The following is a 244223-nucleotide window of genomic DNA, read 5'->3' on the forward strand; positions in this document are numbered from 1 at the left end:
AAAGCACAGTGAGATATCACTGCACACCTGTTAGGATGGCCATTATCAAAAAGTCAAATCATAAGTGTTGGTGAGAATGTGCAGAAAAGGTAACCCTTATGTACTGTTGGTGGGAATGTAAATTGGTAGCTTCATTATGGAAAACAATACAGAAGTTCTTCAAAAAATTAAAAATAGAACTGCAGTCTCATATGAATGCAGTCTCACTTCTGAGAGATGAAATTAGTATCTTAAAGAGATACATATCTATAGCCCCATGTTCACTACAGTTTTTCACAATAGCCAAGATATAGAAAGAATCTAAGTATCCAACTTAAGTGCATATAAACTTTTCCTTTATATATACCTTGTATATAAAAATGTATTTTATATATATTTGCATTGTATGTAATGAAATTATTATTTAGCCTTAACAAAAAAAGGAAATCTTGCCTTTTGCAACATTAATGAATAAACTTGGAGGAGACTAGGCTACATGAACTAAGTTGTACATAGAAAGACAAATACTTCATGATCTGACTTTATGTGGAATCTAAAAAAAGTTGAGATCGCAGTAAAAAAAAAAAAGAGTGTCCTGATGGGTTGGAGGCAGCAGAAAAAGAGGATATGTTTGTCAAAGAGTATAAGTTTTCAGCCCTGGCTGGCATAGCTCAGTGGATTGAGCACGGACTGGGAACCAAAATGTCCCAGGTTCGATTCCCAGCCAGGGTACATTCCTGGGTTGCAGGTCATGACCCCCAGCAACCGCACATTGATGTTTCTCTCTCTCTCTCTCTCTCTTCCCTCCCTAAAAATAAATAAATAAAATCTTAAAAAAAAAAAAAGAGTATAAGTTTTCAACTGTAAGATGAATAAGTTCTGTAGACCTAATATGTAGCATGGTGACTTGGGTTAATATTAATGTATTATACACTTGAAATTTACTGAGAGAGCTCAAGTGTTTTCACCACCCAAAAAAGGGGTGTAATTATGCTGTGAGGTAATTGTGGTGATATACGTATAATTGTGGTGATATTGAACAATGTGCCCAAAGCGAATTTGGAGGAAAGTCTTGGATTACAATTAGTCTGAAGCTAAAAGTGATTTAGGAGAAGCAGAAGAAAAGATTTTTTTTTCAATAAGGTAATTTTGAGGTTGCTTTTTAAGATGATCAATTGAATCTGTTAAAGAAGAAAAGAAAAGGAATGTGAATCAATCTGTTGAAGAAAAAAAGGAATAATATTCATTGTATCTTTTTTCTTTTAAATTATTTTATTGTTGTTCAGTTACAGTTGTCTGCGTTTTCCGCCAATGCTCCCCCACACCCCAGTCAAAAACCCCTCCCACTTTTTCTTTTACCTTTCCCCTTGGTTTTGTCCATGTGTCCTTTATAGTAGGTCCTGAACACCCATCCCCCTACTATTCCCTCCCCCTCCCCTCTAGTTACTATCAGATTGTTCTTATTTTCAGTGTCTCTGGTTATATTTGCTCGCTTTTTTTCTTTTGTTGATTATGTTCCAGTTAAAGGTGAGATTATATGGTATTTGTCCCTCATTGCCTGGTATATTTCACTTGGCGTAATGCTCTCCAGTTCTATCTATGCTGTCGCAAAGGGTAGGAGCTCCTTCTTTCTCTCTGCTGTGTAGTATTCCATTGTGTAAATGTACCAGTGTTTTGATCCACTCATTTACTGATGGGCACTTAGGCTGCTTCCATAACTTGGCTATTGTAAATTGTGCTGCTATGAACATTGAGGTGCATAGGTTCTTTTGAATTGGTGTTTCAGGGTTCTTAGGATATAATCCCAGCAGTGAAACTGTTGGGTAAAAAGGCAGTTCCATTTTTAATTTTCCGAGGAAATTCCATACTGTTTTCCACAGTGGCTGCACCAGTCTGCATTCCCACCAACAGTGCACTAGGGTTCCCTTTTCTCCACAGCCTCAGCCAGCACTTGTTTGTTGATTTCTTTATGATGGCCATTCTCAACAGTGTGAAGTGGTATCTCATTGTGGTTTTAATTTACATCTCTCTGATGGCTACTGATGCTGAACATCTTTTCTTATACCTCTGGGCCCTCTGTATGTCCTTCTTGGAGAAGTGTCTGTTCAAGTCCTTTGACAATTTTTTAATTGGGTTTTTTGTCTTCCTAGAGTGGAGTCATGTGAGTTCTTTATATATTTTGGAGATCAAACCCTTGTCTAAGGTATCATTGGTAAATATGTTTTCCCATATGTTTGGTTCTCTTTTCATTTAATTGCTGCTTTTTTTAGCCATGCAGAAGCTTTTTAATTTGATGAGGTCCAATGTATATATTCTTTCTTTTATGTCCATTGCTTTAGGGGACATAACAGTGAAGATGTTGCTGCATGGACCATCTGAGATTTTCCTGCCGGTGTTTTTCTCTAGGACTTTTATGGTGTCATGACTTATATTTAAATCTTTTATCCACCTTCATCTGTACCTTAAAGTGTGTTTGTTTGAAAACAGTTTCCTCTTCTGGCCTCAAAGTTTTTGACTAGATATCTGCTGATAAGCTCATGGAGAAGTCCTTATACCTATGTGATGAGTCACTTCACTATTATTTTCTTTGTTTTTGATATTCAAAAGTTTGATTATAATCATCTCAGTGTGGATTTCTTTGAGATCATTTTAACTTGGAGTGGTTGAGCTTCTTGGATATTTATATACATCTCTTTTAATAAATTTGAGAAGTTTTTAGCCATCATTTTTTCAAATATTCTCTCTGCCCCTTTCTTTCTTTATTCTCTTTCTGGGACTGCCATAAATTGTATGTTGGTCTCCTTGATGTGTCCCACAGGCCCTTTAGGCTATGTTCACTGTTCTTTAATCTTTTTTCTTTCTGTTCCTGAGACTTAATTTTCATTGACTTTTCTATAAGTTCATTGATGCTTTCTCTACCTGCTTAAATCTTTGAATCACTAGTGTATGTTTTTTAAGTTATTGTACTATTCAGCTCATGAATTTCCTTACAGTTTCTTTTAAGATTTTCTACCTCTTTACTATTATTTCTATTTTATTCCTGTATCATTTTCATGTTCAATATAACTGTTCAAAAACCTTTGTCTAGTAGATCTATCATCAGGTCTTTTTCTAGAGACAGATTCTGTTGGGTTCCCCCTTCCTTAGAAAAGGTGTATTATAGTTTATTCATATTCCTAGTGTTTGCATGTGTGTGTTTATATAATTGAAAACTGGATATTTTAATCTAAAAATGTGTTAGCTCTGCAAACCAGATTGTCTCCCTGCCCTAGAGTTTGCTGGGACTTTTTGTTTGTTTGTTTGTTTGTTTGTTTATAATTTGGATTATTGTTTTTTCATGGGGTGACCAACTCTGTGTCAAGGTTCAGCCTAAGGTATAACCTTAAATTCATCCCATATCTTTTGTGGTATGTGCCTTTCCTATAGCATGCGTGGTCATTTATTTTCTTTAAAAAATTCTTTAATATGCTTATTGATTTTATTTTTAATTATGTTATTGATTATGCTATTACAGTTGTCCCAATTTGTCCCCTTTTGCTCCCTGTCCACCCAGAATCCTGCACTCCCTCAAGCAATCCCCATACCTTTGTTCATATGCAAGGGTCATGTGTGTAAGTTCTTTGGCTTCTCCATTTCCTATGCGGTAATTTATGTCTCCATAACTATTCTGTAAATACCTATTTGTACTTTTTAATTCCCTCATCTCTTCTCCAATTCCTCTATATCTGCTCCCATCTGGCAACCATCAAAACACACCCCATATCCATGATTATGTCTCTGTTCTTTTTGTTTGTTTAGCTTGTTTTTAGATACAATTGTTGATAGATCTGTATTTATTGACATTTTATTGTTCATACTTTTCATCTTTTCCTTTTTCTTAAATAAGTCTCTTTAACATTTCATATAATAATGTTTTGGTAATGATGAACTTCTTTAGTTCTTTCTTGTTTGGGAAGTTCTTTATTTGCCCTTTGATTCTAAATGGTATCTTTCCTGGGTAGAGCAATCTTAGTGAGGACTTCAACACCATAAAAAAGATCCAGTGAGAAACAAAGAATACACTAATTGAAATGAAGAATAATTTACAGGGAAACAACAATAGAATAGATGACATCAAGAATCAAATCAATGGTTTGGAACATAAGGAAGCAAAAAAAAAAAACATCCAATCAGAACAACAAGAGGAAAAAAGTATCCCCCCAAAAAAGGAAACAAAAAGAAACAAAATAAAAATGAGGATAATGTTAGCATTTTCTGGGACTACTTCAAGCATTTGAACATTTGCATCATAATGGTGTCAGATGGAGAGGAGAAAGAGCAAGAAATTGGAAATCTACTTGAAAAAATAATATAACTTCCCTAATTTTGGAGAAAATAGACAGGAAGTCTAAGAAGCACAGAGAGTCCCAAGCAAGACGGAAGCAAAGAGGCTCACTCCAAGACACATCATAGTTAAAATGCCAAAGGTTAGAGATAAAGAGAGAATCTTAAAAGCAGCAAGAGAAAAGCAGTTAGTTTCCTACAGCTGAGTTTCCATAAGACTGTCAGCTGATTTCTCAAAAGAAACTTTGCAGGCTAGAAGGGATTGGCAAGAAATATTTGAAGTCATAAAATGCAGGAATCTATAGTCAATATTGTTTATTGATTTTAGAGAGAGAAGAAGGAAAATATATAGAGAGAAAGACATCAATGTGAGAGAGAAACATTGATTTGTTGCCTCCCATGTGTCCCCCAACTGGATCAAACCCACATTTGGTGTACGTGACAATGATCCAACCAACTGAGACAAGCTGGCCAGGGCATGCTCATAAATGCATTTGCTTTTAAATGTCCTAGTATTTAATATCTGGTTCTCAAAAGGGGAAAAATTATAAAAATGGAAAAGGGCGAAAGGTGCTTGCCCTTTGAATCTCTTCAGTCAGAGCAGAAGGGGCTAATCATAAAGTGGAAAGGTACAAAAGTCATGGTCATCTACTTCATTGCACTTCAGAAGTCAAAAGAAGCCATCAATAATCAGAGCACAGTTTCTTTTTGTGTGCCCTGGCTCCTGAAACCTGTGTGTAGACTGGTCCAGGAACAAAGCCTAGCTGGCTGCCAACTGGCTGAGGATAGGGGATTGGTAGCTGCTACTGTGCTAAAAGCTGACATTGACCAAAATTAACCATATTTTACAATCCAAGCCTTTAATAGACCGCAGAGTTCCAAAGTATTTATATCAGGAAGATTTTCCCAAGGCAATGGTTATCTAGATAGGAAGATAGACTCCTGGTGCATCTTACTCCACCATCTTCTAACGTCCAGAATCTGACCATTGAAAGCATTTTATTTTGCCCACATGGTATTGAATAATTTAACTTTAAATACTTCTAGAGGAGAAATTTATTTCTTTCTCAATTCTATTCTATTCCATGTCATCTCTTGACTCTACAGCAATGACAAATGAAAGCACTTTGGTTAACACTAGATAGAAAATTGATATTGGTGACTAAAACCAGGACCCATGTTTCAGAATGATAATGCAGACCTACTGACCCAATTCTTCTTTTCTAATACCCCTTGTTATTTATCCATAGTGCCTGCCATCAAAATGCTGCAGGGCATCTATTGTGAGAGCTGCTAGTCTGCTGAAGCTACCTTATTTAAAGATGATGTTCATCTTTGGCTAAGCCGGAAGTAATATCCAAGTATTATCTGTCATATAGTTAAAAAATTATCTTTTGAGTGAGTTTTCTGAGATGATTGCTACACATTCTCAGTTCCATTCTTTTACATTTAATAAGTCTTTGGTGGTATGATTTAAATTATGATTATGTACATCAGTGCCCATTATTTTGACACTGGAAATTTGATCTTGAATGAGTTAATAGAGCAATAACCTTATATTCTGTCCACAATATAACTGCAAGATACATAAATCAAGTTTTATGACTACCATTTTATGGATAAGAATATTTCTTTAAACTTAAACACATTTAACAATTTTTCATTGTGGTCTCAAGCTTTCTTTATTTGTTTGAATACTTATAGTTTTATGGTAGGCTTATAGTATACAATTGAGAAAGACTGGTTAAAATAAATTAAATCCTAGTATAAAAATTGTATATGAAAGAATGATATATCTGTAAATCCAAATTAATTTATTTTATCACTGATAAATTATGAACCCTGTGCAATGAGGAAACAGGATAAGAAAAATTTGATAAAAATTGCTGCCTGAGAAATTAAAATGTATATTTGTTGAGATTATACTTGCTTACTGAACAATAATAATGTTTACTTGTTGATAATATATTGTGTATTACAAGGTACTATAAAGCTTTCTGACATATAACACAATAGATATGATATAAGCGCTACTGTTGTCCACATTTTATAGATGAGAAAATTATGACATAAGACTCAGAAGTCAAATAACTTGTTGGAGGCCATGACCTATAAGTGGCAAAGCAAGGCTCTAATAATCCAGAGTAGCTGGTTTCCTTGTGCTACATCTCCAGTGTTCCCCAATGCTCTTACATCATGTTTATCTCAATATTGATATGATAAGCTTTTGCCTGAATGCAGTTCCAATAACTATAAAGAAGACAATAGAGGATTTTATTATTATTTTCTATTTCTCACTTGTGCAATCTGCCATTTTCCTAGGTAATGCTTTCCTGAAATTGAGAGGCATTGTGGCTAACTGTAGCAGTCTGCATTAGAGAGATAAAGGATGATTTAGATAAGTAGCTAACAATTTGCATTTATCTTCAGGAAATTATAGCAATGATTTTCACACAGTTTCTATCACCTCATTGCTCAGAGACCCCTTGCTCAGATACAGCCTTTGTTAGAGAAAAAAAAAAAGAAATCACAGAGTATGAGTCACAGTAAAAGCAAACAAAAAACTGAGAATCTCAAGCTTTTTTTGCCATTACTTCATTTCTCATCAAGTGATTTGATCTTTTCTTGCTATAGCTAAATAACTCACAAAAGCTGATGAGGATTTACATAACCAATATAATTATTTCCAATGTTATACACAGGTGACAAAAATGTTCTCCAGCTGAATTGATCAAATAAGAAATGTTTTTATGTTGCCAAAGGATGAAGCTATTTTCTTCAGCTAAACTACACATTCATTTTTGTCAACTGAAAAGAGAATGAAAAAAATCTCTTCATCTTTATCAGTTTTATGTAATTAAGTTTTAGACTCTGTTCTGATTGACACATTAATATGAATAGTAGGATAAATTCTGAAATATAGTAAGAACTTGAGAACAGAATTTGAAGACATGTAATACTGAAAGAAAGAGTAGGGAATTAATAATATTAGGCAGATGATATGCATATAAAGAAGTAAAAAATTAAATTCTCAGCGGGATAGTAAGACAATTCAAAAGATCTTGAGATCCTACTGTCAGTACTTGAAATTGACTGCCGGTATGTAAAAACTTGGCTATGCAGGTATTTGTAAAGAAAAGTTATTGATCTTTTCACCTTAATGTAAATGCATTAAAATGTAATAGTAATAATGGAACATAAATTGTTGAATTAATCATCTATGTTAAAGAAAAACTTTATGTCTTAGATAAGGCAATTAAAATGCAAGGGATTGCTGAAGTAAGTTTCTCAAAGTTTTAGCTTGACTTGTCTACAAAATTGGTAGTGATCCAATTCAACCTTTTATTTTTGTGAAAAAAGATCACAAGAGAAGCATTTTAATGGAACATGAAATTGACTTCTGGACCTCCAAGTAAGAACTTTTAGAGTCACCCTTGTCACCCGTTGTCACAAATTCATCATAACCTCTTGTCACAATCCTCAACACAAATATAGGAGATTCAACTTCTGCAAATTACCTATGGTCAGAGTAATAGTTACACTTTTGGAAGGTATATGGGACACATTAAATTCTCAAGCATGCTACATTTTATTAGTCTAATCTAGCAAGTTTCCAAGTGTGGTCCTTGAGACAGCAGCCTTAGTATTATCCAAGAGTTAGTTAGAAATGTAAACTATTGAGCTCCAATCTAGACCTTGTGAATCAGATAGTCTGGGATGGGACCCAAGATTTTTTGCTATAGACAGTCTTCCAGTTAGCTCTGATGCACATCAATTTTTGAAAACCACTAGTCAAGGGGAAAAAACACTACTGAAGATAAAGATAAATCTCAGTCATCATTGTACCATTGAGTAATTTACTTAAATTCCCTATGATTCATTTTCCTCATATCTAAAATACATCACTTATTTCTAGGGTTCATATGATGTTAGGATAAGATGATGTATAGTGAAATACTTAAAAAAGCTGTCAAGCTCTAAACCAGTGGTTTACAACGTTAGATGATTTGCCCTTCAGAGCCCATTTGGTAATAGCTAGATAAGTTTTTGATGGTTACAACTGATGGAGGAGGTTACTGCTGACATCTGGTGGGTAAGGAGGTTACTGGTGGGTAGTGGATAAGGATGTTACTAAACATCCTACAAGGAACAGGACAGCCCTCCTCTTCCACCCTCATCCCCTCCCACACAAAATATCATCTGGTCCAAATGTCAATAGTTCTAAGCTTCAGAAACCTTGTACAAATTAAGATAATACAGTAAAATGATAATTTTATTATATAATTTTCCAAGCACTTCTGATTCTGTCTCTTTAATTTTCTCCAACTTGTAAGTAATGAAATGAATACCAGCAACACTAACATATTTTTAAAAATATATAATGCAAATAAAAATACAGGTAAGGGGGTTTTTTTCTTTAATTTTTGGAACTGGTTGATAGACGACAAAAATGTTTCATCACATGTTTGAAATGTAAATTTGCATCATGTGGAAAAAACTTAAAGTAATTTGAGGAACTTGCTTCAGTTCAGCTCACTGAACAATTCTGTCCCTACACCTTGTTTATAATAAATCTCTGGCCCTAGCAACTACAGTGGCAACTGAAGTAGGAGGCAATCTCATTTTTCCTGAATCTCCATAACATTAACTACCTTGCCACAAATTCAATTATTATCCAAATCATTATATACCAGCAATATTCAAGGGAGATTAAAGTGGTAAAGGGAAGAAATATTTTATCAAGTTCTTTGTATGTTAGATGAAAAGAGTAACTTATTTTTCTATCTCCATCCTATTCAACCCACACTTGGATGACAAACCCCATATGGTGACTAGAATGGAAATGGATCATCTAAGGATGTCACACCACCATCCTGCTAACAATTCTCACTAAAGACTGAAAAAGCAATAAAAGTATATTTTACATGATAAGTGAAGATGGGTGATAATTGATATTCAGAAGTATATAAAATGAATTATATGCTTAAGTCACTTTCTATATTTGTGATAGTGATTTCACTTGCAATGATAATGCATCATCTTTATAGCAGCAGATAAGATTATATTCTTAAGATCTATCTGCTGCATTAGATTCCATGCCTCTCAATGGGGATAACTTAGAGACTAGCAAGTAATATTCAAGTTTTAGATACTTAAGCTATTGGAAAATTGTAGACGTTTGCCTAATTTCAAAAATATTAAGTGTTAAAAGATAATAGATGTGAGGATTTACAGTAAAAATGGAGGCATAGATAAATATGCTTCACCTCTTTGCACAACTACCAAAAGAATCACAACTAGACCTCAAAACAAATAACACCCAGAACCATCAGAAAATTTACCTACATGGAAGTTCAACAACCAAGGATTTAAAGAAGCCACAGTCATCTAGACAGATAGGAGGGGTGGAGGCTCCCTGTGCTGTGGAGAGGCAGGGGCAGCACCAGAATGGGTGGTCCCACATTCACATGTGGTATATAAAAATCAAAAGGAATACCCTGGGAGCAAATGACCCCAGCCCCAAGCTAGACCACACAGCCCAGAGTTCCAGCACTAGGAAGAGAGATCCCCACAATTTATGGCTACAGAAACGAGGTTGGGTTGGGGTGGCAGGAGAAACTGCCATATCAGGAGACTATACTTAAGGGATCCACAAAGATTTAGAATGTACATAGACCCACCCCCTCTGGGATTCAGCAACAGGGAACCAGCTAGAAGGGCACCTGTTACATACAAGGAGTAAATGAAGTGACTGGAAACAGGGCAAGTGCTGGGCAAACCTCCAGAAGCCAGACAGCAGCACTGTCTCCTCTCTGAGCCCTCCTTTCACAGAAAGCCACAAAGCATTGAAGCAGGTTGCTCCACCCTGGTGGTTACCTAGAACTCTGCCTCACACAATTTACAGGTGCCTTTTCTGTACTAGGCCATGCTACTAAAAGAGAGTCAAAGCTGCTATACCTAATATACAGAAACAAACACAGGGAGGTTGCCAAATTGAGGAGACAAAGAAATCTGGGCCAAATGAAAGAGCAGAACAAAACCCCAGAAAAAGAACTAAGTAAAACAGAGATAACCAACCTATCCATCTTTACTAAAAAGAGGGTATGTGATTCTGATTCCGAGCACAGCAGGTTATCACTCATAATGGTCACTAGACAACTTCACAGGGAATCCTGGACTGGCAACAAATCTGTGGGTTTAAACTTTAGTCTTCAAGGTTGTTCTGCTTTCATTTCTCTATAACAAAGTGCTCCATGAAAATACAAGCATGCCTTCTTTCTGCAACCTCACCATAGCCATGGCTTAGCTTTGACATTTAAAGGACTCTGATGTCACTAGCAGTCTGCAGAAAAATAAATAGACAGGTCCAATAATGTTGCACAAAGGAAATATTCAACTAAAATGAATTTCAGAATCGTATGCTTGAAACCCATATAATCTTATTAACCAATGTCACCCCAATTAATTGAATTAAAAAGTAAAAATATAAAAACAAAATAATATGGATTTTTGAAAGATGCAGATCTTTCCACCAGTCTTTTCAGCATTCTCTCTCTGGGAAACCAGAATCTCAAACACAGTATTCAGTAGCAATGATAAGGAGGTCAACTGAGGCACCAAGCCCAAGCAGACTCAGCAGAAAACTAGCTGAAGCAGCACTAACCTAGAAATGAGGCTGAAAAAAAGAAGTAGAAAGAAAGGGTCGGTGGCCAAAAAAAAAAAAAAAAGAAAAGAAAAAAGAAAGAGTTCTATAATAAAGTCATACCTTGAAGATATTGTAGGTTTGGTTCCAGACCACTGCAATAAAGTGAGACATAATCTTTTCACTGGCAGAGGGTCTAACCTTCAATTTTGAAATCGGAACCATCTTGTTATTGAATAATTTCTTCAACTTTTATATGGAAAGTAAATTCTTAAAAGTAAATTCTGCCTTATTTTACCAATTAGTTAATACCAATGTCTCAGAAATCATTGTGGCTGCTTTTTACTGAAGCTGAAAGAAAGAAAGGAAGACAGGAAGAAAAGAAGAAAGAAAGAAAAAGAAAGAAAGAAAGAAAGAAAGAAAGAAAGAAAGAAAGAAAGAAAGAAAGAAAGAAAGAAGGAAGGAAGGAAGGAAGGAAGGAAGGAAGGAAGGAAGGAAGGAAGGAAGGAAGGGAGTCACTGAATTATTTTATTTCCATGCCAAGGTCCTTCTCTAAATGCTTGATCTTTGACTTTCCAGTAGTTGCCACCAGTAAAAAGCCCTTGCTTCTTTAAACTTTCCTTTACAGCTCTTTCTTTCTCTAAGTTCCCAGCTAAGCGTTCTTTACAGCTAAGTATTCTTTACAGCATTGTATTCCTCCAATTGCCATTAAGTGTAGGAAGTCCTAGCTCTAAGACTACCTTCCTGTGCTTCTCCTTCTATGCCTCCTTTGATTCTCTCTTTTGTTTCAAAGTGAGTGTCTAAGACAATGCTTACTATATATAAATTGTTAGGCCCAGTATTTCCCCTGGAGCTCCAGATACACGTTTTCAGTGTACATTTGAATATTTCCCACATGCATAACAGGATGATATACCTCAACATCATCACATCAAATAATGAGTATGTTATTTTTTCCCAAACTTTTGAGCTAATATCTCCCCCTCCTTTTTATTTTAATCTTATTTTTTTAATTTTGCTTAATAACCCCTTTAAAATCATCTTTGATCTTCCTCTCTTAAAATCCCATCATTGCTTTGTCATTCTTACTAACCTTCAAAACTGCATTTCATGACTACTAGTATTAAAGGTAAAGGCCGTCCAAGTGAAGAGAAATTTTTTTAAATGGCAAAAAAAGATGGAGATTTGATGGCAGAACAGTATGTAATCTGGTAAACTGGAACTGGTGTATAAACCTACCTAAAGATAAAGCCCAAGTGAAATAAATTGTGCTGAGGAGCGCATTAGAATGGCTTTAAATGGCCTTCAGAGACATTTAGATCCTATTCTGTAGTAAACATGGAACTCTGCCACACCTGAATATTAATTTGCTTATAACTCACCTTACAATATCTACCACATTTTTGCCTATATTTGTTACTGTTCAGATTTTATGTATACTATTTTTTAATATTCTAAAAGACTATTTGTATTTCTTCTATATTTATGTATCACCTATAGCCCCAGTATGGGCTTACAAATTATTGGTGGTCATGAAATATTTACTTATTTGCATGAATCTACATAGCAATAGTAGAAATGATCAAGAGAAATGAAAATGTTGATTTGGAAGGTAGTAGCTAACTAATAGTTGACTGAAGTTGAGTTGGTTAGATTGCACCTACAGAGGAAAAATTAAGTCAGCCATTGTATAATCTTTTGGTGATGTCCACTAAAATATTGTGATTTATAAGAAGATATAGATAGATAGATAGATAGATAGATAGATAGATAGTCATCCCTTAGTATCCGAGGAGAATTGGGACCCTAGCAGATATCCAAATCCATAACTTCTAAATCCCTTGGAATTTCCTAAGTGGTGAGAGAGATAAAGGTGTCTTTGTTATGTTAAGGGTGTGACCTTTGGAGTGCTGCTCTAGCAACTAAAAAGGGGGGCTAGTTGCCAGGGGAACCAAGCCTGTGACAGGAGGGTTAGAACTTTCAGTCAAACCCCTCCACCTGCAGGGAGTGATAGGTGCTATAGATTGAACGGATGGCCAAATGGCCAATAAATTAATCACTCATTCATATGCAATGAAGCCTCCACCGAAATTCAAAAGGACAGAATTTGGAGAGCTTCCAGGTTGGGGAACCAGAACATTTCCACGTGCCACTTTGCCAGGCCTCAGGTGGATAGAATCTCCTTGGTTCTGGACCTTGGCCCATATATGTCTTCATCTGGTATTTGATTTGTATCCTTTAATATCCTGTGTAATAAAATGGTAATATAGTGAGTAAACAAGTTCTCTGAGCTCTAACATATTAGCCAAACTCAGGAAGGGGACCGTTGGAACATCTGATCTATAGTCCACCAGCCAGGAGCGTGGGAGACAACTGAGTTTGGGATTAACATCTGAAGTCGAGGGCAGTCTTGTGGGACTGAGCCCTTAACCTATAGTATCTGATGTTCTCTCCAGGTAAATAGTGTCAGAAATGAGGTGGGTTGTAGGACACCTACCTGGTGTCCAGTAAATGTTTGCTTGGTGGTGATGTGTGTGGAAAAGTGGCAGATGAGTACCTGCATCCTCACATATCAAAACTGCGTTCAGACTCCTTTACCCATCTACTTCAAGATCCAGTTAGGACAAATTGAGATTCAAACATTTCTTCCCTTCAATCATGCACAATTTCTGGATCTGGGCCAATTAAGAAAATGTCCTCAGTTCTCCAATCTGTGCTTATTGATACTTTCTTGTATGTTTTATCAGTATATTTATAATATTAAGGGACATAAAACCTCCTTCCATGTTTTCAAAGAGCTCTTCTGTCAAGTTTATACAAGAGCTAGGGAGAAGATCTCTAAGCCATTCAAATTAACATTTTAGACAATATTTTTAAGGAGTTGCACTGAAGGCACAAGTAGGCGGCTTAGTCCTGGGCCAGATCCATAGATCTCTTAAAGATAATGCTATTTGATGTCATGATCAAACTGAATCCATTACTTATTTTCCCATTCTGGGGACTGCCCTTCATTTTCTGTTATAATAAATGGCAATGTTTCTATTAGTGAAGAGTGTGACATACCAATGCAGGCTGCAATCCAAGCCAGGCCCTGAGATCCAAACCAGAAGCACGTAGTGCATGGAAAGAAAGATGCATGGTTCTCTTGGGACAGCATTAGCATCATGACCTCATAAGAGTTAATGGACAAGAAGAATGACTTCAATAGGCTGTGTAGAAAAATCTGTTGTTTCCTCTCAACACTTGCAAACCCCGGTGAAATTTTAATGATTAATGGTGATTGGATCCAATAATGATTAGGCAAAACATCTGCCATAGGCATCTCCTGGGCACTGACATGACCTTCTGTGTATTAATGGAAGACATCACTGATCCAAATACTCTGGTCTGCAGTACGTAACACCATCCCGTGCAGAGGACACTGTCCTGCATAAAGAAACAAACTGAGGAGGCTGTCTCTTCTAATCTAATGTAAATGTGACTTAAAGCTAAAGGTGACTGTTAGGTTACCTTTTTCTATGCCAATTTCAGGTTTATAAATAGGCACATATAGGTATTTAATTGGGTAAGCCACTTAACCTACGTACAAATTATTTTGGCAAAAACATGTATATATCAAGTTGTTCATTTGCAGGCTCTCTTAAAGATTAGTCAAACTTCTGAATGCAGATAAGAGCATATGTACAATATTAAATATTTTGAGAAATCCAAAAGGACTTGGAACAAGTTTGTTCCGATATGGAACAAGTTTGGACACCGATATGGTACAGTCAATGATTTAACTGTGCCTATATTTTTATTTTATTTAATAATCATTTTACTTCATATTTTATGCTAATAAAATATTTAAATATTTTATCATACTTTATATTTTATATTTAACTCTTTATATTTTAAAATATTAATATTAAATATTTTATAAATATTAAATATTAAATATTAAAGAGATTTTCAAAATGCTTAATAACATTACACTAATATTTCCTCTTTCAGTGACTTACATAAAGAAAAACTTTAATATACAGGGTCTGGCAGAAGTAACACCTGCTTGAGTGTAGTTGGTAGAGTAATAATATGGGTGTAATAATTTATCATTTTAATCTGAACATTTCACCTAAAGTGTCATATGGTGTGCTTGAGTGTGATATTGTTATGTTACAGAATTATATACTTATGATGTAATAAAAAGGGGGTGTTATTTGTGCCACACCTTATATTTCAGTATATATCTAATTAGTAGAAACATAAATTGAATTATGATGGGAACCCCAAAAAACCCAAGAATTATCTTTTGGATGGCAGGTCCCTTGTAAGATAGGCTTCCCCACCAGGTGAGTGTTCTAGGAACCCATCTGTATCGGCGTACCACCTGGTGTTGTTGTGAGAGGCTGTGTTCGGCTTCAGTGAATTTCTTTTGAAGATTCAGTGCACTGCCCATTTCACAATGAGTGATTTACCAGTGCATCTGCCCATACTACACTGAGAGTTCAGAAGTTTTTGACCAAAAATGGCATGACCCCTGTGCCCCACCCTTCCTATTCACCCAATCTCAACCTCAGAATGACATTTTTTTTTCTCCGGAAGAAAAAGTCCTCAAAGGGAAACCTTTTGCTGATGTGGAAGAGGTGAAACAAAAAATTGCAGAAGCACTAAAAGGTACCAAAATCAGAGAGTCCAAAAACTGTTTTGAGCAGTAGAAAAAAGTTTCAGTAGGTGTATTGCATCAAATGAAGAGTCCTTTGAAGGGGGCTAAAGTTTAAACATGTAAGATTAAACACACAACATTTTATAAATAAATTCGGGGGGATGGTTGAGTCTCCTTTAGTATACATTAATAGCATATCAAAACACAGAACAAAAGCTATTCTTAACATATTTCTTTTTAGAGGTAAATATTATGGGCATTATAAAACATGTATTTGTTATCTGGAGATGATGAAAAAAATAGAAGGCATAGGATTTGTATATCTGTTGCAGAGACAGGGTTCAAATAAACAAAATAAAGAACAATACAATGCTTATATAAATAAAATAAAGAACAAAATGATTTTAGCAAACACTATATTGTCCTGAACTAACTCCAAAATACATAAAAGTAAAGATCAATGAGAGAGGAGCCAGGAATTTGAGGGGGTGGTGGCACAGTTCAGCCATAATATCATATTGACCCAAATCAATGCCTTCAGGTCAGGTAAGCAAATATTTTGAGATTTGGTAGGAAAAAGCCAGAGAATGAGGCTTCAAATGGGTGGGGTGGGGGCAGGCGGGAAGATAATCAGAGAGACAATGGTAAAAAGGAAGTCACTCATTATTGCAAGAATTATCCAGATTTAGATAGTAACATGACAGGATAACATGGTTTTAACTCTTTCTCCTATAATTACCAAAGTACTCTCACTGACACAGCAGGAAGTCCAGAGCCCTCAACAACTCTGAGGGTAGTATTGTCCTTATTGCTATGACTTATTCTGATTATAGACTCTGAGCTCAAATTGAATCCTCTAGATTAGCTTGGAGTACATGAGTTCTAAAACTCAAACTTAAATAACAGCTCTCTTAAAATTATTGTAAGAAACTGGGGACAAAGCAGGGCTAGAGCCAGGTAAGAGGAATGCAGCTAAGAGGAAGGAAAAGAGCGTCCTTCATGTCTACCTGGAAAGCCATGTGGCTTCAGCAAATGACTCTGTAAGACACAAGGCCACTCTGGAACCTCAAGGACTCTGGAAGTTGTGTGGCACCCGACTCTGTATCAGATCAGCCCATGGTAGATGGCTACTGTGATAATGAACAACAGCTGCAGAGAGGCCTAAAAGGAATCCATGCCAAACAACATTCAGCTGCAGAAGCAATTTATCTGCTCATATTCAAGGTAACAGCAGTGATCTTCACAGGAGGAGCTGCAGACAGGGCCTATAAGGGGAAGAAAATAGGGGTGGCTATTGGAACTTGTTCTTGAGGAGACCTGAGATACATACATTGACTTCATGAAATAATTAGGAAGATGTTGCCACAAGAGCCACTGATGGCAAGACACAAAAAATCATGGACTATGTTTAAAAAAAAATGACATGTTCTGATCAGTGTGGCTCAGCCTGGTTGTGGCTCAGGCTGGTTGGGCATTATTCCACAAAGCGAAGCTTCACGGGTATGATTCCCAATCAGCGCACACACCTGGGTTGTGGGTTTGGTCTCCAGTCTGGGTGAGTGTAAGGGGCAACTGATGGATGTTTCTCTCCCTGTCATTCTCCGACCCTTCCCCATCTCTAAAAAATAAATAAAATATTTTTTAAAATGAGGGCATGAATGAGAGAAAAATGGGGAAAGTAGTATAAAGTAATATGTCTCTAGCTATACAAGATGGAGCTATTCAACAGTTATGTTTTGGAAAATGAAGGACTACAAGTTTTCTGATCAGCAGGTTCTCAGTGATTTCTCTGAGTTGAGAAATTATGTATTTATTTACCGACCCGTGATATATTAATCCCCAACTACTAATTCATTTCCATAAACATGGATAGAGACCTTGCTATGTGCAGGTTACTTAGACAGGGATTGGAAAACAAAGATAAATAAGACATCATTCCTTAATTTTTTAAATCTTATGGTTTAGCCAGGTGTGCAGTCTGCTACACTAGGCCTTATCAAACATGATTAATGGGTAGATCTTGCTAAAAAACAAGTAAATGCCACTAACAAAATTTAGCATATAAAGGAAAATGAACAGTAATGGCTACTTCAGTTGCATTCATGTACACAAGGATTCTGATTTATATCAGAAAAAAATTATCCACCTTTACCTGGAAATAGGCTGCTCTAGATTCCTGTGTTGAATTGTATTATTATAAAACACATTTGCAAATCTGAAAACAGAATGTGTATTTTGTTTGTGTAATCTATTTTCATGATAATCAGTTACTATTCTTCAAAAGGAAGTATCATTCTAAAGACAGACTTTAGACTAACTAAAACAAATCTAGTCTGAAAATACTATCATAAACATGGAAAAATACAGATTTACTGGGCCATTTTTCTTTTGTTGATACCTAATGATTTCAAATGAATACATTAGTATGGAAAATCTGTAGCATATAGCAGTAGTTTTGTCTGTCTAATACTTCCTTCCTGTTCTGTTGGGGCAGAGCTCTCCAATGCTCTCTCTTTGACTCTCTTCATATCGAAGGCAAGAGTTAAGATAACCCATCCCTCACATCTCATTCATTTTTCAGGGTTAGATACATGGCTCAATCTACAGCAATCGGAGTAAACTGGTGGAAAAGTGTTCTCTTTTTGTTTATATAAGGCTGTACTGTATAAAAACCAGAGGCAGCACTGTGACCACGATCTTAGATTTGTAGGGACAGCTGGTCTAAGAGAATACAGTCAAAACAGAGAGAAGTGAAGAAAAAGACAAAGAAAGAAAATAATAGAATAAGCACGATCCAACGCAAAACCAAGAGGCCTAATGACTTACTTTGGTGTTTCTGCATCTAGGCATGAATGCAAACAACTTTCACCCCATCTCCTTTTGAAGTTTGTGTCACATACCCTTTTCACTCACAGCTAGTTGAACTAGTTTTCTGTCACCTGACTCAGAATGATGCCTAATACATTATTAAGTATATATTCCAAAGCTATTATAAATTTATAGAGACTGCATGTTCAACAATCTTTGTTTATAAAAGCTCCATTGACTTCCCTAAGTCTGTGGTAGAATATAGCTGCTCAGATTTTCCATTCATTCTATCCCTTAACTGTCAGTTACACAAGAAAACCTAACACCAGTGATGTTACTGAAATACGAGACGAAAAATAAATCGAACTTAGAATATTTTATTTGTTTGAGGCTATGTATTAAATGGATTTGTGAGGAAATAGGATGTTTTGATTTTTAAAAGTTAAATACATCATTTTTGGCAAAATACTGACACTTTTTTTTTTGTAATTCTGACTACAAAATTTAATTTTTAAATTTTACCTAAACCACTATGGGTACAATTTTAAAATATGGAGTTGGATTTCCATTGACCAAGTAATTATTGCTGCCACGCCCTCTTTCAACCATGTTTTCTGACAAGGTCCAAATGTGGAAAGAGGGAATTCAAGGAAACCATCTTCCTGGAAGAGAGCGTGGCATACAAAGGGGGGCGGTAATTTTCCTGGGGATTGATCTTAATAATTTCCTTGCTAATATTGATCATGGTCTTACTTTGTACCCTGATTCCCATAAGAACAGGCCATGAGGAGGAAAAGTATCAAAGTGAGTCAACAATTAACTTTGAGGGAAATTCTGAAGGGACAACTAGTTTTTCGTAGAATATTGAATCATGCCCAAATTGTTTTAAACAAGGTGTTTATAAACCTGAGTAAGAAATTATCCCCTATTGTTTCCATAAAAGAATTCATGAATCAGTTACAACAGGCTGAATTATTGGCAGACTTCCCCACGCCTGTTCCTTACCCATAGATACAAAGTCTTTCAAGAAAACAAGAAAAAACTATATAGACCCCTACCCACAGCCCAGGGATACCCCTGGGTAGCATATTAGATTATTGGCAAATTATGGTATCCCCCAAGAAGAGCTAATAGTCTCCAAAGGGTTCCATATCCCCCATTGCCTTATACAGAAGCATATAATGAGGATGGCATTAGAATGGTCAATAAGGATGGAGTCCAAGTGCCTTATAATAGCCTAAATTTCATGGAAAGACTAGCGCAAAGCAGACCTCCCTGGTGTTTATTAACTAAGGGACAAAAAAGGTTTACTGTAGCTGGATTTCCTGTTTATCTCTCCTTACATGTTTGTTTTGGTGATCAAAAGGTGGTGGGATTGTTAAACACCTGTATTTCAGGTTTATTAATTTGCATAATTTCAATGAAGTTGTACAAAATAATTTCATGACCAGAGAACAAACTCCCCTCTAATAAAATAGCCCCTGAATGTCTAAAAGTTGTTGGAGTAACAGCCCCTCCTTTACCTTGAATAGGAATATATATCAAGTAGGATTAGACAGGCAAAGAAATAACAAAAGATAGTTAGCTATTACAAACTAAGCACATAAAAGCAGTTACCAGGGAGTCAGATGACAAATTCTGAGAACTTTAATAAACAATAACACATTCAAACTTTGTACATACAGCTATTTCTAATTGTCTGATTTATGGCTCTTCTGGTCAAGATAATCTTTGTTTAATATAATTGAATCTATGGAAACTTTTGTATTTTTCCTGGTTACCTTTGTATTAATTTTTTCCTGCTTCACCTAACCGCAAATGTTAATCACTACCAAAAATGAAAGTATAAAAACCTGCTTGTACTTGTAATAAACGGAACAGAGCATCACCATCCTCTGAGGTGTGTCGTCGCCTGTCTCCCATCGCCGACGCCTTACCCACCTTTCAGGAACCCCTGGACCCAGCTGTGGCCGGACCACGGCAATTGCCATTTTATTTTATATAGAAATGTCTATTTCAAAGTGATTTAAAATGTAACTGAAATTCCTCAGAAAGATAGGAAGCATATATTATACTTGTGACTTTTACCAGAGTGAGAAGGAGCTTGTCCAAGGATGCAAGCAAAGCTATCCAAAAATGAAAGTGTGGGTCCATATTTTCAAGTTAAGTGTTCACAATATTCTTTAAGTATGGAAAATAAAGGGGCACTTGTGTTTATCTATATACGTGCTAATAAGCTAGTATAATGGAAATAATTGCATTGACAATTATAAAATCTTTGAATGATAATGTATATACATTAAGGTTCAGACCATTTGTCATCTATACCACCCATACTGTGTAACATTTCAAACCAGAGCTGAAGATCAGCTACAGAAGTCATTTCAAACTGTCAGTGTTTATTGAACAATAGTATATTTTGTAATAAAAGAGGCTTAACTCATTCATATGCATATACATAGACATTCCAAACAATTTTGATGTAGTGGAGAAGCCATAATCTCAGCTGAGCTACTTAATGCTATATAAGCAAGATATAATTCTAATATCTATTGTAAAAGGATTGTAATGAACATATTAAAAATGTCAAGGAAGACTTTATTCAAGACTTGTAGAAGAGGTCAAGACATTGCAATAGAGGAGAGAGGTTGAACTCAGCAGAAAAGCAAAAAAAAAAAAAAAAATGGCTGAAAGGGTTTTAAATGCTCCAGTAAGTTAAATGGAAAAGTACTGAAAAACTTTAGGGGAGAACATCTGTTAATGTGATTATAATATCTGTATTTGCCAATGGTCCCTTATGAAAGTTACAGTTCCTACCCTCTCAGAGACTGGAAGCCAGGTTATCTATCTTTATTGATGTTTACATTTCAAAGGGACGTCTGCCAGGTCCTTGAGAAAGGCTTTCCTGGATTTGTATAGAGGAGGTATCACATATTTGTCAGGAGAATTAAATTAAAAATATTGCAAAACTTCTTAACAAATAGAAATGTCAATATAAATCTAATAAAGTTAATATCCTATAACAATCAACATTATTGCATTATAGCAATGGAATGAGATGCAACACAATCAGTTCTGTTTTTCCACATTTTTAACCCTCTTGGCTATCTTCAGAGTTTGGAAATTTCATTTTATTTCCACTGTCAATATATGGAAGAAGAAAAATTGCATACTTTGGTATAAGATGGGTTTGGATTTTATTGTTTCACTTACTAGTAACTTTATACAAATGGATTAACTTTCATGAGCTTCATTTTTCATGTAAGATATGTGGGGCAATAAAAAACTTATTTAATATATTTAGAACAAAGCACACAGTGAATATGAAACAAGCATCTAGTAGGCAAACAGTATATTTTCTCATATTCCTGTGGTGTTATAAATGCTGTTCTTCCTGAAATTCCCTCTCCTACCCTGTTTGCCTAGGTACGTCCTCCTTACCTTATAAATTGCAGCATTATCTCCTCATCCAAGCCATTGCTATCCTCTTACCTCCCACCCAGGACTGATTTATATGCCTCTGTACATACCTAAGTCCTGAAGATGCACTGAAAATAGGGCCATTACTTTGGCAAAGGAACACATCTTAAAATAATGATTGCTTAAGTGTTTTCAGTCCAAAATGATTTTTATAGCTAAGGTTTTTTTCCCAAATATTTAGAAACAAGTAATTCACATGACAAGTAAAAATGATGGGAAGTTTTCCAATACATGTTATGAGCCTGGCATAACCCTGAAACTTAAATAAGAAAAATAATAGCAGAAAATGAAAGAAACAAAACATTACATGACCATACTCTCCATATGACAATGTAAAAATCTTGACTAAAATAATGGCCCATAATTGAAATAAAGAATTAATGTATGGGCTCATGAGGGTTTATTTCATGAATAAAATATATTGGGAAATATTTGATATAAGTCATCACATAAACATTTCAAAGCAGAATAAAAGACATCAACTTTATAAAAGATGCTGAGAAAGCATTTGATAACACGCAAGCTTTTTATTATTAAAAGCCCTGGTTAAATTAGGTATAATGGACACTTCCTAAATATGATAAGTTTATCTAGCTCTAAATGACTACCAAAATCAAGATTAAGTATAATATTTTATAAAAGCCAAAACCGAAAAGAGGAAATTCAGAGTCAACCACCATTGTTGCCATTATAGAGTAATACTGATTTTCTGATGTTAAGTAACAAAATACCATGAATTTGGTGGTGTAAAAGTAATGTCCCTTTATGAGTTCCTCTATAGGTCAGAAGTCTGGGTGGGCTTGGATAATTCTTCTGATCAATTTCGGGCAAAGCTAAAATTGAGGTGTCAGTATGAGCGGTTTCTTATCTGGGGAATCTAGGGAAGAATCAGCTCCTAAGCATTCAGATTACTGGTTACATTCTGTTCCTTGAGGTTGGAGGACTGAGGTCTCCATTCCTTGTTGGATATTGACTAGGGGATGGTTTCCTATTCTAGACACCTCTCCGGTCCTTGTATACAGCCCTTTTAAAAGAAAGGATGAAGGCTGGGAATATTTTTAATATAAATAACTCTGACATAATAAACCAAAAAGTACCCGATAGAAAAATATTTACAAACTAAAAACTTAAAAAATATATAAAACAAGAATAACATTATGGGACTTGATAACAAAAATAAAGAAAAAAGAAAACAACGCAACTTGTCTTCACGTCAATAAAAACCAACAGAAAAGAGAAACTTGGTTGTATGTTTCGTAGGCCCTGAACCTGTGCCAAACATTTGCCCCAGAAGTTCTCTCTCATGGTACTTATCCTAAGAAAATGATTAAATATGCAAAAGTACATCCTTAGTAATGTTCAGGTATTATTTTCTTTTACACTAGCAAAACTTTGGTAGTATGAAACGTCCAACACTTCAAGGACAGTTAAATAAATTTAACAGACCCATATAGGTGAATACTATTAAAACCTGTGACATGGAAGCACACTTTAACCAATGGAGAATAGGTTAAAAAGCAAGCAATAAAAAATTTAGACAGTATTTTCACACTTGGGGAAACATATCTGCAAAATTGCATGGGAAAATTATGGAACATATACACATGTAATAACGGTAATTATATCTGTGCTAGAAGATAGTTGGATATGTTTACTTTCTCTATTTTTGTTTATTTTCTAAATCAACAGCAGGGACTGGCTGTTGCCCTGGACATCTCTCCACTAAACTAGGAGCATTTTACGGAAAGGGTTTGAGTCATTCAAAAACCTTCTCTGCTTGGTTCTGAGAGGTGTAAAAGTAAATGCATATTAATGTACTCTTTGTTAAATAAGAAAAATTAATTCTAACTCATCCCTAGATTTTTATCATCAAATCTCTGACCATTGTATGGGAAAACAGCTCATCTCTTCGAGTGAAAAGGGAGACTTTCAGACTACACCGAAATAAAAATTTACAGGACACTTCTCTGCCCCATAAGTAGGTGGAAATAAAATAATAGAAATGTAACATTTTACACTGCAGGGGGGTTTTAATGGTTGTTCAAGTATATTTGTCTCCATTTTCACCCCACCATGCCATCTCGCCCCACCCCATCCCATCCTCCCACCCTCAAACCTACCCACTTTGGCTCTGTCCATGTGTCCTTTCTGCATGTTCCTTGACGGCTGACTGCAAAGTTTTAAAAGCAGTGTTTAACTTTAATACTATAAAACTCAAACTACATTAGAACACATAATGATTTGATACTCCTGGCTGGTGTAGCTCAGTGGATTGAGTGTGGGCTGCGAATCAAAGTGCCACAGGTCCGATTCCCAGTCTGGGTACATGCCTGGGTTGCAGGCCATGACCCCCAGCAACTGCACATTGATGTTTCTCTCTCTCTCCCTTTCTCCCTCCCTTCCCTCTCTAAAAAATAAATAAATAAAATCTTTTAAAAAAAGAACACATGCTGATTTGATACAGTGGAAAGACTTTGGGGTTTACCATATTTGGAAAGGAACTGGAACGGGACCATTTTTTCCCCTTCAATTTTCAAGCAACACTAAATAAGTGTTTTTGGAATGAACCATATTTACCTTTTTATTCATTTAGGTTATTTTGTTTGGAAACATTTATCTAGTAAGAGCTGTTAATGCATCCTGAGAACCCTGGAGCTATGAGTAAAGAGATTGCTGCTTTGTGCTAAATGTACATTTTATCCTTTCACTTCTTCTAAATACCTCTATTGCTAATGACTTTCTTCCTCCTGAAATTCATATTTCCTAGGTAATCTGCAAACGTAGGCTCATCATGGAGGGACAATCGCTATTAAAATTAGCTGTCTTCCCCAATCAGCAAATAAAGGGAATTTCATTCAAGGGAAAAGTTAGTTCTATTAAAGGAAATTGAACTGGAAGATTTTATTGCCTGATGGGATACGGTCTTAAAGGTGATCTAAAGGACAGTTTATTCATCAAACTCTCTTGCTGTTTCTTTAATAGATGGTCATTAAATTGTCAGTTTCAATAGATTTTGTGGTTTAAAAAAGCAGAGAAAGGCTAAATGAAAATATTACCTAAACATAACACTTAAAATTAATGTGGATATATAATAAGGTTCTAATGTGTAGCAAAACTTGGCCAAATTAATTGAAATTTGGTTTCTTTATTTCTACTGTGCTTTACTCCAGTATACATACTGGATATCGATGTAATTTATGAAAGGGCTTTTATACATGATCCAGGAATTGATAGGTAGTGTGTGTTTGCTACAGAAACACCGTTTGCTGACACCCATTGAGAAGGGCTTCACCTGGCAGGGCCTAGTTGATATGGGATGATATTTATTCAAGTCTGTTTGCTTAAGCCTATCACCAGGTTTTGGTCAGAAAGAATGGTGAGCTTTTCTTCTGTTCTTGTTTCCCAAATATACCTGAGGTTATTTTAACCATTTTTATTTTACCATCTCTGAATTTAAAATTAAGTGAGGAGAAGGTTTTGACTTAGTAATTTCAGTTCAGGGTCTCAGGTGGTCAGAGCCTCTGCCAACAGTTCAGGACACAAGGTAGGGTCCCCCCTGGACCGGACACCTTTCTACCGCAGAGCCACTCACACACACCCATAGTCACTCAGACTGGGACAAGTTAGACAAGCTAACTTGCATGTCTCTGGGATGTGGGAGGAAGCTGCAGTACCTGGAAAAAATCCATCCAGAAATAAGGAAACATGCAAACTCCACACAGACAGCAGCCTTATCAGGAAATGATTTTTTTCCTCATCAATATTATGAGACAACGTTGAGGGAAATACTGTTATTCAAGGCCAATTGACTGCACTCACTTTTTCACTTAAAGAAAGTGCTTTATGGCTTCTTGTTGGCATAGCCGAAATACAAGCATCACTACTGGTGTGCTTCGGGGCCATTATTCAGTAATGTAAGGATGATTTGAATACCAGTCTGCAATGCCGCATACACACATGGGGACATTGGACCCAGGGATGATTCACATTCGGGTGAGATGAGCAGGGCAGAATGAGACCTCATCATGCTACTCAGAACAGAGTGTAATTTCAACCTTATCAATTGTTTCTGTCTGAGATTTTCCATTTAATATTTTAGAGCACGGCTGACCACAGCTAACTGAAACCACGGAAAGTAAAACTGCAAGCCCTGGCTGGTGTAGCTCAGTGGATTGAGCTTGGGCTGCGAACCAAAGTGTCGCCGGTTCGATTCCCAGTCAGGGTACATGCCTGGGTTGCAGGCCATGACCCCCAGCAAACGCACATTGATGTTTCTCTCTCTCTCTCTCTCTCCCTCTCTCTCTCTCTCTCTCTTTCTCTCTCTCTCCCTTCCCTCTCTAAAAATAAATAAATAAAATCTTTAAAAAAAACTTATAGAGAAAAAAGAAAGTAAAACTGCAGATAAGTGGAAACTACTGTATCAGAAATTTCCATCAATGCTAACTCTTGGCAAAAGGTCTAAACATGTCAATCTTTCTCCATTAGCAGTGTCAATTGTCCAAGCTAAAACTGTCTCTTGATTGAGCTATTGGAATGGCTTTCTAACTGGAGTCACTAACCCTTGCCCTTATCTAAACATTCTTCACACAGAGACTAAAGTAATCACTTTAAAACAATTTCAGCAACAAATTGATTATAGTAATTTTCCAGGAGGGAAAAAACTGTTATTGGCTACCCAATTCAATATGATAAAATTTAAAAAATATTTACTATCCCTCAAAACCTCATACAATTTGACTTTGCTGATTTTTTCGTGTCATTCTGAGACTAATTATGTTCTGTATCTCAACTGACCTATCTCCCCCCCGCAATTCCTTAAACATAGCTAGCCTATTCCTAGATTAGCATATGTTCTCTCTGCCTGGCACTTTTTTTGCCACATCACATTTTAGTTTTGAAATTGCCTACTATGAAAGACATTTTCTGAGCTAGTTCACCCCATTTTACTCATGCATAGCTGTCTGTATATTTAATTCACAATAATTGTAATTACCGTTTATTTCTGTTGCATAGGTTATTGCTTAGCCACTTTATTTTTTAATTCCATAGGGAGAAGGATCATGTCTGTTTTACTCAGTATTTTATCTTTAGCAGCTAAAAAGGTGTTCAGTAAAAGTTTGTTGAATGAAGAAATAAACTTACAACAAACTATACTTTCTAGATCCAGCACTTTGATAAGCTAAGGGAGTCAGAAATAGTTTGTTGAGATACTCTTCATTCAAATTCTACCTCTCCTTTTCTAATTTAATGTCTATGCTATTCAATTATAGACAACTTGAGTTTTACTTTTTTATCACTACTTACATTAAGTTGATGTAGGGGAATTCACTGTAGATGCAATATGGCTCCAGCAACAAAGGCATCTAGGAAACGTTGGGCGCTCTGTTTAATTCTCTGTGACTGCTTAAATCCCCGTGGCCTCAGGCTTGACTCACTATCCAGTAAACCAGAATGCTACACAAAGATAAATATCATGTCCCCAGGAAGAGGTTAAAGAATGTATGGAGTATGATAACTGATGTGATATGTCAACTGAAGAATGCACTGTTATTTCTGTTGGTCCACTTAACTATTCACCATATAGTTTTATTAACCCCCTACAAAAATGGTCCCTGTCCTGGGAGGGCTGTGGATTCTACTTGGTGGCCACCACTAGGAACAGCTGCTTTGTCCATGTATGTAAGTTTCTCCTATTAAAACTCTTAAGAACTTGAATAAAGATATGTGTCAGTTCTTCAGAATCTATCCTGAGTTTAGACTTTTGGGACACAAAAGTCAAGCCACACAACTGCCACACAGTTTTGCCTATTCCCCAAACCCTTGAGGTTCCCATTGTGTCTTAAGGTTTCTTCTTGCCATCTTTCAGGAAAGCAACCTTTGTTACTTACCTGGAAATGTTGCCATGAACCACATGACCAACAAGGCACCTGGCCGCTTCTCCAGTGGGCTTTCACTAGCTTTGAAAGTCAATCTCAGTTCTTCAAGGCTTTCTGGTAACAATCAGAATCCAGGCATGCCTCTTTCAGGCATGACACTCCAGTCAAAATCTTGGTTAACAAAACTACCATTGGAAACTGGTTAAACTCTGGATGGGCCAGGTAGGGAGAAAAATACAAAGCATGAAGGAAAATCCTTGACCTCCTGGAATCAACCAAGATTGCATTTCCATGCCTTATACCTTTCGTGTTTACTTTCCACTTGATGTGAAGTTCTTTTTTTTTAAAGATTTTATTTATTTATTTTTAGAGAGGCGGGGGAGGAATAAAGAGAGGGAGAGAAACGTTAATGTGTGGTTGCCTCTTGCACATTCCCCATTGGGGACCTGGCCTGCAACCCAGTCATGTGCCCTGACTGGGAATCAAACCAGCGACCCTTTGGTTCACAGGCCCGTGCTCAATCCACTGAGCTACACCAGCGAGGGCTGATGTGAGGTTCTAACTCTCTTTTGGAAACCTCAGTTTCTTTCTAAAACCAAAGTAAAGCAAAGTCCAAGGCAAAGACAGGGTTCCAAAAGAGAAGGGGGCAGGCTAGAATCAGTTTTAGAACCTTGTCTCATACCTACCAGTCACACTAACCAGTCACCTAGATGACTTTTCTCATGTCCCAAATGGCCCAAAGCCCCAATGGTAGAGGCACTCTCTCACCTACCAGTCTGTCCACTGGCCTTTTGGAAGAGGCATGCTCCCTGGCCCCCAGCCAGGCTGTACCTGACACCAAATGACCCTTCCTAGGTCCCAAATGGCAGAGGCATTTTCTCTAACTGGTCTCACAGATGACCTCTACTGCATCTCAATGGCCAAACAGGAGAGATAGAGGACTCCTAATTTACACAAAACAACAGAGTTCAAACCAAGTCCCATAGATCATAAGATAAGCAAAGAATGAAGCAAGCAAAATGTACCTGTGCCTGAGCTGTTTTCCTTTCTTTCAGATTTAGAACTTTCACAACCTCCTATAGCTTTTACAACTTTCTACACATCCTCTGCAACTTCCACAGAGCTTCTGTATACCTTCAGTCATTCAGAAATAACTATAACTCACTTTCAACCCTTGTTTGTTTGTTTGTTTGTTTGTTTCCTTACTTTCTCACAATGGGAAGGACCATACTCTAACTCAGTATCTGGCAGCTAAGAATCCCTAGATGTGTAAGCACATAAATAGAGTAAGGAACAGTGACTGTCACTTTGCACTGGGGGTCACTGTTCTTTTCCAGAAGAAAAATTTCAAGTCTGCTTCTGGAGTGCAGGTCCAGCTTTCCCACTCAGCATCAACCACAGCAGCAGGATTTGAGCCCTCAGGCAGGGCCTATTTTATCTGTGTGTGGTGGATCTAGTGCTTGATTCCCATTAGCATTAGGGAAGAGTGTGTTGTCAGCAGGACATCATTTCTGGGTGAGAGTTTTCATATCTACTTCGCATATTGAACTTCAGGCCCTCCTTTCTCCAATGGCCCTCTTCCTTGCAATAGGCACATTGATTGGTGCCTAGGGGGGCTCTCTTTGTCTACCATTGCCTTGGGCAACATCCTCCTATGGCCCGTCTCTTCTTCTCCCCAGAGATATGATCACATCTCTCTATATCAGATACACCTATATACTTCTAAAATATTACAAAGGAAGGCCATATACAGTAAAGTGTCAAATTTTATTATATGGACACACAGGTATAAAACATCAGAAGAAAATGCTGTAAGGGTAAATGAAATAAAAAACACAGTTTGAGAGCAAATAATTCAATAAAGATTAAAAGCTCCATATCTGTTCTTTACAAGATTATCACCATCTTGGCAGTGTTATATCATAGCTTAGTTTATGAAATAAGGGAAAATCACATTAAGCAATCACTTATTTTCCAACATCTATTTTACTTATAACTTATTGTAGAAAGAAGTATGTCTTTGTTTTATGTAGCTAGCTCAGCATGGAATCAAGTTTTCTGGGTCATATGTCTTAGACAACATGAAAACCAATTGAGATAGTCTGTGGACATTATTACTATTATTACTAATGCTACTCTCCTACCTCAAATTGCAAACTCAACTCCCTCTGCTAAATCATTCCCATTTAGCAGTTAACTGCTAAATATCTTAAAGAGATAGTCATGTAAACTAATAAGCAGACAATTTATTTGATTGCTTCTATCATGAGGAGGGAAAACCATAATTACTTTTGTGAGGCTGACAAGGGCGGTAAGAGAAACTTTGGTCTACACAGGTAATCTGCCCAGTCTATTGGTTGGCCCTAGGACGATAACACACAGGATCTCACAGCACCTCACAGCTAAACACTAGATGCTACCTATTTTCTAGCTCTTAAATTTGCTCTGAGGAGAGTTGCATTGATTCTAGGAAGTATGGTGCAGCTAAAGTTATTTAAGCACTGTGGGCAAATTTTATGTTAAAATATGGCATGTCTAAGATTTAAAACTTTATTTCTAAAACTTGAATATTAGTGGTCGTACCTGTTAAAATCACTGAGAGCAATAAGAAAAAAAAATATTTGTATTTAACAGAAGTTATAAGGCCCTTCAGTATCACATGCCCAGGTAAGTAGTTATTCTTCATCAGTGAGAAATTTAAATGGTTTTGCTTATTTTGTCTTATTCTGATCAGCCAATACAAACCAGGGGCTCAGGCTTACACAGCATTGTGTGTTCCCTTAAAGAAATAATCCACTCCATTTACAAAGCTGGAGCAGTGACAGTTGTTTCGATTTCAATCTATAGGCCAGTTTCACACAAGGAAAGATCTAAATCTTCTTTTTATTTGTAACCTTATAAAACTGATGCACCTCTTTCAAGGTAATGAAGCTCCAATTACAAAAAGATTTGGCCATGGGGCTCCAGGGAACTGGTAGTAAGATATTCAGCCTTTTATCTCCATGCAGTTGGTGTGAGAGTGTCTTGAGCTGATAATGGATAAAAGCAGCAAGTGTATGCCAATAGATTTAGGGTTTCTGCCAGCCAAGTTCACGATGCCGTCAGGATTTTCATGTTTCACTTGTGAACTGGCTTCTAATTTATCAGTTGAAGAGCAGAAGCATGCTATTAAATGCTTGTTTACTTTTAACATTGATGACCTTTAAATTAAAGTCTATGTTTATCCTCACTATCAACCTTCAGAATAGTCAAAATTATGAATTCCCAGTGACTTCACAGACCAGTGCCACATTCAAGGACATGTAAATAATCGCTGACTAAATTAGCACTCAGCCTAAAAGTGACTGGCTTTTCTTAGCCACCTGATCAGGTCAGTACTAATGTGTGAGAAGCTTTCTGGCAAAAAACCCAATGCTAAATTTCATTTTCCAAGTTGGAAGATTGTGAAGAAAAGGAAAAGTGTTCAATGAAAAGGGAGCTTACATTACCTGATGCCTTTCATACAGCAAGCATTTAGTAAAATTTCTTAAGAAGATTTCCTTCCATTCTCACAACCTCTAATAAAGGCATTATTATTATTGTCATTTTACAAATGGTTGAATGTCAGAGTGGAGGGCATGTGCCTATGGGCTTACTATAAAATTTTAGGTCATAGAGTTTTCTTTGTTTTGTAATTCTCAAAACTGGTGTGATTAGATATTTGATAAATTAATTGAAAGGTATGTTATACTTATAGGAGAAATATTCTAAATATGTCTAAATATGTCTAAAACAAAAAGAAGAAAAGTGTATGCTTTCTCACTGAAAGGAAAAAATTATTCGAAGTTGCTTGGGGAATGAAAGGCTGGCATTTGGAGGATGATAAGATCCATGTGCGCCCCATCCAGCTTGTTTTGCCAAAGACAGAAGACCTCAGACCTAGATGGGAAGTTATGTTTCTGTGACTCACAGTCCTCCCAAAAGGAGTCCAAATAAGTCCTGTGAGCAAGATGGCATTGTACTACGTTTAAAAAGCTAAATTGGCATGGCATGAAGCTTTAAATACTGTCACAGGAATATGATGGCAATGACTTATTAAAATACTTTTACTATGAAATTAATTTTCTTTATAAAACTTTTAACTAAATAGAAGGAGGTCATTATACCCAAGCTTTAAATTACTTGAGTGTGTTCTATTTACTCACCCCTATCAGCCACGTGCAATCATTTACCTCATCTCCTCACTAACTTCTAGATGGCTAGTCCTCTGACACTGTGTACTTCTTAAGCAGAAGTTACATATTATGTAATATTGTGGCCCAATATTTCCTGGATGCTGCTATCTCATATTTTCTTTCTGCCATGCCTGGGTACCTAACCCACTTTTCCTCAAATGTTAGTAACCAGAGGTGCCTCAACCATTATCGTGCCTCCCTTTCCCTCTGCTGTGCTGCAGCACCCTGGAGCCTAGATGTACCACTTCTGTTTGTCTACCCAGAACTCATCCATTCAGAACAAACGCTTACTGAACACCTTCATATGAACAAAGCCCTAGGTAAGAAGCTGAGGATACACCATTGGTTCATAAAAGACCATTGTACCCAGAGATTTTACTATCTTCTGAAGAAGACAGGCATGAAAATATGTAGTCACAGTGCACTACGGGAAGTTCTATGGTACAGTCATGTGAGGGATACCCGAGGAGCTGAGGACATGGTGGGGTCAGTGGGATGAATAGAGGAGGTGATGCTAAAAATAAGCAAAGAATTCTAATGATGTGTTTGGTACTTGATCAAAATTCTCATTTCTTATCTCTATTACCCTTAAAGTAGAGTCTCTCACCTATTCACAGACTTCTATTTTTCTTAACCGTTATTATTTTGAGGGCTCTTTTCTGGATGTTACCTTACTATACATGTCCTGGTTTTTTCAGTCTTCCTCCTAATGCTCTTCATTAATGGCCAGTATATCACTTTTCAAGTCTGTTTTAAGTGTGTTTATTAGTTTGCCAATATATAGACCTAAACTGCTTTTTGCACAGACCTGCCTTAATTTTAATTCCCCAGTGCTAAAATGGCAGGTATATTTAAAACTCATGTCCTGACAAAATGCACTTGTGCTCCACTACCTCTACCGCTCTGTTTTTAACACAGCTGGCATTCTATTAATAAACGTAAGGCACTATTTTAGTTACTTTCCTGAGTACAGACACTCATACATTTTGTATTCACATTGGGTGTGAAGCATTCTCCACTCTCTCATCATGCAAAATTTCAGGAGAAGAAAGTGACTAATTTTCCCCCTTTAATGCCTTGTTTTAATCCTTGTTTTAATACATGACTGCATTTTTTAATACTCTAAACCTATTTGCCACTCTGCTATAAAAAAATGTTTAAACGAATTATCAGGATATTACCTGAATCTAGAATCATTACCCAAATCACATTAAATTGAAATTTTACCAAATGTCAGCTAATGTGTACATTTTTACACATTATACAGCTAATGTGTATATTTTTAAATATTTGCATCACTGTCTTATCTTGAATGACATTATTATATAATCTAAGCAATAAATTAATGGTGAGCTATTCTTAAATCTTTTAGGTTAAGAATAAGTGAAAGTTCTTTCTTTGTACTATACTTATTTACAAGGAGGTATCTGATGTAGGTCCTATACAGTGAAGAATTTTAAACACACACGCACATACACACTAGCCTCCATGGTTTTATGTCTTTGTTCAGCTGCTTCACACACACACACACACACACACACACACTCACACATATAATTATATCTGAGGACTTGAATAACTATAAATATGAATTACTAGACACTTAGAATTTTAGAGACTAGGTAACAGTTCTTGCCCAACATCTTAATATATAAAATATCCTTTTTTGGTTTAATGCAGTAAACTGGATGACATTACTGCCCCAGTATTGTTGCCTAAGAAACACCTACAAAAATTCAGTGGAATGCAACAAAATACACTTATTTTTCAGAAATGTTCTGTACAATTTTATTTGAGTTTTTTAGGGTGACTTTGGTTAATAAAATTATATAGGTTTCAGGTATAAAATTCTATAATACATTTGTACATTGTATTATCTGTTCACCACCCAGAGTCAAGTCTCCTTCCATCATTTGATCCCCTTTACCATCTTCTACCTCCTCCACTCCACCCCCATTTTCCCTTCGGTAATCACTATACTGTTGTCTGTGTTTATGAGTGGCTTTTTTTCTTTTTTTCTTAATTCCTTCACTTTTTTCATCAAGTCTCCCAAACCCACACTCCTCTGACAGCTGTCATTCTGTATCTATGAGACTGTTTCTGTTTTGTTAATATATTTTGTTCATTAGATTACGTATCAATGAAATCATATGGTACTTGTCTTTCTCAGACTGGCTTATTTCACTTAGGATAAGACACTCTAGGTCCATCATTGCTGTCACAAAAGGTAAGGTGTCCTTCTTTATTTTGCACTCCAGTAGCATTTCTTCGTGTAAATGTACCATAGTTTTGTTTTTTTTTTAATCTACTCATCTACTGATGGGCACTTGGGCTGCTTCCATTCTTGGCTATCACTAATCATCAGAGAGATGCAAATTAAAACCACAAGGAGCTATCACTTCACACCTGTCAGAATGGCTATCATCAATAAATCAACAAATAAGTGTTGGCAAGGATGTGAAGAAAAGGGAACCGAAATGCCCTGTTGGTGGGAATGCAGACTGGTGCAGTCACTGTGAGAAGCAGTATGGAGTTACCTCAAAAAATTAAAAAATGGAACTGCCTTATGACTCAGCAATTAGACTTCTGGGAATATATCCAAAGAAACCTGAAACACTAGTCCAAAAGAATATATGCACCCCTATGTTCATTGCAGACTTATTTACAACAGCCAAGACTCGGGAGCAGCCCAAGTGTCCATTAGTAGATGAGTAGATAAAAAAGCTACGGTACATTTTCACAACGGAATACTAGGCAGCTGTACAAACTAAGGAAATCTTACCTTTTGTGTCAGCATTGATGGACCTGGAGAGCATTATGCTAAATAAAATAAGCCACTCAGAGAACAACAAGTACTATATGATTTCACTGATATGTGGAATCTAAAGAACAAAATAACAAAAAAAATAGAACAGACTCGTAGATACAGAGAACAGACTGATGAGCTGGATGATAAAGGAAAAGGGATTAAGCAAACAAAAGAACCCCTCATAGACACAAACAGTATGGTAATAACCAGAGGGAAAGGAGGGGTGGGAGGCAGAATAGGGTAAAGGGGGATAAATGGTAATGAAAGGAGATTCGACTTGGAGTGGTGAACACACAATACAATATGCAGATGATGTACTATAGAATTGTATACCTGAAACCTGTATAATTTTATTAACCAATGTCATCCCAATAAATTCAATGAATACAACTAAATAAATAAAATTTTAACTTTTATGCATTCAAATGATCTATTTTTATTTTTTTTTCTGTAAATAGGCACAGTAATGGCCCCCAATCATATGCTGCCTTTGCATAAAATTCCAGCATATGCATATTTCCATGATACCCACACAAGAATAAGAATTTAAGGGCACAAACTTGGAAACCATATTGTGCTGTGAAAATGTTTTGAAATTAGGAAAGTTGACATAAGGATAAGATACAAGAATAGCTACTGGCATTTGATCACTGAAAATTATGGGGAAAAGGAAGTAATGATGAAATAGTTCTGACAGCAGCGCCAAGGGAAGGGGATGCGAGACCACCAGCCATATGAATCTCCAGATGTTTGGATCAAAGAGATTTATCAGACTACTATATCTTTTTCAGACTAATTTCTTTGCCTGATTTATATTCAACCAATCACAATGCTGAGCTGAAAGTAACTTAACAAAGAATGCTTCCCCCGTCACACAGCGTAAGTGGACTAGCCAAATAAACGTTTGATGATTTGTATCTGGTTTGAGAATCCTTAAAGTGATGACACTGGCATTGACTTTAAAGCTTTCTCTGCTGAGTTTTAATATTTGAATTCACTATCATCATGCCTTTTAAGTTTTTAAATTTCATCATTTCCTGATACCTTAACATTCCCACAATGAGTGCAAGCACTGGCCCAGTTGCCCAGGCATACCAGTGTGATAAGGCTGGTCCCTGTCAAAAGTGCCTCTTCTTGCCCTCCCCTGACTGACCTAGTGACATTCAAATGCACCGGTGAAATCCCTCAATGCCTTCTATCCTGACCTCTACCCCGACTCCCAGTGAAATCCCTTGCCCACAGTTCCTGCATGTGAATAATTTCTGTGCCACCTCATCCTCCTCCCCACACACACCATTTTGTGGTTGCAGACAAAAATAGCATGAGAATTGAATCTGGAATTCTAACCCAACAGTATTTTTGTCCTGGTGTGTAGGAAGTGTTGGAAATAATAAGGCTATACTTAAGATAACATTCCTTAGTTTTCTATGGGAGAAGAATCATATTCAGTGTAAGAAAACAATCTCTATTCAGAATTCAAAGTCCTATGCAAAAGAGATACAGTTTTGTGATCACAGAACACCATGTTATTGTAGGAATTGTGCTTTTTTCTTTCAAATTTGAAGGAATAGCACATTTTGAGACTTTTATTATATTAACAAACATCAGTACAAAAGCAGGTAAAATTTGTCTCGTGTGCATTTTTTAATTAAAACAAAGTATTTTGACCCCAGTATACAAACAAGCTAAAGCTACACAAGGAGAAAAAAAGAAACTGGTCAGCTTTTATCCACTGTAACCACACTCCATTGACATCTCTACATCCACATGGTTATGTGCATGTGAATTTTAGAGAAAAGCTCACAGGCTGCACCATTTTTTAGTGCCAATTCACCAAGCAGCTATAATCATTGCTATTTTAATGACTCTGTTAATTTCAAAGGAAACCAAATAAGACAGCTTTCTGCAAAAGCCTTGAAACTGACTAGGCCCTCAGGGTATTCACATTTCTAAAGAAAAGAAGTTCAGTTTACCCTATGATTTCTAAGACTATTGAAAGAGAAGGATTACAAATAGCAATGTATCTCCCTAAATTTCATGCCTGCCAACTCGTTACACATATTGTAAAACATTTTTAAAAAGGCATAAACTAAGAGGATGTTATCAACTGGTACCTTGATTAAACTAAGGCTGAAAAACGTCTGTCTGTGTTGTTCTGGAGAAATGCTTTGGAGGTTACCTGTTGGAGCTGGTCTTGTTGCAACAGCTCTCACATTTGTGGAGGTTCTGTCATGGACAGTCAGCCCTGCACATCTGCAGTTTCCAAATCCTCATATTCAAACAACCACAGATCAAAATATTCAAAAAAATAATGTTATGTCATTGCTGGTGTGTATTATGCAGCTAGGTCTACCATGGTTGTGTCTGCAGAGTATAAGTAAATAACTATTTACAAAGCACTTGTATTGCATTAGGTATAACTAATCTAGAGATAATGTAAAATACACAGGAGAATTGCATAGGTGATATGTAAATATTATGTCATTTTATATAAAGGACTTGAGCATCCATGTATTTTGGTATCTGTGGGGGTTGGGGGTCCTGGAACCAATGCCAGGTGGATACAAAGGGACAACTGTATTCTTCTAGCTGATCACCTCCAGAAATTCTTCAAAGATCAATCCAATTCTATGATTGCTTCTCTGCTGATAAACACCAGATTATATTCTTGAGTTGCATGCATGTATCTGGATGTGGGCTGATGGTCCCCACCTAGATCATACAGTCTTAAAGAAGTTGTCTTTCTAGCAGCCCATGTTGGACACAATGTAGTATTTTATGCACTGAAGATGCTAAATTTTTAGTTCAAGACTGAGTCATTATGCTTAATGTATTTACCATTAAGTTCTTGTGTTTGTCACACAAGACTTTTGACTCAGCCAGTATTGTAACCATACATAATTTGTTCAGGAGCTGAGTATTCTTACAATGGTTGCCAAATATAATGAAATCTAACAAAGCATATTTTAAAACCCATATTTTCTATTCATTTACTAACTTTTAGTAATGAATAGAAAGTGAGAGAAAGTCCATGCTTTTTATACTTCACATTTCCAGAGAAGATCTTTGAGAAAAAATTCTTTCAGGTTGGGGGACAAATGAGAAAAAGAAGGTCACATTTGTAAAAGTGCTATTCCTTGTTCTATCCTTCAATATCAGTATACTTTGGGATTAAATGGGTCATGGGTTTTTTTTACTATGATTGCCAAGTACAAAAATCTACACGTGTTCTGCTGAAGGAATAATTCTAATTGGGACTGTTGAAAATCTGGAATAGTGACCAAAGACATGGGATATTTTATGCCTCAGTCATTTCGGCTTATAAGCTCTTACTGTATAAGTTTCAAAATTTCAACCTGTCCAAGGAGAATTCATGAAAAATAACATTTTTTGCTCTTCTGAGGGGGAATTCTACTTTCAAGCAATTATTTATCTAACAGCATAATTACTGGGAATATACTTAACGAGCTGTGTAGAAGATTTCAATGTTTATATTTATTACAATATCCCGTTTTCTTGGAAAATTTGAGAACTTCCATCAATAGTTGCTAACCTGTAGCAGCCAGTGGCTCTTGAAAGGCATGAAGCAGCCCTTGTTGCTGGTCATCTCTGAAAATGATGCCACGACCTGAATCCAGGTATTAAGTGGCACTTCCTCCAGCATATAGTGGCTTGAATACATTTCTTCCAAGCCAAGAGCTGAAAGCAACCTATGTGCCCATCAGTAAATGAATGGATACTACTCAGCAGAAAGAAAGAAGGAACTCCTATTCTTTGTAACAGCATGGATGGATTTGGAGAGCATTATGCTAAGTGAAATAAGCCAGGTGGTGAGGGATAAATACCATATGATCTCACCTTTAAGTGAAACCTAATCAACAAAACAAATGAGCAAGCAAAATATAACCAGAGGCATTGAAATTAAGAACAATTTGACAATAACCAGAGGGGAGGTTGGAGGGGATAATAGAGGGAAACAGGGAAAGGTTTTCATGAACAACTATAAAGAACACACGGACAAAACCAAGGTGGGGGGTGGAAGCAGGGTAGGGAGGTGGGGATGGCTGGGGTGGGGGGAGTAGGGAGGGTAAATGTAGACAACTGTACTTGAACAACAATAAAATAATTTTTAAAAAAGACACATCTATTGGATGACAAAAACAAAAACAAAACAAATTATCTAAAATGTTTCTCAAAAGGATCACTTTACCTTTCCAATATTCCTGAGCATATGTCTTAGTGTAAATCCAAGATAATTGCAAATTTTAATGTTTCAGGTGAGGGAAAGATGACACAGTATGACAAACTGGAAAAAGTGAAGACTGGGCACCTTCCTCCTTCATTTCTCTTCTTCCCTATGAAACAACCTTGGGGAGAAATCTTTTTTTAACCTCTGAGATTGAAGTAGATAATTCCTATAGACCTGTCCAGATTTAGCTATTCTAATATTATATAACAGAAGAAGCCTGGAACTATCTCTATTATTTCTCAACAATTATTATGATAACAATATATTGTCAATAAATGTACATAGTGTTCTCCCTTTCATCTGCATAAAGCATTATCTGTTTATCCAGATGAGTACATAAGCTGGGCCTTGATAGACCAACACTGTATTAAGTAGGGTTCCTCTGGTTGAAAGTAATAAAAGATTTCTTGAATTCATTCCAAAACAAAGCAGAATTTTTATAAGTATGATCTGAATGACATCTGGACTATTAGGTAGTCCCAGTCATGTTACAAAAAAATACAATCTGGAAATCAAATTTAATCATAGATAAAAAAATAATTTAAATCTTTACTATACTGTCTCAAGCAAAATCAAAGAGAGAAGGTTTATAATTCATGGACATATTTTTTTTTGTAAAAACTTTTCAAAATTATATTTTATTGATTATGCTATTACAGTCATTCCATTTTTTTTTCTTTAGAGAATCTTTTTTTTTATTTTAATCATTGTTCAAGTACAGTTTTCTCCCCCCTACTCCCATTCCAGCCCACCCACCCAACCCTCCCCCCTTCCCCCCATTACTCCTCACCCCTAGTTTTAGCATGGACATATTTTATAAAATCCTCCACTTTCCTGTCTCAGCAGCTCTCACACAGAGTGAGCTTGCGGCCTCTTTTTTCAGCTTTTACAGAGTCCGCTCCTAATCACATGGTATCCCAAACCCCACCCTATGTAGATCTTCCCTTTGCTTTCCTCTTTTTTTTTTTTAAGATTTTATTTATTTATTTATTTTTAGAGAGGGAAGGGAGGGAGATAGAGAGAGAGAAACATCAATGTGCAGTTGCTGGGGGTCATGGCCTGCAACCCATGCATGTACCCTGACTGGGAATTGAACCTGCAACATTTTGGTTCACAGCTCGAGCTCAATCCACTGAGCTACGCCAGCCGGGGTCTGCTTTCCTCCTTTTATTCTTCAAAATTTTCATAATCCAGTCTGTTTTTTAATCCCCTTCCCAATGCAAATTGAGTCTCTCCTTTCTAATATTCCAGACCTATCTGTCAATCACTCAGAATCAGTAGTGGTACAAAACCAAAGAAGTTAGCTGGAAACTGTGGAATCACCTCCAGAAACTGAAGGGGAAAGATGGAAAAGGGAGAGGGATTATCTCAATGGGGATATTTACAAAAATATTCACAAATTCACATATTTTCTTCTATTTTCTACCCCTTATGTACATGGGGGAAGAGGCCACTGTTGCAATGATGTATCCTTTATTATAGGGTAAGATCCTTTAAAAAACACATTTCTAGGGATAAAATATTTTGCTCATTATTCATAATATACATTTTCACAGTGTTGTCACAAGTGCTAGTTTTCCTATCAACTCTTATTTTTACCTAGAATCTTGCTTTCAGATTAATAAGGTATTTTTAACTATATTTTACTGATTATGCTATTACAATTATCCCATTTTTTCTCCCCTTTATCCCCCTCCATCCTGCAGCCCCCCTCCCTCCAGAATTTTCTTCCCTTTAGTTCATGTCCATGGGTCATACATATGAGTTCTTTGATGTCTCCATTTCCTATACTATTCTTAATTTCCCCCTGTCTATTTTGTATCTGCCATTTATGCTTTTTATTCCCTGTACCTTTTCTCCTATTCTCCCTGTCCCCTCTCCCCACTGATAACTCTCCATATGATTTCCATTTCTGTGATTCTGTTCCTGTTCTAGTTGTTTGCTTAGTTTATTTTTGTATTTGTTTTTGTTTTTTAGGTTCAGTTGTCAATAGTTGTTTGTTGTCATTTTATTGTTCATAGTTTTGATCTTCTTCTTGTTCTTAGGTAAGTCCCTTTAACATTTTATATAATAAGAGCTTGGTGATGATGAATTCCTTTTTTACCTTGTCTGGGAAGCCCTGAATCTGCCCTTCCATTATAAATGATAGCTTTGCTGGATAGAGTCATCTTAGATATAGGTCCTTGCCTTTCATGACTTTGAATACTTCTTTCCAGCCCCTTCTTGCCTGCAAGGCTTCTTTTGAGAAATCAGCTAATAGTCTTATGGGAACACATTGTAGGTAACTGTCTCCTCTTCTGTTGCTCCTCTTAAGATTCTCTCCTTATCTTTAATCTTGGGTAATGAAATTATGATGTGGCTTGGTGTGTGCTCCCTTGGGTACAATGTCTTTTGGACTCTTTGAGCTTCAGATTAATAAAGTATGTTTTAAATCAATATACTCATTGTACAGATGATGGAACTGACAGACTTAGCCAAGACCACACATCCCATTCAGTGAAAAACACAGAAATTTTATCTCCTCTTTAATGTTCATTTAGTTTCACCCATGGGCCTATTCAGTGTCAATAAACCTTTTCTGAGCATCAGAGAAAGTCAACTTATGGTTGGCTAGGTTAGAGTATCTAATTTTCAGAAAAAAAACTAAAAAGAACCAGCAGCTTTGCAATTTAATGTGCTAGCTATATTACATTGTTAAGCTAGGTGCAAAGTTATATGACCCAGGAAATTCATAAAATTGTGGGTTTTCTTTATATTTTAATACCAAGAGTAATTGTGAATTCTCAGCTTTAACTGCACATAAGTGGTTGAAAAATAACCTTTCATCAAATACCAACATTCCAGGTGTTCAGAAAGAATTCATTTAGAGTGTAAAACTGGATTTGAACTTTCCTTTAGCCAAATCTGTTCACCTAGATTTTGCATTCAAGCCTTTTTACATCTATAAAGAAGAGAGAATAAAAAAAAGACCAAGGATCATGCTACCTAACTTGATCAAGATAAGGTGGGCAGGAAGATGGGCAGAATGAAGCCTAAAGAGTTAACTACACTGACTAGAGACCAGCAAGACCTTGGGTCAGAAACAAGCAAGCAGCAAAAGCTTTATTGGTGATCAGGGTATCTATAGAGCCTGGACTCCCTAAGGGTAGCAACAAGAGAGTTGAATTACTGAGAGATTCAAATCCAGCAAGTCTCCTGTCAAGGTGAAAATCATACAGTTAATTGCACATTAGAAGGTAGAGTCGTGAGATGGGGTTTAGGGCTAGTGGCTAAGAAGCAGAAATTGCAGGAACATCTATAGATTAGTTGAACATGGCCAACCAAATTTGTGGAATTTTGTATTTGTGACAGATGGTTGTATGTGTTAACTTCATTGAGCTAAGAAGTGCTCAGATAGCTGGTAAACTTTATTTCTGGGTGTGTCAATGAGGGTGCTTTTAGGAAAGATTAGCGTTTGAATCACTAGACTGAGTTAGGAAGATGCCCTCACACCCTCACAAAGGCTGGTGGGCATCATCCAATCCCTTGAGGGCCCCAAATGGAAGAAATGGGTAGAGAAGGAACAAATTCTGTCTCTCTTTTTAAGCTGGGGCATCCAATGTTCTCCTTGCCTTAGACATTGGAGCTCCTAATTCTTAGCCCTTTGATCCTGGGCTGAATTATGCTGTCTTTGTTCTGCAGCTAGCAGACAGCATATTGTGGCATTTCTCAGCCTCTGCAATTTCATGAGCCAATTCTCATTATATATGTATAATTTTTTCCTATTGGTTCTGCTTGTTTTGAGAACCCTAGCTAATATTGTCCTAGAGTAAAGAAGTCCTAAAGGTATTTTGTCTGGACAAGGGCCTTTTGAAGTAGTAGAGTGACCTCTAGGATTCAGTCTTTTAAATTGCTAGATGTGCAGATGTCCAAACCTGCTCCTGGCAGCCATGACTAACAGTAATTATGGATTAACTTGCAGAGGTCTGAGACTAGCTGGACTGAGGACTGGGCTTAGTCTTGGGTAGGTTTGATATGTGACACCAGAGTGCTTTACAATGCACCACTTAAAATTACTACAGTTTTCACTTCTCGACTTATGAATACAGGGTTTTTAAGGACATGCATTTTAAAAATGTATGACAATTTTTTTAAAAGATGTTTATAATTTGGGAAATACATTCTTTGGTCCTGAAACCTCAAGAACAATATGCCGCTTCTCGTTCACTCAAGTCATGAGGTTTCAAATTACCCTGAAAAAGATCTCTCATTCTGTGTATTCTAAATGCCTCTTTAGAATTTGACTTTCTCTTTAAAATAGAAATGGTAAGAATACTCTGAAACAGACTTGCTGTGGCACAGCCAACACATGAACCCTCCGTGATTTTGCTGATTTGAGTTCAGAAAGAGCTCTGGTTTCTTCCACATTTCCAACTGACACTGGATGTTCACTTTCATACTCTTTCTTCGTGTTCAGGCTGGAAGTGTAAGAAATCCACACTGACTTAAAGGACTCCTGATGAGCAGTAAACACAAAATAAGGTTTCTTAACATTTCAGAGTTCCTATCAATGAAAAAAGCTTTTTTAATGAAAAAATGAAATATTCTCAAGTGGGACTACTTCTTTTTTAAAATCTATTTTAAATATTACATATGTCTTTAAAAATACCAAATATATAAAAGATTTATTTTAGTGAATAAGTAAATAATAATTATAATACTTTTTGCAAAATGAGGATGATATTAACTTCAAGGGTATTCATGAAAGAAAAGAATGGTCTAAGTGTTGCATAAAATGCAATGCAATTATTATTATTATTATTATTATTATTATTACTGATGTGAAGCACTATCTGGGTTGGTATTTAAACAAGAGGCTACCAACTCCTAGATGGAGTCAAGGGGATTACAATAACTTCTCAAATCTTGAATTTGGAAAAATGTAAATTCAGGGGCCTAACCCAGACTTACTAAATCAAAACTTCTTAGAGAGGAATCTGAATTTATTTTGATGTTCCTCAGGTAGTCTAATAGATGGCCAAATTTGGATTTCAGTGAATAAACACATGTTCAAACTGCTGATATGAATACCAGTTCTAACAACTAATTTTTACATTTGACAGGTTAAGAAACGGGCTCAGAGGTAAAGCACCTGGGACTGATGGCAAAGCTGGGATGGAAATCCAGGACTTCCTGAATCCAGAACTAGCCCAGAAACCTCAACCAGGGCAATATGCTATCCATTAAAGCATAGATACACTTCTTAAATTATTTTCCTATGGAGCTTAGTAGTTCTATAGCAACTAAAACCACGTGAGCACGCTCTTCTTTGACTGTATTTTCAGCAACGGCAGGAATGGGCTCCAAACTGCAAATCTGTATGAAATTATGAATCACCCTTAATTCCTCTATCTGGCCCATTTTTATAGCTTTAGAGCTAATTATAAAACTAAAACGGATGAAAATGTTCACAAAACCTTGCTATCTTTTTTCCTCTTCCTTTTTAAATACAAACAATAGCAAGGGCCCCTTTCCTTTTAGAAAGCTACTCACCACCAAAAGAATCTAACACTTCCAAGCAACAATTTCTTTTTTTTTTTTTTGTCTTTACACACTGGCATCCATTTTAACTGACTTTCTACTTTCTAGACATGAACATTGATTTGTTGATGATACAAACTTAGAATTGTATTTGAGGAAACAGTTATAGTTACCAAGGGGATGGATTAGCCTTGCATTAGTAAGGATGCTGACCTGGCCTCTATAATAAGAGATCCCAAACTGAAATGGCTGATATAATATGAAAGTTTATTTTTATCTTCCACAGTAATTCAAGGCTGTCAGAGACAGTAAAAGAGATCAAGCATGCAGCTTTCTTTTATCTTTTAGTCTTCGCCTTCTTTGACACACGGTACACAGATCGTGGTTTAATGATACTGCTTACCCACACTTGTAGTAGAACCAATGTAAAAAATAAAAGGGAAGGGGCGAGAAGTCCACCTCTTTCTTTTAGGGCCATGACTCAAAGTTGCACATCTCTTTTGCTCATATCCTCTTAGACAAAACCTAGTTACACGGCCACACATAGGTGCACGGAAGACTACATTCTGGTGTGGATAAGCAGTCGTGTGCTCAGGGGGGATGCATATTGCTATATAAGAAGAAAATGGGCATGGAGGGCAGGCAACTGGCAGCCTTCGCCACCACTTTGAATATACCCAATGTTCTGGAGGGAAACATTTGTAAGTGTTCAGAAGAGATGCAGTTTTGCTTCTTTCACCTTGATTCTATGCCCTGTGCTATCTCACCTAACCCTTGTTTAGAACTTAATAAAGAAAGCTTATTTAAGTCAAAGCTTATAATAGAAATCTTACAGCATTTGTAAACATCTTTCTTTTTTTGACTGTCCCATCTCTGTAGACATTGACCAGGTCCTGATAGCTGACAGCCTTAAAATAATTTTTTTAACAAAAAAAAATACCCTGCATTGATGTAGCACAGCTTCAGTGTCTTAAGTCAAATTAAGCAAATGCCTTCTACTACTGAAAGCAGGATGCAAAAATTGAAAGTTCATTCAACATTTGGTAAATGCCAGGAAACATAAGTTCTAGTCTTGATTCTACATGAGACTATATGGATGGCTTGGGGTAAGAAACTCTGTGGCCTTTAGTGTTATGGGCAAAATAATGGTCTTCCGAAGATATCTAGGTCCTAATCCCCAGAACCTAAAGACATGCCAGGTTATATGGCAAAGTAGAATCAAGTCAACAGATGGAATAGAGGCTGCTAATCAGTTGATTTTGAAATAATGAGTTATACTGTGTAATCCTGGTGGGTTCAATATAATCACAAGGATATTGTTTTAAATCATTAAGTATGTGGTAATTTGCTATAGCAGTAATATAAAACAAATACCCTTAGTTGAATTATACTGAGATTCAAGAGTTTTATTACATGATTCAAATTATCTCTGTACTGGCATACTAAATTCACCATCTCATTTAATTCCTTCGACTTTATGAAGTATGTACTAAAAAACAAAACCAGGATTGAGAAAGTTAAGTAAGTTCCTCAAAGTCACACATATTAATGAAGAAAGGCCTCAAATATTGTTAAAAATATATGATGTCTTACTTAAGACATATTTTTGTCCTCAAGGATCTAAAAGTGGTTTTGATTCATTAATGCCATGATAGTTGGAGTATCCTAGAATAGGAGTTGAAAAACTTTTTTAGATTTGGTCACATAGTAAATATTTTAGGCTTTGTAGACCAAATGTTCTGTGTTTATACTCAACCTTGCTGTAGTAGCATGAAAGCAGCAGACACTAGGTAAACAAAGGAGCATGGCTATGTGCCAATAAAGCTTTATTTACAACAATAGACAGTGGGTCAGAATTAGTTCATGGGTATTGTTTACCAACTACTGTTCTAAAGTAAAAGAGCTTAAATATAGGAAATTCTTCTATTAAAGAATTCACTATTCTCTGTGTGTAGGTAAAGACTGTTAATAGAAGATGTAATTCATAATGAATGGGTCTTTATACAGGTACATTTGATTGGTTATTTACTTCCTGACATGCTATACCAATCCCCAACGGTAACTACCCTGTTTACAGAGCTAACTCCTCTCTTTTTAGCTTGTCATCAGATCTCATCTTCTCTATAAGACATATCCTGATTAATTCATTTAAAATTACAACTTTTCTGCCCTCACTGCATGATGGACTCCCCTTTACCCTGCTGTACATTTCCCCTTAAGGTATTTATTACCCTTTCATATATAGCATATTTATTCACTTTGTTTATAGTTTAGTGTCTGCCTTTCCATAATAAAAATGATCTTCAACTGTTTTGTTTGCAATATATCACAAGTACCTGATGTAGTACCCAGTACATACACACTCTCAATAAATATTCGTTGACTAAATATTGTCCGTGGTAACTTATTTGCTTTGTTAGGTCAGATTTGTAAAGCACTAATTTCCTTATATTTAAAGTGCATATGTGACCAGAAGACATCATTTAATATTAAATTTCATTTTCCATTGACATATTGCACTTTCACCGTCTTGTTGAACACAACCATGATTTCATACTAAATCTTCCCCATTCACATGGATATGAGGTTTTTTACTGCCATCTCTAAATTCACCTCCTCATACAATGCCAAGCATTTGTTGCTTTTCTCCCCAAAGAGCCTCACATCAGTGATCATAAAACACTTTGAAAATATTTCAAAAACAAGTGGCTATTTAAATGCAAGCTCCAGTATGATAATGAAGGAAAGGAGAGACATTGCAAGACACAAGTGAAAGATAAAGCAGGCCTGTATTTATTCTAGAGCTGTATTGGGATTCCTATAATGATTAATGATGCAATAATATAATGAGAACTCAGTGGCCATGAGTCAGTGGCATTTGCAAATAAAGAATGAGATAGGAAAGTAATCAGCAGCAACTTCGAACTTAGTTAACGTTCCAAGTTATGCACCATTTTTTATATCATGTTAGTTCATTTCCTTTCATATTACTACCCTAAATCATTTTGCTGTAAGGAAGAAAGAACAGCTGAGTTGAGTATGAAGATTAACGGGCAGTATATCTAGCTCAACTTGCTAGGATGAGCACCTAAAGTTTAGAAAGCAGATCAGAACTTCTTGGTTCGCAAATTGGACTGGAAAATGCCCAGCCAGAGATTTTCTGGTCAGGATACCTCCTAACTCTGGTTGTACTGGAAATAATGCAATATTAGTCCTTATTAAACCTAATACAAGCTGTGAAGGGATCACAAATATATAACTAGAAATCATAGCAGACTGAAGAAAAAACAAGACTCTACAACACTTTAATCAAGTTGAAAGCCTGATTCTTTTCATTATTAATTCAAAGTATACTTCTTTGGACTTCTGCTTCTCTCTTCCTTGACATCAGCTTCTTTTCCAAAACTCAGACCTTGCTTTCTAACTGACTGCTTGACTTCTCCATTTGAATATCTTGCCCAAGGGCTAGTTACACCATAAACCTATCAGGTCCACAATAGAATTTGTCATCTTTCCTTTGAAATGCTTATTAACAGCACAAGTCACACAGATTTGATTCTTCCTTCTGCACTTCCAATATGTAATCACTTACCAAAAATCACAAAGATTCTACATTCTGAGTGTCCTTCATGTTTTGTTCATTCTCAACCATATTACCTTAATGCAGGCCTTTGTAACCTTTTTATTTTGTCATTATAATTGCTCTCTCACTGGTCTACTCCCTTCTCTCTCCACAAGGCGTTATCTTGCACCCAGATTAATCTTTCTAAATTATAACTCCTACAATAACCTGTTCAAATAAATACTTTCCAACTCTTCAATATTTACCACATTCAGGATGACATTCTTGTCTTTGCATTCAAGTCCTCCTAGATATTTTTGAGCTATGTTTCTAACAGGTTTCTCCAAGGTGCTGTCAAACACGTAGACCAAGCTGTGGCCAAAGTCTCCCAGCTTTCCAAAATGTCAGTGATATGCTCACAACACATTCTCTGTCTGAAATACCCTCCCTTACCTCTCCTGCTTGTGAAAACTCTACCCAGTAATCTCACATATTCTTTTGGTAACACATCCCTTTAAAAAATTGTGTGTCCTACTTTTGTTGAATATGCATAATCTTTTGTTAGTATTTTCCCATTTCCAATTAGGGAAAAATACTGTGCTTTATCCATATTTGTATCCTTTTTGGCATCTTGCATGGGCTATCATACATAGTGAGAGTAAGCATTCACTATATGCATATGGAAATAAATTGAAACCAGAAATATAAACAAGGATATAATTAGACATTTCTAAAAGTCAACTAATTGTTTCCAATCTTTTAAAATTTCATTTTCTATAACTGTTTTAATCTCATCCTGAAAATTCTGAGTGATATATATACAGGGTCAGGCAGAAGTAAGGCTTGCTTGAGTGTGGTTGGTAAGGTAATAATATGGGTGTGATAATTTATTGTTTTAATTTGAACATTTTACCTATAATGTCATATGGTGTGCTTGAGTGTGATATTGTTATGCTACAGAATTACATGTTTATGGTTTTGTAATAAAAGATTTTGCAATAAAAGAGGGATGTTATTTATGCTGGCTTCTGTATATATTTCACCAGGGAGGCTCAGTTAATCAAATATTTAAAACACATTTGTGATGTAAAACAATCTAAATTTTTCTGAGTACAAAAAACAAGTTTTAATGAGTACATTAAAAAATGAAATACAGCCTGAAGTCTCAAAATAGCTGTTAAATTTGAAGTAGTGATGAACATGAATGTTTTGGTGAGTTATGTATGACTACTAAAATAGTTGTATAAAAATATGTTGGTTATATAGTTGACAAATGACAGGTACTACTAACACTTCTATGATTTATTGCCCAAATTCAGAGATAATTGTAGGTTTGTTATCAACATTGATAGCCAAAATGTATTAAAGAAATACTATACTAAGTTTTAGTTACAAGTTAATGAAAACTTTGATATAAACCTGACATTCAAGTTCATGGTCCCCTTCCTCTACTTGGAAGACCTTACAATCTTAAACCCTGTCGACCCAAAGCATGGTCTTCTCAATCTTCTAACACTGCGATTATATATTTTGAATATTTTAAAGAATCTTAGCATGTTTTTATAATGCCATTTGAGACAGCCCAAGTGTCTCAGAGCAAAGGATGCTACTCAAATACCTAAAATAAACAAATAATAACTCCATTTCAGAGGAGTTAAATTATAATTCCATAATACTTCTTTTATATCTGCAAAGACCCTATCTACAAATAAGGTCACATTCTGAGGTTCTCACTAGACTTAAGTTTTAGGGGAGACTATTCAACCTACTATGAGTCATAAAGTAATTCCCTCCTCAAGGGCTACTTTGTCCACAAGCAGAAGCTCAGGAAGATAGTGTCTGATATAAAAATAAGAGTAATAACAGCTGGAATTATTGGGTGAGCCTTAAATCTGAAGAGCAGTATCTTTATAAAAGAAGGAATGAAATAAAAGACAGAGAGAACAAGGTCATGTAAATAAAGACAGTGGCAGGGATTGGAGTGATGCCAATAGATACATGCCAAGGAGCACCAAGGATCACTGGAAGCCACCAGAAGCTAGGATTCTTCCCTGGAACCTTCAGGGGACCGTGGCACTGCTAAAAGCATGATTTTGGACTTCCAGCCTCCGCATATGTAAGAATGTAAATTCCTCTTGTTTTAAGCCACTTAGTTTGTGGTAATTTGTTATAGTAACCCTAGGAAACAAATACATTATTTAATGTTTCATAGAAATTCCATATGCAAAGGTTCTGGACAATCATCTTTAATTCTTTTATAACATTTTTATAGAAAAGCTGAAAAGTCCAAAATTAATAACACACATGTTTTACATCAAATCTATATAATTTTTTTAAAAAGTATATAGCACAGTGGATAGAAGCTTAGGCTGTGCAGTCAACTAGATTTGAATTCCAGTTTCACTTCTTATTATCTGAGTCATCAGATAAGAGAGTTAACATATTTAAGCCTCAGCCCTTCATGAACCAAACTACCAAATAATGATAGCTGTCTCATAAGGTTCTTGTGAAAATTAAAAGAGATAATTTATATAAAGTGCCTCTCCATTACCGGTACATAATAGGCACTCTATGATGTGAGTTGCCACTTATGCTATTTTGGTTCTTATAATATAATTATTACTGTGCATTATTATTGTCTTCTGGGGAAGGAATTAACTTCTCTTGTTCAAAGTCCCTGCCATCCCTGCTGTCCTATAAAATTAGAACTTGTATCAGTACTTTGCTTCCCTTTGTTGGGAAGAAAACTACTTGCCATAGGCTGGGAATGGATTTATTTTGCTGATGAGACGGTAAAGCCTTCTGTTATTCAGCCTAGTCTCAGCCATATTACATTAACAATCCACCCCCTGCCCTCACCTTGAACCTCAGAGGTGTAAACCATCAGAGGTTTATTTTTCAATCATCCCACAGGACTGCTTCAGAGCAGCCGGTAGATCTCTTCTACACTTCCCACACTCAGAGACCCAGGCTGACCCAGTGGTTACCACCTCTGTGACAGAGGATAAGGAGTATTCCTTTAAGAAAGGTCACATGATACTTCTTGTTACATGCCATTTGCTAAAGAAATCACAAGGCTATATTTAAACTCATGGGGCAGAAAAGTGCAATTTCACCATGTGCCTAAAAGCAAAATGAAATGTATTTGGTGAACATGCCTGATGACTACCATGGTGGGAAGTACATTGTCCCCTGGGTTTTACTGGGCAAATGTAAAGGCTTAGAGTTTGCTCCATAGAGTAAGTTTATAGTGAACCATCTCTACCTCCGCAAGGGAAGTCTTGCAAGTTTGTCTCCCAGCTCTGCCTTTGCCTGAGTGAGTAGCTCAATTTAGGAGAGAGAGGACTCAACCCTGAGGTCTATTATCTATCTCAGCTTTATAAATAATGAGGTATATGTTTTAAATTCAAAGTCTATTTCTCCATTAAAAAAATCTGATGGCAAAGAGAATGATGATTAATAAATGAGATCCCCCAGGAGCCCTAACATTTAAGGGCACACATCATTCTGTAGTATTTTTTGCCAAAAAATCTATAACTTAAATTTAATCATGAGAAAACATCAGACCCAAATTGAGGACATTTTTAAAGAAAATATGGCCAGTCAAGAATATAGAGGTCTTGAAAGATAAAGAAAAACTGAGGAATTCTCTGGGATTATAAAAAATAAAAGATGAAGGAGATATGAAAACAATTGAATGTGAGATCCTACATTGGGTCCACATTCAAAAAAAGTTTACTGGGATAATTGACACAGTTTGTAATAGTATTGCATTAATGCTAATTTTATAATTTTTTGATCTTTGCATTTATATAAAATTATATCCTTTTGAAAAGTTGGGTAAAGAGTATACGAGAATCCCTTGCTCTAATTTCTTTTTTCAATGAAATTGTTTCAAATATCAAAAATACAAAATAATTTAAAAAGAGAGCACAACGCTTTCAAGAAATAAAAACTTGGGCAAAAGCACTCTCAATTTCCTTGATCAAAACTGTGTCTTTCCACAATCATTGCATTCATTTATTCGAAGTAATAGCCATTCCCACATTACCAAACCTAAAATCCCTGAATGCGGTTGGGCCTGTTGGATTATCCCTACCTCTTTTCTTAGAAATTGCCCGGGAACTGACCATATTGCTGTGATGTGTATATTACTAGTGTTTTGCTTAAAGCAACAACAACAACCAAAAATCCAAAGGAGATAAATGTTTTGTTTTATTACATTCCAATATAATTATGCATTTTTAAATTGCACTTTTGTCTTTGTGAACCCAAAGGAAAAATGTTTTAATTATGATACTACTTAATCACTGCATTTGCAACTATTTGCTCCAAACCTAGTCATAGGTTGTATATTGAAAAGGACCACTTTGGGTGGAACAGTCAATAATTAGAAAACCAAAGTTACAGTGAGGTTACTCAGACATTTGTATCATCAAAGAGGACAAAAGTTTGAGGTAGTTTTCTAAATCAGGGAATGCCTCACTTGTGGCTGCTTTGTTCCACCTCTATAGCCCAGCTGCTAAGCATTATTCCTTCCTTGTTGTCACTGTCCAAAGGAGACATTTCCACTTAGTCGAATGCAGGAGATTCCTCTACTAGTGTTCCCCACTATCCCCAATAATCACTAATCTTAGAGTCATCAATGTTTCTTGCCTGAAAGTTTGCTTTTTACTTGGCTTTTTGCCTACAGGAGCATGCTCACAGAGATTCCCCCCACAATAATCCACAAACACACACCTGCAAACCACACACACTCTGTACTACTTATCTAAAATATACATGTAATTAAATAAATGCAAAAATGTCCACAATGCATAAATGAATAGGTCCAAAACTTATGACTGATTTCAAAGCTCTGTGTAACCTGGGTCCTGTACCAGCCTCCTTTCTTGTTACTTCTCACGATACATCAACTTTTACCTGCCATTGTAGAAATAGTCTCTGCTGGCATGCCTCTGCCTGGTGGTGATTGCGCTGCCAGAAATCTCATCCACTCCAGTGGCACCAATTAGCACCATTATGGTGGAGACTTGCACATCCCCACTAGGAGACCAGTTTTCCCTTTCGAGCCCCAGACCACATTTCCAAATGTTTAACTGGCCTTTTTCAGTTACTATCTCAGTTCTTCAAATTTAAACAAACCCAAGGGCTTCTTTCACCTTCCCTGCCATCCATGCCCACTCCTTTTTCTTTGTTCTTTAAACCAGTGGATGGAACTACATTGGAGTAATTTCCCCAAGTCAGAAACTCAGTTTCATCATTAATTTTCTTTTCTCTTGCACACCTAGAATATAGTCAATGCTACAGATTGTTGAAGACCAGATAATCTCTTAAATCTATCCCCTTTACATCCCCATTCCAATATTCAATATGGCCACCATTTTATCTTTATTTATTATTATTTATTTTCTCCAGACTTATCTGTCCCCTCAGGGTGAAACAGAAGCCTTTTCTATGTCCTTTTCCTAATATAGACATTAACACCCTCACTAGACCATGCCTCTGTATTCTTTATGATTGCATATTCATGCTTGGTACACCCCAGTCTATATGTACATTCATTATTATTTTGTCATTAATTTTTTAAATGTAAAGTACAGGTAAAAAATTAAAAGTGATTATTGTTTTAGCCATCATAAAATGTATAAAAGTGAGTTGTATGATACAGAAAAAAGACTACATTATAAGAAATCTAAAACCAATTGTTTAGTAGTTGATTTATGTGGTTTTAGAGTATAATAGAGGGAAAAATAGAATCTTGATTTGCATGTGTATGTAGTTCCTTGTTGCCAAAAAGTCATTTAGCTCTTCACCTCCGCAAAGCCCAAAGTGGACTGGCTGATTTGTTAAGACTTTCTCCTGTTCTGAGTATTTGGCACATCAAAAGACATACATCAAAGAATCCTGAGTATAAAAGATATTTTTCACCTAGATAAAACCTAAAAGGCTCCATGGGATATTTATTTATTATTGGACCCTTATTCTAAGATCAAACGTGTCCCAGCTCAGCCAGATACCAATCTAAACGAGGTATCAATTGAGAAGCAAGCAGATGAAACCAGTCAAATGCAAGGATTTAAAAACTTACAGTCTTGAAACCTGAGGTTGTTGAAGAATTTACCATTCACATCATCATAAAAACTGAAGCAGCCTCCTAATTTAAGCTCCCTGCTGTTAGTCTTACAGAGGAATGCGAGTAAAGCTGTGTGATCGGTAAAATAAAACTTACAAAAAATTGAAGTCATTACAGTGAATAATCAACAGATCCATTGAAAAATGTATTAAATATTAGAATATCACTACTGTTTCTTTGTCTTAAGCTTTTATCCCTAGAGCTTTATGTTTGTAATGGCCTAACATGCTATCACCCCTTTTAAAAGATAAATGCTTCCTTCCATGAATACAGGGAAAATGTGCATTTCCCATTTCTTCAATTTATTTTCATTTTGTTACCTGTTAGTTGTCCACAGATCTCTTGCTTCAGCCTCATATTATGTGAAAGCTGGCAGGCTCTTCCTTTCTTCTTTATGCCCCCCAAACAATTAAGCCTTAATGAATTGACTGGCTCAACAGATTCAGGAAATTTTCGTACTTTAAATATTATTCTACCTGAAATCCTTCTGTTCTAAAGAGAAACATTCCTCTTGCCAGGAGCTCGCAATTTTTAAAAGCACCTGGAAAAATATTTTTAAAAAAATCAGTTGACTCCTTCATAAGCCAATTAAATCAGAGAAAGACTTACAGGTCAAAGATCAAGCAGGATGTGCATTGGAATGTTTATTAAAATTTAGATTTCCAGAAGAATTTGATTCATTGTGCCTAGGCAGGGCATTGAAACCTACTTTTTAGGAACTACCCTCTAGGTTATAATCAGTAGAGTTCACAATTAAATGACAGTGCTGGATGCAGTTTCTTCATAACGTGTCTTTGTGTAGCTAAACCTGGGTTCAACACCCTACTTGAAAGGTTAAGGACTTTAGAAGAGGTCTTCACAACAGTTGTGTACTAATTAGACTAGGGGAAATAATCCATTCTGGAAAAGAATATATTTTACAAGGTGGGGGCCCCCCCTAAAAAAGGAATTTCTTTATAAAAAATGTGTTGTTTTTAGTTTTACATGTTTAAACTTCAGTCACCTTCTAAGTACTCCCCGCTGGATGCAATACACCTATCAAGATATTTTTTCCACTGATCAAAAGTGTTTTTGAACTTGTTGATTTGAATGCCTCTTAGTGCTTCTGCAATTTTTTGTTTCTTCTCTTCCACATCAGCAAAACGTTTCCCTTTGAAGATCTTTTTCATCCAGGGAAACAAAAAAAAAAATTTGCTCAGGGCAAGATCAGGTGAATGGGCGGGGTGGGGAAGGGGGTGGAGCACGAGGGTGATGCCGTTTTTGGTCAAAAATTGCTAAACACTCAGTGCCTTGTGGGCAGATCTGCTCATAAATCATCCAAAATGAAATGGGCAAACGTGTTGAAACAGTCTTCAGAAAAGTTTCACTGAGGCTGAACACAGCCTCTCATAATAATATCAGTTAGTACACTAATACAGATGGGCTCCTAGAACACTCACCTAGTGGGGGAAGCCTGCACTACAAGTGGCCTGCCTTCCAGAAGATAATCCTGTTTTTTTAGGGGGGTTCCCCTCTTGTAAGCTGAAAATATTGCCTTTAAACAAACCTCTCTAATCACCACTATGCTAAGAATTGATAACTCGGTTTTGCTATACTAAATCTAATAATAATTATTTAATGCTTTGTTAGCGACTTGTTTTACAGTTGTTCTATTTTACTAAACTCCTTGAGGTTATAAATGGCTAGAAGCATGGAATATGGAATTATACCTGAATTTTAGTCCCTCCTCTATGATACTCATATACCATATAATGACTATCTGATCAACACCATATGACACATGTGAAGGTGGTCCTGTAAGATTATAGTGAGCTGAATATTTCCTATGGCCTAGTGACACCATAGCCTTTGTCAGGTCATAGTGCAAGGCATTACTGTTTTTTACCAGTTTTAGCCTATCAATAGAAATGCATGAGAGCGCTCACCTGAGCCCCATTGAGCTTCCCACAGACATCAACCCTTTCTAAACCAGTGTTACAACTGGACTGACCCTTAGGGTTCTTATTAAGATTGCATGATTCCCTTCAGCAAAATCCATTCACAAACTTTGAAGCAAAAAGAGTCTGTTACATTCAGGCTCTGGAGAGTACAAGGCATACCAGGAGCTATCTGTAAGGTTGCAGCATGGGTGGGGCGCGAGGCCTGAGTTTCTGCCTGAATTGGGGGCTAGGTTGCAAAGGTTTACTCCTTATTCGTGAATTTAAAACCTCGAAGTGAGTATTTAGAGACAGGAATAAAATAAACACATAAAACAAGTAACCCAAATGGTCATTTACTGAAATCAAGATCTCCAAAACAAAGGAACCTCAGTGGAAGGAAGTGGCATGGCTTTTTATCTAGTTGTGTGGCTGGGACAGTGTTTATTTGAAATCGTCTTCCTTGAAGTAGCATCCACTGTTTGAAGTGGGTACCTGGGCAAGGCCATGGAAGCTTAAGTCAGGCACTTGGATTACAAAAAGAAAAGCCGGCTGCTGGCATTCCACTACAAGTTCACGATGACACTGGTGTAGACCAATGTATTGTGCTGCCAGATACAATATTACAACACACAAGTTGCAATAGTAGGCTATGCCATTTTGCTTGTGTAAGTTCACTTTATGATGTTTATGCAACCACGAAATATCCTAATGACCATTGATCAGAACATATCCCCTTTGATAAGCAATGCATGACTGCTTTCTAATTCACTCGAGGATGTGCCCACATTGTCTGCCCCTCTGTAAAGTGGGGATAGAAATGCACTCAGCTAATAGGGTTAATCTGAGGTCTTTCAAATGAAATGCTTAGTATAGAACATTGTAAGCACTCTACATATGATTTTCCCCCAAAAGCTACCAAATAATTCTTTATAATACTCCATGTACTACTTTGCACCAGGCACAAGGTGGGGCATTTTATAGCCATTTAATAAATATTTATTAATTGCACAATAGCAAAAGGACCTAACATTTTTAAAATGTCTACTGGACAAAGAGCACTGTGCTAATTATTTGCATCCATTGCCTTATTTATATCTCACAACAAACTCATAGGACAATAGGCAGACAAGGGACTTGAACAAGGTCAGAGTTTTAATAAAAAGCAAAGCTGAGGTTTGCACCTATGGTTGACTTCAATATCAGTGTTCTTTCCATTATATTACATGGCACCACCTTTGAGAGGAGAGAGTGCCATGGTGCCACGGATTTAGAGAGCACACCTGCCTTTTTGTTATGCCTTCCCATGGGGTGTGGAAACCACAAGATCAAGAGAGCGTGCCCATCAGAGCCTATACCGACATTTTAATCCACAGTCCAATTACCTAGAACCCCAGCCTTCTCTACTCAAACATTCCTGGGCCAATTTAATGTGGAGTATGGCACACTCTAAGACCTAAAGAATGGCAAGGGGCCCTGTGGTGGAGGTGGGAGGTCCATAGCCCCAGTGCTCTCTGGAAGAGCTGACTGCAACACAGAGGTTGGAGGGAAGGTGGGGGGCTTCACCCTGACTTTTCCTGAGCCACAGCCTTCGGAGTGCCCAAGGAAGTTAAATTCACACCTGCCTTCCAGGGTGGAACAAAGGCACATTTGTCAATGCAGGGAGATGGAACATATTTTATTTACCAGTTTATTAGCTTAATTTACAACTTTTAACTATTTAGATATATGGCATGTGTATTAGTATTCTTAACCAGAACCCCACGTATATTGTGGTGGGATTAGCTGTAAATAAATCTACACGGATTATTTGGCTTAGGGGATAAATCATATTCTTTAACTCAAATATGGCTCAGAAGGAAGATTATAAGCATTTTATATATTATATATATATATATGCTATATATAATTGCTATATATATATCATAATTGCTATACATATAGCAAGTATATACCTGCTATTTATATGTATACCTATAAAGCAATTATGATTATCTTACTGACTTCAAAAAATGATTCAAAGTGATTTATATTGAATGCCAGAAGAAATGAATCAAAAAAGAAAATTTTTGAACTACATAAAAGAGGGAAAGAAATACGAAAATGGAGGATGATGGATCTGATAAATAGCAATAAAGAACACATACAATAAAATGGACTTTGCTCTATTGATATTAAGAATCTTAAATGTGCTTATCTTTATATTACACAGTTCTTATAGTACAGAGAAGTGTATTAAAAGAAAATCTTACCAGACCATGACTACTACACAAAGTGAAGCCTCTTACGTGGTTCATTAGCATAACTGGATAGCAATTCTTTCCACCTGAAATTTTTCAAGAGCAAAAGGAAGGGCCAGCAAAAGCAAGCGCTCCCTGGTAAACTCTGTGCCTAAGAAGGCTTTTCTGTTCTTTAAAATCATCTTCCATTCAATACCTACATGTGAAAGTACACACTGCTAGAATCTCAACCAGGAAATGGAGGGCATTCTGTCTCTAGAGGCAATTAAAAAATAATTACATACATACATGTTTCTGAAATGTCTTGAATAGCTCACATGAAAATTTTGAACATATTTTTAAGTAACTTTTATCTATATGGGTAAAAACGTAAATGTATGTTTTTGAGAATTCTGATGACACATAATTTCTCTGTTGAAGATTGGTGCATTTGGGTTTAAGAAGAAAAAATACATTTATACATTTATTTATTTATCTATTAAGTAGTCATTAAATGAGTGTCAACTATATGGCAGGCAGACAGCCAGGTGCTGAATAGATAATAGTATATATATATAAAATTTGGTCCACCATTCATGGAGCTTATAGTACAACATGGGTTGAGCAAACTTTTTCTATATACATTAACTAGTAAATATTTTTGGCTTTCTGGGTCAAGAGGTAAATTTGAGGCTACTATACAGGCACTTGGACATCTAGAAGAAAAACAGATCTCCATAAATTTTGTACTGATTGGCATGAGCAATAAAAGAACAAGGTGGGGTGATGGATTTGGCCCACAGCTATAGTTGGATGACTCCTGACATAGCGTGTAAATAATCGCCCTTCACCAGGATTTCTAGGCTTAGTGTGGATTAACAGAAACTCACACTTGATTTAATTTTATCTACATGGTTTATCCATTCACTCATTCATTCACTCACTCATCAAAATTTTATAATCTCCTACATTATTCCAGGCTCACATAATGCTCACTTTTTCATGCAACATGCTACTCCATTTAATTTTCATAAAACTACTCAGTCATAACAATTATTATATGGGAAAACATTTTATTCACACACACACATATAAGCTGAAGTAATTCAAGCACCATAATATTGAGGGAATATAAGCCCCAATGAGGAGAAGAGAAAATTTATAGCCCTTCCAAGAAGGAGAATTTCTGAGAGACATTCTGATTTTCCTCAAAGACATATTTCTAACTACAGCCCTGTGTGGCCTTCCTTAGTCCTTTTTTATAGAAAGCAAGGATGGAAGGGAAGGGCCACAACTTTTATTCATCTACCCATTCTCTATCTGTCCATCTATCCCTTCAGCCATGTTTATTGAGACCCTATTTCATCCATACTTACCACTGAGGATAACATGTGTATCTAGTAACCATGCGAAATAGGCTACCTAGTGCTTTAACAATGGGTATCTCTTTCTCCTAAAGGGTAAAGTAAGTTGTCCCCCCGCCCCTCTAGAAAAGAGCCTGAGGAAGCGAAGTCATTGCTTTTGTACTGGATCTGCTTATTTACCCTGGTGAGCCAGTCTCCTCCTCTCACCTGTCCACCCACAACCCCCCTCCCCTGTAAACAAAATATCTGAAAAACAATCACTGCACAGTGGCATCGACACCAATTTTTATCTTTGGTTTGACTGTGTTGTTACACAGAATGCTTTCAAAATAGTCATCGCATTCAACTTAAGTCAAGCAATTTCCTGAAAAAACATCTGTGACAGATCCGGTTCCACGTGGCTCCTGTGGGGTCTTCCTCTGGGCTCTCCTATGTTAGTGCGCCAAAAAGTACTCTTGTACAGCTTGAAGAGAACAACATGAGAATTCTGTCTGTTCTAAAATGCATATGTTAATCAGTGTCATCGTTAATCGTTAATAAAAATGAGACTTGATTAATTTTATTAATAATTGTCTAGGTGCCACACCCCATCCTAATATGGGAGTGCCTATTAAGTATGACTTTCAGCTTACAGGTTAATTTTCTAATGAGAAATGACAATAAAAAATGTTGAGGTGCTAAAATTTATTTAATTATATTTGGGAAAGAATAAAGCTATTTTGAGGCATTTTCATCCTTAAATTACGATCACCATGAGACATTATTTTCACTAAGTTTTACTAGACATACCCAGGAGCTGAATCACAAGCTAGACTATATTGGTAATGCTGGAGGTAAAGCTCTTCTTCATTCTGCCATGCTCCACTTATCTTCTGCTGTCCCAGGAGGGACATATGATAGGAGAACCATTTGACTGGTTATCTATGAAATTCAGCTTCCTGTCTTCAATGAGGCTTTTATCTTTCTTATTCTAGAAGATGCATATGACTTTCATTTTTGGCAATGTCCACTAGTGGAAAATCATAACTTTTTTCTTATTCCTACACCCCAGGTATCATCTATCTAAATCGTGTTTAGCCTTAACAATTATGATATTACTTAAAATCTTTCTTACAATAAAAGCATGTAGTTGACCCCTGACTACTATGTTCTACATTAATAGTCAGATTATATTAATATACATTTACATTTATTAAGCCATCAGTAAAATCAGTTAAGTTTAAAAATTATGCGGCAAATGGAATATCATATGCATGTAAGGTATTATTTTTAATCTGAGAAGTAAATTCCAGTCCCTCAGTGTTAGAAACTAGTTTTCATGTATTGCTTTGCTATTTCAAGTCTATTCCCATCTCCATCAGACACTTTATGCTTTGCTGCTACTGACAGTCTGTCTGTTGGGTTTGTCACTCTCTAGGACCAATATGTTTGTGGTAACTACTAAGACATTTATACCCGCCATTTCAACTGTAGGGTATATTAGGATTACAAGGGGATCCTTAAAAAATTTTGAGCTTTGACTCCACTTTAGATCAGTTCAATCAAAATCTCTGAAATATGCTTGGAGCTTGCATATCTCTGTTTAAAAAAAATCTTTCAAGGTTCTCTTAATATAGATTCAGAACTGAAGAAGGTTGATTTAGACATTAAAGTGGGAAGTAAAGGCTATGCCTGGAATCTTTATGAGAAAATTATCTGGGTAAGGGCTTTTTTTCTTTTCTATACTCTTGGATTCCTAGGCAAAGCAAATCGTCCTTATTGCTCATTATTCTAAATGGGGATATGAAACTTGTTCAAAAGCACTTGGAATAAAGATTGAAAGTTGAAATATATGTCAAGTCAGAATCCTCAAAATATTATTTATTAGTTTCAGTGAATTTAGGGCACATTTCAGCGGGCCTGCCAACTTTCAAATTCTCTACAATTATTATCCAAAATGTATTTGGAGCCAGCTTAATTTATTCTTCTGTCTTCTCTTTGATGTAACTAAAGATGGAAGTAGAATGCAACGTGGCTGTGTTATTTCAGACAATAAAACAAATCATCCACCACAGAGAAGTAATCAAGCCATTTACATTTGTCATAATTCTTGAACACCTGTCTTTTTTATTTTTAGGCCTTACTATATTTCCCTAATAAGTCTAGCTAAAAAAACATCAACACAGCAAAATATATATTTCTTCAGAAACAGCATTTAAATGATTCATCTAATCAACATATAAGCTCCCAACTTATGATAATGTACAAGTTTCTAGGGAAGGCTCTCATTGAAAAAGCATCAATATTATTCTTTTTTATACAAAAAGAAATTCCTTCTTGATCAATACTCACTGGCTAGTTTTCTTTTGATAATGAGATGCTTATCAATTTGCTGCGATGCAATAAAACATATTAAAGGTGGTAATAAATTCTGCAACCAAGGAAGCACTGAGGAATCTCAACGACAATATTTTAAGTCATGGGAGAACATATAATGTGAATTTCATATATTTATAAATAGCATTCTGTTTCTACCTAAAATATACTAATGGGCAGTGTAAAATTGAATAATGCAAAGAAGGTAGTTTAAAAAAAAATGAAGATATGGGATCCCAAAGTCAAACTATTAAAGATCATTTAATACCATATAAGTGATTGCAGAGGCTAATTTCTATACTCTATACCAGAGGCTGGCAAACTATCTGTAAAGGTCAAAAAGTAAATATTTTGTGACATATGGTCCCAGTTACAATGACTCAATCTGCCACTGTGGCGTAAGGGCAATCATAAACAAGGAATGCATAAACCAATGGGCATGGCTATGTTCCAATAAAAGCTTATTTGCTAGCATTGGTCATTGACAGGAAAGTAGTAGTTGGCTGGCATGGCTCAAATAATCTTTTTGAAAATGATATTCTGGCTCTTGGAACCATGTAGCTGATCTGGAGGCTGATTCTATATAATTTGCAAGATTTCTGATGTATCTATTGGCTTCTGATTCACTGATCTGAAATTTCTAAGGTTTTCTGCTAGCATACTTAAGAAAAATTATAGGGATGGAAAAATGCTAAAAAGAAACATGAAAGAAAGAGCCCTCATTTAATGTAAGTCCAGGTTTTCAAGGTCTGTTCTCACCTCTTGAAAAGGGGTTTTAGAGCAAAGCTCTGTAAAGAGTAGGAAGCGTATTTGGGCAAAATTACCTATACATTATAAATAAGGGTTTGAAGCCATGAAACAAAAGTAGCTGAGTTTTGCCAGCATTTTTTTTTAATTCACTAGCGTAATTCTATAGTGTTTGATAACTGGTGTGCCCCTTTTACTTTAAAATTCATTGCATCTTCATGTATGACACCTTTGTGTTTCAGTATAACATAATCAAATTTTTCATTACTCAAGACCTACAAATTATAGAGAAAAATGAACTCAATCTAAACTGCATCATATTAACCATTTTTAAAAAGGCTTCAGATTTAGCCCTAGCTGGTGTAGCTCAGTGGATTGAGCATGGGCTGCTCACCATATTGTCGCAGGTTTGATTCTCAGTCAGGGTGCATGCCTGGGTTGCAGGCCATGACCCCCAGCAACCTCACATTGATGTTTCTCTCTCTCTCTCTCTCTCCCTCCCTTCCCTCTCTAAAAATAAATACATAAAATCTTTAAAAAAAAAAAAGGCTTCAGATTGAAACACTGCTTGACAGAAAAAAATGACTAAGTCCACTAGGGGAAGTCCCAAGGGCCCAATTCACTAAACTCTGTTCAGTAAGCTAGTCATGAGCAGTATCAGGAAGAGAGGAGAACTTGACATCAAACTTGCAAAATGATAAACTTTGCTTTTTACACCTATTCCTTTTACATCCCTAATGGGTTTCTTCAAGGCTGCATTTTCAAGGTCTCAGTTTCAGGTCTCTGAAACACTTTTCTAAGAAAGAAATACTTTAGGAACAGAGTTTTTAGGGGTGATTAACCTTTGTGAGGTATGTCCCCTTTTGCGGACCTAGGAGAGGCTGAGTGAAATTAAATTATAGATTTATTAACCGCTTTCTTCAGTTCCTTCTTTGAGACTTATTTATCAACTAAGATTTAATAAAGCAGTCTTTTATATAAGCAATAAGAATAGTGGTAGAGTTCCTATTCCTCAAGAGTGGGCATCGGGAAAAAGGAATAAAACAGGATATGCAGATCTGCTCCTAACTTTCTTTATCTTGAATGGAATCTTCAAACTCATCCTTTACTTTCCCCAGACAAAACAAAGCAAAACATACAAACAAACAAAAACATAATGTTTAGCCTTAATATTGGGGGCAATTGGGAAAGTTGAGAAATGTAGAATTAAATGTATTAACCTAAGAGTGGTCAGAGTTGGGAATTGAAACATGCTGGCTATTATAATTTCACTAAGATTATAATTAATAGTTATTATTATTAACAGTGATTTAGATGCACAAATGGCATACAGGAAAAGGACTGCTTCTCTCAGAAGAAAAATAAAAATGAAGGAAAATATATTAAATAAATAATGTGGCTTTAAAATCAGTACCGTTATATCTTTGGTATTTTTAACTTGTCAGAAGCAAATGAACAAATTAATAAAGGGATAAAAAGCGTGTAATCTGGCGCTCTCCTGTGTTGAAGTTTCAAGCTACGGACCTAATAGGAGAGAAAAACTATTTTTTTACATACTCATGAAAAACTAATGAAATTTGTGTCCATTAGGAACAAAAGAAAGGAGAATACTAGGACCTCATGGTGCAACAGTAGCTAGTCTTACTCCAGGTCAGAAAGAAAAGTGTAAGTATGAGAAAGAAAGACACACATTTACACCAACAAATATATATGTGCACATCCATTCACACATATATTAGAGTTATATAGATTAAAAGAAGTAAATCTTTTCTTGTTAATGGAAATATGAAACCCAAAACAAAAGCTAAAGCATTGTAATTAGTGATTGGGTAGCTATTCAGAAAATAAAAATATTTGAAATTAAAAACTAGTTGGAATCAGAACAGATGCAATGGTTTGATGATATTCTACCCTTATCCTTTGGGCTATGTTTATCCCAAAATTTCTTATTGCTGGAACATGATGACAAATGGGTAATGTATGGGATGTTACTTGATCCAAGGGAAGTGTGGCTAAATAACATAGTGTTAGTGCCAAACGCTTAAAGGAAGCATATAAAACAATTATTTTAAAATGCAGGACAATTTCCATAGCCATAGAACAGCTGAACAAAAATTTCCAGGTATAAAATAAAATAAAGAAAAACAAAAACCATTTGTTTTGCAAACGTGTTTGTGGTCCTGTTTTTAGAACCAAATGAATAAAGAGATGAAGGGTGAAAGAAAAACTCAATACATATATTTGATTCCTTGGACACAAAGAGAGTTTAGATGTTCGATGAATTTTAATGTAGAAATATTAAAAATAAAGACCATCACTTACAAGCAGGGAGTCTATCTAGATTCTACACTACACTTTCCATTTTGTGACATGCTAGGAAGGCATGGAGTGAAATGATGTGACTTCCATGGATGTTGTGTTAAAAAGCATCCAACAAAGAACCATAAAGAAAGTAATAGAGAGTCTAAACCACTAGTGGTTTGCAGACTGAATTAATGAGGACCCCATGTCACTTTAAAAACTCCTTTTTCTTTTTTGCTTTTATTGTGTCCACAATTCTAACAGTTATCATCTTGGTCCAGGTTGCCTGTTCATGACTCTTGATTTTCTTTTTCTTTTCCTTGCTTAATGGTTAGCATAGAAACATGTTGCTCTGATATGTACCCTAAGCATGGTCAACCCAGTCATCAAGGCAGTAGTTCCAAGTCTCCTTTATTAAATGATTTAGAAATGTTGCTTATTAATACAAAAGTTACTTACTAGTGTGTAATAAAAATATCATGCCAGATTTTGTTATGCCAGAATGAGTGGATAGCCTATGAATAATACTTTATGGAAAAATAAATCAGACATCACGGTTATTTACTTACCAATTTAATATCATTTCTCTTGGAACCAATATTAAAACTTTGGAAAAGCTTTCAGATCCTTGGAGCAATAATACATGTGCTGCTAGTAAACATTAAAGAGCAACCCTTGAGATAGAAGAGAACTATAGCTTCACTTCTTACCTATGTCTTGGTGTTCACAGGAACGTGGTTACCTGTCATCTGGCGTCTAAAGGTTTTATTGATTCCATACTGAAGCTTCCACTACTTTCCTTGAATTTATCGTCTATGTTCCACTCATGAGTTTAAAAGCCTGCATTCCTTCCATTCATTGTAGTTCTTACCTGACTGCATTTGGAAAACTGCAGCTGTAATCTTTTGCTCTAAGCTATTATAGCATCAATTAATAGGTTATTTAGTAGGTGATAACCTAATTTCATTCCTGTAATGGACTCTGTGGTATTTTAAATTTCATGATTCATTGTTCATTCATTAAATGCAAATTTTATTACTTCATTGTATATCAAGGGATGAAAGACCTTCCTTAAATAGGTTAATTAGCCACTCATGAAACTGATTGAAAGTATTTATTTCCTGCTCTTTGAAACAATTATAAATTATTAGCCAGTCTAAATACAGCAGGTCCTCAAATAACATTTTTTCATTCAACATCATTTTCTTATAATGTTCACGGGAATGCCTTAGGAACTTAAATCTCATTTATATCAAGTATCCTAAGGTTTGTTATACGTTGTTTTGTTTAAATTACAGAACCTATCATGGCATTAAGTGAAGACTTTGTACAACGATCATGAGTCCACCATTCCTCAGAAAATGCTCTTTATCTGCCACTAATAGTGTGCCACTCATGTCATATAGATCAGAAATTTAGAATTAATTTTTAAAAATCTAAGTAACTTTCCTGACATTTCTTCAAGCTAGGGTACATTGGGTTTCATAATTTTACTGACTTCCCATTTCATTCTTATAAATTAATCATTGTGATGTAAATGTTGGTCCATATATGGCTACCTTTTTGCGAATAAAGCCTAAATTCCTTAGACTAGCAACTTCCCCATTCTCTAGCTCCTCCTTCTGGTTAAACATCACTCGCCACCATGCTCTACTTCTAGTTGTCTTTTCAGGTTCTTCCAAAGCCATCTATCTTTGCCACTGCTTGTACCTGCCACTGTGATGCAGCCTCTTTTTTCTCTTTTCACTCCACCCCCACAAACAAATATAATCATTTCCTAAAACTGTTCTTGCTAATGCTATCACTCACCAACCAATTGCTAAATTAGTGAAAACTATTATAAAATTTCTTAGATTATTGGATACATGTTTTTTCCAAAACTCTGTTCATATGTCTATCATAAACCTTCCCTTGGTTTTCTTCTTTTCATTTTCTTCTTCAAACCTCAGGAGCTTAACCCACTCAGTTACTCTGTTCCAAAAGCTCTTTGCTTGCACCTGTCTCTGCTTCTATCCTTCTTCACCTTAGAATAATTCATTATTCTTGGAATCCTTGAAAAGCCACTGCTTTAAAGAAACCTCCCAAACTAGAAGAAATTCTCCTGTTTTATATTCTAATTATCTAATCCTGCAATTTTAATTTATAGCACTCATCACAGTTACAATGAAATAACCTGTATCATTTGTTTTGCCTTTTGCATTTGTTAGCCTGGGACTCATCTTCAAAGTGATGACACCAGGGTCTAGCGTAGGGCCTGGCATATGGTAAAGCCTCAGTCAATACATCTTAAAAGGATTTTGAACAAATGTTTTTTCTCTTTCTCTCCATACCTGTCAAATGTTGTTATTTCTCATGCTTCTATCCTTTACCCACTGGACTCCCCATTTTGCAGACTGGGTGGTCCCACCCACTCTCTCAGTTTTCACCAGAAATCTTATATTGCTGGTGGCAGGACTCATATTGCTGGTCCAGAAAACATTCCTGCTGGACGAGTCTAAATAGATTTCTCACAGGTGTTGCAGAACCAAACTATAATGGAGTTACTCAAGTCAGGAACAGAATGGAAATGGTCAACAGTGGCACATAAGGAAAATGTAATGTAACCTTACAGCAACTGACAGCTATTCTCAGAAATCGCCAGAGGACACCAGGGCACCAGCCAATCCTCACACACCATGTCTGTTCACATCCTCTCAGTACTTCGTTGTTCCCTTGACTCAGCTCTCTGATCCAAATAAGGAACACCAATAAGCAGCTAATGAACTAATAAAACAAAATGGCATCCACATGTACTCCATAAAAATTCCTGTGTCTTTGAGCAACTCGGAAATGACTGCTCCTACAGCCTGGATTTCCTGGCTTGTGTGCCAAGAGCCTTGCGGTAAACTCTTCTTTTTCTTTTGCTTTAGTAAATGCACAGAGTTTGGTTTTTGTCAGTACTCAAACTCCATATATCTAAAGCTTAGTGAACACAACACCTTCCTCCCTAGACTCCACCCAGAACAGCCTGTTCTATCTCAGCTGCCAACTAATAAACATATCCTATCCTTTTAACCCCCACTCAATTCCATATTTCCACTAGTTAACAAATAAATTTTGATTCTATCTCCTCTTTCCAACATCCATCGAGACACCAAGTGTAGTGCACTCAGCTTTTTTTCAAAAATTGGACCTTTCAACACATTCTAACTATAATTTCCACTAACTTCTCTTCACTGCAGTAGTTAAACACACTTCAAAATGAGTTTCTCTGTGCCCCAGGCTCGATGACCTTAAATTTTGCTTTTTCTGCTATGCAACTGACCTATCCAAAGCTGAAATCTGATGATGCCACTGAACTACTTAGAAAATGTTAATCCTTCATTATCATCTATAAGTTAAATTCAATGGGGTCAACATGCTCTCTAAGGTCTATAATTGTCTTAAATTGGCCTTTACCAACTTCCGAAGTTCATGTCTTGCTGTGGCAACATTAAACCATTTGCAGTCCCATCATATAGGATGTTGCTTATTCCTCAGTTTTGATGTATATTGTGCTGCAACATGTAATGTAGTCTCTCCTTCCACCTGGCTAACTCATATTCATCCATTAGGGCTCAGCCCAGGCAGGCATCACTTTATGTAAGAAGCAAGTCTGATTTCCTCACCATCGACCACACAGCCCAGGTCTGTTGCCTTCTCTCTACTTACATAATGTGCATTGTCTCTTCCATTCGATGTATCCTATTGCACTTGAAATACAGTACTCGGAAAGCAAAAACTATGTCCTTATTTGTACATCTGGCAACTTTGCTCATTGTTGGCATAAAGCAAGCATTTGATGAGTTTTTCATAAGTGAATGAATAAATGTATGTAGGTTAGGATGGAAAAATAGAATCAAAGATTGAAATCTAACTGCTCATGCCATATGAAAATGTCTATGACTAGAGACCTATTCTCAAATCTGTCACTCATGCTTTACATGGAGAGACAACTTTTCTACTGCATTTTAGTGCCGGTTTATATGAACTTATTAATTTTATCATGTATTCATCTAGTTTTCTTATATCTTCACTTTGGTTGACTTCATTATTCATCAATGGTAATGCTTTTACTAAATATGACAAATAACAAAAATTGAAGCATAGAGTCTTAACTTTGTCAGGAGTAAGTGATTAAGGTAATTAAGCATTTTTATTTAGCATTATTAATTTGAGTCTTTAATTTTCAAGTTAAATCTCTAGCTTTGGAGAGTATGTCTTATGTTGTTTCTCTCTTATAGCTACTCAGCAAGTAAAAAACTATTGTCAAGTGTTTACCTCTGATACAGTATAGACAGCTTTAAATAGGATGTTGTATTCTAAGAATGATAAATTAGATGATTTTATTGGCTTCATGGAAACAGTTTTCATAATAAGATGCTAGGGTACTACTAGGGTTAAGTAAAGAGGGTTTTTTTTTAATGGAAAGAGACTGGAATATGACCCTTTAGCTACATAGAAATATGTTTATCAATGATATTTGATTGGAATATAACATGAATCATAATGCAACCATAAAAATAAAATACCTAAAACTGATTATGATTAAAATAGTGTTGATTGATTTATTTTCATCGTGTAATAGTAGCTGATCCATAATGTAATAGTAGCTGATCCATTTGAAGTGTCTCGGTGAAATTCAGTGTAAACCAGTATTTCAAACACTGCCATATTGAGCAACTAGTGTTTCAAAGGTGTTGGACTATCAACTTCGTTAGTAAATTCGAAGGAACAAATAAGACTAACATCAATTATCAAAGTATGTCCCCAAAAAGAACACTGTTTTTCAGGAGAACAGCACCCAATAAAACAAAAAAGATGAAATATTCTCAGGACAGTTTTAACAGTTTTCTATTCTGAATAATAAATGCAATTACTAAATTAAGTCTTGCAACAGCGATCTGAAAGCTCCAATTCTCTTCTTTCACCCTTGGTTTTCTTTCTTTCTTTCTTTCTTTCTTTCTTTCTTTCTTTCTTTCTTTCTTTCTTTCTTTCTTTCTTTTTCTTTTTTCTTGGTACAGTAGGAAGAATTTACTCTTGATTTCATCATCCCTAAAATGGAGATAATAATACCTACCTGATAGGACTTTGTGAAGAGTAGAGACGATGAGGGCTGATGTCCTGCAAATGATGTTTTATAATAATGTGATTATTGGTATCCCCAGACCACAGCCCCTCTGTGAGGGTGAACTGTGCTTGCTGTACTTGTGTTGCACTCTACAGAGCACCATCTAGAAATTATTGGAGGGAATTTAATATTTCCAGCATATGTTCTTGTTTTGACCTTGCCCATCTGAGAAAGCGCTTACATGTGGCCAATGTTATCTGGAATTGCCATTAGCAATAGATAAGCACATAAATAGAAATCATCAAATCAAGGTGACAATTATCAGAAGACAGGGTCAGCAGGAGGGTGGCCGACCCTCCTGGTTTGCCCTGAACGAAGCAGTTTCTGGGACACAGAATGTTCAATGCTGAGGCCAGGAAAACTTGGGCAAACAAAGGCGAATTGTTCACCTTATAACATTGGGCATGACTTTGTTTTGTTTGCTGTTGTATATCCGGGGCCTTGAACTGTCCTGGAATTAAGTTGCTCAAATTATATTCACTCTATGAATGAGTCCATTCTAACACAAAAATAACCCTATTTTTGCACTTTTACGACTTACATTTTTTCTTCTCCAGTATTTTTCTCTTTCTATTCTATGTTTACAGCTTTAAAATATTAATAGCTCTCCATACAAACAACTGCACTATCCAAGGAAAAGTAGATATACTAACTAAAATACATTCACCTACCCTTCTTTCAAAGCTCAACAATGAGAAAACAGGAGGATGCTTGTGCTACACTATAAAGCATATTTTTAAAATCTTTGAATTATCTTAGGAATACCTAATGGTGTCACACTAATTTTCAAGGATACAGTCTATTTCTGACACTAAGATGTATAGTTTTACTTTGTAACATCAGTGCTTGCTCTGATTACTAAAACAGCCCTCAAATGACTATTACAAATCACTCTCAGGATTTATTACAAATTAAGTTTTACATGAGTTTAATGGTAAGGACAATAAATTAAAACATGTTAGCTAATAAACATGATTTTTATCTAATTAGTATAGCTTTCTGATGAATAACCTATATATTTTGTTATTTGTCATTGATAAAAAGTATGGTAACAAGTTTGTGTTCATAAACTTTGATAAATTATATTATATAATATAAATTATATATAATCTATGTATGTATTCTGTAGCTTTCAAAGCATTTTTCAGTATTGTGAAATTATTTATTTTCATTTTTCTTGAAGGTAGAAGTTATACTAATCATAATAAAAATATTAGATATCTTACATGGTAAAAAGTAAAATAATGTAAAAAGCAAAATAATGTAAAAAAAGTAAAAATAAAAAGAGGCACTACTCTTATAATGTCTACAAAATAATTTATTTACCTTTACGAGTTGCCCTCAATGTTGTTAGAGTTGAACTCCAGATTGCATAACTAAATTTTGTGTAGCAGTGACAGATTCTGATTTTAAATTTCTTCTGCAAAATCTGAAGACATGCTGAGAAATGAAAGCCAAGAATAAAATGCACGTAGCTGGATATGGACTAAAAAAACAAATGCAATTGAGCATGTAAAAGCTGGCATTAATGTTTTCAAGAGTCACTTGTTTGGACGATCCTTGAAAAAAACTTCAGATGAGAATACATAGGTACTTGATATTTTTGTGGTCAAAATTAACTGAAGTTTATTCTTTAACAGTCCATTCATGTTGAGAAATATCTTTATAAACACAAGTTAGTCTGCTTGAGGGCTGCTGGAAAGAGAAACTTTATTATACCTCTCTTTCATTTGTAAAACTTAATTTTTTAAAATAGAACTTTATTTTTTAAAATTATTTTCCACAGGACTTGGAAATCTATTTCAGTGTTTGACTTTTGAGGCATTTTACAATTTTTGTTAAGGTTAATTTCATTCCTAATGACTCTATTAGTAAAAAATAAAACCAAACACGATTTCCCTAGTATTACAAATTACTTGATTTAAAATGTATAGTAGCTACCATAAAAATATGTACCATAAAATATAACTATTTGTACGTGTTTTAAGCTGAATTTATTTCTCCAAGAGAACAAGTCACTTTACAAAACTAGCAAGGGTGCTTAAAGAGCAATTATTGAGCTCTGCTTTATTTTTAACTTTTAATGAGGAATTAAGGGCTGCGAAGTAAGGAGATTTATCAATTGTCATTCAGAAGTCTTACTGACATACAAACATCATAAAGGCTAGGGATTCCCCTAGTGGGTTTCCATCATGGTATGTTGGGGCCTACACAGGTGGATATTCTGCCAAGTGGTCATTCTGCCACAAATCAGAATGAATTCTACTGCCCCCATGAAGACAGCCCCTCTGACTTCAAAAAAAACACTAAATCTTCCCTTTCTTTGGGGTAATAAGCCATATACTCACTACTTCTGTCAACCAAATAAAAACAGGATTGATGCCATTTGAACAGGTTCAATTCCAGCAGTTCAGCATCAAATCTATAATACAGTGTGGAATTGATAACTTGGAAAATGAAATTAAATTATTGGACCAACTATTGAAAGATGAGCTTTCATGGTCTGGAGTTTTATAGGTCTTTGTTTTCTATATCATGCACAGGATATATATGAGTATTCTTGCTTACTGCACATGACAAACTTACAGAACAAAAGATCTTTCTATATCATGTGCTCTTATTAAAATATTTGCTTCATTTATTGTCTGTCTTACAGAAATTGCACTCCCTCTTGTTTTTCTTTTTCTTTTTATCTGGGCAGAAGAAAAACAAACACTAGTTTTTCTTCCTGCTGCTGAACACTTTTATAAAAGGTAATGCTATAAATTTTTATATAATGTGGGTATATTTCTCAAACAATGTTAGGAAAGATTGAAATCTCAGAAATGTTGTGTTGGTAGCACTTGAAGAAAAAAAATGACATGAACCGGTATGTGTAGTAAAATGGTTCATTCATTATCCAAATTTGGGTTTTAATTGACAGAGTGCATTCAGTAATTCTAGGAGATTTCTTTATTTTTTCCCTCATAGAGCCAGCTGTTACCTTATTTCGCATCCCGATAGAGCATAAGCAGACGGCAATGTCACAGCTGGTTTCTATCTGATACAGAAGTCTTAGAAATTCATATTTTTTTCTTATGGAAAAAGAGAAAGAGTAAATGGTACCTTGATTTTTAAGGCAATTTTTAGACTAATTTTTATCTAAAGTATTTTTTGTACAAAAATACATTCTAATAAAATATAATGATGTATACATAGTTGGGGGAGATGCTTTTATAAGAGATTTGACTCTGTGCTACTATATTTTATAAGAAACAAACTAATGGCTTTCTAGAAGGGTATGACTCCACTTGCGCACTCACAGGTCTATGATATTTAATGACATAATTATTTTTATGTCCTTATAAAAACAAGTAAACTGAAGCACCAACCAAACAACTGAACATATGTAAAAACTGCATTACTTCAGAGCATTACCCTGTACTCATAAGCACTTATCAGACTCCTCCACTCATCTAATTATCTTGAATATTATTCCAAAACAATAAAAGGTTCAGACTTTTTTCCCCACTGTGATCAATATTTACCTTGGAAATCTTGTATACACTGGATATTTCACTTGATATTTATTCACATTCTAGTAATTCCTGTTCCAAAAATGCCTTCTTTCTTTTTGTTCTCCTGTGTAAATAAGCATTCCACTACCAAGTTATTTTCTAGCAGACCTATATGCAGAATTTCATGGGATGCAGGTCTCAAAGGATATCCTGATTTTTAACTCTGATTATAAGGCCCAACAGTAGTTACGGACTAGCAAAATTTTCTTTCTCATAAAAACATTAATCAATATTTCAAGGTCAAATGACCTACTTCAACCTGAGGAAAAGAAGATATTTGATTCCACGATATTCAGAATATGAGTGGAAATGATTAAGCTATCTTAGGGTGCATATGTGTGAGCTATGCCAAATACTGCTCATATGTTAACAATGTACATAAATGGACACGTTCAAAAGAATTTAGAAGATTGAGGTCATAGCCAGGTATAAAAGGATAGGAAAAAATTGGAAAATCTTCTTTTTAAGGAATCCTTGATGTATCCCCAAAGCAAACCATATACCATTAGTAGGAAATATATATAATAAATATAATATGATATGATATGATATGATATAATAATATAATATGTGTATATATGTATATATATGCATATATTCACACAATTAAGTTATCATTAGGCTACCTTAATTTGGTTACTTGTAAATAGCACATTTTTGGTGCATAAGCATTAAAGAATATTATCACTGGGTTGCTTTTGGATAGAATAAAAAGAACCATTGACATAGAATTATGTTTTACTATAAGGATGCACCAGATGTATAAAAGTCAAAACACAGTGTGTGATTGTCTCTATACTTCAGTACAGCTACTGTACTGAGGGGGCCAAAAGCCAAGTACATTATGCAGAGCAAATACAGACACTGCAAATCATAAACATCTAGCATTTTAGTGTCCTTTACATCATGCCTTTATAGCACCCTACCCTTCAACCCGCAAATCTGATATGATAACCTTTTGTCAATAGCATTTCTAAATTTACTATGAAAGTCATTTGGCTTAACCAGTCTTTTATCCATGTGTGTGTGTGCATGCACACCTATGTGTGTGTACACATATATTCTAAAATGTATTCATTAAGGCAACTATAATCTCCCATGGAATTGAATCGTATACTTTATTTTCTTACTTAAATGTTTAGTTCAAGTTCACCTTTCCTTCTATGCAGTAGAATTTCTCTAACTGTTCAGCCTCCCCTCATAGTCAAGGGGAATTGTATGCCAGATCTAAGTCAGGATGAAAGAAAGTTTAGAGTCAGCAGAGACAGAGATCTATTAAGCACAAACCAAGTAGAGAAGGAAGGATTTTTCTCCTTTGATTTATACAACTCTTTTCGTACTAGCATATGCCTGCTATTCCTCAGTGGGCTGTTTGTTTGTTTGCTTGTTGCTTGCTTTCTGATGTACAGCTTGGGAATATTCGAAGACATCTGATACTGAAAAGCTTGACAAATCACAGCCAATATGTATTTTCCATTTTTTTTTCTGATCTTCTCCACACGCAGTAAAAACAAATGTGAATCATTTTCCTGCCATGGAAAGTAGGGAATGTAGGGAAGAAGGGAAGAAAAAGCCGCTAGAGAATTGGTGATCAAAAGACAGAGGCGAGATCCTTGTGTGATCTCATTCATTTGCTATCGAATCCTTCTATTTCTGTGACCTACTGTGTTAGTCATGATTGGTTTTTCAGTTGGAGATTACAAAACCCTGGTGTGAGGTCCATCCTGCTGAGTTAAGTGTGAGTGTCAAACAGCTCACCAAACAACTCATCCATTAGGAGCTGAAGTTTGCTCTGCCTCAGCCAACCCTTGTTTCACCAATGGGTTTCACTTTCCTTTCCAAAAAGACACAAGTCATCGTACACATATTATATTAAAATATTAGGAGAATGCCATGGTGCCAATAACCCACGAGTTATTTTTTTCATTTGGAATGTGATGTATGTTTTCAAGTACCTTTAGTGCATTACCACTATAGTAGCATTGCTACCTCTTGGTATGCATCCATCTGTTCACAAAAATTATTTACTTACACTTCTTTAAACTCAGAAATCTGCATTCGGAAAAAGAGAGTCAGCTTTTCCAAAAGGATGAAGGAAAACATGAATTTAGAAGGTTTCTATAATAACAGTAACCTGATATTTTGATACTCTATGGCCACAATTTGTAGTCTTTCACATAACAGTGAAATTAAAGCCTTCTCCCAATAATGAACTGGTATTTTGAATCATATGTTATATAAATCATGAGTGATCAATGGCAGGAACCAGGTCTTCTCAACTGTGTACGTACACTAAAATCAGAGTTTAACACATTGTAGGTCCTTAATAGTTATTGTTGAATAGAATTAAATTTGCTGAGACTCAGCATCAAAAATGATTTTTCAACTTGGGTGGTTTAGAATATCTTGGCATTCAAGGATCATACTTCGTCTAACCAGCAGAATTATATGAGACAGTGAATAAATTATACTGAGAGTTTCTTTTAAGTCAAATTAAATTTACTTCACAAAATCACTGTTTTTAATCTGACCATTCTACAAAGGGTGACCCTAATGAGAGGGGAAAATACACCACAGCATCTTTGAATATATAGATCCAAACCTCAAGACAACTAATGAAACAAGACCCCATAGAGATTGATGCTGTGATTGAAAAATACTGTAATATTTTCTGTCTGAGAAAGTAGAAAATCAAATTACCTTTAAGTTTCTCACATTTGAGCCACACTACAAATGAATTGTGTCCAGGTACAGAAAAACCAACAATATTTTATTTATCATCTTATTTTTAGCTTTTGAACTACAAATTCAGGTTCTAGAGTTGTTTAAAAGATCATGGGTTTTATAGATTTATGTAAATTAATCTGTTGTTTGCTTACTTTTTTTTCCTTTGCCATTGAATGGTCCTCATCATAAATACAGAACAGGTCATTACATGAAAAATATAAGATCTTGCATTATTTTCCTTGCTCTCTCTTAAAAATCTATTTCTAATATTGCATTCCCCATTGGACTAGTTTATAAGGACAAGAGGGGGAAAATAAAAGAAACGAGGAAAAAAAAAGAAAGACAAAATAGACTGGATCTCACCACTAGAATTCACCATAAAAATCTCAAAGTGTAACAGAATTCTTATAAAATTTCCTAGACCAGTTTCTTAGGGAATTGAGATCTCCTATGAAAAATATGGCAATTGGGGAAGGCAGGGACGAGATGTGGGGAAATAGTAAATAAGTGCAGCAAAAACAGGTTCTGAGGAATACACATCATTTTGTCTGCTTTAGATCACAATAGAATTTTTAATAAATAAATTTCTTTTCTTTTTTGATTTTTTTTGTAAAGACACTTTTTTGAAACAGTAGATTTAGCCCAGTCACTTGTGTCATTTTTAATAAACTGTCTTTTTTTATTGTTTTCTGTAACTCTGTAAATGTTTTAGATTTGAGTCTCTTGTACATTGTCTTTAGAGTTCATTCGGATCAATAACGGTTCATGCACTGAACTGTGTATTGAATTTATCGTGTTAACTGTTGTTGTGTGGTTGAAGGGAGATTTGTAAGAGTTATAGTGATTTAGGTGCTCATGCTCGATAGCAGGCATGGGCAGGTGGCTTTCCATGGGTGTGTCTCCTGTAATCTCATCATCCACATTAATGATTTCAACAGTCCTTGTTGGGGCGTGATGGTTTTGCCTATGGTGCTGCTTCCTCATCTTGTAGAAAATGACCAGCATCACTGCAGCCATGAGTGTGATGGCCACAAAACAGCCAATGATGATTTTGGTAGTCTTCATGACCTCATCAATTCCTGGGATCCCACTGTTCATGTCAGTCACTGGGATGGTGAATGTTTTTTCTGTTGACCTTGTGCTCTGTGGCGTGAGAGAGGTGGTCACATTGGTGGTTTCCCAGTCAATCACTGGAGTGGGACCCACGTTGTTATCTGTGGTCCGTGCCTCATCCTGAGAAGGTTCCATAGTCTCTACTGTGACGGTTGAAAAGTAAGTAAAAGGAGTGGTGGTTGCTGCAGTAACATTCAGGGTGGCGGAAGCGGTGGTATTTCCAACAGAATTACTCACCATACACGTGTACATGCCTGTATCTTGCATGGTCACATTTGTGAAATTTAACGTGCCATCGCTGAGCACCGCTATCCTCACTTTGTATGCCCCATGTGTCATGACTGTTCCATTGGGAGTAATCCAAGATACAGAGGTCAGGGATGTGGAGGCCCGACATTTCAGCTCAGCGGCCATGCCCTCAGTGACATTGAGGTCTGCTGGGGGCTCCACAATCACAGGAGCATAGCATGTGAAATAATTCTGGTCAAGCTCCCCAATGTACCTCCCTTTCAGATTGGGAGGAGTGTTACATCGGGCACAACAAGCTGTGTTGGAGGGGGCCATGTCTTTTATCCACCAGCTGAGCCACAGTATGTCACAGTTACAGTTCCACGGGTTGTGATGTAAGTGTATCCGCTCTAGATGATGCAAGGGTGTGAAGAGATCATGAGGCAGTAATGTGAGATTGTTGTGTGCCAGGTTGATCTCCACTAGCGACTGGAGGTTATCAAAGGCATTCCTTTCAATCACTTGAATCTGGGACTGTATCATCCACAGTTTTTGAAGGTGCATCAACCCCTGGAAAGAGCCAGGCCTGATGGCAGACAAATGATTCCCAGAAAGATCCAGCTCATCTAGTTTTATGAGTGGTGTGAGGTTAGGGATTTCCCGGAGGTTGCACATGGCAAGGTTCAAATACCTCAAGTTGGACAGACCTTCAAAGGCACCTTCTGAGATGTATGAAAGCCTTTTCAGTTCCCCTAAGTCTAGCCGGCGCAAAGAAGGGATTCTGTTAAAAGCATAAGAAGGGATGCTTTCAATGGGGTTGTTTCGCAACCAGAGCTCCTTCAGTTTAGACAAATATACAAAAGCTCCATTCGGGATGGTAGTAAGACGATTGTCAAAGAGTTCCAGAGTGTTGAGGTTCGCAAGACCATTGAAGGCCCCGATTTCAATTGTCCTAATATGATTCCTACTCAACTGGAGGATTTCCAGGTGCCTCAAGTGCTTGAAGCTGTTCACTTTGATGATCTGGATTTGGTTCTCATGAAGGTTCAGCAACCGAGTGTTGGTGGAAATGCCATCAGGAACTTCGCGTAGGTTTTTCCGAACACAAATCACCTTGCTGAACTGGTTGCTGCAGGAGCAGACGGAAGGGCAGGTTTGAGCCCGCACCAGACCAGCCACCACAAGAAGTTGAAGAGCCAGGAGCACCACAAGCAGGGGGTCAAATAGGGCCCTGTTAAACCTAGGACCTATCATTATCTGCTGTGGATGTAAGGTCATCTTGTTCAACATTCATAATTTATCTGGTGTTGGTCCTTCTGGAGTTCAAATAGTCTGCAATACAATAAGAGCAAAAAAAGAGTATTAGGTCTCTTCCAAAATGTCTTGCTGGGACAGTGTAAGTGACACAGTGCATCTCAGCTAAAGCCATCATTTCCCAGACTAGGAAAACAACAAATCTAATGTCCCTTATAGGGTGATAAGTCTAATATTTTTAGAAAAACATTTCTGCACTTCAAATTAGCAGTGATCCACAGCCCATATTCCATCAGATGTGCAATCACAGAGAAATGGAAGAATGAGGTGGGGGGTCGTAATGGAGTGATAACCAACCAGTGTGTCCTAGACGCATGAGGACATATGAGGTGTACTTCACCATGAGATTCATCATCCTGAACCAATTTGAAAAGTTCAGAACATAGAATTTGGGGTGTCTACCCAACAAACAAAAGGTCTCCTTGCAAAATCAGTAATAGCTGATGTTTTATCTGGACTTACTCTATGTGCCAGGCATCAGGGGCTATTGACTTCACAAACAATCCTATGTAGCAATGGCTACATAATTTATGGGTCTCTGTGCAAAATGACAACATGAGATGCCTTGTTAATAATTATTAAGAATTTCAAATCAGTAACAACAGAGCATTAAGCCAAGTATGGACCCTTCTGAGAATGGGGCCCTACACAATCTCAATCCTTTCTAATCCTGCATTTCTCTGACTTAGGAACTATTATATTCCTGCAATGAAGAAATTTATCATAGGAGCACTATGCATGAATTCACATGGCTCATGACTACAGAGCCTGGGCTCAGATGTTCATCTGATTGGTCTAGGAGCATATGATCTCAAATACTCCCTCAAAAGGTTACTGTGAGAATGAAGGCCATATACAGGGCTCAGCATAGATAATGCCCCTTTTTATTATAAGATATTTTATTACAAAATTATAAGTATATAATTCTATAACATAACAATATTATACTCAAGCACACTATATAACATTTTAAGTTAAATGTTCAAATTAATACAATATATTATTGTACTCATATTATTACCCTACCAACCACACTCAAGCAGGTGTTACTTCTGCTGGACCCTGTATATATGATATATATCTTTTATAATTAAAATTTTAAAAATATCTTTCCTTCGGCATGACAGCTATTAACACTGGCAACTTAAATTATACTACCTATGAAAATACACTGAAATAATGACATGCACACATGTACATAAATTTCTAGAGATTGTCATATACCAAATCTCATAATATAGTAGACTGCTACCTATAGGCAGACATACCACAAATTAAACCACTTGTCATAAAGCATGATGTTATTTTATAGAAAGGATTTTAGTATAATAGGACTATAACATGCCTTGTGTGCCTACTTTTACTGATTTTAAGTAGATTTTAAGACAGATAAAATAGCTCACTTTCTGCATCTCTTCCAGTGCAAGGAGGCACTCCAAAGGAACTTGTGTTGCCCAGTACATGCCCCACTCTACTGGCTTACCATGGATTGGGCTCCTTTGTAATGACTTCTCTCAAATCTCTCATCTCAATAAACAGTGACTCTTCTATGAATCTCTTGGAAAGAACAAAAAGGAGGGGTGGAGGAGCTGACCACATTCCAATTCAAAAGTACTTACTATGTGTTGCCTTGGGGAGGTTAACTTATCATCTCTGTGGTTCAATCTCCCCCCTTGCAAGATGGAAATGATAATATTAAATTCCCCTTAGTGTTGTGGTGAGAACGAAATTAGTTCATGTACAGGAAGGGCTTAGAGTAATGCTCCCCACATTGTAAGAACTCAATAAATGTTAGACATTATTGTTATTATTATTTCTGTTTTTGCTGTTGTCCTTGGCCAGACATTTTACTAAGTACTGTGCACACCAAATAAAAGAACATAAACCTTACCCCCAAATGAATTATAATTCAAAAGATGAAATATAGGCAAGCAGATGAACTGCAATATTGAACATATGATGTGGGTTTTTGAGACCAGGCCACACTGACACAAGGGCACTGAGGTCAGAGCAACTCAATCCATGCTGATAAATTAGGAATTTTCAAAGAGAAAGGTTATTTGATTTCTGTTTTGTGGAAGGAGTTGGTCAAGAAAGAAGAGAAGGGCATCAGGCAGAGAGACCAGTCTAAGTCAAGACAAGGACACAGTACCTCCAGGGAACAGTGGAAAGTTCCCTGTGGCAGTGGAGCAGAAAAGCCCGGGGAAGAGAATAGAGAATGGGAAGGGATCTGGGGTGATTTCAGGTCTAGACTGTCAGGAGTTATTATGTCAGACTTAGGAATCACTGACTTATACCGCAGGTGACACGTTCTGCTTTTAGAATGGAATGCTATCATCAGCTTTGATTTTAAGAATGGTGATGTTGGACTAATACAGGAGAGGAAAAGCTCCAGAAGAAACTGGTAGCAAGGAGAACAATGAAAATGATCTTCCTGTTGTTCCAAGTGAGCCTTAGAGAGAAGTCAATGCCAGAAATAGGGCCGGCTTCTAGGCCATCACTTCCATGCCCACCACCTGAGGGCTTGAGGTGAGAAAGGCTAACTCTTTTTTAGGACATGCTTCTGCTGGTGGTGAGGTTCTCAAGGTAAATTAGCATTTTTAAATAATTGCATTTTCATAGAGTACACAAGATGGAGAAGAGGCTTTCTTTTCTCAAAATAGAAGATACCTTACTCATAAAAGGCAGCTGTCGTTAGCAATCATTAAACATACATTCACATTCACAAAGCTACTGAAAGGGACAAGAGTCTCAAGAAAGTGAAGTGTAAAGTCATAGAATGCTCTGGATTCAGAGGCTTGTTTATGTCTCCTTTATTATGGAAGCAAAGAAAGTTGGTGGGTAGGTTCTGAGTTAGTATTTCTTTTCTCACCAGGCAGATAGACTTGCTTCCATGCTCAGGGCCCTTGTGGCTCTAGGTTGACTTTTCACACCTTCCAGTACTATGAGTATTCATTCCTGGATCTGTTTCCTGCCTTTGCCTGTGAACTCTGTGAGTGCACAGGCCATGTCTGATGGTGTCTTCTTTGCCTGTTGCCAACACAGCACTTGAATAGCTATAGACACTAAATAAACTAGCTGTTGAAAATGTGCAAAAGTTAATATCTAATGACAACTCTTTGCACACGTGCAAGTGATACGTACCAATGTATCATTCATGCTCCCAAACCATCCAATCTGAATCCCATACCTCATCCATGTCCTTTACTGGGTTCTCATAGGTCCCTTACACTCAGGGACCTCTGAGCCCTCTGCCCTGATTTTTCTAGGGCTAGATACCAGGTAACTAGAGATAGCTCCCATGTCCCCCCCCCCTGAATAATTTCAGGGGCAGCACCCACTGAAATTATTCATATTAGCCAATCCTATCCTAAGCCTGTTTACCTTGCCTTCCCTCAAACCACACAATAAAGGCACTTGCTCACATCCTTCCTTTGCTCTTAACCAACCTTGGCGCTTCCCCATGAGGCCCCTGTGTGCCAAGGCATGCCCTCTTCTCTTGGGCACTGTGAGTAAAAAACAAATAAACAGCACCACCAACAAAAACGTCTCTATAATGGCAGTCGTCTCCTGATCTGTAGGTCTCACCATACCTGAATAATAATAAAAATCTACATTTCAGAACAACTAATTGCTAAGTATGAGGGACCCACTCATCATATTAATCCTTTGATGGCCTTTTAATAATGTAATTGGTAGATTTCACTCCTTGAGTTTGATCCTTCACTGTAAACTTAAACATGACCTTAAACACTTTTTCAGGTTTAGGTTTTAAAAAAACGAAGAATGTTATTTAAATTTCCAGTAATCATGACCATCAAACATTTTTCGTTTGTGTGACTTGGTGTCCTTTCTCCTCAACACACACTTCTTAATGTAATTGGGAATTTAAAAACAAAAACAAAACCAAGAACAACAGCACATAAAATCCCTGATACATTAACTGATTGACGTTTTTAGGAGTGGGGTCCCGAGGCCCTTCTTGTCCATTTCTGTGCCCACCTCCTACCCCATGACTCTCCTCAGAATCCTAGGGTGTCTGGCAACACGGATTGAATAACTGATTGGTGGGAAACAACACAGAAGTGAAAAAGATAAGTCCTTACTCTGCCATTTGCTACCTTTTTCCTCATTAAAATATGAAAATGTAAAAACAATGATGTCCAGTGACCAAGAGAGAAGTCTCTGGTGTGAGACTCGCTGATTTCATACACCTGTTTGTACCTCCATGACAGTATAAGTGAAAAAATCCACCTGTCTGTACTTCACTATCCTCGTCTGGGAAAGGGAAACTACAGTGTTATCCACTCAAAAGACTCTCATTAGAGTTGTCACATAGTATGTGTAATGTTACTGGCTCATAATAAGCAATATTCAGGGTCTAGGACAAATAACACCCCCTTTCTATTACAAAATCTTTTACTACAAAATCATAAGCATGCAATTCTGTAACATAACAATATCACACTCAAGCACACCATATGAAATTTTAGGCGAAATGTTCAAATTAAAACTATAAATTATTACACCCATATTATTACCTTACCAACCACACTCAAGCAAGCCTTACTTCTGCCAGACCCTGTATAATATATATTTAATGCATATGAAAAATAAAATGGTGGGACACTCAGTTTCTTTTTCTTGTATAAGACAGGAGTTATAATGTTATCTATCATTCAAAGTTGTAGGATTAACTGGCACGATCGGGAACATGCTATCAATAAAACACATGCAAACATGATACATTGCTATTAATTATATAGTATATTGTCCGTCCTTTTCAAATCCCAGGCTGTTTTATTTGCTACTTCTTGCTCACTTCAGGATCTTTTTGCTATTGCAATTAATGAGAGTTCCCATAAATCAGTCATAAGTAACAATTTATGAATTATAACTGGTTCAAGTCTGATTTATAACCTACAACAAATAATGCTTGGTACGTGCACTGAATCAAATAAACTACCATCAACAAAAGGTTTTCTACTTTAAAATATAAATTATGTTAGTTTATATCAAAAGCCATGTTTCAACATCTCTTTCATAAGATGTTTTTATCACATCAAAAGGAAATCAATTTAAAGGTATGCATTCTCCATTACAATGTCATCTGACAGCATTTATTTACAAATAGATCTGTACAGGTTTTGAATTAAACTATAATACTTTTAGCCTAGTCCAAGAGTACCTGTTGACTTCTTTCCCTACCCATGCATGCTCCACTGCACGGAGGCATACAGAAGAAACTGAGTAAGGGAGAGTAGCTAATGGGGATGCTTTATTTAGCACAGAATCATTGCTAAGTCAGCATAAACTGCCTAGACATTGGAACTAGTTTGAAAGTAAGGTGGGAGAAAGATAAATTTAGTTAAACACAGCCACCCAATTGTCCTCTCCCTAACAGACATACACACTCACACTCATGTAACAGCAACAAACCTCCCTAGACACTGAGCACTTTACATCGGTTACCGCTCTCAGCCCTGACACTGAGACCTTCCATTTATACCTTACCACAGACAGGCACATGCCTTTGCTCTTCCACTGTCTCTATAAGCACCTCCATCCCCTTCTGGAACTCTCCTGCCCAAGGAAATGGTTTGTTTCATTGTCCTTATGAGAACTTGCCCAAAGATCCATCACCTCTCTCATGGAAAGCATTAATGGAGGTCTGTCATCTAAGATTCTTTGAATCTATCACCTCTTCTTGCTGTTTTCACTAATCCTGGACTGCTGTATCATACATAACCCTTATGTGATCCTAATCAAGTTCTCACATTGAAAAATCACCCTCAAATCAAACTTTCAATTCTCAATAAATTCTGGCCTGATCTTCACCACTTCTCTCTCAGACACTCCTAAACATGTGATGGGTGAACAGAATTTGGTTTGAGTTAAGACTAGGCATACTTGTCCTATAAAGTTCCAGATAGTAAACATTTCAGGCTTTGCAGGCCATATGGTCTCTTGTTGCAACTACTCAACTCTGCCATTATAGTTTGAAAGTAGCTAAAAGCAAAGGCAAATGAATGGATATGGCTGTGTTCTAATTCAGCTATGTATGGGCACTGAAATTTGAGATACAAATTTGAATTTCATAATTTTAACATCTCAAAATATTATTAATTTTTTGACTATTTAAACATTCAGAAACATTCTTAGCTCATAGGACACACAAAAACAAGTGGGCTGCCTTTTGGACTATAGTTTGCTGAACGTTTTTAAAGCAAACTTTGGCTGTACCATTCCTACTGGCAGAGACTGGTTAGGTCTGGGCATGTGACCCAATTTGGACAATGAAATATGAGGGGAAATCAGCTGAAAGGGTTCTGAGATTTTTTTTCTCCCGCAAATCAGAAGAAAAACATAGGAAAGAAGTAGTTCTTTATCTTGTTTCTGGATATGCTTGTGAGTGTAAGCTTTCTGGAGTTTCTGCAGCTGTCTTGTGGCCAAGAGAGGAGGCACCCTGAGGACAAAGCTGATAGATGCCAAAGAAGAAAAATGAAATGAGGGAAGGAATTGCATTCTCGATATTGCAATAAGCAGCTGAATTAATGAATCCTGTAATTGTCTTTCCTCTGTGTTTTATTATGTAATATAATCAATTCCTTACTGTACAGTTACTGTTTTCTGATTCCTTAGAGCCAAACTATCCTCATACTTTCATTCGCATTCTTCTTTCTCCCTGTCTCCCTCTCTCTCCTGTCTCTTCTACTTTTGCCATTCCCTTTTTCCCTAACCGAAAGCAAAGTAGAGACAAATAAGACAGTAGAAAAATTCAGATTTTTATACCGTTATAAATCTGAGATCTATCAAAGACACGAAGTACGCTGAAGCAACATGATTTGCTTCTAAGGCAAGAAGTGAGATTCATCTTCATTATGCTAAGAAGCCTTTCTGCTGTAGTCATTTCTTTGGATATCTTTTTTAAATTAAATTAAATTTTATTTTATTTTATTTTAAAGGATTTTATTTATTTATTTATTTTTAGTGAGGGGGAAGGAAGAGAGAAACATCAATTGGTTGCCTCTCACATGCCCCAACCAAACAGCTGTCCCACAGCCCTGGCATGTGCCCTGACTGGAATCGAATCAAACTGCTGACCTTGGTTTGGAGGACAACACCCGACACACTGAGCCACATTAGTCAAGGCTTTCTTTAAATTAAAAAAAAAAAATGCTAGAATTTACAGGAAAAGAAAAAGCAGCAAATTAAATATTACCTCTCCAAATCAAATTTATCATACAAATACTTCCTAATACAATTCTTTTTTCTTCATTTGAAAGTCAATTTTGCAAATCTGTTGAGCTTTCTCCGCCCCTTAATGCAGGAGTATGTGGTTCTGCAGGTTTTCATAGAAAAGAACATTTTTTTTTTTTTTTTGTAAAGGCCCAGGGCTGCCCCTCTAGGCAAATGTAGTGGAAGCTAGGCAACATTGAACGGGCTGTAAACCAGGGACACATCCTGTCAAGGCAGGAGCAGAATCTTCATTTGTCAAGGCAGAAGCCACACTGATATTACAATGTTTCTGTAAAATGTTGGGGTTTTAAGAAATTGAGATTTAGGGAAATCTGGATCTGCATTTTCATTTTTTTCTAGAAGACTTGTGTGACTTCTAGTAAAAGAATGCATACATTTAATATTTAGAGGCGACACCATTAGATGAGAAGAAGAAGTGAGTAGAGAGAATGGTGTACAAGAAAAAGAAGAATAGGAAGGAAAAAAACATGTGGTCAACACATTGCTATGTTCTGGAGAATATAAAATAAAAATAAGAATTATAAAAGAGCTAAATTGGCAAGGCTTTCTAGAATTTCATCACCTTGTTGGAGCTATAACATAAATGTATGGGTACATATAAAATAAGTACACATGTATGTATTTAGGCATTAACGAAAATCAATGTATTCAATATCTAAATGCCGTAAAGCATTGTCAGAAATCAAAATAGACACAGATAATCAGAGGAAGTTTTAAGAGGGCGGGTGGTAGTGGAGGAGGGAAGAGACTACTTGTAAAAGGAGAGCAGCAGGAGCATGAAATAATAGGAACGCTGACTTAATGGAAGCGGAGGGCTTACGCTGCAGAATTTAGATAGTTAAGTTGACCCAGTTGAGGAGCACTGCATGCCTGGTGCAAGAATTTGGATTTGCGTCAATAAACAGACTTACGAAGAAACTCTGAGTTCTGAAGCAGGAAAGGACATGATGAGAGCATTATTTCAGGAAGATACTGTCTTTATATGTAAAATAAATGGGAGACAGAAGACGCGTTGAAGGAAAAGCCAGATGACTTTAATAATCAACATCCCTCACATTACTTTAGAACTGAATGGAACTGATCTTCAATGAGGACCTAACTATGGGTAAGTTTATAGGTCCAAATTAATCAGCCTTGCTGAAATTCTACAGAGTATGAAATACCACTGAAGGCAAAATTAACTTCTGTATATGGTCTCATTAAAAAAAATCAGTGTATTAGGTTCAGGTGTACAATATAAATAAGAAAAGAATTTAAAAGAACATGCTAGCCCTGGCTGGTGTGGCTCAGTGGATTACGTGCTGGACTGCGAAGCAAAGGGTCACTGATTCGATTCCCATTCAGAGAACATGCCTGGGTTGCAGGTCAGGTCCCCAGGACGGGGAATGTGAGAGGCAACCTCATATTTATGTTTCTCTCCCTCTTTTTCTCCCTCCCTTCCCCTTTCTCTAAAAATAAATAAATAAAATCTTTTAGGAAAAAAAGAGCATGCTAACAAAAATCACTGTACGCAGAGCAAGTAGGGTATTTTGGAAATTCTGATCTGCAAGACTGGAAGGAGTTATCTCTCACAAAGGACTACTATACACAGTCAGTTTTGGCTCTCTGATGACACCTGTACTTTCCAACTGACACAATGCTGAAGCATAAAAAGCCATCCTCTCCCACCTCCCACCAATCTATATTACCAAAACCTAAACTAACAAAAACCAGATTTAGGATAAAGTGAATAGGGTTGGAAGGTTGGTTTAGGATTATTGCCTGTTTGATCTTTGTTAAAATTGTCACCAGGTTGTGCTACCGCATCATTAGTAAACCTTTAAACTGTTACTAACTTTTTTGTATTCTCTCTAATATATCCTCTGACAAAGCAGGCTGAACTCATTAAAAATAAAAATAAAAAGGCAAAAAATCCAGGGCTAGCCAAGTTTGCAGCAGGAACCAGATAAACAACCCAAGGACCACAAATAAGAAACTGTTTTGCACTGGAAAGATCCAAAGGGCACTTGAAACCCCTTTCCAGGTCACCTTTTGATAAACTTTTCTTGTTTAGTATGCTAAAAACCATGCCCAGGATTAGCGATTTAATATTAGAATAGGACACATGATGTATGGCCAGTCATTTTCCAAGCCCGCTTGGAAACTGGACGTACTCTCCTGCAGTTCCAAGAACTCTCCCCCCTTTTCCTGAGCCCACCTAACCTCCCCCTGCCCTTTAAGACTTTCCTGACTTCCCAAAATCATAGAGAAAAGATCTTAGGGCTTGCTCATCTCGTGCCCATATCTTCATTCTTTGATTAAGAATAAATTTTATGCTTTACCAAAAACAGTCTCGTTCAATTGGTATGCATTACACTGGACAGAGGACCTCAATTTGAGGTCTCTGAACTGCAGGGGTCAGTGACAAATTGGCTTTCTCCCAGCTGCACCATCTGTGGGTGGGAGTGATGACAATAACATTAGTAAATAGATTATCGAGAGGATTATATCCACTAAATCGCACTGCAAATACTGAGAGTGAATCCCCAAACCTGCCCCTGAAACTCCATAAATGCCACTATTTATTATACAGTTGCTCCAAGTAAAAACATTAAGACTCTTCCTTGATGTTTCTTTGTCTTTATTTACACTCAGCATAATGCTATTCATTTATCCCTACTACTAATATATAACTGGATCCATCTACTTTTCTTCATTGTCCTTTACTAGACCAAATTATCTTCCGGTCTAACTCAGACCACTGAAATACACTTTTGCGTTTCTCTATGTTTGCAACTGCCTTACCACAATCAATTCCTCACACAGCATTTAGAGTGAAGATTAAAAATATAGGTATGTTCATGCCATTCTTCGGTCGAAATGTTCCTGTTAGTTCTATAGCACTTTAGGGCAAAATTCAAGTCTTTAGGCCTCTAACAAATGATTGTCCAAAACCTGCCTGCCTGTAATGCCTTTCAACTTCCTATCCCCCTTCTCTCTGCAACCACACTGGCCTTCCTTTATTCCTCACACACTCCAGGCTTCCCTCCTCCCACCCCGTCCCACCAAAACCTTTGCTCTATGGGTCCCCCTGTGAGCAGTACATGTTCTTTGATTTCTGCATGGCTGGTCTCCTCGCCATTGAGGGCTCTCTTAAATGTTACCTTCTCCAGGAGTTCTTACTCATTCAGCCAGTCTAAGTAGCCCCTTTATTACCCTCAATCACATCACCATATTTAATTTTCACCAGAGTACTTATCATTATTTGATATTTTCTCATATACTTAATGTTTATTTTCTCACTGCCTGTCTCAAGTGAAATGTTAAGTTCCAAGAGGCTGAGACTTGTCTCCCCTATTCAGTGGTATTCACCTAGGGGGAAAAAAAAAAACCTCATCAAACATGTGTTAAATGCATGAATAAATGAATTAGCAGGTGTTTAAATGGACAGAAGCAGCTTGTAGATAGTGAAAGCTATAAATTCACTGAAGACCTAAATGATGTCAAATGCACTAATAGATCCCTGGCATCTAGTAGAATTCAACTCACACAGCAGAAATTTCATTTATTTCTGGACCAATACTTGTTCAGTTGTTAGTTTTTTTCACAGAGGTCCTTTCTACAAGGAAAAGCTAAGGAGAACAAAGCAATATAAAGGTCATCTTGTTGTCTCCTTGCTCTCTTTGGGTTTTTTGGTTTTGTTTTTTTTTTACGGAGTTTCTATCTCTTCCTCTATTATTGCCAATAGCAGCCCTGTTTTAAGTTTGGCCAAACAATGCCCTCTGCTGTATGTGCCTAAAAATAACAAGATTGCCTTAAAAATTCCTGTGGATGATGCAGAAGCTGTTTTCACAATTTGCTTCTTCACGTGTAGTTCAGAACGAGGAAGGTTTGATTCAGCTTTCCATTCACTCCATTGAATGTGATGCTTAGAGCAGAGAACAAGAATTCTTATAGGCAGAGAATCAAATCATCTCCAAGGGCCCTTTAAAATCCACCATTGCACTGCTGTTTCTGGAACTCGTTGGAACCATTAATTAGAAAAGCCGTGAATGAAAAAGGTCTCCCCATTCTTCAACCACAATCTAAAGGAACCACTTGGAATAGGCGAGGAATTGGGGAAGGCAGTGGCAGCTCCAACTTCGTCTTAGCAGCAAGAAGTAAAATCTACTTCACGTTAAAAAAGCAGACACAGAAATGTAGCCAACAACTTGGCAAAGCTAAAATAGAATGAATTCATTTCTTCCTGCTCACTTAGCCTCACACGATACAGGAGAGATCACTTACCTGGCCTGAAGTGTCTGGCTGCTTATGAATCCGTTTCATCACATTCACGTTTTGAGGTTGATTATTTACGGAGAAATGAAATACAGATGACTGACTTGTTTTTCAAATTAAAGGGTGAGTGGGATTTAAGGTGTTCAGAGACATGTTTTTGTTTTTGGGAGAGCTGCTTGCTGTGTTGGTTTAGTGAAATGCATCACCAAAGAATAAAGCTTAAAACCTCAAGCTCCACACACCGCTTGCTATTTCATTCTTCAGGAAATGAAATCAGACTGTTCCAATTATCAGAAATGTGCCCGTTAGTAACAATGCCTGCATTCTCCTTTGCAGTGACGTTTTTGAGTCTGGAGCCCTATCAACACATAAAAACTTCTGCCCCCTTCTTTTTTGTTCTTTCTTCTTTTACTCAGGTCCAGGGCCAGCAAATGGTTAATACATGACATCTTTATGGCAAAGTTGGGTTTTTGTGTTTTTTTGCTTTTTTTGTACTTTTTGGGGGGTGGGGTGGGAGGTGGTCTTTAAAGTAATACATGCGGAGTTAGTGTCTTAACACACAGTTTAGTGTAGACAGTCACAGTTCTGGAGAACATAACCCACCCACTGCTCCCCAGTGCTCACAGAAGAAAGCCTAAATCCCTTACTGCCTCTACCCACTAGATGCCAGTAGCACCCCCAGTTGTGGCAATCCACAGTCTTTAGAATGACCAACCATTGCAGGGGAAGGGGGATTTGCTCTCGTAAATCCACTGACTTAGTATGACATGCAAGACACCATGATGCTGCAGCCCATTGCTTTGTACCAGTCTCATTTCCCACTGTTCTCCATAATATAGTCAGGCTGCAGTCTGTTTCAGATTCTAAAAATATACCCCCTACTTTACTTCTTCAGAGCCTTGCTCCTGTTTCTCCCATGGCCTGGAATGATGTACTCTGATTTTTCTTTCACAATTTTACCCCATGTCAGAGCCAATTTTGCAATGACAATCTCTACTAGACCTCCCTTGGTCTTACTGGCCAATATTAATACATCTTTTCCCTAAGTGTCTGTAATGTCAAGATGATATCACTTTTCTAATCTGTGTTTGAATCTATATGTTTGGAAATGCATTCGACCTATTTAATCATACACTTCCTAAGGACAGGAACAGAATGATATCTAGGCGTTCAGTAAATATTTGCTGAATTGCATTACTGAATGTAGCCCACATTCCAATTCCTAGTCAGGAGCAAGGGTAATGAGCTCATTTTGCAATAACAAACAATATATCAAGGTCTGTATGTGAACCAAAAAAATAAAAACGATATACAACTCACTATAAATGGCAAAGAGGAGGCTCAATAACTACTTCTTCTCCACACCCCCAACAAACAAACAAAAGCTTATAAATAAACATTGTGAAAAAGTAGATTACCAAAAATCACCATGCAAATGGGTGATTGAAAACAATAGGTTAGGGTAAAAAATTATCTTTACCAGCAATAAACTATTTGCTAAATACCACACACAGTACCTGGCATATCATATATGTATATACTAAATATTTATATATTAAATGAAAGAATGAATAAATATTTCAAAAAAAAGAAAATAGACTCTAGAAATATCAATTACTATAGACTGCCAACTACTTACATAACTAAGTAGACATTCGTGGAATATAGTTTTTAAAAAAGAAATTGGAGGTAAAAATGCATGTAGTGCCCATCTGTGCAACTTCCTAGAGATTGATATTCTGATTTACATACTCTATTGCTGTGAGGAAACATGAGTTAATGAATTAAGAAGAACAATGCCCCCTATGTATCCCATACAAATGTTTGTCATTGTTTTTGTTATTGTTATTTGTCTACTGCTGACAACTGAATAATTATAGAGAATGATTACTACACGAGACTATTATAAACTGATGCTAAAGCAATTTGGATCATACAATTAAGATTTCTTAGCTTGATTTTTCATCAACCATCTTATTTAATTATAATTTGCTTTGTCATAAAAATGCATAGTTCAATCCATGGGTTCCTTAGAAGTTCAGGAATGGGTTATGGGTACTTTGTGAATCTCTTGAAAGTATATGTAAAATTTTGTATAAATGTGATTGTGATTTTATAAGAAGAATTATTAATTAGTTTTATCATCACAGTCTCTAAGAGATTTATATCTGCAAGAAACTTAAGTTCTACATGAAAAGATTTGACAGACTGAAGAATTTGAAGCATCTGTTATCATTCTAGCTATAAATTAGCAAATTGGCATTCTTCTCTAAACATCCATTTCTTCTATGTTTAGTAAGCATGAATACTTTCTCATGAGGAGCTACCAAAAATCATATTTCTGAAAGTAAACAACTAAGGACTAGACCCAGGTTTTAGTAGATTCTTCAAGACAGATATCCATTGTGAAAGGTTCTGGAATGACGTCTTCCCTGGTGACAATGGTCCTTGGCACATCTTTTAAATGCTGGTACTCAGGTGAAAATATGTCACCCCATGTCATTTCTTCAAGGAATCGGTGTCAATGTAAGAATCATGATGCTACATGATGAAATGGGTCCTGAGCTTCCTCAACAGAAAGAAATGGAACTTCTCTATCCCTCAACTTTTCTTCATTTGCCGCAGTTTATTCCTCAAGGGAAAATGCACTGAGATAGTGTGCAATTGAATTGTTAATGCTTATCTGTCTCTTATAATATTTTGGGTAATAATGAATGACAAAGGAGAGAATACCATGCTCATCAATATTTGTAAAGATGAAGTGTATATCAAGAATAAAGAGAAAATTTATATTACATTAAAACAACTAAAACCAAAATCCTTATAACCACACCCCCCAAAAAAAATCTAATGTTGGATTAAGTTAAATTACAGATACTAGACATGTGTTTTAGCCACTCGGCATGCACAACAGAATAACTTTCTAGGGAATCTGAGTTTGGAATAAGGGAGTTAAAGGACAGCAAATAAAAGAGGCTGAACATCTCAAATTACATTTGATCAAAATATAGAAAATTATTTTTCTCCTCATGACAATCTTCTGTCAATCTATGAGGCTAAAGGTTATTCTTTTATTTTTCTTTTTACATATATTTATTAATTACTATTAACATTTACATATTTTCCTGCCTGTGTTAATGACCGGGCAAGTAACTAAAGAAGCCTTTGAAAATATAAGAAGCCCGTCTTAAATATATGTCCTTGGCAAGACCAGCAGAGAAGGATTTCAGAAGCTGATAATGCAGTCAATGACTTGGCTTCCCATGTTTCCCTGGGATTGATGACTAGCTGGGAGGAGTTGATAGCCATTAACCCCCACCCATTCATTAATCCTTAGTGAATGCCCTGTGCGAGATCATCATTGCCATTATAGGTTGAAAACAAACAAGTCGACAGTAGCACCCAAAAGGCATATGGATTTTTGTAATGAGTAATGCAATTTAAATTGCCTTGCAAGGAATCTAAAGAGAATAAATACCACATGTACAAGGCCATTCAGATTTTAAAACTACCTTCCAATGTTTTACCAAATACTATCCTTCCTGTTTATTATTAAACTGTGCAAAGTCCTAATTTCCTAGGCAGCAACCAAAAAGCACTAAACATAGCTAAGGGTCGTTTTATAGAGGGTGCGGGGAAAAGGAATCTCTAAAGTCACTTCAGCTCTAATATTGTATAATTCTAAGTATGTTCACCAACACTGTGTGAACTTTACCTATGAGGAAACTCTTTTGGCCAGTAACTCCCCTTCACTGATCATTTGAAACACTGTGCTGAGATGAGCCTAACATAAACAGCAGAGGCACGAACCAATGCCAAAGTGTCGCACTGAATGAATGTGGACATGACGATGTGAATAAATATAAGTAGTCTGGTGTTCAAGGGGAACCAGGAAGTTTTGAACAGTTAGTAAAGGCTATGGGGATGTGAGACTTAGCAGGATATATACTTTGGATAAGCGAAAGATCTAACTTTCCAAGAAAGGGAAGAACACAGAAAATTATCCCTTTAATAAAATTTGCTGAGCCTTGGCTGGTGTGGCTCAGTGGATTGAGTGCTGGCCTATGAACCAAAGGGTCACCAGTTCAATTCCATCAGGGCACCTGCCTGGGTTGCAAGCCAGGTCCCCAGTAGGGAGCACACGAGAGGCAACCACGCATTGATGTTTCTCTCCCTTGCTTTCTCCCTCCCTTCCCCCTCTCTAAAAATAAATAAATAAAATATTTTTTTTAAATTGCTGAGTGCCTACTAAGTGTCAAGCACAGTGCTCAGCTCTTGACCCTTAGGGCTAAGTTTCTCCCATAAATCTCACAGTGTAGTAGATTTTATAAGCATGTAAACAAAGAACTACAATAGAGCAGAAAGAGCTAGAGAAACATGAACAGTTTAGGGAGGATACACTAAGAGGAAGCAGAAAGAGGAGAAGGGAGTTTATGGGAAAGCAGACATGCGGTGGGTGGGAAGTGTATGGAAGTAAACATGAGTAGAGGGCAGAGAGAGACGCAAGCTGACTTCTTTTTTTTTAAAGATTTTATTTATTTATTTTTAGAGAGAGAAGAGAGGAAGAAAGAGGGAGAGAGAGGGAGACATCAATGTGCGGTTACTGGGAGTCATGGCCTGCAACCCAGGCATGTACCCTGACTGGGAATCGAACCTGCGACACTTTGGTTCACAGCCCGTGCTCAATCCACTAAGCTATGCCAGCCAGGGCAACAAGCTGACTTCTGTTAGGAACATATAGTAATAACCAGTGGGACAGAAGGTATGATAAGGAAAGTAACAGCAGATTTTTACAAATAGGCCAAAGAATTTAGATTCTGTACTAAGTTATGGAATGGGTTGTAGGGATTTGATGTTTCTCCTTTTGGAAGGGAATAGGACAACGAGAAGAGTGTTTAAGGAAAAGCAGATTTGCAATAATATGGAGAATAGATAGGAAAGAGTGCACGGTAAGACCTAAAGGTCAACTAGGAAATTATCTCAATAATTGAAGTACGCAATGAGGAGGGCATGGACCAGGCTTTGCATTTTACCTAAAATACAGACTGATATGGCATCATGATTTCCATACCTCCATTCTGCAGTCCTCCCTCTGCGAGACTTTTTCATCCCTAGATCCTGGACCCATCATTGGATGCTCTGACTTGTATTTATTTGACTCCGTAAAACATCAGAGTTAGTCTTGCTCATCTAGTCCTGTCTCCCACTGACAACCTCAGAGCTACTGCCTTCCAGTGTTCAGCATGACTTAAGAGTTTAATAAATTCACCAAAATGATCCATAAAAACCTGATAAGGAAACTGTCTTTAATTGAGTCTGTGTTTACGAGATCTGAGCAAGGGGAGGAAACAGAGTAGACTCTTACTGTGATTTCCAGGCAACATCATTTAATCAGAACGCAGATAGCAGGGATGACCTCCTAATTAGAACTGGAACTGCTTTCAAGTAGCCTCAACACTGTTAACATTGCATAATGAGGAACCCTTGGTGATCACATGTCAGATAATGGAATTGAACGTAATCAGTGATTTCTTTGTTTCCCCTTAACGACTACAAAGGAGGGAATTATATGGCCAATGCAGACATTTGGAAATTGGATTCTTATTTATTTGCTTAAGGCAGTCCTCGTTTGCCTAGTGCCAGCGTTAACCATAGTTCATGCATATCGCAACCAGGTCTTTTTTGCACAGTTTTTTTTTTTTAAATAACAGATTTGCACTCAGTTACCATGGAACCTTGCAAAATGAGGACTCAGTTTCAATATGAACAGGCTTCAGTTAAGATAGTACCATTCAAAGCAAGAACTCTCTATTTACTGTATTCATTTGTTTACAACACATTATATCAAAAAATAAATTATGAAAAAAATCAGCAATACATGTGGAAAGCAATAAGGAACTTTGTCCCCTATGGTATATTAATGGGATAAGGATGTAGGGTAGCTTGTTTATGTCCTATTTAAGCCATTAATCAACTACTTTTTCCTTGGTTTGGATAATGAAAATTACCTCTTGATTACTTCTCCTATTATCTTTGTTGATTCTCTAAATGATGTATTTTAGAAAGAATAATCCAATGGAAGAAACACAAGGATGACCCTATAGGTGGATATTACAGATGCTAGGTAACATTAATGCAAGCCACCTAAACTTTCTGTACCCTTCTGTAAAGTGCAGATGGAACGTGTACTCTTTCTGTGCTAAAAAAAAAAAAAAAAACTGAAAAGATCATGTTTAATCAAAGGTAAGTATAACAAAAAGTAAAATGCACAAAATGAGAGTAGAGTATGATATGACTATCACTCCTACCTGCCCAGGTACCATCTTTTAAGCTATAAGTACCATGTGAACAGAAATGGAAGGTGAATGGAGATGCAGGCAAAACTCTAAGATCAATGGTTGGCAAACTACTGCCCACAAGCAAAGTCCAGCCCACAACCTATTTTTGTCAATAAAGTTTTATTGGAATACTTACACACCCATCCGTATATGTATTATCTATAGCTGCTTCCACAGTAAAGCAGAATTGTGTAGTTGTGGAAGACTAGATGGCTCACAAAGCCTATGAAATGTTTACTCTTTGGTCCTCTACAAAAGAAGTGTGTTGATCCAGCTCTACAGCATTCAGAAAGATTCTACTCTCCTCAGCCCCAAATGTACCAAGATGATCCATTAGGGCATGGAAGAAAGACATTAAAATTTCTATTTACAATTTGTTTCATCTAAACTATAAGAAAATGTTTAAGACACTAATTTGCAAAGGTGCCACATAACATATGTGAAGAATTCTGAGCAAAAGAGTGATTTCTGTAACACAGAGGGGTTGCCTGCTGCACATTACCTGTTCATATGCCTTCAGCACATTGTGACATACTAGTATTCCTATGTGTCTGGCTAAGTGGCTCTAGGGATTATATTACCTAGTTTTAGCTAAACTAATACAAAATGAAGAAAGGGGCTTACAGGGATTCTTTCAAAGATAATGCAGAATGCATATTCTAGTAATAAAGCAAGAATAAACATAACAAATAAAAATGGTAGAGCTAATACTTTACTTCCTAGTATGAGCTCTTTGGGACCATAAATTGATTATCATTTAAAGGCATGTTCATTCTGGTTAATCCTTGATCCATGTGCCTGTGTGTATTCTCATGTATGTGTGTTTATGTGTGTGTTAATTATTACACTCTCCAGCAATCATGCCCTGTCACACTCTTGCCCTAGTTGTATAATCTTTTTTTTGAATTCACCAATATTTGTGACTGATACCTGACTTGAGATTTTTTTCCCCAACCCACCCTTTTTTCCCAACCTGAAACACTAAAATATTGCTGTACGAAATCAATGCCTCATCTGCTCCTGAGGGCAACCATTATAATTCTACATGTCCCTTGGTATCCTGAGAGAAGAACCTGGAAACAGGACTGTGAGAGACAGATTTTGCAACTAACCCTTCCTTATTCTTTTCCCTCTCCCCTGACAAAATTTTCTTCCTCTCACCATTATTAGATATATGACTTAAAATCTGCTGGATTTCAGCCTTAAAACTCAAGAACATAGGGTCCAAATGAGAACAATAGACTTTCAGAGTTTTAATTATTTAAAAAACCCTAGGTAAATGGAGAGCAGGATGGCAGCTAGGGGGGCAGGCAATTTAGGGGGTGGAGGGATTGAGCAAAGAAGAAAAAGGACCCATGGACATGGACAACAGTGGAGATTGCCGGGGACGGAGGGGGTATGAGAGGACTAAATGTAATGGAAAAAATACAATAAACATTAAATCAAAAAATTAAATTAAAAGTAAAAGAAACCTCAACTTCCTCATTCCTTATAGGGAGATCTTGTCAGTAACAATTCTGAATCCCCTTTATGCTAACTTATAAAATAGGTGTGAAATTATCTGTCTTTCCTTTGTCATTGTTATCATGGTACTTTGAAATAGTTTATGAATTGTGAGATATTTTTAAACTATAAATATTAGATAGATTTTGAAGATCAATTGTGGTTACTTCGAATCCATACTAAAAACAAAACAATCCAGAAAGGTGGGAGAGGGAGGGAGACAGCAAAAAATATGGCTTTCTAGCCAGCATATACTCTCTGAGTACTTTACATATACAATTTTACTTAACCCTCATAACAACTGCATGATCCTTCAACTGTATCAGGGGTGTCAAACTCATTTTCACTGGGGGTCACATGAGCCTTGTGGTTACTACCTTCAAAGGGCCGAATGTAGTTTCTACTCCTTAACAATTAAGGAGTAGTTTGACACCCCTGAACTAGATGCTCTGTTAGTTTATCATTTACTCAAATTGTACCATCGGTCCTTGATCCGGGGTCTGCTAAATCCACCCCTTTTAACCAATGCAGTGCGGGCCCACACGTTCTGGCTTTGGGTAAATGACTTACTCTTTTGGCAACTCATTTTTGTTTCTAAGGGGATGGAGAGAAATATTACTACCAGTGGACACTGGCTACATTATCATCTCTAATCCTAATAAAATCCCATTTCTTAGAAGTGCTTATATTCACTGTGTCTTTGAAAAACCAAGACACAACATTTACACACTCCACCCAAAGCTTTACAGCCAACTGGTTGTGGGACCTGAACTTCAAATCACCAGCTCCAGATTCACTTTCCTGCCTGGCAATTAATTTTGTGGGATTAATAAGGCAACCTAAATGAAAGTCCACGGCAAAATATCCGCCACACAGTAGGTACACACATACAGCAATGTGTTTTCTTTCCAAAATAAACTCATCTTTTTCTCTTGGAATATAATTGGCACAATGACTTCATGCCCCATTGAGAAGACTGAAAATTAGGACTGAAGAGAAAAACACCAGGCTGGGTTGACTAAATCAAGGAAAAACCATAGTCAGGATATGAATGTGGACTGTGATATGTAGAATTTTCCACTGCGTTTCTTCTTGCCAGCATGTGCTATTTGAGTAAACTTCACTCTCAATTCTTTTGTTTTTGAAGAAAAACATTTCCAGCTAATAACACAATTACACTTAAGTCTCAGAGCTCATTTTAGTATTATTGCATTTGTTAAATCTAACTGAGTCCAAATTACTTCCTCATTGCTCATAAGAGAAGGGGAGGAGGAAAACAAGGAGGAGAGGTCTGAGGTGGGGAGAGGATTGTGAGGGTTAAAGGAAGAAAAGGAGACATGCATGGAGTGTCTGAGAGAAAAAAAAACAGAGAGATATCAATGCTGCATATAGCCTCAAGTCCAATAAATGTCAGTTAAACTTGCTGCCCACGGTTTCTATGGAAACCCCTTAAGTTAAGAGTGGAACAAAGACATTTTTTGGACTGCAATTCACAAGCTGTTTATTTAATTATGATGAAACATGAGACTGTTAGGGACACTACTATCATCATACTGATAGCATTTAGAATTCAAAGAATAGGTATGGCAAAATAAAAAGTTAATCTCTCTCTTTTTTTTTTGAAAACGATTAGCTTCCTGTGAATTGCATGCAAATAATATGCATCTTGATTCTACAGGACTTTACACATTATTTTCCGCAGGTGAACCCCAAATTAGCTAACTGACTTTTGTTAAAAGAGAATACTTCAGAGGCCTCATGCCAAATAGACCACCTCCATCCCTGCGAGCAAACCAAGGTCACACATATTTTCAATTAAACCCAGGATCGCACCAAAGTGCAGCACAGCTGAAAAAGCAGGCTCATTATTACCCCATAGATCATTTGTGAGCAATGAATAGGTCTCTGGTGCTTTCCTGTTTTATAGACATTTGAATATAAAAATAAAGAAAATAGCTTCAGATTAGCTGCTGCCTCCTAAAATAAATGACAACTTTCAGGGCACTATTCCTGGTGGCCTGAAAAAATATGACTAGCAGTCATCATTTCTCTGTCACTGATAATTGCAAAAGGCTTGCTTAGCATTTAATTTGGCCACAAGGAACCATCCGATCGATGAACTCATTCAAATATTTGTTCCTTCACTAAGCAAACATGCAGTGTCCACCTACTATGTGTTAAGCATTATTCCAGGGACAAGGGAGGCAAAAAGATTAAATTCCACCCCCCCCCCCACTTAATTATGGACTTTTTAGAAGGGAATGCATGAATTTTGTTGTAAATATTCATGGAAGGGCAACTCCGGCTCATAGGTACTAGACTAAAATAAATCCAGGATCCTGGCTTCAAGGAGATGACAATTTAACGGTGACAAAAGACCACTGATCGTAAGTCACAGAGCAAGAAGTCTGTGCCTCTGCCTGCTGCCTCTCGACCTTCTCTCTATGAATAGAAATGCCAACCATGGCTGCTGGGCTACAGTGGTAAGGTAAGTGTGTTTGTGCATCTGGCATGATTGGCAGGTGGAGGGAGTGATGAGGGGGCACTTTCAGAAATATTCCCACAGGAGAGCCACTAATCCAGCTCTGCCCATGAGCCACCACTCCTGTCATAAAATCTTTCACCCTTAAATATGACTGGAGGAGGATGCACTCGCAAGAGAAAGGGATCCCAAGGACAGCCATTCTGGTGTCAAGCTGGGAGCATGAAGGTTGTTTCTAAACTGGCAAAGAGAAACCTACAAGATATCGGCAAATATGACTCTGAATATGCCTTTTCCACAATACTGCAACCTATTTTTTGGAATCCATGGTGGTTTGCAGTAGCTGGGTGAACCACAAGTTGCTAATGCTAGCAAAGCCAGTCATTGCTGTTATTGGAGTTGACAGTGTATAATGAGCCACTTCACATTAGCTGATGCTGTGGTGTTCAGCATATTGTGGGAAAGATTTAGCATGAATCATCACCCACCTAGCTCTCCATTGTGGTCTCCATGCTGTAACCAGGAAATGTGTTTGACAATCTTAAAAAAAAAAAAAGAGGCATCCCTTAGAACAATTCAGCACATTTCTCTATCTGTCACCATCACCATCACCACAGACAACTGGTGACAATATTTATTGAATAACCACTGTATTTTAACACTCTCCTGGGAAGAAAGCCAAGGCAGCTATTTTAACCACAGGCCATTCTGAACAATGCATTGTTTAATGCCAATAAAAAATGCATTTGGTTTCAGAAGACCTGTAGTCTATACTTGGTTCTGACTTATCAGATGCATGACCTAAAGCAAGCCACATTTCATCTCTGTTCCAGTGACTCGATCAAACCACTTCTGAAGATCAAATGACATAATTGATTTGGAGTGTGACTAAGAAAGAGTTAAACAGAACACTCTGAATTATTGAAGTCAAATGGCATGCTAAGAGTTTGACCTAGGTTTTTGCTGCAATCTCTGATGGGTTTCCCCCCCACATCTAAAACCAAAAAAGATTCTAACATCTCTTCCTCCTACCCATCATTCATCCTAACTCCACTCCCCTCCTAACACTCTTGTGGCAATGGCAGAATCTGAGATTGAGGACCACGAAGTACTTGAAGCAAAGAAACATGAAGAGGTAGAGTTGGCATTTTGCAAAGCATAACAAAGTAAACTAAACAACTGTTAATTCCAACAAATACAGATCTTTACAGCTTAGACATTCAGTTGGTGCAAACTTAAAAAAAAAAGGAAACCCTGAACAAGAGCAGATGGAAAAAGCCCATGCAATTAGTAATCAAGATCAGGGACTGACATATATATTGAAATCACCAAGAATTCTTGCAGGAGTAGGACTGGAGAGAACACAGGGAGGCAGGTGTTAAAATCTTCAAGGAATGAGGAGGTGTGATGTGTGGGTCTGAGGTTGACTCCTTCAGGGAGGTGTTAGCAGGTGGTGGAGTCTGATGGTGTAAGCTGCAGAACTGGGTGTTTTAATGTGGTAGATGGTTTTGTTTGAAACAGATAATGTAAGGGAAAATGTTTCTTAAACTTCAAAGCAATATGCCATGAGTGAATATCATCAATATTACATAAGTAAAACTGAATAAGATTAAAATGTATTTCTGAAATCATCTATGGACTTTTTGTCACCAGTTGTAAAAAAAACCTTGTAGCTCAATCTTATAAAAAGTTTCCCCAAATCTCACAGTTTCAAGAACCACCAATGTACCTGGGATTTATAATAATGTGAAAGCAAGGCAATGGGTAACAATAAGTGTGTGAGGAGAGGGTAAAGTAGAGGTGGGGGGTGAAAACTTAAGTTCACTGCTAAATCATGTAGCCAATTTTCATTTCTCCTATCAGGCAACAAATATCAACATTAGACATAGTGACCACTCTGTCCTTCCTGCACTTGGCTCTTAGGAAATCACTCTCAATTCTCCTTTTACCTCATTGGTCAGTGTGCTCAGCCTCCATCATTAGTTCTGCCTTATCTCTTGAACCACTTAAGCTTAGAATGCACCTCCTGTAGTAGCTTTGGACTCCACCTACAAACTAAAGACTGCCAAACATGTATCTACAGCCAGCAATGCAGAATACACACACACACACACACACACACACACACAAACACACACACATATAAAATATATATATTCTATATTTTATTCTATAAAAATATAGAATATCTAATATATTCTATCTAATATATATTCTATCTAATATATATTCTATCTAATATACATATTCTATATATATAAATATGTATATAAATATATGTGCTTGATATATTGTAGAAACAGCAAGAAACCAGTGTGGCCACAGTGGAGTGACCAAGAATGGCAGTGGCAGCAGGATAAGATAAGTACTATAAATGCAGAACAAAGATACAAATGGCCTCTTGGGCCACTGGAAGCACTCTAATATTACTCTGAGTGATATGAAAAGCCATTAAACATATATAGAATATGTTTATATTCTTCCTCAGGAAACTACTTCCTCAGGAAACTTGGACTTGCTGTTTCTTCTGCTTAAAATGTTCTTCAGCCAGGCAGATCTATAGGGGTGCATGCACATGAACACGGTACCACTTGTCATCCAAACATCTGTAGGTTTGGCTCCTTCGCTTCCTCCTTCGCTTCCTCCAGGTCACCTGCTCAAGGGGGTTTTCCTCACCTATTCTGCCTAAAATATAACTGTCCCTTGTCCCCATCATTCTCTAACCCTTTATTCTGCTTTATTTCTCTTTCTTACATATCTCATAACTAGAGATAGTGCACATTTATGTATGCATGCATTTTCTGTCTCCCCTGACAACATGAGGCCCCAGGACATGGGGTTTATATAGTTGGTTTACTGATAGAGTGCATCAGTGGTCCCACTATATATACATGAGGGAACTAAAGCTAGAGAGGTTGAGAGCCTCTCTGGGGGCTTTTATTTTGGAGAAAATTGGGTGAAAGGAGAAGCACAAAAATGGAGATGATGATGAATCCTAGGTCAACACATCAGACTGCACACGGAGGTGGGTAAATTCCATCATTAGATGTAGTAACTTTGTAACTTGGGGAAGTTCCATAATAGTTTTAGACTTCAATTCCCTCATCTGTAAAGTGAGGGTGAAAATAACAGAGCCAATCGCAGAAGGTAATTCTCTACATGAAATGAGGTGATGGCCATAAACCAACTAGACTGGCATATTGTAAGCTCTCCAAAAATGAAATGATTTTTATTATCTGAGAGTTCTATTGTTTATTGTTTATTAAGCACTGATCTAAATAATTGGAGAGTGGCAAAACAATTCACCCACTTTTTAAAAATGACTATGGTGCTACTCGTCCTCAAATACATGATAGTACCTGGACATGGGAGTGTACACGTCACAGATTAGAATTCTTCTCACGTACATTGTTTTATCTGACCATCACAATTACAGGACTTTTGCAGAAGAGATTATAGTTTTCCATTTTGCAGGTGAGAAAGTTAAAGAATAAAGAAGTTAAATAATGTGATTAACTTAAAAACACTACTTACTACATTTGATAACTCTTAATGCAAGAAGTTAAGCCCTGGCTGGTGTAGCTCAGTGGACTGAGCACGGGCTGGGAACCAAAGTGTCCCAGGTTCAATTCCCAGCCAGGGTACATTCCTGGGTTGCAGGCCAGAACCCCCAGCAACCGCACATTGATGTCTCTCTCTCTCTCTCTCTCCCTCCCTTCCCTCTCTAAAAAAATAAACAAATAAATAAAATCTTAAAAAAAAAAGAAGTTAAATCTTTGGAGTCCTAGTCTACTGCTTTGTCCATATGTGATCTTTTAACATGAACATGTAAAGGAAGAGAGAAGGAGCTACTTAGGCTACAAATCCTTCCAAAGTTCTCTGCATTTAGAGGGACTCACTTTTTAAAAAATATTTTATTTATTTATTTTTAGAGAGGGAAGGGGGAGAGAGAGAGAGAGGGAGAGAAACATCAATGTGCGGTTTGCTGGGGGTCATGGCCTGCAACCCAGGCATATGCCCTGACTGGGAATCGAACCTGCGACACTTTGGTTCGCAGCCTGTGCTCAATCCACTGAGCTACACCAGCCAGGGTGGGACTCACATTTTTAATGTGCTCCTTTTAAGACATTTCACTGTTACTTTCATATGGAAAGAATGCAAAAAAAATTATTGAGAAATTATCAACCTTTGGGTTAGTCAACCACATTGTACTACTCGTGTGTCTTTCTGCATGACTCAGGCTACACGCTATATTGGGACAGGTACCTTTCCATCCCCTGTGCATGTACATGAAGTGACCCTATTACAGATGCACTCCATTTTCTGTCCCTTTGGCCCCTCCACCCAGCCCCTACTCAACTCAATAAACATTTTTTTTGATAAGTAAATAAAATAGTTTACTTGGTTATGCACAGAAAGAAAAAAACTAAAAATCAACCTAAATATGAATTACACAATGCATCAATATGATTAAGAAAACCTTATAAAATTGCTGTTTCCTCTCAAAAACTGTGGATATCAACAATTGACATAGTTAAAAATAACAGTTTTCAAAGAGAAGCAATGATTTTGGAAATGTCTGGTTTACCAATCAAATTCTGGAATTTATGGTAATCCTTTTCAGTTTGCTACCAGTTATATAAAGTTTTAGGTACCAATCAAAGGAAAAAGAACCAATAATTTTATTTCAATGGAAATTCCTATAACTGCAAAAATTCAATTTGTAGAAGGAGAATTGAAAATGAAACCAGTATGATTTTACACATATGTGGAATCTAAATAAACAAAACAGTAACAAACTCATGGATACAGAGAACATTTTGATGGTTGCTAGATGGGATGGGGGTTAGGGGGATGGATGAAAAGGTAAAGGGATTGAGAGGTACAGATTGGTAGTTACTGAATAGTCATGGTGATGTAAAGTATAGCATTAGGGGATATAGGCAATAATATTCTAATAACAATGTGTGGTGTCAGGTGGATACTAGATTTATCAGGGTCATCACTTTGTAAGTTATATTAATGTTGAATCACTATGTTGGACACCTGGAACTAATATTGGGTTGACCAAAAAGTCCATTTAGTTTTTTTCCATAACATAAAAGACATACTTTTCATTTTCACCAATAATTTTGTTGATTTGGATATTTTGAGTATGTTGGCTATGTGGGGGCCAAGGGTGCTGCTAAACATCTTCCAATGCATAAGACAGCCCCGCCCTGGATGGTGTAACTCAGTGGATTGTGCTTGGGCTGCAAACCAAAAGTCGCTCATTCAATTCCCAGTCAGGGCACATGCCTGGGTTGCAGGTCAGGTCCCCAGTGGGGGCCACATGAGAGGCAACCACACATTGATGTTTCTCTCCCTCTCTTTCTCCCTCCCTTTCCCTCTTTCTAAAAACAAATAAATAAAATCAATAAAATCTTAAAAAACACACTTTCTAAAAACAAACAAACAAAAAGACAGCCCCACAGCAAAGAATTATTTGGCCAAAATGTCAATAGTACCAAGAAACTTCTCAAACTACTTTTGACACGTTCAATCAGTCACAGCACCTGCTCCATAAACTGCACAAATCTTTTATTTTGTGTTTCAGTTTCATGGTTACCTGTCCTGAAATAAGAAAGCATAATATGCTGAAAATGTAGTACATTTTCTTCCATCTTCAATGTTAAAATGACTTCACACAAATTCACCTATCTGAGAAGTTTTTTTATAAATGCACACTGATAGGACAGCTCTCACAGACAATCTAACAAAATTGTTTTGAATGAAATTAAAGACAACTAAGGACTACTAGAGCTACCGTATGGAACAAAATTTTTGGCCAACCCAATATAATATTGTATGTCAACTGTAACTAAACAATTTTTTAAAATATCTTAAAAAATCAACTTCTTAGCCTTGGCTGGCATAGCTCAGTGGATTGAGCGTGGGCTGCAAACCAAAGTGTCGCAGGTTCGATTTCCAGTCCGGGTACATGCCTGAGTTGCAGGCCATGACCCCCAGCAACCGCACATTGATGTCTCTGTCTCTCTCTATCTCCCTCCCTTCCCTCTCTAAAAATAGAAATAAATAAATAAATAAATAAATGTTAAAAAAATCTACTTCTTAATGGGATGCCAGTGCCATATATGGAAGCAGCATGTAAACCACTAAGGGACTGAAGGGCAATGTCAAGTTTGTTAGGTCACCGGTAAAAGACGACACCCAAATCCCTATAACTAGATCCGCCTTCAGAATATCAGACCTGGGGGTTTCTAGAAGGATAAACAATCACAACCTAAGCAGCCAAGTTTTAATCAATACTGTTTTGAAATTTGTAACTGAAAATTAATCATGTCACCCTGTTGAAGTTAAGCATCTGATTATGTGATATGTTGTTTATTTCACATGTAGAAACCCCCCTGGGAAGTTAGGGGTCCTGTTGAGCTACTTGTATTTTTAAATTGTTTATTTAGATTCAACTTTTATGTACTTGGTTTATATGCCATTGTTACTATGTGAGTTAATTTTATATTCCTCTGCTTTTTTTTTCAGTACAATAGAGTGATGTGGGGGGAAAAATAAAATGAAACCAAAATAAGTACATTCAGCGCTGGGTTAAAAGGGGTCTTGTCTATTGACTACTTATAGCAGGGTCCACAAGCGCAGAAGATAGAAGTCACCCATTTGCTCAGGCATAGACTTAAAATACAATAGTACAGGCATTTGTAAATCATGGAAAGCTAAGGTGTGAATGATGTTTTCTTCTAATATAGCTGCTCAAACATTACTACTTCTCAATAGTTCTATTCTGACTTGCTCCTTTGTCATCTGACATGCCCAGGATGGGGACTTAAGCACTTAACTTAAGCATCTGACTTAAGCACTTGCTTATCATTTTTTTTCATGGTATTCTCTTCATTATGCCAGTTACCACCTGGTGAGGAACTAAGACCACATCCTATTAATCAGTACAGTGTCACTACAGAAGGCTGTGCTGGGCATACATAGGAAATAAACATTATTTTAATGAAAATGAAGTGAATATCTGAATACAGACATGGATGAAAAAATATATGCTACTTAAATACCTCTTTAGCTGCTAGTGGTACCCTGGTTTAACGCTGGAGATCATGACATGAGAGAGTAAAAGATGCTACATGCAAAGTGTCCTTGGTTTTCAACTAATGACACCGGGTCGACCTCCTGCTCTACCCGACCTAAATCTCTGGTCTGAAAGAGCACATGGGAGCTGTGGTCTGTGTAACTGTGGCATTTATCTTCATGAGTGTAGTGATGAAGAATGAATCAGGACTGGCACAGTCCTAAGTGACTTATCTGTCCTCACAGATGAAGATAAATAGCACAAAATATCAGCTGCCATGCATTATATATATTTATTCCACATTTGTGCCCTGAGAAACAAATATACAGTAGGCCTTTCCTTCAACCTGACTGTTTTTCACTTTCAAAATATACAGCTGACAATAACAGCCGAGAACCTGTGGGGAAGTCAGAGGGGATGAAAAATGCTGACATAACCTCTAGGAGACAAGCTACACACCCCATGAGAGGATAACTAAAAAGACCTTATCTCCGAGATCTCTAAAATTGCAGCAAGCCTCAAAATGAGGTTCCTATGGGTCTCTGGCTGCTGTTGTTAAGCTAATGTTATGAGAAAGCCACAATCCCCCACCACCTCCACCAAGGATACTGCATGAGGTCACTTTTCAACCTGTGGAAAATTCACTGAGATGGTGCTTCTAACAGCGTGGTTTTCCAGACCTCCTAGTTATCTAACAGATAGTCCTCCTGATTTACTTTATTCTCAGATAATATTGAATATCTTCAAATGATATGCATTCCTTAATTCCTTAGTTGAACTAAATATGTCTTCAGTAAGCATCTTAAATTACCAATAAGGTGGGCAGGGTATGAAAGGCTGAATTCTGGCACCACCAGCGATGCTCTCCCTGCCCAGTCCTCCCAGTAAGATAATGTGGGACTCAATGTCAGCCAGCCATTGGATATGGCCTCTTCTAGGTTCTAACGCGGTAGCCAGTAGTCTCATTTTACGTTATCGAACTCAAATCAAAACCTAGCCCTGTTGGGAAGAATCTAGTCCCCCAAATTTGATTCACTAGAAAACTTTTATGTCTAGATGGTCAGAAAGCCAAATCTTGTCCTTGGCAAAGCAGCTGAGAGTTGTCATCTTTGCCTCATATTGTCTGTGCCTGACTTTTTCCCCAACGGAAAAATAATTGAGCAATGGACCTCCACCTACAGGCAGAACAAATCCTGGCCATCCTCTCTAGGCTCATGACATCATTGCTTCAGATTTAGCTCTTGTCTTAGGCTCCGATACCTTAAACCCTATACTCTGTACTCCTTTGGGAAATGCTATTAGTTTGGCCCTAAGATTATGACTGCATATCTATTTGTCATCTCTTATGGAATTTCTGTCCTCTTCTTTGAGTCTAAATCTTTCTCATTATAACATACCCAATATCTCAGGCTCTCAATGGCTTAGGACATGTCTTTTTCTCTAACTTTCTAAATACCAATATTACCACCATAATGCCTTCCAACACTGAGAGCCTTTCTCCTTTCTGATATGAATCTTATTAGCATTAATTGCATTCTTACTAAATGCCAGGGGCTATTCCAGACACTCAGGATTCTACAATGCGTCAGATAGTGCAAAATGGAACATGGGCCTTCCCTTTAATGGGCTAGACAAACAATAAATAAACCAGAAAATAGCAGGTACAGATAAGTATTAAAATCAAAATAAAAGAGTGATGATTCAGGAAATATTACATTGATTTGGTCCAGGAAGACCCCTCTGAAAAAGAGACATTGAAGTTCAATAATGACAAGAAAGAACTCAGATGAAAAGATGTAGGAGAAAAATATTCCAGGCAGACAGAGCAGCTAATATAAAGGCTCTGAGTCTGAAGGAGTCAATTACGTAAATGCCTGTGTCCCTCCAAAATTCACGTTAAATTCTAGTGCCCAATGTGATGGTATTAGGAGGTGGGGCCTTTGGGAGGTGATCGATCATAAGTGTGGAGCCCTCATGAAGAGGAGTATTCCCTTCATAAGAGGAACCCCTGAGAGAAGCCAAGCTCCTTCCTCGATGTGAGCACACGCTGAGGAGTCTACAACCTGGGAGAGGGCCCTCACTTGACTGAGCTGGCACCCTGATCTCTGATTTCCAGCCTCCAGAACCCCTGAGAGACAAATTTTTGTGGCTGAGAAGCTACCCAATCTGTGGTATTTTGTTGTGGCGGCCTAGACAAACAAAGACAAAAAAAATAGGTTAGTCTTGTAAAACTAAAGTAGGCAAGCAGAAGAGTAGAATATATGAATGGAGAATGTCTTCATTGCCTTTGGTGTCCAGAACAATTATCACAAATTTAACGGCTTAAGACAATGGAAATATATTCTCTCCTAGTAATGGAGATCACAAGTCTGAAATTGCGATGTTGGTAGGACTCTCCAAAACATTAGGGGAGATTTCTTCCTTCCCTCTTCTAGCTCTGATAGCTCCAGGTTTTCCTTGGTTTGGGACTACATAACTCCATCCTCTGCCTCAGCCTTCACATGGCCTTCTTCCCCTCTCCATGTGTCTTTTCCTATTGGTGTCTCTCATAAGAACGCTTTATATTTAGGTCCATCTGGATAATTCAGGATGATCTCATCTGAAGATTCTCAACTTTAATTACATATGCAAAGCTAATTTTCCCAAATAGGGTTACATCCACATTTTGTAGGTTAGTTAGCATGTGGACATATTTTTTTAGGGATTCATCATTCAACCCACTACAGAGAGTTAAGTCTGGTAGGCCAGGGGAAAAAATGTCTTCATATTTTATTTTATATGCAATGGCAAGCTTTTGCAGAGTTTTATAATGGAGAATAATATACTCTGATTTTGACTTTTCAACTATCACTCTGGCTCTATGTGAAAACTACTTCAAGGGATCCAGAGTAGATCAATAGCGCAGGAGAAATGGCTTGATCTTGAGTGGCAGCAGTAAGAATACAGAGAATTAGAAAATTAAGGATTTGTTCTGGAGGGGGAATCAAGAATATTCGCTTTGGGATTACATATAGGGATGATGATAAGAGAGACCAAAAAACTGCCATCTGCCACCTACCAATGCAGCTGTCCAAATACCATCTGCTCCTCAACTTCCCTCACTGCCATGCTCCATATGCCTGCAAGAGTATTTGTGTCAAGGGATCATCTCCACTTACCTTGCTATTCTTAGAAGTTTGAAAATAGTACCATCTCTGTTAGTCTGGCCCTTGTCCTCATTCCCATGGCTGGTTGTGCCTCCTCTAACTTTGCTTCAAGAGTCTGCCCTGCTCAGTCACCAATCTTGTTTTAAAATAAGGCTACTCCAGTGTTTTTCCATTCCAATGCAGTTCCCTGGGGCATCCAGGCAAAACCTAAGTGATTTGGCTATACCCTGGAAATGTCAGGAATTTCTGCATTTTCTTCAGGTCAAGGTGAATGAAAACTCTCTGGGAACAAGTCTAACGAAGTTTCAGAGCCTAATTTTACATACAATTATTGTCTCAGTGACCTGCATGGGTTCTGTACTTAAACCTCTACACACTTACAGTTTTTAGATTCTTTCTATTTTAGGAACCTCTTCTGAATAAACAAAGAGATTAACTTAAATAAAATAATACCAATTCTAATGGTTATATCTTTTGGAGAAATTATCATTTCAAGTCAAGTATGATGTACCTCCCTCATTAGACTGAAATTCTGATGAAGAAGTGAGCCTTAAAATAATCTGCATAGTCCCCTGAAGGTAGAGCCAAAGGAAAGGCAGTATGGTGTAGTTTGCAAAGTGAAGTCCCTTGATGAAGGCCAAACTGAGCAGCTATTGAGTGAAAGTGTGGCTGGCAGCCTGTGATATACTCTTGGATTCTGGGAGAGAAAAACTTGACATGAGATCTTTATCATATTCCTTGACATCATCCTGTTCCCTTATGAGCCAGTCCCCTAAGACATTCCAGAGTACTTGCATAGTATTTCTTCTAGTTAAGCGCCTGTCAAGCTTAATTTTAAATAAGCTCACATTTTTCAAAATGATTTCAACATCTAAAACTACATTTATCTGCATCTATATTTTTCAATTTATCAGTTATGGTATATAATTTATTGTTTGGCCCCTTAATAGCACAGCGAATTTGAGCATTTGGTATCTCAAAACCCAATAGTATATAGAATCAGCCTTAGTCCAGCAAGCTTAAAATATACCAAGAAAATACATTCCCTGGCATGTGAAATTTGGCAACAGTGAAGAGAGGAGCTGCTGCTCTCTGGCTCTGGATTGGAACATATTTGTGTCCAAAAGATCTTTAATGCAATCCATCAAAGTGGCAATCCTGTAGAAAGACAGGTCACCAACCTAATATCCATCAGTAAGTGGAAAAATGCTGTAGATGTTTTTGCTGACTTTTGGCTCTTATGTTGGCTATGTCTAAATAAGGGCTGCTGTCTTCATCATGAAGCCTATATCAAATCAATTGTAGGTTAAAAGTGGGAAAAAAGTATAAGAAAAAAGATCTCCCTAGTTGATGAATATTCATCTCTTTACCAACTCATTTACTTATTAACTGATTATTTTGCTATCTTCAAGTCACCTAAACCTGACTGAGCATGAAATGATTAAGTGGGAATCTGGCAGATGGTGGAGTTAGGGTGGATCTTAATTCTGTCACATTGTGAGGGAGTCAAGTCTGTACTTCTATATAAAGGGAAAATCCCCTTGTAGGTGGAAATTTGGTTATTGATTTTTTTCACACTGAAGAGTCTAAAATCCTCCTCCTTTTATTACTGCTTGGAGAATCCTGATCAGAACAGAAGTCACAGACATTGAAGAGAATGTTTAAACTGGAGCTAGAGAAGCCATTCTCTGGTTAATGAGCACTGAGCAGCAGGCATTCTGAAGAGTTTATTTGGAGAAAGAAAACATCTGCAGAAATCAAGTGATTAAGATGTGATACTCAAAGCGAACTCTGAGCGATCTCATTAGCACAGACTAAGAATAATCTACAAATGTAATAAGAGCCCTGATACAAGGTCACAGTGCAGGCCAGCTGGGTGAGTCCCACCGAAGAGGATGATGGGGAGCCTGATTGGATCAGATCGGGAAATATGCCCTAGGGGAGATGACAATTTCTATCCATTTCTTAAGGAAGGAAGAATCATAAATGTATATGAAATTTCCCATTGCATATCATTCATAGTTCTCCAGATGTGCTTATGTATAATAAAATATACATATTTTTATTCTCAATAATTTTGAGTAACTCCTGTATAAATGTCACTTTCTCACAGATTGTTCTTCACGAATTTCCATAAAAGGACTCCCTACCCATCTGCACATTGTGACTCATCTCTTTTCTATGAAATGACATTATTTTGTTTATTTTTCTCTCTTTTAAACCATAATTTCTACCTTCAAATTACTACTAGCTTCATGAGTAGAAGAATGTTTTATGTAACTTGTTCACTCTTGTTTCCCGAGCCTAGAATAATGCCTGGCACATAAGTCACTCAAATAATTATTGAATAAAAAAAATTAAGAACTCTTTTATATTGTCATAAAGTCACTACCTAAATGACACCTCTTTGTGTTATTACATGAATGAGAGAATATTGAAATGGAGGTTTGGGCCAGGAACCCAGACCCTGGAGGTGACAGTTAACAATGAAGGCAGTCCTAAGTGGTCACACAGCTCATAATCTCTTAGACACAGCCAAGACATCAATGAACCAGAGAAAGTTCATGAAGATTCCTTTGGAGAGAGTTATCCTATGAGTTTTACTCCTGAGGAATGTGGTGGGTAGTTTTACATCCTAACCTTCACCTTGGTAGGGAGGGGCTTCAAGAAGACAATTAGAGGAGGCTTTTTGAGAGAATTGTTAGTGGGCTATAACTTACAACCACCCACCCCCCAAAAAAGACTGCAGAAGCATTCCTGCCTTCTATCACAAGACTAAAGATAGAGCTTAATGACAGAGTAGACACAGAAGGATGGTGTATAAATCCCATTTGAAAAATTTCAAGGGCAAAACACCAGATCTTCATCACACATATGAGTTTCTGGAAAGAGCCTTGAAGATATTTCCAATCCTGTGCAAGAGGGTTGTTTCCAAAAGTAAATAGCTTACCAGAGGGAATCTGAATGAACTTTTGGATGTTGAGGAGCTGTGGAGAGACTAAGTGATGTGCAAGGCCTAATAAGGGTAGAGTGGGGGGGAACTCATTAAAGGACATGTGCACATGGAACCACCATAAGAAAAATCAATTTCAAATGTCTGGCAAACTCAAAGATACTAATGACAATAAGAGCTATCCTTCCCACCTCTCACTTATTTTCCCTAACCATAATCAAAGAAGATCAGAACCAGGAGGAGGGAGATAAGAGAGGAAGAGAAAGAAAGAGAAAGCTAGTTTACAACAGAGAGAAAAAACCAGCCATGCACACATTCCGGCCTGTGCCTTCAGGTTCCCCACCAATAACTGGCCCTGGGTTTGGGACGGCAGGAAGCTTGATATTAATATCAGTTCAAAATTTTTTTAAATTATGTACTATGCATGTTTCAATTACCTACCACAGTGCCTTGTATTATATAAATATAGAAATTCCATGTATATATTCTGCCCAAATTTCAAATGTGAATCTGATTTCTGTCTGCCTATGTTTTACATTGTGATTGATAATGAAGACACCAGTTAAACTATTAACTTGAGAATGTTAAGTTAATCAATCCCCAAATTGATCCCTAAAAGTTATTTTTTAATCAGCAACAGTTTCCAATGTTTAAATATTTTTAAAGTTTCTTTTACTTCTAAAAGGGCTGACAAGAGAAGGGCACATTAGAGGTTATTGAAAAACTAGAGTCCATTAGTCCTGTCATATGTTCTGGAGAGAATATCACTCAGGGCGGAACTACTTCCAGGCTCTGGGAGAACGGGATCACAGGGCAATGCATGTTTGTGTGTTGAGCTGGGAAAAGGTGTCTACACGGTAAGACACAGGGCTTAGGAAAATACAAAACAGCAAGTATTTTTAGTGAAAAACAAAGCATGGAAAGGGAGTTTTCCCATTTCTGTAGTGTCCTCCTTAGCTAGCTTCAATGGGTATTAGAGTTCTCATTTTTTTAAGTACAATATTAGACCACAAAGAATTTATGATATTGTTTTACCAAATGCAGGGTTGCCATTGGTATTTTGGCCTTTTGTTTGGTTGTTCATCTTTATTGTTTGCCCAGTATTTCCCCTTTCATGACTGTTTTTATTAGAGTGTTTGGAACATCTGGTTCCATGTAATAAAATGCAGTCAGCTGATCTGACTGGTTAAAAGCTTGAAAAATAGCCAATTTGTTCATTTATTCCAACTTAATGTTTGTAACAAATAGAGGTTCACGGTGGTCTTTAAAGGATGGCAAGTCAAGAGAAATACAATTTAAAAGCATTATTAATCAATAAAAAACAAATAATAATTGCCTAAGTTATGTGTATAAACCTTACCCTAACTAGAGATCTTTTGTTCTAACTCTTATGCCGTCATACCATCTGATTTGCAAATATTGCCACATATTCTATGTTCTGTCCACATCTACAGAAGAGGACAGAAGTAAGTGATGCTGTGACAAACATAAAGATTTTATCCTTTTCCACACTGTTGACTTATGATCCTGAAACCACTGCTGAGGGTAAAGAAGATAAATGAAGAGCAGAAGCAGAAAACACAGTATGTTTTTCCTAACATTTTTTCTGTCCCTGAAGACCAGGGAAACTCTATAAAGACTATACTTTGGGTAAGAAGTCAGTTCTTTAAATATTCATGAACAAGTGCTAGTGGACAATGGATCATATTCATTGTTCCAATTCTTTAACTTCTTACTCACGGCCATTGTTACTTTATTGTCTGGAAAACTGGTTCAGAAAAAAAAAAAAAAAGACTGCCCATTCAACCATTACTGAACCAGAAGTCATTTCCAGTCCCAGATTTGTTGTCTCTGCTCCGGGGACTCAATCGGTTTGACCTTGATTAGCTCATAAGCATCAGAGCTGAAAACATTCTTCACCTTTGCTTCCCTTTTGCCATTTTTCTCTGGTGGAAATGTTAAAGGAAAATGGAGTCTAATAATTTTTGGTGCACGATTAGATAAAGAGACACAGATACAATAGATAAATAAATTGCTTCCTGTAGGCCCAGGGTAATAGGGAGAGCAAGGAAGCACCTGCTTGATTAGCTCTGACTTCTCTTGAAGGCTGAGACTCCTTGCCCTTATTCTAGGAGTTGGCAGAGCTCTCTGTAATTATGCTTTTTACTGGGTAGCATGCCCATCCCCCATTAGATAGAGCAACTTGAAGAAACTTACAATGTTTTTTTTTTTTTTTTATCTTTGTAGCCACAGTTTCTTCTGCTTATGTCCTTGTGTTGTTGTGTTTGGTAGGGTCAAACACTATCACAAACTCTTTAGGTAAGTTGTATCATTCACAACCATGCAATGATGAGAAAATGATGGCCTAATAAGGTTAAGTAACTTGTTCAAAGCTGTTAAGTAGCAGAGCCAGGTTTCCTGTCAAATCCAAAGATGAGGCACTTTAACTTGAACTTCTGAGCACCACTCAGAAAGGAAGGCTCAGATGGCCTTCACTGTGATCTTTTTCATGAAATAGGATTTAACTCCCAACTTATTCTTAGCCTCTCTGGATGAGATGTTCTCATTTGCCATATCACCTCATCCACAAGCTCCATTATCCCTCTGATCACATCTACTACCTATCTCTTGTTTTTTGTCTTCCATTATAGTTTGTTAAAGGGCAGCAACCGTATTGCACCTGGCCTTGATTAAGCAGGCGTGACATTTGTCAGAAAGCTAAGCAAGAAAAGTCCTTATAGTGGTCTCCTTAAGTCACTGCTTGGCATGTTTCCCAGAAAGCACGGTGCATCTATCCATGCCCAGTTCACCTTACCATGTGCAAGAATAGCTATACCCATGAAAAGTTTTAGATCTATTCTGAACCAAATTGTATAATACAGCCCGGAGAGGATGGTAGTTTCACACTATTTTGAAGGTTTGATCTTAATAAAGATTGGCTATCTTTCAGAGGGTTTATGATAAAGGGTGCTGCACTTCAAAAGGAGTCACCGCCTTCTGCAATGTTCTGAGTCTCTTTTTATTCACATTGGAGGTGAGAGTAAGGTAATATAAACTCCCTGTTAAAGAAATCACTGGCTTGTAAAGTATCTACATTATAAAGCCATTTGGTAGCAAGGTAGCTAGTATATAGACTAAACTGTGGCTGATTCCATTCTTATGGTAGGAGGTGAAATTGAAAAGAGTGACTTACATATTTGTATTTATGTACATGTGAATATGCATATATTTTGAAATTCAACATGTGATATATGAATTGGACTGTAAGTTGTTGCTAGAGTCAATATGGCCAATGAATAGAAATTGATCTATAGTAACAGAACAGTATTATGGGTACACAGTGAGAACGACCACGTAAAATAAGTTTCTCAATTGCAGTAGGCACAATTCTCACCCCTTGCTATACCATTGTATATTCTTCCCAACCTTTGGGTATTAGGCGGGATCTGCAACTTGCTTCTAACCAATAGAAATGACACAAGCAGTGGGATAGTTGCTATCTTGAGTGGAGTGAATTATATAGGGAAAGTGATGGGAGGTCACTCTGATGAACAGGTGATGTTCCATAAGATCTGTCTTGGGACACTGTCAGCAACAGGTTCTCCTGTCGGCCACAAAGAACTGAGCTGCCACATTGTTGTGAGAGGGCCACAAGGCAAGGGACAGCAAGTGGCCTTTAGGTGCTCAGTATGCAGCCTGGCTGACAGCCCACAAGAAAGCCAGAACCTTAGTCCTAGGCTACAAGGAACTGAATTCTGCAAGTAATTACTTAAGCTTAGAAAAGAACCCCAAGCTTCACCTTGAGCCCAGCCAATGTCTTCATGGCAGCCATCTGGAACCTTGAGCTGAGGACCCAGTAAAGTTGTGCCCAGAACACTTTCTACAGAAACTGAGATATTAAATGTATGCCATTTAAGCTAATACAGTTATAGGTATTTGTTACATAGAAATAGAAACCAAAATATTTTCCTAACTTGTTTCCTGGAATTATAGGGCCCACATTTCAATCACTGACAAAAGTATCTCCCCTAAATAATTCAGCAGGACCTGAATAGAAATATTCTTTGCCAGAAAGAAGACCCCTTGATTAGACATTATAGTCTGTGAATTAAGTGGACATAGGTATGTCCAGTAATGTTGTATAAAGAACAATACCCATCTAGTAATTAAGCTCTGGGCATGTTACCAAAGTAGGGTATAATGTATTTCTCCAGAAACCTTAAAATTATAAAAATAAAGTCACCCTCAAAGTAAGTATATGCACAGGTACTTATTGAGAAACCATGTATCATACAAATATAACCATAAGGAATTTATTCTGTTGTTGGCAAAAGTATGAAAGAATATGAAAAAAACTATGACATACAACTAGGTACATGTACCATGGTACTTGTGTATGTCTTGATGTGCATGGATGGGTGAGTCTGCATGTATCTGTCCATAGCAGTATGTGTGTTTATGTGTACTGTAGACATATCTATATGTCTATATGTATATGTGCCTGTGTTTCTGTGTGTCTCTGTGTGCTTCTGTGGGTATACCTTTATGTTTGTGTATGTGTGTGTCTACACTGGGGGCAGGCTGTGTGTATGTGCTTATGTGCCACATTTGTGAGGGGTTTGAAGAAGGTGGATAAAGCACAAATAAACCAAATAAACCACGTCAAAAGCCATTACATGTGTTAATAAAGAACAGAGGTAAAATAACAAACAATCGGACACCGCTGGCTATGACTCTGCAACCCAGTGTTAGTTTTAATTTTATGATGTATTAGCTCTGTGACTTTGGTAACCTGCCTCAGTGCTAAGCCTCATTTTTCCTTTTCTGTAAGAACAATAAATTAGAGCATAAGATGAAAACCATCTCACTGATGGTGGGAGCATACACTGGTTAAGCACTCTGAAAAACCTGTTTTGTTGTCTTACTAAAAGCTGAACAGATTCATGCTTTGTGACCCAACTAGTTCAGTCCTAGGTAGCTATGACCAGCACAAAGGTGTACATGTGTTTACCAAAGGCACGTGTTAGAATGTTTACAGCATCACTATTCCGTTCTTACCAGCCCAAACCAGCAATGTTCCAATGACCACCAACAACTGAATGTGTAGTGGTAACATATGCACCAAACAGGATACTATGTACAAACGAAAATGAGTGATCTATAGTCTCACAACAACATGAATGAATCTCACACATATAACATGAATAAAATAAACTAGATACAAAAGAGTTTTATAAGATTTATGTAGAGTATGCAAACAAGCAAATGTAATCTAAGTAGGCAAAGGTAATCCAGGCCCTCGGAAGTCAGGACAGTGACCATCCTTGGAGGGGACACGGGGCACCCGAGGCGGGGGCCTCTGTCAGCTTCCCATGGTGGGCACTGGTTATCAAGTGTGCTCAATCTATGGAATGTCATGGGCGTGTGCTTCTGATGTGTGTACTTTTCTCCTTATGATATTAAATATTAATATAAAATTTAAAATGTCCTCAGACAGCTGTGCTGATCAAACAGGGTAAGACATACGAACATGATCCAAGTAAGTTGCAGCCACTGCAACCCTATAGGAAAAGGGCTTTCAGGCTAGGTAATGACAGCTAGCTGGCCATGGAATCAATGTATTAAATAAAATAAAGAGAATAGAATAGCCCTGGCTGGTGTAGCTCAGTGGATTGAGCGCAGGCTGCAAACCAAAGTGTCGCAGGTTCGATTCCCAGTCAGGGCACATGCCTGGGTTGCAGGCCATGACCTCCAGCAACCACACATTGATGTTTCTCCCTCTCTTTCTTTCTCCCTCTCTTCCCTCTCTAAAAATAAATAAATAAAATCTTAAAAAAGAGAGAATAGAATAGAAGGTATCAAAGTGTATTGTACACTGGAAATTGTTTATAGTTGGGTTATTAATTTATGTGTTTATAATTGCATTGAGATACAAGCATACTTTTATGATGGGTCACAGACAAAAGGGATTGGAGTTACTGATACAGGGTATCTATAACATAAGGTCCCATAGCAGCATCCTAGGCTCACTGAATGCCTCCTACAAATCCTGCATTATGACTCCTTCGACTTCACTGATTCCACATGAATGAAGAGGCATTTCAACAGGGAAATCCCAGGGCACAATTAAAGTACTCCCACTGTATTTTCATCAGCAATGCCAACCACTGGCCTTATCACTCCTGGCCATTTGCCAGAAGCCCTACAGCTTTATACCCAGTAGATGACCCAGAATTCTTCAAATCGTTTCCCGAACAGGGAAAACTGCTGTGTACGGACTCTGTTTCAACCATTTTTCTCCATAACATCAGAGCAGATGTAGTGGGAGGTAGCACTGCGTATCAGTGAAGGCAGGGAATGGAAAATATTGCTCATTTGCATATTCCCAAAATAATGGGATGAGGCTAATAATTAATAGCTATTTTTAAACCCCTTGATTTAATTAACTCCAGCTAAGCTGTTTGTAAACATGTGATGTTATGTTTGGATAAATGTGTCAACGTGAAAATTAGTCACTAATACAAGGCACTACGGAACATTTTTTTAAAAGGCTCCGGCAGAGGGCGGACCTAGCTAGTTCCCCATTTTCTAATTTGGGACATGTTTGCCCACAGAAGTCACCAGTAGTGGTGTTCTGGGACAGAAAGCGCTCCAGAGGGTGGTGGGAGAGCAGTACAGGGAAAATAAAGGGTGAACAGGGTAGGGTGAGGCAAAACACTGCTGCCAGGCCAAACTCGGGAACAAAGGGCCGTTCCTTGAGGTGGGGACCATTTTACTCCAAACCCACTTTTACATAATATTCTTTCCCACGGGGAGAGAACTTGAAATCAGTAAGGAAACAAAAGAGAGAACTGGACTGGAGAGACAGCTCATTTTGCTGAAGGGCAGAGCTTATTTCAAGGCTCCCGGCAAAATGAAATACAGACTAAATGGTATTTAAAGAAGGGCTACTTAGGGGGACAGTGGCAAGATGTGCAAGTTCATTGAAAGACTAACATTTTGGGGAGAGCCATTTGGATTGGGTTTCATGTGACAAAGAGTGGAAAGCAAAGGGGTTCTGGGTTGGAATGTACAGTGGCCAAAATGGCAGGCCTAGCTTTGGGCTGACTAGAGAGGGATTCTTTCCGTTTTGCTCTAGTCTGGGGTCAGTCCAAACCTCCCGAGGTTGAAAATCAAGGAACCCACTTCACAATGGTGTAGATCAGTCACATTTAATAGCAGGAAAGGACCCCGAAAATCTCCACAGGAGGCAGGAGCCCTCCTTGGAGCTTACTACAGCCAGAGGCATGGGGGACCAACATTTCCTTGCCTTCTACTCAACCAAATGCTCCCCCTCTGGGAAGGGTCCTGTGGGGGAGAGGAAGAAACCCCATATCAGTGTTAATGATCAGAGCTCTGCTTTGCTAATTAATGGCCCCGACTCCTGTGGTGTAAAACGCAACTTAAAAGGCTCCACACCAGCTCAGAAGCTGGGGCTGGGAGAGGAAAAGAGCCAGGAATGTTTCATGGAATTCAGAATGAAGGAGAATCTTTAATTTTCTGTTAATTATGTCTTTTAAATTTATAATTTCTGAGCAGGGCAAGTAGGCAAAATCAAATCTGTACTGCCACGACACAGCAGTTCCATTTTAATTGAAAGCCACCACCTTCACATTACCCTTATGCGAGGTGACGCGACCCTAGGACCCAGATTTACTTTGGTGTTTCCTTTTCAATTTTTGCATAAGTGAATTCTAACCTTTGACTTCTACAAAATAACTTTGCCATGGAACATTTTAATTCATAATAGCTACAAAGACTAATGAGCATGCAGTCCCATAGATTTACATACATTTATCAGTATACACATTTACATGTGTGAACATGAGGTCCTAGCAATATGTAATATTGAGATATCTTTTTTTAAGACATACACAGCTCTTAAGTAGGACCGTGATATTCTGAAAGGATTTATGTATCCTGTTAACTAGTTCATTTGCTAGTCACATGGTGGACAGTTTTTTCTATAGAAAAGTTTCAGCATTATATGATTAAAATTTTGGCACATGAGAACATACAGGATATTAACATACATGTATATATTGTTTTAAAACTCTGTCCAGGGGATCAATTCTTACAGCATATGATATAGAGTTTGGGTATACAAATATCTGAAAGATGGGGAGAGTCGATCCTAAAATAGGAAGATGATCTGAAATTGATTGATTGAATTACTTGGTTACTTACCACAGAAGTGTGCATGTTTTGCATTTTGGTAGTTATATGAATGCATGTGTATATATGTGCAGTGTAATACTTTGATTTGATAAAGGCTGTGCAGTGTGCTGTTTACAGTTGGAGAAAAGAGGCACCTGTTTGTCAGCTCAGGTTCTGTTTATCTTTCTGTTATGAAGAGTTATAATGTTATCTACTATGAATCTTACCCTAAAACCTCTTGACCAAGTCTAGTCTCCCACGTGAAAAAAAAAAGAACAAAAAATTCAACATCACTGATGAAATTCACACTTCACGCCATTCCCTTATAGACACTAATTATATAGAAAGGCAGGTCGTTTTGTTTCTAACAAACCCCTGATGAGCATTGATTACTGATGGGTTATTGGAAGGCTAATTTGGAAACTTACTAATTATCCTTCCCTTTTGCAGACACAAGCTAATGTTACACTTTAGTTATGAGACACATTCAGTTTTTGTGTATAGGGCATACTAGTAATGCTGCCATGGTGTTACAATAAATAATATAATACAGACAATATGATACATATAGTGGTCTCAGATAAAGCCTGAATGTGAGGTATTATTAAACACAAGAGTCCTATTTTGGCTGTGTGTGACAATACTGCTAAAACTCCACCTAACATGGTGGTATGTGTGGGTGTGCTTCTGCTTTGAATATTTGTGTATACCCTCCTGTAACCCAACACACACATGTACATTGTTAAAAGGAAGTAAAAGCAGTTCACCCAGTGAGTCATCACACAATCCCTGCTTTGTTCCAGGGCAGTCATAGCTGCACATTAATTTGGATGCTAACTCTGTTCCAGGGATAAACACAAACGCAGAGAACCTTGTGTACCCAAGAAGATGCTTTAAAAGGCTCACTTAGTGAAAACATCTGCAGTGTCTATTTTAAATCAAGGCCTCAAAATTATGTCTTGGGTGAAAGTAAGTTACTTACTACACAGTGAACTGAAGGCAAAGATGCCTCACGGTGAAGCTACATTGAAAGGAAGACAGAAGAAAAAGTAGAAATCAGCAGGGAGCAAGGGAAGAAAGAAGAACAATGAAAGAAAAAGTGAAATAGAGGATGGAGGACATTGCCAGAAATACCTCTGGGGTGCAAACAAAAGCTATGCCATGTATCCGAGGGTGGTCCGGTGCTGGGAGAAATCCAAGGTCTACTGCAAGGACTTTTTGTTGTTAAGAAATTAGAAATCCAAGGTATGAGAAAAGAGACATTCTCACTGGCCACCAAGTGGGAGTTTACCTGTGAATTTACACTTCTGCCCATGGAAATGTCAGGCTCACTTTATCTTCCCAACCCATGAGCAAGAAATAAAACTCGAGTGTTTTTTCGCTCACAGTGCAGTATGTATAGTCTAAGCAGGATGTCTGCGATTGCAAACGGAAAATTTGGGCACCGTGCGTGAAAGTAAAGGAGATCCTTTCTCACAGAACTTCTCAGAACATTTATATGGTAATAAACTACACTTTCCCAGGTGGAGGATGCGCGTCATCTGTAGAGAGAAAAGATCAATGCTCTTTATCTGAAGCATTTACCTCTGTGTCTGCTCCCCAAAGCTTATTTTGGGAAAGGCTGAATCAGACTTTTCAGGTAAGATCTCTAAAAATGTTTCACACTGAAGAGACTATTTGTAAAAGCCATTAAACACTGCAAACTGCAAATTATGCTAAAATAACCTTTAGGGAGTAATTTGTTTTATAGAGTTTGATAGCTATTGTAACTGACAATCAAGCTTGATCAGAAACAGATTTCTACACCTTTTTTAATCCTTTTGGTTTACATGTTGGTATTATTCATTTAATGCATAAAATAAAATCACTCAGAAATTCAGCATTCAGCTTGGCTTTAAAAGATTAAGATATGAAAACTTTACGAAGTAGGCAAAAAGTTACAAAGAAAAATTCTGGTAATAAGTAGAATCCCAGGAGGCAGAGCTCAGGTGAGATTCGCTCACTGCACGGTTTCCAACAGGCCACTGACTGGTAGGGGTCTGCAGCCTGGGGTTTGGGGACACCTGATCTAGAGATCTGTGCATAGGGCACTGTTTTTTTTTTCTTTTTGCTAGACTTACTAATTAAAAGGCAATTCATTAAAATAACTTATACTATACTTGACATAGGATAAGCACGTGTTAACAGAAGTTATTTTTATGTGTTATTGGTATTGTATTTCATACATACATTCAAGAATAGAACTTTTTAGCCCTGGCTGGAGTAGCTCAGTGGTTTGAGCATGGGCTATGAACCAAAGTGTCGCAGGTTCAATTCCCAGTCAGGGCACATGCCTGGGTTGCAGGCTATGACCCCCAGCAACCGCACATTGATGTTTCTCTCTCTCTCTCTTTCTCCCTCCTCTCCCTCTCTAAAAATAAATAAATAAAATCTTAAAAAAAATAGAACTTTTGAGTATGGAAGTGACTACCTAGAAAAACAGGAAAGGGAATTAAGGGTAACCTTCCTTGGAAATAGAGTCTATAAAGACAATCCATTTACAATGAGGTCCTTAGAGTGGGTCCCAATATGAAATGATGGGTATCCTGGCAAAAGGGGAAATTTGGACAAAAACAGACAAGGGCAGAAGAAAGATGATGTGAAGACACACAAGGAGGAGAAAGCCATGCGACTAGAGTGATACAGTTACAAGCCCAGAGCATGAGAAGCCAGAGAAGACAAGGAAAGAGTCTTAGAGAGGCTCGAGAGAGCATGGCCTGCCTGCACCTTGACTTTAGACTTCTAGCATCCAGAACTATGAGAAAAAAATTGTGCTGTTTTGAGCCACCCAGTTTGTGGTAGGCTGTTATGGTAGGCCTAGGAAAATAATACACTGTGTGGGCCTTTTCTTTGTAGCACTTGTCACAGTCGCAATCATTTATTTGGCTTATTGCTGTTTTCAGTCTTAGAGGCCCCCTTCATATCTGGTTAGGTGCCCTATCACCTGGTTCTAGGCAAGTGTCTGGCAAAGAGTCGGTGCTCAACATGTGCAGTAAGTTAATGAATGGCTGAATTCAAGAGAAGCAACGATCAAGCTCTACAGAAAAAAAAAAAAAAAGAATACCTGCCATCACTTATTGCTAGTTGTTGTGTTTTCTTATTTGTTTGCTTTTTCTATGCCACACATCCTTTAAACCAAATCTTTCTCAGGAGTACAATTAATTGTGTCTGTGCATAAAGGTCTATGGATTAGTACAGAACCAAAACTTCTGAATGTAGTACCCAGATGATTATGCTTATAGAACATCAGTGACATTCCATAGGAAGAGGAGAAAAGGGGACGGTTTTTTGACAGGGGGACATGGTAAAAATAGAAAATCATCTCTGCCATCCTCTCCATATATGTGTCATGGTTTGGTTCAAATGTTGATGATGGGAAACTTAGCCATGGGTATTTCTAACTAAACCAAGATACTAGGTACTATCACTGGTAAAATGGTACCTCTCTTTCATTTGGAGGCAGTAAGGTATTGTAATTAAAAGCATAGGTCCTGAAGTCAGAGAACTCTAGTTCAGGTCCTGTACTTACAAAAAGCATGGCCATGTATAAGTGGTCTTCTTTTCTTAAGCCTTAGTTTTCTCAAACTCTCCCCCCCAAATTGGGGAAGAGTGGTACCTACCTTAAAGTGTTTGTTGGAAGATTAAGATGTGATCTTTGCAAGCGTAAACTTGATGTTCACACTGCATGATACACAGCAAAAATGCAATAAAGGTTGATTGTGTTATTTTAAGAGTTCTCTGGCCACAGAATCCACTGACAAAGTTAATGTCTTTTAGTGTGCGAGGAATACAAACCTGACATCTATTATTTAACTCACACACATGAATGGACTAGGGCAGGTGCACAATGTAAACCTACTTTTATCACCTTTTGTCCTTGATTATTGACCTAAGATGTGTTGATGTAAGTGAAATTAAAGACCAGGAGTTACTTCAACATGTAGAAGCCATATTCCCAGGGTTGCTCTTTAATACTAGAAGAATGGATTTATCTTAGAATTCTGAAGAAACAGAAGATAATCCTTCTAAAATTGTCACCAATGCCTGTTAGAAGGCTAAGGATGACACTGAAGGGGGGACTGTGGAAAGTGGCCATGTGTGTACGTGTGTGTGTATGTGAGTATGTGTGAGAAATGTTTTTATCATTTTGCATAAAGCCATGTGTATGAAGGAGGCATAGAAAGAGTCCCACGAGTGTCTAATTTTCTTTTTATGCTGTAACCATAACAGCGGCCTAGGATCTGATCATATGATAACACTGTTCCTAAAGACAAAGGACAAAATACAAGCCATAACAATAACCAATGAGTGTTTTTATTGCATTATATTTATAAAATATTTTCCTACACATTAGCTTACTTGATCCTCCCAAAGGCCAGGTTGAATTGTCCTAAGTAATATTTCCACCTCAAAGTAGAAGGAACTGAGATCAAATGCTCTGATTAAAGTCACAGAGCTATTCTGGGATCAGGCTGGTACTGTATCTACAATTTTCAACCTCAAATCTCCCTTCCTCTTGTTATAACTTGCCGCATTAATGATGTAAAAAGTGAGATGGAGAGACTGATGATATAGAATACAGTTAGAAAGAGAGGCTCCACAAATATATCTGGTCCTGATCATTTCCATAAATATATCTGGTCCTGACCATTTCCAGGTAAAGAAAATTTCAGCTTACCACATGTCAGAGAATTCCATCTTGCCCACCTCCAATACTAATGCCATAAAGCTGGAGTTGCATATAGATTTGATGGTGTTGAACTTAAATCATGCTGTTTGCCTGCAAAGCAAGGGCCTTAATGCCACTGACTAACTTAACCATTACATAAAAATTCAGAAAGTTGCCTAGATATGCTAAATAATTTCAAAATTCATAGCAAAATTGGTAAAAGGAAGTTAATTGTTGCTTTGCTGTCTTAACATTTAGGCTTGCAGAGAAAACAAAGATCGTGTCCTGATTTGTCTTGGGGAGTCTTCCACTTAGTCAAAGTCAGAGCTGAATTCTCCTACCCAAACAAGACACTGTCCAAATGCAAGCTGACAGGCCACAGAGGGAAGCATTTCAAAAGCAGAAGCTCATTTTTAAAAATTTAATATTTATTGTATTTTTTCCATTATCATTTAGTCCCCCTTTACCTTTCAACTCCCAGCAATCACCACACTGTTGTCCATGTCCCTGAGTCCCTTTTCCTTTTTGAAAAACCCCTCCACCCCTTAACCTCCCTCTCCCAACTACCTGTCATCTGCTGTCTATGTATTAGTCTGTCTCTGTTTTTCTTGTTAGTTTAGCTTGTTCATTAGATTCAACATATAAGTGAGATCATATGGTATTTGTCTTTCTTTGACTGGCTTATTTCACTTAGCATATGTTGTTCTCCAGGTCCATCCATTCTATTGCAAAGGTTAAAATTTTCTTTTACAGCTGAGTAGAATTCCAGTGTGTAAATGTCCCACAGTTGTTTTATCTACTTATTTACCGATGGATACAGGCTGCTGCCATATCTTGGAGGTTGTAAATAATGCTGCAGTGAACATAGGGGTGCTTATGTTCTTTCAAATTAGTGTTTTGAGTTCCTTCGGAGGTATTTCCAGAAGTGGGAATGTTGGGTCACAAGGCAGATCCATTTCCGATTTTTTGAGGTATCTCCATACTGCTTTCCACAGTGGCTGCACCAGTCTGCATTCCCACCAACAGTGAAAAAGTGTTCCACTTTCTCCACATCCTGGCTAGCACTTGGTGTTTGTTGATTTACTGATGATAGCCTTTTTGACAGGTATGAGATGGTATCTCATTGTCGATTTAATTTGCATTTCTATGATGGTTAGTGACATTGAGCATATTTTCATATATCTGTTGGCCATTTGTATATTCTCTTTGGAGAAGTGTCTATTCAAGTCCTTTGCCCATTTTTTAATTGGGGTATTTGTCTGTTTTGGTGTTGAGTTTTGTAAGTACTCTATAAATTTTGGATATTAACCCTTTATCAGATATATCAGTGAATATGTTCTCCCATTCTATGGGTTATCTTTTTATTTTGTTGATGATTTCCTTTGTTGTGCAAAAGCCTTTTAGTTTGATGTAGTTCTATTTGTTTATTTTTTTCTTTTGTTTCCCTTGCCTGAGGAGATGTATCCAATAAAAAATTGCTACAAGCAATGTCCAAGATTTTGCTGTTTATGTTTTCCTCTAGGATTTTTATGGTTTCTGGTCTAACATTTAAATCTTTGATCCATGTTGAATTTATTCTTGTATGTACTGTAAGAAGGTGGTCTAGTTTCATTTTTCTGTGCATATCTATCCATTTTGCCAGCAGCATTTATTGAATAAACTATCTTTAGCCCATTGTATGTGCTTGCTTCCTCTGTTGAATATTGATTGACTATAAAGATGTGGATTTATTTATGGGCTCTCTATTCTGTTCCATTGGTCTATGTATCTGTTTTATGCCAGTACCAGGGTGTTTTGATTACTATGGCCTTAGAGTATAGTTTGATATTAGATAGTGTGATTCCTCCTACTTTGTTCTTCTTTCTTAGGATCACTGTTGCTACATGGGGCCAACTGTAGTTCCACAGAAATTTTTGAAATATTTGTTCTAATTCTGTGAAGTACATCATTGAAATCATGATAGGAATTGCACTGAATCTATAGATTGCTTTGGGCAATATGGACATTTTAATAATGTTAATTCATCCTATACATTAACATGGTATGTGCTTCCACTTATTTGTATCTTCAATTTCTTTCTTCAATGTCTTATAATTTTGTGAGTACAGGTCTTTTACATCCTTGGTTAGGGTTAGTCCTATTTTATTCTTTTTGAAGCAATTGTGAATGGAACTGTTTTCTTAATTTCCCTTTCTGTTAGTTCATTATTGGTATATAAAAGTGCAACTGATTTCTGGATATTAATTTTGTATCCTGTTATTTTGTTGAATTCATTTATCAGGTCTGGTAGTTACTTGGTAGAATCTTTGGGGTTCTCCATATACAGTATCATGTATATGGTACTGTACATGCAAATAAAGACAGTTTTACTTCTTCCATTCCCATTTGGATGTCTTTTATTTCTTCTTATTGCCTGATTGCTGTGGCTAGGACTTTCAGTACTATGTTGAATAAGAGAGGTAAAAGTGGACATCCCTGTCTTGTGGACACCTCTGATCTTAAAGGAAACACTTGTAGTTTTTGCCTGTTGAGTTGGATGATGGCAGTGGGTTTGTAATATATGGCCTTTATTATGTTTAGGTATGTTCTCTCTATTCCCACTTTGATGAGAGTTTTGGTTACAAATGGGTGCTGGATTTTATCCAAAAGTATTTTTCTGAATGTATTGATATGATCATGTGGTTTTTATCCTTCATTTTATTTATGTGGCGAATCACAATTATTGATTGTGAATGTTGTACCAAACTTGCATTCCCAGAATATATCCCACTTGATCATGGTGTATGATCTTTCTGATGCATTGTTGTATTTTGTTTGCTAATATTTTGTTGAAGATTTTAGCATCTATGTTCATCAGTGATCCTGGCCTGTAATTTCCTTTTAGTGTCTTTATCTGGTTTTAGAATTAGGATAATGCTGGCCTCATAAAATGAATTTGGGAGCCTTCCTTCCACTTGAATTTTATGAAAGTTTTTGAGGAGGACAGGTATTAGTTCTTGTCTGAATGTTTGGTAAAATTCACTTATGAAACCATCTGGTCCAGGGCTTTTGTTTGTTGGGACTTTTTTGATTACTGCTTCAGTTTCACTAGGTGTAACCTGCATATTCAGATTCTCTCTTTCTAATTTTTTTTGAAGATTGTATGTTTCTAGGAATTTATCAGTTTTGTGTAGGTTGTCCTATTTACTGGCATGTAACTGTTCATAATATTTTCTTACAATCCTTTGTATTTCTTTGGCATCAGTTATTATTTCTCTTATTTAATTTCTGATTTTATTTGTTAGGGTCTGGTTAAAGGTTTGCCAATCTTGTTTATCTTTTCAAATAACTAGCTCTTGGATTCATTGATCTTTTGTATCATGTTCTTAGACTCTATTTCATTTATTTCTGTTCTAATCTTTATTATTTCATTCCCCTGTACTCACTTTGGGCTTTGGTTGTTGTTCTATTTCAAGTTCCTTTAAGTGTGAAGTTAGATCATTTGAGTTTTTTTCTTGATTTTATGAGATAGGCCTGTAATGCTATGAATTTCCCTCTTAGGATTGCTTTCCCAGTGTCCCACAGATTTTGGATTGCTGCATCCTCATTTTTATGTTTCAAGTTATCTTTTGATTTCTTCCTCGATCTCACTGTTAACTCATTCATTGTTTAATAACATGATATTTAGTTTCCATGTCTTTTCGTGTCTTTCAGCGTTCCTCTTGTGATTGATTTCTAGTTTCATACCATAGTGGTCAGAGAAGATATCGGATATGATTTCAATCTTCTTAAATTTATTGAGACTTGTTTTGTGTCCTATCATGTGGTCGATCTTAGAAAACACTCCATGTGTGCTTGAAAAGTACGTATATTTAGCTGCTTGGGGCAAACTGCTCTTAAGATATCAAATAATTCCATTTGATATAGTGTATCATTTAAGGTTACTATCTCCTTGTTGATTTTCTGCCTGGAAGATCTATCCATTGAAGTCAATGGGGTGTTAAAATCCCAACTATGACTATATTTCTGTCAATGTCTCCCTTGATTTTCATCCAGATTTGCTTTACATATTTAGGTGCTCCTATGTTGGGTGTATAAAGGTTTACTAGGGTTATACCCAACTCTTTACTTTTAGTCTTTGTGTATCTTTCGATCTAAGATAGGTCTCTTGGAGGCAGCATATATATGGGTCTTGTTTTCTTACCCATTCAGCTGCCCTCTGACTTTTGGTCAGAGAATTTAAGCCATTTACATTTACAGTGATTATTGATAGTTACGTATGTAGTGTCATTTTATTGTTAAACTGTTTTCCTCTTTTTTCTTCTTCTTCTTAAAGCAGGCCCTTTAACATTTGTTGCAGTACTGGTTTGGTGTTAACAATCTCCTTTAACTTTTTCTTGTCTGGGGAGGACTTTATTTCTCCTTTGATCTTAAATGGTAGCCTTGCTGGGTAAAGTGGTTTTGGTTGTAGGTCCTTGCTTTTCATTATCTTGAACATTTCATGCCACTTCCCTGAAATGTTTCTGTTGAATAATCAAATGCCAGTCTAATTGGTGACTTCTGCTTTTCTCTTGTGACTTTTAGGATTCTCTGCGGTCTTTAAGATTTTCATTTTAATTATGATGTGCCTTGGTACAGGCTTCTTTGGCTCTAACTTATTTGGGACTCTCTGAGCTTCCTGAGCTTGTGTGACTTTCCTTTCACCAGATTAGGGAAGTTTTCGGTCATTATTTCTTCACATAGGTTCTCAATCCCTTGCTTACTCTCTTCTTCTGGTATTCCTATGGTACAGATGTTGTTACACTTGATGTCCAAAATGTTTCTTCAGTTCTCATTTTTCTAACATCATTTTTTCTTATAGTTACTCTGCTGGGTGTTTTTTCTACCGTGTCTTCCAAATCACTGGTTTGATCCTCTGCTCCATTTATCCTACTGTTTATTTCTTCCAGTGTATTATTTATTTCAGATATTGCATACTTTATATCTGACTGGTCCTTTGTTGTGGTTTTTATGTCTTTTTTTAATGTTGTTGAGTATCCTTATAATCATTACTCTAAACTCTCAATCTGATGGATTGTTTGCTTCTGTTTCATCTGGTTCTTCTGGAAAATTCACTTCTTTTTTCATTTGGGGTATGTTTCTTTGTTTTCCCATTTTGGTCACCTTGTATTTTCTGCCTTAGCTGTTAAACTACACAACCATCAAGGGGATCAGTTGTTAATCTAATCAAGCTGTGATCAGCAGCCTACCTTAAGCACCACAGGGTGGGGCAAAGTAATTCCTGGAGAAGGAGGTATTGTTTCCTCTCAGGCCAATGCCAATCAGAGAGGGCTGCTCTGCCTGAGAGTAATTGCTCCTGCAGTATGGGGAATGATTCAGCACAGGGAATCTGGAGGCTATTCTCTCAGTTCTCTCCACAGGGCCACCAACCCCAGACTCTCCTCAAGCATCTCTAGTCTACTCTGCCCTCCCTTTGTCAGCATCAAGGGTAAGTGGCTACAAATGAATTTTTGTGCTTTGGCTCTTTAAGAGGCTCTCTGCATCTCCAGCTGTCTCTTCCCAGCAGAGAGAAACCCTGCTATTTTTCACAGCTGGATGTTACCTGGATTCCTTTCTGGCTCCAGTGCTATAACTTGGGGTTTAGGCCCCATAGTTCTCAAGAGGAATTCCCCAGCCAGTGACATATCCCTCTAGCACTTCAGCTGCTGCTGTGGGGGCCCAGCCAGCCCTCTTGCATCTCCTCTGCACTCCCTACAAGTCATGTTGTGGTGAAGTGGTTTCTTCTGCCTGTCTGTGGCTATAAGGCTTCTCCCCAGCTAGTGTTTACTTGGCTATGCTGGATGATTTCTCTACAACTGAGTTGTAATTCCAGATTAGTCCTGGGAGGAGGTTAGTGTTGCTTCCACTTACTCCTCCTCCATCTTGGATCTCATTCCACTCCAGAGACTCATTTTTCACAGGATGTTAGAGACTGTCTCATCAAGGCAACCTCAAACCTGAGACCAACCTCTTCTTCTACAAAGTGATGGCAATTTCTCACCAACTGAATACCCATATTCTGACCCTTTAGTACTGCTACAAACATTCTAAATGCAAACATTTGTCCTTGATGAGCTTCAAGGACCTAACCAGTCTGAAAGCACCACAGCCCCACTTAAAGCTTCCTGAACACAAGGTCTATTCCCCATAGATTCACAGTTTGCAGCACGTTAGCCCCTGTTTTAAAACCCTTATTCCCCGAACACATTGCTTAGTCATCAAATTCATTTTTCTCTCTCAAAACTCCTTCTCCTGTCACCACTATGTACCTGAATTCAGCTGCCCTGAGCTAGATTCTGGGGTGTTAGTTGTCCATTGCATGCAAACCTCCCATCAATATGAGAGCTATGCCAGCAGGATACATTGTTTGAAGAGTTCAAAAAAGAATGAGATGCATAATAATTGACAAGGTTTTCCCTGGTGGAAAAGAAGGGTGGGGGCAAGGCAACGATATTTACAGTAAGAAAAGTATGGTCCAAATCACCTGGTTTTAAAGTGTAGGTTTGGCATGTTTTGAGAATGTCCAGTGATGTAGTAAGATTGCATGTGCAGAATGAAGATATTAAACTGAGGGGTATTACATAGCAAAGGAGCTTGAACACCTTTGGATTGTCTCTCCCCCTATAATGCCAGCTCACTGAGTGCAGGTAGGATGTATTCTGTTCACCATTTCACTAACAGCATCAGGCACAGTGTCTGTCCGGCACATGGTAGCTCTTTAGGAACCTTTTTCAGTAACTAGCTGAATGAATCAATCAATGTTTGAGAGGTAGTTGAAGGGAAATGCACAGATATTAAAGCAGGGGAGTAGCAGGATTATATTGAGTTTTAAAGGATAACTTTATATTCTATCTTGATTCTTCTATTTTTAAAATTGCTTTTCTTAAAACATATATTTGATCATTTAATGTCTCCCAGTTTTGACCTTTGTCTTGCTATAATCTATGAGGGGGGGGGGGAAATGTACTTAAAATATAAGTTAAATCAAGACTTGTTTGATCAAAGCCCACCACTGGCTGCTGCTGTCACTTAGGGAAAAAACCATTGTCCTTCCAATGGTTTGAACACCTGCATACAATAACTGTGTCTTACTTCCCGATCATTAATTCCAGCTTCCCCCGACTATTTCCCTCCCACTCACACTGGACTCCTTGGCACTCCCTGAACAAACCAGGCATGTTCCTGCCCATTCTCTCCGCTTGGAACCATGTACTCCCATATCTATGGAGTTTATTTCCTCACCTCATTTTGGTCTTTGCTTACATATCACTTTCTTATAAGGTCCTCCCTAGGCAATTTGTTCAAATTTCACACTTTATTTTTTCCCACCACTATTCTCCTTTGCCCAGCTCTACTTTTTTTTCTTCTTACATAGCACTTAGCTCACTCAACCATAGTCTATAATTCACTTTCCTTTCTGTGTGTGATTTGTTTTCCATTTTCCCTCACTTGCTAAGAATGAGATCTTTGTACTTTTCTCCACTGATGTACCCTAAGTGTTTAAGTCCAGAAGTCAGCGGGGCACACAGTAGGTGCCTTATTGACAGTTGCTGAATTGCATTGAATGTTAAGGCATTTGAATAAGGATTTTGATTTTAGTAAATATAAAACAGTAGAAGCTGCATCCAACTGGCTAATCTTACAAGGTGGTTATTAGAAACGAAGGCTATGATAAATGGTAACATTCTGATAAGAGCTTAAGGTTCTATGTACTGAGAAATCAGTACTTTATTATTGGCATCACAAGCAGCATGAAACAAATAGGCCATCAAGTCAAGAGGATGCTGCGCTCCCCAATGGCAGGAAAAGAACAGAGGAGAGTAAATGAGCTTCCCAAGAATATGGAAATGTTAATTAATTCACTTGAAAAACACATTTGGCGAGAGAGTTTGTGCCAGTTCTTCCCACCTAAGCTGGGTATTTTAAAAGAGAGATGAGAGAGCAGTTGTGAAATGACGAGCAGAAGGGAGAATGCAACACAGAGGTGACTCTATGGAAAGACTAGAAACACCGCAGCCCACAGCCAGGTAAAGTGACAAAACTATAGCCACCGGGAAGCCACTAGAGCAGGTGTGGCCATTTGCTGGTTAAGGTAAAAGTAAGCAGGCAGGGTTCTAGAATACATCTGGGACTGATAAATTATTCTGTTCTTAAACTACCATCAAGTCTGCTGCAAATGTCAAAATGTCCCACGTGTTTTATGTTTGTCCCTCCAGACCCTCTTTCTGCCCTGGTCGGGCAAGGGCCTGTTACTACTGAAACAATGGGCTTCTTTGTCCTCTAGATGTGTATGGGCTTCATCCAATAGGGGACACAGGCAGGAGCCTTGAAGGGAGGAGGGGAGAGCAGGCGGGACAATACAGAAGGGGGGACCCCCCAAAACAGAATTTATTTATAAAAAATTGTGCATTTATTCTTACATGTTTAAACTTCAGTCACCTTCAAAGTACTCTGCTTTTGGTGCAATAAATGCATTGAGATGTTCTTTCCACCACTCAAAGCAGTTTTCGAACTCACTGATTTTGATGATTTTTAATGCTGCTCCTGTTTTTTGTTTCACCTTTTCCACACTGGCAAAACCTTTCCTTTTGAGGACTTTTTTCAGGAAGAGATAGAGTGAGTAGGGAGGGTGGGGTATGGTGGTCATGGTGTTTTTTGGCCAAAAACAGCTCAGTGTGATGTAGGCAGGTGCACTCATAAATCACCCATCATGAAATGGGTAAATGCATTGAAAGAATCTTCCAAAAATATTTACAGAAGCTGAACATGGGCTGTCACAACATCAGCTGGTACACTTACAGATGGGTTTCTAGAACACTCACCTAGCTGTGGAAGTCTGTACTGCCAAGGTCTGCCCTCCAGGAGATAATTCCATTTTGGGGGGTTGTCCCCCTCATATTCCCCTGGTTCCATTCCTGTGAGCTCAGCTAGGTTCTCTGTAGCCTTCAAACAAATGGCATTGCTCTTAAGGTGACTGTCTCTATATGACTCTTTCCTTCTGGGGACCCAAAACCTCTCCCTTCTGCTGTTTTTCCAGGCCTAGGAACAGTGACATCAATTCTATTACTAGGGCCAGATTACCAAACCTTGTGGTTTGGCAAACCATGCACACCTCTGAAAAACCATCCCCTTGTACTAATTTGAATATGCCAGCTGTTCATTTTCTTCTTGAGGCCCCCATGATACACATAAATTATTTAAGGCTTAGTTTTATCATCAATTAAGTAAAAATAATATTTACCACCTATAGCCACAATGACCATTAAGTTAAGTAACCTTAGTAAAATACATAGCAAAGTAGCAGACCTGGAAGAAAGTGTTCAAACAACACGAGTTTCTCGGCCTGCCTTGCTTTGTTCTGTAACTTATCCCATTGTACTATAAGCACCTGCTTATTTTCTCGGCTTTTCGCTGGAGACTGAGCACTCCTTAAGGGCAGGGCCAGAGGCTCAAAGATCAAGACCTGTATATCCTGCAGGTGCCCTGGACATGTCAGTGGTATGATCACAGAGTGAACATGGTACACCTGTAGCAGAAGGACACAGGACTCCACAGCATTATCAGGTAAAACTAAAACATAGAGCCTCAGAATGTGAAGTAATTAGATATAATAGCAGGATGGAAAACACTAATCTTTTTACCCACATCTGCCTAGTAACAATGTTGAGAATCCCTCTGTGGGTCTGTGTGTATAAAAATCAAGATAGATGATAGAAAGGTAGGTAGATGAATGGATGGATGGATGATGGATGGATAGAGAGATAATGCATCACAATCTTAGTTAACTCTTATTTGACACAATTTCTACAAGAAGGGCATCTTAGAAATAAACTGTAACTAATTACATAGATAATTACACCAAACCATTTTCCATTACCTAAAATTTGAAAAAAAAAAAGAACTATGAAAGACATGATTAAAGTAAAAGTACATTTGATTCCTAAAATTTGATTGTTAAAATTTGACTTCTTATGTATAGTCCAAATAACATAATTGTCAAATCAACTAAGACATTAGTTCTTAAAGATTGTTTTTAACACTAAAAATCATGTATTGTAACATAACCCCAGTCACATCTGCACACATGGACAAATGGAAAGAAATATTTTCACTTATTTGATGATATGACAATGAATGACTGAACATGATTATTTGCTCAGAAATCTCCACATTTTGTTTAGAAGCAGAAATGTATCTTTTTACTCCTCCCTCCCAATGCTCTACCTTTCAGACCCTCTGGCAGTAAGAGGGGGCATACGTTGGGTGGGAAGGATTCTGGCAGCATAACCAGAAATCTATTCTCTACATCCAAAACCAAATCAATAGCAGAAAGGTACTATGTAAATGAGCCCATTTCTGGGGGTGATCTCCTTTTGGAATACAACTAGTCCTGCTTTCCTCTCATCCCACTTTTAATTTCCTCTTTCCTCAACTCTTACCTAGAGCAGTTCTTCCTAATGTGTCACTGCCCCTCTGGTAACCCACAAGTGGTGGCTTCTTTGGCTGAATCCATTACTGTAGAGTTTGTGTTTGTGTGTAGAGCCTGTGTGTGTCTGTTTGCTAGAACACATAAGTACACACAAGTTCATAGCTTTTAGTGAAAATGACATTCTGACACTTTTGATTTTCACTTTTCATGTTTTTAATGTTATAGCATTAGCACTGAAGAATTGAGTTAGGTCCAAGATGGGCATAGCTGTCTGCTAACTCGATGGAAACCTTGTCAAGGGGTATTTACTCCTAGCCTAATGGTCACTTTATACAATACTCTATTTATTCTGAGCAAATAACAGGAACCCTTGAGTACTTTCCGCATGCCCATACCTGAAAAATAAAATTACACAACTTCCTACAGTAATTTCTTAGTCACTGAGAGAAAAAGGCAAGAGGTATATGTTTCCTTTTTATGATACCCATAGCCCTTGATCTATAATTCTGAAACGAGATTTCTCCTTTTCCACCTTGACTTTTGCAGAATTCTGTGTATCTCTTATCTTGTCTCCTTAGACTACATGCTCCTCAGTGCCATGTTCCTGTCAGATTCACATATCTGCCTTCCATGATCTATCTAGCAGGATAGCTTCAGCAATGTAATATACATGTAAGTAAGCAAAGACACGGCAGAGAGCAAAGCAATAGGCTTCCAGGGCTAAAGGATGATTGCTAATGGGAAATAGCAAGGAGGCTTAGGGCAAAGATCTCTAATTTGCTGTTTCATACAACAGAGACATTGGTTTGCTATTAGAGAAAGAAAAAAGGAAAGAAGGGAGGGAAGGAGGAAGGGAGAACAGGAAGGAGGGAGAAAGGATGATAGGAGAGGAAAGGAGCGGAAGGGAGAGTCCAAGTAAATAAACTTTGCCTGCATAGGGAAAGAAAGTTTCGCATATTGCTTTACTGTGGGGTTTCTTTCCCAGGGTCATTAATATGTCTGAGTTGGTATCTGAGCTATTGGAACATAAAGGCAATTTAATTTTAACTAAAGAAAGAAATAAGAATTATGACATATATATTGAGTGTTTATTATCTACAAAACATCATGCTAAGTTCTTTGACCTCATTAGTTAGTTTAACCCACACAACACACCTACGGGATAGGTATTATTATTACCCCCACTTTGCAGTTCAGGGAACTGAGGATGATGAAGTAATGTACCTAAGATGATGTGGGTTATAACTACAACCCAGCTTTGTCAACAGGAAGTCTGTGCTCCTAAGGAAAAAGAAGGGGAAAAGGAGGAAGGGAAAAGGGATGAGGACTATATTTGGGTTTTGCTAAACCATTATGACTATTATCCAAGAAAAATATGCTTGAATTAATATTCCCACAAGGGGGCTATATGACACATCACAAGTATCAAACATATTTGACCAAATAATTTTATCCCTACACATCCTGAAACAGTAGTACTGACAATATCAATCTGGCAAATAATGCCTTTTGAGTAATTTTTTTAAGGTTATTTGTAGTCATGGTCAACCTGGAAACTATGTTCTCTGTGCTTCAAACTAAGACGGTTCATTGTGGTCCTGCTACCATCCTTCCTGCACAGGATAGTATAGCAAGGTCCTTCTGCTCTGCCTCCCTTCCCCTATTTGAGAGTGTCACACATGACACTAAACATAATATCTCTTGAGAGAAAAAAGAGGGAGGGGGAGAGAAACAAGAAAGAAAAGAGAAAGTTACTGGGAATTTTCCTCTTCTCCCTCCAGTGAATTTGAGGTTAAAATTCTATACTTCACTTGAAGATGAGGCGTATTGCAAATAATTCCCTGATTTAACTTTTCTTGGGCTCACCTCTGTTTCTCATATTCATGGGTTCAGCTACAAACATGGGAAAGCAAGGTAAGTTAGGGTTCATGCTCCATTTAAGCAACACACTTTGTGATGGATGTTTTATGTAGATGACAATCTTGGATGTCAGGTAAACCTAAGTGACACTGGACTTGTTATCTCACCACTCACTACTACACACTTGCTGAGAGCTAGGCTAGTTCACTTTTGTTTGATAGCAACATAGCAAGATAATGTGGGTAACTGAATAGTTAGTAAGTCTATTTCTGGTGTATTCGTAACCAACCACCAGGAGAGAGCTTAATAGGGTAAAAGATGAGAAAGACAGGGAAGCACTTAAATGGCCAATAGGAAAGAAAAGGGAAGGGGATGGAGCTGTGCCCCATCAGGGCCAGAGGTATCCCAGGGCTAGTAAGCAAGAATAGCCCACCCCAAGACTCAGATTCTGCTGGCCCCTGTGGTCAGGCCTGTCCTCTCTCATATCTCAAGGTGGTAGACAAGAAATGAGAGTGACTGAAATACCCATTGATGTAAGGGGATGGCAATGATTGAGAAATTCTGTTCCTTGGTGTCTCTCTCTCTCTCTCTCTCTCTCTCCCTCTCCCTCTCCCTCTCCCTCTCCCTCTCTCATTAGAAGGGCTATCTGAGTCAGAATGAAGCAAGCCAAAATGTTTAAATTTATTTCTGCCTATTAATTTGGAGGTACTTAAAGTATACTCTCTAAAGCAATAAGTAAAAATTATTAATAATAACAATACTAATTACAATTTATTAAATACTTACTATGCTAAGCACATTACATGCCAGACTTATTTAATTTAACCCTCATAACAGTATTATGAGATAGATATTATTATGTCCATCTTCCTAAAGTACGTTCCTCTCTTCTCCCCACTGCTCCATCCATTCTGGCTTAAACTCCTAGATATAAATCTCACACACCACCCCGCCCTCATCACTGAAGGAAACAAAAGATTAAAAGAGAGAGAGAGAGAGAGAGAGAGAGAGAGAGTGAGAGATGGAAAAAATATTACCTCTGGCTTCTTCAGGATGCACAGAAGTTTAAAAAAAAACTTGACTGAATTTCTGCCTGTTTTATCCTCCCAATTTAAGGCTTACTGTTCACTTAATTAAAATAATTGTAAAAACAACCACAGAATAAATCACTTTTTACTTAATTTTTTTAGAGAGGGGGGAAGGGAAAGAGAAAAAGAGGGAGAGAACCATCGATGTGAGAGACAAATGTCAATCGGTTGCCTCTTGTACACACCCCAAATGGGGACCTGCCAGCCGGGCATGCACCCTGACCAGGAATCGAGCCAGACACCTTTCACTTTCCAGGATGATGGACAGCCAGCTGAGCCACACCAATCGAGGCAAGAAAATATCATTTTTTTAGTTATTATTTTAGAATTTTATACAACCTAAAAGTATAAAAATAATTTTCATCCCTAGATGGTGTCACTCAGTGGATTGAGTGCCTGCTTGTGAATTAAAGGGTTGCTGGTTCAATTCCCAGTCAGGGTTCATGCCTGGGTTATGGGCCAGGTCCCTGTTAGGGGGCGTGTAAGAGGTGACCACACATTGATGTTTCTCTCCCTCTCTTTCTTTCTCCTTTACACTCTCTAAAATAAATAAATAAAATCTTTTAAAAATAAAAATAAAAATAATTTTCATTGCATGCAAAATGCTCAGTGACAATTTTTAGTTAAAAAAAAGAGATATACAGTCTTGTTTATAGCATGATACAGGTATACAATATCCACACAAATACAAATGTCCAACATGAACACATCCCAGATGTTAACTGTGCTCAGGTCTGGGTGGATAGGTGAACTGTTTGTTCACGTGTTTGTTTTTTCTCTTTCTCTCTCTCTGTATTTTCATCATTTTCTAAAAATTTATTTGTAGCTAACATTTACTGAACCCTTGCCATGTGCTGTTCTAAGAACTTTACCTGCATTCACAACATTTACATGTATTTGCTAGGAGGTAGGTACTATTACTGTGCCCACTTTGCAGATAAGAAAAATGGGGCACAGAGAGCTTAAGAAGTTCACTGACTGACAGCAAATATGTGAAACCAGGTGGTCTGCTTTCAGAAGCTGAGCTTTTAACTACCACATGCTACCACCTAGGGATAGGGATGTTAGCTTTGTACTTAGAAGAAAAACTGTTAAAATATTAATTCATTTTTTTAATGCACTCTGCAAATTTGGTAACAACCCAGGAAAAACAAGGATACACAGACTGGGGTAAGGGCAGAAGAAATTTAATCAAAGTGTTCTTTTCTCTTTTAAAATAGTCATTTCATTGGATTGCAATAGCCATCAGATTTGCCTCAGGCCATTAAAAGGCAAATTGGACATTAATTTTTGCATTTCAGTGCCTTTTTCTTTGTAATTATCAATAATGAAATTACATGGCGTCCCTGTTTGGAGGGGAAAAAACCCCAAGACATTCTGTTTTTTTTTCTTTTCTCACACCTGCAAAAATATACCCAATGTCTGAGTCTGTAGATTAGAATGCTGTTCTTGTAATAATCAGTCACCTCCCACCACCTGCCGTCTAGAGAGGGAGGGAAGGGAGTCCATTACCAAGAGGCCCTCCACTGTTCAGGTGTGTTCTGTCAAGACCTTCAGATCTCTATTGCAGTTTATGGCCTGGAAAGTGGCTCCCGGAACGTGAGCCAGCTAGGATAATGATCTCATTATAAAACCAATCAGAAACTCTGCACAGCTCTTTTTTGTTCATGGAAAGGTTGGGAGATAATGAGAGAAAAAAAGAAACATGCTGTTTGAAGTGCTTGCATTTTGAACACAGGAATGATCAGCCAAAGCCAACTCCCTTCCTGATCCTCACCCACTACCCTCCCATCCTGAGTCTGGGGCTAGATGTCAGATCTTGTGGATATGCTTGGGGTTGGATACCACTCTAAAAGAGGAGGGAAGTAGTGATATCAGCATTTCAAGCCCAAGGACTTGAGAAGGGTCAAGAGTTGAATGCTGGAAAGTTCTGAAAACTGCAATAACATAGATTGCTAATGGAAGACAGAGCTTAGATTTAAGAATAAGGTAGGAATGGGATCACGGCTAAAGCATGTCAGTAACAAGGAGAACCAGAGGCAAAAATCCGGTGCTAAGTTGGGTGCTTGGCTATATGTATGCTGTTTGGGTGACAGTGCATCCCTGGGACAGTTCTTGGATACACCTGTTGTCCTTTCAAAAGCATCCTGGGTTGGAAGATAAACTATAGAGACACAGTAAGAATTGCTGATGTGTGACAATGGAGCGGTATCAGTCCATAGGATCAAGAAGGAAGCTCAGGACCCTGTAAGTAGGAAGAAGTGAGGGGCTCTTTAGGAGGAATAATGTTATATATTGAGATTTCAAATGTATCTTATTATTTTTACTGCTTAATGGCTAATAGAATTGTCTACACAAATTGTCTCTGTGAGTGGGAGCAGGTGGGGAAGAGGGGAATCAAGAAAGGACTGTGGTCAATATCTGGACTAAAGCCAGAAAGAAACAAATAAATAATCTTGGGAAAATGAGTAGAGAATACCATGCAAATGGAAATAGGGAGCCAGAAGACATCAGCAATGCCAACTCCATAAGAATTTGTGGTAGTCTTAGAAAGGGCATTGGGCTTCCAGAAGTGCTGAGGGGTGGAATCCATAATATCTCATCCCGATTTTCAGGAAGAGGTTGATTGCAGCTAATGTCAGAGTTTCATTGAATACACACACACACACATGCACACAACTCACACCTGTTCCCAACCTCAGAAGAAGAGAAGGGGCAAGAATGATCAGACAACTGACAACTTCATCTGCAGAGGGAGGATATATACTCTCAAGGCCAAGAGTCTTCAATCAGGAAGAGTCCATTATTTCTCATTGTCTTCTTGTCGGGACAGTCTGTGCTCACAGGTTGCCTTCTTTTTCACAAATTCCAACTCATCCCAGAAGGGACTTCACCACACAATAACATTTAAATGAAGTGTGCAAAGTGGGTTTTAAACCAGTTCTATGGCAAACATAAAACCTTACTGGGGAAACTATCAGTAGGAATCTGTTGTCAGTGAACACCTGGGTTGACGGGCGGCCAAGGACAGCGGCGGGACACAGGGTGGGCGATTTTAGGAGGAGCAGTGGGGTTTGTGGAGGTGGAGAAAGGGACCTGGCAAGGAGGCTGGGAAGCTGCTACAGGAAAAAGGCCCACTGTCAGTACTGCCATTTTCCCAAGCAAGCATGAGCCACCTTGAACTTAATTACCCAAAGACAAAGGATGGTGGGGCTGGAAACCGTAACTTCCAGCTTCCAGAGCTTAACATAAATCGTAGATCATTGTCAACAAAACTTGACTGCAAGAGCCCAAGAAAGGATTCTGTGTCACCCCATGCAGCCTCAACCTTCCTCAAGCAGAGAACCAGCATGACACTATCTCACCCCTCATGCTACCATCTCTGGGAAAAGCAGCAACTGATACTATAGTTAGGAATTTGAATTAAAATGTAGTGAAGTGAAAAAGACAACTAAGATCTGTTAAGCATCTACAAAGTACCAGGCATTGTGCCAATTTTTCATGTGATATGGAAATAACCTTCAATGTGTAGCTTATAGCTTCTATCATCCCCATTTTCCAGACAAAGAAACAGCACGTGTGAGAGGTGAAGAAATCTGCCCAAGGTAACATAGTTAGAAAGTAAGGGAGACAAAATCGGGCACCTTAGGTCCTGAGTAAGGATGCTCATCAGAAGCCCAGTTCCCTCAGTATCTGAGGGCATGATAATACCTAAGGGCCTGCAATGTTCTCCCCCTTTCCCTCCCCCTTCCCTCGGTAGCTCATTCTCCTCAGTCCTCTCCTGTCTTCAGAGAAGCCTTCTCCACCCTCCACATGCCAAGCATCCTCCCTTCTCCCTGCTGCTCCCAGTTATTAGTTACTATACCAGCACATTTATTTCTTGTGTGGCACTTCCTGAAATCTGAATTTAACTTGCTTGTATATTTGTTTGTAAAGAACCTCTAGGAAGCAGTGACCTGGTTGTTTCTCCTTCACTATTCTAGGCTCCTCTACATGGGGTCTCGCCCAAAGTAGATGCTCAACAACAATTTGTTGAATGAACTCATGGGTGTCTGAATCAATGAATGGATGCCCCACTTAACAATCAAAGACACAAAACAGGGAGTCCAAGATGTTGTCAACTAGATGTATCCTATTTCACAGTTTTGCTTGATGATGTTCTTATTTCTCTGAGAATCTGGGAATTTCTCCTGAATCTTCCATTTTTGAAATGAAGGCTTTCTTTTTTATTTTATTTTTTCTCCCAGCAAGGACACCAGGGAGAATGACACAGATACACTGGATGGATGGAGAATAGGACAGTGACAAGGGTGTCCTTTCCTCTTTCCATCTCCTTCCCAGACCAAATCTTCCTGAATTAGGTAGATTCAGGCCCATGAAATACAAAGCACAAAGGTTTTTCTTAGAGTCCCTAGTGCAGCTGGAGGCCTTGGAAACTGGATGTCCTCTCTGCACCATCACACAGATACTATGATGCCTCAGTCTCTGAGTGACCCTCATCTTTAAATTTTCTTCTTCTGAAAACATGGTCAATGCTAGTTTTGCTCTGCTAAATGCACACTGCCCTGGGCTGTGGGGCAGCCACATTTTACAGCAGATCCCCACTAGCCCGTGCAATGGATGAACGTCACTGCTGGGAAAGGTGGGTTCCCCCAATGCTCATCTCTCTCTGCCATTTCCACCATTTTGGTCTCCAGGCTCCGAGAGGAAAAGATGCTGATGGACAGATTTAGTGTCTCCTCTTAAGCAAATCCTCTCACCCTTATGCAGGCTGCCACTTGATCTCTCTGTGTGGCTGGGGCCCCTCTGTCAGGAAGCATTTTATTCAGGATGCCCTCTGTGGCTCGAGAGTGGCAGGGCTGTGCCAGGGGGGTGGCAGCTACAGCTGCACTGACACATTTCAGTCAAGATATAGCAATCTTCTGCCAAGCACGGAAGCCCACAAAGGAGCCACGGTGACCGCCTGAGGCTCAAATCGGATCATGTCTCCCTGTCTGAGGACAAAGATTCCAGCCACTCAGCAGTGGGAGAGGTGGGGGAAACCTAAGGAAGCCTGAACCCTGACTTCTCTCTTGGCTCTGCCAGCTGGCTCTGTGCCAAATGCAAAATTACATGTGAACTCTTAGCACAGCTCCAGAGTAGCAGGGGCGTACTCTCCTGCAGATGAGAACACTTCAAGGTGAAATGCCTTTTGGGAGGATTTTTTTTTTTTTTGAGCAGTTGAATCAATGTTTTTCACTACAGATGTTAAGAGTCCTGCATTTCTATTCATCTGTTTTGTGTGTGAGTGTTTGGACGGGCAGCCCCCTTAAGGCTAGTTCCAACTTGCAGGATATCAGACCGAGCGAAGTGCAATACCATCTCCCATCCCCTTCTCTGTCCACAAAGCTGCCTCCCATCTGAAAGGAGCAGCCAGTTTCAAGCACCTTAGATACTGACACCACCGAGAAGCCCCCTGGAGAGGAACCAGCCCAGCTGCCTTTGGTGTCTGCACAGGAGGAAGGTGAGGCAAGGAAAACTCAAGGGCCTTTTGCAAGTCAGATGTTTGGATCATTCCCTTATTCCCTTTGCCCTTCCTACAGCACGCTGCCACCTCCTGGAGCATAAAATCAGTTTCTCCATCAGTTGGGTGGAGAGAGGATTCCAAATGACTTTCATAGATGAAGGAGTTTTACAATCAATACCCTGTAGAGAACAGATGCAACATTCCACCTCTCACTTCAGAAATCAGCCTTTAGGGGAAAAAATGCATGAGGGAGGGAGGAAAAAAGTGGGAAGAGAGAGAGACAGCGGGGGCGGGGGGGAGAGAGAGAGAGAAGAGAGGGAGAGAATGAAAGAAGAAAGAATAGTCAAGAATCTTCTTTTGGGATGCAGTGCTCAGGTTTAAAGACCTACTGTCCACAGCCAAATGTAAAATAACTAATTAGATAACTTTTTTAAAGTGAACACTGAAAGACACAAAATCTATCCAGAAGCTCTAAGAAGGCAATTTTGTCAGGAACAAAACAGCAAAAATGAACTATCACCAAGAATCAAATAGTATTGCTTCTGCTCTTGAACCTTGAGTTACTTTTTTAAAATGCAAAGGTCTTGGTTATAAAAGGCAAATTGAAATTCTGACTTTCTTTGGGTCTTAAAATGCCAAATTGTATTGGCAAAAAGATTCATCCTATACCTCTCTATATATTTCAATAACTTTCCTTATAGATTTGACTACAGAAGACCTACATGAACATAATATACATGAGCATCAAAAGGTGGAATGTTTAGTAAAAATCAAGATGGATGTTTGTTCCTAGAGGTTCTATTACCAAAAATATAAAGAGAAATACCAAACTGCTTTTTTTTTTGCATGGGCTTAAACATATTTTCTTGTATTGAGTTTGCATCACTCTACCACTGTGAACGTTTCTATTCACATATACTTTTATTACCATTTTTATGGTTTTGATAGATTTGAGCACAAAAGATTTAAATTATAGCAGCAATTGCTCAGTTCAAAATTAGTGCAGATGACACTGAAATTTCCTTTCTGTGCTCTATCAACTAGGCAGCTACTATCCTGAAACAGGGAAAAATATTTTATAGAGATAAATATTTACATCTGACGCCAAATGCAAATTGCAGTCCTGATTCCTGGAAAGGGGCTTCCAAATGGACCTCGATGGCAGCACATGGAGGGGATGCAACCGCTGGCACAGCGGCTCCCTGCTTGCAAACCTGTGCAAGTCTCTGATGGCCTATTGAGTCATAACTTCTCCAGGGAATACATTTTGGCATTCAATTACCTCAAACAGTCCTGAAGGCTTTCTTTCAATCTCTGAAATGCTCTTGCATCAGGGAAAATTTATTATGTAATGGTGGAATATGACTGTGTGTCGACAAATCTAGCCTGCCTGCTTTTCCCCTTCTGGATGGTGGCCAAGTCTCTATGCCCGCTGGGGCCTCAGGTTTAGGTCATCTACCTGAAACTCTCATTTGACCTCATGGTCTTCTTTCTTTCTTAAGTCAACTTTTTAGAGCATTAGTTTTGGGGGTGGGGCAAAAAGAATAATGAGATAATTGTTAGAAGTTCCTCGAGGAGATTCTGAGGTTCTGCCAGATTTGGGAACCATTGGACAAAACAAAGGACAAATTCTATCTTGCTGTCATTACCGATCAGCTCTATCATGTGGCTCACTGGAGCACAGCTGCACTGCTTAATTCTAGATATGTTTTGATAGACACAGATGTATTTAATTAGCAGTTTGTACCATCAATTAGAACATGAACCTGAAAAGTCACCTTCTTGCTTAGATAGGCTTTGAACACAGATTTTTAATATAAGTGAAGATTCTTGAAGGAAACGGGGATAGGATACTAATGAAATCACTAAAACATGGGAAGATTTCACCTGGGGATGTTATTCAGACAGTAAGGATTCAGCATCTGGGTACTGGAGAATAAAAACAAAATGTGATATTAATAGAGACACTATGCTTCACTTTTATGTCATTTTTTCCCAAAAGATTTTCAAAAGCCACTCCTGTCCCATTTCTATGAAGGAAAGATGTACATCAAAGGGAGCATGCACTGTTTGCAAATCCATGATGTCTTTCATTAGTGTTCTGATCTAGTCCGGGAAAACAACAGCTACTACTGTTGTTAAGCTTTACACCAAGCAGCTGAACATGTAAATCAACATACATCGCATCAACCAACCCAATATTTAATTTCAGAGTTGAGAAAAAGGGGGCTCAAAGAGGTGGAAGTCAGAATGCCAACCCAGGTTAATGTCACACGGAGGCCAGGTGCTTGAGCACCTCCCAGAAACATAACCACCCACCCAGCTGACAGTGAAGAGACCCAAGTATAAAAGTCTTTATCAATGAATTACTTCCCTACTTTTTTCCACCTTCCGGAATTGAATTCTACTTTCAAAATAGATATTCTGCCATTTCACATGTGCAGTCTAAACACACATGTACTCCACACTCTAAATGTGCCAGTCATACAAATTCTCTCTGCCTCAGTGTTTTCTTTCGAATGTGGGCAGCTATAAAGTCCCTTGCATGAGTGCAGACATGCTTTCTCCGGTCACATGGCAGCCATCATTAATCGATCATGCAAGCTGGGTGGAGTCAAAAGTCATCCTCATCAAAGCAACTTAGACAAACAGCGTATCAATCAGAGTTGGCATTCAGAGTGAAGCTTATTTGCCATTCATAGTTTACACATTCCCTAAAGTTGTGCTTGATTTTTGGTCTAAAATTCCATAAGAATTATATCAATCTGTGAATCAGTTATTTATGGTTTATGATAACACTATGGACACTATTATAAATATAAAAGATGTTGAGCATATTGATATGTGAAATATTCCCAGAATAATTAAGTAAAAAGTCATAAGATTTCCTTGAATCCCACGCCGCAAAGGGCATTTGAGTAGTCCTCCTCTGAGAGACAACGAACAAGGCTAGAGTGTGGAGATATGAAGCATTCATGAAGCTGGGCAATTTGTCAAAAAATCAGCACAAATGAAATTCCCAATATACTTCAGTAAAAAGCTATATAGTGTGCTATGTAAAAGCAAATTTATATTTTGGCTGCCAATGACACTTTTCCTGAATCATGGGTAACAAATCTTAAAGGATCCCAAAGCTTTTCAGAAAGCATTTTCCCTCCCCACCTCAAGAAATTTGGAATACATTGCTAACCAAACTATGTCTAGCAGGAGCTTTGTACTCAATATGGGTAAGCATTCAGCAGGCCAGTGGACTAATGCTTTAACGAGAAAAGCTGAGTAAAGGTGTAGCACAGACAAGAAGGGAGAAACAGGGATAATACAGATGAAATGAAAATCTGGGACATAAAGTAACAAAACCCTCAGGGAAGAGATTAATTCTACAGCATGTATGATCCAATTAGGGAAACCAGTCTCAAACCTGGTGGACAGTGACAAAAACCAGCCAGCATCTTTTGGGGCTGAACAAAGAAATAAATGGGAAACCCAAAATCAAAATCTATTGTGTCACATAAACTGGCCCATCGCTTGATCAGCAATGAACCTCTTAGCTGTCCCTTTACCTGTAACCTACCTTGAAGCATTTAGTCACCTTTCATTTCCCTCCCTTACACACAACACACACATCCATTTCCACACAGGCACACATGGACACAATGGCTCAGGAAAAAAAAAAAAAAAAAACACATACAGTTCTCATCATGGGGATCATGTCTCACAGGGATGAAGTAGATTTAAGACTTTACTAAAGTATCCATTCAGTTAGCTGAGATAATGAACTTGGAGTCTGAGCACAGTGTCTAGCACAGAGTTGGTGTATATTAACCATTGTTATCATGTTAAAGGGCTAATTAGTCTACATATGCAGTCCTTATAATGATCCTACAATGGCACTAATTATAGCAAATTGAGCTACAGTCATGACTTACCCAAGATTACCAGTAAAGACCGGGCTGTCACTAACATACAGATAGCCACCTGTGGAGTTTGCATTTTCTCTAATGTGTCAAACTGTGTTTTATGGGGTATCTCAACACTATCGGGATAATGAAGGGGTTCAAAACATGACCCACCCCCACCAAAAACAAAATAACTAATCAAAAACAAGGTACTCCATATTCTACTAGCCTCACTTAGAAACACAAACTATGAGATTAAAGGAGAAGTTTATTTCTGCTTGAAAAATTAATGTTGTGTACACTGAAGCTTCCAGCACTAATAATTCTCTCATGTGTAGCACTTGAGCTCGAGCCTCCATAAATTGTGCAAACCTCAAGATTAGCCCCCTTCATTTGCCTGCTTATCTGACCAATGGGAGATTATAATGAACTAGACTGGCACTCACCTATCATATCAATTTACAGGTTCACACAAAAAATATACTTTATTTGCCAACAGATAATCCACACTGCCCTCAGTGGCCAGATATTAATCTCGTTAAAAAGGTGGCTCCATCATGTCCTTTCGTTGCTCAGAAATGACCAAGGCTTCCCTGCAGCTGCTGGAATGTGAGCCCTGCAGCTCAACTCACATTTACAACTTTGGACCCTCTAAGCCAAATGTTCTTACCACTAATTCTTTGCAGGGACTCACCGCATTGGCGGGATGGAGCCGCACAGGACGCTCGCTGTCCTGCCACATTGCCCCCTTTCTTTCCATTTTAATTCTACCCTGTCATCCTCAGCGGAACAGCCCACAGGTTCTGGCTATTGCAACGATACCGATTACGGCAATCGTGTTGTTTCTTGTAACCTATTTATTGTATTCGATGCTTGGATAATATGTTTTATCTCCACCACAAAATTGCAAGCTCCTGGGAGACCAAGGCTCTTTCTGATAATAAAGGTCTTTTAGGGCCCGGCATAGCACTTCTCATCTAGTTAGCATGGGGGCCATCCGTCAAGCAAGTATTATTAAGCCCATATTACATACCATGTTAAATATAGGTGCTATGCCATTACTTCAAAATGCAACATGACATGATCACTGTTCTTACAGGGCTTCTATTTAATAAGAAGGAGCTGATTACTTTATCAGCACTTTCAATAAAGTGGGGTAAGTGGGGGAAAGTTCATGTTCCAGAGAAAGTGGCAGCGGCAGAGGTGACAGGGTGAGGGCTTTTTATGGCAGGTACCCCCTTACTCACTGAACAGAATAGTTTGGAGAGAAGAAAGGAAGGGAAGGAGAGAGGAAGAGGCGGGTGTTAATGTTTTATAACATTGTTTAAAACATAATGTTTTATTAAATATTCCTGTGCTTTGGTTGCTCATAAGTACACAGACAAATGAGTACAGAGATAGACACACTCATACACACTACACACCGTTTACCTACATACTCACTGTGAAAAGCGTAAGGTCTGACTCTGCGTAAATCTACAGCCATCTGTTTTCAGCAGAGATCCACCACAGTCCCATTACACACTTGCCTGAACGGAGGTCTAAGCTCGTCCATTCAGTTACCTTCCTTACTAATTAACAATTGATATGAGATATACAGATCCTCCACAAGTATTCTTATAATATGAATGCAAATGTCCCTAGACAGCATGTGATGCACCATCAAATGCAATCGATTTTTATATATTATTTATCTATTCCTTGGAGAGAAATAAAGGAAGTTCATTTCGAAGCTCAAATAAAGTTAGGTTTTAAATTCCAATTCTAGGTTAAGATTCATGCCAGCTTTTATTTAGCATATCCACCCACCCGTGTCCATGGGCCTTTCTGGTTCTGAAATATGGAATAATTCTACATGTATTTACATTCTGCCAGCCTGCTTATTCAGCAAGCTTTCTAAATAGAGGCTGGTTGGTGCCAGGGTAACAAACAGAGCCAAAGGGGACTTCAGATGGGCCACAAGGTCAGAAATGGATACTCTCACAAATGATGATTACAAAATTACAAACTGGACAGGATTGCCTTCTGCAACGATCTCCCCAGAAGGAGGTGAGGGAGTATACATTGGGGATATACTCCCCAACAGGGATATGGAAGATAAATGTTTGGGCAGCTGAAAGACAAGTACAAAAGTTTTGAAGCAGGAAAAGCAGATGAAGACAAGGAGTTGAAAGTTAAGGGCAAAAGGGTCACTTTTATTATGGTTCTTGGGGGAGGTAGCATCAGACTGCGTAGGGCCTTGTGTATCAAGAATCAGGTTCTTCCCTGATTGAAATGAGCCATTGGTTTTGAGCTACAAAGTGACTCACTAGACTTTAATTTTGAAAGGATTCCCTTTTTCTTCTTTAATTCAGCTTGAGGGAGTGATTAGGTTTCACCAGAAAGACCAGGCAAGATAATAGCTTAACTAGTGGGGTAGAAATGACTGGTCATTTTACAAGGATATTCTAGAGTTTAATTATATACTATCCCTTTAAGATAGCCAAAATCTGATTTTTTTCATCTGTTGTTAATTTCATTTCCCAAATAGTTTCCCTTGTGAGAAATTCTCTTGCAGAAAGTACAGGAACTGCAGCATACGAGAATCAGCCTCAGATGTTCTCCTAGAGGACCCCATGGAGTAGGTGCTATTTTCCTAGAAAACTGAAAGCAAACTTGGACAGAGTAATTGGCCTAAGGCCACACAGAAATGCAGGTGATGGAATTTGAATTCAGAACCAGTGACCTCTGTGGCCCAATGTTCCCTGCTTGATCATTAAAACTCTTATTATTGCTTTTGAAAATAAGAATCCTAGGTTTGCAAATAGCACAGTTCTAGTTTTGTAGAATTTCACAATTTGGATAAGTATCAACAAATACCCTGGGGGAGCTGGATTGGCCAGATGAACCTTGAGCGCTAAATCTGTCCTCCCCCAGGTCAGGACTTTCTCTTGGTTCCCCCACCAAACAATCCACAGCCAGTCCTGAGAAAGTGTGCCCTCTGTGAAGTCACTGGCTGAACAGACCTTTATGCAACATGTTGGGTAAGAGTGCAGTGTATTTATGTAATGCAAGCGCATGTGCACGTGTGTGTAGGAGAGGGAGGGAGAGAGAGGCAGAGAGAGAGAGACAGACAGACAGACAAAATTAGGTAGAGAAAGGTCTTGATTCCAGGTATGCAAAAGTGTAGGCACACTGCACACCATCCCATCGCATCTCATCCTGTCTCATCCCATCCCAAGGGCACACAAGGCAGAAAGGACCCACCAAACAGCCTGAATCTGCCAGCCTCAGCCTTGGACCTCGCACTTGGCCATGGGAGTTGAGGGAGGACCAAGCTCATCTTCTTTAGACTTCAGTTTGCAAATGAGATATTTGAAAGCATCAATCCATAGAGTCCTTGCTTCTCCCCTTCTCATCTCACTCTTTCTCCGACTTGCTCATTGTTTTTTTAAACTAATTTTTTCCCTTGTAAAAGGAAATGCATCCATCCCTCTTACTAGGTACAGCAATAAAAGTAAACAATTCTTTCCTTCTATTTCAAAGAAATGAAGCCTTTTACTTTTATCTTCCCAAACAGACTAGAAGAGAGAGGCTTTCTATTTTGCCCCTCAGCAGTGGGAGTGAACGCTTTCTATTTCAACAGCTCTACCCATGTGCCGCTGGTTTCCTTCTCAAAGGGTCAGTCAGTGAAGCCCACAGAGCCCACACAAGCCAGGTGTGAGAATGACCCAAAGAACCCCCACAGACATTCAGATGCCCGTTTTGAACAACAACTGTTTTAAGCATTCTTAACTAGGAATAGAGAAATGTCAGTTCCTGAGGGAGCAATGATTTTAGGACAGAGGTTTGTGCCTCCTGGTGACATGGGGGTGAGTGGGGGGAGAAGGATCAAGCTTAGGCTGAAACACTCACATGGGGGGGGGGGGTGGAAAGAGAGGGAAGAGCTTACCAGGCAGAAAATGCAACCTCAGGTGTCCCTCATTCCAAAGACTTTGAATCATTCCTTGCATTCAGTTACAGGAGCTGTTCAGATGAGGGTGATAATGAAGCCAAATTAGCACAGAATATTGGCTAAGGATGGAGGTGCTAGAATCAACAGAGATCTTTGTTCCAATCCCAGTTCCCACACTCCTGAGCTATGTCATTTCAGGAAAGGTGTGTGAACACTTCTGGCTCCCACTTGCTCATGTCCAATAGAGCTCAGTAGTCATAGGATGGTTGGGCTTCTTAAGGAAAACAATGTGTGGGAAATGCTTATTCAATACAGAACCAGGACAGCCTTCCTCTGAGGGTACCTAGCTGATTACATCAAAAGGGACTCCCCAGTACACAGGCCAGAGGGAGGCTGTCCAAGGAAGGCAGCATTCTGAAAAGGATAACTGGTTAGCAACTGTGTCCCCATCACACATCAGCCCCAACTGAGCCCCTAACCTTGAGAAAATTACTCAATCATGAAGAAATGGCATCAGATGGTGGCAAAGCCAGACAGGGAGAGGACATCCAGATCATCACTCTGTCTCTGTGCGCCCCAAATTATACTACCACAGCCAGGTCACTTCCCCAATGTGGGTCTCATTTCTCTTTGTGTCATATGCACGACTTGGGTTAAACTCAGAAGCTCCAAATTCTAAAACTATTTGTGGGCTTAATTTCACCAATATGGCGGCTCCATTTCTGACTCTATGAGCATGACAGCATTGGCCAAATGTCCCCAGTTCCTTTATGATGGTCATTCATCAATTCCAACTATGGGACCAAAAGAGGAGCAGCCAGAAATCAGCCTGCAGGGGTACATGCCTGAAGGGAGGGGGCAAAATTATTACCAGAAGTGGTCAAATCCTGACCATTTCTTGGGGAAGCTGTTAGTCAAATTCACTGCTTTTCTCTGGGACCATTTCCCTTCACCTCACCTCCTGCAGGGCAGGACACAGAAGGGGCCTCAGCTGTTTCTCCCACAAAGACAAATGGGTCTTAAATAATTTGTACTTACAGTATTAATTATGAAATCATCTATTTACTTGTTTATCCTTCTTTGCAAATCATTCTAAAAATAATATTATTTAAACACTGATTCATGTGCTGTGCCCAAGTGAACTCCCCAGGGAAATACTAGTCATTGTAGTGTTTGAAAATGCCTCTCTAAATTAGCAAGCCTTGAACAGACTCTATCGGCAAATTCAATCATTCCTCTGCACTGGGTATTTTTATGTGTGGCTCCCTTAAATGGCTGGAGTTCACCCATCCTCAATTCCAGTCAGTCTGAAATGACATGAATCTGTTGTAAGTTTAGGGGCATCGACTCCATTAACATTAATATACAATGAAGAACCACACAGTATCGTAAAAACAAAAGCTTTGCACAATATCCGAAAAGCCTTTCAAGAGAAGAATACACACTCCCCTGGCTGGCGTAGCTCAGTGGATTGAGCTCGGGCTGCAAACCAAAGTGTCACAGGTTCGATTCCCAGTCAGGGTACATGCCTGGGTTGCAGGCCATGACCCCCAGCAACTGCACATTGATGTTTCTCTCTCTCTCTCTCTCTCCCTCCCTTCTCTCTCTAAAAATAAATAAATAAAATCTTAAAAAAAGAGAGAGAAGAATACACAATCTAGTGATAGATTCTTTTCCTCATACTATCAAGACTATATATAGCATACAGGTGCTGTTCATATTTATACAATTTCCCTCCATTCAGGTGAAAAAAATGGGGGGAGGGGTACTACTAGATTTAATTAGCTCCCTAATTCCTGGGTTTCCCTAAGCAAATAAGATACTTTGTTGCTAAAAGCAGAAGCTAGTAATTTTATATTAGAGGCACCACCACATGTTTCCCCCTCATGTTGGTTACTGCAACTGCAAAGAGATGACAATTTAAATGTCTGGATTCTATAAATAGAAAATGAAAAATAATTGGAGCTCATGAAGGAACACCATGCAGAAACCACAAGGAAGGGAAAGGAACTGTCACGGAACAGCATCTCGAGTGGAAATGGGAGCTCGCATGTTAGTTAGGCTTTAGACCCCTCAGAGCTCTGTCATTACAAAGGTGGCAGTTCATCTGCCCAGTGTGGAGGGGCTGACTTCATGGCCTTTATCTAAATGAGTGGAATTCCTCATGAAACCCTCTTTCCTGGATTTCGAAGCTGAGCTGAGGACACAGGAAATTTCAGGTTCGTAAAGTATCGTAACAGAGATCCTTTCTAACCACAGAGTTCACACGTGACGTCCAGGTACGTCATCCTTGACATGTGTTTGACCCACACAGCCTTAACCATCCCCTCAGCATGATTACCCTTTAGACGGGCTTTTCTTCCTGACTCTAGAACCCTCATCACCTAGTTTTTATAGCATTTACTTTAGAAAACTTGTAATTATAAATACCTTCTCTGATGCTTTGATGCACAAATTTTTTTAAAAACGTCTTGCCAGTCTTGTCACTCAGAAACATCCTTCTCCAGGACCTGGAAACTGTCTCTTTGAAATGACATTAGCAAAGAAGATGGTGCCCCCTTTTCCAAATTTCATCGGGAGGGTAGAAGCCTAACTTTTGTGGGCACCTTGTTCCAAGCTGGAAAACTACCCCTTATCCTAGAGACAGGTGAAGTTTATTTTTCTTTTAGATAAAGCTATGACTTGCCCCTACCTCCAGAACAGCTCACTCAAGCCCTTAATAAAAGGCTTAAGTCCTCTTTCTCAGTGGAGTTAAGTTGACACTTGATTGAAGCCTCTGACCCTTACTGCAACAGCCTTGAATAGTCTTCCTCGCCTTCCTTTAACTTTGGCCGGAGCAATCTCTGTCTTCATGTGTTCATCCTGCCCATGCTTGGAGGTTTGTGACAAAGAGCAAGGGTCCCAGCAACTTATGGGCGGCCATTCTTTCCTTGTTCACCCCTGACCTTAGATAATTCTCCCATTAGCAATGCTACCAACTTACTCTAGTTCTGCCTTTGGGGTCCACATAGAGTAAGCCTAATGTTTTATATATCATTTAAATATCTAAAGGAAAGTTCTCCAGGGTCAGTTTTCCCAGGACCATGACACAGAGCTCTGAGCCTTAGGGCTTGAATTTGGCTGTGTTTAAAAAAAAAAAAACACACTCTGTAAGGAAACATAAACACAGGTGGAGCTGGTTTCTAGGCTGTGGGAAATTGTGACTATGGAACAATCACCCACAAAGGCAGGACTCATGACTTCACAGAATAAGAGAGTCAAGGGATTTTCAAGTTACTTTTCTTATAATTAAAACATCCTTGATTTCCTGAAAGAGAACTTGAATGAATTCCTTAGTCACACAGATACCAATAAAGCCTAACTTAATTTGGATTTACCCAAGCTCCTGGTCATCTTAGGTAACTAGTGATGCATTGAGTGTTTCTATGCCCTTTGAGTCATACTCAAGGGAGAAGAAGCTGGAACCACAGACAATGACTTAGGCTTAAACTAAACTTTAAAGATAAGCATTTCATCCAGTCCCAGAGCAACTTCTCCATATGGCTGTCAGAAGCAATGCGTCTCTGTGGAGCACTCCCGTGATGGGAATCAAACTTCCAGGGGAGCCCACACCAGCGTCACCTGGCTCTCCATGCCTGAAAATGCTACCAGACACTGAAACCTTTCCTATGTTTCAACACCGATCCTTGTTCTGCTCTCAGAAGCAGCCTAGAACATGTCTAATGTTATCCCATAGTGTGTCAAAGGAAACACTCAAAAATGTAAAATCATGACTCTCATGCACATATAAAAATATACACACATTTACAGAATTAATTATGGTCAATTATAATATGAGGAAGCCAAGAAGTTAAACCAGTTCAGAATCAAAGTCAAAACACTACAAAATTACATGCAGTACAGGAATGTTGAACTAACTTGCAAATGAAGACAAACTAATTTTTCCACTGGGAGAAGGAAAGTAATTGAAATTCTGCTGGCCAAGAAAGAATTTGCATTTCCATCAGCTACCTATAATTTATAGAGGTGCAAAGTAGCTTAAAGACAATGAACAGGACTAGGATGGAACAACATGGATAGGTGTGCTCGAGCACATGAATAGCTTTCCACTGAAGTATTCTTTTTAAAAATATGGACAGAATCTTAATATTTCCTATGTAACTGTAAAAAAAAAAGCTCTGAAAACTGAAAGCTATTATTTTATATATTTGGCATGTATATGTCTCTTAGTGTCAACAACCATTTATTTTAACACAGAAATATTAGTGTATTTTATTACAACAATTACTCCCCACACCTCTGAAGGCATAATATATACTATATTCACATATTAGCTTCTTCAAATCAGAAAACATCTGAATTTTTAAATCCATTTAGACAACTAGTGATAGTGCGCTGAGTGCTTTAGTCAGCTTTTGCCTTAGCTAGTAGTATGAATCTCTTCCCAACTTCATGCTCAGTGATTTCTGTTTGGTCGACTGATTATCCAACATGGGAGTATTTACAGAAGAAAATAAGAGAGCTACAAATCAGGGCTTTTCTGTGTTTGTACATGTATGTGTCTGTGTGTGTTTTCTGAGAACCAGTTGTTAAACATTTACCAGCACACCACTGCCCCCTAAGAAATTCAGGTAGGGGATTACGCACCTTGATCCCAGCAACGTGAACAGGATATGCAAGAATAAATACACTAATTCCCTGTCCTAAAGGAGTTCACAGTCTAGTGAAGAGTTTGTGGTCTAGTGAATAAGTTTACACGTTCATAAACATAAGATTGTTCTAGGATTTATGTTTCCCCCAAGGTGGCTGTTTCACAGCACACTGGTGAGCCTACTGTCCATCATAACATAGATAAAATCTAAGTCAATTCAATTTAAGAACTATGCAGGAGTGTGAGGCCACTAGATGCTTCCGATGATATAAATAGTAGATGATGTTCCCGATTTAATTGGAATGTGAAAACACGTATTTCACTTAGACATAACTTGTGATAAAGGCTGAGAGCTTCCTTTCAAGTAATGATTTTTCGAGGAAAGAGATTACGTAACCAAAACCTATTCTGTGCATTTTCTCTACTCCACAGTGTAGAATTAACCTTAGTCTTGTCTTTAATGGGGCACTTTTTAAATATAACAAACATATTTAAACACTAAATATGTGCCAGGAACTTTGCTAGATAGCAGAGTTTCCACCATAAATAAGTACTGCATTCAATTTTTAAGAAACCTGTATTCCAGTGGGAAAGAAGAATATGGCACGTAATCATGATAATACCTAATATATAAGAGAAGTATTGGGTTGAATACAGATCAAAACAATTAGCTCTGTGGGAAAGAAGTAGGGAAATCTTTTCAAAGGAGACACCACGAAGGAAGAATTAGACTTTGTCAGAGAAGGGAGGAAGGACGTGCAAGTCGAAGGAAGTGGTATGTGAAAAGCTCTGTACAACGTACACAATGCAGGATCCTTTAGGAAAACAGACAAGACAGGTCAAGAATAGAGTGGAGTATTAAGATTTCTGCATGCCTTCAAGACAGGGGACAATAGAATAAAGCTATGGTGTTCAAGGCTTATTTATATATAAAGATTCCAATAAGGAGAAGAGAACATGAAAGGGGGAAAAAGAAAGAAATCTCCTGGATACACAGGTATAAAGTTTAGGGCTCAAGACTTTCTGAGCTGATCCAAAGTCTTTAGAAAGTAAGCATCATGACAACAGAAAACATTCCATATTCATGTTTTATCTTCTGGACCTAATGAAAGAGTCTCCCACATGGTAGGCGATCATTAAACACTTGGTGAAGTGAAGAAGAGAAAAATAAGACACTCAAACATGGCAACAGTCATTTCATTTTCTACTTTGCTTTGGCTGCAGATACCATGCTAGCTTCACTCTTTACGGTGCTGGGATTATCTCCCCCTTTAGTGCATTCAGATCTCCCTGATCTCTCTCCCTGTTGAACTTAACTCCTAAAACTCTCAGTCCCTGGAGTCCAGCTGCCTGGCCCTCCTTGCATTTCTGGAGCACAGCAGGGAGAAGTTTCTTCAAACACTTTCCCTTGAAGGCACTCTTATTACTGTCCTCTCTGCTGTAAATCCTCCCCTGAACACCTTGTCAAAGACACTCCTCCTCCTCCTCCAGCTCTCTTATTCCTACTCTCCCTTACTATGCTTTATTTACCACAGTCTGACATTATATTATAGATTTGCTTATCTTTTATCTTCCCCCATCAATAGTAAGCCCCATACTGGCTGATAGTTTGTGTTGCTTACTCTTTTATTCCCTGCACCTAAATCATCCCTGGCACATAAAGGTACATAGTAAAATTTTGTTAACTAAAATGAATCAAAAAATAAACTGTATTCTTTGGAATATGTACTTAGAAAGTTTTTTGAGATATTTTTAAAAGCAAGTACTAAATGTTAATAAACTTAAAAACAAACATGAGAAATCACTAAAGAGAATTCAAATAAATTTGCAAAAAAAATGCTTCATAGGAAGTAAATATATCTAAGAAATTAAAGTACCAAGGAAAAGCAACAAAATACCTAATTAAAATGAAAGGTCAGAATTTAATTGGCTAATAGCTCATCCAAAGGCCATTTTTCCTTTCTTCCTTTAAAATCCTAGTTTTAGTTTGGGACCTATACAGAGCCCCAAAATAAACAACTGCATTCCCTAGAATCTTTTGTCCCTAGGTATAGTCATATCACTAAGTTCTGACCACATGGAATATAAGTCAAAGAGTCCTACAATAGTTTCAAGGATGATGCTTTAAAGAAGTAAATTCAGAACATAAATAACTTCATAATGCCCTTCCTCCATTTTGCCTTTCTGTTTCCTGGAATGTGGACACAATAGCTGTGCTTCATGTTTTGACCTTGAGGCTTAAAACTTTATGTTAGAATACTAGAACAGAGGCATAGAAGAAGGCTGCATCCCTTATAATTTTTAATAACTATCATACCAACTCTGCACTATACAGTAGTTCGCCTTTATCTGAGGATGTGTTCTAAGGCTCCCGGCGAATGCCTGAAACCACGGATAGTCCCAGACCTTACCAGACTGTTTTTTCCTCCTATACTTATGTACACTTTATGGCTTCTCTTTGGCATATCAGAATTGCTAACATCACTACTCTTGCATTTTTGGAGTAATTTTTAAGTAAAATGAAGGCTACTAGAACACAAATGTGGAGATGCTGGACAAAGGGATGATTTGCATCGCAGGCAGAATGGAGAGGGATGGCAAGAGATTTTATCATGTTCCTCAGAATAGCACAAAATTTGAAACGTATGAACTGTTTGTTTCTGGAAGACTATCCATTTAGTATTTTCAAATGGCCTTTGACAACAGGTACCTGAAACCACAGAAAGGGGAACTATGGATAAGGGGGACTACTATATGTCCAGAATTTTCCACAGAACAGAATAAACCATGTATGCTGGTGCCGCTGCCATTTATATAAAGTTCTTACCTCATGTTAACATCTTAAAATATCCTCAGAGGCATGTTTATTTGCCTGACAAAGCATGTACCAGATTGGGTAGTCACCAGATAGGACACTCTGCTTACCAGACTCAGTAATGAGTCAAAGTAATCCAAAATAGGTACTGTTGTAGCATTACTGTTCTTATTGTGATTGTTGATATGTTCACCACTTGTTTAGGTAAGGACATCTGTTAATTTTCATGATTTCACTAAGCTCTGTATAAATATTAATTAAGCACAACAGCTATGAAAAACAAACTAAATGCTTGTTATTGTGGATTTAGGAGCAAAGCACTCAGGGTAATTGGATGCTCATTTGGGGAACTTCTAGTAGTTTGTAAAAACAGACAACTTGTACATGGCATAGGCAAGATAAACACAAGGGAAATACAAGGACTGTGAGAGCATGAAAAAGTCTCTGATGCTACTAGGAAGCTAAATGTTCAGGAATTACAAAATGAATCATGAGATCTCTTCCAGTCTGTACAGTCCAAGTGGAGCTCCCAGCAAAAAGATAATACTTGTCAATGCTTCTAATGATAGCAACTAAGTATGGCATTCTATTAAACTCTTTGCATTTATTAAATGCAGATAAAATACATGTTCTTTACATATATGATATAAACATCATGGCAGCCCTATGAAGTGGATACTATTATGATCTGCATTTTTTCAGATGAGGAAACCAAGGTGCAGAGATGCTGCATAATTTCCTCAAGACCCCACATCCAGTCAACACTGGAAGCTAAACTGAAATCCAAGTAGGAAAATTTAGACTCCACATACTTAGTGATCAAGCTATGTGACTACTGCACGGCAGCATGTGAAGAAACAATAACTTGGGGAGTAATCACTGAAACATTCTAGTGAAATGGCTAAGTAGAAATACCGCCAATTAAAGGAAACCAGAAAACAGGGCACAAGCCACAGAGACTGGGTTTGGATAAGATACATCTCGGTATCGGGATACCAGCAACACCTTCATTTGCTTCCTATCCTGCCCTTTTGTCAAAAGCTGAATGTACAAAAACACTTAAAGGCAAAACTCACACTAGAACAAACAATTCTTGACTTGTTTTACAAAAGACCAGTGGATCGATATTTTAAGGAGTCTCATGTAATTTTTTATAATAAATATTAGAGTAGCCAAGTCCATAAATCATGTCTTCATTCTTACAATCAGAAGATACTCAAGGTTGTGCCTAGGAAGGGTTCCCACTCATTTGCATTTTGATCTTTTTTGAATAAGAGCACAAGGAATGGCACATTGGCTCATGTGACAAAACTTGGTGTTGCCAGCACCCGTGAGGATATGATGTATGAGCATTATCTATGGGCATACATTTGTGGGGAACTTGTGTCAGGGGAAAGGATGCCAGATTGGAGTCAAGAGGCCAGGCATTTTAGCTCTGCTATTCAGTAGCTAAGGATATTAAGTAGACTCTTTCAAATTATGGAAAATCCCTTTCCTTGTAGGCAAAACAATAAGAGCATTGTTAGTTGGAACAGCCATCCCCGAGGTCTTCTTCCTGTCATAAAATCATGATGTTCTGGTACGTAATCCCCCTACTCAGGTTGCTGTGACCAGGGGCAGGTCTCATATCAAGGGACAGAGTGAGATTAAAGCATTAATAAATTAAAATTTTAATGTATTTCCTACTGATTGCTACCCTGATTGAGCATCTAATATGTGCCAAGTTTTCTGTAGTATATTTTACATACTTAATAATACTTCAATCTACATGAAAGATAACAATATAGTCTCAAATATAATCTCCAATGAGAAAAAAAGGAGCTCAGAGAGAATGTAAGTACTTGCTCAGACTCACACACCTAGAAAATCACAAAAAAGAAATTTAAGCCCCACACAGATTGTTAGTTGGAATGAAGGGAATTTAAACTCAGACCTGTCTTACTCCATGCTGTAGACTGTAGTCCGGATAGCTCTCAGAGCTACAGTGGCTGTTGAGCAACTTCAGGAAAATTCATTAGATTGATTAGTCCAATTAACTCAGAAAATGACATACAAAAACAGGCAGGAAACCCCTGCTGGGTCCAAGAAATAAAAAGACATGCCCCTGGCCTTGATTGCATGAATATGAGGAGGCCCATGGAAATTTCCCCATGGAGTGAAAAACACTAAGACAGTCTGGGAAAGGACCGAGCTCAGGACTGATTCAAGAAAGAAACAAAGGAAAGAATTAAGAACTGCTTAGGAAGGCAAAAAGCCGAATGAGGGAGCTCAAAGAATAGGCACTCTTTGGCAAGCCCAGAAGCCAGAGGACTAAGAGGGAAATGTGCAGAGCATTCAAGAAAGCAAAGAGGAAAAAGGTCTGTGAGTTGAGGAACATGGCTTTCTTTGTTCAAAGCTGGTAATGAGATTAATCTGTGTGTGTGTGTGTGTGTGTGTGTGTGTGTGTGTGAGAGAGAGAGAGAGAGAGAGAGAGAGAGAGAGAGAACAAATAAGCAAATAAGAAGGGCAATTTCCCCTCTTATTTAGTTGCAAGTATTCTCATGTAGTTGCATGTGTTTTTATGTAGTATTAAAAAGATTTAAACAATTATTGTTCAAACAGTGATCCTTTTTATATATCTTAGGGTGCCATTCTCATCATAAACTGCTTTGGGTAAACTGTTAATTGTTAAAGCAAATGTAAGTCTTCGCCCCTTCCCCTTTCCTCTTACATTTCTTTTTCTTTTACTTTCCTTCCTTCCTTCCTTCCTTCCTTCCTTCCTTCCTTCCTTCCTTCCTTCCTTCCCTTCTTTTTTTTTCTTAAATATGTAACTACAAAACCTATAGATTTCTACTATGACTTTAGAGCTGTACTGAGACTTTCATATTTGCTAATACTTAACTTAATGAAGATGAACTTGACCATTTCTTTTGTGGAAGATGGGTGACGGAAGCTGGCTATTCTTTTAGTCATCATTAGCTCCCATGTCTTCAGAACTAAAATACCTGCTTGTTTGTTTTACAAAGTTAGCCACTCCAAAAGACTGATTTTCTTCATCCTCTCCCTGATTATCCCTTCTGTTTTGTGAGTCAAGCCTCAGACTTGGAGGTACAAGGTGGCACAATCCAGGGCTTTCCTTTTTGTCCAAATGGACACTTTTTCTTTTCTAGAAGACAGACAAGGCTTTCATGATACCAAATGGATCATTTGATTAGAACAGGCTAGTTATCTTCTAAAACAAGACGAAGAAGTGGAATTTGGAAGTTGAGGGAGCAAGGACAGCCCAGAAAGAACACAGAACTGGAAGAGAAAGACCCAGGGGATTCTCAGAAACTAGAAGAGCATAAAATCTTTCTGTGAATTTCCCCAGTTATGAAACAAAAAATGACCATGAAAACAAACGGCATCATCAACACACCTCTCAAAGTTCTGCACCTAGAGGAACAGAGTTTGTAACAAGTCATCAGAGTAATGGGAAAACTTCAAATTCTTAGGTGCGGGGGGGTGGGGAGTACAGGGCTGGAAGAGATGTCAAAGTCAGTCTTTCTGAAAATAACTAATTACAGGCAGGCAGCAGCAATCACAGAGCATCTGAGGAAATCCAGGCTCCATTTCAGTTCTGGGGAAGGAAGTCATTAGGAGGTTAATCAATTTTCCTTTAAGCTCATTAATAATAGTATCTGGTTGCACATAATCCGTAAATTATGGAAGATCAAAATTTAAAAGCTGTGTGGTTGGAAAGACTGAAGGAACATAATAAGAGAATATCTATTGTATGACAACACGTGGAGTTAACATGCCAGATAATTTCTTCCATTTCCTACTTACGTATGTGGAAACTTGAAGTAAAATGATAAATGATAGCTAACATTTATTGAGTGATTATTCTGTTTGAAGCACTTTGTTGCTTGTTTATATGGATTATCTCATATAATAATCACAATCACTTAATAAGATATTTTATATTACTATCCCCATTTTATAGACAAGAAATCTAGGTCTGATCAAGAGTAAGTAACCTTAGTAAGAAACACTAAATACAGCATATAAATAGCAAAGCCAGGGCATGAAAATATTATTTTTCAGGTATTTGTAAATTATAACTGAGAGGGACATTATGATAGTAGGAAGACGACTTTAGAGTCAAAAAAAAAAAAAAGAACAAAAAACCCCCCAAAACTGTGGGTCGAGTCCTGGTATTATCATGTATTAGAAATGCATGTGTGTTTAGGTAAATTTCTGTATCTTTCTAATTTCCTTATCCTTAAAATGAAAGCCATACTAACTACCTTGCAAGTCTGCTATACAAATTAAATGAAATAATGCATGTACAGGGCATAGTACAAGATGATAATGGTAACAGCCATTCTTCCTTGTTTTCTTCTTTCAATAAGTGTTTTAAATGTCCCTGAAAAATAGCAGACAGCATCATTATTTTTACTAAATGTGGCATCTAGTAGGCACTCAAATAATGTTAATACTTTCTCCTATCCTCTCCCATGTCTCTTTATATACAAACTATTTAACAAGATAATTAGCTGATTAAATTAATAAAAGAAGAAAGTAAATTAAGAAGACAGCAATACCAAAATATTAAAATTTAATTAAAGAAATATATGGCTGTATATATACATTTTTTATTGAAAACTAAACTTTAAAAAGTGGGCATTATAACTCTCTCTACAAAGTAACTGAGTTTCTTTAAAATCATAGGTAAACCCAAAATCTAGGATAAAAGTCTATTATATGGCAGCTAAGTGTCAATATGTGTCAAGATAATTAACATATGACAGGTCTATTTTAGTGAGATGAAATTCAAGAGAAATCTGAATACCTGCAATTTCCTTAACATCCTGTACAGTTACATATGACTAATGCTCTTTCTTCTAAAAATGCTGTGCATTCATATCTCCTTCTGTACCATGATCTATAAATCTCATTAGTATTACAGAATTATCTGCCTATAAAAATTGGCATTTTTTTTCTTACTATATTTCAACCACATTTGAATTTGATAGATAAACTCAATCCCAGGAAGTGAAAACAGTGAGGTTGCTGGGGCAAAGAGAGAACTAAAGAGGGTTGTGCTCATAAATGCTCCTTAGTGTAGTGGGGAAATGCAAGCCAGAATCACAGAACAGTTAAAACTCTACTTTCACTTAGGAAACTTAAATATGGCCAGAAAAATACTGTAGCTGACCTTCACGTCAACAAAGGGCTTTAGGTGAACAAATAGGCTCTTGTGATATTTGACTCTTAAACCTTAACACTACCTGTAAATATAAATATACAGGTTTGCATATATATTGATAAATAGATGCTTGTGTGTGTGTGTATACACACTTAGTTAATGTTAATAGTATATATAATTAAGTAAATTAAGTGATACAGACATATGTGAATTAATTAAACCTACGGTAGAGTCCCTGACTCCTCACCACGGCCACAGCCTTTCTGTCCTCATTTTATCTGCACGTTCACTCTGCTGCATCCTCCCTGGCTTCCAAGCCATCCCCCTTGCAAGCCAGGCATCTCTCACCTCAAGGTTTCTGCACCTCCTACTTCTTCTGCCTGGAAAATTTCCCTCTAAATATCTATATAGATTGATCTTTCACCTTATTTTTTAAAGTTATTTACCCAAATGCCTCCTCAAGGTGTCTTTTCTAACCATTCTGTTTATAATTGCGGCCATGCCTCTGTGTCCTGCCTGCCCCCATGTATTAGTCCTCATGAATTGTTACAGCTGTGTAGTAGTAGACTTTACCTCTCCAAAACGGTAGCCATTGTTCCCATGTGGCTATTTAAGTTTAAACTTAAATTAGTTACAATGAAATAAAATTTAAAATGTCAATCTTTTTTATTTTGTTGATTATGTCTCAGTTAAAAGTGAGATCATACAGTATTTGTCCCTCACTGCTTGGTGTATTTCGCTTAGCATAATGCCCTCCAGTTCCATCCATGCTATTGCAAAGGATAGGAGCTCCTTCTTTCTCTCTGCTGAGTAGTATTCCATTGTGTAAATGTACCATTGTTTTGATCCATTCATTTACTGATGGGCACTTAGGTTGCTTCCAGCGCTTGGCTGTTGTAAATTGTGTTGCTATGAACAATCTAACAATAAACAGAGGAGAGGGGGAGGGGACAATGAGGGGAAGGGTTTTCAGGAACTACTGTAAAAGGCACATAGACAAAACCAAGGGGGAGGATGGGAGCAAGGGAGGGAGGTGAGTTTGGCTGGGGTGGGAGGGAATGGTGAGAAGGAAATGCAGACAACTGTAATTGAACAACAATAAAATAATTAAAGCATAAATAAATAGATAAATAAGTCAATCTTTATTCATACTAGGTACATTTCAAATGTTCAAAAGCCACATGTGGCCAGTGGCTACCATACTGGAAAGTACAGCCACAGAACATTTCTTCTGTTGAAGAAATTCCTATGGGACAGTGTTTCCTTAGACATGCATATACTTGATATATTTGTTTACTTTCATACACCCCTTTGCCAACCTGCACATACAGAGCCTAACTTGTGAACTCCAAAAGGGCCAGAATTTTTGTCCATTCCCAGAGCCTACAGTAGTCCTTGGTCTAAAGCAGATACTCAATACATACCGGTTGAATGAATGAATTCAAACAACTATTCATTTAAAAAGAAATAAGGAACATTTGCATCACTTAGTCCAACATTTCATGGGAATAAGCTTTCCATACCAATATCATGGCAGACACTTACAGATCACTGATGGATAGAGGCCCCCAGTCACTCTACTTGGTTTTATACTGGAGATATGTATTTCCCTTGTAAAAATCACTTTTACTTTTAATTATACCCATTAGAATGAAGGCAAAAATGTGAGTGATCACTACCTTCTGTGGGTAACCTTACAAGGAATACAAATTACTTCCGAAATTTGAACTCATCATTGTTGATACTGTACAGAATCATTTGATATGTATTAAGAATTCCTATTATTGGCCAAATCAACAGCTTTCAAATGAAATCAAACTAAAATTGCTTTAGAACTGTAGCTATTTCACTAAATTTTTTTAACTTTTGAAGACCTGAGTTTATTTTTATCATATTTTTTCTAACTATTGTTATAGTTAGAATGAAGTCTGATGGAATGTCAAAATTACACAAATATTTAAAAGGAAAACAACACAAAATCTTATAATCCAACTACAATCCTAGTTAACATTTTGACAAACATGTTCCTTTTTTTTCCATCTATTTCCATTTCTGTTTTTAATTCTACAAGGCACTATGTAATGTACTTGACTTTCAGCACTGCCTCTCTTAGCACTACAGTAGTCCTTGGCATTCATATATTTGATTATTCTTAATTTGTTTTTAATGCCCCTGACCTGTAATGATTTGTATGTTTCTTTTTTTACTGCAGTATAATTGACATGCAACATTATATTAGTTTCAAGTGTACAACATAATATTTGATATTTGCATATATAGTGAAGTGTACACTACAGCAAATCTTGCTAACATCTGTCATGATACTAACAGCATACTTTTTCTGGTATTGAAAACATTTAAGATTTACTGTCTTAGCAACTTTCAAAGATGCAATACATATATATTAACGATAGTCACTCTGCTGTATATACAGCACCATGACACATTTATTCTATAACTGAAAATTTGTACCCTTTGACTCTCTTTAACCATTTTTCCACCCGACAACCCCTACTTCTGGCACCATCAGTCTGTTGTGTCTATGAGCTAGGGCCTTTGTTATTTTGTTTTAGATTCTACACATAAGGAAGATCACACAGTATTTCTTTGTCTGACTTATTTTACCTAGCAGAAACTCTCAAAGTCCACCCATGTTATCACAAATGGTAAGATGGTAGGATTTCATTCTTTTTTTATGGAATACAGCTACACACACACACACACATTTACACACAGCAGAGTTTCAATAGGTAGATAATGTAAACAGAGCAGCTGAAACACAACGAGTACAAGAGATGGTGGTAAAAGCAGAGGAAGCACTTTGAGCAAAAGCTGGAAAGTGGCCAAGTATGAACCAATTTTCAGCAATAGTGAGTAGTCAGTCACCAGCCTTATTGGAGCAAAAGCATATATGAGGTCTGTACAGAAGGTATCCATACATGTAATATGAAAAATAGAGATATTTATAGAAGAATATCCAAGAAACATTGTACACAAGGAAATGACACCTCAGTCCCCTTCAAAGTAGGCACCTTGGGACCTCACACAATTCTCCCATTCACCATCATCTGCCCCGTCATATTTTCCTGAATCTGAGAGTCTGAAATACCTTCCCTTTCAAAGGTGATTTTAGTTTGGGCGAACGCCAGAAGTCACAGAGCACCAAATCTGGGCTGTAGTGGGGCTGAGTCACCTGGGTGATTTGATGTTTCACCAAGAAACTCTGTACAAGCTGTGATGCGTGAGTGGTTGTATTGTTGTGATGAAGCTGCCAATCATCAGTTGCCCATAGCTGCTGCCTTCTGAATCATCCCCATAGTTTCCACGGAGGGATGTTCAAGCTTAACACAAAGTTTGATGCAGATTCATTGCTCTATACACTCAGCCATTTTGAATGCTATGGCCACACAGTACACATACTCACTCAACAGCATCTACTGTCACACTGACTAGAACAGTAAAGTCATAATTATTCACACATGGGCATTCCAGCCCTCTCCTTGGCTGCCAGGTTACATGGATGTTGCACAGACTGTTCTCATTATATTAATAATGGCTGGAGTTTTTTCTGGACAGACCTCATATATATAGGAAAAGGTTAAGAACTATAGCAAAGAAAATATAAGACAAAGCTAGACATATAGACTGTTTCCATATTATAAAGTACTTTGAGTGGCAGGATAATGAATCTATCCTTTTTTATGTTTGTAGTGGGGAGATCATGATAGATTTCACTGAGTCCAGTAGGTACTAGTTAAAATGGCAAAGACAGTATTGTAAGCTATCCTGTCATCAGAGAAGCAATTGAGGCCTGGACTGCCTGGGATGCAAGAGATGATATACATAAAGGAATCACATGTGTGTGTGTGTGTGTGTGTGTTTATGTATGCTGTATATCATAATCATTTACTGTATATCATATATATGCGTGTATATATGAGAAAAGGATACACACGTGTGTATGTATATGTGTGTATGTGCATGTATGTGTGTGTACACACACACATACACATGATAGGACATTAGCACTTAAAGCAGGCACAGAGCAAGAGAACACAATTGCTAGTGTGACTCAGATTTAGAACAAACAAAAAAATACCAGGCCAATTAGATGGCTCCTTTTAATACCATAATCTTCCTTTCCATGTTGAATAAGAAGAATCCAAGCAGCTCGGGCAGGATAAAGAGCCCAAAACACCCACTCAGTAGAGGTCTAGGAAATTACTTCTGCTAATTCTTTTTATAGCTTCCTAAGAAGGAACCAGACCGAGGTTGAGCTCAGAGTGTCTGTCCAGAGTGCAATGTCTGAAAGGTGCCTTTCTCATTTGCATGATTGGACAACCATTAGAGCACCACTATTTCCAAATGTCACCTAAGAGAACAGACAAGATCCCAATAAGAGGTTATCTGCAGAATGAAATGTGCCAACCACAATTTTATCTGCAGTGCCTTTCGGGAAATTAATTCTTTGCCTCCTTTCCAAGACCTTCCGTTCACATATGTCTTTGCAAAACTAATTATTTGTAAATGACTGCATGTTTTCCTTACCGCTATAAGGAGACTTCGGTTTCTACAACTTATCCTACACTGTTTTAGATTCTCCTGTAAATTAATTTTTTAAAAGTTTTCTGTTCTAAGATTAAAACCATTATTTAAATAAACTGAGACATGCAACTTGTAGAAATTAAAAGTACTTTTGAATAGTGTGTGTGTTTGTGCATACATTTTACAACCAGAGATCATATTGGAGATTAGAGGTGTGTTTTATCCAATTTAGCTTTACATCCCTCAAGTGTTTCAGCTTCCAATATTTCCCATGAGATGACTTTCAAAATCCAATAGATTTTTATTCTACAGAGGTTGTCAGATACTCAATAGCCTCCACATTCATTAAAATCATTATATAATGTTGATCTGGGTTATATATAATTCCAGTTCCATTTAGCATTATATGTGTGAATAAATTGCCTCCCTATTACTTAGGCTTTATTTAATAATCTCTAATATATTTGTATATGTCTCCAAATACAATTCTTTTCATTATTTGCCTGGCTTTGTAGATTTCTCCAATTTAAACTTTTCACCCCATAATAAATGCAATATGACAAATGCAATTCATAAAGACAAGGCAACACAGTCCAAAGATCATGATTTTTAGACTCAAGTAAATCAGATTCTTAGTCTGACTCTTTCTGTCTGTCTGTCTATCTATCTATCATCAATCTATCTAAAATAACCTATTCTTTCCTATAAGCCTTCATTCATTGATTAACCTCCATAATTTGAAATAATAATCATAATTTTATTTATAGATTTGTTATTGAGATTAAATAGAATAACATGTATAAAATGCTTAGCCTGCATGAAGTATTCAATAAATTACTATCATTTGCGTCCCAAGACAGGTTTTCATTGAGAAGTACCCCATACCAGTGTGCTTTGCTATATTTCTCTTAATTCTAGTGATAGAGTCAGCTTTGTTTTTTGCTATGTTCTCAGAGTTGTTATTTAAAGGGCCACTTGGAGGCATGTTCTATGGTCCACCAGTACCGGAGTGACAGATAAAAAGCCCATGGGGCAGAAGCTAAGAGCTCATACTCTCTTCAGTTTTTCTCTCCTGGCTAATTTCTACTTTTTAAGCCTTAGTTTGAGCATAACCCTTTTGGGAAATATTCTCAGAAATGATTCCACCCCAAATTCAGTTAGGAAAATTTAACAGAACAATTAGTCTGCCATTGTATTTGCATTGTGTCTACAACTATAATATAATTACCTCCCCAGGTCCTAGGCCCCCAAAACTTGAAACTACCTCATACAGAGAGCATATTTTAACCCATTTTGTCTCTCCAATATCTAGAAACAATGTGACAATAAATAACCATTGAATGGATTGGTAAGTTATCTGAATGTTGATTGTCATCAACAATGCAGGAAGACTCATGAAATCCATTCATTTACTTTTACCTATTTTACTTCCATGGCTTCATACAGTTGAAATACAATCCAAAGGTTATTAAGTTTACCTCCCATCATCTTCTGTTAGGCAGAAACCCACCTAGACAATGCCAGACAGATGGAGGTTTATCATCTCTTTCAAATGAAATGGAATTACCACAATAACCTACAAGGATCTGTGTACAGGCCACTAGTGTTAACTAGAACTTGAAGTCATTATAAAATGTAAAGGACCAATCAAAGCCATTGTGGAAATGAATCCCTATAACTCTTATATAAAACCATGAGTTGTGTCATTGAAGCTACCTGGAACAATGGCGTAAATGCATTATTCTTAGAGAAACAGACACAGACTATTTAGTATCTAAAACTTTTTCCATGAACCAGCCTGAATTGGGGCTGGTTCCATTGGGGGAAAAGAAGTGAGAAATAGAGAAGAGCATGGCTTCTTGAAGACTTTGAATTAATTGCTTAAGTCAACTCTGATGCCAAAATAAAATTTAAACAGGAACAAACATATGTAAGTGAAGCTACAAGACAGGTGAAATTTTTCTACAAAAGTGAAGTTTCTAACATGGTAGCTTCTAGTGTTCTTTGTTTCATCTTTTTCCAGAGCTACTAGCCACCTATTGTTTTGTGTGCTAATAAATGGCAGTGTCTAGAAGTGTGACATCAAAGGGAAGCTATGTAACTAGTGGCACATAGAGGTGTCCTGATTCATTGTATAAACACTTTCTTCTCTGTCGCTGGTCTCTGGAGGGTTGACTTGCACATCACAAACCCTAAAGATGCACCTTAATCACTGCTAACATCTTTATTTAGATTTATATTCAAAATATTACACTTCTAGCTGATATTTTATTATACTATAGACAGGTTATTAGCTCTATTCAAAGCAGATAACTCTACCTAAATTATCTTAGCTACATCTCCCCGAAACTACATGATCTAGAAATTATAAGTTCAGTTTTGGAAAAATGTACCTTGAGGCTCAGAGAGGCTCAGTGACTTGCCACAAATCACATTGTTATTAAGGGGAATGTTGGCTTGGGTCTTTAATCTCAAGTTACCTGATTCGAAGTCCAGAATTCATTCTATTATGACTCAGACTACTATCCTATTCTGCAGAAACAATTTTAGGCCAGATCGAATTATGCCAATGCATCACTTTTGGATCTTGCTTTTGGCCTGCTACACAGAAAGCCTCTATATACTTCCTATGAGTGATTTTCAACAATGCTTCCATACAACCACAATAATACATTAAACTCCAGTCACTGGTGGGAGGTGGTTGCTGCCTTGCCAAATAACATGGATTGTTGCCAGTAATATTTCCCAAGCATAGAGGTGGCTTTAAAACTATATCTTGCCCTATGCCCAATGGGATGAAAAGTCATTTACAATATTTCATAGAACAGCAATAATCCTGCTTATACTTCAAAAAGGTTTAAGTTCATCACAGACTATTTCTCTTTAGTTCTTGGTTGTATTCCATAGTTTCTATCCAGAACATCTACATTGAGGCAGGCTTGTATGTTGCATTTGCTATGATTTGGGGAAAAATCATGTCTGGGCCTCAGTTTTTAAAGATGTAACATGAGGGGCCAGCCTAAAGTCCCCTCCAGGACTAAATGTAGTTCACTATTTACACACACACACACACACACACACACCTGTGCATGGTGCACATTTTACATTTGAATAGCTATTTCAATCCCTGTTAACATGGCTGGTACCTATTTAGGACTAGGGAAATAGCAGTTCTCTGATTTTATAGTTTTTTTATCTCAGGATTGTGGAGGATCTTACATCATTCATTAATTAAGTCTCACATCCCCGCCCCCCCCCCCCAATGGTGAGACCTCAAAGGCTGTTATTTTCTGTCATCGCCCATATGGTGTCATGGCACGATATTAACTTTGGAACACAGTGCACTGAGAACCTAGCAACTCACACGAAGAGTAGCCTCTCTGGAATAGAGGCCAGGCAGAGGATACACTGTGCAAATGAACTGGATGGGGAAGCTGGAATGAAGAAGCATGAAGTTTTATGGTAGGAATCTCTGGCAGGTGAACTTGGTTTTAAAACTGAGAATAATTTAAATAAATGGTAAATCAATTATCTCTCCTCATCCACCTCTACCTGATGGAATATCAAATTCTAAAAACTCATCCTGTATTTCTCTCTCTCAATCTAGGTAAGCAGCTGATGTTCCCTTGATGAAGACGGTTATGATGATGACAGCTTTTGGCCTGCTTACATCTCTAGTTTCTCTTCCCCCAAATACATCTTCTCTGCAAAGTTAGAATTAGGTCGATGAGTTCACCACTGACAGCATTCCTCACCACCTCCCCCTCAAATATGTTCGTACATATCTGGATTTAAAACTCAAAGAGCTGAAGCACGGCATAGGTTTGTTTATTATCTGGAAGGAAAAGAGGGAGAAGGAGGAGAGATGGGTAAAGTCTTAGGGTAACAGAAGGTTTGCAACTTTTCATTGGGATGCAGGATAACTCCCCAGGATTCTTCAGTCAATCATTCCTTATTGAGAGCAGAGGGTTATATAAACTTTAGAAACAACGGGTGCTAAAAAGAGAAGACTATAAAAGAATACCGGAAAAGGAAAAAAAGAAAGTACTGCAGAATAACATAGGTTCTAGGCATGGTTATTTGAGAAATAAGAAAGCTGAAGTAGCACATGTATTTTAATTTTAAAAATTGTTTAAAGCTATGCTACAATAAGGAAAAAATAATTATCCCTCAGGGTAGACCTGCTGTCCACAAGGTAAAGAGAATGATGAGTCATATGTTACCCCAATGAATCCAGAGAACAACCTGTGTCATAGGTGTATGATTGCTGTTTTGCAAAGGAGTAAACTGAGGCTGAGAGCAGTAGTCAGTAGTTAAGAAGAGATGGCCAAGATTCAAATGCAGGTCTTTCTGGCTTCAGAGTCCCTACACCCCAGCAAAGCTCTTTCTCATTCCATTAACCCATATCTATCTCACACTGTTCATCCTTTCCTCATCTCTTTCAATTCCCTAAGTAGGGTCCTATTAGCCACTCTCAACTAAGCAATATCAGAAAAAGTAATATTTATCAAGCAATCTCCAAGTGTGAAGCATTGCCTTCTTCCTGTGGGGCATACTCTAAGTGAATGTTCATCCATATATCTGCCCATGTATGTGTGGCTTCCGGACAAAGAAGAATGGCCTATACTTTGGAATTCCTCCCAAGAAAACTACCACATACATTGTGACCTGCAGCCTTTTTACAAGACTCTACCTTCAAAGTAAAACAGAATCTCTCAGAAAAAGTGAGAAAACAGGTAATAAACTTTCCCTCCACTTTCATGCTGAAAACTACACTATATACATAATTCCACATTTATCTAGGTTACAGGAAGCAGAATAAGTGGAATACAATTATTAGTCTACTATTTTACTAAAGCATTTCACCATGATTGATAAGCAACTGCTAACAAGGACCTTTATTTGTGTGATGATATTCACAAATCATCCTTTCACATGCATAACTTTGGTCTATACTTAAGGGGTTTAGGCTGGTGAATCAGTAGCTTTACCTTTGGTGCAGTCTTTCCCTCTCCATTTTGTAAGTATGAAAACATATTGGTATTCTTGTTTGTCAATGAGTATTTTTTTATTTTCTTTCTTCTTTTTTTTTGCTTAATCCCTTTACCTTTCTCTATGCCTTCTTCCCTCTATCCCTCCCTCCCTCCCTCCCCCCCTCCGTCCCCCATCCCTCCCTCCCTCCCTTCCTTTCTCCCTTCCTTCCCCCTTCCTCCCACCTTCCCTCCTCCTTCCTTCCTTCCTTCCTTTCTCTCTCTTTTTTCTTTCTTTCACTTAATCCCTTCTCCCTATTTACTCCCTTCTGGCAGCTGTCAGTCTGTTCTCTGTATCTATGAATGTGTTTCTATTTTGTTTGTTGTTAAATTTGTTCATTAGATTTCACATATAAGTTATACCATGTGGTACTCATTTTTATATTATTTCACCTAGTGTAATACTCTCCAGGCCCATTCATGCTGTCACAAAGGGTAAGGGTTTCTTCTTTTTGTGTGGTTGAGTAGTATTCTATTATGTAAATGTACCACAGTATGGTGATTATTAGAGGGAATGGAGGGTGGGGGGAGGTAAGACAAGGTAAAGGGGGGATAAATGGTTATGGAAGGAGACTTGACTTGAGGTAGTGAATACACAATGCAATATACAGATGATGTATTATAGAATTGTACACCTGAAACCTATATAATTTTATTAGCCAAAATAACCCAATAAATTCAATTTAAAAAACATTGATAAAGGATGAAATAAGTTCCAATGCCAGTGTTTCCCATGGCACTCTGGGAAATGATCTGCTTAGGATGGCTGCACAAATCTATTTGCTCAGCAAAGCTAATTTTAGCTGAGGACCAGTCAACAGGGAGATAGCAAGGACACCATTGTTTGCTAACAGTGCTAGGCTTTATGCCTGATCAGGATGCACAGGACAAAAAAAGATGTAAAATAGTAAGGTACATCATTCTAAGTTTCCATTCTTTCAGAAGAAAAGAAGAATCATCATTTGGGAGCTCAGAAAGAAATAACCTATTGACTTAAGAAACATTTAAAGCAAATGTAATCTTCTTTTTCTACCTCTTCAATGAATATCTGTCTACTCTATCTTTCCTTTCAAGGAGCCTTTTCTTCTGGAGTTACTATACTATTCCATTTAAAACTTCATATTTTAAAGACATATCTAAACTTTTCATTCTACATAGGGTTAATATTAACCCCAAACCACAAATGTATATAAATCTATTTTAAAAAATATTAAAAATGAAAAGAAAACTATTGTGTTTCTTCTTCCTAGGTTTAGGGCAGTTTAAGGATCTAGAGGCTCAGTGATATACCTTATTATATACCTTACAAGGGAAAATGGGATGCACCACTTCTTCTGGGCTTACTATGTTCCACATACTTTTGCACTTACATTTATGAATTAATAAATGACTCTTTAGGAGTGTGAACCAGAAGAAAATTTCAGGAATACTCAGGAAATAATCAAGACCAGCTGTGGTAGCCTTCACTTTTGTTACGTCAATCATTTCTTTTCAATGACTAATAGCAATGAAAATGCACTTCTGTATTAACATGTACTGCAGTATGCATCTCCCATCCATTTCCTGAGCAATAGGACATTTGAAAAGGATTCTGATTTCAGAGCTGGTAATGCCTTTGGAAGCATAAAATTATCAGTAATAGGAGGGAAAAGTAAATTCAGCAAGTACGTCAATGTGGAGACAGATACGAGGACATTTTTGAAGTTATAGGTCAACAGAATTTAAAATTACTATTCCAAGAGGATAAAGAGGAACATTTTCCATTCACTGTAGTGATAGCACTTAATAACCAAGTCACTGACTTAATTTTATGAGCTTTTTTTGAATTGCTGCTGCTTAGCAACATGAAAATGCCTTTTTATCCTACTAATTTGGGGCATAAGGGCTATGTGTATTTACTTAGAAGGGAGTAGAGAAAATTTGGCAGGGGACAGGAAGGATTTGATGACCAATTGGTGTGGGTTGTGGGTAGGCACTGAGCATGGACTGGGACTCAAGACTTCTGTTGGGATGATATTGTGGGTGGTGATCCATTTAACAAGGACTACACATAGAGGAGGAGAAATGATTTCTGTGGGAGGCAGAAACATAATGAATTTGCTTTAAGAATATGAATTTGAGATAGCTACAGAACATCTACCTACAGACTGCAAAAAGTCAGATGGAAATAGGATTTCAGGGTATGAGAAAGGGGTAGCAATTACTGATAATCATTCGGATGTCTTCAGTGTGTAGGTGGTAAATGAAGAAAAGAGGATGAAAAAAATAGATGTTTAGACAGAAATTCTCCTTTAAATTATATCTATTTAATTTCTATTCTCCATTTGGTTTAATGGTAGAAAGACATGTTCATAATAATTAACCATATGTCCTCTAGGAGAGCGGTATACTTCCTTACTTTGAAAGGATGTGCTGCACGTTGTCCACATCATTGCATTGCTTTTTCACATTTGTTCCTTTAGAAGACTGCAAGATTCTTAAGGGTAGATTGTAGTGGCTGGCACAGAGTAGAGATCAAGTAAATATTGTTTAAATAATGAATAAAGGAATAAATGAGTAAATGAGAGAAAGCAGGATATAGAAAGTGCACCAGAATCACAACTCATGTGAAATCTTACCTTTAGGGCTGACGTTCAACTTCTGATTTATGGTAACTTCCCAGGACAGAAATAACAAAACACAGAAGTAAAAGTAAACTAATTACAGCCAAAGGTGGCTGTAAAGCTATATATCATTTTGAATATCACTTTGCAACCATTTTTGTTCTAATTGATAACTTATATCCTAAGTGCAAGTGTATACATTTGTATCTGTGTATATAATTTTATATCAAATCATCAACATGTATGCATTTATAATGAGCCATAGAATCAGTTTGTGATAATCAAATTATATTTAAATTTCATACAAATATTTAAATTTCATTAAATATTTATTAGGTGTTAGGTAAATCAATTACATGTCTTAATGATCCAGTTTAATTCTCCCAGTCACTCTATGAAAAAGTAATTATTATACCAATTTTAGAAAAATATTTTAGAAGTAGATATGTATAGATCATTGAATAGGTTTTATAGATTTTAAAAATAGAGTGTTCACCAATAATCCTGATGAAAATGGATACTAAAATACTGAAGAAAATAATAGCTAATTGGATCCAGTAATACAATAAAAAGATTATATACAATGACCAAGTGGGAAATTCTTCCAGAGTTTCATGGTTGGTACTATATGCACAAATCAATAAATATGATACACTATATAAATAAAGTAAAAGTTAAAAACTACATACTCATATCAATAGATGCAGAAAAAGCATTTATAAAATCCAGCACACATGTATGATAAAAACTATCAGCAAAATGGATATAGAGGGAATATAACTTAACACAATAAAGGCCATATATGACAAATCCACAGCCAACATCAAACTCAATGCACAAAAACTACAAGTGTTTTCCCTAAAATCAGGAAGAAGACAGGGATATCTGCTTTTACCATTCATTCAACATAGTACTGAAAGTTCTAGCCCCAGGGATCAGACAAGAAGAAGAATAAAATGTATCCAAATAGGAAAAGAAGAAGTAAAACTGTCATTATTTGCAGATTACATGATATTGTATATAGAGAACCCTAAAGGTTCCACCAAAATACTATTAGAACTGATAAATGAATCAGTAAAGTAGTAGGATAGAAACTAAATCTTCAGAAATCAGTTGCACTTTTATACATCAATAATGAACTATCAGAAAGGGAGACCAAGAAAACAGTCTCATTTACAATTGCATAAAAAAAATAAAAAAAAGAACCCTACAAATAAATGTAACCAAGAATGTAAAAGACTTGAGCTTAGACAAATTATAAGACACTGAAGAAAGAAACTGAAGAAGATACAAATAAGTGGAAGCATATACCATGTTCATTATTTTTCTAAATTAATATAATTAAAATGTCCTCCATACTACCTAAAGCATTGAATCCATAAACTCCATGCAATCCTTATCAGGAGACCAATGGTGTATTTCATAGAACTAGAACAAATATTCCAAAAATTTATATGACATCACAGAAGACCTCAAATGGCCAAAGCAGTCTTAAGAAAGAAGAACTGAGTTGGAGGGATCATGCCACCTGATATCAAACTATACTACAAGGCCATAGTAATCCAAGCAGCATGGTACTGGCATAAGAACAGACATGTACATCAATGGAGAGCCTCAAAATACACCCACATCTTTATGGTCAGTTAATATTTGACAGAAGGTGAGAACATGCAATGGAGTAAATATGGTCTATTCAATAAATGATGTTGGGAAAATTAGACAGATACATGCAAAAAAAAAAAGAAACTAGACTACCTTTTTACACTGTACACAAGAAAAAACTGATATGGATTAAAGATTTAAAAGTTACACTTGAAACCATAAAAATTCCAGAAGAAAACATGGGCAGTACATATGGGACATCTCTCATAGCAATATTTTTTCCTCATATATCTCTTTGGCAAGGGAAACAAAAGAAAAAATAAACAAATGGGACTATATCAAACTACAAGCTTTTGCACAGAAAAGAAAACCATCCACAAAATAAAAAGACATTCCACTGAATGGGAGAATATATTCACTAATGATACATCTAATAAAGGGTTAATATCCAAAATATAGAAGGAAGTTATCAAACTCAACACTAAAAAAAAAAAACACCCCACAAAAACAACAAAAAAAAACCCACAACAATTAAATTAAAGAATAGGCAAAGGACCCGAAAGGACACCTTTCCAAAGAAGACACAGAGATGGCCAATAGACATATAAAAAAATGCTCAATATCACTAATCATCAGAGAGATGAAAACTGAAAGCACAATAAGACATCACTTCACACCTGTCAGAATACTTACAATCAATAAATCAACAAACAGCAAGTGTTGGTGAGGGTGTGGAGTAAAGGGAACTTTCACACACTGCTAGTGCAAAGGCATCCTGGTGCAGCCACTGTGGAAAGAACTATGGAGTTACCCTGGAAAATTAAATATGGAACTGCCTTATGAGCTAGCAATTCCACTTCTGGAAATTCACCTGAGGAAACCCAAAACAGTAATAGGAAAGACTATATGCACTTATACATTCATTGTAGTATTATGTATAATAGCCAAGATACGGAAGTGGCCCAAGAGTCCATCAGTAGATGAGTGAATAAAATCTGTGGTACATTTACACAACGAAAGATAACACTACTTGGCTACTAAAAAAAGAAGAAAATCGTATGTTTTGCAACAGCATGAATGGACCTGGATGGTATTGTGATACATGAAATAAGCCAGATAAGTATCAATATGATTTCACTCACATGTGGAATCTAATGAAATAAACTGACAAACAAAACAGAAACAGACTCATAAATACCAAGAATAGACTGATAGCTGTCAGAAGGAAGGGGGGTTGAGGGGCTGGGTAAAAAAGATAAAGGGTTTAAGCAGAAAAAAAAATAGAATGTTCAGTTGATAAATATGACATTCAAGGCCCTATGCAATATGGCTGTGTATACACATGCACATATTTACTATGCACACAGTTTACGTGTCATATGGCACATATTTTACACATAGAATTTAGGTAACTTTCTCCTTATTTAAATATCTAATGTTTTATGTTTTCTATAGAGATACTAGTGATTAAAAATGAGAACTGATGAGTCTACATTTTTATCTTTCATCTATAATGCAAAGAACAAAATGGAAGATCACTTCTACTCAGTTTCAGCTTTCTCCGTAAGATGAGACAAATGAAATTTCCTATTATGCATCATGGCTAACTAAGGTAGAAATTTCCTATTGCCAATACATTGAGGTACATCCACTTAGATCCGTCTTGTAGGGGTAATGAGGGTAAAAATCACTTGCTCGAAAATATTCTGGTTAAATGCAATAATAGAGAGTGTTCAAGTATTACACAAATAAAATTTCAGTTTTATTATTGCCGTACATTTATATTTTCACTCTTTTGGAAACTGATTATTCATCAGTGTAATCCTCAGGAATGTGTCCAAGAACAAGGTAGAAGGCAAACAAGCTAAAATAGCCAAAGTAAATCTTTCCAAGTTCATAAGCTAAATATTGGAAATGTTTTCAGTTGTATTCCTCAGGGAGTGTTTACTTCTAATAGAGATACAATTTCAACTGTTTTCATCACATCTAGCCTGGTCTACTGCAGTAGCTTTCTAACTGGTGTCTCTACCTCCTCCATTCCTTCCTATGTCCAAGCCATTCTTCACATGAAAATCAGCCATATCAACAACAAGCTGAACCTTTCCAATGGTCTATTGGATAAAGTCAATCTTTTACATGACAATCTTTTAATAGACCATATATGATTGAGACCCTGGCTATTTTTCTAGACTCATCAATGCTACCTTAAACCTAGATTTCCTTTATTGTCTTTAGCCATCCTGGACTTTTAAAAATTCCTTTATTCAAAGGGGCACAAATGCAGAATGGGCTTGTTCCACACCCACATGTTTTAGATGAAAACTCAGATCTGATATCTTGGGAGAAAGAAGTCCTAGTCCCATACAACGGACCCTGGCCCAGGGTTCCAGTGCCAGGAAGATAAGTCCCCACAACTTCTGGCTGTAAAATCCAGTGGGGATTGAGTCAGTAGAGGAAACTTCTGGAATCCCAAGCAGTTCCTCTTAAAGAATCCACACATGGACTCATTTACTCAGACTCACTCCCTCTGAGCTCTAGTACTAGGGCAGCAGCTTGAATGGTATCAGTAGAATATAGGGAGAAATTGAAGTATCTGGTATCAAGTGGAGCAGAGGCCATTGTCCCTTTTCTAAACTCTCCTCCTACAGAGGCACAGAGCTAGCAAGGTGGTGCCATATCTGAAACTCCACCAACCTGGCTACCATTATTTGAGCTACCTTGGAGATCCCCAGATACTCCACAGCAACCAAATTATGGGCTCACCCAGCTGCTTTTCCATATAAATAGATGGTCTTGCCCCATGCTGCACAACTTCCTAAATCCTATCAAACAAGCAAAAGTTGGTCTCAGTGGGCCCCAGGCCTGGCACTAACAGCAGCCAGCCTAGGTTCACAGCTTGGTTTCACATGGGGATCTCTAAGCCCAGCACAATTAGCAGCCATCTCAGATTGCTCTACAGGTCAGGAAAGGTGACCCTAGGCAAAATACAGGTGGGGGGCTAACCTAGGCTTGCATCACCCAGGAAGCCCCAGGGCCAGTGCACCCAGTAGACAGCTATAGACAACATTGGTGCACCACCGCCCTGCTCCTGCACAGCTGGTCCTCCATGGGAGTGAAGGTTGATGGAAAGTTGTCATAGCTAATCCTTGCAGATGACGGGCCTGGGTAAACCCCACCCACTGATCAGCCAATAGCAACCAAGGCTCACCTACAGGAGGAGGGTGTACTCAGCCCATACTTAGGGTATACCTCAAGTACCCAGCTTGGGTGATAGGGGTGGCTATACCACTGGACCCTACAGGACAGCTACTACATTAGGCCACACTACCAAGACACAGAGTCAGTGCAGCTCCACCTAATACATATAAACAAACACAGGGAGGCTGCCAAATTGAGGAGACAAAGAAATATGACCCAAATGAAGAACAGATCAAAACTCTAAAAAAGAACTGAACAAAGGTGAGATAAGCAATCTATCAGATGCTGAGTTCAAAAAACTGGTTATAAGGATGCTCAAGGAACTTAGTGATGACTTCAGCAGCATAAAAAAGATCCAGTCAGAAACAAAGGATACACTAATTGAAATAAAGAACAATTTACAGGGAAACAACAGTAGAGTAGATAAAGCTGAGATTTAAATCAATGATAAAGAAGCAAAAAACAACCAATCAGAACAAGAGGAAAAAAAGGATCCAGAAAAATGAGGATAGTGTAAGCAGCCTTTGTGACAACTTCAAAAGGTCCAACATTTGCATCATAGGGGTGCCAGAAGGAAAAGCAAAAGAGCAGGAAATTGGAAATCTATCTGAAACAATAATGAAAGAAATCTTCCCTAATTTGGTAAAGGAAATAGACATGTATGTCCAGGAAGTACAGAGGGTCCCAAATAAGATGTATGCAAAAAGGCCTGCTCCAAGACACATCATAATTAAAATGCCAAATGTTAAATATAAAGAGAGAATCTTAAAACCAGCAAGAGAAAAGAAGTTAGTTACCAACAAAGGAGTTCCCATAGACTGTTAGCTAATTCCTCAAAAGAAACCTAGAAGGGATTGTCAAAAAATCTTCACTCAAAGTCATGAAAAACAGGGACCTACAGCCAAGACTGCTCTACCCAGTGAAGCTATCATTTAGAATCAAAGGGCAGATAAAGAGCTTCCCAGACAAGAAGAAACTAAAGGAGTTCATCACCAGCAAACCTTATTATATGAAATCTTAAAGGGACTTATTTAAGAAAAAGAAGAAGATCAAAACTATGAACAATAAAATAGCAAAGAATACACATCTGTCAACAATTGAATCTAAAAAACAAACTGAGCAAACAAGAACAGAGGCAGAATCATGGATGTAGAGATCGTTTTGATGGTTGCCAGATAGGAGGGAGGTGTGTGGGTGTAGGTGAACAGGTGAGGGGATTAAGATGTACAAAGAGGTAGTCACAGAACAGCCGTGGGATGTAAAGTATGATATAGGAAATGGAGTAGCCAAAAAAAACTTATAAGCATGATGCATAGACATGAAAAATGGTGGGGGGATTGCCTGAGGGAATGTGGGGTGTTAGGTGGAGGGGAGCAAAGGCGGAAAATCAGGACACCTGTAATAGCATAATCAATAACATATCATTAAAAATAAATAAATAAAAATTCCTTTATTTAATGTCGTGTCCTGTTCAGAATCAGGATTGTTGTGCATGCTCTTGCATCTGCTTGTAACACTTATTTTCCTTCACTTGCTAGTGTCAACTCACTTTTCAGATTGCCAATTAATGATCAATGCCCCACATTAAAGAGGTTTGTCCTTAATTTAAGTACAGTGACCTATACTTCCCAGTCATAGTATCATATTTAAAGTATATATTTATTTAACTGGCCTTATGTCTTCAATGTTTACCTCTGATAAACGCTAAGTTTCAAGAATGTGTTGTTTCTTTTGGTTGCTAATATACTTTAGAGAGCATGACACATAGTATGTTTAATAAATATTGATCAACTAACCAAATGCAGATACTTTTAAAGGCAGAATAGAGATTGCAAGAGTCAGACAACTGATATTTTGATAGGAAGAAATAAAAAAACAATATTTTTTAAAAGAAGATAAAAGAATGAAACAACCCAGCAGCCTAGAGTAAGAAAAATGATCTTTAATAGCTTTTAAAACTTCATGTATCACAATCAAGCACAAGAAACAACAGTATGATGACAAAAATCCTGAGTGAAAAATGAAATGTTGAAAACTTACCACAAATTTTTAATTAAGCAAGGTATTTTGAAATATAACTTTAGAGCTATTTCCATTCCTCTAATTTTTAAAAGAAAACAAAAGGCTGGCACTTCGAGAGGTAAGGTTCATCTACTTAGAAAATTAATTGATATGTTATGGTTCATCTATCACTATTAAATAAATGATTAATAAGAGCTAACAACTCTCTCCTTTCTAAGTGGTAGACACTCTTCTAAGCATTTTGCATTCATACTCTCATTTAAGCCTGAAGAAACTCTAGAAGAGACTTGCTCCTTTCACTGCCCTTACTGATCTTATACACGAGGGCATGAGGGCACAAAGGGTTCTAAGGCACTTGCTCAGAGCCACACAGTTAAAAAGTAGAGGAAACAAGATTTAAAACAAAGCTGCCTTCTCTGGAAGCAGATTTCACTTGTTAACATCCACCAACAACAGTCTTTGAGGGTCTCAAGAGAAAATACTACCTTTGCTTAACTAATATTTATCATTTTCTCAACTAAAATTATTGATCATCGATGAATGTGGGGGACTATGCTAACTTATTTGTCTACATTCATTTACTCTTCGAATCAGCCTTGTAAGGTAAGTACTATCACAGGTTCCAATTTGTAAGTAACTAAATTAAGACGTAGCTTAAATGCTCCAAGTTAAGCAGGAGAACTAGAACTGAACACAGATACTGGGTTCAAAGATTGAACTCTTGATTCCACACTTTCCCTTACCAAATAACAGAAAGCTCTTTTACACAAGGTCAGCCTTGGCATTGTTTACATTTTTGTCTGGATAATGCTTGGGACTACCATATGCATTATGGGAAGCTCAGCACATATGTAGCCTCTACCCATGAGATGCCAGTAACAGCCTTCCTCCCTGTCATGACAACCAAAATGTCTATAGACTTTTCTAAATGTCCCCTGGGTGGAGAGGCACAATTGCTCCTTAACTGAGAACCACTGCACTAGATAGTGAATTTTTCCCTTGGGGACTTCTGGATAAAAATTCATCATATTTCTACCGCTTAATTTCTATGTCCAAACTTTGTTCTGCTAACTGTGCTTTTGTTAAAATATACCTTCTTCATGCAGGTGAAAACACACAGTTTAGGCTAAAGTTTCCTTTGCCTATATTGTGGTTTCATAGATTATTCACACATTTAGAGACCATCCAAATACCTTGTACAAAAACAAGAGTTGGCCAATTTTAAATAGGTCAGACAGATACCTTCTGGTCATGTGATATTGGAAGACTTATTTAACATCTCTCTAAGCCATTTGTTAAAGTGGGGCTAAGCCCTGGCTGGCGTAGCTCAGTGGATTGAGCATGGGCTGTGAACCAAAGTGTCGCAGGTTCAATTGCCAGCCAGCGTACATGCCTGGGTTGCAGGCCATGACTCCCAGCAACCGTACATTAATGTTTCTTTCTCTCTCTCTATCTCCCTCCCTCCCCTCTCTAAAAATAAATAAATAAAATCTTTAAAAAAATAAATAAAGTGGGGCTAATAACAGTGCTTGCCTCTAATAAATATACAGAAAAGATCCCTGTGAGCTATTTATTCCAATACTTGAATCATAATGAATGCCCAATTAATGTTCATGATTCTATTACTCCTATTACTATTATATGTGTAATTTTCATAGGTTTCCTGTCTAGTTTATCTTCAGAATCTCCGAAGCCATCATACAGCCTCTCTGTGTTTACTGAAAACATTTACTTGGAGGCAATAAAATACGTCCAAGTGCCGAGGCAAATCTGTTACGTGGATATAACATAAAGTGAATAAATTTGAAAATTGAGGCACAGGGAGCAGTTGTTGAGGAAAAAATATTTTATAATGAAAGCACAAATACTTAAGTCTCTGGATAAGTCACATTACAGTTATAAATAACACAGAAATAGTAAAAACTGTTTTTGCTCTAAGAAAAGCTTTTCAAAAATAGTACAAATTTTTATTCTTCTATTCCTTACAAATCCACATGACACTAAACTTTCAGTTCTTCACTGATTATTTTTAAGGTAAAACAATTTTAACAAAAATGATGTACCACATATACACGTACACACATATAGTATCTGGCCTCTAGCAATATATATGATCTTCAACCCAGCTTCATTGACCTGTTCATGCTTTGAAGCCTAAGCTTATGTGTATGACCTTTGTTAGACATGTAGGTAGTTACTTAACTAGTTTTCACTCTTATTTTTCCATAAGGTATATCTCTCTCCAATTGCACATACTTTGCAAGAGAACTGTCTCTGTATTTGACCATGCCGGTCATTAATGCTGAGACACATAAAAAACAAATGTCCGACAAAGAAAATGGCTTCATTCTGCACTTCATCACTTAGAGTGGTCAAGCACAGTTTTCTTCATTCTGTGAAACAATTAACACAAGGCCACTGGTTCAAAAACACAAGTTCTAAGACTCAGGCTTAGTTTTTAAGACATCTTGGCCTCTAGTTAAGAAAATTAAGTAGGCAGCATGAACATAAGAGAATACAAGGCATTTTTAAATCTCAAGCACCTTTTGCAGATGAAAAAGGAATTTCTAAACAGAACAGTGGTTGCTGGCTTAAGGAGCTATAGGCCCTGCCAAATTGTAACATAGCCTTAAATATGTGCCTGTAATCACTGTTTTTCTCATATGACTGCATTGCTCTGATAGAAGGAGATAACTTCAGCAATTTAGTCTTTGCTCTCCCCAGAACTTGTAATACAACAGCAGCACTCACCAGTATCTGTTAATATTTTCTTTCACTGGCATAGAAAAGACTACACTGCCCAGCACCCTCCCAACGCTGCCCTCAGTGTTAGGTGGGGCCACAGGATTTCAGAAACATGGATTGTATAGAGACTACAGGTGTGTCACTTTCAAAAGGGGCAGAGAAAATCACCTGAGGCACTTCCAGCTGTCCTGTCCCCATTATAAGAAATCTGGAAGTCACCACGTGTGGAGAAGGCAAAGCCAGGTGATAGAGGCAGACTGCCATGTCTCTTGACAGTCTGCCCCCCAAAACGGCATTTCAGGCCCCACGGGAGACTTTGCACGTATAAACAATAAACCTTTAAGGTGTCAATCCACTGAGATTACAGGGGTGGCCTGTTCTCAAAGCAGAGTTTAGACAAGCCTCACTAATATAGCTCTTACCTCAGTTTCTAGCATGTAGTGTATGCTTAAAATGTAACTCCTTAAAGAATAAATGGGCAGAGCTGAGAACATCATTTGCTAGTAACATCTAAGTCTAGACGTGGTCTGTAAGAGAAAAGCATAGTCATCTTTATTTACCTAAAAAACCAATTTCTGCATAGTAAGCATGCACAGACTATATATCAACCCACCAAACAGCTGAGGGCCTAACCAGCATGACTCCATATTGCTGACTGAGGAACAGACCGGTCACATTCATGTAAAAGGACTAGTACTGCCACAAAGCAGCCCACCTATGTTAGGTTCAAAGCCAATGAAGAGAGCAATCTGTTTGGAAGGAAGCGGATCTGTAACTTTTACTCAGCTCTCATCCCTTTTCTGCCTTTTATCTAAATTGTCTACCTTGGCATAGTTCAAGCTACTTTGTGAAAAAGGAAGAATGCCACTTTAGTATAGCTCCCATTATCTCTGTTTTTAGCTTAGTGAGAGAGACCAGTTAGAGATGCAGATTCTCCCACCTGAGCTCTGCTGGTGAGTGTCTGCAAGACTGTGATCTCTCCTTGGAATCCCTCTCATGCTCTCTTTGCCTCCAGGTGAAAGGGGCCCAGTGATGTCCCTAACATGAGGTCATGGCCAGGATTCAGTAGCACAAAGTATATAAATAACCCAGCAAACTGTTGGCTGTATGCTGGCACCCAATAAATGTTACTTCCATTTCCTCATCCCCTTTCTCTTAATCTCAGATCTCTGTACTGGACCCACCCCCATATCTCCTTCCAGTGCCTGATTTATTTGTTTATCTGTTCAAACTGAAAAACAAAGGGGATGAATGCTAGATGAGCATCAAAACACCTCTCAGTATGAAATATCTATGCCCTTGAAGTTTGGTTGTCACCTGGAATTTGGATTTGACAGCATGCCACCAGGGTCAAAATAACAGTATCTAACATCGCCAACATTGGAGCATAAGGAAAGATGGGAAGTTAAAGAAGAATAAGCAGTGACAGAACAAATGACAAAAGGACATAAAGTGACTAGTGAACAGCCGCAGCTGAGTGGAGTTTAAGAAAAATTGAGCAGAATGCAAAAGGATTCTAAGTTTATATAGCAGCACATGCTTCACCTTGTCCATCTGTGCTCTGAAGAGTTCCCTTTCAAGGGTGGGCAATGAATGAGATGGATTGGTATTTTTGAGTAGTTTCTTGTGCCTGTGAGCCAGTCTCAGCCAAACAGAGTCAATATCCGGTAAAAACAGTCACCCCATAGTGAATTTAAGTGGGTACAATTCTACTCACTGTTTCCTGATATGTTCCTGATCAACTTTGAATTTTGAAATTATTCTACCTCCTGACTGTGACTCCAAACTTGTTCTTGGATAACACCCTTTGATAATGGCTAGTGCTCTTTGGTTGTCTGCATTTCTGTATACATTTTTTTAAAAATATTGTACTTATTTATTTTTAGAGAGAGGGGAAGGGAAGGAGAAAGAAAGAAGGAGAGAAACATCAATGTGTGATTGTGTCTTGCACACCCCCTACTGGGGACCTGGCCTGCAACCCAGGCATGTGCCCTGATTGGGAATTGAACCAGCAACCCTTTGGTTCACAGGCCCTCCCTCAATCCACTGAGCTATAGCAGCCATGGCCATTTCTGTATACATTTTGAAATGGGGTACAAAGTGCAAGGACCCCAATATAGAACATGTTCCCCCACAGCCCATGGTTAGGGGAAGGGAAGTAGAGGATGGCTTAAGATACATTTCATGACAATGGCAAGTTGATAGCTGTGTCCTTCCTGAAGGGAAGCTTTGCTGCCACCTGGGTAAAGGCCTATGTGACCTTCAGTCTACAGAGTGCCGAGTATGAGGTCATGTAGGAAGCCCCCAGTCAGCATTTAAAATTAGGGCAGCTAGCCATGATGGGGCAGCCATGTGGTTTAAAAGGGGTAAAAGGGCCCCTACTGGCCCACCATGAGGTCTGGTGTGTAATGAGGTGCCACGTGGTTTGGAGTAAGGAGATGCCATGCAGTTTTGGATTAAGAGCTGGAGGAAGAAAGAGGAGACCCATCGGGAAACCTGCCTGGGAGAACATGGCAGCGTGGCTGATGGAATTGTGGGGACCTGCCCAGCCAAGCATGGATTAGTGGGAGATGCCTGGAATGCTGAACTGTGACCGGGAATGCTGGGCTACAGACTTCTGGTTTTCTGAAAGATGGTACCTCTGACTGGCATATTCTGAAGCTGGACTGGTTTGGCAAAGGGAGGCAGGACTGTGTGTCTGTGGGCATTTTAAAGGGAGTGGGACTTAATGGCAGAATTCTACCATTACGCTAAATCTGCATAAATTTAAAATAAACAATCCCTTTCCTTTTCACCAGACTCTGGCATTGGAAGTCCCACTTCTTGGCATTGGGCAATGAGACCCCACAGCTGTTCCAGAACGGGATAGGCTGGGGTTCTGTAACAAGGTGAACGTCAGACTGCACTGACTTCAGTATCTCCAAGTAATCAGCTCTATCCTATCCAGGCAATGGCACCAGCCAGGGAGGTTAGCAATCAGACGACAGTTGCAGAATCATCTTTTTTTAAGATGCCTAATACCGGCACATCAAAAAAAGAAGAAATATAGCCCTGGCTGGTGTGACTCAGTGGATTAAGTGCTGGCCTGTGAGTCAATAGGTCACCGGTTCGACTCTCGGTCTGGGGCACACGCCTGGGTTGCAGGCCAGGTCCCCAGTAGGGGGCAAAGAGGCAACCACACATTAATGTTTTCCTCTCTTCCCCTTTCTAAAAATACATAAATAAAATCTTTAAAAAAGAAATTAAATTTTAAAAAAAGAAGAAGGAATATAAAGGGCTTCTCCCCTATGACCAGCCAGCACTCCTAAATAACCATCATGGCAAAAATGTCTTTAAAAAGGAATTTAACCTCACATAAGTTAGAGAATAAACAAATACTTTATCACATTTGAGTGCCAGAGTTGTAACAAAGGAGCACCTAGTGAGTAAATGAGTTAATATGGAAATACATTTTTAAGTTGATTTGGAATCATTTTTCTTTCTGCCCTCTCTGATTCATGTACCTTCTGCAATGTTGTGTTCCATATGCTAAAGGAGGTGGCTTCATATAAAAGGTGATCTTTTTCTCCTGCAGATTCCAGGGAACTAGGCCAAATGAGAAAAACTGGTTTGTCAGAAGCTGCAGCTGAAATGCTACCCTTATGAGGCCTACTTACCACCAACAATCCCACACAAACTCTAACCTTTAGCCTGAATCCAAAGAATGATATTTTAATCTCAACACTGTGTTAGCTGAATTACGCTAATCTGTGTCTCTTTGCTTTTGCTGTCCTTTGTAAATTTACCATAGCCCACTTTGCCTTAAGCTGTCTTCTGGCCTCCATGTACAAATGCCCACGTTCTAAATTCTCCTGCATGGATGACATCTTCCTAACTCCCCTCCCAGCAGAACTAATTTATATTTCTATCAGATCTCTAACATGTTATTCCAGATCTAGTAGGTTTTTAAAACCCAAACTGCCTTATATTTGGTTATTATGCCTGTAGCCTCTAAAAGTGAACTGAGAATACTTGGAAACTATTTTAACAATCCTTATGAATCTCTCAGTGCTAGTCCACTATTTTGTAACCTAGTACTTTGTGTGTGTGTGTTGAATTGAATTGAATTGAAATTATAAAAAGAGGAAACATCTCACATGGTTTCTTCCTGTTCATATTTATATTAGGAAAGTGAGTTATCCAAGTCAATGTAAATATGCAATGTGCCAAGGGGAAAGGGAGAGTTAAGACAACCAATCACATGTCTAAAATTCTTAAGGCAAGATGCAAAACCTCTATTTGCTAAAACCGTAAAAGAAACAAGAAATAACTCAACTGCCTTTGCAATGTGTTTGTTCCCTAGGTCTTATTCATTTCTAATTCTGTTGTACATAAGCCCCTCTCTTGCTGTCATCTTTCAGCCAGAAGCTCCCACCAATGGAAACAGAATGTCTTTGGCAACACTTAATAATAAAACCAGGAAGTGCAGAAAGTTTATTATGTGACAAGGAAGAGGGGCAGGCGTAACCAGTCTGGGTGGTATTCCTTGATATAAGCGTCCCAACAAATATGTGGACAAATTGATTCCTTCCCTGGTAAGATACTTAGTTGACTTTTGGTTATATTGGTTCATCTGAGGACATAAGAATTTATACCCAAAATGTTGGAGACCAGCAGCGTCAACATCACCTGGGAGCTTTTTAGAAATGCAGACTCGCAGACCTCACCCTGAATCTACTGAATCAGAATTTGCATTTTAACAATATCCAGACATGGATATTGAATATTCTAGCAGCAATATTTCACTTGCATCCCAGTAGTCTCTTTGCTCTAAGCTGTGATTTTATTGGAAAATTACTGTATTTGCTTCTCACACCCTCTCCTTCTCTACCCCTTGCTGTTTCCTATACACCTATCCATTTGCTTTAAAAGGCAGTATAAAAAGGTGCCTGTTATGTTTTAGACTGTACACATTTCTTTCATATGCGTTATCTCATTTGATCCTTTTGATATCCTTGTAAACATCATCACACATAACTTGTCAAGTGTCATTTAGGTATTAAATGTCTGAGAATCGTCGTTCCCAGTAGTGTAAAGATGCTTCTTCTTGCACACAATGGAAAGGCTTCTTCCTGTAACCAATGACCTCTCCAACCTCAGAATTCTCTGCATTATAAACTGGACTTCAAAAAAATTAAATTCACATGTTTAATAAGGAAAATGGATATTAATACTTGTAAGTCAGAATTTTACAAGACTGCAAAGATTTACATCTGATGAGTTTAAATAAATAAAATATTAAGTATTTTGCTCCTCCTAAATGCCCCTCAAACTCCATGGAGACAATGACTTGAAACCCCAAGGCCAAGTTACCCTTGACTCCTTTGCCCTTACAATCCAGTTTACCCCCTACAGAGACCCTAAACATGCACATGCTTGATGAAAGCTGTTACAGCTGCCATTACCTAATGGATTTGCTGTTGGTTTATCTAAAATGTGCCTGCTGAAGAAATGAGAGGGAAAAAAATCCAATCCTTGCTTAAAAGCAATGGGGTTTTCGACTAACTAAAATCAATGTGGGCAGGTCTATCCTATACTGCAGTCCTTCTCCAGAATCTTTACTCATTCATGAGACCTGAACTCTCCATCAATGAGCAGAACAACATGAGGCAATAAACAATAATGAAGTACACACTACAGTTTTTATTAAAAATATGTTTGTATTGTTAGGATATAATATAGTAAATTATCAACTATATTCAAAACCAGGTGTGTTTTCAAAATCTTTAAATCTATGCCATATACAGAGGTACCTGTACACAGTGCAAAATTATTAATTAGAACTTTAGTCTTCATCAAAATGCTCAAACACTATTATTTGGGCAGATAAATGCAGTATTTTCAGAAAAGCTTCTTGATGATTACAAAATGTAAATCACACTGGAATTTAAGAATTCAAAATTAAATATTAGAATAGAGAGGAGTTTTAGAGAGATTGTGTAGACCTATCTCTCATTTCCACTTTATAGATTGGAAAGAGAAGCCGAAAAGCGACCACACCACTTACCGCAGTGTCCACTGTTGTCTGCCACTGACTAGCTGAGTGACTCTGGGCAAGTCCCTTCTCTCTCAGCCTCAGTTTCTTGATCTGCAAAATGAGGTGATTGGACCAGATGACACAAGATTCCATACAGCTTGAAAATGTCATCATTCTGCATAACTAGGAGCTATATCCTAAAACACTGTTCTTCCAAAGCAGCATACAAAAAGATGAAAAGACATATAACTGGCACTTGGCACAACTGGGGTTCCAGCTTGTTGATGCTGTATTTGAACTTGAGCATTCACAGTTGCATAAGTCAATGATACCCACCACAGATGAGCAAAGCAGAGAGAATAGCCATTGGCATGCTGTTTGCTGCACTGAATATCAGTCTAGAGTGATGGTCAATCTTCTCCTCCCTCTTTGGAGAGGATCTGGGGCTTCCTCCATTCAGGCAGTGCCTCAGGCATTTCTCCTGGAGGTTCACTGGAGACCTGGGAGTCAGTTCAGCCCTTGACCTAACCCTAGACAAAGATGCATTTCCTCCTAGAAGACTCCCTGCCTGGACAAGTCATTCAAAATCAACCTTAAAAGCAACTCTAGGCTCCAGGGAGCTGCCTGTTTTAGCATCGTTTAATTAGTTGTCTGGGTTTGTCTGTAGTGAAACCTTTATAGTTTATTATGCTATTTTTAGGTTAATAAACAAAGAGTGGGTGTACCTAGGAAAAAAGGAGGATTCAACCTGGAAATGGAAGAGCTGTTATGATCATTAGTCAGGCTGCAACCACATTTACTTACCACTCTTAAAACGGGTAGTATCTCTCAAATGGCTTCTATTCATTTATTGTAAAGGTTTCCATCCCTCTCTTTCTCATCTTTCATTATTACTATTTTCTAATGAGCAATCAGAAAGTCCAGAAATTGTTTAGGCTTTTAATAGGATATTTAAGTATATGACTCAGCGAGGCAGAACCCAGATTTCATGTACATACAAGTGGACACTGCCAATGTCCCTATCAATTAAGTTAATAATTAAACCAGAATTCAATTAGTTGGGATCATTTTAATAGCATATACAGATGAACCTGAAGAATTGTGTCCTTTTAGCTGTACATATTTAAGGAAAACTAGTATCTATATCTAAACAATTATATATAAAATCCAATCAACCAAGAGCAGAAAAATTCTATAAAGTGTCTGATACAGTAAGTAACAAGTATGTTATTATTAGTACCATGATTATTATCATCTATATAAAGCACTTTTTGTGTGTTAGGCATGCTCCTAAACAGCTTACATAATTGCATAGTTTTAGCCTCACAGACACATTATGATGTTAACCCCAAAAGAAGGCATGGGGAGATGGAAGAGAGCCAAACAGCGGCCTCAAAGAAGAATTAGGTTGTTGGAAAAGGACAATCATAAAATTTTAATAGGCTATATTAGGCAAAACCAAGAATGGAAGGTACAGGGAAACCCAGTTTGTTTCAACTGCCACCTACGGGAACGGAGCAGCAGACACTCCCTGCCTGCAGGACGTGTGTTTAGTGCTGGAGGTGCGCAGTAACAGGACTCTGTGACCAGCTCTCACAGATGCTATAGACAGAGGTCCTGGCGATGGGGAAAGTCCTAGAGAGGCTCTAAGGATCTGCCAACCCTGAAATCCTAGACAAAAGCAGTATTTTGAACATGGAGTGTACAATGAACCAGTCAAGACACAGATGGACAATCTTAGAGAACATGACACTTGTGTTTGTCTCTCTTACAGCACTCATTTTATTCTACCTGTGTGATATCTATGTGTCCTTTTATTTTCATGCCTATTAGATTACAAGTTCAATAAATCTTGACTCACCACATACTATTAACCTTGGGAAAGGTGTTCATTTTCCTTTCTTATAATAATGAAACCTATCCTAGAGGTGGTCATGAGGAATACATTAGTTTGTGTATTTAAATCATTGACTGGCACTAGTAACCAACAAATAGAATTAAATAGGCCTCTTCATTATTATTATTTTTACTACTAGTATTTACTATTATATTGTTGTGATTGCCAAGCCATAGATGAATGTCTCACTTAGTCACTTTGATTTTATAGTGTTTTAATAAACACCAATCAGTAGTGATCTCAACATTCTAATAGACCAAACAAAAAAGAAAATTTTATCTACCAACCTGCCATGCAAATTGTCTGGGGAGAGGGAAACAAATCCAAACCACTTTCAATGAGTGAAGCAGTTCAGTAACATGTTTTCAGAGTTCTGCTCTCTTAACTAGAAAGAATATAAAGTGAGGAAAATAGTAAAACAATTCGAATATATTTGATTCCAGTATGTTAAAAACTATTATTCTTTAAAGCTCATTGCACACATGAGAGATGAACATACATCTCTCTCTGTAGTATAGACACTATTATATGCCTTTGAAGTTCATGAATGTTGCCTCCACTATTCCCATAAAATTAACGTCAAGGTCATGTGAATGTGGCTTCTGGAACTGCAGGGCCTCTTGTCCAGTTCTTGCACAGTAATGTAACAGCAACACGGGTTTCAAATGCTATGTGTACAAACTGCTTTGAGATAAGCAAAATTCCACACTGTGATTTACACTGAAATTTTTCAAACAATTTTAGCAGTAGAGCTCTTTATTTATAAAGAATAGCTTAGGTCCCATATAAGTGAAAGCGTTTAAATATCTATCATTGGATAAGAAACAACCTCATTCTTCATGGAGGTCCTGAAACATCTTAGAGTCTCAAAAGTAGTTAGAAAGATATTCTTAAAATCAAAATCAAAATGCCTTATGCTACTGAGGAGACAATGAAGTGCTCCAAATGGGAAGTGATTTGACCTTGTCTCACAGCTACTTAATAGCAAAAGTTAGAGCTCATGAGTCATTTATTCATTTGGCTTATAGGTTTATTGCGAGACCTCCATGTGCTCGTCCTTGCTAGGCTACCTACATATACCATGCTTACTTAAAAAAATGTGTTAAATTTCCATTTGACAGCTGTTTATTTGAAATCTATGAGGTGCAGGCACCGTGTTTGGTACAGTGTGTTGAGGTGAGTGTACATAAGAGTTGCTATGCGCCACAGCATTTTAAAAGCCAGTTGGGAATGTACCAAATACATAAATAGTTATAGTAATTGGTAGAATGTAGCTAATGCCATAAGAAAGCAAGGGAATGTGTCAGGTTAATTTAATAATTTCCTAGCCATACTAAAATAACACTGCATCTGTTAACCAATCACCCAATCTGTATTTATCATGTAGCATGTGCAGAGAACTGGGAATGTGATTAGAAATATCCAAGAACAGCTAAAAGTTTACAATCTATTTAAGCAGTTGGTTGAGATGTATAAACAAGAAATTTGTTTTAAAGAGTCAGGCAGCCCTGGATGATGTGGCTCAGTGGATTGAGTACCAGTGTGTGAGCCAAAGGTTGCCAGTTTGATTCCCAGTCAGGGAGCATGCCTGGGTTGCAGGCCAGGTCCCTTGTTGGGGGGCGTGCAAGAGTCAACTGATCTACATATCTGTCGCACATCCATGTCTCTCTCCTCTTTATCCCTCCTTTTCCCTCTCTCTAAAAATAAATAAAATATATTTTTTAAAAAAAATTCAGGACAATATTTAAGTGCTAAGTGTAATGTAGCAATTTATGTTTTAGAGAGATTCTTAAAAAATAAATTTCAGTGTGGGCGGACTTTTAAGTGGGCTTCAAGAAAGAGGTAGAATTTGACCTTAAAATATGAATTACTTCCATTTATATTATACTAGAGATATTGGTGTAGTCCACTGCACCTGGATTTCCTAACACGTGCTTTTGGAATAACTACACTTCTTCCAATGAACAGCTTATGAACAAGTAGCCCAACGTTACATTATACTATCAATAGGCCCCTAAAGACTCATCTAGCAGTTGAGCAGTTTATTCTTCAGCTTTCTTATTTGTAACTTTTGTTGCAACATCCCCGGTTTTTTCTCTATGGACTCATTCATCTTTTCAGAAGCGATCAGATATTCATCAATCTTGGCATATCTTGAGGCCACCTAAGAAGGTCACCAGTGCTATCTCTTTCACAGTCCCCTTACTTACTTTTCACCTAAGTCAAAGTTGCCTCTCCCTCCCCTGATCAATGTAATAAACTGTATATTTCACTTGAAACATCTTTTGGCTTTTTAACCTTTTACATATATTACTATATTATTAATAAATAAATATATTTTCTCTTCTATAATAGAAGCCCAAGACAACAAGAAGCATAGCTAGTAGTTAACTGTAGTCCTATACCAAAAGGTGTGTATGTAATACACAGTCACTGCTGTAATTCGATTGCACTGCAAAGGCCCACATATGTTACAGATACACTAGCCCATAAGTAGGTATTGACAGCTTATGACGTTTTATTTCTGAGGCTTTATATCCTCAACTGCTAGGATAAAAAGGAAAAAGAAAGAAGCAAAAATAATGAAAAGCACAACACCTAACAGTAGTAGGATACCCATATTCTAGTCCCAAATGCTCCACTAATTAGCTGTGCCATCTTGGAGTGGGTGTCAATCTATTCAGTCTTCTGTTTCTCCATATGTAACCCAAAGGAACTGTCTGACATGCCGCACATATTCATTCCTCCAGACCTTGAAATAATACAAGCATCAACCAGGAGCACACAAAGTAAAATTATATTGATTTGGTTTGGATTGTGCAGTAGCAATATGAGAGTGAAGTGAGGCAGAGTGTTCTTTAGTGCAGTTGCTTCAAACTGTTTTTTTTTTTTCTGTATGAAATCTCTCCATCAGGCTTTCATTATGCAGTGCAACACCACTTTGTCCCTCTCTCACTCCCTCCTCCACCTTCTCTCTCTTTCTCATCTCTTTTTCTGTCGCCCACTCTCAAAACTGGAAGCAATGTTTTACCAATCAAACCTTATAACGTGTGATTATTCTATTCTATTCTATTCTATTCTATTCTATTCTATTCTATTCTATTCTATGCCATGTCATGCCATGCCACGCCATGCCATTCCATTCCACTCCATTCCATTCCATTCCATTCCACTCCATTCCACTCTCCAGTCCATTCTCTTCTATTCTACTTCATTACATTCTGCTATATCTTTTCCTATATTATTTTTCCTATTCTATCTTAGTTTATTCCATTTATTTTGAAGCTATAGTGCTTCATTTTTAAAAATTACAGATTTGATGAACAATCAAATCAATTTCATCAGCCTTGCTGGCTACATAAATTCAATCACATTTTAACCTATATTAAGGGTTATTTTTATTTATTTTATTTATTTTTTAAAGATTTTATTTATTTTATTTTTAGGGAGGGAAGGGGGAGAGAGGGAGAGAGAGAGAGAGAGAGAGAGAGAGAGAGAGAGAGAGAGAGAGAAGAGAAACATCAATGTGCGGTTGCTGGGGGTTATGGCCTGCAACCCAGGAATGTACCCTGGCTGGGAATTGAACCTGGGACACTTTGGTTCCCAGCTCGTGCTCAATCCACTGAGCTATGCCAGCCAGAGCTAGGGTTATTTTTCTTATTTGTTAAATATGGATAATAAAACTATCTTTTCATAGGGTTTGTTTTCATTATTAAGTAAACTACTACTTCTACCATTGACTGTGATTGGAGCTTAGCATTCACTATAGACATTATTTTTATAGATACCATTTTACCTATTTTAATTATATTATTATTATAAATTCCATTTTAGAGGTCTGAAGACTGTTCTTTTATATTAAAATTCTCATATATATGACATAGACTTATTTAGTTTTAGAGAGATGGGAAGGGAGTGAGAAAGAGAGGGAGAGAAACATCAATGTGTGGTTGCCCCTAACATTCCCCTTCCTGGGGACCTGGCCCACAACCCAGGCATGTGCCCGGACTGGGAATCAAACTGGTGATGCTCAGGTTCACAGGCCAGCACTCAATCCACTGAGCCTTACCAGCCAAGATGTAAAATAGATTATTAAGTAAGAAAATTGCTAACTTTTTCATCAATTGTTAGGGAAATGAGGAAAAGACAATGAAAGAATTGGTAAACCTTTTTGGAGACCCCAAATACTCAATATTCTCTGTATTTGATTAACTCTGCAGACTTTTGATTTAGTACTTAATCTCCATGGCAATTAAGGGATGTGAAAAATGATACATTGACATTTCATTGGGACGCTTCTTTGAGGTGATATATATGACAGATTCATTCTTCTAACTTAACTGTGATGAAAGTCATCTCATCTCCTATTAGTAGGAGAAATATGAACAGAAGCATGTGGTTTCCTTCACCCTTAATGTTTTTACCAGAAAGAAAGATGCTAACTAAAAAACCCCTGAAATATGTTTTCTGATAGCTTAATTGCTCTAGTTTGAACCCTCAAATCACTTTCTATATAAGAGGCTATAAGTAGAAGTATCATACTTTCATTTCCATCTTTTTTAGACTATAGGTCCCAATTCTTTAAGAGTAAAATTCACTACCCAATGAAATTTTAAGTAAAATATAAACATTAGAAATAAAAGGTATATATATGTGATATATATACCTTATATATATATTATATAATATATGATATATAATATATATGTAAATATATATATTACATATATGGTATATGCAATGTATGTATTTATATATATCTAAATCTCCTAACATTTATGCTCATAGAAAGCAGAAAATAATTTATTTACTATCCCTGCCATCACCTATCAGGAATCTTGGCAGGTTCAAATACACAGCTAGAGGAATAATACCAACTGCTCAGTAGGGGGTAAGGTGATTTCCACAAGTGGAGTTTCTGGCTGTCTTTTAATCACTCAGGAGATGAATTTTTCCTTAATGAAAACTTACCTTGCTTGCTTTCAAACCACCCCCCGACCCCAGTCCTGTAACTCCTTCCTCTTCTCTTCTCTCTCTCTCTCTTTTCCCTCTCTCTCCTCTAAGTTAAATATGAACCTTTTTAATTCACCATGTTTGCCATCAACATCAACATTTCAAAAGACATCTTCTGTGTACCCGTTGAGTGTGCCACACTTGTTTAATTTCATTAACTGAATGGTTCTTAACCTCATTATCTGCCCACCGCACTTCACATTTTCCCATCATAAAGCTAACCTTGGAAATGTTTTCCCTGTCAACTGGGAAGGCCAGAATCTTGCTTACAGGGTCTCCTGAAACACAAGAGTGGTCTTTAAACACATTCCCATGCTGTGAGACCACAATGGGGGACATAAAGAAAACTAATGTTGATACCTAATTACATGTCAGTCTAAAAATAGCATGGTATTTAATCTTTAAACAATCCTATTGTATACATATGATTATACCCATTTAAAGAAAAATAAAATGGAAGCAAAAAGAGATTCTATCACTCACCAAAAGTCACACAATGAGTACGTTCTTGAGGTGGGGCTGACAGAGTCTGTCTATACTTTGGGCACAGGACAGAACTGTGAGCAGTATTAAGAAAGAAATACTGACTTACTCCCTGTTTTATTTGTTTGTTTATTTGCTTATTTGTTTTTTCTGTCAGAGAGTCTGCTGAAAGTCTTAATATTCTGGGTTGTCCAGATATGGGGGTTACATTACCTCCCAAATGGCTCTAAGCTATGCGAAGTCCTTTCCCAGAGTTATAGTTCTAGAAGGGTCTGGGAAAGAGGAAGCATTAGCAATCTGTAGACATACTGACTGCACTGTGGGAAAACTGAAGCTAAGGAGTTAGGAAAATTTCCTCCTGCTAGCAGAACATGATTTTGTCTCTTAGAAAGTTTTTATATATACGGTTTAAAATATATATTACAAAACAGCTCCCATATAGAGTTGGGTTATTAACCCCATTTGTATATAACCTCAGTAGTAACTGCCTACATTAAAAGCCACGCGTCAGGAATAGTTTTCTATGTTTCATTCATCTTTGAACTTCTACCCAGAATGTTCTCTCCTAGTTCTTGCCTTCCCATCCTCACCTAGGTTAAACCAGGCTCATTCTTCTTGGCCAAGCCCAATGCTACTGCCTGCACACAGCTTTTCAACACTTCACCACTCCTAGTTTTCCTTATTTGAGGTGCTGCAGCACTTTAATTGGGTTCCTAAAATAGTACTTATCACAATACATTATATAGGGTCTGGCAGAAGTAACGCCTGCTTGAGTGTGCTTGGTAGGGTAATAATATGGGTGTAATAATTTATAGTTTGAATTTGAACATTTCACCTAAAATGTCATATGGTGTGCTTGAGTGTGATATCATTATGTTACAGAATTACATGCTTATGATTTTGTAATAGAAGACTTTGTAACAAAAAAGGGATGTTATTTGCACAGGACCCTGTATGTTTCTCAACCTACAGACAAGGTTTATCATCAGCACTAGTGATTTTGGGGGGCTATATAATTATTATTTTTTTTACCAGAACTGTCCTGTTCATTAGCAGCATCTCTACTCACTGGATGCCAGTAGCATCACCTCTTCCTTTATGACAACCAACTGTGATGTTAGATACTGTCAAGTGTCCCCAGACAGAAGGGTCCAGTGAATAACCACTGCTTTAGACCACGGGAACCACAGAGCAGTGACAGCTTCCTTTCATCCTATATACCCAAGAGTTCTGTCCCCACAGCAGTTAATAAACCCTTTGTTTAGAACTAAAATAGTCTCATTCCCTAATAACTACATACCGTATTATAAAATGCACTAAATTCACACTTTACAAGTGAAACAAAAGTGACTGCTAAATTATACTATGGATTCAAAGAGAAATCAAAAGTCACCGGATGTCAGAGCAAAAAAATATATACTATTTTCTCTGCATTTAAGATAGAAAAAAAATCAAATTATATATAATTAAGTATTGTGTTGGCCAAAAATTTTAGTTTTTCCATAAAATAAAATGCACATTTTTCATTTTCACCAATAACTTTATTGATTTGGATATTTTGAGTATGTCGGCTATCTCCCACATGGTATAGTACTGATTGCAGTTAACATCTCAATTCATTGGCTATCAATTTCAACTGGTCTACCCGACCGTGGAGGATCTTCCAGCAAGAAATCTCTAGCATGAAACTTTGCAAACCACTTTTGACACATTCGATCAGTCACAGCACCTTCTCCATACACTGCACACATCTTTTTTGCATTTTAATTGTTTTTACCTTTCTTGAAATTATGAAGCATAATATGCCAAAAATGCTGTGTATTTCTTCCATTTTCAATATTAAAATGGCTACACAAAAATTCACCAATTTTGATAAGCTTTTTTTTTTGAAATTCATGCTGATGTGACAGCTGTCACAATACAGTCTAACAAAATTGTTTTGGATGAAGTTAAAGACAACTAAACACTATGGAAAAAACCCAATGAACATTTTGGCCAATGCAATATATATGAAATATATTGTATATATGTGTATATGCATACACATACACACATGACCTTTGCTGGAGAATGCATTCAGAAAACTAAATGAAAGTAATGTGATATTTATAAACAGACCATCTTAAAATGCTCTGTTCACCAAAATATGCACTGAATCTCTGGCTTTTATCTTCCTCAAAGACTCATTCATGAAAAAGTAATGCCTGTTTTGAAATTTCAAAAGCAGAGGGACTTGACTCAATACAGAAGCAGGGACTGTATGGTATTGCCTGTCAGGCGGCTAAGACACTCACCTCTTCCCGATCTAGTGCAGAACGATTTAAACACATCTGACTTGGCTGATTTCTGCAGACTGGCTAACCATTGTTTGAACTGATAACCGGAACCACTGTGATTTTAATACCAACGTGTGACGAAAGACTTTGCCTCACCTCAGGAGAGAACTGGCCCTGCATATCTTCACTTATTTCCTGAGCTGGGGTTTTAATTAAAATGTTAACAGTGAGACAGATTTGTCTTTTCAGGCTTAGCTAGTTTCAAATCCATGAAAATCTGGCATTCTCACTGGGATACTATAAGCAGTAGCAGTGCATTTGATAAGTCTAAAAGAGTTCTTCAAGAAAGAAGTCCCAAGATAAAACCAGCTCTTCCTCAACAGTCAGAAAGGAGGTCACTCTGAACCAATATGCGTGATCTATAAATTATAGAAGACTGTAATTTCACTGACCCCTTTTATTGGTTGCCTCTTTTTGGTTTTAGCTACATTAATTATACTTTATCACTATACTACCATGAGATAGCAATTATTCTTTCTCCTATAAAGAGGAAGTAATTAAATACCAGGATAACTAAGAAATTATGTGATGTCATTTAATGACTCAGTGGGTGAAGAAAAATTTGCTCCAAGATTCTCCTCTGATAACAAACAGCAAGCCCCTCAGAGGACACAGCAGATTCTGTTGCACCCGTTCCTCCTCTAAACGTGCGTCACATTCAGATACATACCTATGACCAGGGTTGGATATTTCCAGTTCTCCACACTCCAACCCTCCCTGCACTGCCCTCAGCCCCGTGCCCAAAGGTGTGCAGAATGAAAACAAAAGTAACTGAGATGCAAAGAAATGTGCATTTACAGGACAGTTCCATTCAGAGGTTGAGGGGCCTGTATACCTGAGATAAGCATGAAATAAAAAAATCACTTTCACCTCCTCCTTTTACACCAGTAGGTCTCCTTTTCTCTGACTTCAGTTGAAAGAAATTGCTGGGCACCAGTAAGTTATGTTAATTTAAAAGAGTTTAAGTCATGACTAATACAGATTTCGGCCCTTAGGATGCTTTGACACATGAAGGAGATGCTGTTCTCCTGTAATATTTTGTGACACAACAGAGAGGACATGTTTATATTGGCCCTCTGTATTAAGACATGTGTTGTGGAAGTTCCCCATTGGAGGTCAAGGTTAGGAAGCATCTTAAGCATTTGGACACTGCTTCTAATCAGCTACATTGACTCAGTTTCCCTGAGCATCACTGAATCATTTATAATTATATTCAACCTATTATCTTTCTATACCTATCTATCATGCATTTGACTATCATCTGTACATAATCTATCTTTTTCATGCAACCCAAAGACAAAGAAAATAGACAGGTGAAAGAAAGCACTGGTTAATGCAGAAAACATAATCATTTCCTTGTGATGGTGGTGTGATTGCCAATCAGTTCAAGCAATCATGTACACACACACACACACACACACACACACAGCACCCCCAATGATCTTGCCACACACTTCATAGCTCTAGGTCAGGACAGAAAAACTCTATTTTATCCTGACAGGGTGTGAACAGGTCAAGAATTGATTTAGGGTTCCAAGAGAAGGCAAAACATAAAAAGTCCTTTCTAAAAATACCACATTTTGCTTTTAAATATGCTTTCTGTGTGGTGTAGAAATGGTTTGAAACCCACAGGATGGCAAAGATAAAATGGCCCAGCTTATAAATGTGGTCCTAGGATCGATTCTGCTTGTCCCTATGACCCTTAATACACAGAATAAAAAACTCCCATACTGTCAAAGTAGAGAATATATCAGAAATAAAAGTAAAGCAGTCAAAAGCTTTAGGCAATTCACATATTAAAATATATGGCAAGTTTTATGTTTATTTACATAAATAATATGTTTACCAAAGCACTTTTATATAGATCTGTCACTAGACAAAGCATCAGTATTTCCTTTTTCCTAAATAGGAATGTTTAGACTCATCTCTCCATACCTTAAGTGCCTCTTTGCTACTAAATGAAGTATTTGCATAAACACATTAATGATGTCTGGATGAAATATCAGAGATGTCTGAGACACTGGAGAGAAAAAACTTTGGCTCAGAAAAATTCCACCTAATCATTAAATGTAAAAAAAATGCCACTTGGCATGTATACAGATAGTAGCTACTCCTAAATATCGTTTTTGTGGTTGTAGAAGCATTTTGTGCTTAATTCCAAAGTTATCATTTACTTAGATTCTCAAGCTATACTTTTATGTTCAATTATATAAAGCTACTTCTGGACTAAATAATTCAATAGGAGTAATAAAAGATTTTATGTCTCTAGAATATGTTTGACTTTGCAAAGGCAAAATTAGAAACCAGAGATATCCCAGAACTCCCCAAAACAATTTCCTATTGTTTGTTTATATGTTTACTAGGTGTTTTGGGCTAAATACCAAGCAAAGAAGTAGACTGATGTGTATGTTTGTATAGAATCAGACAAATCTTATTTTGCATCCCAGCTATGATACTTTCTAGGTGAGAGACCTATGACTTGTCCCTTAATCTCTAAAAGTCTCAGTTGTCTTATCTATGAAATGAGAATAACAGTAACAGTCTCACCAATTTCATATATTTGACTTCTAAAACAGTTCAGAGGCATTCACTCAGAGTCCATTTATTCATTTCTTAAAGGTAAGTCTACTATTTGTGAATGCACAGGTTTCTAGTACTACCACTGGTCTACTTCAACTTTGAGATGTATGCCTCTTTTAGTTAGGCTAGATTGGTTTGGACCTACACACACAAATTCTGAAGAGAGATATCAAGAAATAATGACACAGAATTGCTATTAAAGGCATCCAGATATCTAGAGAAAAGGGTAAATTTGTGATTAGGGTAGAACACAATCCAATTCATGGTAGAATAATCTCTGGGTTAGAATAATAGTTATGGGTTCAATGCCAAGATCACCACCAACAATTAGAATCATGTTGAACAGGTGATTTAATGTCTAGGCCTCCATTTTCTGCTCCTGGAACTGATGGTAATGACAAATGTCCTATGTGGTTGTGAGGAGTGTTAGGGAGGAACTATGTGCAGGAGATCTTTGTGGGCTTCATAGTGTGGATTCTTTCATTTCCTTCACTGCCCTACACGTAACCCGAACTCAGGACCTTGGCCCCTGCAAACCATGATGAGCCCAGCACAAAACTGTGTCTAGAAAAGAACAGCTATGTTTAAGTCATTATATAAACTCATGAATAAATGAATCAATGAATGAATGAACCAATAAAATACTTAAAATAACCCATCAATTAACTATATAATCACCACTCCTGAATCCTTACAAATCATGAAGGAAGATACAATATTTCTTTATCATAATTTTTTTTTTACTGAATACTAAATAATGAAGTATTCATGACTGCAGATGGAGATTCTATCTCATCTTTGGAACCAGAATCTGAATTTAGTAAGCACAAAGATCAGGTCGAGAAATGGAGTCTAGGTACACTGGCAGAAGGCAGGAAGTCATTTTCTTTAGACCAGTGCTTTTGCTTTAGCCACAGCTATTTCTTTCCTTTTATAGGAGGAATTCATTTATGTCTTCAGGAGACAGATGTATCAAGCCATCAGTGTTTCTGCCAGTCACCTCCTGCCAAAGCCCTTATGTTTTATTGCATTAGTGTAGGCACTTTCCATTAATTTGGACACTGTTTAAGAGTGTTATTTCCAAGGGACATTGTTTGTTGGCTCTTCTATTGTGAAGAGCTATTTCATACATTACTGCAATGAGTTGACCCCTTGCCAAGAAAGAAACAGTGGCCACCCAATTCTAATCAGTTTCTGACAATATAATTCTAATGCTTGGTTTAATGATATGTTTATTGTGCTATACCTCAAATCGAGAGAAACACAGACAGGTTCTATTGGATGACTAGTGAAGACTAAACAAAATATATCATGCAGGTGTTTTTCCTTCCTTCCTTTCTTCCTTCCTTCCCTTTTTTTGCATCACAAAAATAAGAACATGAGAGTATTTTTCTATATGCCCAGCATGATAGATACTGTTCATGCCTAAATGCATACATCCTTATCCCCATCCTTTCTGGTTCCCAAGTAAACCCCAGGTTCATTCATCCTTTCTAGTTCCTTATCCCCATCCTTTCTAGTTCCCAAGTAAACCCCAGGTGTCTAGCCTCATTCATGCAGCTCTCCCAACAGCCTCAAAGAATGCATCCTGACTTATCAGAGGTAATTATGGTTGCCTCATTTCCTTTACTACTGATTGTTTGGAACATACAAGTCTAGCCAATAAAACTTAAGGAGAGGCTTAGTGAAGATTTCTGGGGATGTTTTCCTTACTCTTAAAAGACTCGAGGAAGAGACAAACTCTTCTGTCCTGGCCTATGTCATTTCCAGATATGATGCCTACAACTGTCACAATCTCTTGCAACCAAACAGGAGCTTGACTAAAGATAAAGCTGACAAATGAAGAATAGTGGAGCAAAATGATGGAAAGATATGTGTCCTTGATACTGCTGTTGAACCAGTGAGGGAAACAGAAGCAATCTCCCTCTGAACTTGTTCATGGAAAATAAATTCCCTTACATTTTAAAAGCCAGGAGAGATACCTATTGTTAAAGCTACAGCAGGCCCTGGGTAGAACACCAACAGATAGATTCTGTATTAAAATTAACCATTTAAGAATTCTGGAAATACCCACTGGACTGCTCTATGTAAGATATTCCAGCAATGTCCTCATCTCCTAAAACAGGAGAATTGAGCACTGTGATTCCTCTGCATCATGCTTCATAGTGTCCAGATGAATCACTCATTCCAAGTACAAATACAATGGGGAGAGTCTTTTGTAGTGATGAATCCAACTTTTCAATCCTCAGGTTTGGAAGTGAAAGCATTCTAAATGCTCAGATACTTGTATGAACTTTTCCTCACCCATACCTAGGAGTTTGTGAAATAAAAAAATCCACCTGAAAACAATCTCTGCCTAATCACCACAATTATTTTAACTCATATTAGTTTCCCAGTTTTCTCAATATGCAACTGGAGAGGGGAAATTATTTAAATTACCCAATTATAATGTGTACTTTACATTTATAGATGTATATATTTAACGTGTGTCTCAGCCATTTTCCCCAACTAGAAATTAAGGTCACTAGGAGCAATTCCTATATTTTTACAAGAAGCAAAAAGCTTCTTATGGAGAAAATATTCAATCATATATTTCGGCCAATTAAGTTACCAAGCAGACACAGAAAACAGCAACAATCTCAACATGTTTTTCCTTCTATCGTAAGTATTTAAACTTATCTTTAAGCCTACGATTACATCTGACAGTAGCCTACATATTCTCTGAATAGAAAGAATAAAAATGTCTGGGTTCTTCAAACTACTCTTTATTTAAAACCCTGCTGTCCATCTCACACTGCAGTAGATAAAGCAGAAACCAGGAGGGAATAATTCACCTGCTGCGGATGAACTTCTCTATGTCAACAAACCAATACGTGCGGCAGCCAGTGCGTTGTCACAGGGATAACAGAACAATTATTAACCAAGTCCATGGGAACAGGACAACGAAGAAATGATGACGAATAGCTAAACTGTATCAGTGGCTAACCACGTGCCAGGCAGTGCTACACCCATTTACTTCTTTAATCCTCACAATAACTCTCTGAGTTCCACTTTGTTATCCTATTTTGCAAATGAGGTCTGAACCAAGAGACAGAGAGTTCAGTGACTTACCCAAGGGCTCATGGTTTACAAGTCCTGGGTCAGAGCCAGTTGCTGGGAAGCAAGCTGCATTTCAGCCTGCACTTGTAAAGTACCCATCCCCCACAAGTGCCCTCCTTTCCATGGAGGTGAAAGAATATAGAAATAAAAGGAATACTTGTCCAATGAGCTTTCCTGAGAGATGACAGGGACAAGCATCAAAGAGCAGTGCTGATGTAACCAAACTGCCCAAACCATTGATAGTTACCTCCTCGCTTCTCTCCATATATCCTTATTTTTAAAATGAATGCTGCCTCTTTAAGCAAGATAACCAAAAATGCAAAATGCATGCATATACACACTGAGGACTCTTTTAAAAACAGCATGTAATTAATTTAAAAAGAACAGAGAACATTAAATGTCACTGGTAAAAGAGAAGAAAAATCAAGACGTACTGAAGTTTTTCTCTCTCCCATAATAAAGTACTCCCAACATAAGTAGTTAAGGGTTAGGCCATATCAGAAGAGGACACCATTTGTTTGTGGCTGATACATTGCCCAGTGCTGGGGAGAGGGCAGTCTGGGGCATTCTTCAGCGGAGTAGCAAATTGTCTGCAACTTCGCTGGAAGTTTATAGAAACCACTTGCACCTTGCTTAACCAACATTTAGCAAGATGATACATCTGCAAGATAAAGATGAGTTTAAAAAGTTCTGAGATATGGGAAAGGTATGAAACGGACAGTCAGGTTCAATATGGGACATATATCTTGCACACAGAAACTATTCCCACATACTCGAAATAAAAGTTCCATACAGTGAGGAAGCTGAAGAAAGGGCCTTTTTTGGCCAGAGGCCGGAATCTCCAACATATGCTCAATTACTCCAGCCACCCAAACCCCCACACACGCAAATAAATAAAACAAGACAAGATACTGCACAGCTTCTCGAATGTAGTAGGTTCTTAATAATGCTGATGTACTTCCTGCACCTAATTACTGAACAATATTAGTTTCTGAGGCAGAGAAGAAATACAGCAGCTATTAAGGGCATGGGTTCTGTGTAAGACTGAATTTTGCGACTGAGTTGCCTGTAGAGCTGAAGATCACATTGGAAGGTTATTTTGAGGGTTAAAGAAATTAATACATCATGATAGAAATTGCTTATTTCCTCCCCATAATCCTTCCCCCCTTCTTCCTTGTAGTGCCTCCCAAGCAGCCCAGCTATGCTGCTCAACCTCAGGAGTGACCTTTCCAGTTGTAACCTAGAGAAATGGCCATCTCAGGAATCACGCAGTACAGTGACCCCATGCCCCACATCTTGGCAAAAGTCATGGCCACCTGGGCAGAGTCCAGGTTCCTCCACCTCTGTGACAGACAAGGCTGTTCCTGTGACTGCGCTCTGGATGACAAAATATAACCACAGATGATGCATGCTACGTCGGGGTCACATTTGTGAATGACGCTGCTGGTCCTGCAGTCTGAAAGTGGCCATGGGTTTGGAGAGCCGACGGCATACAGAGGAAGATTAAACCACATGGGATGGAGAACAACCCCAGAGAAGAAACCTGGGTCCCGGGACAACCTGGTAGAGAAACACCCCCACTGCCCAGTTCATCTACCTCTTTGTTGTGAACATGAGAGAAAAATAAAATCTACATCTCGCTTGACTCATTGGACTTCAGATCTCTGCCTTACAACAGCTTGGTCTGTGTCTTATTGAGTTCCTATGTGTAAAGAACTTAGAACTGTGCTTGACATACAGTAAGCTGTCATTAAGTGTCAGCTACCAACTCAGTAAAGGGAAAGAGCCAGTATTTGAAAGCAGGGAGCACTGTGTGCCTCCAAAGACCATGCTCTTTCCTTTGTTCTTTCCTCCAGGGAGCAGAGACTGAAAAAGCAGAGCTATGTGCTAGAACCACGTCCTTTACCAACACTTAAAACCCCTTCTGAGTTAAAGAGATTTTCCCCCTGTTCCCCAATGTTTAAAGCTGTTCTCCATTTAAAAATGCCATTAAAAAATGGTTTTGACTTTAGCTTGGTGAATGCTTTAAATTTGTTGAGACTTAGTCACCCCATAAAACACAGTGCACAAGGAAAAATAAGGGCCCACAAAGAAACTCCTGCATATTCTTTAAGCTGAATTTTCTGTTAGCTAGCATGCTTTGGGCCATCATTTTTTAAGGTTTACAGTTGTTGGTATAAAAATAATTCAATAATTAATTGATAATAATAATACAAGAATAAACTCCAGCCTGACTGGTGTAGCTCAATGGATTCAGCATGGGCTACAAACCAAAGTGTCACAGGTTCGATTCCCAGTCAGGGTACATGCCTGGGTTGCAGACCATGACCCCCAGCAACCGCACATTGATGTTTCTCTCTCTCTCTCTCTTTCTCCCTCCCTTCCCTCTCTAAAAAAAAAAAAGAATAAACTCCTTTTTTCACCTATGCACAAATACAAACCTACTTTAGGCCCACCCTAGGGTTTCTTTGACAAGCTGATTCTGCTACCTCATTTGATGGGAGTCCTTATACGATCCTTCTTCCTTTCCTTTCAGAGCTTCTCCTGGACAAAACTGCCAAGAAGAGGAATTTTGTCTTCAGGGAGAATAGTGCTTGCTATTTCAGAGTCTGCTTTCATTCCCCGACCGGTCTGAGGAAGAGTCGGGGCAGGGGGCACTTTCCACATCTTCCAGACATCCAGTTGCTTCTGTCTGTACATCTCTTTGGAAATGCACAGATTTGAAACATACACCAGCCCTCCACTGCTACATATATGGCATGACTAATAGGCTACTTCAGGGATACACAGAAACACATTGTCCCATACTGCTTTACAACACTGAATTAAATAGCTGGAGGTCAGGGTGTCGTGCCACATATTTAAAAGGGCCATCCAAGTGGGTTTTTGTTGCTGTTGTTCTAGGAACAACTGGAAAATATGTTGCTTTGAAGGCAACATAGATTTAAATAACGTCTTCTGTTCTTTTCCTCAACCCCTTGCAAATCTAGCACAATGAACACTTCCTCCTTCCGTTTTCCCACAGTGTTTTGTGCAACATTCTATCAACATTTCTTCCATTGTGCTATAAATATCTGCTCCCATGACTTTTTTCTTGAGTAGACTCTTTCTTGAGCAGGTCTGTCTTTCATTATCCTTTTGGCATAATTGATCTCATTACTTTGCCTCCTGCTTTTTGGTGTCATTTTATTATTGCACCTGTTGAAGTAATTTAAATGTGCTTTGAGAATATATGTAACGTTAGGGAGCACTCTTCAAAGTGAACATCAGATTTTAGATATTAATAAAGGGCTTCAATTTTCCCTGCTTTCTTTTTTAAATTTAAATGATAGTTTATAGTTTATGCTATTACAGTTGTCCCAATTTCCCCTCTTTGCACCCTTTTATGCAGCCCCCCACTCCCTCAAGCAATCTCCATACCATTACCCATGTCCATGGGTCATGCATACACATACTTTGGCTGCTCTATTCACTTTACTATACTTTACATCCCCATGACAATTCCTTAACAACCCATTTGTATTTCTTAATCCCTTCACCTTTTTTGACCATCTGCCCAACCCCTCTCCCATCTGGCAATCATCAAAATACTCTCTGTATCTACGGTTCTGTTTTTGTTCTGCTTGTATATCTTGTTATCTCCTTTTGAAACCCCAAAGTGTCTCAAATTAAAAACCACACTTCAAATGAAGTCACAACCAATGAAGAGGGTATGATTGTTTTCTTTTCTGGAGGATAGATGCAGTGGGTATTGAATATTTCAGCAAAATTCAACTCCTTACAGCACTAATGGTGCCCTCTGGCACCAATGCATTGTCAGGGATTAAAACCTAAACAGCCGAGTTTGGAGCAAGAAAAAAAAAATCAATAAAATTCAGCTCAGGCATTGTATGCAGTCTGCATTTGATGGAAGGATTATATGAATACATAAATAAACCATTAAAATCCACCGCTAGGAGTCTGCTCAGTTCATGGTGATTTGAGTTGCTGTGGGGGCAAGGGCAAATCTAAACATAATTTATTTGTTTGGCAATTGAAAAAGAAGAATTGGACAGCTTTTAAACATATATAGATAGTTCATTTCTACATTTTTGGAATGGTTAATACAATATTTCAGTAAAAATGTGAAGCACATTTTCCAAAGTGTTTTTGTAAAAAAAAAAAAAAATAATAAACTTGCACTGCTACAGTCAAGCTCTATTCCAACAGTTCCCAAGGCACCATCTAAAGTCTTTGGCAAGTCTATCATGCACTACAGTGAACACAGTGTTGCTCAAAGTACTACGAATGGGAATGGAAGGAACAGACATTTATTGAATTCTGTCATAGGTATCTCATGAATTCCTTAAAACAACTCTCAACTGTAAGTGTTTAAACCCCATTTAAACACAAAGAAAAAAAACTAAAACAGTATTTGTGTTTTGCCCAGTGGAATCTACTTGGTAAATAATAAAGACAGGATTTAGCCTGAGATTGCTTTGGATTTAATATTCATGTACTTTCCATTCATTGCCTTATACTGGTTGATATAAAATTCATTTTGGAATGTTGAATTTTAGAGCATGAACCATTTCCTCTCTAGCCAACAGAAACACACATCATTCTTATTCTGCCACTGTGGGCTGCTGTTTATGTGCTACCTTCACCCTAAAACCTTCCCTTTCTGATCTTCAATGTCATGTACTTGCTTCTATTAACAATTCTTTTCTTCAGGATATACTATCACTGTGGAGTGGGGTAACTATTTCTTGGAACTAGTTTTGTGTTCCCAGAACACAATACTTAACTCAAGGAATATGCCCATCTTCATTTATTCACTCAATGGCATATGTGATCTTGGTTCCTAATAAGTCTTTAATGAAAACTTCTTAATTTACTGTTATTATAACTGAATTATTATATAATATCAGTGAGTGGTACTCTATTTTATACATTAGAGATGATTTCACATAGTCAAGTGCAAATACTTTTTTTATGAAGTTATTGTGTTTAAATGAAGTACTTAATAGGACCTGGTAGGAAACTTTTTGTGTAAAAGTAAAAATTAAACCTTAAGGTATAACATGTTCATGTCTGAACTTTCAAGTATAGGTAGTCCCTGACTTACAACAGTTCACTTAGGATTTTTTCACTTCATGATGGTGTGAAAGTGATGTACATCTAGAGAATCTATACTTCAAATATTGAATTTTGGTCTCTTCCCAACAGAGTGATACGTAGTACGACACTCTCTTGTAATGCTGGGAAGTGGTGGTAAGAAGGTTTTCCTACCTGCAGGCTACTGTAAGTGCCCTGATTAATTTTAATGTAGGGTAGGCTAAACTGTGATGTTTGGTAAGTTAGGTGCATTAAATTCATTTTGGACTCAGGATATTTTCAAGTTACCATATGATGGGTTTACTAAGATGTAACCCTATTGTAAGTTGAGGAGCATCTGTATTAAGTTTGTCTTCAATGGGAATAGAACTATAAACTAAAAAGAAGGTGGGAAGTATAGACTGAAGTTCATAAAAACAATGTTACATTCATATACTAGAAAGTGTGACAGATTCCCTGCTATCTCCAGGAACATATTTAACTTTCTGTAATTGTTGGCTTTCTGCTCCATAAGCTCCCTATTTGAAACCTTCACTGATTTCTGTGTTCCTCTTCCATCTGGAGATGAAATTATATATGGACAGCAAGCCAATGAAAAGAAGGAAACTTTGATCTTTTAAGAAGTGGCATGTAGCTCCTTAGGAAAAATCCCTGCACCCTTATGCATCCCCAATTTTCCATGTAGTACAGGAAAGTGCAAGAATACCTTTCTGGGAGAGAATGGAGTCTTATCCTAAGCCCCATCCTACCACATGGAGAGGTCCTTTGAACACAAACAGTGCTTTCTACTTTGTTGGTGAATTGTCAAACCACCTAGTACATGCCTTTTCACAGTGAGACAATAATGCCATTAACTACAGCGGCCAAAGACACTTCAAAGGAGTTACAAAAGGGTCATGGGTTCATGATGTATCATAGACCTTCAATCTAAGAAGACTTGAGAAAATCATTATGCTTCCTACACTGAGTAGAAAGCAAACTGTTTTTTTTGTGATTCTGAGTTTATATTAGGAAGAAATTATATAAGGTTTTATATTTTTATGATTTTATATAAAGTTTTAAAATTCATCATTAAATCACCTTACAGTATTGTACATTTTCAAAACGAGAATATGCAGAGATGCTGGAAATAAATCAATAAACATTGCCTAGGAAAACTCCATGATTTTCAGAGACCAGATTCAAATGTATATAACATTAAACTGTGACACTGGCAAAGAGAAGGTTAAAAAATATTGTTAACACATGACCCTTTGGGACTCATCTGGAGAGTCTATTTAGAACCATGATCATCAACACAGGTTGTATGTAGTTCAGAATCACTCACGGAGCTTTCAGAAATATGCTCACATACAGGTCCCATCCCTAGAGAGTCTGAAATAGCAAGGGAAGCTCCTGCACTGACAACTTTACATTAACGCGGGAGATCCTGATGCATCACAGGGATTGGGAACCTCTGGCTTAGAGACTCGTGGGAGAATCACTGAAGTCCCTCCTTTTACCAAGTTCTATTGTTTCCAACACTTACAAAGCTGTTTTAAATACAGCTGGCTTTCACCTTCTGAAGGATAAAACTAATAATGGTACTTCAAGGGTCCATGTTTTAGACAGAACCTTAGCGTACAAGCCTCATGTAGGATTATTTTGAATTTATTTAAAATCCACAGCTGGCGTTGCTAGTGTAGAGAGTTTGCACAGTCTTGTCCCAGCTGTACTCCTCATGCTACAAATGTGATATTTCTCATAATGAGAGAGAACAGCCATGGCGCCTAGCAGCCAAGTCAACATAAAACGTCTGCTTAGCCTAAAAAGTGTTTACTACAAGTAAGTGTTGATAATAAATATTATAAAGAATAATAGTAACAAACGTATTGATTTCTTACCAAGTGCCAAATAGTAGTCTAGGTGAATACTTTTTTTTTTCACTTAATGATAACAGAATAAAGTGGGCTTTATTTTTATACCTATTTACAGTGACTATTATTATATCTACTTGCTACTATCTTTATGAGTGGTGATGAAAGCAATATTTAGGAAGTGTGAGTTCTAAAAAAACTCAGAGTGATAGCATACAACCGTGACAAGACTCAAAGTTCATCTTACTCTTAGGTATCCCACCATACCATTCCAGCTGACCTTCATCACTACCCTACAACAACAACAAAAGCAAACTAATAAAATTCCACCTTTTCTTTCTCCTGTATGTAACCCAAGATCTGTTTCAGTGACTACTACACAGTAAATAAAGTTATAACAATATCGAATAGTCTGTTGACACAAAGCCTTAGTTTTGTGTATTCCAAGAGACGTAAATTTCTTACCCCTGCCCCATTCCAAGAGTAAAAATGGTCCCTGAATAGTAAGTTTTAGGAAGGTAAAAGAGGGTCTGAGGAAATCCTTGTATTTGAGACAGTCCTTGGGACATCTGGCTAATGAATTCTCTTTTAAAACTTGGAATTTCTTCTTAGACTCTATTCTGCAGAATGGAAGGTGGTTGTATTACCCAGGACATATGAAACCAACCTGCATGTGGGGCTTCTAGGGTTAATTGAAGGATTCTCCTGAAGAAGAAACTCTTGCATCCTCTGTCTCCTATTCTAGTGAATAGCCAAGTTGAAGGTCTAGGCTCCCTGGAGGTGAAGATGAGAGAATGCATTCCTTTAGGTGGATACACACATTAGGTTATTTTGTCCATTATTAAAGCCATAGCTCTCCATTCTCATTTAAGGGAAACAGTCCTCTTGGGCTGCCATTACAACACAATGCAGTCTGGGCAGCTAAAACGACAAAAATGAATTTTCTCACAGTTCTGTGGGCTAGAAGTCCAAGATCAATGTGTCTGTAAGTTTCTCTTCTTCTGAGGTCTCTCTCCTTAAATTGAAGATAGCCACATTCTCACTATTTTCTCGCACAAAATTTCTTCTTTTTATCTGCATGTCTGTGTTCAAATTTTATATTTTTCTAAGGTCACCAGTCATTTGGGATTAGAGCCCACCCTAAAGATCTCATGTTAACTTAATTACCTCTTTAAAGACATACTCTACAAATACAGGTACATTCTGATGTCAAAACAGGGGTCAAAACCTCCAAATGCAAATTTTGAAGGACACAGTTCAATCCATAATACAATTTCTTCTCTTTTTTTTTTTTTTAAACAGAGAAAGGTTCTCTTCTGTTTTATTCTACTTTTTCAACCAACCTACAAACCCAATTCTTCTCATGGTGAGGCCGAGGTAAAGAGAGGAAGAAGGGGTCTATTGACTTATTTTCACACAGTTGCTCCTTGCACAGTTGATTGGAAGCTGGAAATTCAATAAACAAAGATTTCCGCTACCACTGGGTCTACAGCTGCAGCTAACGAGATCATTGACTGTTTAAAGGCAGAACAAAGTTGAGAGTTATCATGCATATCTGGTGATTTTGATCACAGTGGTGTGTACAAACAATCTGGGTAAGCCAGCTCTAATGCTTTTTCTATTTTCCCTTCCTCAGTAAGGTGGCTATTGGGAAAAGGCTGAGCCTAATGACCTTGGAGCCAGGTGTTGCCACAGAGTTGTAAACCCTCGATTTGAGAAGCCTATTAAAAATCCTTAGACTCTTTCATATGCTAAAGGGTTGGATACATGTTGGGTATCCCAAAATAATTTGCATCAACATTCCCACACCCAGTTCAACCCAGATACATAGTCTACCTAAGGAAAAGAAACTAACCTGCTTTTTCCAAAACCAGTCCCTAGGAGACCCCGGCCTTTCCAGCAAACTATAACCCTTAAGCCTCTCGTATATAAAAATTTTGTTGTTTCTTCTGCTTCACCATCTGTTTCCAGTCCTTCAACGAAACAAAATGTGGGAGACACAGCAGAGACGCTGGATTTTACAGATCAGGGAAGACAGCTTTAGGAGAGTTAAATGAACTTCCCTAAATTACAGACACAAAGGTTGTGAACAAAAGTTAAATTTTCTTCCCTTACTAATTCTAAAGATGTATGTAATGGGCAAGATTTTATAGCTAGCATATATTGGTAATGGCTACCATGCCACATAGCAAGTATTTTATGTCAAATATGCAAAGAACCTGGCTCTGACTTCATTGAATGTGAACTTGGGATAGTCCCTGCCTCCTCAAGCTACTAAAACAGTATTTATCTCAACCCTAAACTCTTCACTGGGGTATGACACATTCATTCCTCACTTCCATCAACTCTAAATGTAAAACTCCAACAAGTCGATGTGAATGAAAGGACACGGAGATTTCACAGCGAAGGGCTTTTGTGGCTGACACATATGGGTACCCATTGTGGACATCAATGGACTCATTCATAACTGCATCCCAGGCTCAGAGAATCATAAGACAGCATTTTATTTTATTGCATTCTATGATCTGACAAACTAGGAATGAATCACAGTTTGCAGGCCACAAGCTTAATCTCCACTCATTTAGTTATTAATATAATTGCAGTCGGGCTAGCATTAAAGCATATTCCAAATGCTGTATCTCAAGTTCATTGCTATAAAATATCATTAAAAGCCCTGAGCACGACACATCAATCCATGTCTTCATGTTACAATGGGCCTCCTCCAAACTGAATATAAATTAACACAGATACATTGAGAAGCTCCAAAAAGTTTAGAGATTTCATTAAACAGAAGTTGCATGGAAAAAAATGGAACCTGTAATGGGAAAATACTTTGATATTTCTATGAGGGAAAAAAAAGCTGTCTGGTGGCTATTTTACAGTTAACATTTTTCTCCAATGGCCTTGAAAAAAAAAAGCAAAAAAAAAAAAAAAAGGGTATCCACAAAGTATAGCATACTATGAATTCAATTCTGTACACTCAAAAAAACAAGATACAATGAGTATCTGGAAACATAATGGGCTCAAGCCTTCCTTGGTACATCCATGTCTGATTCAAAAACCAAAGCCCATTATAAATATTTAAGAAGACAACTGTGAGCTGTGGCTTTGTAGATGATCCATATAAACCCATTCTTAAAATCACCCACCTTTTAACCAAGATCCATGGAAGTGATTACGTGAACTTCCTGAGATAACTGAAACTAGTATGTATAGAGGGGGAATGTAAATGTCCCATAGTTTTTATTACATCTGTAAGGTATATAAGACCCAAGTGAAAATCCAATTGCTCTTGGGCCTGTTCAACTATTAGTGCATCCAATAGTAGTAGTAGTAGTGACTAATAATAATAATAATAATAATAATATGGTTGCTAATGAATGATCACTTTAGTGAAACATCTTTCTTTGATTCAAAGTCTCACCCAAAAATCATCTTGGAGGAAAGCAAGTCTTATTATCAAGGTATTAATTAAATTATTCAGATTCCATGAACAGAGTGGAAACCTATGATTTATTCTCTTTTTCTCACACTGGAAAGACACCAAATATACTACAACCTCAACTGAAAAAAAAATGGATTCCTGAATGATAATTTATCTTTCAGGATGGGTTGTGTGTACACAAATTCAAATTCTTTGACTCAAAATTGATAATCTGTATATACTAGCTTCTCCACTCTTAGACACACATCTTACTTTGTGGAATGCATGCATTTTCCTTGAACCTACAATTATACAATTACTGACTACATAAAAGCTGGCCCAAATTATCCAACATTACTTTGTAAAACTCTATTTTACTTTAATCAATTACTATGGCCCAACTATAGACAGATGTCAGGACCAAAAATTTAGCAGCAAGTTCTTGAATGGAAAGCAATGCACACATTTCTGTAACACATGCTTTTTTATTTTTTACTTCTAACTTTTTAGTTGGGCTATCATCTTCACTACAAATAGTCAAAACAATAGTATTGGGCTTACAAAGCAATGTGGTTTTAAAATATTTTGTACAAATTATTGAAGGAGCAACAATTATACTTAATTCCAACTACAAGTATTAAATATATCCTTTTTTACAATGAGAAATATCTTTCTTGTGCAAATGTAAAATAACCCTTCATTACCCTCTAATCTCCCACATTCTATTTATGTTATATAACATCACAATACTTTTACATTATAATATCATGTACAGAAAAAACATTAGCAGTAGAGCCCAGACTTCTAAATTATGATTCACCAACAAATATATATCTATATGTATGGATATATACATACTACATATTTATATATGTATGTGTATATATGCATATGTATGCATATATATGTATATGTTAAATATACACATACACATATGTGCATTTAAAATATTGTTAAATGAGAGCTTTCCTGAATTTGATTGTAAAGTACTAGGAAACACTTGCATGTTTATGTTTATACTGTAGGGTGTTAAAATATAATTTTAATAATTATCAATTTGGTTTGGTCCACCTAAGACAAGCCAATATGATTTTAGGTTTCTTCTCTCTGTCTCTATCATCTGTCTCTCTTGGAATACATTTACAAATATAAGATGGTTGCACTCTAAAAAGTAGAGCTTACTGATTATTTTGGAAAAAATTCTTAAGTAATTAAAGATTAATAACTAACTTGGTTGAAACTAATTCCGTGAGTTATATTGAATTCAATCTCATTTTAAAATCATGTATACACACACACACATACATACACATGTATGTGTGTGTATGTATATGTTTTAAAACCCAAAGCAGTGTTTTAAAACACAAATGTATAGAGCAAATTTAATAGCACTATTAGACACAATAATTATGATATTGAATTTTGTAAAAAAAAAAACAACTTTAACCAAAGTCAAATTGTATTATTACTACAGGAATTAAATCTTGCTTTAAACAATTTCCAGGATTTAAGTGTCCCCCATTTCATTTGTTTTCTTTCAATATTGATGTATGAAACAGGTACACAAATGTTGCGAACCACCCTGCCTGGTTTCAGAAGCTGTAACCCCTGCCAAGGCTAAGGCTGAGGGAGTGACCTTGGACCGTAAGCCACCAAGGAGACAAAAGCTTATCTCCCTGGCAGGAGCACTGCTTCTGCTCCTTCTACTTTATCCATAACTGGCCCCCAATGCTTGGTCAGTTAGCCAATGATGGGTAAGATTCCTCAAAGTGGGGAACGACCTAAGAAAGGCATGATCACATGGGAGGCCCCCAGAGAAGGACTTTGGGGGCTACAGCAAAAGGGGGTGATGGACCCCTCCCCCCATCGGCTTTGACATAGCCTGAGTCCTCATTCTGTCTGTGAGAAGTCTCCTAATCTCTTGGCTGCCTTACTTCCCCTTCCTGACCTAAGCCTGAAACAAGGACAAAGGGTGGTGCAGCCCTGTGCTGGAAAGGGTGGGTTCCCTGGGTGATCAGGCCTAAAAAAGAATATGTAAAATCCTGTGACATCTGCTTTGTTTAGAATGCTCTCAATTAAATGATAAGGGTCCAAAGCAAGAAGTAAGTTTGTTTCTCAAAGTTTTACAGCTCTTTAGCTATCTGACCCTGACTCAAAATAGGCCCTCAGAGTTCTTTGTTATCTATTGTTTGATACTTACTGCCTGGCAGTGATTAATGATCTTTACCTGAATTGTTGTGTAAATGAACACAATAAAAGCCCATTGAGGAACAGACTCCTGGCCCTTCTCCTTTGAGAGTTCGGCCCCCTTTCCTCCCCAAGCAGATCATGTCTTAGTAGACATATTCTCATCCCTGGCAGCAAGGGGGGGGGGGGGCTGTGGGCAGAGCCCCCCCACCCACACAAAGATCAATAAGGCTGGTTCCCTGCATAGAAAAATCTCAGAATGATGTGGGGAAGATAGATAGTAAGTATATACCTACTAAATGATGTGACCAGTGCCATGGCAGATGTGTGTATTAAGTGCTGGGGGGAGAACAATAGAGGTTACTTCTAATGCTGCAATGGAAGACAAGGTCAATTTATGCTAACAAGCAGTGCATACAGTTTAATGCATGGAAAAAAGATAATGAGCTGTCTTAAGACAAGGACACTTAGTTTAAGAATTTTAACAGGTGCACAAATAGGAAAGGTATAGAAAATCAGAGAACATATACTTAGTGCATTTTTCTTTTAATCCAATTACTTTAGACAAGTAACTGAACTGCTTGAATGGGCTCCAAGAAAAGCCTCTTTTGTGATGGATTCTATTCTTTTACAAACCATGTTCCACTCTGTTTTATTATAAAACATTTTATCAGCTAGTTGCTATTTGTAGGGATTTAAAAGAAGCTACAAATCCCTACAGAAATGGGAAAAATATAAAAAAAGGGTAAACACAGTTTTGTGACAAATGGCCATCACAACCCGCCATTCACTGTGGTTATTACGTGGTAAAGAAGAATAAAACAAGATATGATTGTTGGAAACTGAAACAAAGATAGGTTTTAAGTCAATACTTTTTTTCAGAAAACTAGTTGGTGGTTCCGATGTGGGGTAGGGAACCCTATTACAGCTTTCTACCTGAGTTCTTTCTGATGGAAATGAAGTGCACATTTTAACCAGGTCTGCAGACCTACTTTCCTCATGGAACTGGGGGTCAGGTGGGCAGGGACTATTCAGGTTTCTGACATAGAATAGATATCACTGAAATCTCAGCAGGTGTCCAAAAGTAGAAATGAAGTCCTGGCCAGAAAGCTGGGGAAGGAGGAAAAGAACAAAGAAATGATTCTTTCCATAGTCACAAAGTATGGAATTCCTGTGTGATGTGGCTTTGGTGGGGGGGGGATGGGGGGGTTGCTTGGCTGCTCCCTAGACACATGAATACTTCTGAGAATCAGCAAGATAGCTCTCCAGTGTGGGAAGTCAAAGGAGATTTGGGGGAAGGGAAAGATTCCCGTCAAGCCTCTGGCCACATCTAGGGCTTCTCTTTTAATGAGTTAATATAAACTTCAAACCAAGTGCTGAATCAATGAATTCACCTACTTAATTTTGTAGTTAATTAGTGGAAGCAAGTCTGAAATGAAGTGCTTACCCTGCGGAATAGCCACACACACACACACACACACACACACACACACACACAGCAACTGTAAAGTGGAGAAGGACTTGGCTAGATAGAGACAGGAGAGGAAAGAAATAAATTTGACAGGCACAATGAAAAAGAAGACAGAGGAGGCCAAGTATATGAAGAAAAACGAAATAAGCCATCCAGAGTATCTGAGAAGGGGAATAAGAAAAATGAATTTCTATTCTCTCTGACACATATAGCCCTGTACCTGTGAATAATTCCATAAAATGCCTTAGACTTTAGAAGGAGAGAGCTAAAAGGATCACAGCAGAGTCTCTAAATCAAACTTTTCATTTCCCAGACCCAGAAGGCTGAGGAAGGGGAAGGAACTTGCTTGAGCTCTGTGGCCAGAGGTGAGCGTTGCGACGTCACCTTTGACGACAGCGTTCAGCAGTGGGAGACGGCCTGACAATGGTGCTGCTGAGGAAGCTATGGGGTGAGGGGAGCACCTTCCCTGTTTGACTCACAGCCACCAGCTCAAGGGTTTTTCAGAGCTCTGATGTTTATACCTTACGGCAGTGTTCTGGGCCATGGAACCACTGGAGTTAAATTACAGACATGGCGGGCAGGTGTCTGTATATATACACACACACATGTGTTTATACACACATATATACTACAAGGAAAGCAATCACTCGCATATTTATATATATATACATATATATATAGGAGGGCAAAAGCAGGCCTACAGTTGTTTGTATGAACAATAATACCATGATTAATAAATAATAATACAGGAATAAACTGTTCCATGTACTCACAACTGTAACCCTACTTTGTCCACTCCTGTATGCATATCTATAACTTATCCTGCCATAATTCTTTAAACTCTTTAAAATGCCATATACCAGCCTAATCATTTACCTTTACAAAAAGTATATCTTGACCCTAATAACAAGTGAAAAAAACTCGGCTTTTAAAAAAACATATAAATATAATATTGTGAGGAACTCACAACATTGTGCTTTGTTTCCTCCATTTATTATTGCAAACTTCATCAGGACACCTGCCCATGTTGTGCATTAGCTTCAGGAACCAATGCTACATATTAGAATGATATGCAACCAGGGGCAGGAGATTTAAAAGATTGGGAGTAACAACTTCATTAGTGTCCTCATAACTTTCAGAGGCCATGGAGCTAGAAAAAGAAACTTGCGTACATGAGCAGGTGGGTCCCTTGGGAAATCTCTCCCTTATGCCAGCACTGCAGGACCCAGAAGCAGGTTGCCCTTAAAGAAGACAAGCATTTTACCATAGAAGCCTGTTGCTTTGACTAGGGAGTGCTACATTCCTGCTAAGCAAAGAGTCACAAGAAACCTGGAGCTCTGAATAACGGCTCTTCAAGTAGCACCTCTCTAAAGGGACCCCGTAGCAAACTCAGCCAAAGAGATCACTTTTGTATTTCAAAGATGGCACACTGCTAGGTGGAGTAGGTTGCCTTCTATTTAAAAAAGTTAATAAAAACAGAATTAAAAACAAACACTGCTTTGGAAAAAAGATCAGCAGTTGGAAGCCTGTAAAGCAAAACATGTTTTTCAATTACGAAGCACATATAAAGCATCTCCTACGCTCAAGTCATGGAGAGTAGCTCTCAGACTTGTAGGTCAGAGGGCTGCCCTCGGGGAGCCTTTCCTTTAGGTGAGGAGTCAAATAATAGGCATACAGAACAATTATTCACACAAAGCAGGACAGAGAAAATGGAAAACAATGTAGCATGACCAAGAAATACAAACTGAAATTGAGAGAAGACGAAGCTCTTGTATGGAATGGTCTACTGTAGGAGCACCAGATTTTAGGGTCCAGCATTTATCCTCCAAGTGAGGGGGTTTGCTAGCATAGAAGCGATGCCTCTGAAAGATACATAATTGGCAATAATTATGTATCTGGACGGAGACAGGCACATCAGGGTGTGATTATAGTTATCTGGATATGTGTGGAGAGCAGGACCAATAAAATGGCATTGATCCAGTCAAGCAAGGATAAAGTACATACAACAAAATGGTGCCACTCATGTCAACCAAGTTGGCTGCCGGTCAGCCATGAAACTTTGGCTCAAGAAGAAATTATCTAAGTCACACTGAGCACCCTGCCCAATGCATGCCACGGCAGTGCATCCAAGATATCGGTACACAGACATGTCTGCAGACAAGGCGCACCTACTGATAGAGCACTGGGGGCTCTTGGCCCTGAGCCACAGAATTTCCCAACTCAATCATTTGGCTCAATCATACCAAGAGTTTGGATCTAATTGAGCTGGACTTCAAATCCACCACCAAGACAGCAAATCTCCCACCACCAGACATTGCACCAGGCTACTCTGGACCATGTTCTGACAGAGGCTCTGCCCTGATGAGGTTTGGAACTTCCATGCCACCAAAGCACCACTCCAGCCAGACCAAGGCACCCACTCACTGATACCATGACTGGGGCTCTGGAGCTCGGGTTTGTTAATCCCCCATTGATTGTTGTGTGTTAACACTTGTGTGATATTATAGAGAACAAGGCATTAATGTAATCACCATTACATTGATATTCTATCTCATGTGAACATGCATTTAATAAAAGCTGAGTTTGTGCAACAGCTCTTGTAGCTCTCACCTCATTCCTTACCACTGCCAGGTATAGACTCAGCTGGGCAACCTTCTTGCGAAGCTGAGGTGTGCCCTGACTTATAGGAAAGATGGTAACATGACCTTCCCCAAGAAGTACGGCCTATGGAAGCCATATTGAGGGTGCCTGCAACAACATGGTAAGCACTAGAAGCCTGAACTCAGGTAGGAAAGGAGCGTATTCCAGAGATGATATGAAGCAAGAAGCTACTCTGTCTTGCCAGCCCCAGGGGCCATGAAGCAGTAGTTCAGATATTAGAAAACAGTGAATAGCACCAAACTTCCCAGTTTGTTTTTTAAAAACCTCTGATTGGGGGATAAAAAGCCACAACTGATACTAAAGTCACTTGATATTCTTTGAATGGAAAATATCAGGTCAATTGTCCAGTAGGCAGTAAGAAGAATTCTCAGCTGTCAAACCAAGCCCTGAATCTATAGATTATGGCCAAGTACACAGTTCTTTCTCTTTGCATCTTGAATGGAGGAGAAAGACAAATGGCACACGTCTCTAGAAGGCCCATCAGAAGTCATGTGGGATTAAGGACACTGAGATAAGCTAGTGGGGACCATATCTGTCTTTATGTATGTGTTTACATGTGCATCTAAGCAAGCAAGCATTGGTGTTCACAGAACCTGGATTGTAGTATGTTGTGTCTGCTTTCCCCACCCCTGCAATGTCCGTCTCATAAGGAAAAGCAAGGGTGATATGCGGAAGGAATAAGGGAATTGATTTGGGTCACTGCCTCCTACCTGGCCCAATGCCCAGATGAGCTGACAACAGTGATTTTGTTTAGTAGCTTTTTGGGAAAGGCAGCAAACACACAGTGTCTGAGAGCTGTAGCCCCCTTCTACCTCTCCGAAATACCCCTGGTGGGGAAGAGTAAAGAGTCTTAGGAGTGATGGAGGAAAAGGCCCGATGTTCCTTTTCTGTGTATGGAGAGGCATTCTGATGGTTACAACTGAGACAACAAATATGTGGCACTGCCTCAGGCAGCTATGCATTCGACTGCTGGCATCATTGCGTGGTCAGGAAGAAGGCCCGCCCACTCCTAGTATCTGTAGAGGTTTTGAAAGTTCAGTTGCCAGGAAACCACTGGGATATGAAACCTTTCTTCCCTCTCCCTAACCAACAGCAAACAACAAGCCCTCCCCAAACACTCTTGTGGTTTATTTGTGGTAATCTCAAATAATTATATTTAAAATAAATGGTGCAGAAAAGCTTTACTTTCAAATATCCGGAGCTGTGGCTGGGCAGCCACCGGGTGCCAAACCAGAGGCTGAAAACTACTGTGACAGATAGTCAAAGTTGAGAAACCCGGGGCAAAGGGGAGAGAAAAGTAACATCATTAAAAAGCAGTTGAGGTTATAGGGAAGAATTACAGGTCTTCGGGGTTTTTATTTATTTCAAATTTAAGGTTGTTTTTTTATTCTCCAGTCATCTCATGTGAGAGGCAGCACAGTACGAAAAACACAAGGTGGGTCCATTCAAAGGGGAATTCTGCCCTTTACTAGCTCTGTGACATGGGTAAGTCATCAAACATATCTAAGCTTCCCTTTCCTGTTTAAAAAAAGTGATTATTTCCTTGTGAATTCAATGTCATTACAAAGCTAAAGCATTTAGAACAGTGTCTACATGGAATAATCACTCGATAAATATTACCTATCATTGATATTTTATATTATCATTGCAGTTTTTAAGGGCACAATGAGATCAAAATATGGCAAACAACCCACTACAGTTCCTACCATGTAATTGGTGGTCAAAAATGGCAGAATCCTTCATTGTTCTCACTTTCCAGGCACAAACTACTGCATCGGTAGTTTGCTCTACAAGAGCTTTTATGAAAAGCATCTGAACTTGATTTGAGCTTCAGTTGAGAGCAAGTCACTACCTAAGTATGAAGAGAGAATCTACACCATGCACAATATAGTATACAAAGGGGAAAGAGGACAAAAACATAATTCCAAGCCCTGAACTTGGCAAGCAGTCATGTACTTTGAATAGATCCACTTAATAAATATTTGGGTCCAAAGCCCAGATCATTATTTCCTCCACTGAGCCTATGAAGAAGCAAAGGCCATCATGCCATATTCCCTGGACCACCATCCCTAGGTAGGCAGAATGGGGAGTTCGAGGATGGGCAATGTCACTGCCAAGATCTTTGCAGTGACAAGTTAGACGAAATCAAAGCTGGACAGAAGCACACCCATAGCTGTGTGGATGACCAGCAGTGCGCGTGCTCCAGATAGTTTAGAACATTTCTCCAGTGGACTTTTATTGATGGAGGAGGATTGTTTTGTTTTTGTGTTTGTGTCCTTACTTCCAGAAGTGCCTGTAAATTCTCTTTCAAAAACCAGAACCCATTCCTAGGAGATGAGAGGAGCAATGCAAAAATAGCATGAATGCAGCTCAAGTTGTTCCTTTGAAAAATTGATAGCTACAGCCAGATGCTTTGCAGGAAGAACAAGACTCCTTAGATGGTTATTAAAACTTTAATACCTACATGCAATGGAGCATTACAGAGAAGTAAAAACAAAATTAACCCTTGTAGCGAGTTGGGAATGTGAAACAAACATAACTTATCCTTCCCACTTCCCATCATTCGACCTAAGGCATTTAATTGAGATCATCCCTCCAGCACCTAATTCCTCTTGTCTCTCAATAGACACTGGATTCTGATGCATGTGAGCACCAGTTCCATTCCTTGAAGCCAGTGGCTGATCCATGAGTGGGTATATGAGCTAAGCTAGTCCGTTCAGCCTAGATCTCAGGATGCTTTCTGGGAATAATGGGACAAAAGTGTTCATCTGTCTTTAGTGGGAGGGTCAGGGGATGCAAAACACTAGTCTGAGGATGGGAATGGCCCAAGGAGGAAGAGGAAGCCAAGAGAATTGCAGAAAAGAGAGCAGAAGTCCCTGTGGCATTACTAACATCAAAACACACCTGAATTGCATGAACTGGGGGATTTTTCAATTGAACGCGTCAGTAGATTTTCTTTCTTTGCTTAATCTAGTTAGATTTTGTTCTTGTATTTCCGATCTAAGCCATCACAACTGATACAGTACCTTGAAGATTGGGAACACAAGAAAACTTAATATGGATGGATGAAAATTATGTGTCCAGCACGAATGCCACAGAAGTTTATTTCAATGATCCTGCCTGCTCAACTTCCAAATTGGAGAGTTGTACCAAAAATACCAGGAACTTTACTATTTCAAATTCAGAAGCTCAATCTTCTAATGCTTTTGTCCCTTTCCATTAAACAATCTGCCCTAAATTATTTTTAAAATCATTCTGCCTGAGGCACATGCCTCATGAATAATACTGTTGTATGACAATGCCCCTTATATTTTTACAAATAATAGCCAGAGTATTTTCCTTGCGCAAGCCTTCTGCTAAAAGTTTGTACATGTATTATTCCACATCTAACTCACCATAGCCCTGTATTATATTTATTTTCATGTAGGTAAGACAGTTGAGGTTCAAGAGTTAGCAAAATTACCCAAAGCCGCAGATTTAAAGAGAGATGGACTCATTCAACCTGGCTTCTGTGTTTTTATATCATCGGCCTTGTCGAATCACTGGGAGTTCTATGTCACAGACATGCAAATCACCTGACACAGAGCGCTCTGCATACAGCAACTATTATTATTGCTGCTGCGGATACACTTTGGGAGATAAAATGTGATGCTAGCATTTCTAGTATATGAATCTGAGGGAAAAAACAGAGTCCCTCTGTATCTAATAACACAAAGGTCTCTGATGAGTTATTTGGCTCTGAACTACCCAACCCTCCCCTCTTTCAGTTAAGTGTCAGAGCAGATTTGCAGCCTAGGGACGGAGTTGATGCCAGCCCTAGGAAAAAGAAATGGGATCTCTGGGTGTCAGCACCCACTGGCTGCCTCAAACCTATCCATGATGCTAAAAATCCTTTCTATTTCCTCTGTACAAATACCTAGGAGATGTCTTGTGCCTCATCACTGGCTAGGCTGAAAGGCCCAGGGGCGCCTCACAATGAACAGTGGATAGACAGCGATGGGACTGGAGGCTTTAATACAGACAGAGCCTCTGTCCCTTCTTGGCTGCAGCAAACAGCAGCAGGGTTGGACCTGAAGTGATGGCGCTGTGCCGGCAAAGCACTTTGGCACATGCCGGGATATGAAAGGCTCTAATGAGACCCATTTCACAATTCACTGGCCACGTGCATTAAGTAGGCAAAGATTTCTTCCTGACAGCCCCCAATATATCCTATGGCCCAGGTCTGTGATAGGGTTCCCCCCTCCACCCACTAAACCAGATCTCTCACTGTCCCCTCACTTCTCTTTCCTTGCTAGTAAAATAAGCGAAAGGAGAGGCAGCCACCTTAAAGAGACAGGAGGCATTTCCAACTGCAGCGCTCTCTCTCAGGGTTTACAGGAACCTTTCAGAGACCTGCAGTGCATGCTAATCCTTCCACTGGTTAAGAGAGTGGGCTCCTTCATAGTAAAGTCATTGTTCTTCCTAATTGTCAGAGACTGCTGCTCTACACTTGCCTGGAGCGATCCAATTAACATATCACCACAACACCAAATATCATAATATGTTCTGTGTCCTACCAACAAGGAAAAGCCCCAACCCTGCTTCCATCCACAGCTTCCTTCTAATTAGGCCTTTAATACATAAACAGGCAGGGGAATAAGAAACCAGAAAGAAGGCTATATGTCTGACTCACTTTCTGCCTGAATGCAATCTAGTGGAGCTGGAATACTGTTGTTGTTACTGGGGAACAAGTTGGGAAATTGAGGACAAAAGAAAGAACAGAAGGAGGAAAGGGATGGGGAGACAAGAACTAAGGACTGAAGGGGCTAGGGAGGGTCAGAGGGAGAGTGAGAAGGAGAGGGAAAGGCTGCTTTGGGGAATTGAAAAACATGTAACTTCTGCTGGGAACTATCGCCATGGCAACGTTCAAACAATATAGAGAAAGCCTTCATAGTTCCACTCTTGCCTTCCTCAATGCCACTGTGTAAGATGTTAACCGTTTTATGGTGGCTTCGGACTTTCCGCCTTTTCAGTTAGCAGAAATTGGAGTCCCCTGGATCACTCCCTATAATGCATTTAAATTAATTCATCCACACACGTGCTCTGGGCCCTGCAGAGGTGATTCTCACCAGACATCCTCTAACTAAGCTGTCAGCATTCTTCTTGCCCAGATTAGAACAGCCACGCACATCACAATCTCTCTCTCCCTCTCTCTTCCTTGCTCTCTCTCTCTCTCTCTCTCTCTCTATCTTTCAAGGTTGAATCAGCATGTTCTGAGATCTGACTCAGATTCAACTGTAAGCCATTTAAGAGAGGCACATCTTTACACTTTCAAATTTCATGCATCTTTCTTTGAAAACCCATATTTTAGTTACTGAACTTCCCAACATCGTTATCAAGTCACTGGTTCAAAGAAAACATGTCTATTGTCCTGGGAATTAATTTTGTACTACAGTGTTTCTTAGGCTCAAAAAATTATAAATAGAAAGGTCATCTCTATGGAAAATAGGCTAGCTATTAAAGCACCATAAATCAGTCAAATCAAATGATCCTTGGCAAGTCCACATTTACAATAACCATTGATTTTAGTAATTATAGGACAGCATTAATCATCATAAGAAAAAAGACCTTATTCTTTCTTAACCTATGAAAGCCAGCCCCCCATCATAGATACCTATCAAAGCAACAAATAAAGAAACATAATCAAATGGCTAAATTCTCCTACATCCGGACTTGGTTCAGATCGATGAGATGAAACAAATGGACCCCAGCCAAGAAAACAGTATTGTCTCAGCAGTTCGCAGTTTGTCAAGAACCAGAGACCACACTCAGCACCAGCTCTTCTAAATAAAACTTCCCTGCACACCTCCCCAGCTCCTGATACTTTATCACAAGGGATGTAGTAATCAGGGAATGCTCCTTCGGATGTTCTGAGACCAACATATTGTTGAGAGGATCCAAAGGGACAGCTATATTTAAAAAGCACTGTGAAGCATTAGTGTGAATGTTCTCTGTTTTACTAATGCTATTATTCGATTAATCATAATAATTGCTAAAATGGAAAGGGATCATCTAAAAGTAGAATAACTTTATTGAAAAAGACTAAAACAAATGTTCCAATACAACATAGTCAAGGCATTTACATTCAAAGACTGAAGAATGAAATTAAACCATCATTAAATAGTACCTTAGCGTTTAGCACTTTGTTTCATCTAATCCAGTGTCTTCTGCTGCTTTCTATGCGAGGAAGGAAGAAGCATCCTTTTGAACCATGAAGCCTGACCACCTCTTGGAAATGTGTATCTAGCTTCATAAAGCCAGATATCCACATATTGTGAAAAGTGACTGCAGCTCACCAAATTTTTAAATGCAGACACTTTTATTAAGGAGGTCATTTTTATTCTCTCATTGCATGTTTCCATATTTGGGCAACTCCAATTTAAAATTCATAGTCTTTTTTTGATATTCATTCACGAGTAGGAAGACCCACTTTACATAACTGTCCAGCTGTGCAAATCACAACTTCTGGGGGAACCTTCATTTTTGTGAACAATTGTAGGAGACCGTTCTGCGTGGCGTGGGTCCTGTGCAGCTGATGAGGACCCCGGCTCGTGGGGTCCGTGACAAACAACACCCTTTGAACAATGTCACTGAGGAGTGTGCACTGTAAAACTCGGAGTGAGGCATTAGCAGGTACACATTCAAGCATCCAATTAGCACTAAACTATATTTACAGAACTATTTTCAATATTTCAAAAGGCCAACTAGAAATCATGTGTGTTCTCACACAATTGCATAAGGTAATTAAAACATCTTTTCTTTTGGCTCAATGTATCTCATCTCAGGTTAAAAATGTTCATCCAGTGCATTTCAAAAGTAATGATTGGCACATATGTGTTTTCAATTAGCAGAACATGAAGGTACAAATGTCAATGTATTTATTAGGCAAAATGGTTTTGAAACATGGGTCCCTAGAGGAAAAAATAGTAAAAGGTAATCTGAGCTTAAGATAGCACATGGGTCCCAGTGATGAAAATATTGAAAAAATAATGGCCTACACCATAAACTGAATTGAAGAAACCTCTTCACCCTAAAGATGTATACCAGTCTACTCATTTATTGGTTCAACCAAAATATATTGTAAATCCCTGTGAGCTTTGTTAAATGTAGATGACCAGGTGAGGATCTGATCCTTGAGTCGCACTAAAGCAGATTTTTTGCCAAATAAGTAGATATAATGATGATAAGAACTGTCACGCATGTATGAATAAAATGTTAGTGTACAGAGGACAGGGTGACTCAGTGGACCAAGAGGGCCAGGGAGATTTTCCCAGAAGAGGTAACTTGCTCTGAACTTTGACATATATAGAGTATGTCGTAGACAAAGAGAGTAACTCTCACAAATTTTGCACCAAAAGTATCCTGGAATATCTTCAGAAAAACAAAACATTCAGAATGGCAAGCAGACAAAAGACAATACCAATAGGTTGGCCAGACCATATTATCAAGAGAAGAATCTAGATTTTATTCCATAATATCATTATAGAATATAGAGAAGGGGATTTGAGTGTTATTTCTTAGGATCTTCCTTCTGAAGGAAGAATGAATAACAGACTACACTGAAGAAAAGCTGGCATCATCAGAAAGGCAAGAAAGTTAAAAAGATATCTAGTACAGTAATGATAGAATCTGGACTGAGAGACAAAAAAGCTGAGCTTAAGATAGCACACAGATTTCATGAGTGGTTGGATATGAGGAAGATGAAGGAGATAGTGATGTCATTGGAGCTGAAACTGCATAGCCTCCTGGAGGGAAAAGGATCAGTTGAACTTGTGTTAGGTTTGCAAAGCCTACAGACCGGGTAAGGAGGTGGGATCTTGGTGGCCATGGAGACCAGGAGTCTTCAACATACGCAGGTGGTTGAGGCCAAGGATTTGAGTACCATCTCACAAAACAAGCCCAGCTGACATCTCTCAAGAATGCAGTGAGACTGTGACCACAACAGACTCAAAGGAGAAGCCCCGCAACGTGCAAGGAGAGAGCAGGAGGAGGATGAAGTAAAATGAATACACAGGAAGTGAGAGCAGGCAGCCCCTGGAGGATGTGGAAGAGTTTCCAAAGAACCAGCAGTGGCAATGCTCTCTCTCTACAGAGAGATCACACACGACATGGACGGAGATTAAACTCATTGGGTTTGTGGGATAGTGGAACTAAACTCCCTACTTATAAGCAATAAGCACATTTCTCACACAGTTCTGAGTTTCCAGGTGATCTCATAGAATTTTGCACAGCCTTTCTGTCCATTACATTGACTGAGTTAGGACAATATCACCCATCTTTCTCAGAAACTGTTTGTTCCACACTTGGACATACTGCAGACTGGCAACAATAGGCAAGGTATACTCGACCTAAGCATTTGGTGACAACGTTCACTTCAGAAACCAGGGGTAAGGGAGACTGCAGGTTTCTTCATCTCAGAAGATGGTTAAAAGGTTAGATGACAGTGAGAGATCACGTTTATGTGTTACCAAGTCAACAAGTTTGAATTTACTGATTTGACCTCATTTCTAAAGCCCAAAGAAATGTAGTTTCTACTTCAGTTCCACCACTTAGTTGCCGCATAGTCTTAGACAAAGTCACTTTGCATTTCAATTCCCTAAGTGAGGGTTAAAGAGAAAAACTATATGTTATATTTTCAACATAGCACTTGGTGCATATCAAGTGCTCCCTAAATGGTAGTTCCTATTGCTGTTACAAAATTATACCCGTAACCTCCATAAGTGTTGAAAGCTTCCACAGGCACAGAAAGCTGCCATCAGCTTATGCCAAAGATGAAATAAAAGTTTATGCATCTTATTAAGTTTTTCATCTTTTTAAAGCTTTATTATAACTCGGATTGACATTGGAAAACATGATCAAAAATAGTGTCACCAACTTTGATAGCAGAATCAGCAAAAGACTTTAATTTATGTACTCAGTAACTATAAAGCATAGCACACTCACAGACATTTGGCTATATATTCCCATTTCTATGGAAAGTAACCAAAGACTTCAATGAGAGGTGAGCTATCATTAACTGGGTACTGATCACACGTCCAACACTTAGACATCTTAATGTTCCCAAAACTTCAAGAAAAGTGGTGTCCAGTTTTACAGTTGAGGAAACTAAGGCATAGCAAGGTTAGTTGGCCCACTTAGGATCCCCAGTGACAGGTGGTAAACAAAGTTGAGTCCAGTGTTTGTCTATTGCAAATCTCATCATATTCCCTCTACAAACCCTCTAGAGATTTCTTTCACCTGTTCCTCTATCTACCAGCCATTATAATACCAATTTTGCTTTACTCTCAGAACGCTGCTGTTCTCCTCCCCATTTTAAAAACTAGTATCCTGAGACCAAGAATTTTATATTTCTAATTCCTAGGAATCTTCCATTCCTAGAAAGTCAGTTGTGAATGCAGAGTCCTAAAATCCTAATGCTTGAAGACATCTTAGTTTTTGCTTTTGTTTAACAGAGAAGAAGGTAAGACTAACCTAAGAGAGGTGAGGTGACTTGTAGAAATCATTCCAGCCTATTACTGACTGTATCCAGAGTAACAAATAAACAAATACACTGCCTCACCTGAATTTCAGGCCTCAGTTTCTCCAACATAAGGAAACCATTCAACGGCGCTGATTATCTGTGTGTGATGTCATATTTGTACATACACACACGCAGTGTCCATATACTTATTCGTATTTCTCATTAGGCTTCTATAAGTTGCATAGGTATGTACCTGCATTTGAGTCTTTTAGAGGAAATGCCTCTTAAAGTAAGCCCAATTAGTCAGTCAAGGAATATTTATCTCCCGTACACTACTCCTCAGGCATTTGTCTGAGGGGCTGAGGACACGCCGGAGAACAAGTGCCATCCTTGCCCTCAGAGAGTGTTCCACGCACACTGTCTTACCCACGGGATCTGCCCAACGAACTTTCAACTGTCGAATTGACATTTCTCTAGAAAAGTCATTCTAAAGGAGGATGCAAGAGATTCTTGATCCCCTTGGAGACTTTTCCAAGGTACCATCTACAAATCATTGATTTTTTGTATACCTGTATTGTAAAATACTTGACAATCTAACGAAACTTTATACGGACACAGAGTATATTTTCCACAGTTCACAAAGTTTATTTCAATCTTTCCTGAGGGAATAACATTCAATAAAGCACTTCCAAAGGTTTTAAAAGTGTAGGACCTTACCAAAAATGGCAAAAATGGTTGCATCTATTTGCATTACTCCAACCTTAATCTTATCTATGCATTTTTTCTTTGTTACTCTATACCAACATGATTTTAGATTAATAGCTTCCTTCGAACAAAGCCATATTAATTTTTTTGCAAACTGTGCATTACCTAAACTAAAACCAGAGATGCCCCGTTTAAATGTACATCATTGAGTGCCTGCTGTGCCCGACATATGCAATCTGATTTCATCCATGTGGTTGTTTATAACCTTTATCTGACAGATAAGCACAGAGGCTCAGAGAAGTTAAATGGTGCATGCAACACACATGACCCAGTGGAAAGCTGAGTACTCCAAGCCAGAGTCCAAGTTCACCGAATTTCTCAGTGACATTTAGGAAGCACACAAAAAAAGTGAAATTTATCATACAGTAAGAACTTCTTCCATGGGTGATATCTCCTTAAGATCAGTGAAGATGGCTAACTTTAGGATACTTCTCCAAAATTAAAGCAAGTAAGAGTAGAATAAATATCCAATGGGCAACTCCTCACTCTGACTACCCAATTATAACCTACAGATATGGCATTAAGAATAAACACAATTGCAATAGTAGGACTCTTTCCCTTCAAAGTGGGGACAGGTCTCTGGAACCATATTGAGGAAATGAGCTGCTGTTGTAGAGAATGGAATTATGGGCAAAGACCATGACCAGCTGCCTCAGAAAACCATCATCGAGTTGGTGTTGGAAGATCTGCACGTGCAAACAACATGATACTTACAGCTACATGTAAAGTCTTGATTCCAAAAACTACCAGGATGTTATCGTATCGCAAAGTGAAGATGTTTAACACAGGATTCATTATAATGGATAGACCATGAATCCAAATTGGGAAATTGGAGTCTCAATATTAGCAATGGAATTTTACGCCATCAAACTTGAATTGTATTATTGCCTAGAAATCGGTGCTTATTTTGTGCATTCCAGGTCCAGACGATGTAATAGGCAGCTAACATTATCCATTTAATATATAAGATCTGTCATATGCAACTTAGGCCAAAATAATATCAACACAATAAGAGTATCACTTCTCATTTAAGTCTTATCTTTGCTGAGATTTCTTTTTCTATGCTTTAAGGAGAAAATCTTGACTTTGAGTTTCTAGTTTGCAGCAGCATTTCAATCTGAAATGATACGTCACAGCCAGTCTGTCCTGCTAAGTTCTGAAAAGAAGATCTGGCAACTCCTGTAAAGGTCAGTTGTAGCCACTAGAACTGGTAAAGTGTTTGGCCAGCCTGTATTCATACCCAGGAAGTTAATCCAAATTAATCCCAGAAAAACCATAACAAACAGCCCTCTTTAGAGGGCCTATTATGCCTGGGGCTTTGCATAACATTACATGGAGTTCACCAAACAATTCAAATGAACTGAATTCTAATGTGTTGTTCATTTTCCCATCCCACAGATGAGAAAACAGAGGGCCAGGAAATGAAAGGTGTGGCCCAAAGGATACAGCTGTCAAATGAATGAGAGGAAAAGATATTTAAAAGGGAACTTTAAAACTTGCAAAACCCAGCTGTTTCTGGGCCCATGGTCCAGAATCCCAATATACAACTACGGACTCACAAACGTTACTCAGTGGGCACCAACTCTGGCCTTTGAAATAAGCTCATGAGGCAAGTTTCCAGGCCTCCCATGGCCATCATCCTTTCAGCAGTCCATGAACAAGTTGCCTAAAATGCAGAGCCAACTGTGTCTGCCAAGCCAAAGGAGCTAATCCTAAACTGGGCAGTGTGTCCCAAAATGAAGTGCTGGGGAAATGAGTGATTCACCAGATGAAAAACGATGATATCCTTGGATGCTCCATCATCTCCAGATCTGAGGAACATGCCTACGTGGAGGTGGGTGGGAGGAAACATTTCGGCCCAGAATTTTGAAGACATTCATCCCTTCCACCTCTCATCCTCCCCTCCCCCAAATCCTTTCTTCCTCTCATTCAGAAAACTTTGCATGTGTATGTGAATGTGGGAGGTACAGAGAGGGTGACAAAGTGAAGGAGAGGTAGGCACTTTGAGGTTTAATCAGAGTAGCTGTAAAGACAGTTTAATGTCCAAATAAAGAAAGGAAAAAGAAAGGAAAAACCACCTCTCCTGATTGGCAGAGCCAAGCTGATTGCAAGGCTGGGCTTCCCACGAAGCCCACAGCTGAACGGTGTTTGCAGTAAAAAACGTCAAGGTGCATTTTTTTCATTTTCTTCTCTTTCGTCAGTTGTGCTGAGTTGCTACTGAGTGGGAGCTTAACTGGATTCCATCTATGACCACAGTGGTAACTTAACTGAGATCAAAACAACCAACCAACCAACCAAACAACAAAAAAACTGCAAGCAAGGATAAGATATGCAGATGCCTACAGAGATCTCCTGAAGGCGGGGAAAGCCCTGCACGATTACTTTCAAGAGTTGGTAAACGTACCGCCTGATCTATGCCCCAACAGGAAACATGTGTCCAGAAAAATAAATCAGAGAAGTGTTCAGCTGTAGGCTAGTTTAGTTAAGGAGTAATGAAAAGGATAAGAATAGATGATGTGAGTGAAAAAACAGGCTCAGATGCTTTTAGCAGGGTGTTTCTGGTTTCTATTATCACCTCCCTAATATAAATCTGACTCCATGATTCTTTCACGACTCTCTAGGGACCACCACTCACTGGATTAAATGTGCCCAGCACCACGAGGGACCCGGGGGAGTGCTGCCTTTCATCTCCTCAGGATATGCCAGAGTTGTGGGTCTCTTTTTTTTTAATAATATTAAAACTAGGGTTTTCTGAGCTCTGCCATTAAAAAAAAAAAAAAAACTCAAAAGGGATGTGAATGCTGGAGTTGGGCTAGCCTGGCAGTTTATTTCAAACTCTCAGGGTAGTTACTTTCCTTGACTCTTCTGGATGAAAATGGCACCTGTAGGGACAGAAGTAGCCACACCACGTATGGCCGATTGCTACCCAGTTTGGATCCCAAACTGACTTTAGTCTGCTTGTTCTGGGGCCTGTGGGAGTCACCTGTCTCATACAGTTTGGCCCTTGCCCAAAGAATTACAGTTCCTCTGGGCCTGGGTTTCCTTTTTTATTGGCATGAGATCTCTGAGAAGTCTCCTGGCTGTAAAGTTATGTGAGTCTATGATTCTGATGCAAGGCCCCAGAAAGGAATACAGAAGATGAAGAGACAGAGTTCTGGTGAAAGAAAGAGAGTAAGAGAGAAAGAACCCAGCTCCATGATCCCAGCAGGAAGGAGAGGGAAAGAGGGGTCGATCCTCTAGGCCCTCAGGCTCCCTAAGCATTTTCAACCCCTTCTAATGTTTCTTAACTGGCCTCTTTCCCCCAAGACAAAGCTGCCACACGAGAAGCACAGAAGCACCGGTGTTCAACACAGACCTTTTCTTTATCTCCTCTATCTAAGTTACCCCATGGGATACTTCATTTCTGCCTTTCTCTCAATAGCTCTGTCCCGGAAGGTTTCTGGCAAAACCCAAGCCAACTGCCCAAGTCATCTACAACCTAGGTACAGCCTCTCTGTTATCCACAGAAATGGTTATTTAGAAGGAGGTGGAGTTGAAGAGAAGTGGGTCCTCCTCTCTTAGCAGTGGCAAGAATCTAGGTAATCTGGAGACCACATTTGAGCATGTGTATGCAGGAGACACTGGAGGAAGTGTAGCCACCTCTCTCTACCTCTTCCTCCCCTAAACCCACACCCCCTCCCTCAGTCCACCAGGAGCCAGAAGCCATCCTTCATCTGCTGGCTTTATTATCATACTTTCAGGTTAATACATTCCGTTGATCTGCAGTGTCAGGTTGGATAATGAAATTTAAATTAGGCCCTTTCGATTTCCAATGGCTAAACATTTGTGCATCCAACTCTGGGGCTGACATGCAACTTAAATGCATTCAGAGTGTCAATCACATACACAGGCACCCCACACTGCAGTGGCTTCCCTGAGATTTTTTTTTCCCTCCCTGATGAACATTTTGCAAAGGCGTTTGGCCAGGATGCAGACAACCTGCATCATTAAAGCAAACCAGCTTATCCTGAGCACAGGCTGACAGAGCAAATGCGTGGGCCACCTTCGCTCTTATTTCTCTAGCCCCCTGGAGTGATGTCTTTAAAAGCCACACTCATGAAGGTGAGGGGATGGTGGGACTAGGAATGCTAAATTAATGGACCTTTTTCTTTACTAGTAGATAAGAAAATATAGATCACTCACTGTATTTCTGACTGATTACAGCAACATCCAGATGGAAATCCAGGTGGTTAAGAACAAGCAAAAACGCATGATCTTGACACCAAAAAGGGGAAAAAAAAAAAGGAAAAAAAGAGGTTGATGAAAAATCCAACTGCAATTATCCATCAATTTTAGTCAACACAGGCACAAATCCAACTGTGCTCTGCTGGGTTCTCTCCCCCAATCAATGCCTCATTCTGCCGCGGTCAACTTTTCTTCTCCAAAATTTCTTTGCAGATGTATTATTAATTTCCTCGAAAACACCACCATATCGGGTCTTTACTTTCCTAAAAAAGCCCCAAACTTTTCATTCCAAAAATATCTCCTTGGCTTACTTTCTCCTTTATAGAAAAAAAATGAACATACTTTCTCCTTGTGGCTTCTCGGTTCTCCATTTCCAATCATCCTTTTGGGGAGAGGGGGGGTCAGCTGTTTTATTATTATTTATTTATGTCAGAGCCCACCAACTCCCGCGGGCCTGACACTGATCTATTTCATTTTTCAATACTCCCAGTGTGCACATATACACGTTTGTGTTAAGATCCAGGTCTCACAAGAAAAAGGTTCGTTCTTCCTGCTCTCTTGCACAATCCACTGCGTTCTGTTCCAAAAGAGAGCTGCGTCCCGCATCCTTCATTTTTGCAAGGCACCCAACCACCACCGCCACCAAAAATTAAAAAAAAAAAAAAAAAAAAAAGTGTCCTTTTACATCGTCAATTCTTCTCCCTAGCCCCCTACCCCTTTGGAAGAATTTGGGGATCAACTCCCCCCACTAGGCACCCTTCTGGCCGGCCCCTTCTCCAAAGATCTGATTAGATTTCTCATCACAATCCAGTGCGCAATTGGATTTTTGATTTCAGCCACCCGGCCAGGCACCTTCCCCTCTCCCTCCAAACTCCCTGTTATATCCTGTCTCCTTTCCTCCACCGCCTCTGCAATTTCATAATCTCACGTTAAATGGAGTGCGGGGGGTGGGGGCGGGGGCGGAGGTAGTGGAGAAAAATTTCAAGGCTCCGTCAGCTGTCAAGAAGAAACCCATTCCCCCCCTCTCCTTTTTTTTTTTAAGGTTCGGGGTGGCTTTCGCTTCGTCTGTCCCCGCCCCCACCCCGGCACCCGGTCCAGTTCCTCCAGGTGTTGCAGAACTCCCGGAGCAGGCCCGGGATCACGGGGGGGACGCGTGACGCGATCCCGCGCCGGTGGCCCCTGCCAGCCCTCGGGTCCCCTTTTCTTCCATCAGCGGGCAGCAGGTCCGGGGGCGCCGCGGTGAAAAAAACTTCAAACTGGGCTTTTATTTCAAATGAGGAGGGCGAAGTGCGGGGACCTACAGGGTGTTAGGCAAATTAAAAAAATAACGTGGAAAGAAAACGGGAAATGGGATGAAAAATAAATCCCTAATCGCTGGCTCTTCTTATCCTCCTGGACTGAAACTGCAGTTTTGATCTCGTTTCCAGCTGCGTCGGGTACATTTGGGAGCCACAAGTTGGTTCCTTTTGGCGCAGACCTTCCCGACGCCGGCTAGTCCACAGCGAGGAGACGGTGCTCGGGAGCGCAGCTACTCGGCGCCGACCTTAGAGCCAGCGCCCGACCCTCGGCTCCCAGAGCGGCAGAACCCCGGTCCCCGTCCATCCACTTCGGCTTGAACTCTCTTCCCTCCCTCTCGCGCCTCTCTCCGTTCTTTTCCCCCAAATAAATAAATGCTCCCAGTGCCGGCAGCAGCTTCTGAGTCTAAGCTTTCCCTCAGCCACTGCCACGTCCCGACGCCCAGGGTCCTAGCTCCCAAATCTTCTCTCGGACCGCAGTCCCCTTCCCTCCTCGGCCCCTCTTTCCTTCCTCTCTCTCTTCTTGTGATCAGTAAAATACAATTACCCAATTACCTCCCATCATCTTAGCACTGATTGGTCAATTGCATTAACACTTGAAGTCGGGGACGAGGGGATTGGAGCCTCTGCGGTGGGGCACCGCTGCCACCTGGAGGGCAGAGTCAGAACAGCTGCGTTTCAAAGCAACCCCCACGCTCCTTGGGTTAGTAATAGCCAAAGAAACTCAGGGCCTGTGTGGGAGAAGTTGTCTTTCCCCGCCGCCCCCCCACCCTGCCCCCTAAAAGCCTGCTTGTTTTCATCCTGAAAGCCAGGGGCTGGAGCTACAATGAAGACAATGAAATCAAATTACCACTAGGATTCAGAAATCTCACCAAACACATAAAGCTGTTGCTTTCCTATTGCAGGGCAAGAGCTTCTCCCCTGCCTAGCCAAGTAGGCTGGTCACAAAGTAATGGTAACACAGTACTGTTAATACCTAGGATAGGCTGATTAGAAGGAATCTAGGAGTTGCAGCTGCTAGGGAGGGAGCCTGTTGTCCAGCACGAAAATCTCTCCAGGGGGGAAGCCCAGAAGGCAAGATAGGAGCCTTCAGCCTATGCAACTGTTGCAGTAAATTGGCCTGTTCAGTTTGTATAAGACATCCAGGACAGTTTGACAACTCAATTGCAACATCCCTGACTCCTGGCTGTGGGTTTTTCGAACAAGTCATGTTAGGAGGGGGCGGGGGTGAAGCTAGTGGCACATTTCAATTCCACTGGGTCTTCTTATTAATATTATTAATAATGTATTTATGCTGGTTTCTTTCTCCACTACATACTTGTCCTAAGGCCCTTTCTGTAAGCTAAAGCTACTTATTTTATGACATTCAGCTACGTAACCTTGATATATGAAGAGAATAAAATATATTCCATACAATAAAAGATTATATATGTTGGGGGAGAAGGCAAAGAAATATTTCTGTTTCAAGCTGCATAAATTAATAATGTCTTCGACAATTTTCTTTGTTTTTCAGAGATCAGAATACGTACTTGGTTTAAAAACAGCTTTAAAGAGGCTGTAGGTTACTCTGTTCAAGTACAATACATCCTTACCATTTGAGTTCATATGACAAATCATCACGAGAAGGAGCATTCAACAAAGAGGAGGAAAACTTACTAAGTGAACATTAGAGGTATATCCAAGTTCACACCAAGTGTTCTTTTTTCTTTCCCTGTTCTCTTTATAGGACATACATATTTCCTCATTTAAAGCTAAAAATAAAATTTAAAAAGTATTACACCTATACATTATCTGGGTCTTATAAACATACTCTAATATGTATTTCAGATACCAGTACCTGCAAGAGGAAGGCTTTTCTTTACACAGGGATTTTGATTTGTTATAATTTCTTCATCTATTTGGAGAGCTTTCATGTAGTTATGAATTGCATCGAATTGTCAATTTGTTGAGGGGTAATATCATTTCTATTTTTAAATGAATGCTGTATTGCTTGATTTAAAACACTGATGGGCAGTTGACTATAATTTTTCTATTAACACTC

At 38.0% G+C, this 244223-nt stretch overlaps 1 protein-coding gene and 1 long non-coding RNA gene across 6 annotated transcripts; both read right to left on the reverse strand.

Annotated features, from left to right (window-relative positions):
- Positions 1-9664: 9664 nt before the first annotated feature.
- LOC118501007 lies at positions 9665-10368 on the reverse strand. Its single transcript, XR_004903580.1, has 3 exons — positions 10223-10368; positions 10180-10185; positions 9665-9690 (listed from the first exon to the last, which is right to left on the reverse strand). It is a non-coding gene; the product is annotated as an uncharacterized LOC118501007 (long non-coding RNA).
- A 66458-nt stretch (positions 10369-76826) lies between these two features.
- Positions 76827-243503, reverse strand: LRRC4C (leucine rich repeat containing 4C). Of its 5 annotated transcripts, none has more exons than XM_028516033.2 (4): positions 240846-242946; positions 194326-194406; positions 153896-153969; positions 76827-79252 (listed from the first exon to the last, which is right to left on the reverse strand). In XM_028516033.2, the coding sequence occupies exon 4, from the start codon at positions 79208-79210 to the stop codon at positions 77288-77290; it is 1923 nt and encodes a 640-aa protein (XP_028371834.1). In that variant the 5' UTR covers positions 79211-79252; positions 153896-153969; positions 194326-194406; positions 240846-242946; the 3' UTR covers positions 76827-77287. The 5 variants fall into 5 exon arrangements, 4 of the variants coding, with proteins under 4 accessions (XP_028371834.1, XP_035885156.1, XP_028371835.1 ...); XM_036029263.1 differs by lacking the exon at positions 153896-153969 and having other exon boundaries at positions 240846-241494; positions 242365-242945; XM_028516034.2 differs by lacking the exons at positions 153896-153969; positions 194326-194406.
- Between the last annotated feature and the right edge of the window lie 720 nt (positions 243504-244223).

The sequence above is a fragment of the Phyllostomus discolor genome, chromosome 6 (assembly GCF_004126475.2).
Source record: "Phyllostomus discolor isolate MPI-MPIP mPhyDis1 chromosome 6, mPhyDis1.pri.v3, whole genome shotgun sequence".
Taxonomy (NCBI): Eukaryota; Metazoa; Chordata; class Mammalia; order Chiroptera; family Phyllostomidae; genus Phyllostomus; species Phyllostomus discolor.

Excerpts from the sequence above, each read along its gene's own strand:
- LRRC4C (XM_028516034.2), bottom strand. The coding sequence starts at position 79,210 with ATGTTGAACAAGATGACCTTACATCCACAGCAGATAATGATAGGTCCT.